Raw genomic sequence first — 245,240 nt, 5'->3', positions numbered from 1 at the left:
GGTATATATAAATAGGGAAATTAATTTATTTAAATTATATATTAAGGTAGGAGTAGGAAGATACAAATACTTATATAAGTTGATAGTCCATTTCGAACCACACTCCATACCAGTAGGTGGCGGTAATGCTGCTTAAAGTTTGTTGCCAACCGCCAATAAAATCAAGAAGAAGAAGACAGTATCAGATAATCAAAAACAGTAGCCTGTAGCGTTCTTTTTCTGCCTGGCTGCATGCCTTGTTTATGACCACAATCACATCTTCTGGATTTCCTTTGTCTTGCCTTGCCCTGTCAGACCCACACCTCGATTCTGCCCCTTGACCAAATCCCTTTGCCTTATCCTAAGGATTTGCCTGCCCTGCTAGGCCTTTATGTAACACAGCCCATGCCTGTCTTAGGATCACATTCAAGCCTCTAAGATTTCTGCCTGATGCTGTCAACAGAGCTAAAGCTAGCTACCTTCACTATCAGCAACAATCTGCTGTTGTTTTTTTCTCATCTTCCTCTCTGCAGCTCATTGCTGGGCTTCCCCAGAAAGAATGAATATCTTAATAGAATGCCATTCCCTGCTTCTATTTTTGAGTTTCCACATATTCCTCACAAGCCACTAACCTGTCTTCCCTCCCCGCAGTGGTTCCTGTTCCATGAATCCGGCAGATTCCAGTTTCAACACCTGCGTCTCCTTTAAAATAACCTTTAAAACCGATCTCTGTGTCTGGCCAAATGTCTGGGTCCTCCTGTTGTCTAGGTGTTACACATAATACAGTCCCTGTGTTAGGGTTCACTACGAAGTGTTTTGTGCATATCTTTGCAGCTGGTCTTGTTGCTATCTGTGTCTTTTTCTCATTGTGGCTGTTGTAAGAGGATTGTTTTGCAGCTGGTTGCTGGATTTTGTTGGTGCCTTGTGGTCTCTGTCCTTGGTATTCAATTTCCACTCTTCCTGCCATGTTTTCTCATCAGTTTGTACATAATACCTAACAGTAATAAATAAATCACCAAAGTCAGCATCAAGGGCTGATTTAAAGATGTAATGCCCCCTAGTTAAAGCAAATATGTTTGACATCACTATGGCAACAGAGAACCACCCTGCTTGCCATGAAACAGGACATGACAAAAGGGGGAAAAAAATAAGTATGCAGCCTGGTAGTCACAACTACTTAAGTGCTAGTCAAATGCAATGCATTGACCCAATAACATCACTAATCTCATGCTACTTTGTGCAGATGCTCCATCTGCACCAAATAACATTACTCACTTCTAGATGCTTTTTGCTTAAGGTGAGGTAGTCTGACATAGTTTCTGATTAACTCAGTTAATAATTATTTGATCATTGTTTGACCATTCAACCTTCAAGCCCTAATGGTAGGTTGATCCATAAATTTGGAAAATAAGTCAAAATAGATGATAATGCTAAGTAACTTATTGCATCCTGACCCAGACCAACATTGGGAATTCTAGATTATTCATTCCAACATATAGAGATTATGCCATATAGGTGGTTGTAGTGGTTTTTTTTTTTGTCAATGATGAGGATGACAAAATAATTTCAGACACCTTTTTTTGTAACAGTAATGAGACAATGATGAGATAAACATGGCTCAGTGATGACTAAGGTAAGAACTCGTGTGAATTTTTGATGAGACAAGAGAAGACAAAAATGTTAAAGGGTGATCTGTTAGACGTCCAAAGGCCATGGCCCACATGTAAACAGTTAGGAGCAGCAATGCAGCTCAAGTTTATCCAACCTACATGCTGAGTTAATTAATGTATAGATGAAAGGACATCTTGAAAGGATCCATGGAAATATTGCAGTTCCATCTAATTTTAAAACGAAATGTATTGTAAAGGATACGGTGGTGAATGTGGCCAGAAAACTAGATGAGAAACTAGCACAAATCTTAAGTAGTACCTGAAGTACTGTGTCTTTGGCTCCTCATAACCACTATTGAGCATTTTTCTAAACCTTACATACACAAGTGTATTCTCGCAAACATACGGGTGCTTGGATTCAGGTGCTTACTGATTCACTTCTATGCAGAAAACTCATATCATTAGGTTTAGCTGTCACTTTATTCATGTCATATTAAATAATACTGAGTATTTTTCAGTGATGTTATCAAGGCATTGGTTGTTTTTACCCATAGTACTTTATTGGTTGGTTTTGCTGTTCTTTTTAAATCCCTCTTTGCAGGTTTAGAAGTAGACTCGGAGGATATTATCTTGCTCTCTCGTTTTCCTCTACTTTTTCAACCTTTTCTCCCTTTTAGCTCATCTTTTTCTCTTCTTTTCTTTCTTCTACCTTTTGTTTTTGTGTCCATTGAACATGAATGTTCCCAGAATAAAGTCTAATGAATATTTTTGCATATATAAATCTAGTGGAGCACTACAGCGAAAAAAGTAATCCTCCACTCGTGAACGTAAAATCTGCTGGGCTCGCTTTAGCATTAAGACACCAATTCTTAATGCTACACTGTCTGACAGGACGCATGGAAAAAAACTTTCTTATCATTACATTAACTGCATGTTGAGTAAAGTTTTTTTTTTACTTTTCCAAATTATCAAACTCTTCAAATCCAGTCCTCATTGTCATTTAAGCAATAAACACAGTTACTAATAAACTCTTCTCTGGTCAAGTCTCTCCTTGACGCTGGACGGCCATGTCTTGGTAGTTCTGCTGGTGGTCCATCCTTTCTCCATGTTCAGGCAATGGATTGAACAGAGCTCTGGGAGATGTTCAAAGCTTGAGAGTTGTTGTAGAAACCTGACCCTGCTTTAAACTGAAACAAATTCTGTTCCCCTTACCTGTCTGCTATGTTCCTTGGTCTTCATGAAGCTCTTTTGTTCTTGATTTATTCTCTAACAAACATCATAAATCAATTAAATACCACACATGGACTCTTTGCCAATGGATTTATTTAAAGGTAAACTATTAAAGGGGGCCTGAATGAAAATTTCTAACCACACTTTTTAAGTTTTCATTTTCCTTCCAACTTTACAATTATGAACTATGTGATCCATTTCATAAAATGTCAACAAACTATCTCTAAGTTTGTTGCTGCCAAAATTTAAAGAACATTAAATTGGTATAAATACTTTTTGCAAAGGGACTGTAGGTAATTTAAAAAAAAACCAGCAGTGGTTCTGATTTCAAAAAGGGCCAATTATTCATCTCACAAAATATATCAATTAATTTTTCACGTCAATTAACTTTGTAGCATAAAAAAGAAGGAAGTGTTTGCTGTGTTGTGCAGTAAAAATGCAGTAAAAATGCAGGGAAACAGCGAAAAGCCGGGTTTACGGGGATAGTTCTATATTTTTCTTAGCTGGCTTGTCTCCTCGGGCCGGTGACGATGTGTTGGAGCACTGAATCTATGGTTGTTTTGAAACGCTTTTTCTCGCCATTTTTTCCCCAGTCCTGTTTTCTGCTACAAAGGCAGCGAGAGCAGCGGCGTTAGACCAGAGGACGAGGCTGGAGTCTTTAAATCCTGACACCTTCAAAGCACGGAGAGAGCAATTCATCTTCTTATCTGAGACTCAAAACGAGGCTTTCTGTGTGGAAGAGAGAGGGAGAGAGGGGCAGAGCGAAGATGGAAAGAAAAAAAATGCTTGTCGAGTAATTTTCCGTTTAAACGTTTCACTCCCACAACAATTTGCATAAGCCAGCCCTGCGTCTGTGATAATGAAGGATTGGTAATTTTCAAGGCTCTGTGGGGATTGAGAATTAAAAGCCTTTCTCCACTATCTCCCCTCATGCAGCTGGCCACCACAGATTCCCCTTCTTCTCTCACACATTTCCTCCTAAACTAGTCCTTAAAACTTTCTCTTCCTCTCTCCCTTTTTTCCTCTTCTCCTTTCTCTTTCCTCCCCACCCACTCCTCCCATACACTCTTCCCTCTCTTTTACATCCCAATGCTGCTGTTATTTGCGGAGTACACAAAAATAAATAAGGTAGATTTGAGGAACAAGAAAAGGCTTAACATAACAAGGAAGTTTTGCAGTATTTTGAAACCAGAATTTTACAGAGCGCTGTACAAGCTAAGAGGGAAGACAAGGCACGGAAGAGATGGGATGCTCTTATCACAAACAACTTAATCTTCCAGAGTATATTTCTTAGCACTGGCACTTCAGGGCATATGGGCGGCCACAAGGCATAAGAAATAAAATACTGTTTCACACCTTTTCAAAATCATAATTACAATCTAAAATACAGAGCAATAGGTGTGGCTAATATGTTTCAAGGGGAAAAATATATAATATTATATATATATATATATATATATATATATATATATATCTATAATAGATATAATATATATATAGATGCTATATATATATTATATTGTATATATCTAATATGTTTCACAGGGGAAAAAATTATACTGTATATATATGTATATATACTAGTATATATATATATATATATATACTGTCAGATTTGTCTCGGTGAACCCGAACACACACACACCAAGCTTGTTAAGAGGCAGTTTATTGAAAGGTTTGGATTGTGGATGGAGAGAACCAGACCGGAGGACGCTGGAGAGCTGCGGGTGTTTGTGCTGCAGAACAGGAAGCCCTTTAGGCTGCAGTAGAACCAGCAGCACAGCAGAGAGAGTTCTGGGGCGCTGGGGTAGCAGGAGAACCAGCAGCGAAGGCAAATAGATGACTTGGAGCGTGACGTGGGAAAATCTCTGACTGGCAGACGTCGGAAACCTCTGGCTGGTAGACGAGGTTTGGGGTAAATAGTCCAGACATCTGAGGAGGGATGAAAGACAGACTTGGCAGGGAACAGGAGAGCGAGGTGACCTATGTGCAATGCTACTCCAAAACTGGAAAAAATGTCTTCATAGGGAGATGGCATTAGCTTATTTCGTCCGGGAGGTGTAGTACTTCATTGTTGAAGATACAGGAGCTTTACTGACCCTCTTTTTGTAGTTGCTCTCCTTAGCATTAGCGCAGCGGGCATCTGACATCTGTCTGCATTTCAGTTTTTTTTGTGATTTTATCTCACAGATGGAATTAGGGATAAAAATTGTAAGGGTTTTAATTAAGTCCAGACCTCTACATGAAATGTTGTAATGGGACCTTGAGAGATTGGTAAATATTTTGCAACCCTGAACAAACTAAATAAATGGCAACATTTTAAAGGATGGTATAAAGTGATCTATCACTGAGGATTTAAGTTATAGCTGTCTCGTTTTGGTTTAGTCTTTGTGTGAAGATCGGTTTGTTTTAAGTAGCAATGCCTCTAAGGAAGGCATTGTCAGGATAACCAGAGCAACTGAATCAGCATTTTTTTCATTGGAAACCCCCAAACATTTGTATGGAGGTAATTTTTGTCATGGTTGAGTTTGGTTGGGCTTTGTTTTTCTGTTATTTTCATTTTTTTCATCTTTTTGAGTTAGGTTTAATTTTATTTGTTTTCAGTCATCAGTTATTTTCTGTCAATTTTTCACCTCACCTCCTCAGCAGTCAGTCACACCTGTTATCATTTGCTGGTTAATTAGTCAAACCCTGGTTTCACCTGTTAGTTCTCTATTTAAACCTCCCTCTGTCTTCAGTTCAGCACTGGGGCCGTCATCATTCCTCACCTATCCATGCCAGTCCCCGTTTTGCCTTGGAAGCTTTGTTTTGCTCCTGTTGTTAAGGGTTAGTCCTGCCAGTTACTCTAAAGACTGTTCGTTCACTGTTTGTTCCTGGAAAGGCTCTGCTCTGTGCCTTGGTGTCTCTCCAGTTCTGCTAACCTGACTAGCCGCCCTGGAGAAGCTCAGCTCTGGGCATCGGTTACTCTCTAGTTCTGCTAACCTGACTAGCCGCCCTGGAGAAGCTCAGCTCTGTGCCCTGGTGTCTCTCAAGTTCTGCTAACCTGACTAGCCGCCCTGGTGAAGCTCAGCTCTGTGCCCTGGTGTCTTCTATGAACTGCTAACCTGAGTGCTATGAGGCCTGCTAGCCGAGCAGCTCTTTAGCAAGTGTGGACTCTCTGTCTCCAGGCCGTCAGCTCCTGCCATCACCTTCACTCAGTTTCTGTGCAACCAGCTCCTCATCAGACCTCCACCCATCAACCTTGCAATAAAGACTCTCAAACTTTTAGTCCCGTGTGTGTGTCCTGAAGTTCATCGGTAACAAAATCTTGACAGTACGGCCCAGTCAAAAGGTGAACTCAGGCGCCATGCGGGGCTTATAACCTGCTGGAGTTGACGACCCGGAGATTCCTCGCATATTTGGAGATGTGCGAACGCCAGATGAGGGAGAGGTATGCCAAGATGGCTTCCGCCCGGGACCCTGCGCCACCCGCTTCCGGACTGACTCCCACTCCCCAGGTGGTTTACGTGGGCGTTTGTTTACGGCTACCCCGGAACCCGGGAAAGGAAGCCGCTCAGCCTCTCGTCGTCTCCGGTCATCATCTCCATGACTCACAGCTGGCCCCTCGAGTAAGGCACATCGTTTCCACCTAGCAGACCCCCACGCATCGAGGAGAGCCAGCTTGTGGGAGTTATCTACTACGGAGACCGAGACGACCTTCTGCCCTGTTGGCCAGCTGCCACCCTCGAGATTGCCTCAGATTCCTCATCTGTCCCCTCCCGGCGAAGACGGCGTAACCACCGGCGCAGAGGGTTCCGTCAAGGTTCAAGAGGAGGATCCGCCTCCAACCTCGGCGCTCTCTGAAGCCTGTAGCCCTGGCGCCGATCTCCGAAGCCTGTAGCCCGGCGCCGCTCTCCGAAGCCTGTAGCCCGGCGCCGCTCTCGAAGCTGTAGCCGGCGCCGCTCTCCGAAGCTGTAGCCCGGCGCCGCTCTCCGAAGCCTGTAGCCCGGCGCCGCTCTCCGAAGCCTGTTGCCGTCACAGCCCGAAGTAGCCGAAGAGAAGAGTTGGTTCAGTCTCCGCCCGAAAGCTTCGAGCTGCCTAAAACAGACCCGTCGGCCGAGAGGTAGTTGTTTTCGCCTCAAGCCGAGGCCGACGAGGGAGCTGTTCCGCCTCAAGCCGAGGCCTCGAGGGAGCTGTTCCGCCTCAAGCCGAGGCCTCCGAGGGAGCTTTCCGCCTCAAGCCGAGGCTCCGAGGGAGCTGCTTTGCCTCAAGCCGAGGCCTCCGAGGGAGCTGCTTTGCCTCAAGCCGAGGGCCTCCGAGGGAAACTGTTCCGCCTCAAGCCGAGGCCTCCGAGGGAACTGCTTTGCCTCAGCCCGAGGCCGAGGGAGCCGCTTTGCCTCAGCCCGAGGCCTCCGAGGGAGCCGCTTTGCCTCAGCCCGAGGCCTCCGAGGGAGCCGCTTTGCCTCCGCCCAAGTCCCGTGAGGAGGTCCAGGAGGACCTGCCTCCGCCCAAGTCCCGTGAGGAGGTCCAGGAGGACCTGCCTCCGCCCAAGTCCCGTGAGGAGATCCAGGAGGACCTGCCTCCGCCCAAGCCTCGTGAGGAGGTCCAGGAGGATCCGCCTCTGGCCTCGGTTTCCGCCGAGACCTGTAGCTTGGTGCCGCCTCCGATGATCTGTTTGGCCGGAGCCGCAGATTGCGGACTTCGAGCCGCTCGACTCTGCCTCGTCGGGGCCGTCCACCACGGCGCCTGCTCTGACTCCTCTGTTTGGCCGGAGCCGCAGACTGCGGACTTCGAGCCGCTCGACTCTGCCTCGTCGGGGCCGTCCACCACGGCGCCCGCCTCTGACTCCTCTGTTTGGCCGGAGCCGCAGACTGCGGACTTCGAGCCGCTCGACTCTTCCTCGTCGGGGGCCGTCCACCACGGCGCCCGTCTCTGACTTTCCTGTTCGGCGGAGCCGCCGACCGTGGTCTCCGGGCCGCTTGACTCTGCCTCGTCGGGGCCGCCCTCTCGAGGGTTTAATCGGGCGATGCTGCTCCGCCGCCTGCCTCGTCCAGGACGACCTCCACGAAGACTTTTTCTTTTTTTTTTGCTTAGCAGCCGTTTTTGCCTGAGCCCCTTAAGGCCAGTGCCTTGTTTGTTTTGGGCTCGATTTCAGTTTTTGATTTACTTAGGATTTTTTGGGGTTTTAGAGTTATTTAGGGGTTCTTGTTTTCTTAGAGTTCTTAGTCTCTGTTTGCTTTTGTTTTTCCTGCTCCGTTTTAGGATTCTAGAGTTCGCCTTAGTTTCCAGGCTTTTGCTTTATTTCCTCATTTATAGCCTTAGTTCTCTGGTTTTCTCGTTAGTTTACTTATTCATGTTCTAGTTTCTTGTTTTGCCTTAATTTCTAGTTTAGCTTTAGTCTCATAATTTTGCTTTATTGTTTTTTACCTTAGTTTTTCAGCTTCAGTTTTGTGTTACATTAGCTATCTAGTTTTCATTAGTTTACCAGTTCGGGTCCTAGTTTCTCTGTTTTGTTTTAATTTTCTGGTATCGTTTTAGTTTCTGCTTAGTGTTTTGTTTGATTTCAAGGGGTAGCTTTAGTTTTTTTCTTTTGTGGTGCTATCCCTGTTCTAGTCTTGCCTTTATTTTTCTATTCTTAGTTTAAATTCTTTATTTTGTCCTGCGCTCTCCCAGTGCTCTTAGTTCCTAGCGCTTGCTTAAGCTTCTGACCCCTGATATGAGCTGTTTCACGCTCCTTCGGTTTGGCTTAGTTAAGTTTTTGGCCTTCTTGTTCCTCGGCCTTCTCAAATTTTAGACCCCTTGGATCCTCGGCGTTGATTAGGACGCCCTTTGTTCTCGGTTCCCCCGGCGTGTTTGGACGCCCTTTGTTCTCGGTTCCCCGGCGTATTTGGACGCCCTCTGACTCTTGGTTCCCCGGCGTGTTAGGACGCCCTCTGACTCTTGGTTCCCCCGGCGTGTTAGGACGTCCTCTGACTCTTGGTTCCCCGGCGTGTTAGGACGTTCTCGATTCCCCGGCGTGTAAGTACGTCCTCCCGTTCTTGTTCCCTAGGCGTTTTAGATGTTCCTGCTTCCCTCACATTCCGACGTTCTCTTCCCCAAGCCCCGGCGTTTACCTCACGCCCGGCGGGTTTCTCTTTGGCGTTGTTGTGCGCCCGTTCCTTCCCTTTGGCGCTTGTGGCGCTCGTTCCTTCCCTTTGGCGTTAAGTACGCCCGTTCCTTCCCTTTGGCGTTAAGTACGCTCGTTCCTTCCCTTTGGCGTTAAGTGCGCCCGTTCCTTCCCTTTGGCGTTAAGTACGCTCGTTCCTTCCCTTTGGCGTTAAGTGCGCCCGTTCCTTCCTTTGGCGTTAAGTGCGCCCGTTCCTTCCCTTTGGCGTTAAGTGCGCCCGTTCCTTCCCTTTGGCGTTAAGTGCGCCCGTTCCTTCCCTTGGCGTTAAGTGCGCCCGTTCCTTCCCTTTGGCGTTAAGTGCGCCCGTTCCTTCCTTTGGCGTTAAGTGCGCCCGTTCCTTCCCTTTGGCGTTAAGTGCGCCCGTTCTTCCCTCTGGCGTTGTCGTACGCCTGTTCTTCCCTCTGGCGTTGTCGTACGCTGTTCTTCCTCTGGCGTTGTTGTCGTACGCTGTTCTTCCCTCTGGCGTTGTCGTACGCCTGTTCTTCCCTCTGGCGTTGTCGTACGCCTGTTCTTCCCTCTGGCGTTGTCGTACGCCTGTTCTTCCCTCTGGCGTTGTCGTACGCCTGTTATTCCCTCTGGCGTTGTCGTACGCCTGTTATTCCCTCTGGCGTTGTTCGCCTGTTCTGCCTTGTGGCGATGTTCGCCTGTTCTGCCCGTTTTTGCCTTGTGGCGATGTTCACCTGTCAGCGTCGGTTAGATGCCCTTTGTTGGCCTACCAGGGGCTGTTAGTAACCCCTTTAGTCCGCTTTTGTTTTTCCTTGTTTCAGATCGCCCTGAGTGGGTAGTTTTTTGTTTTGGCCCACCATCCGTACCACCCTCCACCCACCCTGCTTTGATCTGTTTGGTTTGACCCTAGCCCGCCATCCGTACCACCCTCCTCCCACCCTGTTTCGGTCACCTTGTAGTTTGTTTTGTTTTTTTGGTATGTTAGGCCGTCGGAGACCGGCCTTGAGGGGGGGGGGGGGGGTAGTGTCATGGTTGAGTTTTGGTTGGGCTTTGTTTTTCTGTTATTTTCATTTTTCATCTTTTTTGAGTTAGGTTTAATTTTATTTGTTTCAGTCATCAGTTATTTTCTGTCAATTTTTCACCTCACCTCCTCAGCAGTCAGTCACACCTGTTATCATTTGCTGGTTAATTAGTCAAACCCTGGTTTCACCTGTTAGTTCTCTATTTAAACCTCCCTCTGTCTTCAGTTCAGCACTGGGCCGTCATCATTCCTCACCTATCCATGCCAGTCCCCGTTTTGCCTTGGAAGCTTTGTTTTGCTCCTGTTGTTAAGGTTAGTCCTGCCAGTTACTCTAAAGACTGTTCGTTCACTGTTTGTTCCTGGAAAGGCTCTGCTCTGTGCCTTGGTGTCTCTCCAGTTCTGCTAACCTGACTAGCCGCCCTGGAGAAGCTCAGCTCTGGGCATCGGTTACTCTCTAGTTCTGCTAACCTGACTAGCCGCCCTGGAGAAGCTCAGCTCTGTGCCCTGGTGTCTCTCAAGTTCTGCTAACCTGACTAGCCGCCCTGGTGAAGCTCAGCTCTGTGCCCTGGTGTCTTCTATGAACTGCTAACCTGAGTGCTATGAGGCCTGCTACGAGCAGCTCTTAGCAAGTGTGGACTCTCTGTCTCCAGGCCGTCAGCTCCTGCCATCACCTTCACTCAGTTTCTGTGCAACCAGCTCCTCATCAGACCTCCACCCATCAACCTTGCAATAAAGACTCTCAAACTTTTAGTCCCGTGTGTGTGTCCTGAAGTTCATCGGTAAACAAAATCTTGACAATTTTATTATAACTTGGAGTTACTTGCTTTTAAATATAATTACATATTTTAAAACTCCCTTACTTACCAACTGAAGTTGGTAAGTAAGGGAAAGGAACTCATCTAACACATCAAAAGTGTTTTTGGACAGCCAACTGAAAATTTCCAGGAACTATGACAAACCTGATGCTGACATTCATAATTAAAGCATTGACATTTTTATTGTATGATGCATATAGAATGCAAGGGAATTTTCAGAACCCCCCCCCCAAAAAAAAAAAAAAAAAAACAAAAAAAAAAAACACTGACTTTTGTCATTAAGGTGATTGCCCTTTTCTTGACCTTTTTACACTTCGATGCAAATTAAAGTCCAAGGGAATTATAAGTCACACAGTGACAAAGTCAGAGCAGCTCCGTCATCTATAAAAAACATGCCTTTGGAAAACACTATTTTAGTGTTGTTACATTTGCCTTTTCAGGTCTCACATGTTTTCTTTATGAGATTTCACTACTTGTCATTTATACTTTATTCTATATTGTGCAATCACCATGGGGAATAAAATCAGACTAAGTTGGAGACAACATGAAACATGAGACTTTTACAGGCATCAGGGGACTGTTCTCTCAGCTGGAGGCCACTGTATAAACCCCATGGCCACAAACGCTCTCTTTCGCACGCTGTTCCTCAACAGCAGCATTGGAGGGACGCCCACACTGGAGAGACCTACAAACTTGCAGGGTACAAGCTGAGTACATCATAGCCCTGTTCCAACTTGAAAAGCCGACTGGCATGGAAACAGGCTGTTTATGATCTTTCTAGATTGCGCAGGAGAAAAGCTGACCCAGGAGCGAGCCACAACTGCTGCAGAGGCAGAGATCCACCTGCTGCAGAGGCAGAGCTTCCTACGGCCTGAGACCAGTATGAAGGAGTGGGAGCCACCTCCTCACAGCCCCGCTTCAAGCTAGCAGCATCCTCGCTGTGCTGAACGAAAAGCTTCACCCTGCTTCCAACTGGATGTAAAAAAAAAAGTGAACCAAATTGACACAGAGGAACAGACAGGTTTGGCATTGTTGGGCAGGTAAAGTCTAATTACTTATTTGTTATGAAAGTACATTGAAGTTTGCCTGAACATTTTCTTCCAATAGGAAATCTTTATTTCTAGACTATTTTTTTATTAAAATTATTTGATTGGGGCTTTGTTATTAAACAATTTTGAATTGAAGCGTAGAGCATGCAGCTGACCAGCTGATTTTGTTTGTTTATATTAAATCCAGCCACTGCTGTAGATGGATGGCAGACGCTGATGCACACTGATCAAGTTGATTATTGTCTTACATTTTAAGCGATTTAGTAGTAAAGGTTATTGTACAATGTGCACACATCAAAGTTGTAGTCATACATTTTTTAATTCATGTCACACAATATGTCATGGAGTGGTCTTATGCTATTGCTAAAATTGCAGTGTAAAAAGGGCATAAGACTAAGCGTATCTCCTAGTGAAAATATTTTAGGAAAAATCTGAATTTAATGAATTCTAATATTTTTTATTTCTATTTTCTTTTTGGACAAAAGTTATTCATAAATACCCAGGCATTAAGAGAGCTCCTAAAGAGAAAATATATTAGTAATGAGGAGGACTTTTAGTGAGCCTTAGAGTGTCATAAGCAGGGAACATGGCTGAAACAGAGGGAGCTGATTGGCTGATCCACCACCTAAACAGTGGAGTAAATGAGCACATAAAATTCTATAACAATCATACAATTATTGATATCTTAATAAGATAAACTTTATCATCCCCATGGGAGAATGTAATTAGTTTAAGATGGGTTAAAGGTACTAATTTTATTAAGGAAAAATATTGAAAAATAATTAATTAAAAAGTGAAAAAAATTACAAACAATATAGTACAAATTAATTTCAATATCATTTACAGACTGTAAAATAAATTTTGTTTAAAATAATTGGTAATAGTCACTGAAAAACATATACATAAACATACACTCTACATAGAGGGGAGATGAAAACGAGGTTTCTGTAAGGTACATGATGATGTCAGTAGCCTAAATGGTCATCTAAAATTTGCCTGTGTGATGCCATCTCTTCTTGATGGCTTTTGATTGCTGCATGTGGTGCTTCTCACTTTCCAGGTTGGTGCGTAAAAGCAGGGAGAAAATGCACCGTGATCCTGGGATCAATTTACCTTTCAACACTCCTCTTTTCTCTACCCAGAACTGTTCTGGCCCTGCTCCTCTGTCCAGTTTGGTTACCAACCATTTTCCTCCATTTTATGTAGGTTGTTTAGTCAAATCTAATTGCTTTCTACAAGCAGGCAATCCCTGTAAAATGCTGACAGATGCAAGCACATCACTACTAAATAGATGAAGTAGTAAAGTGAACAGTATGGAGAGTAAACATAAGCATATCAAAATAATGATGAAGATAAGGTTCATTCAAAAATGTTGATGCTGTGTGACAATTGTTTAATGTTTTCATCAACATGTCACATATTGCTTAATCCCGAATTGGTTAATTTCTCCCCATTGATTACAAGGTGCACAGTAGTGTTTTTCTTGTTTGTTTCTTGTATCAACCAATGCCAGCTCTAAGAAAACAGTGTCACACCTAGCAACGGGGTCATCCACACCTCCTTACTATCGTAGGAATTTCTGTCATTTTTTTCAGAGTTGCTCTCAGCAGCTGTCTCAATCACTCTTAAGATAAAACTCCATGGCAAGAATTTTTAGGCTGAGATTGGAGCTCTCTAAGAGGACTGAGAATCTTTGTGAATATTGACCCATGAGTCATTGGAGCAGTGCATATTTAAATAGCAAAGGGCTCCAACACATACAGAAAGCCTTTCTGACCTTTCCTAAATGTTTGCGAACACTTAACACCTAAACCCAAACATACTGTTAAACCACTGCTGGTAAATTTCAAGGCATATCAGCTATCTCAGTAATCTCTACATGTTGGAAATGCTTGCTCAATCTCCAGGAGAAAAAAAATCTTGTGTAACATGACAAATATCCTCATAATGCAGTAATGCACTGCAATGATAATGACCATAATATTCGTCTCTCTTTATCGCATCTGGTTGGGAAAATTGGAAGTCCATAAAATAAATAATATTTACGGCGCAACTGCCTCACTTGTAATCGGCTTATATGCAATTTACATAAACCTCAGAGTCCCTTGCAGCGACCCTGATTATGATATTTAAGAGGAGCAGCAAATAAACACAGACTTCATGGCCAATTTTGGCATCATGAGGGAACGACTTGCAATAATCATCATCAGCACTGCAGCAAAAACCCTAAACACCCTTAGCATATGCGATGTTTTGCAGATTGGCTTTGGTAAAAAAAAAAGTTAAACTTTTGCCAAGTTGCCACACAAGCCATGCCCTGTGGTGTTTTAAAGAAAAGTTTATAATTCTATAAGTTTAAGTTAAAGTTTATTATTTAATGATGTTTATTCCAGTTCTACTAAAGCAAACTGCTGTATTTACCTAATGAGTTAATGTGGCCAATGTGATTGTTTATCATTTCAGAGTATGCAATAAAAACTGTTATTGTATTTTAAAGTGGATTGGATATACAGTATATCTGTAATAGACACGGGGAGAATGTATTTCTCAAGTCTATGTGAATGTATGAAAAAAACAAGTTTAAAATACCAGTGGCGACTTTTGAATCGTTCTTACCAGTGAATAATTACTTTTGCATGTTGTCAAAAGCTGCAAATGCATCAGAATATATAAAAAGACTGCATTAGTATGGGAAGCGTCTGTACAAATAAGGAGTCTTGTTTATCCTGAAAACTCTTTACAGCTTTCTCAAAGCCCATGTTTTTATAAGCTTCCTACTTTGCATTTACTTATTTCCGACAACTCTTTCATAAAGTCTTGAACAGTGGAACTATGCAACGACTATAGTCCCTCTGTGAGGTGTTTTTGTCTTCTCAAAGAAACTCTTGATCTTAGTCATGGGTGCAGGACCTGTTTGGACATGGAGCTTTGTCTGTGGTTGCCATTTTGGCAAAACCATAGAAAGCTGGTACAGTTTGTGATTCATAACTTTTCAGAATAATGTATCTTAAATTAAATGCGCGGAAAGTCTTGCACTGTTTTTTACATTTCATGATGTGATTTTCAGATATACAGTGGCCATTAAAGGTGTAAAATTCCTTGTTAAAATGGCTCTATGACATGAAATACAAACTGTGATAAACCATTTCAATAAATAATTTCAAAACTATTTGACCTTTAATGTATTTCATTCAGTTTGAGTAAAATAAAAACCCTACTACATAAAAAAAATAGGAAAAAAATCTAAGAAAGAAAAAGCTGCATTAATCTGGTTATATGTCTTTAGTCTGCCTGAGTTATAGATCATCTTATGAACCTGCAGTGATATTATTTTAAAGCTTAATTTAGCTAAATCCAATGTTTGCAAAGAGGTTTCAAATGAACAAAATTATTTAATTGTAAAAACCCACTGCAATCAGCCTCATCTTGTGCACCTGTGAATCATCTTCCGTGGCAGTGTAATCAATTGTATTCCCGTCACCTGTTGATCTGCCTTTATATGCTGGCTCTCAGCAGACAGTATTTGCCAGATTGTTGAAAGTGGTATTTGCCTGCCTTTTTGCCTGATCTTGAACACGTTCTCATTTCCTGGATGTCCCTCCCTCACCTTGCCCTCGTTGGACACCTCACTGGCTTTCATATCTGGACCTTGACCAAGTTCACGCCCCATGACTTATGCCCCCTGCCTAACCAATGGATCTGTCTGACTGCATCTGCCTCCCTGTATGTAGCAGTAATGTAGTATACACTATATTGACAAAAGTATTTGCTTACCCATCCAAATTATTGGAATTAAGTGTTCCAATCACTTCCATGGCCTGAAGGTGTATGAACTCAAGCACCTAGGCATGCAGACTGTTTGGCAAACATTTGTGAAAGAATGGGTCGCTCTCAGGAGCTCAGTGAATTCCAGCGTGGAACTGTGATAGGATGCTACCTGTGCAGCAAATCCAGTCATGAAATTTCCTCATTCCTAAATATTCCACAGTCAACTGTCAGCTGTTTCATAGGAAAATGGGCATGTTTGGCAGCAACATCAACTCAGTCACGTAGTGGTAGACCACGCAAACTAACAGAGCGGGGTTAGCGGATGCTGAAGAGCATAGTGAGTAGAGTTCACCAACTTTCTGCAGAGTCAATCACTACACACCTCCAAACTTTATGTGACCTTCAGATTAGCTCAAGAACAGCGCAGATAGCGTCATGAAATGGGCTCTCGTGGCCGAGCAGCTGTATCCAAGCCATACATCACCAAACGCAATGCAAAGTGTCGGATGCAGTGGTGTAAAGCACGCCGCCACTGTGACGAATCATGCTTCTTTATCTGGAAATTTGATGGTCGAGTCAGGGTTTGGCAGCTGCCAGGGGAACGGTACACACTGCTTTGTGCCCCTTGTTATGTTTGGTGGAGGGAATTAAGGTGTGGGATTGTTTTTCAGGACCTAGGCTTGGCCTATTAGTTCCAGTGAAAGGAACTCTGAATGCTTCAGCAGACCAAGACATTTTGGACAATTCCATGCTCCCAACTTTGTGGGAACAGGTTGGAGCTGGCCCGTTCCTCCTCCTACATGACTGTGCACTAGAACACAAAGCACGGTCCATAAAGACATGGATGGCAGAGTCTGGTGTGGATGAACTTGTCCGGCCTGAACAGAGTACTGACCTCGACCCGATAGAACACCTTTGGGATGACCGATAGAACACCTTTGGGATGAATTAGAGCGGAGACTGAGAGCTAGGCCTTCTTGTCCAACATCAGTATGTGACCTCACAAATGCACATCTGGAAGAATGGTCCAATATTCCCATAAACTCACTCCTAAACCTTGTGGACAGCCTTCCCAGAAGAGATTAAGGTGTTCTAGCTGCAAATGGTTGACAGACGTCCTATTGAACTCCTATGGATTAGGAATGGGATGTCACTTAAACTGATATATGAGTCAAGGCAGGTGACCAAATACTTTTGACAATGAACTGTGACTCCATGTATCTTAACTAGGGAGTAACTAAGGAAAATGCTCAGCAGAAATTGTCTGTTTTATAGTCTATAGGTGAACAGTTGGTCAATAATTTGAAAAAGGGCATGGTGCAAAAACAACACAGCACATCATCGGAACAGCACAATGAAAGATGGTGGTGTCAGCATTATGTCTGGGTTAGGGTTGCACAAGGCAACCCTACCCTGCAAGGCAAAATAAACTAGCACACTGCTAACTTGTTTCACTACAGTGGTATGTCCGTAAACTAAAATAGTATGTTAGCACTACATCTAAATAACTTACACCTTTCGAAATGAAAAAATCTGGAAGTACAGTATATAAGTTCAAAGTCTGGGTTTGATTTGGTGACTCTGCAAATTTGCCTGGATACAACATTACCCTTCCACATGCCCTTAGCATACAGCTTGAAGTCATGGAAATAGGTCTCATTAATCAATGAATATAGTAACATAATTCTGTCATGTTTACATTTCCCAGAAGCAACAAAGCAGTCGGTAAAATATATTTTATTGTAAGAATTGATTTATGGGAGGTGGACCGGAACTGGTACCGGGTACTGGGAGGACTCAGGGCATCAACTGGAAAATAGAGAATGTCGAGTGAGCACTGACAACAAGTCAGGAGGTGATTAAGTGGAGCAGAGGCTGACATACGGATAGGGGGAAGACAGGACTCCAGAAGAGGGTAATGCTGGCAGCAGCAGTGTCTGACTGGGCATGTGCGGTAGCTGGCAGGTGTAATGAGCTCAGAATTGTGGACAGGTGAAGGCTCGACAGGAGGAGACACCCGCAGAACCCCAGGAAGGCATAGGTACTTGGAACAGGCGACGTTGGTGGAGCCACGGTGAAGCGGGAGACAAGGACACCTGTAGGCTGACTCCGAACAGGTCCTGGGAGCAAAGGGAAAAGGAGGGAGCAGACAGCTGATAGCAAGAAGAAAATCATGAGCACTGGTCGGCCAGGTACCGCTCAGGAGAGCTAATGCTCTGATGCTTTCCTTCTGGCTTCTGCCTCCTTAAAACGACGGGTTGTTGGATGACCTGCTCCAGGTCCCATGAGAGAGAACCAACATACAGGAGGAAAGGATCATGGTGGTCCGTTGCTGGTCCTCTTCTTCTGATGAAAATTGTCAGGACAAAGCATCCGGTTTTACTTTTTTGGGGCCGGATTGGTAGGTGATGGAGAAGTTGAAACAGGAGAAAAACAGTGACCAACGGATAGGTGGAAGACAGTACTCAAGAGGAGGGTTAATGGCGGCCGAGCATTAGCTCTCCCAAGCGCTGACACCTTCCTTCTGGCTACTGCCACCTTAAGTTTGCCACTTGATTGGAATAGATGGGAAGCACCTGTGCAACCGTCCACCTGTCCCACCCTGCTGGAGAAAGGTAAGGCTGCACCACAACACTCCCCAGCACAGAACAACAACCGCATACCTGACAATTTAATTCATCTGTAAGGTAACCATATTCTGCATTGATTCCAAGACTTTTGGAGACATTACCTGGAAGCTACTGGAGAAAAATCAAAGTCAAATGTTTTTATTTGTTTCCCTTGCAGCAAGTCCAGGTCATTGGGAGAAATTTGCTTTGGTGTTTTATTGCCCCAACACACAATGCACTCGTCTGTAATTTCACATAGATAGAAAAATAAAACCATTCCTTACAAAGTAGCTGCAATTATTTTTTTTAAAGGAAAAGAAACACTATTCAATAAAACGACCCTCTTTAGAAACTGTTGGTTAAAAACAGTATAAAAAAAGAGAACCACATTTTTATCCTCCAGGTTAAAAGAGAACTGAAACATCCAATAGTCCCCCCAAGCCCTTGCATTTATGATCACAGAACTAAACTAGATAATGAAGAATTAATTAATTTTCTTTGTGACTTTACAGGTTTCCTGGTTGTCTGTTTATCTTTTATTAAATGCTCCTTAATTAGCTAAACTGATGATGGGATGAAGAAATGTTTGTACTGGTTGTGCTTACAAAGGAAAACTGTGTCTTCTCTCTGAGTTTAGCAATGCATATTTAGAGTGCAGAAGTTGAGAAGTATCTGATGAAAATGCTCTCTCTGACTGTCTGGGGGGTCACCTGTTCAAAAAGTTCCTGGGAGTAAAAGGAGCTGTTATAGATATAATATTTTGTGCCGTCTTAATTGGTTATAAATCTGAGCCCTTATTTGACTGTTAAATTACCAAACCAACAAGTGATGGCATACATTAATACAGACTCAATGATTGATCTCTAAACTACATAATCTCTTTACAAACACCAAACACTCTCAGGCTGCAGAGAAAGGGAAAATGCAGGTGGATCAGAGCACAAACACTTTCCACTTGTGTTTGCCAGGTGAGGTTACCGTCAATATCTGAAGGAGTTCACTTGCTGGATGTTTTCCTATGTGAGGCCACCGGGAGATGATCCCCAACTGACCAAGGGTACACCAGCATCTAAAATGTCTTCTGTAATAATTTGGAGTTAGTGAGCATCACACCAATTAACACAACCTTTCACTGCCAACGTCTGCCTTCGTGAGTTGGAATCAGTGTTTAACAGACTGAGTTTGACAGTGTTATCAGATCATTTCACCACATGTTCATTTGGCTGAGAGCTGACAGAGGCATTGGTATAGAGAAATGATAGAAAAGTGAGTCACTATTTTTCTAAAAGAGCCACATTGGCAGAACAAAGTCATGAGGAGAACCACAATAAGCCAAGTCACTCAAACAAATAAACATGGAAACGAATAATTTGATAAAAAATTAACTCGAAGAATCATCACTGATGTCCTTATCCCATTTCCAACATATTCATGCTTATTTTTGTTTGTTACTTCTTCAGTCTCTTTATCCTCACTTTTTCTCAGGCCTGATTGCTTTCTACCTGTTTGATTATAAATTGTTCAATTTTGCACGCTGTATGTGTCACGCTAGCTAGTAAAATTACTGTTGGCTTTTCTATCACTTTACAATTGCCATGTTGCAGCGCATTATGAAAAGTGCCTCCATCGCCAGGTTTGACAGTATCCCCCTTGTCTTAACAATTATACCTAAGAAAAAAATAGAAACATAATGCAAATGTATGTGTTTGTAATATAGACTGCATTATATGTTTCTGTAGCATGTTTTAAAAAATGTTTTGGCTGTGCTGGCATATAATTGTAATCTACCACTCGAGCCAAAAAATAAGACATTGCGAGCTGCATGATGCTTGCAAGCTGCACAATCAGTATCCCCTTTGTAGAGTGTGAATAAAAAAGCTGAACTGACACAGCCCTGAGGAAGACCAGAACTGCTGGATTCAGTTAACTTTCACCCGCTGTGACCTGTTGGACAGAAAAGAATGATAGCTTTTATTTACAAATGGATTCACATTCAACTGAATACATTTTTCCAGAAGGCAATATGGCTGGATTGAATTAAAAGCAATGCTAAAACAAATAAGAAAAACAGTCTTGCATATTTGGAGGGATTTTTCAGGTGTCTTCAAACCTGATGCACAACAGTTAAAATGGAATCAGTGCATCCAGTGTTTCCTATTATATGCAAAATGACATTGATTTAGGTGTCACTCCACCTCCATACATAACTCATTGATCAGTAGTTTCCCAAGGATTTTCTCTGTTCCATTAAAAACATAATTAATATAAAATAGAAGATCAACGGTAATCTCATGATATCTGGTATGTCTCATTAGTCTGGTGCTGTAACACAATTCAACATTGATTCTCAGTGTTTGGGTCACCTAGAAGCTGTTAACCTTTGAAGGGCCTTTTTGTAAAGGTGTGTCATTATCTGGGATTTGTTGATAGTCCCTAACCATTCAGTAGTGAGTTCACAGAGTCTGTCCACTATCCCTGTAACACCACATGGTATAAAAGCCATCACTGCCTGTAGTGAAGCACAGAATGTCTGTCATTCTGCTGGTTCCACATTCCTGAAGTTTGACAAAATAATTCTAGCACAGAGGAAGTACATTTAAGTGTCTCAAAGACTATTCCTGGTTGCTTTAAACCCGATCATCTGTTTAGAAAGACTACTCCTCCAGCAATTTAAAACTGTTCTTCGTGCTCGCTATGACTAACATTGCGTACAGAACAAACAGGTCAACAGAGGAGGCAGTAATAACAGCTATTCACACAATCCTGAACTACCTGTACGATGACCCCAACGGCAGGATGCTGTTTGTGGATTTCAGTTCCCCGTTTAACACTGTTACTCCCAGAAATATTTTCCAAACGGAATAACCTGGGCCTGAGCACTTCAATGTGAGGTTGGATTCTGAATTTCCTCTGGAACACACTAGAGACTGTCTGGATGGTTAAACACACATCATCAACACTCATCCTGAAAACAGGGACAGGAGCGTGTCTTTAACCCCATTCTCAGTTCAATTTTCACACAGCCTACAGAGAAGTGGTTGATCAATTGACACTATGGTGTTAGAAAAATAACCTGGACCTCAACAACTCAAAGACAAAAGAAGCAATTATGGACTTCAAGAAAACCAACAGCACCACACACACTCCCCTCTTAATACACAACAAGAAGGTTAAAAGAGCTGATAATTCCAAGTTCCTTGGTGCCCACATCTCTGCTGAGATCACTTTGAACACACACACACACACACACACACACACACACACACACACACACACACACACACACACACACACACACCAGGTGGGGAAGCCCAGCAAAGACTTAATTTCCTCAAGAAGTTAAAGCACATTCTTCCTCACTAACTGCTCACGACCTTCAGTCGGTGGTAGAGAGTCTCCTAGTGTAGCGCTGCATTGTGTGGTTCTCCAGCTGCTCTTGGAAGAACAGGAAGAACCTGTAGTGGAACAAGTTATTGAATCACATCTTGCTCTCTCTAAGAGTCTGCAGACTGCAGCCTGCAGACTCCAAAAGAAAGCCAGTGTCATTGGAACAAAATCCACTCACTCTGGACACATTCGTTTTGCTCCACTCCCATCCAGCAAAAGGTTGAGGAATTTTAAACCAAATTCAATGGTCTTAAAAATTGTTTTTATCACAGAGAGGTCAAATCATTCACCCCTATTGCCTAGAGACACATGATGGATAGATGGAAGAAATGATGCTGATAATATATTTGTGTGTAAATATCCACATTACCAAAAGAGAGCTGCTAAACTCTCTTTTTAAATTGTGTGAAACAATGACAATTCCAACTTAAAACTAACTTCACTGCTGGAGTAAAAGAGGGCATTTGGAGGGAAGGAGAACGACTACCCAAGCAAAATAGTTTGAGGTTGGAGTCAAAGGACCATGCCCCTGACCCCTCCCCATTCCGCAATCCGCAGCCAGGGGTTATTGGTTCAGACTGAGAGATTTGCAGAGGTTTTGCAAAGCAAAGTGGTCAAATATTGCCAAGCCAAAAAGTGAGGTGCAGATAACGGAAGACTGAAGGCTGAAATTCAATCAAAAGCTGCTTCAACCAGAAAATTGCATCCTTTTTTCATTATTTTTCTTCTTACAGATTAGGACTAGATGTACGTATGTCAAAATATTTATAGAAAAAGTTTAGAGATAGTTTGTCAAGCTCTCATTTCTAGAAGGAGTGTGTATGCTTTTGGACTCCACTGTACACCATCAACAGACGCCAGTCAAAACTGGTGTTCATTTACTTAAGCCAATATATTCGATAAGGCATGGGTGGAATCAGTGAGACTCACATTCACAACTAACAGAAAAAGCAGGTCTTAGTATGCATAGAAATCAGACATTTCAGTCTGAAACATGACAAAGTGTGGAAAACATGAAAGACATGAGTGCACTGCATGGCATGATGCAGAACAGCTGTTTCTCCTCAGATGTGTCTGAGGAGAAAATGACATTTCTTAAATCCTAAAGTATGGCTAAAGTTGTTCCATTTGGCCTCTCTGACTTTGTGTGTCTGACTTAACCATTGTTGTTTTCCTTTCATTCAGCTGCACTGCCTCTGCAAAGACAGCGGATGTCTGGATTGGTGGAGAGCTAAATTGCTCGGTGTGAGCTCCGTCACGGCTCAGCTCTCCTTGAGATAATGAAATGACAATTAATGGGAAAGCTGTTGCCATTCGCTCATTTGTTAGCTTGGAAGTGGAGCAGCAGCGTCGGAGGAAAGACGGAGCGCTGCAGTCAAGACGGAAGCTGGAAAGAGCTCAATAGTTGGTTTAATAGCACACATAGTGGGCTATTGGATGTCAATAATTTATGTAAATTAGGAGCTGACTGAATAAACAGATCATTTAAAAGCATTTTGTGTAATGGTTCACAGCCAGTGTATGCGTCTTTAAGGCTGGCAAACAATGAATATCTGTAGATCCAAATCCAGCCCATCTGAGAGTCAGCAGATAAGACTCAGAGTGAACAAACACATGCACATAACGTTATCTAAAGAAAATAATTAACCTTTCCTCTATGTTTTAGGCTGTGGAAGGAGATGGGGTAACTGGGGGTTACCCAGGTAGCACAAGGAGACCATACCATATTTTAACCCACATACAGCAGTTAGGCCCCATTCACGATTTTAACCAACAACCTTCTAAATCTAATCCCTGCTGAATACCATATTTATGTGCCGTTCAACTTTGTGTTAATTCAGACCCGGCGGCATGGGTGGGCATTGGGAGGCCGTGCCCACCCGCTGAGCCAGCCGCGCCCGCCTTGGGCAACTTAAAAGAAAAAAACAAGACCAAATCTTAAACTCTCTAGTGTTAAAAGCATAGAACTGTTAAACATATAAGAACATGCTGTTAGCATTCAACTGCACTAAAGCAAAGAAAAGAAAAAAAAACTCTGCACAAAATGTACAATCAGGCAACCAAATAACACACAAGATCACTTTAACAATCATGATAAATCAACCGGGAAAAAAACTGCTATCAATAGCTTCCCAACATGAGTAATAAATCTACCTTAATATAAACTTAATTTCTCTTACAGAGTATAGCTCAATCAAACACAGCCATGAAGTATTTTTAAGTTGATCAGTAGAACTCAATCCCTCTAGGGCCGTTTACATTGACCAATACAATTTCACAGTGACACTTGATTAGCCATTCTTCTTCTCTTGTTTTACTATAACTAAATAATCAATATTATTTGTTATAGCTATTCATTGATGATGTCCAATTCAACTCATTTCAAATATAAATCGATCAGTAAAATGAGTTCAAGGAGATGGCATTTTATCAAAATGGTTTTAGTTTTCTTTCAGACATAAACAACTATTTTGATTTATTTTGTTGGTAAATCTTTCTAAAAGCCAAACAAATGTTGTGAAAAGCTTCCCAGATTGTTACAACCTGGCCATAAGCTATTTTTGTTCCAGCTCAATGTGTTCAAAAGAAGCCTGACTGGGATGAAACCTGCCTAATTTGGAAACATTGAATACACTATTGCTTTTTGTTTGTTCGTTTTTTTAGATTTTTAGATTGAGAATTTCTTTCTCAGCACTGTAGGAGTGCTCAGCACTGTAGGAGCCTGAAGAATATAAAATGTTTTTTGAAAAAGTGTGCCCCCCTTAAAAATGTGAATGCCCCCCTCCCCCTGTAATTTGTTTCTGCAGCCGGGTCTGTATTCACTTCTCTTTTAATCTTGTTGTCACCTTGCTTTCTCTTTGCATTTGGGTCCTCCACATTGTCAAGTTTATGGTAAGTAAATATTTAAATCCTAAAATATTCAGTCTGCTGTTTTCACAGACTGATTTTTATTTTACAGGGGTTCTGCTTGTGCAAATTTCCAGTTATCCGGGTCGCTGCAACAGCAAACGGGCTTAAATCGGAGGCAACTGGAGCGAACTGAGCAGAAGTCTGGTTGTCTCTGATTTAAGTCTGTTTGCTGTTACAGGGGTTCTGTTAAAACAGTTAGGAGCTCTCAATAGCTTACCTAAAGTAGGTAACTATTGGGCTTCTTTCCATATTCAAATTTGTTGTTTTCCTAAATTCAAATGTTTCCATTTTATTTTTTAATCTTTAAGTTTTACAGGTAAACATCTAAAAGTATCTCTTCAGTAGGCGCACAAGATTCCCACAGCTAAAACTGAAATAAAAAAAGAAATAAAAAGAAATTGTGTTTATGGTAGTCTTAAGTGAAATTTCGCCACCAGGTGGGCTGTTGAATACTCTCACTAGACCAAAACAAGATGTGTGATAAGCCACACCTCTCCCTACCTCCACTCCGACTGCAACGCTGCACCCATTTCTCTTACCCTTCTCAGCCGTCGCTTTGTATGCGCATATTTGCAAAGGAGAAATACACAGCCAAAAAGAATCACCTTTCAGAGGAACATGTCAAGTAAACAAGTAGGTAATTCATGACTTTATAATGCTGTTAGGAAGAGAACGTTTCCATCTGCTGGACATGCTCCCCGCCATTTTGCTCATACACTGCACTACTCTGATGGTGGCATTTTATAGGCAGGGAGGGGCTACGCCCTGAGTGGCAGCTGTTCTCATGGACGTGCATGCACGGCCGGCTTACCCAACTTTGTAAATAAGAGACTGGAGAACAACACAGAGATGTTATGCAATGTCATTCCATTTCAATCTGAAAAACTCACACGGAAAGAAGAGACAATTTTATTGATACAATATTTTAAGACTTTGGCGCTCAGAATTATACTTCAATATGCATAAGCAGGTGTATGAGAATAGGGATGTTTCCCCCCCAGGCCTGAAACTGGTGGTGGAGTGGAGATAGATGAAGTTGGTTTAGTCCATAGACGCTGGTTTGCGAGATGATCTACTTGAGCTGAATTGGTGGGATCCAGTAGACGGCGTAAACTGGTACCAGTACTTCACTCAGGGACCCGAAAGATAGATGTCCAACTTGGATAAACACATGTTTGCATGAACCTGTCCATGATGAGCAAGCATGAAGCGACTGTGGAGAGGAAAAACTCCCCTTGGGAAGAAACCTCTGGCAGAACCAGGCTCAGCATGGCGGTCTTCTGCCGGACCGTTTTAAGGAGTGACTGAGAAATCCGTAAGAGTCTAGGAGGAATTACACTCTGATAGGGACGAGGTTGAAGGAGGACCGTAGGAAAGACAGGCGGAGCTTGCTACGATGGTGGAGAAGGGGATGGAGGTAGGTTGAATCCAGTCATCAGAGTCCAAACCAGACACACACAGCCACCGCTTGCTCGCTGAGGAGAAGGCTGAGACGTGGATTTGAAGTTATTTTACAATGAACCCAGGATGCTGATTGGCTTCGTGGAGGAGCAGTTCAAAGCTGATTGGCTTGCGATGAAGGCGGATGAGTCTCTGATTGGATGAAGGTGGGCAATAGAGTTTCTTCAATTGAATTTCCGCTTAAGCTCCATAATACATCTAAAAGATACCTTTAGATCTTCACAAAGCTTTTTTAGTTCTTTCTATCTAAAATAATAAAATTTTGCTAATTGCTCCTTTAGGTGAATGGCATTTCTTTTTACAAATGTTTCTTTTAAAAAACACAGTTGTTTCAAATGACAATAAAGAAAAAGAGTTTTGAACTTGTTGCATCTCAGACTCTGTATAGCGTTTTGGACTGGCTGAATGTTGCATGCAGCTGGATTTGGACTTTTCTCCATTAACAGTCATGATCACATTTATTGTGATATTGTTTCAGGTGAGCCATTTAATCCAGTGTAGAGGGAGCTATATACCCTACTGCAGGTGCATATGCTGACATAAAGTGTGGTTTGATCTACTTGTCTTTCTCCACTCTTGCTGCATGATAAATCGTAATGTTCCCGAATCTCAGACTTTAGAGATGCTGGAAGTCCTCTGCTTTGTTTTGGTGTCACATTTTAAAGTTGCCCAATGGAATATAGCATTGCTGACTTAATTCTGCACATAAACATTCTGTATGGCTTCAGGTGTAAAACAACAGATATTTTTGCTACGTACACTTGTAGCGTTACTTCCATAGTAGTTTATCATAATAAGCTTTTGTCGGCATTGTTATATGATTAAACAATTTTTGTTTCTTCTGGCCCTTTCTCTGGTTGAAAAACAATGTCAAAATCAAAATTTACATCTCAAACATGGTGACTCTTATTTGAATTGTGGACTACTGATTTATCATCTATAAACAAATATTTACAGTGATTCCAAAAAAGATGCAGAAATATTTGTGTTTTCTATTGATGTCATTTTAGTTTCAAATGCAGAATTGCTTCTTATTTATGTGCAAACGGGAATGTTATTTTAAGCTGTTGGCTACTCAGAGAATATCTCAAGTTAAAAATGAATTCACTCATTTTGAAAATGCCACTGTGTAGTGCTACTGTTGTTAATTAGGTACTGTAAAAACACATTAGGAGTTAAAACTGTTAAAATAATAATGTGAAGTAAAAAAAATGCAATTGTAATGGTGTTTAATAATTTTATTCTTCCTTTTTATTCAGGAAAAAACACATTCTGGGCTTTATAAGTTCTGCTTGCCATAGGAAGGTCTTTGTTACATACCTCAGCCTCCCATTGTCTTCAGTAAATAACTGAAGAAGTCTATGTAAATAATATTCGAATGAAAATGTAATGATGGTTTAGTATGCAGGCTGTCCTCCATGTTTTATTGTTATAAATTGAAATAAGTGTTTATAATTTATTTAATTAATTATTTATATAATAATTTATACTTATATACTGTATTTGAATGTATCTTAGTCAAACATTGTTAAACTGTACCATTTTTACTGTATCTACGTTTTGTGTAGCTTCACTTGGCCAAAACCAGTTCCCCAAATGTAGCGTATTTTTTGGACAATAAGGCGTACCGTGAATTTACGTGTATAAGTGTGTCTTTGTCCACATATAAACCACACCGGATTATATGTTATATGGTAATTAAGGATGATCTGCCTCCCCTGGATGTCACAGCTAACAGAACAACAGACCAGGGGTACTTACTATGAAGAAAAAATGACAGAGAACAAAAAGTTAAAAGTTGAAATAACAACAAACAATGCAAATTGGAGAACAGTAGGAGAATTCAGCAGAGTGAGAAAAATAGATCTTGATATCCCCCAGCAGCCTAAGCCTATAGCAGCAAAACTACCGAGATAGCTCAGGGTAACCTAAACCATTCTTACTAAGCTTTGTCAAAAAGGAATGTTTTAAGCATAGTCTTAAAAGTAAACAGTGCCTGTCTCAAGGACCAAAACTGGGTTTTGATTCGTGAAAGACATTGTGTGAGCTGACCATCCAGTGTTCCTTGTCTGACTGCTTATCACCAACCTGTCTTGTTCCTGTTTTCTCCTGCCTGCCTTGCCCTTATCGGACTCTCCTGTTGGCTTTTGTATTCTGGACATCAACCTACTCCCTTGCCTCTTGACCTAAGCTGCCTGTGTCTGCCCCCGTCTGAATTCTCCTGCCAAGCCTGGACCTCTGACCTGTCTCCTATCCCTGCCCCGCTTGGAAACCTCTGCCTGGTGTGTGTGCCTCCTTTTACCGATTCTCCCACCTGGATCCTGGATGCCCCTCTTGCCTAGCCCTTCTGGAAACCTCTGCCCTGTGGACTGTCTCCCTGTGCATGACCCCTGAACTGACGACAACTTCTCCACCAGCCTTTGTCCAGTCTAGCCATGCTGTGATTGGGATCAGTCCCTTAATGAGAAAGAACATTAAATCAAATTGATATAAAGTTTTGGAAAACAAGGTTAAAAAACTGAAAAACCTGTATGAACGGAGATATTTTAATATGACAGATGTCTGTTTTTATCTTCACCCTGCACTGACCAGCTGTTAGCTATTATTATACTTGAGTCTATAATGTTTGTCTTTTGTCTTCTATTTTTACTTGGAGCCTTGCAGTAAAATGTTGCTCAAATGTACATTGCAAATGCACTTGAATGACAATAAAGTCTGTCTATTTCTATGGCCATGTTTCAATCAATGTTTTTAAAGCACATTTTGAAGTATTGCATTAGAAAAGCTTGATGGAAATGGCAAAAGTCAAAATAACAGTTTAGCAACAAAGTTTTTATGCTCCCTTGAGGTGGTTTTTGTTTTTTGTGAAAAAGAGTTAATGCGCAAAACAGGAGATGGAAACATTTGCCGAATAAGTTCTGACGTTGTGAACATTTACCTCACATGACTGATCAGCTGTTTCTGCTGTCAGCATCTTCCTGGATATTACCATAACACTCGTAGAATTGCATTTCTTTCTCTACATCTTCAGATTGCCAGTAACATGACTGATACTAGTTAACATGAAATGACAATTATAACTTGCCCGATAGCAACGCATTCCTAAAACCTTCTCTTCTTTTGTAGCTGTGTGACCCATACTCGTTTGCAGCCTCTACTTACTGTTTATCACAGCCATGTGTAACAAAAAATTCTGATGAAATAACACTTTGTGTAGCCTGGTTAATTTGCTTCAAACCAGTGGATGGAAACAAATTCACATTTTCTTTTTTAGATGGCTTATGTCTATGTCTAGCTGGAAAAATATTCTCTTCTCAGTGAAAAGGCCGAATTAAGAGTTTCTACTTTAACCTGAGTTGATGACAATTAAAACCCTGCCAAAAGAACCACATTTAAAAGAAGAAGAAAAAACAAACAAACGCAGAATGGTCCCTTTAGGGGATTTTTCTTGATGTTCCAATAATTTAACTGGTTTGAGAATTAAAAAAAGGTTTAGTGAGTTTTAAAGCCAAAGGAAGGTGCTTGTTCTTTGTTTTAACAGAGAGATGTTGGATGCTATATGATTACTTCAAATACTAAAAGCACATAAATACAATTTTGATGGTTATCTGAATAAATGGGTAGAGCTGATGTAGTTCTGTAGATCTGTGGACCTACTACATTTAAAGAGGCATATACTTTATTAACCCTTTGACATTTCAGTCAATACATTATTTACCATAGCTAGAGGCTTACATGGCATAGGCACATAGAGCTCAGGCCAACTGCAACAGTCCCTGAAAGAATGGCAGAATACACACATATTTCCTTGAACAGACAGAGCAGAAGCAGACCCTGGGGCATCTTTTAAATCGGCTCCCCAGAATGTGCTCTGAAGTGGAAATTTTAACCACCCCAAACCACAGAACAGAACAAAAAACATTCCTGTTTCATTTCTAACAGCAGTTGTCGCCTAATAACATATTTTACTCTAATTCAACGCACGTTTGGGCCAGCACTCCAAATGTATAATTACTATCTCAGTAAAAAACACTTGTGTAATACAAATTATATATGTTGCTGTGTTTTTTCTGTAAGACTCAAGGCGAGGAGTTTATGGTTTCCCTTTCTACATATAATTCATTGAACTGAATGCGGAAGCTAGTAAAACATGACAAGAAATTACATCATCTGTGCTGTTATGCTAGCGGGAGTTGTGATAAAGCTGTGTAATCAAGTGAGCTAAGTCGCTGTTTGCATGGCTGATCAGGCTAAGCTTTATGTGGGTGCATTACAATGCAAATGCACAGCAGCACACTACTATACAGTTAAAACAAAAAAAAAAAAATGCAAAATGAGGGACACGAGACCAGAGTACAGTGCAGTTCATTGGTTACCTGATACTGATTGGCCTTGGCAAGCTCCTGGTTGGCTGAGTCCACGTTAGATGATGTGGTCTGAATGTAATCCTCAATACTGTCTGAAAAGAAAAAGACAATTTCAGTCACTTTCTATACAGTACTCTACATCACTATTGGCAAGCAGTGAGAATGTCACAGTTTGATTTTATACCTCAACAAATTAGTGTATTAGTACCTCAATGGATTTAAACATTTTAAGCACAAAGATTCATTCTACTTTAATAGAATCAGGTTTTTGATGGCCAAAGCAGCCCAAGCTGAAACATCCTGATTTTTTATGTGTCCACCATCTTCATATCATAGGACAGGTACAATAAAATGTCAGTAAAGGCACAAAGATAAGTTAACATTGTATGTTTATTGTAACAATAACCAAACCTAAGATTTCTTACTCCATGTCTGAGTCAGAGGGTCTACATTCCACAGATTAGCATAATGAATATAAAATAAATCCCCTATGACATTTCCCGCAAACTAAGATGTTCTTCCATGATAAAGTCATCTCTCTTCCATCAGACTGATCCTTTACAGCCATCCTAAAAAGGTTCTGTGTCTCCACTTTGCAGTCCTGTCTGCTACAAAAGTCAATATTTTTTATTAAGTCAGTAAAAAAAATCACCTGAAGGTGGTGCAAACATAAACTACATAAACTAGAAATTAATACCTCACATTTGTAATAGTTTGAGTCTCTACCATTGTTTAGTTTTCTGTTTTGGGTTCTTTCCTGTTTGATTTCTCTTATTGTTTATGTTCTGTCTCTGGCTTGTTTTTGAGTTCTACTAGGATCTCGGCCCTGATGCCTGGTCTGATTACTCACTCTGCACACCTGCTCAGCTCTACCCCGCCTGCAATCATCTCTCACCGGTTTCACCTGTTTCCACCTCCATATAAACTGTTCAGACCAGTCATCAGTGCCAGATCATCTTTCCGTGCATTCGGGTGAGTCTTTGTCCAGCAGATTCCTGTTCCTGTTTGTCTGTAGGTTTTGACCCTGTTTGTCCCCAGAGATCTGAGCCTGCCTGACCTGTGTACAACCTTTTTTTTTGTTTCTGCCTTTTTTCGGACTGCCTGTTTGTTGCCTGACCTCATCTGCTTTTTGACTCTGAGTTTGCCTGACCCATCTAGTCTCTAGCTTGCCGTTCATCAGCCCTGGACAGTTTGTTTGTTGCCGCCCATTTTTGGTCCGGCAGTCCTTTTTTTTTTGTTTGTTCTTTTGTAAATAAATAGCCTTTTTCTGAAACCTCTGCTTGTCTGGCTGGATCGTGGGCCTCCTGTCTCAAACCATTACAACATTTCTAATGATAACAAGGAAAACACAGTTTCAGCCAATAACCAATCATGAGTATGAATGTAATTGCTTTTGGAAAATTAATGATATATTTGAGCTACTTCAAACAGGTTGGAATGATTATATAAAATAATTCTAATAATCTATTAAGACTAACTTGCCAAATTTTGAGTTTTAGAGGACCCGAACTGGGTTATAGTTGAGTGATAACAACAGCACTCTAAACAGTCCTTAACTACACAAAAAATGTAGGTCGGAATTTGCAAACTAGTAGTAGCGCATCCATCAGACTGTGTTGCCAGATCTGACAATTTCCAGTCCAAAACCAACATAAAACCCACCTAACTAAAAGAAAAAACAGCCCAAATCATAACCTCTCTTGAACTCATGTTAAAAGCATAGAATTATTATATTACACACATAACTATTACAATTACAGACACAAAAATGAAAGAACATTACAGAGAAAATCAGCATTATTGTTTGCTAATAGCCAACAATAAAACTAAAGCAAAGAATAAACTTTGCATGTATAGTATTTCCACAAAATACACAATCAGGCAACCAAACAACCTAAACAAAGATCACTTTCTCAATCATGTTGTCACTAGGGATGGGTACCTTTCACATTTGAACCAATATGGTACGGACACCCAGTAATTGGGAATACTTTTGTGTGTGTTTATGTATTAATACTTGTTAATTTATTAACGTCTCAATTTCCAATTTAACATATTTATTTCTCAATATATAAACTTGTTCTAGAAATACACCTTACTAAATATTAATACATTTTAATACATTGCCTGAAATGACAGCACATAAAACAGATTTTTACCAAAACAGTAATCAGAGGAGCACAGAGTGAATGAGATGAGTACGAAATTGAAGCTGTGTGTATGAATAAAATTCAGGGAATAGTTTTAATGCAAGTTTCTGAAAAGAAGAAAAAAAAACTATACTAAAAACGTATTTTATCCAGCTTTGTAATTTGGGGTGGGATACATTTGCCATGAGGGAACAGAAGCTTTCTTGTCTGCTCTCTTTGCTCTGACTGCAGGCGTGTTTCAGGACAAGGCAGCAGCAGCAAATGTATGTCTGTGAGACATTGCTTGGAGTGGTTGGGAAGGAGCTCACAGTGGCACAATAACTCCAGAACGATTGTTACCTTCATAGGAAGTCGCCAATAACAGAAGAAAGTTGCTTTTTTGAAAAAAGGTCACTAGACCTCCGCCTCTCTGCCTGCTCGGACGCTTTTTTCTCTGCTCCCTGCTTGCTTGCATTTTCCTGCGTTTTACTTTTTATCTCCTTTTTATCTCTTTGCCAAAACCACGGAAAGTTGGATTTAGTTATTTTTATTTATTTTCTTTTTATTTATTTTTGATTTTGATTTTGCAAAGATGCCTACCTTCACCACAGTGGACCTTGACACGCTTCTACAAAAGATCGCCGTTATAGAACAGAAGATATGCCGACTCGAACTGAATTATGATGTAAACGGCGCGTATGGAAATGAAACAACCCTGCCTGCGACTCCAAACGGGGACCACCAGCCCAGCAACTCTCTGAACAAACAGATCCCTGAGGAAAATGAGAATCCCTGGATCACTCAGGGTGCAAGACCAAAGAATCAACGAACCCCACGCCTAGACAAAGAAAACTGGCCCAGACTACAGAGAGATGTCCCAGGACAAGTGAAACAACAGCGGACTGTTCCCACAACAAATGATAGGAGTAAACCTGCTGGAAATGCTGGAATTCCTTTACGAAACAGATTCGCTCCGCTCCAAAATGTGACCCAGGAGAATCATGACAACACTCAGAGGTACGTCAACGACTTTCGCTCTAATACATCGGAGAAAAGACATGCCACGGGGCCAAGGACCCTGATTTTATGCAGTGGGTCTGTATGTGGGATTAAACATTTCTGTAACAAGAAAAACACAGAGGTCGACTCAAACTATGGCCTGGTGTCTGATTTATTAGACATCCTTCCAAGGATCTTGAAAGAGCGCCCGACCTTGGAAAAACTCATAATACAAGCTGAAGCCCTGGGCGACGTCACCCGGATAAGAAAATCAGAAGTATTGAAAGAGGATTACATTCGTCTGTTGAACTTAGTTCATGGCAAAAATGTCAAGGTGCTTCTGAGCGGCCCTTTCCCGCCCGTGGCTTGTGGAGACGAGATTTTTTCCCGAATTCTGATGCTAAACAAATGGCTGGAAAAAACATGCAAAGAAACAACTGTAACCTTCATAGACAACTTTAACATCTTCTGGGAAAGAAGACATCTGTTCAACAGAGATGGCTTCTCTCTAAATAGGTCAGGTGCAAAACGGCTGATTTCAAACATCTTCTATTCTGTGAACCATTTGTCATCAGCTTTGTCCCAAAACAAAGTACATCCAGTGTCTAAACAAAAGATAAGCCCAGTGCAGCCTGAACAAGCCAAGATAAACATGGCCAGAAAGATGACACAGAAAGAGGCTTTCTCAGAGCTACAGGAGGATTCATCCCAGATGTTAGCAGGACAAAGAGAGGACCAAGAATCGCCATCGTCACAAACACCGGTCCGGACTACACCCGCCTCGCCTTCCTCTCCACAAAGCCCAGAGGTTCCTTTTCTGGAATTTTCTCCCAACATGAACAAAGTATTTAAGATTGGCCTACAGATGACATCCTCTCCATATAGCCACAGCTCTGTGACTAAACCAGCATCTTCCAAAGGCCGCAGAGCCCCAGATCCTCCTCTACGTATCACGGAACATGCCTGTCCTCAAGACCTTCAGATTACTTCGCTGTGATACACAGCGGGCCCTCGCTGCACGTTTATCAGACAAGACAGCTTCAAGAATCAGCTTGGGTCTTTTCCCGGGAATTACGGAATATCTGTGATGATTCGTGGCAGAAAAAAGAAAAACAAAAGGATAAACAGGAACAAATACTTGAAAGTCATTAACTGTCAGATGCAACCTGCCACAGAGACATCATCAACCACCAAATCATATAAACTAGGTTTATTAAACATTAGATCTCTGTCAGGAAAATCCCTTTTAATTAATGACTTTATTATTGACAACAATCTTGATGTTATGTTTTTAACAGAAACATGGTTACATGAATCTAATGAAGAAGTAATACTGCTGGAGTCAACACCTCCAAACTACAATTTCCTTTGTGAGAGCAGACAGCAAAGGAAAGGTGGAGGAGTAGCAACATTGTTTAATGATTCACTAAAGTGTAAAAAGGTGTTTTTGGGAAAATTTGACTCTTTTGAACATTTGGCTCTCAAGGTAAAGAGCCCGGTACGAACTATGTTTCTGAATGTTTACAGGCCTCCTAAGTCCACATCAAACTTTTTTAATGATTTTAGTGACCTCTTGTCTGTGATTTGTGTTGATTATGACTGTTTAATTATTGTGGGAGACTTCAACTTTCACGTTGACAACCCTGAAGACAGAAGTGCAAAAGAACTGTGTGACACACTTAGAAACTTTGGTTTAACTCAGCATGTTAAACAGCCAACACACAAACAGGGGCATATTTTAGACTTAATCATCACTAAAGGTCTAAACATTTCACAGGTCAATGTAACTGATGTTGCCTTATCCGATCACTTCTCCGTTACCTTTGAATGTATCATTACCAGTGACTCATTTAGCCAAAGGGACATCGTAAGAAAACGCACCTTTAAGGACAATGCCACTGAAACTTTTATTCAAGCTTACTCTGCTACTTCAACCTTGGGCTGCAACTCAGTAGATGAGCTAGTAGATAACTTTCAGTCTAAAGTCTCAGACATCATTGACTGCATTGCTCCAGTTAAAGTGAAAGTTGTTTCCGGGAAGAAAAAATCTCCTTGGAGAAATGCTCCATCAGTTAGAAGTGAAAAGAGGGAATGTCGAAAAGCTGAACGCAGGTGGAGAAAGAATAGACTCCAGGTTCACTATGACATCTATAAAGAGAGACTTAACAGATATAACTTACAATTGAAAAATGCAAGAGAATCTTTCTTCTCTGAGATCATTAAGAAAAACATTAATAATGCTCGTGTCTTATTTTCCACAGTCGACAGGTTAACAAATCCTCCTGTGTCCGTGGCTTCAGAACTCCACTCCACCAGGGCCTGCAATGAATTTGCTAACTTCTTTACTGAGAAAATCCTAAAAATTAGAGGATCAGTTTGTACTTCCACACCAGCTCCAGAACCAAAGCCGTACTCAGCTGGAACTTATCCTGACAAAATGTCCCAATTCAGCCAAATAAACTACAAAAGCTTAGAGCAGATCATTCAGCAGCTAAGTTCCTCTTCATGCTGTCTTGATGTTCTACCCACAGCTTTCTTTAAAAAAGTTTTACCTGTCATAGCGTCTGATTTGACTCAGATAATAAACACGTCCCTCCTGTCAGGTGTTTTCCCCCAGTCCCTAAAAACAGCAATTATCAAACCACTGCTGAAAAAGAATAATTTAGACAAACTTCTACTCCAGAACTACAGGCCCATCTCAAACCTCCCCTTTATCAGTAAGATTATTGAAAAAGCTGTGTTTCAACAATTAAACACCTTCTTAACAACGACCAGCCGATTTGACGTTTTCCAGTCAGGTTTCCGTGCTCACCACAGTACAGAGACCGCCCTTATCAAGGTGTTTAATGACATCCATATAAATACAGACTGTGGAAGAACCACCGTGCTGGTACTATTGGACCTTAGTGCAGCATTTGATACTGTCGATCACTCCATTCTGTTAGAACGCCTGGAGAACTGGGTCGGCCTCTCTGGTACAGCACTCAACTGGTTTAAATCCTACTTAAAGGACAGGGAATTTTTTGTATCAGTAGGTAACTTTACATCAGAGATGACAAAAATCCCATTTGGGGTTCCCCAAGGGTCCATCCTAGGTCCCCTCCTTTTCAATATCTACATGCTCCCTCTAGCCCAGATAATAAAAAATAACAACATCAGCTACCATAACTATGCAGACGACACACAGCTCTACATCACCATGTCACCAGGTGACTATGAACCAATTCAGGCACTGAGTAAATGCCTAGAAGAAATCAAAACGTGGATGTGCCAAAATTTTCTCCAATTGAATAAAAACAAAACTGAAGTAATAATATTTGGACCAATAGAGGAAAGATCAAAAGTTAGCACACAGCTTCAGTCGCTTCAGCTAAAAACCACAAATCAGGCCCGAAACCTGGGTGTAGTGATGGACTCAGACCTGAACCTTCAAAAGCATCTAAAGACAGTTACAAGGTCGGCTTTCTATCACCTGAAGAACATTTCTAGGATTAAAGGACTGATGTCTCAGCAGGATCTAGAAAAACTAATCCATGCGTTTATTTTTAGTCGAATTGATTGCTGAAACGGTGTTTTCACAGGTCTGCCTAAAAAGTGGATCAGACAGCTGCAGCTGATCCAGAATGCTGCTGCCCGCGTCCTCACTAAGACTAAGAAAGTAGAGCACATCACCCCAGTTCTAAAGTCCTTACACTGGCTCCCTGTATCCCAGAGAATAGACTTTAAAATACTTCTGTTAGTCTATAAATCCTTAAATGGCTTAGCACCTAAATACATCACAGACTTGTTATCAGCGTATAAACCATCCAGACCACTCAGGTCTTCTGACTCCAGCCTGCTCTGCATACCTAGAACCAGAACCAAACATGGAGAAGCAGCTTTTAGTTCCTATGCTCCAATTATCTGGAACAAACTTCCAGAAAACTGTAAAAGTGCGGAAAGCCTGAGTTCTTTTAAATCAGGATTAAAAACACATTTGTTTAAAATTGCCTTCAACTGTCCTAGTTAACTGAATCACCACTTTTTTGTTCTATTTTCTATCTATATTTTATTCCTACTTGCTCTTATTCTGTTTTATTTTGCTATGTTTTAATCATGTAAAGCACTTTGCATTGTCTTTGTACTGAATTGTGCTATATAAATAAATTTGCCTTGCCTTGCCTTGCCTTGCCTTGCCTTGCCTAGATGGGTTTGAAAAGTCGCTAAGTATAGCAAGAAATTTGCCAAATTGGCAGCAGTGACCAGGTGCTTCCTCAGATTAGCAGTATTACTACCACTGCCCTTGTTCTTCACGTCACAAATATTGCAGCAAGTGTAATCTGCATCTGTTTTTCTCACTCTCAGCCACTACCGTGGAGCGTTGCTATCCTCAGCTGCTCTAAATGCACCGAGTGGGAAAAGTGGGGAGGAGGCGGGACAGTGTGAAGCTATCTCCCTGACTTTTAAAGAACTGGAAGAAACATCTGAAGCAGAATTCAAACTACAGCACAGGCAAGGTCCAAAAAGTATAGAAGCATGTGCATTAATTGTACGTAAAACATTTTTCACTGTTAAAAGGAAATTGCATTAATATGTATTTGTTCAAAGTTAGGTAATAAATTGCCTAACTTTGACAGCCCTATTTGCAAGTTTTTTTTTTTCCAATGTTCACATTACCAAGCTCATTTCCATTCATCAAATCCTGACTTTATTAAAGTATCACCTTTTTGCTCTAGTCAATTACATACTTAATTACCTAATTGTTTTGGTGCCTCCCCAGTGCTTGGTGCCCTATGCGTGGTGTGTGATGCATGTTGGCATGTATCACACACCGTGTGCTTGATAAGATATTGCTAATGTGGCATTTGTGGAGGCCAGGCATAATACTGAGAAAAACTATATATTTACTGAAGGAAACCATAGCAGCAATAAGCTTATTGAAATCGTAAGTCTGTTAGGTACATATCACTTCTTTGTGTTTTTAAAAATCTTTCATTTTGTAACTTTTTTTTTCATAATTATTTTTTATGTCCGCATTAACACCATGAGGCTAGAAGTTAATAAAAATTACACTTTAAATTTGACTCATATAGATTTGATTCAAAACTGGCTGTTATTTTGTTCTTTTGAATTTCTGTACAATAAAACAGTTTATTACCCGTGTTTCTGTCCCATATTTGTATGACATTAAGGGGGGCACCAGCACAATTTTTTTTCCACTTAAAGCACTGAATACAGGGTCACAACGCTACATGGTGTGTAAGTTGTAAGGGCAACACAAAGATCCCACTAAGGGACAGGAGGGAAGGTGGATAAAGATGGCTGAGGTTATCAAAAATGTGGGTCACTCTGATGCAGCACTGTGAACTAGAATCATTCCAGCTGATTCAGCAGTGACTGCCCAGACTGGAAAGACTGGAACAGTAAGAACAAAGTCAAACTTCAACTATTTAAAATATGAAAAAGAAAATGAGCTCGTTGACCTATTTGAAGGGGGTGGAGTGTTCTTGGGTCTGCGTTTGTGATTGGTTGTGAGAATGTAATGACTGTAATATTAACCTACATGTTAGGCTAGAATGCAAAAAGAAGGAAAAGTGTTCTATTGAACTGTTTATTAACCCTTTTTTTTCTATCATCAATATATGTCTATCAATTGATATATATTGCTATTGAATTATCATACAGCCCTGTGTATATATTTTTTTATATCAATGAAGTCCTTCTAATGACCACTAATACAAAACTTTTTTGGCAATCACAAATATAAACCCTGAGATTTTTTGTTTTTACTTCAGGGGAGCAATGTGCAAAGCAAGCTTCAAGGCACTTTGGACCTCACTTCTTTCACACATATGGAGCTGTAGGTCCTGCGCCGATCTCTGCTGGCAATTCCAACAACCAGCTGATAAGAAGGGTAAACCTTCCAGAGTAGAAGACAAATGCAGAAATCCAGAAACAACAGGATCATCTTCACCTCGTTCAAAAAGAGAGAGCCATCTACGAGATGACTGCTGCCTTCAAAAAGATCTGCAATGACCATCAATTCTTCATCAGTCCCTTCCCACCTTCAAGTAAAAAGTTTAGGATACACTAGTGGAGGTGCTGTTAAGCTCCTGAGATTGCGGTAAGCATATTGCCATTCCCTGTATTCTGTTGGTGCGGTGTGGATTGTGGTTTGGTGTTTCAGACTCTCTCAACTTTATCTTAAATCTCTTTGCTGTGACTTCTCTCTGTTTATAACACATAAGCACGTTAAAAAACAAATTCTCTGTTGCTGCACTTCACATTTGGGAACTCCTCGTGTTTCACACGGTTTACTTTTCTCAGCGTGGTAAAAGGTCGCTAGCCTAGCTTTAGCCTTACTATGGCTTCCTCACCTATCCTTCCATCAATTTCTCCATCTCTGTCTAAGTAAGTCTCCCCCTCTCTCCTGCTCTCTGTGTCTGATGTTTAGTTATTCCTCTGCATCCTTTAGTGATAATGGTATGTGTTGGGCTGGACGACATGGAAAAAAAGCATAACGATAAAATAGAAATCATATGGATCAATACCAATAATTATCAACAAATTTGAAACATAAATTTTAAGTGCAGCACTGGCCATTTTATGGTGTTGCTTAGTGACCTATTTTAGATACAGAACACACAAACACTTAATTCAAACTCAACCCTTTATTCAACCAACATTTTACCAAACCTGCAAGTCTTTAAAAAGGAACACATGCTCTCTAAACTCTTTGAAGGGGGTGGAGCTTGGTGACAGAGTGTTCTTGGGTCTGTGCTTGTGATTGGTTGGGAGGATGTAATGACTGTAATATTAACCTACATGGCTAGAATGCAAAAGGAAGGAAAACTATTATTCAATTGAACTTTTTATTATTTTCTGCGTATGGTCATTTTATGGGTGACCATACGCAGGATGCAAAGCTCTAGATTCCAGCCCCAAGCTCATCACCATCCTGTGTGCATTTGTAACAGATTCTCCCCACTCAGCGACACCCCCCCTAAGAAGCCGACTCTGGTAATTGGCAGGTCGATAGTCAAACATGGCATTATAGATATCAGGGACTATAGTCAAATGCCTGCCAGGGGCCAGAATGGGCGACAACAAATCCTACCTGAAACTATTAGCTAAGGATAAGCGTAAATACAGTAAGATTGTTATTCACGCTGTTGGTAATGACACCTGGTTATGCCAATCGGAGGTCACTAAAATTAGTGTTGCTTCGGTGTGTAATTTTGCTGAAACAATGTCAGACAAGGATCCTGCTACCGGTACGGATCAAGCACTAAACACCCGCCACTGTGAATGCGGAAACACCCACCTACCTAATTTTTCTGATTGGCTGAAGACGTAATCTTACTATACATCAGCCAATAATTGCTGAGAGGTTTTCTCATCCTCCCTTCTCTCATGACAACATGCGCACAAGTCCTATAATGAAGTGAAAAAAAAAACTTCACTATGCGACTTGAGTAACGTGCAGTAACGGGGTGTCGGCAATGATAACGGCGTTATAGTGACAGTCAAACTAATTAGTTAGTTTACTCGTTACTGAAAAATGTAACGGTGTATTAACACCATTTATTTCAACGCCGTTATTCCCATCACTGGTTATAATAGCATAATTAGGGTTCCACATAACAATAGTGCTATTCATTTGACAATTTCTACTTCTAGAATTAGCGTAAAAACAGAGGAACACTATTTACATTGGTTTTATTGTACATAGATTTTCACACTGTCCATTAATAAATTAGTCCAAAGCAAGGGCTTAGCCCACAAAAGGTATTTCATTGTAATGGATGGTGAGCTTTTTAAAATAAATTGCCTAAATAATGTATTTTTGTAGACTATTTAAAGTAAAATATTCAAAGTGAATTTTTCTAAATTAAAAATGTCACATATTGTTTCCTAGATGTTTGTCTGTTTTGATGTTTGTCACTTTGTAATGTTTTGAGTTTCTTATGTACCTCACGGGCTGCCATAGCTAATGAGGGCAGGCCTATAAAGGCTGGTAGAATCATTGTGCCAATGAATGACTTGAACTGTCAAGATGTGACCAAGAAATCAACACTTAGTGTTCCCCAGTAAAAGCAGCGAGTTCTCACTGTGACTGAGGTGACTGTGATGATGATGATGGATCTTCATCAAAGAAAATGAAAAGCGAAATTCACCCGTCGAGAGTAACTCTCAGCCCGCTGAGTAAGTGATGGTGAGCTGCTACGAGGGTAATTTGGTACACAAAAAAGTAAGAAATTATTTAATGTTTATGTGGTCGCAAAATTTATTTAATATAGGCCTTTACATATCTTAAAGTTTAATCTGCTGTTCTTTAATAGTCATACTAGTATATACCAATAGTATATTAATATGTTCTCATTTGAATGATGAAATGGACAACCACTTATGTTACAATTCAGTCTTGGTGTCACCCATACTACTCAATGTAAAAGTAGTGGGTCCTCCATGCTGCTTATGTATTAAGATTTACTACACATTTAAACATTATTGACAACTCAATATTGTTAGGGAAATGATTAGTTGTCTGAGAGGACAACCTGTTGTCTACAGTTCAAATGTATGATGTAAGAAATGTGTTTGCAATGTTAAGCTAAATTACATGAAATGGGCCATACAGAATAACTACAGCCCCGTAGTAGATTTGTTGAAATATTGAAGTTAATATTTTAAATGCTGTCAGTGTCAGTTACACTTCTAGTTCCAGTGCACATGTAAATACAATACATGTATTTGAATTATGTTGATCATTATGGTTATATGATTAAGAATGTAAACAGTCTGCTTCATACCCACACACCAAAACCTATGGTTTATGCAATATTTTGCTTTGATCTTTAAAATACTTGGTAATGGTAATTTTCATATTCAATGCGAGGTCTTCTAGCTTAGTTTGGCCGAGTGTGGGATTCCCTGCAGGTCTCATCAGTTTTTACAGTCTCTTAGACATGGATGCTGTTTTCTGGAAGTCAAAGGCCCAGCCTGCCCTGTAAATAAATACTAAGACTGTGGTCTTGAGTGATAAATGCTGAACTGTGAACTGTTCATGCTGATTATTGATATATGTTTTGACGCACTCTTGCATTCATACTTTGGACCTTGTGCTGACATATATCATTGATTGTGTATAATTAACAGTATTTCCTCACAACCCTGTCCTATCTGATAATTTATTCACATGAATATATCTCACAAATATATCACAGAAATGTCCAGCAGATGGCAGCGATGTTGTTTTTGGCCATTCACAAATTGAAGCTTTTGTTGATGAAGTCACTTCCTCGTTGCATTTTGGATTAGACAAAGTAGCCCCCTTGAAAAAAGGTGATTATTCATAGAAAGCTAATTTAATTTAGAGCTGCGTTATTTGAAGCAAAACATTAGGAAATTGAAGAGAAAATGGCTCTCTACACATCTAGAATACCTAATCAGTCAACTGTTGTATTAAAAGACCCTTTGCAGAGTTAGAGCGTCATATTTTTCATCATTAATAGAGGGGAATAAAAATAATCCCAGGTTTCTTGTTAGTGCAGTTGCCAAGCTTACACAAAGTCAGAGCTCTGTTGATCCATCCATTCCCTTAGCTCTCAGCAGTAATAACTTTGTAGGGTTCTTCATAAATAAAATTGATTCTATTAAAAATAAAACCATTGGCATCCTCCCAAACATGATTACCTCATCCTCAGTATGTGAGGCAGCAGTGGAGGAATCTTTAAAACCTGATTGGTGTGTGGACTGTTTAGACGCAGTAGAGCTTTCTGAGTTATCTAAACTTTTTAGCTTCATCTAAACCAGGGATTACCAAAGTGTGGTGCGCGCACCACTGGGGGTGCGCAAGCTGCCACTAAGGGATGCACAAGATGAAAAATGTAATGGCGGTTTGATAGTGTTTTTTTCTCCACACCATAAAGACATGTAAATAAACATTTCCTTTGTAAAAATCTAAGTAAAAAGCTGGAAATTGAATCAATAAATAAAGATGTATTGTAACAATCCGTATTAGACTTTATTGCTAAGTGCTGTTGCACACTTCATGTTCCTTTAAGTCAAGTTGTTTTGGGGTTATACAGGAAGAAATGTGTAGCTTCTGGGGGGAGGAGTGGTGGTTCAGGGGACTGGCGGGGTACTCTGTGAAAGCTGTCCCATTCTGTTTGTCCTAAAATAAAGCAAAACCTCAGTCTGGTGCTTGGGTGTCATAATGGAACGTTACAGTATTCACACGAAAATTTATTTACGCTTCTTCTTCTTCTACGCTTCATTTTAGGAGGAAATATACACATTGTGGCCTCTGGTTCAATCATTCTCGCAAATACAAGTCCCTTGGCCAATCCTGTTTACTATATGCTTCCAAATGGTAAAATTTGCTTGAGATTAATTGCCACGGTTATTGCTGAAGACAGCCATATTCATCCATAAATCCTGATGTATCCAATCAAATACTTCGACTACAGGTATGTCTTGATGACATCAAAACCCGGTGACTTTAAATTTCTGTTTTTTAAAATCTGACAAGTCAGAAGTTGTAATCTTTGGAGCAGAGTCCTCAAAAAATGTAATTCTTAATCACTTAATCTGGATTGCACTAAATTCGCCTCTGGTAATAAAGTAAAAAACCTTGACGTTATTTTTGACCAAGACATGTCATTTAAATCCAATATCTGACAGATTTACAGGGTTTCCTTTTTTTTTACCTCCGGAATATTGTCAAAATTAGAAATATTTTGTCCAGGGGTGATGATGAAAAACTAGTCTATGCATTTGTTACTTCAAGGATGGACTATTCTAATCATTTACTATCAGGAAGTCCACAAAATGCAGTTTGAAGCTTGAAGCTTTCAGCTGATGATATTTATCATATTTTAGCTTCCTGTTAAATCAACAATAGAAATTAATAATAATAATTTAACTTTGTTGATCTCACAATGGAGAAATTCACTTATACATCTTAACTCATTCTCTTGGGGAGAAGTGGGCTTCCGCTGTGCGGCGCCTGGGGAGCAATTGGGGGTTAAGGGTTTTGCTCAGGGACCCAGAGTGCAGGCTGTGAGGATGGAACTGGGTACTTGCAACCTTCTCAGAGCGCAAGCCCACTGCTCTAACCACTAGGCCACCACTCCCCCTTTAAGAGATCAGAGATCTGATGTCCCTAACAGAGCACTTTGCTCTCAAACTGTAGGTCTAATGGTGGGTCCTAGCATCTCTAAAAGTAGAATGGGAGGCAGATATTTTAGTTATCATGCTCCTCGCCTGTGGAACCCCCACTATAGTATGCAGGACCAGAGATAAACAGCGAGGCCCGGGAGCCAACTGCAAACCAACACCAACAAAACCCCACTCACCACCCGGACCATACCGACCCCCCAAACAAGGGGATGGTCATGGTGAAAGAAAGAGAGGGAAAATAACACTCTAGTAAGCCAGCCTGCCCAAACCATGATGTTGCACAGAGAGAACCAGCACTGAGAGCCGCCATGAACCAGGACTGAGACAAGGAGCTGGACACAAAAGCCCCATTTACACTACCCTTGTTAAACCGATCCGAGCCGAGACCAGTCCGAGCTTGGATCAGTTAACCAAGCCGAGTCTCGTTCTGACGACCGTTTACAGACCACGCTATCCCGGTTCCTTGGTTGCTCCTCGCCTCCTAGTGACGATCTGCAGTACTCCTAGTGACGATCTGCGGTATTCTGGGATTGAAGGCGGGACAAAGCAAATCCAAATGGCGGTGCCCGTAACATTCAGGATGTTATGGTTGGACAGAGTCGGCTTTTGGGGCGTGGATAAGACAAATGAACGTCTAAGAAGGATTTACAGATGCAGGAAACAACGACAGATGCTGAGCTTCATCACACTGCTAAGCAGAATCATCTCTGGAAATCGTGTGGCATGATAAGGAAGCTAGTATTATTATGAATGTCTGAAATTTGTCTGAATGGAGTGTGAATCGGGACGTGCAGCCAGACACGCCGGAAAAACCACGGACAGTCAGCTGACTGTAAGGGGATGACGCGGTCTGCTCATGCGCTCTTCGTTATTAGATAACTGGGACAGAAAAAAACAGGCCGAGCCCACACCAGGAACTCGTCTGCATTTAGCGCAGTCCGGTTATGTCTAGCTCGGTATAGACTCCAAAATACTCCAAATACAAACAAAAGGAACAAACTGGAGAAAACACACACACACCTTATGTTCAATGATTAAAACACCCTTTATTATATGTCAATTAAAAGTAACTGAACAATTCTAACTAAAAATATGTTCAATCTGTAATATTTCAAAATAAAACAAACATCCAACTTGTTCAGTTCAACACTGCTGACTGAAAACCAATGTAGTCTGTTTCAATATTCCACAAATGAACAGATTTTTAACATCTTTGTTTCCTGTGCAGTGTCTGTCTGCTAAAATAACCTTGTTGATTGTATATCTTCACTCACAGGCTTTAATATAGCATTCCCATATTCATGTGCCAGCGTGAATATGCCATAAAAGCGCTAATCCTTCTTTTACAGTCCATTCATTTCTTTGTATTACCTGCTGCTTTCACTACACACACCTCCACAGTACAACCACGTGTTATTCATATTTGCTACTACACCAACAAAAAAAAAGCCATGTTAACAAAGAGGCCAACGGCATTTTCAGTGCCTCCCTGTTTAATGGGAAAAGGTTCATTATTGCCTGACTCAGTAATGATCAGATTGGACCTCTGCTGTGAGATAATGAACTTTGTGTCCTGTTGTATCTGCTCACCCATTTGGATTGAGGCACAGCATTTTCCCTACCTTCCAAATCCATGTCAACACTCTTCTGCCATGCAAATATTTTGGGTGGAGTTTATGTAAGTGATTGTTATGGGACTGTAATTGGAGTGTGTGTGTGTGTGTGTGTGTCTGTTTTTGGGGGGGGGGGGGGGGGGGGGTTGGGTAGGGGTTGTATGACACATGATTGGTCAGATTAACAATGTTGGGAGCCAGTTTACAGTTGCTGTGCCAAACTAGATTTATTCTTGACATAAATTATGGCCCCTGGGTCGGAAACTGTATTTGGTAAGTGGAGTTGATCCAGTCGATTACGTCTCATTTCCAACATCTAGACCTGGAATTTTGTTAAAATGTGTAACGAGAGTTCCAGTTAATAGGTTAAAGTACACTTATTGTTCTTCCATAGTATGGCAGTTGGTTATTTCAACATACTGAGAAAATTTGTGTCATGATTTGCAGAGAAGGACCAAAGCGGCAACCAGATGACGGCAGGTGCATGTGGAAAATAATGATATTTAATGAAAGTAACTTTCTGAGTACACAAGGGAACCAAAACAGGGCATGAAAACAGGAGCACAGAAACAGGCATGAAAACAGGGCGAAAACAGGACGACGCAACAACGGATGAACAAAAATAAATAAAATGATCAATAAAAAAGAATGATCTCGGCACTGGTGCTGGTCTTATCCATAATTCAGCACAGCTACCCAACTCCTCCCTGCCTGCAATCATCCCTCACTGGCTCCACCTGTTCTCACCTGCATAAAACCTGCTACACGGTAAGAACTTTCCAGTGTTTCTGATTCTGCCTGCCTGTCTGTTACCCGACCTGTTCTGCCTTATCGTTACCGAGCCTGCCTGACCTTGTCTTGAGTCTCCCTGACCGCCTGGAAACCTGACCTGATCTGTCCTTGGACCTGCCTGCCTGCCCGACCTGTGCTGCCTGCCCATATACCCGACCCTGTCTGCCTGTGAGTACCGGAACCTGCCTAATCCTTTATGAAATATCTTCCCCCGCCAGTTATTGGACCTGGACCAGACCTGGACTTTCCTCTCCGATCTCCCTGTTTGTACCGCTGCTGGATCTCTGCCTTTCTGTTATTGAACCCAGACCCCTCTGGATTACGCCCCTGGAGAGCCCCGAACGGACTGTTTGCCTGCCTGTTAGCCGCTCAACCGCTTCAGCCCCAAAAGCCCAGTCCGAAGTCGGATCCTCGCCCCGGACCTGTTCATTTATGTGGGTAGATTCAGCTATACAGTCTAACCAACTAAGATGCAGAAGTTTGTCCCCTTAAGACCAGCCCCTCCTTGTTTGCATAATGAGGCAGAAATACATACTTAAATGTAATGCAGAAATAAATAGCGTTGAACGAATAAATAAGATAAAGAAAAATACAAACAATAAAACAGACAAGTATATTAAAACATACACAATACATGTAAAAAATAAGTAATTCATAAATTACGTTAAAAATTATAATGAATAATAAACAAATAAGGTAATTATTAGAAAGGTGAATAAAGAAGCTAATTAAAAGAGATATGCCACATATTTTAATTACTGCTTGCATTTATTTATTCTCAGTAATTGTGGAATATTTATTATGGTATTTTTACATGTATTTTTGGCATTTCTGATGGAGCTCATCCTTTTGCTTAATTACTATTAATTGTATGTAACTTTGTGCCTTTGCAATTGCCATGCCCGAACCTCCCCATTGTGGGACAATCAAAAACTGTCTTACCTTATCATATTTTCTGTATTTTTGTGCTTTTGATTATATACTTATTTATTGAGCATTTATTAAATTCTGTATTTATTTTTACATATGTCAGAGTTGGTCATTCTCCCTGCATTTGGCATTTGTGCAAAGGAAGAAAAGCCCAGTTACATGTTTCTGGTTATCAGTGCAAACCTTTAAGGTAATTCTGATTTCTGATTTTATTCTCTTATACTCTTTGATTCAGACCACACTAGGTAATGATAATTACTTTCACTAAATGTGGTTCCTAAATTAAACACTACATTAACATGTTTCTGTTGTTTATGGTAAAACATTAAGGCTAAAGCTAATGTACAGTAACATGTTTACACTATTTACTATAGACACCACACTTTCTGTTATATTTGCTGTTAAATTCCTATTACCACTAGATTTGTTATTAGTACCATTCATATAGTTCCCTAAAAAAATGCACAATAAATTATAAGTCTCCAATCATTTATTTTCATTAGGGCACCTATGTATATTTTGTTCTACTTATCATGAGTTTTATGATTGTTTCAAAAGTTGCATTGGTCGACGCGGAACAGGTGCCCAGTACACTGCATGGAGAGATTTAGCCTCAGCTGCATTCGAGTTTGGAGGTGCATATGGAAGACAATGTTTTTGACCAGTCTTTGGTAAAAAGGGAAGAAGCTGAGACAGCACACCAATCAAAACGGCCATCTATATAAGGCTGGATCATCACATCATCTTTTCAGAATTGCTCATCCATCTTCTTTCCCGACAGCTCTAACTTCAATATCCTGTTCTCCTCCAGCTGTTGGTTAATTTCAGAACATCTTTGGCCACAAAATCATTGTTCGAGCAGTGCTTCAGCCTTTTCATTTATTTGGACTTTCAGCCACCTCGATCTTGGTGTAGCTTCGTCCACACCAAATTTCATAGCCGTTACTCTTAAAGGTGCATTTTTATTTATACCCGCTATCTTACCAGTTGGATCGAGTTAGGCTGAAGGTGCAGAGCTGTCCACTCTGGGAGCTCTTTGTCTGTTTCTCTGGCAGCTAAATTGGTTGGGGGTTGCTGTTTTGATTTATATGTGCCCAAGATGTAAAGAAGGTACCCAGTCAGGATGGCGATCCAGAAACTCATAAACTGCACTGCAAAACGGGAACTAAAAGTAAGTAAAGTTTTCTTGAAATGAGTGTATCTGCCCTTGATTTGAGCAGGCAAATAAGATGATCTGCCATTGGAATAAGATTTCTGCACTTAAAATTGAAACAACTCATCTCCATAATCTGTTTATAAGTGCAGTATATCTAATTATCTTGATTTAGGGGTAAAAATACTCATTCCATAGTACTTTTCAGTATGATTAAAAGTGCAGTCCAACTTATCTCATATCTTGACCTCCTGCTACTATATTTTTGTAATGTTTTCTTTTCTTATGTTCCATTTACGCACAGCATTTAATATTGTTATTGAAATGTGCTATACAAATAAACTTGCCTTGCCTCAACTTGCCTGGGATATCAGGCCAAGACAATCCAACATGTGGGACATGCCTCGCAATAAAATAGCAGCTTGGCGTGATCGAAGACCAACGATCTACAACAACATTCATCATATCAGAATATTTACTCACGTCAATCAACTCTGTGGTCACACATCTGAGCAATCACAGTTTTAGCATCCGCTTCAGTGAACACCAATGCTCATACTGTATTCCAAGCAACATACCTGCCTTTTCTCTCTTGGAATTAGATATTTTTTTTGTCATTTTTTTCCCACTGATTTAGAGTCAAATATGTATTGTTTGAGAAAGCACAGAAATTGTTTTAACTGAAAATGTTTTATTGTATCTTATCTGTTATTTACACCACACACCAAGGTACAGCCTTTAGTAAATCTCCCAATAACCAGGTTGCATCTCATCTCATCTGTCCAGGAGCTCAATGATGCCTTGTTCAAGATTTGGGAGGAGATACTTCAGGACGCCATCCATCATCCTATATTGAGCATGCTTGTCAATGTTGAACATACACCTGGGACCCATAAAAAAATTGAGAAACATTTTAAGTAGTTGCAATTAGGGCTGGGTGATATAGAAAAACAGCATATTGATAACATAGAAATCATACTGATTGCTGTCAATAATTATCAAAAAAATCCATCCATCCATCCATCGTCTTCCGCTTATCCGGAGTCGGGTTGCGGGGGTAGCAGCTTCAGTAGGGAGGCCCAGACGTCCATCTCCCCAGCCACTTGGGCCAGCTCCTCTGGGGGAATCCCAAGGCGTTCCCAGGCCAGCCGAGAGACATAGTCCATCCAGCGTGTCCTGGGTCTTCCTCCTGTGCCTCCTCCCGGTGGGACATGCCCGGAACACCTCACCAAGGAGGCGTCTTGGAGGCATCCTAACCAGATGCCTGATCTACCTCAACTGGCTCCTCCCGATGTGGAGGAGCAGCGGCTCTACTCTGAGTCCTCCCCAGATGACTGAGCTCCTCACCCTATCTCTAAAAGAGAGCCCAGACACGCTATAGAGAAAACTTTTAATTTTTCAGCTACTTGTATCCGGGATCTCGTTCTTTCGGTCATGACCCAAAGCTAATGACCATAGATGAGGGTAGGAACATAGATCGACCGGGAAATCGAGAGCTTTGCCTTTTGGCTCAGCCCTCTCTTTACCACAATGGACCGGCACAGCGCCTGCTTCACAGCAGATGCCGCACCAATCCACCTGTCGAGCTCCCGCTCCATCTTCCCCTCATCCGTGAACAAGACCCCAAGATACTTAAACTCCTCCACTAGGGGTAACACATCCTCCCCAACCTGTAGAAGGCACTCTACCCTTTTTCCGGCTCAAGACAATGGTCTCAGATTTGGAGGCACTGATTCTCATCTTGGCCGCTTCACACTCAGCTGCGAACTGCTCCAGTGAGAGCTGTAGACCATGCCCTGATGAAGCCAATAGGACCACGTGATCCACAAATAGGAGAGACGCAATCCTAAGGCCACCAAAACGGATCCCCTCAACAACTTGGCTGCACCTATAAATTCTGTCCAGTAAAGTAATGAACAGAATCGGTCACAAAGGGCAACCTTGGCAGAGTCCAACTTTCACTGGAAATGAATCTGACTTACTGCCGGCAATACGGACAAGGCTCTGGCACCGGTCTTACAGAGACCTAACAGCCCATATTAAAGGGCCCGGTACTCCATTCTCCCGGAGTACCCCCCACAGGAGCCCCCGAGGGACACGGTCGAATGCCTTCTCCAGATCCACAAAACACATGTAGACTGGTTGGGCAAACTCCCATGCCCCCTCCAGGATCCTGCTGAGGGTGTAGAGCTGATCCAGTGTTCCATGGCCAGGACGAAAACCACACTGCCCTTCCTGAATCTGAGATTCGACTATCTGGCCGTCCCTCCTTTCCAGAACCCCAGAATAGACCTTACCATGGAGGCTTAAGAGTGTGATTCCTCTGTAGTTGGAACACACCCTCCGGTCCCCATTTTTAAATAGGGGGACCACCACCCCATTTTGCCAATCCAGGGGAACTGCCCCCGATGTCCACACAATGCTGCAGAGCCACGATAACCAACATAGCCCCACAACATCCAGAGCCTTAAGGTACTCTGGGAGAGTCTCATCCACCCCCAGAGCCCTGCCACCGAGGAGTTTATTAACAACCTCGGCGACCTCAGCACCAGAGATGGGAGAACCCGACCCAGAGTCCCCAGGCTCTGCTTCCACAATGAAAGACGTGTTGGTGGGATTAAGGAGGTCTTAGAAGTATTCCGCGCACCGACGCACGACGTCCCGAGTCGAGGTAAGCAACACACCACCCCCACTTTAAACTGTGTTGGTACTGCACTGCTTCCCCCTCCTGAGATGCCGGATAGTGGACCAGAATGTTTTCGAAGCTGTATGGGAAGTCTTTCTCCATGGCCTCTCAGAACTCTTCCCACGCCGAGTTTAGCTCAGGCTCCTTCCCCACCAGAGGTGAGATTCCACGTCCCAAGAGCCAGCTTCTGTAGCCGAGGATCCGAACGCCAAGGTCCCTGCTCTTGATTGCCACCCCCTCCCTGGGCTGCCACCTTACCGTGGTGGAGGGGTTTGAGTGTCCCAATGATCCTATGAGCTATGCTGTCAGGGATTTTATGCCCCTAGTAGGGTCACCCAAGGCAGACAGGTCCTAGGTAAGGAACCAAACAAAGAGCAGCCCAAAACCCCCTTATGATGAGTACGACTAATGGACGTTGTGTTCCCTCGCCCAGACGCAGGTCACCGGGGCCCCAATCTGGAGCCAAGCCTGGAGGTGGGGCACGTTGGCGAGCGCCTGGTGGCCGGGCTTTTGCCCATGGAGCCCGGTTGGGCTCAGACCGAAGAGGAAACATGGGTCCCCCTTCCAATGGGCTCACCGCCTGACGGAGGGGCCAAAGGGGTTGGGTGCATTGCACAATGGGTGGCAGTCGAGGGCAGTATATATATATATATATATATATATATATATATATATATATATATATACACACACACACAAGACCTTTGTCATTCTGTTGTAATGTCAAAATCGCCTGCTACCATTCCTTGCCTAAGGACTACAGCCGAGCCCACCCTATCAACACTCAACACATGGAGCTCCGCACACGACACAATTTGCCAAAAGACTTCAACTGAGAGAAAGTTATGTCCCTACTGTTCATTGCAAAGCTGCTGATGACGGAGATTTAAGTACTTAATGATGTCTCTTGTGTGGTTTTTTTTATTGCTGTTTGCTAAGAACATGATTTATCATCTAGCAAAGGCTAATGCTAACAATAGGCTACTGTCAACCCTGTATCAATTTAGAAAACCTACCACTCAGAAACCACTTGCTGTGTCCTTGTTGGTTGTACATGAGGCTTCACTTCTGCTTCTGGGTCTGACTCAGTCAATAATGTACTGTTGTACCATTTTGCATCTGTTTGCAGCCATTTTCACATAAGTAAATTGCAAGGGTAAACAGTGAGTTGGAGGGTTAGTTGGAGTCCTCATTTTGAAACAAGCTCAAAATAGGCTAAACCGAGGAGGTGAAATCTCATTATCTGAGAATGATCTTGTGCAAAAAATGTAAGGAACTTGTTTTGTATAGCCTATAGACCTTTTCTAACTTCTTTAAAACGTCTCCTTTAAGTACAATTTGTGCCAACTGGAGTAACTTCACTGAATGAAGAACAAGCATGTTTAACCAAAAATGTACCAGGCTAAAACAACACTTCTGTTTTGTAAACAAGCTTCATTGTTCAAATTATATTTTCTATCTACTGAGTATTTGGAGCCATTTGGAGCGCAAGTGCATTCAACATACTGTCAATGGAAATATTTTGCACTGTTCTAACATATTACCTACTGTAAGTATTGGTTTCAAAATCTGTATGTGTTAAAGAAATATACATTTGGAAGGGTACATTTCTTCTGCTTCAATGTTTTATTTAGTAATGATACTGCTTTGTTCTGTTTTTTTATTTTCCTGTTTAAAATACCAGAATTTTTACTCAACTTACATTTTGGTCTGTCTGATCAAATGTTTTTTCACTAATTAAGTTACATATTTTAATCAAAACAATAGTATTTGAGTAGTCTTTTCTCCAAATATGGTTTGTCTCTTGAATAAAAATACATTGAAGCAAAACTGCTCTTAAGTACACTTTTGGCTACTCTGCCTACATTTGTTCATTTATCTCTGTCAGGTTTATATCCAACAGTCTAAATAGTTTCCTAGCTAAGAACATAGCTGAAGACAGTAATCTCAGACCTTTCACCTTTAGGCAGAACTGATCTACCACCTGATCAGCACACTATTTTTTGGGTATGTCTCTTTAGCTTCAATGTTGTTTGATGTTTAGTAAAGACTAATTCTCTTTGAGTGATCCTGATTTAGCCAGAAGGAACAATCTCTGACCCGACAGCACAGCATGTGTATCTCCATGCTAAGCTTTACCCTTTTTGCCCAGACTACAACACATCCAGGGAATGGAGAGCATTTACAGAAATCAGTGCATCTAACGCGATTTTCTCTCACAGGCCAATGTCAGTGTAATCCTGACTACATTTTGCTTCACATAAGAGAAGCTTTTCTGGTGCTGAGGTTAAAATGTTTGTTTGACCAGAGGCTTTTTTGGTTTCATGTTATTAATGGAGTGTATGGTGGTAAAACAGCTTTTTAAAATATTATAATTTCTATGTTAGCCATGCAAGGCAAATGAAACAACCTTTAAACACACAATAAAAATGTGCCTTACCTATTGTGTCTCCTTGTTCATGGACCATACTGGCTAGATCCTTCATTATTTGACTGACATCCAGCATGTCTCTCTGCAGAAAAAAAGAGACCTGTTGGTTAATAATGCTGGTGGTTCAGCCAACACTTTGTTTAGCATTCACTTACTAAGGAATAAGGGGTGTTGAGGTGTGATTTGCTGCATATCTTGTACATTCATTGTTTTTATTTCCACAATCAAATCAACAACATATGTAAGGAACCTGCAGTGGTACAGTGGCACAGTTGTGATAATTCAAACATAGATAATTATGTGGAACGTTTTGTTCATTGCATTATCATTCAAGCTAAGTGTAGAATTTTTTTGCAGACTGTTTATCATAGAAATTCAATGGGTTTCGATGACTGTGTGATAACTTTCACAGCAAGATATTCATCCGCGATTTACGCCACTTCCAAGCTCTCAATACACTTCCACACAGACTTCTCTACATCGGTTAGAGTCATGGGTCCATGATGCGGTCAGCTCCCTTTGTCGGCTCCCGTTGCTCAAAAACAGAGACTTTGGTATCCAATTTTTTTTTCTGTAAACAGTAAGCCGCTGTGTGACTCTAACCCTTTAATTAGCATTGTAACTGAGGATTTCTGGGTTTGACACTGGCACCACATGAGGTGGAAGGAGACTGGTCTCGGAGCTGGGCTTCTGGGTACTGCATCGGCCAGTGGTACTGGCACTTCTGTACAAAACACTGGGCAGCTGAATGTCTTATGGCAATCCTTAAGGGACATTTAACCAGGATGTTTTAAACAGGAAAACATGTTTCATCTACGCAGCAATGATGAAGCTGATGGATGAGGGAAACTTGTTTGCGCGGCGGCGGTCCTTGCAGCTGTGTTCCCTCTACTACTGGACGTGCGGAAACCATTGCACCGCAAATTGGTTCCGCCATGACGCAAAGCGTCCGGACGCGTGCGTTTCAAGAGTGAGATTTTGATTGTATGATTGAGATTTTCAAAGTAATGCGTGTGAGCGTGTGCAATTGATGAAATGCGTGTGTCACACGGTCAATGCGTGCGAGTTGAGAGCTATGGTCAGGGTTCTGATCAAGCCCCTGCCAAAAAATCAGCCCCCAATAGGGTAGTTCACGCGTGATGTCAGCGCTACATCCGGGTCCCGCGGGTAGGCAAAAAACAGTACTGTTCTCGTCTACTACATGACAAAAAGGATGATTTAGAGCGTACTTTTAGTTAGTTTATTTTCGAAATGTAAGCAATGCCTACGAGTTGTTGTGCTCCCGGTTGCACAGAGGGGCATTCCAAATCGTTGGATGTACGTTTCTGTCGTTTACCGAAGGAGGAAGGACGAAGAAAGAAATGGATAATTTCAATGAAAAGAGCGCAGGCAGACACTCCCAATGGACTGGGGGAGCCATCATACTACGACAGAATTTGCAGTCTACACTTCATCTCCGGTAAATACAACTTAATTCTGCTCTAGTCATTGTTCTACTTCAATAGCGGTGGAGGGGAGGTGGCGATCGCTACACGGGCCGGAGAAGCGGCTGCAGCTCCAGACAGCTGCTCCATTACGCCCCCGTTCACGGGCGCTAGTACTTCTATTTTTACGCTGCAATGTCGCTGACACCCCCACCCATTTTAGCAAGACAAAAACACCAAAATAATCCGTAGTAAACAATGTTTTTTTTAACCTACTGAGACGCGGTCTGTGTCCGACTCCGCTTTCTGCTGTTATATCATTTCATGATCACAAACAACAAATAAAAAAACAAGAAAAACAGTGTATATACAAAATAAACATAACTATAGAGAATATACATTCCTCAATTATGTATACCCGCTCATCTGTGCTGGGTCATGGGGGTCTGGTGCATATCTGGTGCAGTCCTTGGGTGAGAGGCAGAGTTCACCCTGGACAGGACATCAGTTCATCACAGGGCAACACCGAGACACACAAACAACCATGCACACATACTTAGGGTGTTCACATTGAACACAAATGTGGCAGCTGACCGACAATGTACATCATATTCTTATGCACGGGTGCAACACAGGAGTGATGAGACAACGCGATGCTAAGCGACGCCACAGACACAGTTCTAGTGACGCAAAATGCACAATTTTGGCAAGTAAAGCGATGCCAGAGTGACACGACACCTGCAATGGATGTGAAGCAACAGTTGTTGAGGTTGAAAGTTTTTTAACTTTTGTTTCTTGTCACGTCGCAACAACCAATCAGGAATTTGATGTGACTGTGATGTGGGGTAAAGGACTGCAGCGGAGATGAAGCTGTTTTTATTCAACATGGAAGGGATGTTGATAATGTCAGTCTGTGGTTGCCCTGAGTTTTATGTATTGTGTATTGTATTTTTAATACCATACTGAGACAAGTCCAGAAAGAACCAAGCCTGGAAAAGAGTGAGTGAGGAGACTGGAGTGGGGGCTAAGGGAAAAGCGTACAAAACATATCCTTTTTTTGTACAGCTCTCAGCCAAGTGATTCAAGATTACATGGTTCCGCATGCAAAGTACTTGCACGCGCACCTTACCCCAGCAGCAGATGTACCGACGTAATGCAAAATCCCACGTTTTGTCCATCCGACAATTGTACGATTGTACTGACGTACTAAAAGTAAAGCGTTGATTATTTTTTCAGATTATTCTGAGACATTAGTCCCTTAATCCTGGAAATGTTCTTCATGTGATAGAAGGCCTACTTTGTAATTGTGTTTAGATGCTTTTGGAGGGTTAGCTCAGAGTCCATCACTACTCCCAGGTTTTGGGCCTGATCAGTGGTTTCTAGCCGAAGAAACTGAAGCTGTGTGCTACCTTTTGAATGCTCCTATTGGTCCAAAAATAATCAGTTAAATTTTTATTCAACTGTAAATAGCTTTGGCATATCCATGGGTTGATTTCTTCAAAGCATTTACTCAGCGCTTGAATGGGTTCATAGTCACCAGGAGACATGGTGACGTCGAGCTGTGAGTTGCCTGCATAGTTATCGTAACTGATGTTTTTTTTATGATCTGAGCTAAAGGGAGCATGTACATATTAAAAAGCAGGGGACCCAGGATGGACCCTTGGGGAAATCCACATTTGATGTTTGTCACCTCTGATGTAAATTTACCTAATTCCATTAAAAAGTCCCTGTCCTTCAAATAGGATTTAAACCAGTCGAGTGTCATGCCAGAAGGGCTGACCCAGTGTTCCAGGCTCCCTAACGGAATGGAGTGTTTGACATTATCAAACGCTGCACTGAGGTCCAGTAATACCAACACTGTGGGTCTTCCACAGTCAGTATTTATACGGATGCCAATAAACACTTTGACAGTTGAGCACGGAAACCTAACTGACAAACATTAAAGCGGCTGGTTGTTGGTAAGAAGGTATTTAATTGTTAAGACACAGCTTTTTCAATAATCTTACTGATAAAGGGGAGGCTTGAGATGGCCTTGTAGTTCTGCAGAGTAGTTTGTCCAAATTGTTCTTTTTCAACAGTGGTTTGATAATTGCTGTTTTTAGAGACTGTGGGAATGCACCTTACAGAAGGGATGTGTATTACATGAGTCAAATCAGATCATATGACTGGCAAAGCAGACTTATTTCATGTAAACAGAATTAGATTGCAGCTTTATAAGCGGAGGAGATAGGGAAGTGTGTCGTAGCCATGTTTTGTCCATTGTTACGACAGCAACCTGTTGCGGAAGGTGCAAGAATAATTTGCAGAGCTTTTCGAATTAATCGCATAATGCTCAATAGACAGGATAATTTAGCGCAGCGCGACAGTGTAATTGTAGAGAGATTTTTCTTGGCGGCTGTTATAAACAGACAAACATCATTTAACAGTGGCTTTTAAAAAGAGGAAAAAGTTGTGTTAGAGCCATAAATAGAAAATATTTAAGTTATTTGTATGATGGTTTTATTTTTATTTTTATCATATTCAGTAAGAAGATTTGTTCAGGCCATTTTATTGTGAAGTTTAGTTTTACTTTGAAAGGCTTGGTTCCTTGTCGAGCCGTATATTGTATTAGAAAAAACTATGGACAGATTATTTAGACATGGAGCAAAACAGTTTTTGATCGTGTAAACTGTGGATGATATGTAATTTATTCAGAGATAAAGAATTTTTAGTTAAAATTCCCGGTTAGCATCACTGATCTCTGGTTAGTTCGCGTCCTTTACTTCCAGTGTCTAAGGAATGACACTGATATTGGATCTCTTGCCATAACAAGTGACTTTTTAAAATAAAGTATAATAATTAAAGGCTACCATTTTGTAGAATATTCTTGTGTTACGGCTGTAAGTGTCTGCTCCCAGTGGTGCAGACTGGACTCACACTAATGCTAAACTGGCTGTGGCAGCTCGTGTCTGGGGTTGGCCAAATGGATGTTGGCCTCGCCTCCAGCATGCTGGACTCCTGATTGGAACAGCTCCTCAAGAAATGGACCAATCCAGACCTTCCACCACTTTTAAAAGACTCTCTCACAGACACATCCAAGGGGGAGCCGCATTAGGAACAGTTAACACTGTTTGCTCCTCCCGTGCAGCATGGAACTGCCTTGTGACTTTAGTGGTTGTTTACTATTTGAATATTGAATGTCTGTGAGTTTGCCTGCTGTTGATTTAGCTAAGTTTTGACTTAGATATTTTCTGTGTTGTAGGGTTTTTGCCTGAAGGAGTTGGGCTGAGTGCCACTGCCTGTTTGTGTTTTCCAATTGTTTGTTTTGTTTAGAAACTGTTTAATTTAAATCCTGTTTGTTTGTTTTCATTTTGGTAAGCAACATGTTGGATGTTGTCTCTTTTTGTTCAAAGAAACATTATAAATAAACCTTTAATTTAATTTCCATCTATAAGACTACTTTATTATGTTACCCCGTCTTCCTGCCTAAAGTGGTCGTAACATCTTGTATTTCACTTTTACTTGTCCCCATGTTCTAGTGGCTGCCGTGGAGGCTCTGATATAAAAAACAAAGTAAATATGAAATTATTAAAAAGCAAAAAAACATACTGTAGAAAGTGATAGAAACATCTAACATGGACAGCACTTATGCATTTAATTTGTCTGCTATTTTTTGCCAGCCCTCTCTCCTGGCTTTAGCAGACTTTGAGGTGTTCCCTGTCGTTTTAATTAATGACTCAAATTCGGCATAACCTTCCAGTCAAAGCTCTTGTTCTGCTTGTGAGAAAAACTGTGTGCGTTCTTTGGCTAGGCTGAACAGCCTATAGCAGCGTTGCTGATAATTTTTTTCATGGTTAGCCGGATGAAATCATCTTGGATGTCTCATTTGATCTCAGATGTTTTAAGCAATGTACGAAGAACGGGCCCCATCCCCAAGTGCCCCACTGTGACAAGCCTAAATGACTACCGACCTATAGCCTTCACCTCAGTTGTCAAAGTGCTTTGAGAGGCTGGTCATCACCCACATCAAGGACTCCATCAATGCCACTGTCACACAGAGAGACATGTCACTGGGTGGTGGTGGTATAAGTCTGATTCGTGGGGGGTCATAGAACTTATTGAGTGCATCTGACAATGAGGGGGTCCTTTGGGCATTGTGCATCCCTGATGTCGTAGTCCATGATGCACTTGATGCCCTTCCACATGCGCCAGGGGTTGTTGGTGATGAACTGACCCTTTATTTTCTGGGCATATGTGGCTTTGGCCCTCAAAATCTTGCAGTCAGTCCTTGCCTCGCTGAATGCTGATGCCTCGCCTGTCCTGAATTCAGCGTCCCTAGCTTTCAGTAGAGCTCTCACTTCAGCATACAGCAAGGGTTTCTAGTTTGGATTACAGGTTACTGTCCTGGTGGTGGTGAATTCATCAGCACACTTGAAGATGAGGCCAAGAACATAGGAGATGTATTCCTCAAAGTCCACCTCACCCTGATATGTAGCTGCCTCTCTGAAGATCTGCCAATCTGTGCATTGAAAAGAGTCCTGGAGTATAAAGGTTACATCCCTAAGCCACACAGTGACTGTCTTCATTGTTGGCCTAATCCGTCTCATCAGCAGATGGTATGCTGGTGCCAGCAGGATGGAGATGTGGTCAGAGAGGGGCAGGTCTCTGTACACACCATGAAGGTTAGTGTACACACAGTCCAGAGTGTTGTATCTCCGAATGGGAATGGTGACATGCTGGTAAAAACTTGGCAGAGAGTCCATCAGTTTCACGTGATTAAAGTCCCCAGCAACCAGATAAAACGCCACCGGGTGCTTTATCTGCAGTGAGTTAATGGTGTCATACAGCTTATTTGATGTGTCATTTTCATTAGCACCTGGCATGATGTAAACAATGGTGACAATCACCACAGTAAACTCCCATGGCAGATAGTACGGCTGACAATTCACAGTCATAAGGTATATTTCCTCAGAGCAGAAGGATTTTACCAGTCCAGAAGTTCATACACCAACCTTCAGTCATGTACACACAGAGTCCTCCTCCCCGTGTTTTTCTTGACCGTTGGTTGCATCCCCTAGGAAAAGCTGAAGGTCATTGATCTGGAAGGCTGAATCTGGCATGTTGTTGCTAAGCCAGGTTTCCGTTAGGCAAAGAGCAGCACAGTTCTTCATCTCTGTAGAAACACTGACATAACAAGTCCACTGTGTTATCCAGTGAGCAGACATCCAATTCCTTGCAAACAGGATGAGAGGAGCAATGGAACAGGTCATCAGACATGTCACCAGACCTATTGTGTCCTCAGCAGGTCCATGGTAGATAGCATCTACCTGATTCGGGATGTTTTGGAAGTCTCCAGTTAATTTGGTCCGAAAATAGCCTTGGTCTCACTTGACCAAGAAAAGGCCTTTGACCGTGTCAAACAGAGCTTCCTCTGGGAAACCATGGGGAGGTTTGGGTTCGGCGCTGGTTTTATAGCCTAGATGCAAGTGCTGTGCAATAATATTGAGAGTGTGCTAAAGATCAATGGTAACCGGTTTGCTCATGGTTTAACTTTACCTGGTTTTAGCATAAATATAGTTTTATCAGAGCCTGATGTTGTTGTTCTTATAAAAGCTCACCAAAATGTTGACATATTAAACAAGGACACCAATAATTTTTCCAACCTGTCTTCCTCGAGGATGAACTGGCGTAAGAGTAAAGCCTTCACCATGGGAGGGCTTCCGGTTCTCCCACAAAATCTTCATTGGAAGACAGATGGTTTAAAGTGCCTTGGGGTTTATCTGGGGGATAAAACCATTGTACAGAAAAATTGGGAAGACATGGAACAAAAACTTAAGAGTAAACTGGCAAAGTGGAAATGGCTCCACCCTTAGATATTCTTTAGAGGCAGGGCGTTGGTTTTAAATAATCTCATTACATCACAGCTGTGGCACACGGTTTCTGTTTTTGACCCACTGCTGTGCCTGCTAGTAAAGGTACAGTCTAAGATGATTTTTAATGATTTACCCTGGGTGCCACAGTCTGTCTTGATTTTAGGGGGTCCAGGGTCTTGTCCACTTGGCAAGCAAAACAGCTACTATCTGCATGCAGTTCCTCCAGAAGTACTTGGCAGGGCCTCCTGACACTGTGTGGAGAGACTTAGCCAGTTGTATTCTCAGACGTGTAGATAAATTAGGTTTGGATGCTGCTCTGCTTCTAATCAGTTTTAGCTTTTTAAAGTTAAAAGAGTTTTATCAGAGTGGTTTTAAATCAGTCTTGCTCTTTTTAAGTTAAAAACATTACAAATGTTCAACTCTCTGTGTTGGTTTTTAGAATAGCCTTTGGTTTATGGAGCAAGATTGGACGTCTGTGGAACAGTGACTATAAGGCAGCTGGTCGAGGTGGCCGGACCGGATTTTGACAACGTCCAAGACATAAGTTTGCTGCTTGGGATCAGGTTGGTGCGGTGATACTTGGAACTGGTGAAAGAGAGGATGACAGCTGGAGACATGCATCTCTTGCAGCTGTTTTTCACAGAAGAAACCCTGACCCTGCAGACCCATCCAGATGGACGTCCACCTGGATCCTGACTTTACAGAGGACAGTGGTCCTCTGCTACAAAATGTAAACTTAAGGATGGACTTGAGCAGCATGTGCTATATCAGACATTTGTTAAGATTTGCAACAAGAGATCTCTGCAAAGCAGAGCTGTAAGTGTGTGGGATAACAAGTTTGGAGGACAGAAACACCAGGGGAGGACTCTCTATAAGCCTCCAAAAAGAAAACGGACTGACGATCTTCAGTGGAGGATCCTTCGTGGCGCCATTGCAACAAACTTATTTTTGTCAGTCATTACATTACTTGCAGTTTGTCAGAGAAAGTCTGTCAGTTTTTATCGATTGTATATGGCTGACTACTTTTTTTTAACCTTTTGATAAGTGTTTTTAGCCTCTTTGGTGTAGTTTTTCCATTTCTGTTTTTATTAATTTTGTAGATTACTGTAAAACTACAAAGTTAAAATCTCAATTTTTTTTTTTTTTAATTCCAATGCAAAAATGGCTATTTATTTATCTAGAAGGGACAGGCTGCAGGCTGGACCTGAGCTTGATGTTGGAGCTCTGTGGAAGTGCAACATCGAGTCCAGGATTAGACTGGAGTTTCACTTCCACTTAAATGGAAGCTTAAATGCCTTTGTGCAACTTTGGGGTTTTAAGGGGGTTTTATGTACCATTTCTGATCAGAGTGAACTAAAATACAGCAAGCACGTTATGTAAATATCTATTTTTAAAGTTGTTCTGATCAGGTTTTTAACAGTGTTTTGTTAACTTATTCTATAAATTAATGTTTTGTTAAAAATCTAAAAAATCTTCTTATGTTTTAACGGCAGTTGGTAAAAAACTAGGAGCATTACCGCCTACTATTATACTATTGTTCAAGAGTGAAATCAGAGATCAACTATATTTTATTTATTAATCCTGTTTGCATGAGGTATATGATAAGTGCTCTCTGGCTATGGATGACATTATGAATAGTTGACTGATGATTTCCTTCTTTTCCTTCTTTTTCTTCCTCCACGTGTGACATTAAAATACACTTAATAAAAAGCAATAGCTTACACACGATTTCATCAAAGATGTCAGAACCTCAGAAAGTCTGAACATGTATATGTTTTATGTGGCTTTACACATAGGTCATAAAGATATTTTCAATGAAATTCTCCTTTGGTTCCTTATAATAACCGCATTATCTTCATTTATGTTCAATCCTAACTATACTCTGTGCTCTGCTTGGCTAGAAATAATATATAAAAAAAAAACTTCCCAGTTTTTGTTCAGTTATTCATCAGTCAGGGCACAGAGCAAACTGAAGCAGTTCTGGATGACCGCAACTAATTCTCTGTAGTCTCTGAGCTTTGATCCTGCTCTCAATATTTCTGCTCAAAGCAAATGAAAGCTTATAAAACCTCTGTCTATCTCCTACTCACAGGTTCCCCCTCCCACCTTATATTCCTCCATTATGGCGCTGTGCAATCACAGCTGCGTTTGTGTAGACTAACCCACTGGGCCATCCATCACAGGTGGCAGAGATTGCTGTGGAAACTGGCAGCCATCTTGTCACTTGGCAAAAAAGGCTTGAATGGAGCCAAAAAGGCCTCTGGCAAACCTTGCGCTGCTAAAGACTTTTTTTGAATTTACCTTTAGGCAGGCGGCAGGTCTATCAAGCTGTAATAGAATAACAAATTTATTTTACCTGGCAAAGCACTGGGCAATCAGGGCTCATTTCATCACAATGACAAAACAGTGTGTAGCCAATTTATTGTCAGTGGAGAGCTGTGTGTGGAAAAAAACACACACATACACAACTGAGGAAAATAGAAAAGATGTTATGGGTTAGGGCTTTTGCCCAAGAGCAGAGTGTGTGGCCAGGCCTTGAGCCAACAATGTGCCCTTTTCCATATTTCAGAGGCTTTAAATTCAGATAGTAGCAAGTCCAGCAGGCCCTGGTTACTGGCAATAGACTTAGAACCAGGCCTGAAGATTTTTTCATTATGTTTACAACAACAGGTTTATTACAGGAAGGCTTCTTATTACCCCGGGTAAAGTATATCAGCACTACTCAGAGTTGTTTATTTTTTTTATTTTTTTCATTCCTTCAGGGAAATTAAACCAAGCAAAGGGCTACTTTCACTATTTTGTTTGTCTGAAATTATGAAGTGAAATTTCCGAATGTGTTTATTCTTGAGCATATCTTTATTCAGCAATACTTCAGGACTTTGTCAAAGTGATACATAATACATAAAGAGTATAACTATTTATAAGTAGTTAACACTATTACTTCATAAAGGCCCTAGTTTGCTTGCTCTTCCCGTTTGGTAATTTTTCTGGACACATCCCACAGTCCAGAAATGTGGGTTAAATAGCAAAACTAGATTGCTGTGAGGTGAGTGTATAAACATTCCTGTCTGCCCTAAATGCCTCTGTAGCTACGTTTGCATTGACAAAAGTAACCGGAATAAACAGCCGATCGGAATACAAATGCATCATGTAAACAAGCCAATTGGAATATGATGATCGGATTAACCTCAATCGGAGTGAACCTGTATTCTGAATGAGTGTGGTAGTTTATGGCAATTGATAACCCGATTGTCATGCATATAAATGCTTGTCATACTCAAGTTATGCCGCATATCGCAAACTGACCCAAGTGCACATGTGTGGCCAATGTAAATGTGATGTATTTCTGCGTTGGGGAATGGCAAAAATGCTTGGGATCAGGTTGGTGCGGTGATACTTGGACCTGGTGAAAGAGAGGATGACTGCTGGAGACATGCATCTCTTGCAGCTGTTTTCACAGGAGAAACCCTGACCCTGCAGACCCATCCAGATGGATGTCCACCTGGATCCTGACTTTACAGAGGACAGTGGTGCTCTGCTACAAAATGTGAACTTAAGGATGAACTTTAGCAGCATATAAATGCTTGTCAGGCTCAAGTTATGCCAAATGTGGCAAACTGACCCAATTGCACATGTGCGGCCAATGTAAATGTGATCTATTTCTGCGTTGGCGAGTAGCGAAAATGCGTCGGGAAGCAAAACTGCTGGGGCTCCTGATAAAACCTTTCTGTTCTAAAAAATAAAAGAGCTCAAAATTGTTGCTAACTCAGTAACGTTTCAGTCATAATTATAACCTGGTGGAAGTCCTGCCTGGGTGCTCAGAAGATAAACAACTGATTAGGGAATTCCTGCCAGGGGAGATCATCAATAGAAAAAGAACACAACATAACATGTTAGAAAAATATAAATGTGATCATTTTATTTTCATTAAGTTACATCATTTAATACTGGTTTGTTTACTATTTTTGTGGTTTAGCAAAGATGGAGGTACTTGTTCTTCTGTGGTTTCTTTTTAGGGGAATTTGATGACGCACATCTGATAAGGATTCTATTCTGAATAAAGCCAGGTGCATACAAACAGACATGATTGGATTAATTGATTGTGTGCCCATATAAACAGAATTATTTAATCCGAATACATTTTAATCCGCTTGTGAAATTTTGTGCACGTAAACATAGCTTATGTTGGCCCAGTAAGGGGGCAGTGGTAGTTACCTGTCAAAGTAACAGGCGTCTGGCAAAAGCCAAAAACTTAAAGGTCTCAACAGGAGGGCTCATTGCAATGAGGTAAATGATTTACAATGATGATTTTTTTTCTTCAGTATCCTTTTATAGCTTTGTAATGCACACATTCCTCGTGATAAGCCTTCCAAAACATAAATACATTCAGTGTTGGAAATGATACAGTTTGGATTAGATACAGCCCCACTACTGACAATGTTTTCTGATCAGCCAGCCAAAGAAACCCATTTCCACTGAATGCATGAGAAGATTATGTTTTCTGTTCAAATGGTTTTGTCTTTCGATTTGCCTGGGAGTCTGAAATTTGTTTTTGTTTTTGTGTAGGACTCATGTTTTAAACTTCCACTTTTATAAACAGTTTCACTTAGTTTTAAGTTTTGATTTCCTTTTCTGTTTAGAATGGTTAGACCATCCTTTAGAACTATGCAGCACTTTCTTCCTGTTTAGGTTTAGGTATCCAGAATTCTTGCTGCATTTCCTTGTTTAAATCTTGATTGTGATCTGATTAGTTAAACTGGGGCAGATTGTATAACAAACCCAATCTCTGTCAGTTGCTTAAACATGACCACCTGGAAGTCCGACCAGACTGGAAAAATAGTTTGCTGTTTACTGCAAAGTAAAAAACGGCTCGCAACCCACTTTGCTGAAAGGATATGCTTTACAAAATATGATAATGCAGGCTTTATCTGTATTTTTCCACTATTAATTACCATTGGTATACCATGACCTGTCCACTGAGCCAACATTATTATGGGGGTCCATCCAGGGGCCAAACTACCACACAATGTATTTCCTGGAATCACAGACATATCCAAGCCATCCCTGATGTTAGGTTAGCAATTCTAAAGAGAGGCTTGTTTATTGAAGATGTAACATAGAGACAGGTTTTGTCTCCAATAATGCACTCTGGATTCACTCTGCCCTTCACCTATGGTAATTAGATAAGAATCACGATTGAAAGACAACAAATCTGGATACGTTTGACCAAAATTAGCTTCCTCTGTAGAACGGTTTGTAAGTAGCTCCGTTATCTAGGGGGAGCTCAAACTGGAGCTGCTACTCCTCTTTTTAAAAAAGGAGTCAGTTGAGCTATTATTTGACCAGGATGCTTTGGGGGCACTTCCTTTAAAGGTTTTCTGTGTAAGTCCCACTTGGAAGAGAACTCTCTGTTCACCCAGAACTCACGGAAGGAACTATATATTAATTCTGGATTTGGAGTAACTTGGAATTCCCCAGGACAAATTTATAAGTTTCACTGGATGTTTTCCCTTCACATTGTTACCCGTATGCTCTGCGGCCTCCCCTTTGGTTTAAATAATGAAATCTACCTACACTTTGGTAGATATAGCCACCTAACAGATAAATATATTTGACCCACCACAGCAGCAGATCATACAACACTTTCCCGTGCCTCAGTAAAGTCTGTTATTGTTTTAAGTGCATCATTACAGGTAGTTCAAACACATATTTCTAGCAGTGTAAGATATATTTTTTAGCTTTTTTTATTTGCAGAAACCTAAAGTAAAAAGCCAGCCCTTAATTTTTGGAAAGTGTAACCTAAATCTCTAGCAGCTCCAGGGGGAAGCACACTAATGCTTACCAGGGTCTCCTTCCACAAAGCCAAGACCTGCAAAATCTGAACTTGCTCACCAATAATCAATAAAGTGTCCTTGAGCTTTTGTTGGATGATCTGAAACATTGTAGAAGAAGAAATATTTATTGTCATTGCAATTGTACATTCCAATGAAATTAGTCTTTTGCATTTAACCCATCCCTTTGGGAGCAGTGGGCAGCTATCACAGCGCCTGGGGCTAAGGGTCTTGCTCAGGGACCCACAGTGGCAGTCTGCATGGATCAAACCAGGTACTTGCAACCTTCTCAGAGTGTAAGCATGCTGCTCTAACCACTAGGCCACCCCTGGTCTTAGTCTCAGACTTCCTTGGTTCCAAAACTCACCTGTGGTACTCTGGCACTTAATAAATAGTAATGTTTGCTGCTAAGAGTGACCACAGAGGAAAACATGCTTGAACAAATGAAGGACTTTGGGTGTCTTCATATTGTCAAGAAACATACATGCCAATCAGAAATTCAGACATCTTTGCAGTCTCTACCGAAGTCCTGGTGTCAGACAGAAAACAATTAAACTTGAGGCCAAGAGGGAAAAATATTCACAACAACAAACGTACTGGAGCATCTGATTGACACCTCAGTCAACATGCCTCATGTAGCGCTGGCTGAAAGGAATTTGTCTAATACTGGTTCAAATAAGCACTTGATGGAGAGCTGAAGCTCAGCCTAAAGCCTAAAGCAACCTGTGCAGAGTGAGTGAAATGCCATGTGAAATGAGAGACAAAGATAACCACCTTTTCAATGTTTCTGAGATAGTTCCAGCACAACTTGTCAGGATATTCATTTTTAAAAAACAGCAAGATTCTGTGACACAAAGATGTACAGTTTGATATGTTTATATTTTCTGAGGCATGATCACAATTCAGGGGTTATACTATTTATTATAGCAGGAAAAACAAGGATTCAAGAAAGTACATCTTTCTTTCTTTACAAAGATTGATGTGTATAGAGATTAACAGCATTGAAAATAAGGAACGACATCTTCCAACTCTGGGGAGTGATGGAAAAAAGCCAAAATAAAAATCAATCTGATGTGAAATTTTCCTATTGTGCCTGTAGAGGGAAGTGTGGCACAGCAGTCTACTCCTGTCAGCATCCTTTAAAGGGAACTAGCACCGCCAGGAGCCTGTTAAACACATGAGTCAGCTACCTGGAGGCAGATAACATACAGACTGCACAACCACTGAAGCAGGTCTAAAGAAATCTGGGGTGTTTTCACTTGTTGGTTGCTCTGAAGCAAAGACTGAAACCTGGTAGGGCCCAGACACCTGCCTGTTTTTTACCATCTTGTGTGTAGAAAAGAAAACTAGATGGAAGAACAAGCAACTAAAAATTAAAGCTAAGTGCAATTCTGTTATTGAATACATCACTGGATCGAAACAAAATTAACAAACCAGCTGTTTAGGAAATGCATTGGCTGGCAAAGTCATGTGACATGAATCATGGTTCACTGCAATCAATCTTCCTCAAATAGCAAAGCACTAGTTTACAACTTTGTTTGCCAATCAGCTTTTGCCTACATACTGTGCAGAATGAAATACAGATTATGTGATAACATTTCCAGCTTAAGGAGAGCACTCCAGACGCTCCAGCCAAAACTCAAATGTTTGAGGAATATTAAATAAAAAGCATCATATTGGAGCATCAGATTCCGTTAACAGGATAATCTCTAAAATTATTTAATTAAATTTTATTTATATAGCACCAGTTCACAATACATGTCATCTCAAGGCAGTTTAGAAAGTCAAATTCAATCTGTCATGGTTTTTATATGTTTTGCCCACATGCAGACGCAATACGGAAGACAGAGTGCAGTTTAAAGGTGTTTATTAAAGGTTCAGGTACAGGGATCGCACGGGTGTGGAGATCCGTCGAGGTCTGAACGACAACGCCGGAGGAACTGTGGGAAGAGGAGGAGAGTGTTTACAAAAGACTAAACCAGATAGAAAATCCCAGAAGCCGAGTCGCTTACCATTTAGTTGAGCGAACCTAACCGGGGAGAGGAAGGGGAGGGAAACTCTGAGGCCGAGTGCTCACGAGGATAGCCGGTGGTTAGGAGCTGGAGGGCGGACTGATGGCAAGGCGGCGAGGGATCCGGAGCGAGCCACGACAGACAGGGGAGACAGACGGTTTGACCAGAGGTCAGAGGGAACCAGCAGAATCCAGAGAAGGGAAACCTCGAGCCCAGCTGGGTAACATTCAGAGAGTACGAGAGGGAATGCCAGAGCAACATCTGAGCTTCGGGGATTCTTGGAAGCTGGTTCGTCGAGTGAGACGTCAAGGCGGGTGAGTAATCCAAACACAAAACACGACTGGGTAAGGCTCTGGCAACTTCCATCTGTCTGTGCCTTCCTTTAGACGCCAGTAAACAGCACTCCAAAACGAGCCGCAGGTGTGGGCCACGCCCCCCCAAACTAGAACCACCTGTGAAGCAGAGTTAGAGCACCGGCCAAACAGAGAACCCTGACACCATCAAATCAGAGATTGGTCAAAAAGTTTTCTATCTAAGGAAACCCAGCAGATTGCATCAAGTCTTGACAAGCAGCATTCACTCCTCATGGAAGAGCGTAGAGCCACAGTGGACAGGCGTCTGCATTGTTGATGGCTTTGCAGCAATCCCTCATACTTAAGCATGCATGAAGCGACAGTGGAGAGGAAAACTCCCCTTTAAAAGGAAGGAAAAACTTCCAGCAGAACCAGGCTTAGTGTGAACGTTCATCTGCCTTGACCAACTGTGGATTAGAGAAGACAAAGAAGAGACACAGAAGCACACATTGATCCAGGAATCCTTTCTGTGTAATATAAGTGCTGTGCTTGTTGTAACTGATCTTGTTTTGCTTTCACCTGACTCCGCCTATTCTGCTGTTTGTGGAAGTTTTGGAAACATTTTCCCTTTAAAATCACCACATTTGATTATTGGGACGGACACTGTCCAGTTCTATGTAATTCGAGTATTGCAGCTTCAGCAGTGAATACAAGACATTTAACTGTGACAATACTGGTGTGGGTGTGTATTTATGTTGGTGTCAAAAGCCCTTATGACACCAACAGACTCCAATTATTCTTTTTGCCAAAAGGGAAGCAGAGCCAACTGAAGTGAACTGAGCACTTGAAGGGTCTGAACTCAACTTTGCTGGGACATCTCTGTCTTCTGCTTTTTATTATCAGTCTTCAAAAAAGGGTAAGGAGTCCATACAAGGAGGGGTCAGGGATTTATAACATGTGGGTCTCACACAAAGAGGGGTACATAATTTATCACTGTGGTAAATCAACTGCAACCGCACAGCTGGAAAAGCCAGACCTCCCTTCTCTAGCAAAAGAGTTCACCGATCATTCTTCCTGTTTGAAGTGAAAAACAGCAGAACATTTCTGCAAGCCAACTCCGAACAGACCAATGCCTGTAACCTAATGAAAATAAAATGATATTAATAAATCATATTATTATTATGGGGTGACTTCTGGATAGAAACGGGATAGTTTGTTTTTGGAAAGATGGGCTTTATGTACTATTTTAAACTGGATGAGGCAATGGTGCGCACACATACCGTAGATGTTGTTTTCAACATAGAGTCCCATGTCTCAACCAGCATGATCATATTCAAGTCTTCTTCCCATGAAGCTTTAAGTTTAAGTGTGGAGGTCGTCTTTTATCCTGCCAGATGAAAGACGAAAAAGTTGAGTCTAGCTCATTAAAAAAAGTATTAGGAATAAAAAATAGGTAATGCCTGAAAAAGGTATAGAAATTTGGGTAGTATATTCATTTTAATTGAGTTGATACGTCCCACAAGGGACATGGAAAAGGGTGTCCACTTTGTGAGAGATCCCTTCACTTGGTTCAACAAGCTGAATCAAATTCTGATTGAACAGATTTTTATGTATTTTTGTCACTGTGATACCAAGGTATGTACATTTTCATCTTTCAATTCTGAACGGCAGATTAGCAAAATCTCACATGCTAGCTTCATTACCTATGGGGAAAAGCTCAGTTTTGGTAAGGTTCAACTTATACCTGGAAATCTGACCAAATTGGCTAAATATATTGAGAGCAAAAGGCAATGAGGTTGATGGTTTTGAAATAAAAAGTATAAGGTGATCTGCGTAAAGCGACACTTTATGTTCCATGTCGTTCCTCCAAACATATTTTAACAAGATAAACCATGTTGAGGAAAAAAAACTTTAAAGTAAGTTAAACAAATGAACATGTATGGTGACGTTAAGCCATAAGCCTATAATACAACTCTAAGACTTGACAAATAATATTGTTCTCTTCTACAACACCTTCAACTTTATGATGACGATGATAATTGGTTTACAAATGTCAACCTTCTGGGATGCTTCTGGGCAAATATGTCTATGATTTTGTTGATGTCTAAATGAATGTCCTTGTGGATATACATAAGTAGCAAAGCCACAAACCTTTCCTGTCCCAAGTTTTCACTGCTTTAAGGCCTGAGTTAGCACGTTCCACAGAAGCACTCGTCACAGGTATAACTGACAGAAGGTGAAGAATCATGGAAATGTTTGGGTAGCACTTCATATTTGTTATCCTTAGAATTTCAGGGAGAGAGCTGGGTTTTTCCACTGATGATGACCATTTTGTGTGCCACAACTTCACTTCCTGCCTGAATGTTGATCCTGATGGTAGATCATCTTCATATGATGTAAAGATCTCTTTCTCACTCTCATCGTTCATCATATGCAAGTTGCTTGGCAATAGTTTTAAGCCTAGTATGTTTTCATAAAGGAGACCATTCTTAGTTTTGACAATAAAACAACTTTACACAACTTGTGAGAACCCCATGTTTTCTTATCATCAAAATTTTTTAGCGATCATCATACCTTTTTTCTGTGGGGAGAATATAAGATTAAGGTTGATCCATACTCCAATCTGGAAGGTGGCTGTAATGCACTTAAAAGTTGTTTGCCAACCACTATTAAAAAAAGAGAAGAAGAAGTAGTAGTAGAAGAAGAACAGGCTCGTCACTGCGCGCTATTATCCAAGATGGCCACGACCGGTGCGGCAGAGAGCGATGGATTAATTAGCGATAGTAATGGGAGTTCCATGGATTTATCATCATCATCTGAGAGCGATTTGGAATATATGAAAGACTTTCTTGACAGTAACCTGATTTTTGACGAAATCCAGCCATACCAGTTTCAGGCAAGGAGACCAAAAAGGAACGATGTGAGTTGAATCTGTCTGCTGCAGCAGCGGTCTCCTTATTTTTGTGATGTTTTTCCACTTTTACCCGACGTATTGCAACATCAAACTGCCATGCACGTGGGCATTGTTGCTTCAACAATAGCTCTAGAAAATTTCAATGGAGAAGTCCTCTGGAAATCCAAAATAATTGTTGTTTATCGCAGCTGTATGAGTGCAATGCCTCTGCTAAGAAACAACACAGGATGTGATGTCAGGCCGTCATTACTGCCCATATTTGGGCACCCCAGTATCGGTGATTGCTATGCCGCGCCGGCGTCACAGTTCGTTCTAAATGACAGGTACTGGCTATTAATCATAATTCTATGAAGGATGTTTAAAATTTCGGGCTCTTAAAAAAATACTTTTGGTCTCCAAAAGGGGGTGTGCGCGCCCCCTGCGCCCCCACCTGCGCCCCCACCTGCGCCCCCACCTGCGCCTGAGTAGGTACACCTCCAATTAGTAACAGTAATTAATCTAATAGCACTATCTATTCCTGGGTCTCCTAGTGGGTAACTTCTTGAAAGCCAATGTGTGAGTAGACCATCCAGGATTCTGTGTACTGACCTCCTGATCTCGACCTGGCTCGTTTCTGTTTTATCCAGCCTGCCTTGCCTATGTCTTCTTTTCCTGTTGGCTTTCTGGACATCAACCTCCTGCCTTGCCTCTCGACCAAGTCTGCCTGTCACTGCCCCTGTCTGGATACTCCTGCCTTTTGTTACCAACCCAAGCCTAGACCTCGGACCTGTCTCCTGTATCTGCCCTGTTTGGAAACCTCTGCCCAGGATGTGTGACTCCTGTTACAGATTATCTCGCCTGGATCCCGGATTCACCTCATGCCTAGCCCTTCTGGAAACCACTGCTTTTAGGACTGTCTCCCTGTGCATGACAACTGAACTTATTACAATATACCTGCTAGCATGGGCCCTGTTTAGCCACTTTGTGATTCAGATCAGTCAGTCAGTGATCCGAATCATCCAGATAGAGCCACTGGGATCAAGCATCAGAGCCAGTGCAACCTCCTGAAATCTGAGGTTAGTGGTTTTTATTCAGTGCATTGTCACCATCACTGAATTGTTCTCATGCACTAACCCTGCTCTTCTTCCCACTGTGATTCCAGTTGGAGCTCCGGTCAGTTCTTGCTCCAGCAAAACCAGTTTATTACCAATAAACTCCTTTAAACATAAATTTCCAGTGTCGGCTGAATAATCTTGTCTGTTGAATAATCGCGTCTCGATTCTGTTCAGGCATTACATTCAGTTAATTATGTGTGAGCTGTAGTAACAATAGGATTATCTTAAGAAGAGTGTATAGAGAATGTAATGGAATGGGTTTATATGACCAAGCAGCTGCATCCAACCCACACATCACCAAGTGTAGTCTGGGTTTGGTGGTTGTCAATAGGATGATATTTGTTTGACTGTACTGTGCCAAATTTGGTGAAAAGGGGATTCTTGTGTGGGGTTGTTTTTGAGGAGCTTGGCTTCGCCTCTCAGTTCCAGTGAATGGAACTCTGAATACTTCAGCACACCAAGAGATTTTGGACAATTCCACACTTTCAACTTTGTGGGAACAGTGTGGGGATGGCCCCTGCCTCTTCCAACATGGCTGCACACCAGTGCACAAATCAACATCCATAAAGACTTGGTGTTGATTAATTTGCTGCATTGAAATGAGTCATCTTTACTGCAACCTGTTTTGTGTGTGTGCATGGTAAGAAATAAGCCAGTAGTTTGCCTGGTTGGTAAATTAGCATTTAAAAGGTTAGTTGGAAAGGATTCCTAAAACATAAGCTCTGCCCTGCGTGATTTGATGGGCTCTACTCCAATCTGCCCACTTGCAAGTATTTCAGAAAGAAGTCTTTTTTTCAGGACCAGCCTGGGTTTCTCCAGCCCTGTTCAGGAGCAGGATCAAACTGTGTGAACGTGAGTAGGGTTTTGACATGAACACACTGCTCTTCAGTGATTGGCCTAGGGCAAGGAGAAATTCAAAGTTTTTTTTTTTGAGGAAGTCCAGAAAAACTGAAGAGCGACAACATTAATATTTAGGACCACCATGGGGTTTGCCAAGTGTGTCGGTAAACAAGGGACTTAACTTCAGATTCTAATGCTCACACTGAAAACAGGCAGACAAGTAACAGCAAGCAGAGTGGTAATTACAATGTATATCAGAAAATACATTATTCAGGGAACAATGGTAAGAACAGGGGCAACATTACAGGCTTTTTTTGTTTACTGACAACTAAAGCAAAAAGCAAGCCCTTTATTTTTTTTTAAAGTTTAACCTAAAGCTCTAGCAGCTCCAGGTGACAGCACTCTAATGCTTACCAGGGTCTCACCTTCCACAAAGCCAAGACCTGAAAAACCTGAACATGCTCACCAAGAATCAATAAAGTGTCCCTGAGCTTTTGTTGGATGCTCTGAAACATTGTAGAAGAAAAGGCCGTATAGCAGAACCCTCACTGCAAAGTGTTCATCAGAGTCACCGCCTTGGGCTAGAAACTGGTTCTGCATCGGCTCAGTTTATGCAACAGCACAAACCTGAAGGTAAAAGTCTGATCAACCTGTGATCAGGATGAGTTGGGTCAAAAGCTGTTTTACCTGCCCTAGAGCTGTACAGGTCGGGAAATGGATGGAAGGTCAGTCCCCATGATCCTCTATGCAGTTCTAATTGCTCAGTGCAGTTTGGATCTGTTAAGTTTTGTGGATGAACAAAATCACACAGAGATTGATAAGCACAAGACAGACGCAATGATGATAGTGTAGAAAATTATCAGTAGCCCCTGAAGAAGGTTGTACTTCTTAAGTTGCCACAGGAAGTACAGTGTCTGCTGGGCCTTCTAACGAATAGTGTCAATGTGTCTTCGCCAGACAGATGGATGAAGTGGAGGAGAAGTTGCCACTGGCGGGGTTTGACTAGTTTCCATGCCTGCTTGCCTCACCTGCATCTTTTGTAGCTCGCACAGAGAGCTGTCACACTTCACACACCAAGATCTCAGATAAGCCCTCTGCTTCAATAAAAGGCAGAGAGAAAATGCCCAGACAACAGTCCCTGATGTTTAGGAGTTGCTCTCTGGTAAAAGTGGCTGCAGTGGGAAAGCAGGAAACAACAGAAAAATACACACAAAATGAGCAAGTGAAGTACCGAGGCAGCCATCCGCAGTGCCATAACAGAAAATATGGTGCCATGATGGAATAGATAGTGCCATGTCAGAAAAGAGGCATATCATATCCATTCTTTGAAAAAGGTTTCGTTCGGAAACAGCGAACAAAAGGTTGCTGCTGACATGGCCAGCGTTCAGTTACATTTGTTGCAAATGGGTAATGGTAAACAACAGCATATGCTGATGGACGTCAACCACAAATGGGAATTTTCGTCTATGTGGCAGAGTAATTTTCTTGTAACTGGAAAGTTCTCTGTTCAAATCCATCTTCTTTGCCTGTCACATATTGATACGTCTTGGGCAAGACATTTATTTACAACTTGCCTATACTGGATGTGTATGTGGCTAGGTGTTAAAGAGGATTTCATTAGTCAGTATTTGCTTTAGCCAGCTGTCTAGCAGGAGGACCTGGTAAATCACGCTTTTTTCCAAAAAAATTAGGTATGGCATATTAACTGGTGCCACAATTATTGGGTACTGGCAGAGTGGAAACCAAATAAAGTCCTTGTGCACACATGGGTCTGATTTTAAGAGGGAGCATTGCTGTACATGAGCTGTACTCTGGGTCAAGAAGCACATCAACAGATTATGTCAGGCATGTCATTTCAGGCATGTCTTTTCAAGTTTGTTCTGTTCTTGATGTATACTGCCAAATTAATAGCCTGCAAGTGGGAAAACTATTTATTTACAATCTGAAGAGTGGTGTGATTATTCTATGGTGTTTTTTCACCATAGAATACATTTCAAAATGTATCAGTCAGCAGGTTTAGATAAACTCAACCTTATAAAGACAACATGGTATTTAATGCCAAAATAAAGACTTAATGATAGCTCGTTGAGGCAGCTATGGATGGATGTACAAATATGTCCCTTCAATTGTTAGCAAAAACAAATTTCTTCATTGCAATGTGCTGTGCTTCTGCTAAACACATAAGATTCGGCATGTAACTGTCCAGGTGCTGCAGTCACATGGTTCCAAGTCCTGCCTTCTGCATTTCTCAAAATTGGGTCCTAAATGACCATCAAGTTTTGATGATTGTTAATCAAGTCAGAATTATCTATCTACACCTCAAAGCTTGAGGAAACAGATTTATGTCCTCCCACCCCTACAGGTGAATATCATTGCACATTACCATCTGATGAAAAAAAGAGGCAACATGCACATTTGCTATCTCCTTAACAACAGAATATAATTGGGCTGAGATGTGCTCCTCTGTCACCTCCACCCACAACACATATGGAACAGCCATGTGGGCTTTAGCAGTGCCCAGATTCCTAGATGTTTTGCTTTGTATCCATGCCATCTCCTATGTTATGTAAGCTGCACAGCATGTTACAACAGAGTACATTCATTATGAAACAAAGTAAACACTCTATCAGTTCCACAGTTCTAAGGTATAACTCATCTGGACCATTGAGTTTTGATATTCATATATAACCTCAAGTACAGTAAATGGCAGACCTCAAGGTTTTGTTTGATTAAAGTAAATATACTTTACTTATATCTTATATCTTTACTTATATTACTTAATTTTACTTATATTTTATACTGACTTTGATTAAAGTAAGTATAAAAATATGGAGTCAAAATGGAAAAGCATGTGAAAAATTAAGTTCACCCCCAAAACCCCTACATATGTACAAAGTATCAACAAATCCATAACATTTAAAGTGGGTAAACATTCTTTTTACAGTGCCAGTTTGTTCAAGGAATACATTGTTGTACTTCTAGATGTAAACCAGGTAATTTATATAAGGAGAAGTAGCCACTGGAATCTGTGATAACTGACATGTGTTGGTAGGTTTTGAAATGCAGAATTAGATCATTTAGAGCACGGTTCCCAAAGTAGATGTTTCTCTGATTTACCTCGCCTGCGTTTGTGGACTGGAGTTTGAGAACATGCGATACTTACCTGTATGTACATGTTGTAATCACTAGGTCAATGAACCTGATATTCAAACCAGACACGGAGTATGTTTTAAAAGTTTATTGAAAATGATGGAGTTAGTGACTGACAGAAGATGGTTGAACAGGTTGGTGAAGAAGATGGCAGGTTGGACGGATGAAGAAGACACTGGTTTTTACTTGAGAGGGCAGGTCACTTGCAGTAATCATGAGGTCTGGTAGGCTGAGCACACGAGAACTGGGAGTAACATACAGGCAGTGCAGACAAGACAAGATGAGACATTCTGACATGGATGGGTTGGCTAAGGCAGGTAGTGAGAGTGAAAGGTGATCAGAGTTTTAGAGGCAGCAGGTGGAGCTGGTCTAACTGATTAACTGGGGAAAAAAAGAAAAGAAAAAGGGAAGTAGATTTGCTCACACTTTTGGTACAGAGAAAAGTGAGGATGATGGGTAGGAAGGAAAAAAAATAAACGTGATGACATTTCTCCCTTACCGGCTGTATGACAAACATATTTTATGCCCACGGTGAAAAAATTGTTGAAAGTGTAAATCCATGTTTCATTCTATGGCAGATATCCAAGGTCTGAACATCCATGTATAAGGTGTTGCCAACAGCTGAGCCTGAAGGGCAGTGAATAGACAGAGGCACCAGTTAAATGAATGCTCTATTTGTTAACCTAACATTCATGTTTTTGGACTGTGGGAGGAAGCCAGAGAACCCACACATGCACTGGGAGAATATGCAAACTCCATGCAGAAAGTCCCACGGTGGACTCGCACACAGGACCTTTTTGCTGCAAGGCAGCAGTGCTACCCACTGCGACACTGTGCAGCCCACATTTTTACATTAAGTTATTAATAGTAGTTTGTCCTCATGTGTACCTGTAAGTCTTTAAAGGGTAACTCACCCCAATGGTAGATCTCTGCTCCAAAACAAAATTTGAAAATGCCACCAAAGTGGATGGTGCCAAGAGACGCAGGGCTAAGTGTGGGTAATCATGCTGTGGGGGCTCAGCTGTGGGTTGGGGGATATAGTCAGAATGAGGGAAAGTGAAATGTTGAAATATGGAGTGATAACGGAAGCAACTGGTGATTTGATCGGTCTTTTGAGGTTGAAAACTTCTCACCCTCTGTACACTGGAGGTTGAATGATGCTTTGTGGATGCTAGAAGGGCTGAGTGTTATCAATTAAAGCTGCTCCTTTAAGGCACTGACTCAGCGATAGCCGAAGTCTGTGCTGCAAAGGCAGTGGAGGACAAGAAGGGTCCCGCAAATCGTAAATAACGCAAAGCACACTATTCCAACTTCTACTTGCTAAGGAGGAATGTACGAGACGGAGTCGAAATTAATTGCAAGACATTCATTGAACCTTAGGAGTGCACAACACAGACAGTTTCAGATTGTTTTATAGAATTTTTTTTCTTGCTGCTTCTAGGTGAAGGCGGACACTTTTCTTTTCTCTCCTCTCCTTCCTCCCCCTTTTCCCCTGTCTGCTTCTATCGATCTTTTTGGAGCCTGTTTTTACATATCTTCCAAACTATAAATTATGGATCTGGTCAGCTGGACTCTCAATGCAATCGATCAAATTTTCTCAACAAGAACACTGGGTGAAGGAGATCTCCTGTGCCCCATGGGACATGTGCAGCTGGACACACGGTGGGAGAAGAATTGTGTGTCTGTCCATTTTGTCTGTTGGAATGTTGAAAATGTATGACATTTTGTCTGAGGATGTTGAAAATGTGTTCAAAATTGGATTTATAACATAATTTCTGCTTTTTGGAGCTGGCGATTACCTGGAGTATTGAAAAATTCTGAAAACGTCGGCAGCTATTTTGGCCCATGTCAAGGCTGCCTGAACTATGCGAGGGATATGGCCGCTATCAGCACTCAGACTGAAATGCTGTGTAAGCAGAACTACAGGCCAGTTGAGGTTTCTGAACTTGCTGGCAGGATGGAAACAATCTCAGAGAAAGCTTGAAGCTGGACTCTGGCAGAATGACCATAATGTTGTCTTTTTTTTTGCCATTGAGATGTACCAGAGAGACTTTAAGGCAGACAGATAAACAAGAGTCTGCCTGCCCAAAACAAATGCTGCTATCCAAACTGGCTCCCCTGCAATCTTAATTTATCCTGGATGTTATGTAAAACAAGACGCTCTGACATCTGTGACTGACCTTGAACAAAGGGCACCGAACTGCCTGATAATGTTCCATCACTATCAAAGACTAATGGCTGCAAGTGCCAGCAGCAGCTGAAACTCTCAAGGGATGGGCTAAAAAAAACCATCACCTTTCACCGCATTCATTATCTTGAATGTAATAAGCCCGATAAAACCCAGCCTTAGCCAATTGTAGCTAAATTTGAGCATTATAAGCAAAAAGGTCAGAAGTCGGGGCAGAGAGCTGCGAGGAGTTTCAGCATCAATTGCCAGTTTCAAAAAGAAATCTGTGATCGAATACAAGTATTATTCACAATCAGGAAGAAACACATGACAGAGGGCATCAGGGCTACAGTTGCTGTAGATAATCTTTATAATAATGGTCAGCTGTTCAGGGATCAGAAGGTCACTCCATATCTTTATTAGCAGCACAACAGGTGAATTTAAAACATGTGACACTGGTTAAAAGAGAATAGAACTGAACACAGTGATTGATTTAATGCATGCACAGCTCTGTACTCTGCATTGTTTGTGGGTTAAGTCTCTGCTGGGGTTCTGTTTTGTGGGTCGTAATCCTTTTCTTCAAGATTTCTGATTTGCCATGTATTAGCTCAAATATAAAAAGGCATGCATGTTTTAAAAGTATCAACATTAGCTCTTCTCTGACAGCATGGTGAGAGGTTATAAAATGACAGAGTCATCACTTATCCTGTGCAACCAAACACCCATCTGGAATAATCCTGACACCCTACGAAGAATAATATGACAAACTTTCCTTACTGGAAGAGTAAAGGTATTGAATACCTGAAACATATATTTGAAGGAACTGAGTTTATCACATTTCATAGATTAACTATACAATATGCTATTTAAAAAAATTAATTGTTAGAATATCAACAAATTAAATATATAATAAAAAATAAATTTAGGCTGATTAAAGATGGTTTACAAATTCCAATAATTGTATAAGATTTCCTTCATTTAACACCCCCCCCCCCCAAAAAAAAAAAAAAAAAAAAAAACTACAGTCAAAAATAATACAGGACACTGTCTAAACTAGATGATTCAATATATCTTCCTATTATGAAATGGGAAGTGTATTTCTTGAGCTTTGAACAAAACTCCTGGTTTCAGATATGTTTAAAAACTTTCAAAATAACTAAAAACACAAATTTACAACTAATACTATACAAAATTCTACATAGACTACACTATACATGTCAAAGATTAATCAGGATGGGCTTTGCACAATCTAATATCTGTTCACAGTAGATAAGTAATAATTCTGACAATTATGTTCATGAATTATTGTTATGTACAACTGTTCAGAGGTTCTGGGTCCAGATATGTAAGGACTTGTCAAAGTGCCTGACATGTAAAATTTCTCCTTCCCCCTCAGGTTTTTTTGCTGTGTAACTTTGGGGAAAAAATGTTTGCATGGCTTTCACTGCCTTATGCATTGCAAAAAAAAAAAAAAAAAAAAAAAAAAAAAAAACTATCCTCATGAATTGGAAGAGCAAAAAATTTCGCAGCATCAATCAGTATAGAAACAGATACATTCATGCTTAGCTCTGACCATTATGATAGCTGTGACTGATTTATTTCTTCCATGTTTTCATTTTATCCTAATAATTACGATGAGAATAGAAGAACAATCCCTGAATCAAGAGTGTCCCTTAATAGTGGGGTATGTAAAACATACATAAAAGTAGTGGACAAAAATGTTTGTATGGAATATTAGGCAAGGCAAGGCAAGGCAAATTTATTTATATAGCACAATTCAGTACAGAGACAATGTAAAGTGCTTTACATGATTAAAATATTGGAAAATAAAACAGAATAAAAGCAAGTAGGGATAGTGTAGAAACAAAAAAGAACATTTGAAAACAGTAAAACATTTTAACTTGAACATTCAAAGGCAATTCTAAACAAATGTGTTTTTAATCTCGATTTAAAGGAACTCAGGCTTTCTGCACTTTTACAGTTTTCTGGAAGTTTGTTCCAGATAAGTGGAGCATAGGAACTAAATGCTGCTTCTCCTTGTTTAGTTCTGGTTCTAGGTATGCAGAGTAGGCTGGAGCCAGAAGACCTGAGTGGTCTGGAGGGTTTATACGCTGATAACAAGTCTGTGATGTATTTAGGTGCTAAGCCATTTAGAGATTTATAGACTAACAGAAGTATTTTAAAGTCTATTCTCTGAGATACAGGGAGCCAGTGTAAGGACTTTAGAACTGGTGTTATGTGCTCTACTTTCTTAGTCTTAGTGAGGACGCGGGCAGCAGCGTTCTGGATCAGCTGCAGCTGTCTGATCCACTTTTTAGGCAGACCTGTAAAAACACCGTTGCAGTAATCAATTCTACTAAAAATAAACGCATGGATTAGTTTTTCCAGATCCTGCTGAGACATCAGTCCTTTAATCCTAGAAATGTTCTTCAGGTGGTAGAAAGCTGACCTTGTAATTGTCTTTAGATGCTTTTGGAGGTTCAGGTCTGAGTCCATCACTACTCCCAGATTTCGGGCCTGATCAGTGGTTTTTAGCTGAAGCGACTGAAGCTGTGACCTAACTTTTGATCTCTCCTCTATTGGTCCAAATATTATTACTTCTGTTTTGTTTTTGTTCAACTGAAGAAAATTTTGACACATCCATGCATTGATTTCTTCTAGGCATTTACTCAGTGCTTGAATTGGTTCATAGTCACCTGGTGACATGGTGATGTAGAGCTGTGTGTCGTCTGCATAGTTATGGTAGCTGATGTTGTTATTTTTTATTATCTGGGCTAGAGGGAGCATGTAGATATTGAAGAGGAGGGGACCCAGGATGGACCCTTGGGGAACCCCACATGTGATTTTTGTCATCTCTGATGTAAAGTTACCTACTGTTACAAAAAAGTCCCTGTCCTTTAAGTAGGATTTAAACCAGTGGAGAGCTGTAGCAGAGAGGCCGACCCAGTTCTCCAGGCGCTCTAACAGAATGGAGTGATCAACAGTATCAAATGCTGCACTAAGGTCCAATAGTACCAGCACGGTGGTTCTTCCACAGTCTGTATTTATATGGATGTCATTAAAAACCTTGATAAGGGCGGTCTCTGTACTGTGGTGAGCACGGAAACCTGACTGGAATACGTCAAAGCGGCTGGTCGTTGTTAAGAAGGTGTTTAATTGTTGAAATACAGCTTTTTCAATAATTTTACTGATAAAGGGGAGGTTTGAGATGGGCCTGTAGTTCTGGAGTAGAAGTTTGTCTAAATTGTTCTTTTTCAGCAGTGGTTTGATAATTGCTGTTTTTAGGGACTGGGGGAAAACACCTGACAGAAGGGACGCGTTTATTATCTGAGTCAAATCAGACGCTATGCCAGGAAAAACTTTTTTAAAGAAAGCTGTGGGTAGAACATCAAGGCAGCTGGAGGAGGAACTTAGCTGCTGAATGATCTGCTCTAAGCTTTTGTGGTTTATTTCGCTGAAATGGGACATTTTGTCAGAAATAGTTCCAGCTGAATAAAGCATTGGTTCTGGTGTTGATATGGTAGTACAAAGTGATCCTCTAATTTTTAGGATTTTTTCAGTAAAGAAGTTAGCAAATTCGTTGCAGGCCCTGGTGGAGTGGAGTTCGGAAGTCACGGACACAGGAGGATTTGTTAGCCTGTCAACTGTGGAAAATAAGACACGAGCATTATTAATGTTTTTCTTGATGATCTCAGAGAAGAAAGATTCTCTTGCATTTTTCAGTTGTAAGTTATATCTGTAAAGTCTCTCTTTATAGATGTCGTAGTGAACTATGAGTCTATTCTTTCTCCACCTGCGTTCAGCTTTTCGACATTCCCTTTTTTCACTTCTAACTGATGGAGCATTTCTCCAAGGAGATTTTTTCTTCCCGGAAAAAAACTTCACTTTGACTGGAGCAATGCAGTTAATGATGTCTGAGACTTTAGACTGAAAGTTATCTACTAGCTCATCAGCTGAGTTGCAGCCCAAGGTTGAGGTAGCAGAGTAAGCTTGAATAAAAGTTTCCGCGGCATTGTCCTTAAAGGTGCGTTTTCTTACGATGTCCCTTTGGCTAAATGAGTCGCTGGTAATTATGCTTTCAAAGGTAACAGAAAAGTGATCGGATAAGGCAACATCAGTTACATTGACCTGTGAAATCTTTAGACCTTTAGTGATGATCAAGTCTAAAATATGTCCCTGTTTGTGTGTTGGCTGTTTAACGTGTTGACTTAAACCAAAGTTTCTAAGTGTGTCACACAGTTCTTTTGCACTTCTGTCTTCAGGGTTGTCAACGTGAAAGTTGAAGTCTCCAACAATAATTAAACAGTCATAATCAACACATATCACAGACAGCAGGTCACTAAAATCATTAAAAAAGTTTGATGTGGACTTAGGAGGCCTGTACACATTCAGAAACATAGTTCGTACCGGGCCCTTTACCTGGAGAGCCAAATGTTCAAAAGAGTCAAATTTTCCTAAAAACACCTTTTTACACTTTAGTGAATCATTAAACAATGTTGCTACTCCTCCACCTTTCCTTTGCTGTCTGCTTTCACAAAGAAAATTGTAGTTTGGAGGAGTCGACTCCATCAGTATAGCTGCTTCACTAAATTCATGCAGCCATGTTTCTGTTAAAAACATTACATCAAGATCATTGTCAATAATGAAGTCATTAATTAAAAGGGATTTTCCTGACAGAGATCTAATATTTAATAAACCCAGTTTATATGACTTAGTGGTTGATGATGTCTCTGTGACAGGTTGCATCTGACAGTTTATGATTTTTAAGTATTTGTTCCTGTTTATCCTTTTGTTTTTCTTATTTCTGCCACGTATTATCACAGATATTCCATAATCTCCGGCGAAAGGCCCCGGCTGATGCTGGGAACTCTCATGTCTGATAAACGTGTGGCCAGGGCCCAATCTGTATCACAGCGAAGTAATTTGGAGTTCCTCAGTACCAGAGTGTTCTGTGATACGTGGAGGAGAAGGATCTGAGGCTCTGAGGCCTTTGGAGAATCCTGGTTTATTCACAGCAGAATGGCTATGTGGAGAGGATGTCATCTGTAGGCCAATCTTAAATACTTTGTTCATGTTATGAGAAAATTCCAGAAAAGGAACTTCTGGGCTTTGTGGAGAAGAAGGGGAGGCGGGTCCAGTCTGGACCGGTGTTTGTGAAGATGGAGGTTCTTGGTCCTTTCGTTGTCCTGCTGAGATCTGGGATGAATCGTCCTGTAGCTCTGACAACGCCTCATTCTGTGTCATCTTTCTGGCTGTCTTTATCTTGGCTTGTTCGGGCTGCACTGGGCTTATCTTTTGTTTTGGCACTGGATGTTCCTTGTTTTGGGACAAAGCTGATGACGCATGGTTCACAGAATAGAAGATGTTTGAAATCAGTCGTTTTGCACCTGACCTATTTAGAGAGAAACGATCTCTGTTGAACAGATGTCTTCTTTCCCAAAATATGTTAAAGTTGTCTATGAAGGTTACAGTTGTTTCTTTGCATGTTTTTTCCAGCCATTTGTTTAGCATCAGAATTCTGGAAAAAATCTCGTCTCCGCAGTTAGCGGGTGGGTGAGGCCCGCTAAGAAGAACCTTGACATTCAGGCCATCAACAAGTTTCAACAAACGAATGTAATCCTCTTTTAATACTTCTGATTTTCTTATCCGGTTGACGTCCTTCAGGGCTTCAGCTTGTATTATGAGGTTTTCCAAGGTCGGACGTTTTCTCAAGATCCTTGGAAGGTCTGTCTGAAGGATGTCTGTTAAATCAGACACCAGGCCACAGTTCCCATCGTTATAAATCAACACCTCTGTATTTTTCTTGTTACAGAAATGTTTAATCCCCCTTACAGAACCATTGCATAATATCAGGGTCCTTGGCCCTGTGGCATGTCTTTTCTCTGATGTCTTAGAACGAAAATCGTTGACATACCTCTGGTTTTTGTCCTCCTGGGTCACATTTTGGAGCGGAGCGAATCTGTTTCGTAAAGGAATTCCAGCATTTCCAGCAGGTTTACTCCTATCATTTGTTGTGGGAACAGCCCGCTGTTGTTTTACTTGTCCTGGGACATCTCTCTGTAGTCTCGGCCAGTTTTCTTTGTCTAGGCGTGGGGTTCGTTGGTCCTTTGGTCTTGCACCCAGAGTGGTCCAGGGATTCTCATTTTCCTCAGGGAACTGTTTGTTCGCTGAGTCGCTGGGCTGGTGGTCACCGCTCGGAATCACGGGCAGGGTCGTATCATTTCCATTCGCGGCGTTTACATCATAATTCACTTCAAGTCGACAGATTTTCAGTTCCATAACAGCTATCTTCTGTAAAAGCTTGTCAAAGTCCATTGTGTTGAAGGAAGGCATCTTTTCAAAATCCAAATCAAAAAATAAGTAAAAGAAAATAAAAAGAAAATAAATAAATAAAAACTAAATCCAACTTTCTGTGGTTTAGGTTAGGAGATAAAAAGGAGATAAAAAGTAAAAGGCAGGAAAATGCAAGCAAGCAGAGAGCAGAGAATTTTGATTTCACACAAGACTGATATTCTGATTAATTATGATAGGGAATCCCCTAGTATGCAGTTTGCCATCATGAAATTAGCTGGTCAAATAGTCTTGGACCAATCTCTGGATGGATGGGTTCGAGGGTCGTCCGGGCTGGAATCAGGGCAGTAGTTGCAGTATAGACTGGGTTTGCCCTGTTGGGTTAGTGCTTGGCCTTGGTCTCAGTTTGTGGATCGGGTGGTCTGCTCTCCTCTCTCCTGGTAATGGGGATCACCTCCAGGACCTTGGGAGTCATGGTTGGTCCCTCTATCTGCTGGTGTGTTAGTGGTTCTCAGTGTCCGGGGCTGTGTGATCAGGTGTGTGCGGGTTCACTCCTGGCATGAGCTCCCTGGCTCTGTCAGGGCCCTGCTAAGGGGTGGTGTGCCTCTGGGCCTTGGGTCTCCAGGCCCATGGGTAGATGTGCTCTGGCGTAGCTGGCTGCTGGTGAAGCCCACAGGCTCGTTGCTGCTGGGTTTCCCTGGCAGCTGGGTTTCCTGGGGCTCTCCTCTGTGATGGGGGATGGCGTTATCCCAGTGTTGGTTAATCCGGTTGCCCATTTGGACGTCTGGGGCTCTGGTCTCCCCGGTGTCTGTCTTGGCGCCCTGTGGCGCATGTCTTTGGCTCCTCACATCTACTATTGAGCATTTTTCTTATGGACAAACCTTCCATATAAAACACACTCTCACAAACAACCACACATGCTTGGATCCAGGTGCTTACAGATACATTTCCATACATTGAAATGCCTGAGCTACATAGATGCATTTCTTCTTTGGCTGTCACTACATACATCTTGCATGAAATAAAACTGCTACGTGAAGTTATCATAGGCATGTTTGAAACCTATCATACTTTTTCTGTTTGTTTTGTTATTTTTATTTCCCTTTCTGCAGGTGTAGAAGCAGACTCAGCGGATCTTATCTTGCTCTCTTTTTTTCTCTACTCTATTTTTGTCACCTTTTTGTCCCTGAAAGGTGAGGCAAAACGTTTAACGTTTTGCCTCACCTTTCTCACTTCCGTTCTTTCTCTTTTATCTTTCTGCATCCGTGTCCACTGAATTTAAAATAATCCCAAAATAATATGCAATAAAGTTAGCAAAAGCAGTAACCCCAGGGTTCCATTGAATGCCAGCAAATGTAGTCTTTTACTTGTAAACTCGACCTTATCCTCTTTGCTTTTCATCAACTGACTTTATGCCTGAATGATCCACTCTGTTCCAGATTGACGAGCAGTCGACGTGGCAAGTGGCAAAAATAGAAGAGCTGTGTATTTTAGAGAAGCAGCCAGCGCCAGCGCATCTGTGACACTTCTGAAATGTGCTGCGGTGCACCGGGTGGAACCACTCTGTCTGACTGAAGTTGCAGCAATCAGCCCCGCAGTGCTTCCGAGTTCAAAGGAACCCCGGGGTAATGCTCCACTTGTGAAAGTAAATCTTGTGGGCTCTCTTTCAGAATCAGATATACTTTAATTATCCCAGAAGGAAATTTCTGTTTCAGTACCATCACCATAACATTAACATCAAAAACATCTCGGTGGGGAGACGGTTCACTGAGGCCATGCTGCCAAGGACACTACTGTGTCCACAAGGCGCTTGGATCTGTTGAAGGAAGATTACAACAACATGGGGGAAGTGGAGGGAGGAAAAAAAGACAATGTTTGACAATTTATGCTCTCACGAATAAAGAGTGAAGCATCTGACAAAAAACCTCATTGCACGAGAAGCCCAAATAACACGAGACACATACACTCACCGGCCACTTTATTAGGTACACCTGTCCAACTGCTCGTTAACACTTAATTTCTAAGCAGCCAATCACATGGCGGCAACTCAGTGCATTTAGGCATGTAGACATGGTCAAGAGAATCTCCTGCAGTTCAAACCGAGCATCAGTATGGGAAAGAAAGGTGATTTGAGTGACTTTGAACGTGGCATGATTGTTGGTGCCAGAAGGGCTGGTCTGAGTATTTCAAGAGATAGTACAACCATCTCTAGGGTTTACAGAGAATGGTCCGAAAAAGAAAAAACATCCAGTGAGCGGCAGTTCTGTGGGCGGAAATGCCTTGTTGATGCCAGAGGTCAGAGGGGAATGGCCAGACTGGTTCGAGCTGATAGAAGGGCAACAGTGACTCAAATAACCACCCGTTACAACCAAGGTGGGCAGAAGAGCATCTCTGAACGCACAGTACGTCGAACTTTGCGGCAGATGGGCTACAGCAGCAGAAGACCACATCGGGTGCCACTCCTTTCAGCTAAGAACAGGAAACTGAGGCTACAATTTGCACAAGCTCATCGAAATTGGACAATAGAAGATTGGAAAAATGTTGCCTGGTCTGATGAGTCTCGATTTCTGCTGCGACAGTCGGATGGTAGGGTCAGAATTTGGCGTCTACAACATGAAAGCATGGATCCATCCTGCCTTGTATCAACGGTTCAGGCTGCTGGTGGTGGTGTCATGGTGTGGGGAATATTTTCTTGGCACTCTTTGGGCCCCTTGGTACCAATTGAGCATCGTTGCAACGCCACAGCCTACCTGAGTATTGTTGCTGACCATGTCCATCCCTTTATGACCACAATGTACCCAACCCATGATGGCTACTTTCAGCAGGATAATGCGCCATGTCATAAAGCTGGAATCATCTCAGACTGGTTTCTTGAACATGACAATGAGTTCGCTGTACTCAAATGGCCTCCACAGTCACCAGATCTCAATCCAATAGAGCATCTTTGGGATGTGGTGGAACGGGAGATTCGCATCATGGATGTGCAGCCGGCAAATCTGCGGCAACTGTGTGATGCCATCATGTCAATATGGACCAAACTCCCTGAGGAATGCTTCCAGCACCTTGTTGAATCTATGCCACGAAGAATTGAGGCAGTTCTGAAGGCAAAAGGGGGTCCAACCCGTTACTAGCATGGGGTACCTAATAAAGTGGCCGGTGAGTGTATATGCAGAAGGTCAACATCTGAGACTGGTCGGGTGAAGTTCATCTGTATTTGTGAGCATCAGTTATGTGTGTCTGTATGGGTGAAAACGTTTATATTTCCGTGGAGCTCTCCAGAGGCCATTTGTCATTGGTCTTATCTGGCAGGCAACAGTTCAGAAAAACATCCACAGATGTCAGCAGGGAAGGTGTGTGTGTGTGTGTGTGTGCGTGTGTGTGTGTGTGCGTGTGTGTGTGTGTGTGTGTGTGTGTGTGTGTGTGTGTGTGTGTGTGTGTGTGTGTGTCGGGGGTGGGCAGGGGATTTGTGCGATGTCGCCATTACAACTCAGGGGAGAATTTGATAGTGGGAAGTGTGATTTGAAAAAAAAAAACAGGATATGTTATGAGAAACAAGCTGAACCAACTTTCCTTTAGCTTTAAAGTCTTTTTGTCGCTGTCTCCTAGATCCAGTTTCAATATTCCAATCGATGGGCTAGTTAACGTTCACACTTGCAGGTTTTATCCCATCTCACCTCTGTGTACCACCACCACAGTCAGCTTATCAAGCTTACAGTTCTGTTCATTCATTGCCTTAGTGATCACCTCGCCTGCTGCCGGCAGTCTCATCAAGGCCATGTTGACCGCCAGCAGCTTCTGAAGGTGCTGATACATTAGATATCCTCCGAGACCAAAAAGAAGGAATCCAAGTATCATAAATCCGAATAAGTTGACATCTTCGACGGCCTCAACAGAAAGAATTGAGAGGCACACCATGGACCATTTCTCCCACGGGTCTAAGATGTATCCCGCAAAAAAAGTTCCGCCGGGACAGGCACGCTCCCCGGTCCTTTGCTTTCGAGTTGAAAAAATTTGATCAATAGCGTTGAGAGACCAGCTGATGAGCTTCATAATTTCCTTAGAGCTTTCGGTTGCAATAAAGAAATGGCACAAAAGACACAAAACGAAGCAAATAGCAGGAGAGAGGGGGGCAAGGTAATAGCAAATAAGGAGGTCTGGAGAGCTGAAGAAAAACCGACCAACCTCGAAGAGAGACAGAGAAAGCACTAAGAAAGCAATTCTTCGTGCTACACTGCCAGACAGGACAAGTTAAAATAAAACATAAAAATGAAATTAACTGATCAGAGTGTGATGATAGGTAAAATAAAACAATCTGATAATAAACATTAGAACTGAAGGGTAATCCCTGAGGACTCATAGTCCTAGAGGTGCAATGGTAAGACAGGCATTATCTTCAGTGGGATACCTTTTTTTTTTTTTTTTTTTTTTTTAAAAAGAGCCATGTGAGGTGTTTTGATTCCCCTTGAACACTGCCCTGCCTTACTCCTTTTTTCAAAATTTATTTTTAATTAAGTGGTATTCTGTGCCAAAGCACATAATTTGCAGATGGAAGGTGACAGTAAAAAAAGGGACCTTAAGTGCTGCACAGGGTGGAAAATTATATATTAGCCTGTCTTTCAGAACATGTGGAAAAATATGATGACAAACAAGGACAAATGAGTCAACCTTAATAGCTGAACAGAGATCTACAATAACCAAGAAGAGTTGAGAGTAAAAAGGTTTCATAAACTTTGCAAATGTTACATATGTTCTTGCATCCAGTTAATGTCACTTGACTTCCAGTCATAACTGCAGCTTATAAGTCTCCACAGAGCTCCGGTCTCTAAGGGTGGGAACATTAACCTCAGATCCAAACCTTTCACTAGAGTGGGAGAGACACTGATAATGATGACAGATACTAGGTTCTCCTCGTCCTTTGGGAGGACAGATTGAAAAAAAACTTGTGGTGTGTTGGGACTGACTACTGATTTAGTGGTTAGAAGTGATGTGAGTGATAGGGAGTTTGGATGTAAAGAAAGAGGTGGGGATGATTGTGTGGAGATGAAAAAGAGCATTGTCAGATTGCATCACTCCCCAAAGGAGTAACGTCAAGGCCCTTAGCGCCTGCTAGAGCACTGCTGGTGACATTTGTCCATACAGCTATGACTAAAGAGCAAGCCAGACGACCCTGTCTGAACACCAATCATCTGCCTGGCCCATCTCTGCCAGGGAGCTAAAACGAGACTGTCATTTTGTACCACATCTCTGTCACTACATGTTACTCCATGGAAAAAGATTGATGTTCCTCCTTTTTTTGTTCTTTTTCATAAACTGACTCCTTGCGATAGGATTAGCTGATTTGGAATGCTGATGAAATTCAGACAGCTCAACTCAACGCAAAGATTTATCTTCATTATGTTTCTAAAGTGGTCCTAAAACATTATCATTAGTCTAGAGAGAGCTAGATGGCAAGCTGTGGTCCAGAATGAGGCTGCCATGTGAAAGCTTGTCATTTTAAAAGCAGAATGTAGTGGCCTGACAGGTTTCTAACTGAATTCATTTGACCAGATGTCATTGAGGATAACACATGGAGTTATATACATTTTATGCCATGACAACTTTACATTTTTATGACACTTTTAATTTGTTGCTCTGTTCATTGAGTGTTATCTAAGGGCCCTTTTACACTAGGTTAAGACCGTACTAAAGTGTCCAAGACCTTGACATTACCTTGACCTTAAAAAAAACCTCTTCCTCCATAACGCAAGTCATGACTTTCTGTACTCTCATGCTGCATTCACATCAAACGTGATTTCAGCATCAGGGGGTTATGTTTTACATGCAAAGTCTATGGTGGACACGCATCTAGGAGCATCAAGAGCTCCCGCAGCACGTGTCACACATCGGGTGAGGTGCGATTGAGATTTCCAGCATCTAAGCTTCCGAAGCAGCAGACACTAGACTTGGAAAATCTCAAATTTTGTAGCTGGACGTGGAGATTAAACCAATCAGAAAGACCCTGCTGTGTGACGTAGTGGCAGATTTTCCGATAGAACAGAAGGACCATGAAAAGCCAGGAGGTCAACAATGGAGGACAAACATATAAACGCTATTTGTGCGCCTCCTATTATCTATGATCAGTCGAGCTATCACTACAGATACAGTAAAGGACCTTGCCTGGAGGACAATTAGCAAGTAAGTTGGTTAAGTTATCAAAACTTTTACCACAGTAAATATTTCCTCGTATTTGAGGAAAATAACAAGGTAGTTCCTCCCAATGCCTGTCAGACTAGTTTGCCACACTTTGCTCAAAGCATCAAAAGGCCCTGTAAAAACGCCCAAGTTGGGGAGTTGGACGCCTTTTTGATGTTCAAATCATGTTCAGTCTGAACGCAGCATTAGTCCTCAACAAATGTTTTTATGTACTCCTTTCCCAAACATTTTACCTCAATGTTACTGCCAGAAGTATCACATCTGCACTGTAAGCTTTTATTGCCCTTACAATGAATAGGACTCTCTGTCATTTTCACTGATCATTGTCAACATTCTGACAGGTATTTTTAAAATTCAAACTTCAGCCTGAAAACACCCCAGTTTTCTCCAGCAACCACTGCAAGCATGTCCAGGTACAATTTGGACCTGGTAGCCCTACACAACCGCTAAGTGCGTAGTAATTTCAGTGTTAATGGGTCTTGCATATGATGCAGTTTTCATGGTCTCGAGAATGTGGCATGTTTCTTGCATGGTGAGCATGGTGAGCACCCTTTTGGCTGCTGTCAAAGCAGTAGTGCAGCATGATGCACATGTCAACATTAGCTGCTGTATGTTTACATGCACAAAATCTCACGATCAGATTAAATGTATTTGGATTAAATAATCGGATTGTACTGTTTATATGGGCATACAATCATTTAAACTGATCATAATGTGTATATATACGCACCTAGCTTTATTCAAAATATCTGCGCACTTGGGTCAGTTTGCCACATTCAGAATAACTTGAGCCTGACAAAAGTTTATATACACGTTGATCAGATTATTAATTGGCATAAACCACTCCTCTCATTTAGAATACAATTTAATTCTGAGCTTAATCCGATCATCATATTCCCAATGGCTTGTTTACATGACTGTTTTACTCTGATCGGGCATTTATTCCGATTACTTTTGTCCATGTAAAGATAGCTAATGTTACCAAAAGCATTGCAACAGTGCGTTTGAAGTGCTGCAAGCCCAGTGTTTGTATGACAAGCCCTTGTTGTAGCTCTGCCAATAAACTAGCAATTCTGTTCATCTCTGATAACCAAGCCACGCAGGCAGCCCAACAGGATGGATTAACTGGTGTTACTACTCCAGCAAATTTCCTGCCCTGGACCATCATATCCTTACATCAAAACAATAAACTTGAACAACTTTGGAGAAGAGTATTCATGCATCCCAAAATCAGTTGAGGAGCTCCCTGTCACATGAAATCAGAAGCATAATGTGTTGCAGAAGATTCTAACTAATTTTCCAGGGTCAGGACTTTCCATTTCTTAGTTCTCATTCCTTGGTGGATTTCCTGGACTGTTTTGGATGATTGCCACATTACATGGTCCAGTTCTCCTGCAGCTTTAACTTTTTTACAGACGGTCTCACATTTTCCTCAAGCAACCTATGTTAGACAATAGAATTTATGGTGGATTCTGAGATATGAGCTGGCCAGGCCTTGCTGCAGCAAAGGATGCCTGAATCCAGAAATTTCCACCTCAGTGCATTCGTCAGCATGAGTTCCTTTTCCTGGAATGCTGTGTTTTAATGATGCCAAACACATCATCTGTTCTGGAGTTCAAATAATATGTCAGGTGATGTTTTAGTAGGCAGTCCAAGCAAGTATTTTTCTTCTGCTCTTCTACTAGGACTTCTGAAATAACATTATTTCAACTGAGTCTGTTTCTCAAAAACACTGTGTATGAATTTAAAATTCCAAATCACTGTGTGTACACGTGAATCAATGACTATTCCCTTTCTACATCCCAATTCATGTGGAATTGAGTGCAGATGTGGTATTACTGTACGCACCTCTCTCTTTACATAAGCAATTTGGTGTAAATAAGCCCTTCATGGTTAAAACCCAAGTCTTCACATGGGATCAAAAATTTACAAATAGGGGACGCTTCTAAATGAGGAATGTAAAACCGCAAACTCAGCACATTCTTGCATGCCAAATTAAACCTCCCTTATTAAATTAAAGCAGAAGTGCTTACATTTTTTTACGTATGGAAAGGGTGAGGAATTTTACATAACTACTGTATAAACAGAGGCCTGCAGGGGTCTGAGACAATGCTCTGAAACTATTTTTAACCAATAGAAAGAGGTAGCCAGTCTGCTTTACTATTTACAAGAAATCTAAATGCCTTAACCCTGTATTGCCGTTTGTATCATATTTGCAACATACGTTTCTGTGACTTCTCTTTTTTTGAGTTACGGTATGAATTACTTAGACATTGTTATTATTTTTTTTAATATTTTTTAATGTTTTGAGACCTAAAAATTATTCTTTACATTACAGTTAAATAGTGCTAAAATGTGCGTATCATATTTGGTATTGCAGGTATATGTGGTGCTTTATAACTGAACAGTAATTTATGTCATGCTTGCCACAATTAAGCCACATAGTATTTTGTTTAATCAATAAGTATCATGAACTGCCAAATTGAAAATACATTTTGGGTTATTTTACAATAACAATGATTCTAAAACTATAATCGGTATGGTGTATTGACCAGTCATGTGTATTTTTATATGTCAAAATATTAGAGGAAGAATAGAGAAAAAGAAAGTATTTTGAAAATATTATCAACATGACAATGGATGGCAATTCAAGTGACATAGAGCAGTTAGGAGAAGATGATGAGGATGAGGATGAGGATTGGACTTCTCAGGCCATGCATGATGAAGGAAAATCAGAAAGCATTGGTGAGGAAGACTCACAGGATCAAAGTGTAGCCCAGACAAGAATGGAAGTTGAGGTCCCACCAACAACTCTGAGCACAGTCACTCAGAAATGAATCAATGACGGCCAATAAGAAAAGGAAAGTATGCGAATGGAGAAAAATACAATAAGAAGCTCCATCTGTCGATTTTTTTTCCAGTGTTGAGGAAGGCACAGTGACCATGTGTGACATGACAGCATACATGTATTTTATGCAGTTTGTCAAAGATGACATACTCCAGGGGATTGCAGAACAAACAAACATGTATAGTGTTCAAAAGGAGGACAAGTCCATAAACACAACTGCAAAGGAGATAGAGCAGGTTCTAGGCATGTACATGCATATGGGCCTCATGCTGATGCCCTGTGTCAGAGCTTATTGGGAGATGTACACAAAGCTTCCTGCAGTTTGTGATGGTATGTCTAGAGATCGGTTTCTGATATTGCTGACACTAATTCAGTGTTGCCAGTCTTGCAGTATAAATTAACAAACACAAAGTTGCTTAAAATTTGTGGACGTAGGAACATCGCTGGAAGCCTTACTTATTGCTCTAACATCAATTATATCAAATTTGGTAGATTTAATGTGAGCTATTTTTCAATTGAAAAGCATAAATAAAACTTAGTTTCATCATTGCTGTGTAGAAGCATGTTTTCTCATTCTTTACGTGCTGGTTAAATGTGGATTGCCATAGCTTAGGCAGTAAGCAGGCTGGTGTTTTGTATGGAAGTGTTGGAAACATAAGAGTTCAGCTGAGCCACGCTTCGACCAAAAAGCCCAGCTCCAAATCAAGTCTCATTCCACCTCATGCAGTGCTGGTAACAAACCCAGAAAACTTGGTTGCACTACTGTAGCTAAAAGGTTAGGGTCACACAGCAGTGCACTGTTTATGACAGACAGACAAACAGAACATGGGGATACTGGCTTCTCTGTTTTCCAGCAATGGGAGACGACATTATTAGGACCACATCATAACAAGAAAAAGAAAGGTAATAAGAAAACAGCACAGCTATTAACAATGTTGATTTTGTGGAGCCATGACAGCTAATGTTGTGTGGAGACATTTGTGTGGATGTGTATTGTGTAGTGAGAGCCAGGACAGTGACGTAAACAGCAGATTCATTTCTTGAATGTTGTTATCTTACTTACAGGTATCACAACCCAATAAAGTGGAAACTAACTGGTCAACAAACAGTTTCTAAATATATTGTGAACAATAATGGGATGAACAAAAAGTTAGCCCTGCAATTATCTGTTTGCCCAAAACTGGAGTTAAAAGCACTCCCCAAGATGATAAAGAAGGTTGGTTCTGTTCTGGGGACCCATCTAGAACCTCTGGAGATGATTCTTCATAAAATGAAGAACATGCAGAGAACCTTGAGCATCCTCTTCATTAGACTATCATACAATCACAGTGTGTTAAGTTACAGGCTTCTTCTGGACCACTGTAATCCTGCCTACAGCCATCAGCATGTACAATTATTTGAAGAAAATTGGATAGTATGAGTTACAAAAACATTTTATTTCCCTTAATGTCCCTTTGGGATTGAGTATTTTGAAATTAATTAAACTGATCACATTGACAGAGCTAAGTATTAATCCATAAAAACTGGATTTCTCCACTGAACTGATCTGCCTGTCAAAATTAAAATCAGTGTCCATTTTTACTCCAAGATTGGTGATAATTAGTTTTATATACTGATCCAGAGGGCCAAGATTTATAGTTGACAACCAAGTGGAGACCCTGGGACAAAAATCAAAGCCTCTGTATTTTTTACATTAAAATTAAGGAAGTTAACAGCTATCCAGGCTCTCATTTCCTCAAGGCACTCAAACAGTGATTGTGCAGATTGGGTTCCCTCATGTTTCAAAGGGAACATAAGCATGGCAGTCATCAGCATAAAAATGGAAGGCACAACCGTGCTTCCTGAAAATTGAGCCTAGGGGAAGCAGGTATAATGAAAAAAGCAGTGGCCCTCAAAGATCTGAAATCTCCTGAGCTGACACAGAAAGTCCCTTCAGGCATGTAGGACCTGATCAGTTACAGGTTACTTCTGAACCACTGTAATCCTGCCTACAGCCATCAGCATGTACAATTCTTTGAAAAAACTTGGATAGTATGAGTTATGAAAACATTTAATTTCCCTTTGGGATTAATTGATTATTTTGACATTATTTAAACTGAGCATATCGACAGAGCAAAGTATTAATCCATTTATTTTTTAGGTTGCATTTGGCTTCTTGTAGCACAAGCTTGGGCTTGTATTATACATTCTCAACAAAACAACAGATTTTTGCTACTACCACGTTTGAGTCAGGACCCATTGTCACTCATCCAGCAATTCAAATTGGGTTGGTAGCTCACTAACTACACTTAATTTCAAATCATCATATATGTTGTGATACTCTCCTACTTCAATCTGAAGCAGAGCCTCCTCTCTTTGGCGAAGCACCTCCACATCCTCTTCACTGATCTCAGACAGGAAAGCTTGAGCTGCTTTCTCAGTACATGCTGCTTCTCCAAACAGTGGGTCCTCAATTTTGTGGTCACAGGGTGGAGTCTGAGGACTCTAAGGAAACACACATAAGTACACAAAGGTTAGTGCCATCTATAAAGTTGTCATATAAAGTTGAGCTAATGAACTATGAGCTAATGCCTAAGCCAAGCCAACTTTATTCATAACCACTTTAAAAACAGCAAAGCTGACCAAAGTGCTGAACATAAATGTACAACAAACATGATAAACACATTTACAAATACAAATACATATACAATATAAAACACATAAAAATATTATCAGCAACTTGGGTAAAACGTAATTTAAACAAAGATGTAAAAAAACGTCCAATAAAATCAAAAAGGTAAGCTCTGTCACGCTACGTCAAAAGCTAATGAGAAGCGGTGGGTTTTCAGAGCAGCTTTAAATATGGACAGTGAAGAGGCCTATCTGATGTGTAATGGCTGCAAGTTCCAAAGCCTTGGAGCTGCCACAGAAAAAAAATTCTGTCCCCTCTGAGCTTCTGCCGGGTTCTCGGCAAATCCAGGAGAAGCTGGTCTGCTGACCTGAACCAGTCAAGGGCGTTCCTTGAATGCCTATGAAGTGCTCTAGGTGAGTAATTAAAATGCTATGATACACAGTGCCAAATGCTGTTGTTAAATCCATTAAAACCAGAAGTATGCGATTTCCGGAGTCAGTAGCTAAAAGAATGTCATTAAAAATCCTGAGCAGTGCAGATTCTTTGCTGTGATGCGACTTAAAACCAGACTGAAAAACATCAGGGATGTTATGTGTTGTTAAAAAAAAGAATCCGTCAACTTTATATAGACTGTTTTCTCTAACATTTTTTAGAGAATTTTGATTAATGCAAAGGGATGATGTGATGGGGTACTCAAGAAGGCAATCATTTCAAGCACATTTGTATTACATATAGACCTCTACTGTGCTTCCATATCAGCATCTCTCAATGTCTGCCATAAATTCATTAGAAACCTTTTCATTTGAATTTCAAAAAACTGGCAAAAATTGACAAAGAAAGCCAGAAACACAGGTATGAACCAGGTCATAAAAAATGTGAATATGAGTTAAACTTTTTAAAGAGACATATCATGCAAAGCCAACTTTTTGAGCCATTAAATACATTTTGTTGTGTACTTGGAGTGTCTAGGAGCGCAAAAATTTTTAAGGGACAGTCTGTAACTAATTTGGCTTTTAATCAGCAAAAATCAAGCATTCTTTACATAAATACATATTGTTCTGTGTGAAGTGCTTCATTTGGATAAAAGAGACCGCACCAAAACAAGTTGCTCTCAGATGCAACTCAAAACAGGGGTAAAAGAGGGGCTGTGGGCAACAGCAACGAGGAATTCAGACCAAAGCATTGCTGTTCCATGTTATATAAACCACAACTGATTTAAAAGGAAGGCATTACAAAGCATGATATGTCCCCTTTAAGGAAAAAAGTTTTATCTAATTAAATAATCTGCAGCTGATCACACTATACTTTGATCTTCAAACAATGTGATCTATCATTACAAACGCTGACTTTGCTGAGCACTTCTGCCAGATTATCAGCAGTGATCATAGCTGCAACGTGCTTGCTAAAATGGTTGCTGAGCAGTCAAAAATAAATTAAATTTAAACTAAAAAAGCAGCTGTAATGTCATGATCATTGTGAGCTGTGCATATTTTTAAACAATTTGAGAAAATTATCAGGGATTTATGACATTCACAAAAATCCTCTTTGTTTAGTGCAGCAGGCTGTGAAGAGCAACAGAAAATAGGGCTATTCAGTACACATGCTCACTTTGAAACATGTGCAAATAGAAAAAAACAAAACAGAAGAGGAACCACAGTTCAAAAAAGTCTGCTTGACTTTTTTGCATTGCTAATGTGTTACACTTTTGTGAGGTTGATTGCACAGCTACTTCTTGGTTGAGGGGCCAGTATGTGTCAGAGCGTAGGGACAAACCTGGGCTGACTCACAGCGCTGTGTCTATTGGCCAGTGTGACTCACCACTCAGCTAATTCTGCAACTGTGTGCTCACTCCTCCACAAAAATGCATACCACTGTGGTATTTATTAGTTTAGCAAATGGATGTGTGTGTGTGTGTGTGGGGGGGGGGGGGGGGGGGGGGGGGGGGGGGACTGTCAAGACAATCAAGCTGACGCCTTATTCCAAAAGTTCACAAGCTGCTCACAAGTTCAAACACATTCAAGTTCCCTTTTATTGATTTATGGCCCATTGTGATGGTTATGTTAAAGAAGTGTGTGGGAAACAGTCGATACCTTTGGTTGAGAAAACACTTCCAAATGCATATGTATGAGATTCAAAATGTCACCTTTCATTATTTGATACTCTCCCACTGAAAATCCTTTTACTTGATCCACAGTGGGAAAAAGACTCCATTCTATTTTTGCATAAAATGTTGTTTGACCAACTAGTTCTCCCACAGTTACTCCCACTGATTAGTAAACTCACTGGGAAGCAGTGAAAGTGGCTCAAAGAAATATTATTCACTATTCAGCTTTCCACCCCTGAAGGTCTCTTTTTCTGATTCTTCCAGACCTTGATTATGTGCCTTCAGAGGGGAATAAAATCATAATTTATGTGACTTTCCTCTCTATAAAAAAGATGGATTTTTAGGGGCTCTTTGTGGAAACAAATGTTCCTCATTAAAGTGTTTCTGCAAGTTCAAGCTGCAGTTGATTCTCCCTTCAGTTGAGAGTGTAAGAATTGTTCAAGTACATGTCCTTGAGTAACTCTACTGAACTATATTTAGTACACGGAAGTGCTGACAAAACAAAACACTTCCTCCTTATGCCCCCTTCGCACTAGATTATTGTTTCACCAAGACACCAAATTGGCCAGAATGTGAATAGACTTTGCAGGATCTGGGGAAGGTCTTCTGGAGCACAACACAGTAGGCTCTCACATACATGGAAAACAGTGAGAAAGTTCTTAGATTGTTAAAGAATGCAAAAAAACTCAACATGGAGATGGTATGGGCTAATTATGATAGTAGCAGTATTTAAGGTGTAGGAATATAGGGGGCATATTGACAGCATATCCATTGCGTGGGAAATTCGAAACTGGATTGGCACTGCTGACCATCTCATCACGCCCACATTGGGCTTGCAGTACTCCAAATAAGTTCTTGGAATGCTTCTGGCACAGTATCTGCTACAGTACGCTCTTTGCATCACATTCAACCATAGTAACAGTTTCAACCACATCTTAAATTTAAGTTGAAACAAGTAGCTGTTGCTCTTCATGACAAAAGAATACAGTGCCATGCCCACTGACCTAAAAAGTGAAACAATAGCATATACGCAGGCCTTTAGAAAAGGCTTTTGGCTGGATTGTTTCATCAAAATCACAAGCAACTATATTCACAAAGTTTATGGGTACAAACAATACATTTAACTTCAGATTCCAATGCTTGCATTGTGGAATAAACTGGCAGACAAACAGGAAGCAGAATTATGTGTTTTCAAAAACAGAAAAGACATTAGTCTGATCAGCCTGTGACCAGGATGAGTTGGGTAAACAGCTATTTTAACTTCTCCTGAAGTCCACTGTTGTCTCCCTCGCCAAGTGGTTCTGGATGCACTACTGGACCTGCCAATTCACCTCTTGTCTGTATGAGACTCATCATCATCCTGGACCATGCTGCTTTTAAGCATATATGGTTATCCTCCTCAAGTCTGAAACTGGTGAGGTACAATAAAAAAAAAAACTCTCTTTGTCCCACACACACACATCATTGTTCAGTGTATATAGTGTGGACTGTGCCTTGACTTCCATAGACTTCCATTCATCGTCCAGCCTTTCTATGGCCTAACCCTGACCCTAGCCCTAATGCCTAACCTTTACCGGTTATTAGCTTGCTCAGCTTCGAGTACAAGAACACACACACAACATGAACATGAATATATATATATATATATATATATATATATATGGGGCAGTTGCACTGATTGAATTATCAGCTATTGGATCGACCAGTCCCAGAAGAAGCTTCCCTATTTAAATGCTGACTTCATCACAGAAGTGTGTGGTTGTGTCTTTTCCAATTTTAGACAGTGTATGTTAAAGGTTAGTATCAGTTTCAAAACTTTTTACCCCGGTGGGTTTATGTCCTGTTTTAAAGACGGCGTTGGATGAAAGCCGACTTGTCCTATTCATTGGAAGCAAGTATGTGAAGCCCATTATGGATGCAGAGAATGGTCATCTTCTTGGAGTAATGCAGATTCTGCAGCACTTTTGGTGTGATGAGGAAGTACTGATAAGTCTCTATGCAGGTGGTGCGGGCTACGATCTGAAACACCTCTCATTTACAGGATCCATTCCCTGATTGATCTCATCCACCACTCTGAAGGGGCAGAGGTTAAGCTCCTGCAAGTCGAAGGTTAAGCATTGTAGAGACACTGTGCTTCTGCTCTGATGGTGTACAGTGAGCTAATGGAGCTTTGTGCTGCTGTGGATCTGCACACAAATGCAAATCCCATACATGTCAAATTCTCATTGAATTCCATTCTCTAAATGGAATTCAACCTGCCCTGCCTAGATAAATGCCAGTCGCTTCTCCAAAGTCGAACATGGCCATATTTAGAGTAAAAAACACATCTGCAAGTTCTGTAAAACCTTGTTTTAAGACTATCATAAGTTCTTCCAAGATATAAGTATATGCTATAAGATCGTCAAGTAATGCATTGCAACCTGGTATCCCAGATATATACCTAATTTGTGGATAATGGTTCTCACTGTGGTTCGCTGAAGTCCCGAAGCTTAAGAAATGGCTTTATAACCCTTACCAGACTCATAGAGCTCCACTACTTCCTTTTTCATTTGTTTCTTAAATAATTTCTTTGGATCTCAGCATGATGTCAGGCTTTTGAGGACCTTTTGGTGTACTTCACTTTTTTAGGTAGGTTCTATTTCAATTATTTCTTGATTAAGAACAGGTGTAGCAGTAATCAGGCTTGTGCCTAGAAAAGGTGAACTCAGGTGTGATAAGCCACAGTTATGTCAACACAGGGGGACAATCACTTTGTCAAATATGTTCATGTAGGTTTGGATTTTCTTTCCTCTAAATAGTATAAAGCTTTATTTAAAAATTTAATTTTGTATTTACTTCTGCTGACTGTGACTAATATTAAAATAAATTTGATGTTCTGAAACACTTAAAAGGGCATAGTCACGTATTATGACTTTACAAATTTCTATGCTGGTAGTTATCTATTATTATATTTTATTTCTGTTTAGAACTTTGTTTACTCTGTTAATAAACAAAGCCATTTTGTGTATATTTACAATAACAAGACCAAATGAACGGAGGTACGATATCGCACATGCGCGCAATGACTAAACCAGGAGAAGCATTGGAGCCGAGTGAGTCAGCAACATCTAGGAGAGGTGCGAAAAGAAAGAGTAAGTAACCCTGACCTTGTAGATCGGGTTGCTCTTCAACCACACCAAGCTTTAACTTTACTGCGAGGCACTGAAGGATTATTTACTGGCTCTTACAGTAGCTGTGTAAGTTGTCCCCATCTTGCCAGCAGTACTATAGTTCTGTGGTACGGCTGGCAGGTGGCACAACAATGTATATGTCTTCTGATTGTGCCTTGTGCAAAGTTCTTTTCAGGCTCAACAAAGACTAAGTAAACACTATCAGAATGAACTCTTGGAATATAGTTTTATTTTATTTTTTTTTACAGTCAAAATGTGTGACTAGGCCCCTTTAATACCCCGTTTACACTACCCCTTTCTAACCATGCCGAGACCAGTCTGAGCTTGGTAACTGAGATAACTATCGAGTGTAAATGGAACGCAAACTGAACTGAACCGAGCCAGACACAACCGGACCGAGCTAAATGCAGACCAGTTCCATGTGTGTGTTCGGCTTGTTTTTTTTTCTGGCCCGGTTTTCTGATAAAAAAGAGCGCATGAGCAGACCGCGTCATCTCCTTACAGCCAGCTGACATTTCATCCATCCATAAAAATACTAGCTTCTCTACCGTGACACACGATTTCCAGTGATGATTCTGCTTAGCAGTGTGATGAACCTCAGCGTCTGTCGTTGTTTCCTGCGTCTGTAAATCCTGATTAGACTATCGTTTATCCACTTCCCAAAAGACAACTGTGTCAAGTAAATCCACCAAAAGTTGCCGTCTTTGCCTAACTCGCCGCAAACAACGATGTATCACAATTATAACCAAGCTTAACTTCCTGAATGTTACGTGCACCGCCATTTTGATTTGCCTGGTCCCTCCTTCAATCCCAGAGAGCAGTAGTACCGCAGATCGTCACTAGGAGGTGAGATAGCCTGATGTGTAAACGGTCGTCAGAACCAAGCTCGGCTTGGTTAACTAATCCAAGCTCGGAGCGAGCTCGGCATGGATCGGTTTAATAAAGATAGTGTAAATGGGGCTTTAGTGTGACAAGCATGCAGAAACATGAAAATATCAGGAAGGGGGCAAACACATTTCCACACCACTTTATATGCATGCCTGACAACACTAGGGCACACTCCTTATGAGATGATGATTGGTGTCCGGGGGTATCTCCCTTCAGATCCCCACCAGTGACCCAGTCAGCCAGATTGATAATGTGTAGCACTCTATTTCTGCACATTCTCAATCTGGGGCTGCTCCATTTGAATCTGCTTGGTGAAGGAGGGAATTTCATCAGAATTATCTGAGCTGATTGGGTGAAGCGACAACTAGTGCCTGTCCTCCAAAGGTTGTTTTCAACAAATTAAGGTATAAAATTAAAACGTAAGCAGCAGGTATTATAAGAAACCACAAGAAGGTAAGCTAGTCAAGGCACTGCTTACTCTACTATCAAAGGAGAAATCATAGATTCTTACTAAACAGATGTGATGGCAACAACTATGCTTGCATCCTCCTGAGCTGCCATGTATGAGTTGGTTTGGCTGTGGGCTCATCTGCTTTTGCTTTTGTCACACCAGTATGTCCCGCCTTAATCCTTGATACTCCAACGTGATTGGCCCAAACCGCTTTTGATTAGGACTCAAATGGTTAAAGCCGGGTCAGTACAAGATGGATTCTCATGTGTTTGTGAACGCACAAATACCACAAGAATTCATCTTGCAGTCACGGTTTCCCCACCAGGGCATCACTGAGCTTCGGGACAGTCTGAGGTGCAAGCTGGTGGAGGCAGATGGATCAAAAAATGTGATGTACCAACAATGTTCTACTGGATTTAGGTAAGGGGAACAGAGAGGCCAGGCCATAGTTTAAATTCCTTCATCTTCCAGTAACTGCCTGCATACTCTTGCCACATGAGGCTAGGCATTATCCTATCCAACGAGGACTGAGGACCCACTGCACTTGCAAAATATCTAACAATGGATCTAGGGATTTCATCTCAATACCTACTAGTAGTCAGGCTGCCATTGTTTATCCTGCGTGCCACTCCATGGATATGACCCTCTAGAGACCAACACTGATCCACCACAAAACAGATCAAGCTGAACAGTGTTGCAGGTGGCATAGCTTCTCAAGACCCTTTCACATCTATCCCTTGAGCTCATAGTGAACCTGCTCCCACATGTGAAAAGAACAGGGAACCATTGCCAAACCTGCATTTCATTTCAACACCAAATCAGCTCATTTATCCTGATGTGAAGTTATCCTTATAGACCCATGTAAGTTTTCTAAGTCCCATAAAGTTCCTCAGGCCTTAACATGGACACAAGCATGCTCAGACAAACAGATGGATAATGACTGGTTTAGTCATTGCGCGCATGCGCAATATCCGACCTCCGGTCATGTGGTCTTGTTATTGTAAATATACACAAAATGGCTTTGTTTATTAACAGAGTAAACAAAGTTTAAAACAGAAATAAAATCTAATAATAATAGATAACTACCAGCATAGAAATTTGTAAAGTCATAGTACGTGACTATGCCCTTTTAAGTGTTTCAGAACATCACATTTATTTAAATATTAGTCACAGTCAGCAGATGTAAATACAAAATTATATTTTTAAATAAAGCTTTATACTATTAAGAGGAAAATAAATCCATAAAAAGGATGGTGGCATGATTGGAGCAGAAAACAACAAAGCCTACAAAAACTACAGCAGCTCACAAAACCATTTTACAACTGTGCTCAATCAATGAGGGGATTTTTTTTTTGTATTCCAGACTTTAACTCTCAGCTCTGGCCTGTCCACAGAATGAAAATAAACACATTTCTTGCAACCACAAAATGGTTTAAGTTACACCAAATTAGGTGACACTAGTATATCAGTGTGGGATACACTAGACAGGGCTTCAAAGAACCTCTTGTGTGGATACAAAGGGCATCTCATCTCATCTCATCATGCTGCTCTCACATGAATGATGGCGAAACAAAGGCAGGATTTTCACCCACTGCATCAGCTCACCTTCTTCTTGTCTTTCTGTGCTGGAGGGAGTAAGGCCCTTGAGCGCTCTGCAATTTTCTGTGACAGAAGCAAATGAACAGACAGGGTCAAGAGGACTCTTTTATCCACAATATATATTTTTTTCTTTTTTGCCTCCATGTGCAGAAATCAGTATGACAAATGCTGTATGTATGTTTTTTTTTTTATCAGATAAGTCTGTAAATACCTTCTGAAGATCCCCATAGCGCTGCACAGAATCTGAGAGTTCAGTCTTCAGTCTGGTCAGACGAAGACGATCTTGCTATGCAACAAAACAGGAATAGCTTTAATTATCACAAATGTTGTGTAATCTCCTGTTTATTCTTGAAAATGACAGCCCATGAGGGAGGAATGGCACTAAGAAATACCCGTGAAGAACCGCTGATTATTTCAGAGAGCTGTTTGATGAGATGACTTGTGCTAGTGATGACTTTGTTGGTCTGCTGCTGAGTGGAGTGTCTGGAGTAGAGATAAAGAGACAGAAAGTACAGGAACATAGAAAAACATTAAATCAAATAAAACAGATCTCCAGCATATACAGATATACATCCACTGGCACTTTATTGACAATTTCAGTCTAAGCTGAAGCTGACGCTGAGGTCCAGTCCAAGCTGATGACACGATTAGGTCCTACTGGACTGGAACCTACAGAGTTAACACAGGAAGGTTAACATTTACCAAGTTGTTTTTTTATCATATTATGTTTGACTGGTGTAAATGTAGACAATGCCCACTGTGTCGCTGATAGCTGTAATTTCTAAACAAAAAAAAAAAGCAGAAAAAGTTAGGTGAGTCTGTGTTGCTTCCAACATTAAAAAAAGTAGAGCGCCAGTGGAAGAACACAACTTCAGAAGGACCTACATTTATGCTCTCAACACTTCTCTCTTGAAGACTTTGAGTCATTTATACCAACAAATAGATGCCAACAGGTGGCTGTTACCCTCAGAAGCTAACGTACTGAATGTGAAATCATGGATCCAACGCTGAACCAAAGGCCAGACCCTAAACTGGTGTTAATGGACCGAAGACCGTACCGATCAGATCATACGTGTTATTGGACCTGACACCAGACACAGAGCACCACTTGCTGGATCACATAGTCCTACAAGCGGTATGTGTCATTCATCACTTTTAATTCTTCTTCTTCTTCTTCTTCTTCTTCTGTGTGGGAGGAGTGTGAGTGAAGTAGAAGGTAGAGAGCGTGAGTTATCTGTTTGAGTGTTTTTTTCCTACTTTTTTTCTGTCTTTCACAGGGTGTATGTAACTATTGGGTATAAAGGTGTTGTTTGTTTGTGCTTTAGGTTTTTTGGTGGGTTTTGTGGGGTTTGGTGGCCGTTGGGTTTTGCCCGGCGGCAGGTTGGCGTCTTGAACACCATGGTGGTGGGTGGTGGCTCTGGTGTCTTCTCCACGCTGACACAGAAGAACGGCATTAAGGTGGATGCTGGTTCTCCATGCAGCGTGGAAGATGTTTGTTTGGCTGTGGGTGAAGTTATTGGGCACAGATTTATTAAGTCAGCAGCATGAATGAGTGGAGCTGTAGTTTTGTTCTTTGAAAAAGTGGAGCAGGCTCAACAGTTAGTGGAAGCGGGTGTTTCTGTGGATGGTTTGTTTTTACAAGTCTCGCCGCTTACATTACCTGCAACTAAGGTAACATTGTCAAACGTCCCTCTGTTTATTAGTGATGAGTTTTTGATTAAAGACTTGTCTCGACGTGGTAAAGTGGTGTCACCAATTAAAAAAGTGCTGTTCGTGTGTAAATCACGGCTATTAAAACACGTTGTCTCTCACAGGAGACAACTGTTCGTCATATTAAATCGTCGAGATGAGGAGCTTAACTTGCGTTTTCATAGATAGATATAGGTCATCAGAATAGATGACCTATATCTTGTTTGCCACGTCTTCTAACATGAAGTGCTTTGGTTGTGGTCAGGAGGGCCACATTATAAAAATGTGTCCCGACAGGGCCAGGCCGGCCCCGCCGGGTTTGGCGAAGCAGCAGCCCGCTGCTGCTGAACAGGTAGGGGACCCACCTGGCGAGGCGGTCGCTGCGGGGGCGCCCGCGGGGGGACCCTCGGCTGCTGCGAGGGGGCCCATAGCTGCTGCGGGAGAGCCTGCGGGGAGACCCGCAGCTGCAGCAGGGGAGCCCGCGGAAGAGCCAGCAGACGGTATTGTTGAGGTGCCAGTGGTGGACAGTGGAATGAGTGTGTGTGTGGGAAAAGATGGATGCACGGTGGTGTGTGGTGATGGGGTGAATGGTGGTGAGGGTGGAAGTGTAAAGGGGGAGAGAGAGACGGTGTACAGGGAGAGCAGGAGGGGGTGAAGAGCAGTGAGGAGCATTTAGTGTGTGGAAATCAGGGAGGGAAAGTAGAGGTGGAGGTAGGTGGACGGAATGAAAGGAGGAACAGTGTAGAGTCGGTTTTGGGAACTGGATTGGAGGGAGAGACAGGTGAGACAGAGGAGGTGATGGAAGTGGAAGCTTCAGCCCCTACAAAGAGGCGAAGCAAAAGGAGGAATGTGGTGGTTGCTGTGCAGGCCAGCAAGCAGGCTGCAGAGAGAATTATTATTATTGTTTTAAACACCATTTTAATGTGTTTAAAACCTGCCAGATTTTACCGGTGGCTTTTACAGATCACTCGTTGCTTTTAGATAGTGTTTTTATTAGAAACATTTTACCTAGAAGTGCTTATTGACATTTTAACTCAGCTTTAACTTATGATCAGGGTTTTAGAGAGATTTTAGGTTAATTTTGTACTGGTTTTAGACAAATAAAGTCTGATTTTACCTGTCTCAGACAGTGGTGGGACCATGGAAAAGTTCAAATAAAACTGCTGAGCCCGCAGCACACTCTCAATGTTACTCGCAACATTACCGGATCTATCAGTGATCTTGAGATGAATATCGTGGAATTAGAACAAGTTAATGAATCCACAGGAAATCGAGAGCACATTGAAGCTCTCAAATCTAAAGGGCTAGTTTTAGCAAACCTGTTGGAAAATAGAGTCCAAGGCACATTGGTCAGGTCCCGGATCCAGAACATCACGGAGATGGATGCTGCCTCTAGCTTCTTCTTGGGCTTGGAGAGGAAGCACAGGCAGAGGAAGCAGATCCACTCTTTGCTGTCGGACACAGAGCAGCAATTGAGTGAACCAGGGCAGATCAGGAGGAGGGCTGTGGAGTTTTACCGTTCTCTGTTCCGCAGTGAATACAAAGTGAACGAGGAACTGTTTAGGAAGTTCTGCAAAGAACTACACCAGGTCTCTGAGGAGACAAATACTGAGCTGGAGCGCCCGCTGGGGCTTCAGGAGCTCCACACAGCCCTCCTCAGCATGCAGGGCCAGAGGTCCCCGGGCATTGACCGGCTCACGGTCGAATTCTACAAGGCCTACTGGGATCTCCTAGCCCAAGACCTGCTAGACGTCTATAATGAAAGTCTGCTCACTGGTTCACTCCCTTTGTCCTGCCGCAGGGCGGTCATCACCCTGCTGCCAGACAAGGGGAACCTGCAGGATATTAAGAACTGGCGCCCTGTGTCCCTCCTCTGCACCGACTATAAGATCTTCTCCAAGGTCCTGGCCACTCGGCTGAGAAGGGCTATGGAGCAGGTCATCCACCGGGACCAGACCTATTGCGTCCCCAGCAGGTCCATGGTAGATAACATCTACCTAATTCAGGATGTTTTGGAGATCTTCAGTTCATTGGGTTTACAAACTGGCGTGATTTCACTAGATCAAGAAAAGGCATTTGACCGCGTTAAACACGGCTTCCTCTGGAAAACCATGAGGGGGTTTGGGTTCAACGAGGGTCTCATTGCCAAGATCTAGGTGCTGTACAGTGACATTGAGGCGTGCTGAAGATCAACGGGAGCCTGTGTGCTCCTTTTAGGGTGTGTAGAGGCATTCAACAGGGCTGCGCGCTCTCTGGGATGCTCTACGCACTCTCCCTGGAACCCCTCCTTCAGAAAATACGCTCATGTGTTTATGGTCTGGTTTTACCTGGTTTTAGGAACAATATTGTTTTATCTGCCTACGCTGATGATGTTGTTAAATGTTTAAAAAAAGATCAGCAAGATGTCACTGTTTTAACCAAGATCACAGAAAAGTTTTCTGCGTTGTCTGCTACGAGGGTAAACTGGGGAAAGAGCGAAGCCTTGGGTCTCGGCGAGTGGTCTGCTGGGCTCCCAGTTCTCCCTCAAGGTCTTTTATGGAAGAAAGATGTTTTTTTAATATCTTGGTGTGTTTTTAGGCAGTAAAGATATTGAAAGCAAATACTGGGAGAACGTTGAGGAAAAAATTAAAAACAAGTTGGCCAAATAGAAGTGGTTGCACTCCCAAATGTCCTATAGGGGCAGGGTGCTGGTTTTAAATAATCATTGCATCACAGCTGTGGCACAAGTTGTCCCTTTTAGACCCACCATCTGGCTTACTTGTGAGAATACAGGCAGAGATGGTAAACTTTTTCTGGAACGGTCGACATTGGGTGCCACAGTCTGTCTTGTTTTTACCAAGAGAGGAGGGGGGCCAGTTACCTGACTCCGCCAGATAGATTTGCTCCGCATATCCATCTGGAAACCTTCCGTTGAAGTAATTTTGGGAAGGGGCGAAAATACTGGTTAGCTGATTGGCCTATGTTGGTGATAGACGGGCCAAATGAACCAATCAGATTCTCTCTGTTACGAGCGACGACGAAAACACAACCACAAGCCAAGCTACTCTTGCTGCTGCAGGTAAAGGCTCGTTAGCTCAGCAAAGAAATATTCTGTAATTCCGATAAAACTTGCTCGATAGCCACGCTAACGCTAGTTTCATCGGCTGAAGCCGCCATGTTCTTTAGACTGAACTGTCGCGCTTCCCGTTGCGTCACACCTCAACCCGCCTCAAAGCCAACGCTGATTGGACGTTCGTTTGGTGAACGGCTCCAAATTTTCTTCAACGGAGGGTAGCCAGACTGATCTGCGAGTGAAACCTTGAAAGCTCGCGAGATCAGGATGGTCTCACGAGGCTAGGGGGCCAGGGCCTTTTCCACCTGGCCAGTAGAACAGCTACATTTCGTTTACAGTTCCTTCAGACGTTCCTAACAGGATCACCTGTGTGGAGGGATGTGGCCAGCTGCATTCTCAGACGTGTAAATTGTCTGGGGCTGGATGATGCACTGTTTTTAACTGATTTTAGTTGTTTAAATGTAAAAGGGTTGCCTCAGTTTTCTCAAAGTTTTTTTAAATGTTGTGCTTTTTTTAAACTGCACAGATCAAAAACACATAATTCTCTGCATTGGCTTTTAGAAGAACCACTAGTGTGTGGAGCAAGACTGGACGTCCGCGACAGCACAGTACCGGGCTTTTCTGAGGCGATGTCCAGGTCTGGGAAGGTTACCCTGCGGTGGCTGGTGCAGGTGGCTGGACCAGATTTTTCACCATTTTTTTTCAGCAGACTGGCAGAGCGCTTTCTGGAGCGGATGAAGGAGCAAATGACAGCTGGAGAGAGGTGGCTCCTGCGGCTACACATCATAAAAAAGTGCCTGGCAGACCCGACTGACCCGTTCCTGGATCCGGGTTTTGAGGAGGACAGTGGCCCCCTGCTGCAAAGCGTGGTCCCAGGGATGGACTTATGTAAAACGGACCCAAAAGCACTGTACAAATGTAGTACAAAAATCCTGAACAAGAGAACTCTCCACAGCAGAGCAATCCATGTGTGGAGTGACAAACTTGGAGGATAAAAGCCTCAGTGGAGGACTCTATACAAGCCTCCGATAAAAAAACAGACTGGTGACCTTCAGCGGAGGATACTCTATGGGGCTATTATCAATATAATGAGTGTCCTTTTTGCAAATTGTCGTGTACGCGCATAAAAATAATCACTACGCTTACAGCGTCTAACTTTGCCAAAAATAATGTTTAGCGATGGTCGGTCTTTCTTCCCCTCCTCCTCCACACAACAAGGAGCTCTTTTCTCACTGTGACATGTTCATCAAGCTTTGTTTAAGAGTTGCAATACTATTTGAAGCAAGACGGTGTCAAGAAAGATGTGACAGAGTGGTGTAGATTGGCTATGAGCGCTCTTTGTGTGTGTGCGTGTGTTGCATGATACTCTCACTCCTTACTTGTACTTCTATGGAGTGATTTTTTTTACAATATTGTTGCAAGCAAAGAACACATTTTGTAAATGGAAATTGGCCCAAGACCATGTTCTTGAATCGGAAAAGGGTAGAGTGCCTTCTCCGGGTTGGGGAGGATGTACTGCCCCTGGTGGAGGGGTTCAAGTATCTTGGGGTCTTGTTCACGAATGAGGGGAAGATGGAGCAGGAGATCAACTGACGGATTGGTGCGGCGTCTGTTGTGAAGCGGGCGCTGTACCGATCCATTGTGGTGAAGAGAGAGCTGAGCCAAAAGGCAAAGCTGTCGTCCTACCTTCATCTATGGTCATGAGCTTTGGGTCATGACCGAAAGAACGAGATCCAGGATACAAGCGGCTGAAAAAGTTTTCTCCTTCGGGAGGGAAAAGATTGTAATGTCGCTGGGAATACAGTATGAACGTTAGTGTTCACCAGACCTGCCTAGGCTCAGATGTCACTGCAGAATTGTTTGACGGGTAGTAAATGTTCTGATTTGAGGCTGTTAAAAGTTTTTTTAGATTAGTGTATTTAATTAATAACGTTTGGTTTTCAATCATGCTGAGCTGCCGCTTTACTGCAAGGGATTGCTGAGGGCCAGGCTTGGTCCAGCATATTTTACAATTGATTTATAAATTAGCAAACTGGCATTTTGATAGTCCTGCATTACTGTCGCTAGATGCCGCCATGTCTGTTTGTCTGTTGTTCAACCAATTATCTTTTGGCTCAAAAAGGACTATCAACACACTATCAAAGGTGTTGGTGTATAATCTTATTTTTTCATGATCAAACAGTTTTTGGTCTTTTTTATAAGCATATTACGTGGCTTTATACCTTTAAAGCATATTCTGATGTGCCTTTTTTTCCAAATTGGCCTGGCAATCAGATTGCAGAGCTTTTGATAGTGTTACGGCCATTTATCTTTGTTCTCGATGTATATTATAAAACAAGGTGGGATATTCACTGAATGGTTGGCTTTGTTGTACTTTGTGCATGCAAACATCACAACATGTGTCAATGATGGTGACTGGTTGGCACTGTGTAGGAGTGATTCATGGAAACAGACTGATGACTCTTCTCTCTTTGAGCATGTTTCATGATATAGTTGCTATTTATTAAATATGTTCTGTTGTCAATGGCAAGAGGCAAACAGACTCCATTAAAAATGAACCATTTTTAATGGTTCATTGACTTAATTTAATTATTTTATTGTCCCTTTAAGTCAGTCTTCTTAAAGGTTACTTGAGTTTAGATACAATTTGACCAGCATGCTAATGATTAACTTAACTGAGATATGAACATTGTAACAGCCATATTCTTCCTTTTTCTTTGTGTGCTTTTGTTGTGACAAGCCTCACTGAGGGATATGGTAGGAACTACAACCGTTTTCATAACGCCGCAGAATATCCACTAGAAAGCCAGGTTAAGACTGTTATTAAATATCCATGCTGTCAGGTCATCCAGGGGTTACAATACACACATCACTCTTCACTGCAATTTTCCTGACTTGACACTATATTGCTCAGGTCTGCAGAGATGGGCTGCTACACAAAAGCGTCCCAGTTGTGGTTGTTCAAATATTGATCTCCATGAAACTGATGGCAGGGGATGGGGAGGCAAACTGCAGTGTATTGGGGCGAAAAGAAGCTTGTCAACATAACTTTGTGTCTGTTAGCTAAAAATCTGAGGAAAAAAATACAGTCATGAATCACATTTAATCAATTAGAATATGTGTTCCAATGAGGCTCATTTGTCAGATTAAAAGTTCCTTTTGAAAATAACTTTAATCTTGTATGTTTCATTAAACCAAAATTTCTGAATTAAAATGTTTTTATTGGACCTAAATGTCATGTTTTCATTACCTGTAAGCAGAAATTCATCCTAATTAACAGGAATTAAATCTTGAATGCATCAGATCTGTCTGTATTATTTAGTTGAATGAACTGCATTATTTCAGTTAGTGAATATAGTTACTAAAATAAATTAACTTTTCAATAATATATTAATTAATTGAATTGTTCTGTATGTTATTTATACAAACACACAGCCTCAATTTCCAGTTTAACTCGCTTTTCATTCATATGCATATTTCAATTGGTTTATGATCTATGCATCTTTTCAACAAGTTTTTGAGGTTTCAGTAATTAGATATACTGTATGCAGAACAGGGTAAGTAGAGAACTAATAAGTCAAGGAATATTGAAGAATATAAGTTAAGGGTACATGAAAAAACTAAACAGTAAAGCAGTTCAGTGTTGATCTCTGAATGTCAAAACAGTTTAATTTTAGATTTATGACATAATATTGATTTTATATCTAGAACACAATTATTGATATTACATTAAGGTTTAAAAGTTAACAAACACTTTTGATTCAACATTTTTATGTATGAAGACATCATACAATTATCTGGGGTCTCATTAATAAAGGTTGTGTATGCACGAAACAGGGCCTGAAACGAACGTACGTTACTTCCCATGCACAAGTTGGGATCTATATATATAAAAAAAAACCTTGACTGGAAAATGTGTGGACCTCACCGCAACTCTGACCCATGTTTATGCTCCTTTTGGAGACTGTGCAACTTGGCGACAGAGACGGTAAAGTGGTGAATTGCAGCCAAACTGCACTCCAGATCAGACTTTAATCATAGATCAATTTTAACAGAAGCATTCAGAACAGCAGTGTTATTCATGCTTGTGGTCATGACACATGACTATACATAAGAACTTTTTAATGAAATAAAAAAATCCCATAAGCCACCTTAAATCTTAAATCAAAGTCCGCAAATTTTACTGGGGTTTTCTACGATCACATTCCTTTCCCCAATGATCCCCAGGGTGAGAATGTGAAGAGGTGTGAGGCATTTACTTTAATTACTGTAAACATAAATACACTAAAGCGTAAATCTGTGCGGTATGCTGCATTGATACTGGGGGAGGCCCTTGCAAATGGGAGAAAACATGGTTTCAGAGATCAAAGATTTCCAGGGCAAGGATGATGACTGGCTAATATGCTGCTTTAGACTACAGTTACACAACCGCCTCACCCCAGTAGTTGGGTCCTAATCCGCCCACCAAACCCCAGAGTAAAGAGAAGATGCACCTTAACACCACTCAGACCCATGCAGAGCAGATGCTCTTTCCGATCAACTTCCTATGTTTCTTTATTATGGGGGGATGGATACTCTCATTCCTCCTGGTTTCCATCCATCCATAGAATGTTGATCTGAACACACACAGCCTAAGAGGAATTTCAACACGGAGTCCCCGTGAGGCTATCATCCTACGTTTGAAATAGCAATCAAGTTTACTTCCTAACATGTTATTTTAATGTGGACAACATATGTGCTATTATCTCTGATTTACACCTTTGAGCCATGTTAGGGGAACGCCAGACACAGTACATTGGCAGTAACATCTCATAGCAACTGTCGAAAATGGTTGTGAAAGGGAATACTTGGGGCTTGTTTTAAAGCCACAGGAATCAGCCAAGATCATCTGTTGACTCTGCGTCATGTAACAAGACAATGATCCTAAATACTACAACTGTACTGTTAAAAAAGGTAACTATCAAACCATTTAAGTTAAATATAGAGAAACAAATGTCTACAAATTAAATAAAAAGACTGGACTACTTTGTGTGTTTCAATGAAATATAATAGTTCAATAATGTTCTAGGATCGTCTTCCTATGTCACTTGATTACTTGACTTTCAAGTGTATTTTTTAACATACTGAATATTCCTGTGGCTATGGAATCATAACATATGTTATATCATCATATGTTACTTTCTGCAGATTCTCTGTTTGCGTTGATGAAGATACAACAAATCAATATGCTAAATGCTTGGTTAACAACACGTTTCTGATTAATTCAGAAAATAATCAGTTGACCACTTGGAGGCTCTCAAAGACCGTGGATGTAGTGTCAAACTTTGAGCCTGAGAAGGTCAGGTGGTCAATAATGACAGAAAAATGAAGAAAATAAGACGGAGACACCACGGCAAAAGTAACTTGTTCTCATGCAATAGCTTTCATCTCAACATGCATGTCATGTATGTAACGGGTGCATCAGTAACTCTATCCTTATCTCATATATGTGACAGGACTTTTTAAATATAGATATACCAACACATGTCACAACACAAGTGTGATAGAAGCTCAAGTCAGCAAACTTAGAAAATGATCAGGAGAAAAACTGCTTATTTGTCCTTCATACATATTTATCTCTACTATATTCCCATGGTGCATTTTACTCATAAGGTACTTTTCTGCCATATAATAAAATAATAATGTATAAACACACACAAATGTACAACATAAAGATTTACATGTTCTATAGGAGGATATGGATGCGTCACTACTTAACAGCAAAGCTGCCACAGATGTGACAGGTTATTTAAAAAAAAACATCCTGCTAATGTGGTGACGTTCTTACCCGCTATAGTAACCCAGCAGAGGACAGACTAGGTGGCTGTTGCTTTACATTAAGGAGTGAGAATTGAAGATGCCCATCATTTATGCAGCAACCAGAAACTATTGAAATGCTGCCTGTGCATCAGGAATTAGTGTGGTGGGATACAGAGGGAGATGAGTCCTAATGCATTAATGTAGGTGTAGCTAAAGACTGTTTAAGAAGTGAAGAAGCTAGCTGTCTGTTTATGTTCCAACTATTACCTGTGGTCATTAGATATACTTCATACAGATCTGTGGATTGGACCCGTTGAGCCTGACTTAGAGATACAGGTACATCACAAAAAATATATATCTATAAAAAAAATCAATAATTGTTATCACTTATTTCAGAACTTTAACCTCCTATATAATTTAGATTAATTGTACTGTCTCTTCTAATTTTCAAGAGTCTTACAGATAATGGAAACCCAAAATTTAGTAAGTTTAAAATGTGTATATGATCAAGAAAAGGGACAATTCAAACAGAAATGTCAGGTTCCTAAAGCTAAATTAAATTAAATGCAGTTGATACTTGGATTGGCCTCCTTTTTGCATTACTTACTGATCAATGCAACCTGCCATGGAGACAATCAGCCTCTGGTTCTGCTAAGGTATTATGGAACCCCAGCTTATAATACATTTTATCTGAAAGCGCCTTTCAGTGCACCCAAGGACATTGTACAGATTCAACAATAAATCATGATAAAAATAAACCGGCAATTACAGTTACAGTATTCTTGAACAAATGTGTTTTGAGTTTAGACTTTAAGTTAGCAAAAGTGTATTGTGGCTGCTCAGAGGGAGAGAGTTCCATACTTTGGGAGTAGAGCATAACAGTTTTGAGTTCTATTCTGAATCTAACCAGGAGCCAAAGGAGCTGCTATAGAATGGGTGATGGGGTGAAATGAGGGGGTTTTGAAAATAATGTGTGCAGCTAAACCACTTAAAGTCTAACTCTTGGAATGAATGTATTTTAACGCAGATGCATTCAAATAGTCACCAGAGTAAAGAAATGTATATTATATGTGAATTATGTGCGCCGTTTGGAAGTAATTTCGAGAAAACTTGCTGTATAAGCAAAAGAGACCGAACATTCCTCAATCGGGCTGCTCCAGAATGTGACGTCACAAACAGAATTAGTACCGTGCATCCGGCTGCTAACACTACGACTTTCGCTACCGATTTATTAAATTCAATTATTAACTCTTACTCTATGTACAAAAAATTTATAAAAAAAATGTCTGATACATCTACAAACTCCACCTCAAGCATCGGCGACTCCGATACCGAATATATATACGAAGAAACGGAGTTTGAACAAGGTGAACATGAGGAGACTATATCTAACGCTGCCCAAGACATAGAGCCCATGCTCCATTGTAAGTACCCCTCAAAATCATCGCTTGTGAAGTGTGAATTGCATAAAACACTTTTGTCACTGCCGGCAATCCAGTCCTTTCGCGTTTCTTTTACGAATTTATCCCATTTCTTTCGGACCTTTTGATCCTTCGGCCAAGTATGTAGCGCTACTTTCTGGCCTGCACTAGACCGCGGTAAAATTGGCTTGACATTGGACATTCAAGCTCCGCGGAGTCAGCGGAGCACTCTTGGCAAACAAAAATCAAATCAGATTTGTCCCATACGCAGTCCCATCGCGTATGGGAGAAGGGAGCAGCTGAGAGACGCGGGCCGAAATCGGAGTCCTTCAACCAGATCAACCGTGAGCTAGATCCCGCTGACTCCACGGAGCTTGAATGTCCAATATCAAACCAACTTCACCGCGGTCTGCACTACGCCTATGAGCGACACTACAGCCACCAACTACGCACCTAGAAGTCATTTTATTGTGGACTTAGTTTGGCGATTTTTTTTTAAAAGTGCTTGCTCAAAGTAGACGTGGATCAGCAGATTTGGTGTGTGAAAGAAGATACTGGAAAACATCCATATATCCTTGTTCGCCGTACCGGTTGTACAATGTAAACAATGTGTGTTTCTATGCAAGTTCGCTTTGCGCATTCTCGGTGTTCTTGAACTGACGTCACACGTCAGAAATGGCCGATCGTAAACGGAGGCAGCACTCAAACGCGGAATACCATAATTGGTGTAAAAAATGCGCAATATTTCATATTTAAACTTAATTTGAACACTTTTGATACATGAATATTCAAAGTTTACCTTGTTCTGGAAGTTATTCAACGGTTTTTGGGATTTTCTTTCAGTCCAAGAGTTAGACTTTAAAGCTTATGGAATGATTTCTAAGGGAGACCAAAAAAAAGAGAGTTACAGTCGTTCATGAAGGAGGTGATAAGGCTAGGCCTGTCACAATAACATATTTGGCTGGGCATAATTTTTTTCTAAATCTTATTGCGCTAAATTATATCATTGTCATTTGGAGAGACCTTTTTCTACTAATATGATTCAATTCAATTCAATTCAATTTTCCTCCTCTCCTGTGGAACCAACTCCCAGTTTTGGTCCATGAGGCAGACACCTATGACTAGGCTTAAAAATTTACTTCTTGACAAAGTTAGAGTGGCTTAGGTTACCCTGAGCTATCTCTGTAGTTAGCTGCTATGGGCTTAGGCTGCTGGAGGACATCAGGGTCTATTTTTCTCACTTTGCTGATTTATCCTACTGTTCTCCAACTTGTATTGTTTGTTGTTATTTCAACTTTTAACTTTTTGTTCTCTATTATATTATTCTTCATACACCTCATCTGGCGTTCTGTTAGTTGTCACATCATCCAGGGGAGACAGATCATCCACTATTACCATATAACATAGAAAGGATTCCTGGATCTTCTTTAACCCCCAGTCGGTTGAGGCAGATGACTGTTTATACCGAGTCTGGTTCTGCTGGAGGTTTTCCTCCCTGTTAATGGGGAGTTTTCCTCTCCATTGTCACTTCATGCATGCTCAGAATGAGGGATTTCTGCAAAGCCATGGACAATGCAAATGACTGTCCCTGTGGCTCTACATTCTTTCATGAGGAGTGAATGCTACTTGCCAAGACTTGATGCAATCTACTGGATTTCCTTAGATAGGAAACTGTTTTCCATTTTGTACTTTCAAGTAAAGTCTATGGTTGAAACAGGAGAAATATTTACTTCTTATGTTTTGTGTTAGATTAAAAAACACATTGCAAAATAATCTATCATATCATATTTTTATAGACTGATACACGGCTTTAATTCAGGGGTTAAAGCAAAATAATCAATTTGACTGACCAATTTGACCATAATTTCCCGGGGCCGTGGACGTCATACCACATTAGGTACCACACTTCAACCAACTTTAACCAAATCTGGCAGTTTACAATATGCATTGACAATTCCTGTGGCTCTCCCGCCTTTAAGCTTAAGAGCCTTGCCGTCATCCTGGGCGGCCCTCACCATCACTTTCCACTTCCATGACATCACTTGGTTAACTTACTTTCATCTTTGCACCATCGAGCAAGTTCTTCCTTCACACCTTTGCCAAACTGGTTCACAGTCCACTCACATCTTGACTTTACACTTTCAACGCCCTTCCCTTCCTGTCCCCCAGAAAACCCTCCATCAACTGCAGCTAGTACAAAAGACAGCAGTATGCATCATATATGTACAAACAGAGGCGGTATAAAAATTACCTGTCGTTTTCCCCTCCCCAACATGCAGATATTGATAGGCTGAGATTTAAGCTGAAAACAGGCCGAGTTTACACACAAAGTTTATAGTTTTAAAACCTCCAAAACTGCATTTAGTGGTTTCTTTATAATTTCAACTTGTACATTTTGCAATAACACAAAAATGACAATTTTCCCAGAATTTGAATGTTTTTCTCTGTTATCTCCATTTGCGCTCTGCCAACTTGTTCCTGGTTTTCCTGTGTTGCGTCACATATGTTTCAAATATCTAACTTTTCATAATATTACATTTTTTTACCTTAATGTGGTGGAGGGTTTGTGTACCCATAAGATCCTCAGGTCTATGTTGTCTGGAGCTTTAGCTCCTAATAGGGTTTCTGTTGCCAAATTGGCCTCAAGGGAAGAGTCACACTAAGAGCGATTCAAGAATTCCAATGATATGACTAGTCACAAAAAGAAGTAAACCTTGCCTGAAATAGAACCAGACCTATGTTACTGTGAATGCCTGGTTTGTTTAACTGAATAAAAACTAAACTGAAGTAATAATTGGACCAGTAAGGGAGCAAAAAAAAGGTAGAAAAAAGGTTTTGCATTTTTCTAAATCTTTTGCTAAAAATAAAAAGGTAATTACTGGTAACAAGTCTAAAAAAGATGTTTTTTAGAAAAGCTGTTCTTTATTTGGATATTAGCTTTGGGTCATTGTTGGGTTGCTTTGTAGAAGAACACTGACTGGTTTTTGAAACTGTTCACAGTATTCTCCACCTTGATCAGGGGCCCAGTTCCAGCTCAAGAAAAATGTGTTTCAATAATAATGTGTCCTTCAAAGAGAGACTTTTAACAGATTTATTAGAGTAACAGGTGTAGCCGACGTGGGAGAATTCTGGAACTGGCTGAGGAACCTCTGCAAGGAAGGGAGACAGGTTAGTGGCTGTGAGTCTAACAGTGAGGATTGTTGAGCACTGTTTTAAAGCAACTAACCTCTCTTGAATCCGGAGTGAAGCACTGAATCCAAGAAGTGCTTCCAGGAGAATCTTGGCTTGTCCTTTACTTGAAGAAGCTGGGTCCAAAACTCAACTAGCTACAGTAGAGAAGCTCCGCGGACAGTCCAGGGTCATTAACGAGGATTTTGAAGCAGAGTCAGAGTATCAGAGTACAGAGTCTGGTCAAGGGTCTTGATCCTCATGGCTAACTGATTGGCAGAAGTACAGGAGGGCTTTGCAGAGATGTAATGTCAGGCAATAGGCAAAGGTCGATGTCCAGAAACTGACCAACAGGAGAGTCTGACAAGGGCAGAGGTTATTGGGACATGGTCCACCAGTGCCATTCTCAGCTCCCCTTACTCTCTTCTGAAGGTTCCTCCTGTCTCAGATATTGTAACAGGAATACAATGCTACGGCATAATCACAATAAACTGATTTGGAAATGTCTGTTTTTAATGTCTTTTCATGTTATGATTTAGGTTTTTGTTTGTTTGTTTTGGACTTTTCCTAGTTCCAACCTGTCACCTCTCAGCCACCAGCCACCACCCACTCAGCTCTGTCCACTCCTCAGTCACCAGTCAATTAGTCCAGACCAGCTCCACCTGCTGCCTGTAATTACTGCCAACTCTGCTCACCTGTACCCCTGTCTATATATACCTGCCTCAGCCAACTCATCCCTGCCAGAACATCTCGTCTTTTCTCGCCTCGTGCAGTACCGCCTTGACTATACCAGTTCCTGTGTCCTCAGCCAGCTGGCCTCTTCTGCTTCCCCCGTCTCTGATGAAAGCTGCCTGTGTATGCGTGCTGCACAACTCTGCCTGTTTCCTCTTGCATTCCAGCCGCTCGCTCTGCCCGTTCTGGTGGTTCCTTGCTCCACATTGGCCTACACCTGATCAGCTCCTGCCTTTTTCACTCAGACTGTCTGTCACTACCTGCATCTTCTGATCCGCTGCTCATCCCTGCCTGCCTGCACCATCAGCCATTACTCATCTGTCAAGTCTGGTTCTGCTTGCCTGTCTCAGCTGCCACACCTCATCCTCACAATAAACCTTTTAAAATGTAACTCTGTGTTTGGCTGAATATCGGGTTCACCAGTATTAATCATTACATTTTCATATTTTTTTCATATACTGTTTTTCAACCATGTTTCTGTCGTTGTTCTCAAAAATTGTTTTTCCTTTAATAAAGGTTTTATAGTTATTAACCCTTTCATCCATCCATGCATGCATTTTCTTATACGCTTATCCCTCATGGGGTCATGAGGGGTGCTGGTGCCTATCTCCAGCTACCCTTTCATCCATCCATTGTCTATACCCACTGATGTGCAATGAAGCCATGAGGAAAAATCAGACAAAATAAATAAATAAATAAATCTCAAACAGTAGTTTGAGACTTTTACACACCCCACCCCTCAGCAGTGCCATTGCTATGAAGCCAAGCTACCCCAGACTTATCTTGCTCTTTTGCCTGTGGACCCTCGTGGAGAGAGGAGTTCATACTGGGGAGACCAGCCACCGATGCGGGCCGTATGGGGCTCAGAGACTCACAAGCATCTGCAGGGTCGACCAAGCTGAGAAAAGTCTGCTTTCTGTGAAACTAACATCATAATCAAAATCAGTGGTGGTCTAAGCTGTGCAGAAGAACGCTGACCTGGGAGCGGAGCCACTATTCTGCATTGTGTTATGTTGTTGAGCTGTTTTTGAAGAACTTCAGTTAGCAAAACAACCATATTTCCCCCTTTTTAAAAACTGATAATATTCTCAACTCTGCATTGTTTATACAATCTTAAAATAAGTAATTCAAAACTGAATAAAAATTAAAGCCAGTAAAATGTAAAATAAAATGCAGATCCACAAAAACAAACAATAAAAACTTCAAAAGCTAACATCTCAAACTCGGGGAAAAAAAGATTTGTTTTAATCACAGAGTGAAATGGCCTGCCTGATATGTAAAGCTACTTGAATCCAGAGTTTTGTGCAATGACAGAGAAAGTGCAGTTACCTCTTTGCGCTCTTTGTTTTTCAGATAACTAATAAAAACGAATCTGTCAACCTGTGCAAACGACAGGGACCGTGCTTATGAAGCAGTCCTGACAGATCCTGGAAACAAGGTCATGATACTTAAAAGCAAATAAAATAGTTTTTAAATCAATCCGGATGTGAACCAGTAACCATTGAATTGCTGCTAAAACTGGAGAAATGTGATCTCATTTTTGTACCAGTTAAAAAAAGAGCAGCAGCATTTTGGACCAGCTGCAGCCAAGCCACTAGAGTTTTATTAAGCCCAGAGTAAAGTGCAGTGCAGTAATCTAAGCAAGTTGTAATTCAATCTTTAGTCAGCTGTCTCAGTTTGAAAAAAGCTGGACTGAACCACATATTTTAACTGTGTATCAAAGTTAAGATTACCGTATTCTCAAGTCTTACAGAGGTATGTTGCTCTCAGTGTCAGATGCTGACTTTAAGGTCTCAGGTCAACACTGATGTTAAAGACATCAATGGGCCCAAACAAACTTTTGAGAAGTTTATTTTTAGAGCCACTATTTTCATTTTTAGTGTCATAAAAATATAACTGTCTTTACCTAAAAAAAGAAGGTTAAACACTGGTTTCTTATAACTGACTCCCAAGAGACGGGGTAAAGAGAGAAGAGGAAGAGGCCAAGCATGGAGCCTTAAGGCACTCTGCATTAGTGCCTTAAAATAAAATAAAAAAGCCATTTTCTCCATTCTTAGAAAAAGGAGTGTAATAATACCGGCAAAACCTTAAAACCACTTTATTACTTTATTGAGTGATTATTTGTATATTCGGGGTCTGCTTCATTCCATCCATTCATGCGGGTCTATCTAGAAACAATACATATTTTACAAGAATAAAGCAGATAGCTGAAATGGACTCAGGAAGGTGGAGTTTGGTTGCAGCAAATAAAATTTCTGGAGATGAGTGACAATCAGAACAAATTGTATCTTCGTCAGAAATCTGGAATTGACCACAGGACTGTTTACTTGTTGAGAGGGTGCAATATTGAGCATTAATATTGTGAATAGAGTTTAAACAGACGTGATTCTTCTCATATTAGGCAATCTTGGTATGATGAAAGTAACAATCACAAGAGAATAGTTGTGTGTTTTTCTGTTTTAAGCCACTAACTGAACAATAACGTGTTAACACTTCTCTATTACTTTTTAGCAAAAGTAAAACATGTCTATATCCATAGTTGGTTAAAATTTAGATGGATTTGACTGGACCTGCTCTTCCGGCATCCAGTTGCCATGGCAGTGAACCTGAGCAAACCCCTGTCACCTCAACCAGATGCAACGGGAGAGGTTTGGCAGAGAAGTAAGCAGGGAAAGTTTAGAACGGTTAACTAATGTGTTTTCACTGTGTTTTTAAAACACATGGAGCTAACAGGCATTTTGAAACCAAGCGTTGCTGATGTAGTATGAGTGTGTTTTTGCGATTATAACAAACTTTATTTCCATAAGAGTTTTATCCACCAATGGAATATTATTGTTTGTGTTGTCCCCCCCGCTCACTATGACCAAATAGATCTGAAAAATATTTTAAAATTAGCACAGAATGTCCGCTAGCATAATGCTACTAGCTTCCTGAGTAACATTTGTGCTACCATCTACCAAACGTAACTATAATTAGTTTTAAACATAATGCTTGTTTTCGTTTAGCTCCGCCATCGTTCACTTGTGCTGTGCGCATTAGTATATCATTAATAGGGAAGATTAATGTCAATTTAATGGTGTTTGTGTATAACTTTAGGATTAAGCCATCAAGTGAACGATCGCTACAGCGCCCCTAGCTAACGGGAGGAATAATTGCATTAATAAAATCAAGTGTCCTAAAGATATTGATTTATACAGAGTAAATTATTTGTTAAATGCTATTTTATAAAATAATGTTTTGTTTTACTCAGGATTTGCATTGTGAATGGGTTGAAACACATACCAAATGTTCTAAGTTAGTGAAGCTAATTTAATCTCATTCCAGAGTCTTTAAGATGAACTTTGGTTCTTTAACTTAGATTTCCAGTGACCCAGGATTCACTGAATCATTCTGATGATGGTTTTCAACCATTTTATTTGTCTTTTTGTTTTCATATTTTCTCAGCTTCTAAGTTTCTTCTAAGGTTCACCTGCCTAGTAGAGAGGATTTGTTGATTGAAACATATGGTTAATTCAGACAAATAGCATTCTATGGTGGTTGTCACTCCTTTATTCTATATGTGTGCAGAGTTTGCTGTTAAAAGAATGCCAGTGCTTGAATCATTCCTTTCAACTATTGTCCTGATATGAGCTGTTTGGGCTGATATTCATTGGAAAATACGTAACAGACCAAGAGTTATTTATTATAACTTAAAACAGGGTGTAATAATAGCTCAACACCTCTTATTTTTGGGTTGCGGGAAGGTTGGTGCTTTTCTTCAGTGTCAATTGGGCAAGATTAACCCTTTGTTTTCAATCAACAATAATGTTTTTGGTAAAAACATCTCTATTTTAATAAAATCAGCTATGAGCTTCCTCATAATGAACAACCAACCATTTCATGGTGTCACTGGGATAAACTGATCTGTTTAAAAATTTCAGTCATTATCTAAATACAGTCTGACCTGTGCATTGGTGCTGATGATTCATCCATAAGTCAGTGGGATTCCCACCCACCACACACAATCAGATCTCGCCCACTTCTGAGGACCCCAGGAAGACCTGTGCAGTATCACTGCACAGCGGTAAATCTGCTGGTCAGAGTCCTTCCTCTGAGCATGCTTCCAGTTAGAAATAGTATGATTAAAGAGGAACTGCTCATACTGAACATTCCAATCAGCTTCTTTAGTCATACGTGTCTCTTGCCTGCGTCCTATTTGCTTTTCCTTTGGGATTGGGCTGGTTCTGGTGAGGGCAACTGGGAGCAGCTTGCAGCAGGGGGAGGTGTGAGGCATGGCAAGAGCTTTGAGTGGGATCAACATTCTGGAGAGCGTGGTGATGGGGTGTTGTTTATAGACTGCAATCATGATTTCAGGATTCTAACTGACAGTGTTGTAACCACTGAGCCTTGACAGTCTTTATACCGCCATGCTGGAGTTAGTCCATACAGCCTGCTGACCTCTCGATCGATTCACCTGACAAATCAGAACATTTGTGAAAGCAAGCAGTGACTAAAGTCACAAAAAGCAAGAGCGGTATGATGACACCTTGCCAACATAAGAGTCAATTCATCACAGAAGCCAAATCTACATTTTAGCTGAAAACATAATCAATAGCAGCTGTCAAAAATATTATGCTCTCGCTTTATCTGATGGCAGTTGCACTATCCGAACAAGAACAGTGTGATCAGGTCAAAGTTAGTAGCAAACAGCTGATTATATTGCAGATTGATTTCCATTGTATACTGAATAAGAATCAGGGGTACAAACCTTTGATCAGACTTCAAATTCACAGCACATTTTCATAGCAAATGCTATAATCTTTGTTCTGTGCATGTACAACAACTCAAAATTGTCCTACTGTTATTTATTTAAAAAATATTCTGTTGTTCAATAAAATGTATTCATATTCTTTAAATATTTACCTTACTGTTAACTTTTAAATGAGTGCATCAGTAATGTACATATCTGATACAGTTTCATTAATGTTAAGATGAAAAACCCCACTTTAATGCCATCACGCTCGGAGCTGCCGTTATGGAGACCATGCGTCATGTAAAAGTGCATCTCGGATGGAATATACACCTACAGCTGCTCATACATGGCCGACAAGCAAGAGGACCCCACACTAATGTGGGTTTGAGAGGCGAAGTGATGCTGGCTTGTTGTATAAGAGTGGAGGAGGATAAGGTGGAGACTTACATCAACACAGAATCAGTGTGATAAAATATCTGTGGCTCCTTTCCTGCAAATGCAGTGTAATAAATGTTAATATCATAGTGTCTATACATACTTGAGGTGATATTTGTTGCATATTAATTGTCAACTCATAATAGAGGATGTCTATAATAATATGTGCTGTGGCAAAACTCAACATACTGTCTCATACTTTACAGGTCATAAAGGCCAGACACTTTGGTTTTAATTTTATCAGACCACAGAACATGTTTTTGGAGTAATCACTTGTTCCTCTCTGAGTGGCCTTTCACCACATGTTGGTACATAGCTTGTCTCACAGTGGATAATCGCTCACTTACAAGCTTCAGTCTGCATCTTCACAAGGTCTGTTTCCTCTTTTCACAGATTTAGCTCCAAAACCTATTGATCTCCGGGACACAGAACCCATCACCTTTTGGAAAGATACAACGATTATACTTGGATTTAATTGTCTGATGAGGTGAAAGTGACACCTTCAGGTATGAATAAATATTGATCCGTGTAGGCCAGTGATACAGTCCATATTTCAGTTCTTTTCCTCTTCTGTCACTGAAATTGACACAGTCTTCCAGCTATCAGAAAAACAGAACCTCATTGGTGGTTTCACTTTACTGCTGTTTCATACTTTTGGATATGAAATTACAGTAAATAACTTGCCACTTGCTATTGGCAATTCATACAGTTGGATCTAACATGCAAATTTCTGTGATTCAAGTTTGTTTCAATGAAATATGACTTTAATTTGAATTCATTACAATTTTGTTACCACAAAACTCTGCTCAACTTCTAGAAAACTCTTATTCCACACAAGAACATTACTAATGAAACACATTGCTTGTCTCTTAAGAGCTCTGACATTCATCTCATGCAGTCAGTCTTGGATGGACAGAAGAGACAGAAGACGATGGCATAATGTCCTAGATAATGAAAAACACTAAGCTTTACACTGCCTGTGGACAGTTCTGGTTCCTGATGTTCCATGCCCTGCCAGTGAGATGTTTCCCTTCCTAAACATGCCTGACTTTAATGAGGCTTTAAACAGAGAACTGTCATCAAAACTTGATGCTGCTCTGATAAAACTTTCCAGACCAAACTCGGATGAAGCAAAACTATTGAGCTTTTGTCGTCACAACAGTGAATGGTATTTATAGGTAACGCATGTAAGCAACTAGTATTTATTGGTAAATTGTGTAACACAACCAATTATTGCAAACTGTTATGAACTGAATTAAGCTGAGTCAAATTAAAAGATGAAAGGTGTAAGCACTGGAAAATAGACCTGTTGTATTTCCAAAACTACGATAAATATTTTACGCTGTCAAATGGTTGCATTAAGCAGACCTTAGAAAGCTTGGCCACGGCTGAAGAGTTTAGAAGGTCAACCTTCTCATTCTGAAAAATATAATCAATTGACTGTAAATTTACATAGAAAGATAACCATTGGCAACTAAATTTACAGTTAAACCCAAATGCATTCAGATGCCTTGGGGAGTTTAAAGTAATCTTTTCATTTTATTAATATGTAACATGTCTAGTAACATATCTTCTGTTTGGAATTAGCCTCCACATTTTGAATTCGCCAAACCAGAGTATAATAGATCATTATCAAATTTGAATCCAACAGAAAATCTGTGGACGGAGATAAAGATTATGGTGATGGAAGTGAGACTTTCCAACCTTAGACGTAGAGCTCCTCACCCATGATAAATTTTCAAAATAACAGAAAACATGCAAAAAGCTAATCAGCAGTTACAAGGTTTTAATTGCTGTAATACCAAAAAAGATGTTTCCACTGATTATTCAGAAAGTTAATAATAATAATAATAATAATAATAATAATAATAATAATAATAATAATAATAATATGACTTCAGGATAAACCTATTGGTTGTTTGAAAAAAATAATTCTAGCGGTATAGATAATCTTAGTCTTAACTGTATCACTAGATCTGTAAGGGGCAAATCTGGAAGTTACTATAACCAGTCCAGTGAGTCACTTCGAAGGTAAACAGGGATTTTAGAAAATGCACTAAAGAGATAGCTACAACTGAGCTGACAAGATTCTCACTGGATCACTCCATGAAACATGCTTCTCCTGTGCTCTCTTAGGTTCTACAGGAACTTGATTCCATTTGTCCATTGGTTTCCTGCTTTCTGTTGCTCATATATGTTTTCCTTTGCATTCTTTCTCCAGCATAGAGCATATCCTGAGGGATATGCCACTGAGGGATATGCCACTTCCATGCTCTGCACTTAGGTCATCCTTAAACCCCATCTTGACAAAAGCAAGTTTCGATCCAGGACTGTCCTGGATTTCCATCTACCCATAACTTCTGAGCAGTTTCTGAGGAAGAAAAGTATCCCCACAGGACCATGCTGCTACCACCATGTTTAAAATAGAGTGAGATGTGATGTTATTTTGTGCCACACATTTATCACTTTGCAATTGGCCAGAATGTTCAATTTTGATTTTATATGAGCGGACCACCTTCTTTCACACATTTATTGTGTCCCCCACACTTTTGGTAAACTGCAAACAGGACTTCTTCTGACTTTATTTTAGAATTAAGTTTTTTGTTTTTTTGCCATTCTTTCACGGAGACCAGATTCATTCAGTGCAGAGAAAATATTTGTCCTGTCAACATCTGTCCTATCTCCCACCTGTGCTGTAGATCTCCGCAGCTCTTCCAGAGTTTACGTGGGACTCTTGACTGTTACCTCTTGATTCTTCTTGAGGAATGCTTTTCTTGACAAGCCATTCATTTGAATCGGGTATATTGGATAGCTGCTTTTGAGAACTGGACTAGAGTATTTGCTACATGTATCATGACTGTCCTTTTCACAGCTGAGGACTAATAGCCTTGATACATAGGGTATGGTTAGTGGCCTGGCCACTCACTGCGTGTCTTCCCCTTTCCATTCTGTCCTACTAACTGTTGCATGAAGGCCATTCATGCTGAGAAATGAGAAAAATACCCCACAATTATGTTGGTCCTGCACATGAAATTCCAATGAAACCAAATGTCATCAAATGTAGAAATGTTAAAATGGTATGAATATATTTGCAAGGTACCATAAATAGTTATTAGGAGGTGTTACTGACTGTGGATTAGCAAAAGCTTTGAATAAATGGTATCTTTACTCATTTACTTTTAGAAGAACCTGATTTGTTGTTTCTACCTTTTTTATGGCTAGACAGCATCAATGCAGTAGAAAACATATAGGCTGGTATAAGTAAAAGCAGCCAAGCACTGAAAGCTTCCAAGGCCGTCATAAAATTGTTCGATGGAATTGATGACACGCCAGCTAAAACAGCGGGATGTGATGCATTTTAAACGGGTGCAATCATCTTAGATTGGACACTTTGTCAACAATGTTGAAACTGAACATTTGTAGGAGCTTGGCTGAAAATAACAATCAATATGGAAGAGGATGTAAAAACAAAGAGAAAATAAGCATGGTTAGCTGCAACACCAAGTGTGTCTGAGTGTTACTCACAGGTTCTGTCGCAGCTCTGCTGTGTCTCTAGATGTGCCCAGTGACTGAAGATTTTTCTCCAAGGTGACAACTGAAGAAACAAATAGATGAAAAAAATAAGAAAATAATGGACTTACACACACTTCCAGACACTTTGAGATCCAGCAAATGTAACGTACGGTTTGGATAATCCAAATCAGCTTTTGTCTGTTAATGTATAAAACTGTTCAGTATTTGGACTCAAATGCACTTTGTAATGCTACCCAAGCTGTGATGAAGATAACCCTCTACAAAACAGGGTTTGCATTTGAGTAACAGGTGTGTCACTGAGCGTTGTTGATTGTTTCCACTTTTTCAAGGATATATACAGTGTGCCCTTAAAAAAGTAATTCCCTCCTACAGATTTATTCTGGTTACATATTAATGTTTCAAATCAATAAAAATAACATCAGAGAAAGATAACCTGAATGAATACAAGGAGCAATTTTTAAATGTCGATGATTTGATTGAATTTGACTTTGTAAAGTGCCTTGACGTGACTTGTTGTGAATTGGTGCTATATAAATATTATTGTATTTAATTGATATTTCTATTCATTTGATATGAAACGTTTGTCTGAAAATAAAATCAAGCAAATACAATCAATATATATTTTTTAGAGAGAATAAGTTAATACCATGACATCATGGCAACACCTCGAAATGCATCAAAAATAAACATTGATTTAGGGATAACTGACCATGTGTTATTTTTTATCTTGAATGGTGAAAATATGCTGTATTCACAATAATATAACAATTTCCTTGATTACAATGGTACTAAAATGGAAATGAAATAGATTTTATGTTGATACTATTGTTTATTATAAAATAAGTATACTGAAGGAAATATTTACATTGTGATCACAGCTCTTACACTTCAGTGATTAACTGTGCCGTTAATAGACCTAAGTGCTAGAAAGAGAATATTCTGGGGTGGATGTTCACAACATAAGCAGAGGGCTATAAATAAGAGAGAAAGGAATGAGTGATTCATCCTTAGCTTAACCTCAGTGGGCAAAGATGATTAACTTAGGGACAAGTTCTTTTAGAATTAATGTCAAGTGTAAAGTAAACTTTAACCAATAACTTCATATGAGGTTTTTTTTAAGACAAATGAAGATAATAAAATACCGCACTAGATGAGTTCCTTGTCACAGATGGGAACAAGTCAAGGTTTGGAGCTTTATTTTTTTGTTTCAACTTAAACAGAATATTGAGTAGATATCTCTTTGAAAACTAAGTACACCCACAGAGGAAATATATACAAAGTACATAGAATCCTAGAATTTAAAGAGGGGTTTGTCTTTATTTTAACCACACACACATGCTGAAATTAAGTGATGAGTCGTGACTTTACCGTTGGCGTTGATCTGGAAGATGTTGGAGGAGGCTTCTTGAAACACATCTTGTAGGTCTGAAGGGCTGACCTGGGTGGCTTTGAAGAAAATACACATGATGAAAGTGTATAGAGTGAAAAAATGTACAGCACTCCAACCAGTCACAGCACATTAACAAGGTTTAGAGCTATTTGGTTGTTTGTTCAATTTGACCACACTTCATACAACCAGCGGGTGATATGACAATTTTATTCAAAAGGATTAAATAAGACTAGGAAGGTGTCATGAACTGTTCCGTTGAACCCAAATTCAGTCATACACAAAGTTTCGTCTTCAGCGGTTTATTGAAAAGTGATGATAGGTGGATGAGAAGAACCAGAGAGCTGAACTGGTCTGGAGCAGGTGGATGATAGCTGAAGCGGTAGGAGCTGGTGGACGGGAGGAGCTGGACGGGAGGAGCTGGACAGCAGAGCCAGACGAGCGCAGGTAGCCAGGTAGCCTTCTGGACTGAAGGGAGAGTGCAGAAGTTTCCAGCAAGGCCAGCAGCACAGTGAAAGTCCTTGGTGCTGGAGGACAGCAGGCAGGCACAAGGAAGGTGAGCGAGGGGCTGGCGTGAAGAAAGTTGAGAGACGTTCCAGCAATGAAGGGCTGGCAGAGGAGTCCTTAAGTAGGCAGAGAGGCAGGTGGAACCCTGATTAGTGACGGCAGGTGCAGTGATCAGCAGTGAGTGGAGATGAGGCTGTATGGGGGAGATGGAAAGCGCTGGAACTGTCCAAGGTGAGACAGGTAAAAACTGAACCCTGACAGAAGGTATAATGTTTTTTTGGGTTTTTTTTCTGGCAGCACTGTACACCATCTAATATTCACACTTTATTTTCTGCAGAAAATCCTTACATTAATTATCTGTTCAGGCCAGGTATTTTTTAAATTAGTTTATAATTGTCATAAAGAACAAACTGTAATTTTAACCTGTTCAAAGGTTTTATAAATATCAGAACATTGATGTGAAAAACTAAAGTGCTGAACTTTAAATGTGCTACATAACATTTAAGAGGTGTCACAGTAAAGTATGCCAACATTTTAGAGCATGGAGCACAGATAAACCTTATGGTTTCTCACTCAACTGTATTAAGTGAGGAAAAAAGGTGGATTAAAGGAACATGTTTCTGCATTGTGTAACAACAATAAGATATATTGCTAGCTCAGTTTGGAACATTTAACTCAAAACAGTTTCACCAGAATGTGAACATAGCTGATACAAATTGAAGCTGAGCCAAACCAGAATAAGCTTCAGACTGCATTTTTTGAAAAGCACTGCTTTTATATAAGATAAATTATTTTCTAATTTAGGATTATTTCTGTTGACATGTAATTCAATTGGTTCTCTTTGCCTGTTAACAATATATTCAAAATATATTGAAACATTAAACACATGTAAAATGACTTAAGAGAGGCATCAAAATTTAATTACTGTATTCAAGTTTTGTAAAAGACTTTATTGTTTTTATTCTAAAAGTTAATAAAAACATGTGTGCAACTATATATAATAAGATAAACATATCTGAAAACATTCACTTACAAATATTTTATTTTTCTAATTATATATAGTTGTAAAAATAGCTTAAATTCAACATGTTTGTAAACTGAAAAAGTCAATAGATAGATAGATAGATAGATAGATAGATAGATAGATAGATAGATAGATAGATAGATAGATAGATAGATAGATAGATAGATAGATAGATAGATAGATCCCTCTGGGATTATTAAAGTATTTCTGATTCTGATTCTGATAGCTCAGCGGGACCCTTATTTTTTTCCAACACTTCCGTACAGAACACTGGGTGGCTTATTGCCTTGCTGGCCTTTGGCTATCCTCAAGGGACATTTAACTAGCATGTACAAAACAGGAAAAACCTATTTCTACACAGCAATTATGAAACAGATCTTTATTTATGCTTTTCAATAAAAAAATTGTGCACATTAAATATATGATATATTTGATGTTACAACAATAAGTAACCCAAACAGTTATGATTTATTGCAAGTTGACTAAAAAGTGATGACAGAGGGGAAAAGGTACCTCCAGAAATACTGGAGGTACCTTTTCTCCCGCAAAAAGTAACGCAAGAACTGGCAACATTGGCTTACAACCTACACACTCACACCACGGCTGCATAGAGAGAGGGATAGAATAATCTTTGGGCACAAAGGGATGGAATATTGGGCACAGATGGATAGATTATTTTTTTAAATATCTCCACAGTCCTGTAAAAATTCAAGTATAAAAGTCATTTATCCTAATTTAAAACAGGTAACCACTCAAACATGCAGCGCTGTCCATGTTTGTTATGTGCCCTGTGTGTGCAGAATCCTTTGTCCTAAGACATTTTGACACAGATTGAGTTACAGTGGGTGGTTAACTGTTAGCAGCTTATGTTAGCTCCAGTGAATTTCCTTTTTCATCATCGATTTAACGTTAGTGAAGCTGATATTTTGTTTGTGGAATGTGCATTTGCGAAGCTAACTTTTTGGTTAGTTGTGCCCACCACTGCCTGTGAATATCAGCCCAATTTGGCTTTGATATTAGGACAATAGGTGAAAGAGGGATTTGAGCTCTAGCGTTCCGTAACAGCATACTCTGCACACGTGAAATAAAAGAGCAACAACTTCTCTTCAAATATAAGAATTTATTAACATAAAATGATTTCTCAAGGAGTTCTAGGAGGACCAGTACAACAGGTTTTTGAAGCTCAGATAAAGTGACAATGTCATAGAGCACTATGGCTTTCAAATAATCTGGCATCGGCTGTCAGAGGAGCCTCAGGTTTAAAGGCAGAGAAAAAGCTGCTGGAGGTTGACTGGGTTGTACTGCAGTGGCAGAACTCACAGGTGCATGACATGATCTTGCTATGCAGTTGGAGAGTGACAAAGCAGAAAGACAGCCTAGCCAGAATCATAACATCAATTATTATACTGATGGAGCATTGGTCATGATATCACAAGGTATGTGAAGTGACCAAGTGGCGTCTTGAAATTGTTTTTTTATTTGTTTCCTTTCTGGATTTTGATAAGATGGGGACAATGTATTCACAAGTTTTGTGAAAATTATCGACTGATGATCTCCCTGCATAGCCAGGGAGATTAGGTGTTCAACAGACTGGAGCTCAGCACAACATTCATCTTCTGGCAATTAATTGAACTGAATTTATTTATTTATCCCCCATGGGGGAAGTTTTGTTTCAGTACAGCCCATAAAGAGAAAGATACATGGGTAGCAGACCAATGCAGCCATAGCCATGCCAGGCGCCACCTTCTTGTAGAGCAGAGAAAGGAATACATTAGGATGGGTGAGGGAAAGAGGAGTGCATTACTCTCACTGTCTCTCTAACAATTCGAGCATTCCAAAAAAAATAAAAAAAACCTCAGCATAAAAAAGCAAAAATAAAGATAACATCATAAGCAGACATATTGGGAGAGTCCAACCTAGGTTCCTGTACCAGGGGGAAAAACAATCCCACAGTGAATACGGTGAGTCACTGGTTGGCTAAAGGACTCTTTAGCCAAAGCGGAAGTGTGTCGGTAAAGAACGAGGTAGGAAAGTTAGCCTAAATGCTCCGTCCCACAGCTACTTTTGCCTAGAGACTTTGAAATGTCCCTAACCAAAAGGGACGTCAGAGTTAAAAGCTGAAGGTGAAAGTTCAAGGAGCAGGAGGTAGGAGCAGGAACTAGAAGCTGTTATTAAGCGTATTCAGATTGAGCTAAAGTAAACCGTATCAGGATGAATGCTTGAGATATATTGTTTGTTTTGGCAATAAATTGATATTAATAATAATATATATTTTTTATCTTGCCACAGTAGGTGACTAAGTTTCTTTAAGGATCTCACACCATTCTTATTTTTAGACCAGGAAGTTTTGGTTGGTCGGATCACAAATTAAATGTATACATCTAAATCAGGTTCTAATACAATTACCAAGACCTCGGTCCTATTTCAGGAATCTGGGTTTGTCTGGGTTAACAGGCTTTTTGAGCCTGAAAAAAATTGAACTTGCATGCAATCATCAAACGCAAACAATGTTGTGGCATCAGCCAGCAGGTTTGCAGAACTATCAGAAAGAAAGATGGTGACAATTGACACTGCTACTGTAAGAGCCAGTAGCAGTGCCAATTGTCACTGCTACATAGCAATAAAGCTAAAGCTTGGTGTGGACGAAGACCAACCTGATCTACAGCGTTACGGTTATTACCTTTCTTTTCACACAGGGTTAGGGTTATTTAGATCTACAAAAACATATACATTTTTGGTAAATATGAAGGCAATTTCACATTTTTTTGCTGTTCTAAAAGATGAAAACAACACATATTTTAATCTGTTATGTTGTTAAACATTGTAGCTTTACAGGTTGTGCTCTGACAGCAATATGCTTCCTGGTTATCACCTAATAGGATGTTTGGTTTGTTTTTATGAAAGAAAATGTCAGTAGGTCAGATGGAATCATAATTTCCAAACACACTGTCATACAGCAGCAACACGTATGACCAAGTTGCTCTAACAGATGAAAAACCCAGGCAAAATATCTCCAAGGCAGATGATGTCACATCCTTGGGGTTGTGTCCAGGATTTGGTGTGTGTGTGTGTTTGTGTGTTCTTGTACTTGCAGCTGAGTGAGTTTTTTTTAGGTAATTTTAATTGTAAAGTGAGGACTTTGATGTAGAGTGAGCACCTTTTTTTTGGTTCTCTGTTTTTTTCTGGGCTTAGGGTTATATTTAGGTATTTGGGGGTGAAGGGTAAAGGTTAGGGCTAGGGTCATACTTAGGCCATAGGAATGCTTGAAAATGAATGGAAGTCTATGGAAGTCAAGGCACAGTCCTCACTTTGAATTTTAAACAAGGACATGTGTGTGGTTTATTGTTCTTGCAGCTGAGTGAGAAAATTTTTTGCTCATTTTATTAGTAAATGAGGACATTGAAGTAAAGTGAGCACATTTTGTCGGTCCTCACTTTTATTCTAGGCAAGGTGTTAGGTTTAGCACTATGGTGTCAGTTAGCTTTAGGTTAGTTTTAGGCATAAACCCCTAAAGGTTAGGTCTAGGGTCAGAGTTAGGCCATAGAAAGGCTTAAAGATGAATGGAAGTCTATGGAAGACAAGGCAGGGTCCTCACTATGTACATCAAATGAGGATATGTGTGTGTGTGTGTGTGTGTGTGTGTGTGTGTGTGTGTGTGTGTGTGTGTGTGTGTGTGTGTGTGTGTGTGTGTGTGTGTGTGTGTGTGTGTGTATTATCGCCTATGACTGCATGGTATGACTGGCAGGTCCTGTGCAGCTGGAGCTGATTCAGGCCACTTGGAAGGGGCATAAAAAGGAAGTGCTTAAGGCAGATGCCTTAGTTCTCACTCCCAGAGTGGTAATCAGGCCACAATATTATTTTTTATGTTATTTGGGCTCATGTTCCTTCACTTACCTCCTTCCAGGAAAAAGCTATGGCTCTGCTGTTCCTAACTCTATCTGGGGAGGAAAAGAGTTTCAGACTGCTGTATCAAATTTGTACAGCCTTTAACTCTGACATGATTACGTGAAGCAAACGTACATGGATGACGCAAATCAAATCCGGGCCTACCGCCTTCTGAAAATGAACTACAAAGTGCATGCTATCTATCTTTGGACATTTTTGTTGATTTCTATGAGCGGGTTGTATTTACACATCACGTCACGCAACGGATTGAGGAATACCTTAAGGGTTCTTAGCGCCGGTAAGGGACCTTGCAGGGTTCCAAGTCTAAAAAAGCCACAGGAGGGAGCAGACAGGCTAATTTTCCTACCTCCTTCCTTACTGACTGCACTATTCAGACAGCACTTATCATGGTGACCGCTAATGCACTACCGCCTTGGCTAAAGAGTCCTACTCCATTAGGGTATTCGGATGGAGCCATAGGCTTACGGAGTGAATACCCTTAATAGCTTCTAGCTCCTGCTCTTGTTCATTGACCTTTCATGAGGTCAACAGTGAGGAGACTATTGTGGGGGGGGGGGAGCTTCAGACTCCTATGCCAATTTCAGACAGCCTTTAACTCCGATATCATTACATTGTTGTGCAATTATACACTATTTAAAGTTATTTAATGTTTCATAAATAACTCCCTGTCTGTTAGGTATTGTCTGGTGATCATGCCCGCTGACAAGGGGGGACAAACGGGTCTATTGTCCTAGGACGGAAGGGGGGCCCAAAACTCTGACACTCTGACCATTAAAATACAGGTAGAAGTAGTGATGGGTTGATGAGGAGTCATGAAGCGTTTTCAACACGTTGCCGAACTGTATCGATACTGTGTCACTGAATACTGACACCTGCTGGACCTTAAAAATCACTACAGGCAACCTAGTTGACAGCGTTAACTGACACTGATTTGATAGCCAAGTATATACAATAATACAGTTTAAGTAATTGTATGTTGCATTGTATTATTTTATATTTTCATCTGAATTTAAAATATTTGATTTTTTTTAGATACAGTCAATAAATAATGTGAACCTGGATCATAACGTAATAACCTTTAAGTTAACATGTTGTAAATGAGGATGCTTGTGGACTTTTTTTGTTTTTTTACAAATTTTTTGTGCCATGTCCTTTCAATGCACCCCCGCACCCCCACCACCATACACACACACACACACACACACACACACACACACACTCCCCCTTTTGTGTTGAACAGTGCAGTGTGAGAAAACAGCTTTAATTCTCCATCACATAACTGTCATATCGCGCATGCATTGAATTTTAAGCAGCAACGGCATTGTTTCTTATGGTTTAATATTGTCCATATGCCTTCTTTAAGGCAATATTGTCGTTGCCATGGTGAATCACCAGTGGAGGCTGGCCCATAGGGTGCGCTCGGGCGCTGCCCTCCCTAGATGTGGAGGGGAAAAGTCAAAATATATATAGATTTTAAAAGTATTACTAATGTCAGTTTTTACTTAATAGTACGTGGCTACATGTAATAAGAATTATTAAAACACTTCTACTAATTGACTCTATCAATTGACTCTCATTTAACAGTGCATTACCACCAACAGAACGTATCATTTCTCTTCTTCTACCCTTGTGGGGCTGTGACTCAAGGAGCCCTACAAGTGTAGCGAAAGAACCAATTGTATACTGTCGCTAGGGAAGATTTATAAATATTTGGCCAATCAGCATCGCCAAAATTAATGGGTTTGGGGCTCCTGGAGTCATAGCCCTAGCTGCACAGTGATAGGTGCACTTCACGCGTGACGTCACGAGCTACATCCGCGCTACATCTGGGTCACGGTGGTCAGCAAAAACAGTACTGTTTTCGCTTACCGGCGTGACAACACGGGTGAATTAGAGCGTACTTTTAGTTTATTTTTGGAATCTAAACAATGCCTACGACTTGTTGTGCTCCCGGTTGCACACAGAGGCATTCCATTGTTGGATGTACGTTTCTTTCGTTTACCGAAGAAAGAAGAAAGAAATGGATAATTTCAATGAAAAGGATCCAGGCAGACAATCCCAATCGACTGTTGGAGCCATCATACCATGACAAAATTTGCAGTCTACACTTCATCTCCGGTAAATACAACTTAATTTTGCACTAGTCATTATTCTACTTAAATCATTATATAAATAAAAAAATATAATTATATTTAAGTCAAGACGTAAATGTTCGTTTCGTAATAATATAAGTACATGTACAATGTATGCAAACCCTCTAGCATGAGTTGGTGAAATGGATTAATAGGACAAAAACACCAAAATAATCCTTTGTGAACAATGTTTTTTTATTAATTAAATGCTAATTGTGGAATCGTAGTAATTTTCCGACTTTTAATTTAAATGTGTGTGCTGGGTTAGGCAGGGAAATCTATTGGCCAGCCCCACCAAGATTTTTTTTCACCAGCTGCCACTGTGAATCACGTTATTTGCGTTCCATTGATCGGGCTTTTTTTCATCCTCGTGCTCACGTTCAATGGTTGATCGGGTGCTGTGTTTAGTTACCTGACTGATATCATCTGTTCTGAAATCGGAAATGCTGAGTATGACAGAGGGAAGAAGAACTACTCAGAGTAGCAGCTTTCTACTCAGTGTAGATCAGCCGTTTTTTCTGAAACGACGCTCAGAACAAAGACGCACAGCGCAATCTGCCCAACCATAAAGGCGATTGCCCAACCCATCAATCAGTGGTGCGCTCCGATGAGCACCTGGCGCTCACAGAGCGGGGCCGTGGTACACCATCACACCAGAGTTGCAAAATGGTTAAAAAAAACTTGGTTTATTATTATTTTGTTTACAGTTTAGCTTGGATTTTATTTACTGCGCAGCATAGCTTTCCTGTGTGCTCTGAATCCAGATGCTGTGCATGAATGCACACATGCGCAGCTTAGAGGGAACAAAAACAGTTTGGCGAGTCAGTCAGTTCGAAACAGTTCCTGTATCGGTCGCGTGACTTTCCCATAGGGATAGGCGCATCAACACCACTGAGCTATATTATACACTGGAGTGCTTATAGCCCGCTGTTAGAATGTGTGCTACAGCATCGAAGAACAAGGATTTTCTCATGTTAAGGGGGGGCTTAAAACTTTTAAAATGTCAAATGCCATATACTTTTATGTTATGTTCTAAAACTATCAAGTACTGAGAAAGTCATGTGCTGAAATATTTTGCATTTTATTTTTTTATTTATATATATGTATATATATATATGTATATATATATATATATATCTATATATATATATATATATATATATATATATATATATATTATATATATCTATATATATACACATACTCTGTGTGTGTATATATATATATATATATATATATATAGATATATATATATATATATATATATATATATTAGGGCTGGGCAACGATTAACATTTTTAATCGCGATTAATCGCATAATTTGCCCGATTAATCATGATTAATCGCATTGTATGCGCAAACTCCAAGAATGAATTCAAAAGAAGTGTAAAGACCACTTTTATTTTAATATTCTGCTGCCATATGAACAAAAGTGTTGTAATATTTGTAGCACTTATTTTATACTGGATATTTTCAACCCATCTATTGAATTTAGTGCACTAGTTGATCTTTTCTTCATAAGAGAACAGCAAGCACTGCAGCCAAAATATGGCCTTTTTTGACCTGCTGTATATTAGCCAGTCCCTAAGCTTGATGTATCATGAAACTGTTGACCTTTTGGGTTTTGTGGTTTTTATTTTATTATTACAATTAAATAATAATAATAATAATAACAATAATGTTATGTTCAGTTGTTTTTTCCCGCTAATCCACCTCTTATATATTTCAATCCTTATGTTATTTTGTCTGTGTTGTGTGCACCTGCCTGTTGCTTTAATCCTATAAATTTCCCCGTCGTGGGATAAAAAAAGGATTAGCTAATGTTATCTTATCTTAAATGACACTTTTTAATATATGTATTGTGTTTTTCAAGGTCTTAATTACATTACATTTGGGCTCCAGTAACATATGATAGATAATATCTACTTTGAAAGTTAACATGAACTGCTGCTGAAGATGAACACTGATCTACCTGGATGTTCCATGGAGGACTGAAACGTCTCAGTCAGAGACGTCTGTGGGTCTGTCGGGGCAATGACAGAAGTTTCGTCTCCTCTCTCTGTTTCTGTGGCTTGACGTTTTCATGTTTTTTCACGTGCTTAGATAAATTTGTTGTGTTTCCACTGAAATGAACCGGCTTTTTACAAAACATACAGCTTGATTTCATTTACGGAATTAAAATAAAGCCAAACGTGCTACTTCCCCTGTTCATGTTTTTCCGCTGCTGCGGTCTCTCTCAGCTGTTTGTGTGTTAAGTTTGTGTGAGAACTGAGTGGGCGGGCCAGGCTGAGCCTGCGTGCTGATTGGCTGGCGCCGCTGAGCCATGTACGAGAGGGGAGGGGGAGCGGGAGAGTGCTGCCGTGACACAGCGCGCTGCAGTCAGCGCGCGTGCTGACTGACACTGCCTGAAAGCATGTGAGCAACATGCGTTAATGCGCGATAAAATAAATATCGCCGTTAATAGTCTAATGAATTAACGCGAAATTAACGCGTTAACTTGCCCTGCCCTAATATATATATATATATATATATATATATATATATATATATATATATATATATATATATATATATATGTGTGTGTAACAATATACAAAAACATATATTTATATATTTACATATATGTATACATATACATATACACATACTTGTATGTATATATATATACATATACACATATGAGGAGAGAAAAAGAGAAGATGACACTAAAGACTTGAGGGATTTTATGAGGAGGAGTCAGGAACAGGTCCAGGAACGGAAATGCAGAGGAACGATGCCCATCCACAGCCAGGTAAGAAGCAATGCGTTGATCAATGTGATATATTTTTGGTGTGAATCCCATTCACTGCAGATCTAATCCAAAGAGCATGGAAGGGAGTTAAATTATCTTAACTACTTTAAAACAACATTTGGCATGTTTTCAATCCATTCACAATGCCAATCCTGAGTAAACAAAACAGTATTTGATGAAATAACATTTTGTTTGAGTTAAAGAACCAAAGTTCATCTTAAAGAATGTGAATTGAGGTTAAATTAGCTTCACTAATTCAGAACAACATTTGGTATATGTTTCAACCCATTCACAATGCAAATCCTGAATTAGACAAAATATTACTAAAATAACATTTTAGAGAATGGTTTACTCAACAAAACCATTTAAACTCTATGAATGGCTGATCTTATTAATGCGATTCTACCTCCAGGCACTAGGTTTCATTTTAGTCATAATGATTGGGCCGGATAACGTAAACATTAATATCACATCAATGTATGAAACCCCTGTGGAGATAACGTTTATTATAACCATAAAACACATTTGAACCATATCGGCACTGCCATGGAACAGGATGCTAGCATGGGCTAATTCCAATAGCCCCTTTGTTTAAAACACCACCTGGACACATCACAAACCCATCCATCCATCCATCCATCGTCTTACGCTTATCCGGGGTCGGTTCACGGGGGTAGCAGCTTCAGTAGGGAGGCCCAGACGTCCCTCTCCCCAGCCACTCGGCTGGCCAAGGCGTTCCCAGGCCAGCCGAGAAATATAGTCCCTCCTGTGTCATCACATCACAAACATTTTCCAATATATAACCTTTCCCTTTGGGTCTCTCTGTCCAACCTGTCAGTGCCTCATGTGAATTCGGTCCACTTTGGCCATCCAAGGAAGGAGCACTGAGAAGCAGGGAAAATCGTTGGTCTGTTCAGCAGACCAAGCGGGCTAGCGTGCAGCGGGCTAGCATGCAGCTCTGCAGCTATGAGCTAACCGACAGCGTGGTCAGGCAGCTTGGAGGCATGTAGCCATGAGCTTGCTGAAGCATGGAGCATCAGTTGAGGCCTGGATGTCCTGCAGCGTCTCTGACATGGTTGCAGTCTCGGTTTCAGCAGGTTTTCCTCAGCTTGCAAAAGTGGGTCCCTCTGCCGGCTTTTCAGCTCCGTCTGGAGTCCGCTTTCCTTTAAAGGCTGAGGAGAAATAAACAAAGCTATTTCTGCATGGAAGGATTCTTCCCTCCTGCTCCTGATGCTGGGGTTAAGACTCAGACTTATTTCTGACTTGCCCGGTCATGTCCCCCGGGCGAAGAGAGATTTCTTCCAGCTGCAGGCTTGTGCGTCTTTCAGGCCCTGGGAGGGCCCATCGTGGTTCAGGCCTGTATTCCTCTCCTCCTTTTGTCTCAGGGAGGAAAGAAGGTGAAGAATGGGTGGCAGCCCTGGAGTGCTCCAGGAGAAAAGTGGTCTGAAAGAAGTGAGTCTGGTCAGAAGTGAAGGCTGGAAGCCTGTGGTGGCTTGCAGAGGTGGCTAGTTAGCCACCTGGCAACCACAGGGAGGCAGAGCAGACTCTCCTGTTCCATATAGCTTGCAGGAATAGACTTGGTCTCTGTTAGGAGTGCTCTGACCTTTGTATGTGTGTGTGGGGGGTGCTTTACTGTAGGCACCCTGCTGAGAGACTGTCTTTGCAGCAGAGAGGCCCCTCCTCCATGGTACATGGTCAGAATTCAATCTGACATCAATTATTTGATCATGGCTTTAATATGGCATAACAACATGATGGAAACGCACATGGATGATGCGAGTCAAATCACCATAAAGGGAGCATTGCCAAAGTTGGGAATTTAATTTTTTCTGGAATTAAGGGGGAGAGTCCAACTACCGACTTGCGATTCACCATGGCAACAGCCGGAAATAAGAAGCCTTAAAGTGCACATTTCCCTCAAGTGGAATTAAAAATCTTTAATGAAGGCATATGGAGAATATGAAACCATAACTAATAAAAACCAGCAATACTGTTGTTGCTGAAAAAGCGAGTTAGCCGCAGAGAATTGCTGAAAATGTCAATGTATGAGGATATCATTAATGTGCAATTAATGATGGGATGGTGTGAGTTATTGAAATAAATGATATGTTCATCCATCTGTTTGCCAGAATTTAGCTTCACCTATCCTTCTAAAAATGAGTTGAAGTTGATTTTCTTGTAGGTGTATAATTTGTGCCAACCTCACTTTAAATTAATGAGATTTTTTAAGTAAAAGGGATATTTAAGTGAGGATATGTGCCGTAGTCCTAAAGGTGTTGGGAGGAGAGTATATGAATGTAAACTATAATATATGAATGGAAAATTAGAATGGGTAGTCTCAAAATTTTATACAAAATTGTTATAATCCTTAGGTGTTTCTTTTTATTAGTGTTTAAATTCCTTAGATTGTGCATGTTTCAGTTAGTGTGTGGTTTGTGTGTTTCACCTTCGTGCTAGTTTATCTTCCTAGTTGCCTTCCAGCTGCTTGTATTTCTGTTGATTATCTCACGCCTGTTTCTTGTCCAGTTTGATTATTGCCCAGCATATTTAAGTCCCTGGTTTCTGTTCAGTCTTCGTTGGATTCTTAGTTAATAGTCACCCTTAGTTGTCCCAAGTCAACCTGTTGTAACCTTACCTGAAGTTCCGTCATTAAAATAACCTATCTTTTGATGGCTCTGTGTCACCTTCGCTGCACCGTTGGTCCTCAACACACATGCCAGCTCCTCGCAGCCTCAAAGCACTTCCTACAATGCCAGCTCCTCGCAGCCTCAAAGCACTTCCTACAATGCCAGCTCCTCGCAGCCTCAAAGCACTTCCTCCGGTGCCAGCCCCTCGCAGCATAAAAGCATCAACCCCGGTGGGAGCTCCTCGCAGCCTAAGATCACCACCCCCGGTGCAAGCTTCTCACAGCCTAAGAGCACCACCTCCTGTGCCACCTCCTCGCAGCAAGGCTGCACCCACGTCAGCCCCAGTTCTCCTTGGATAGGGGTGTCCAGGGTCACACGCCTCATCATCCCGAGTTCATTCTGGGCTTCCGGGCTGGGCATCTGTTGGAGCTCCTCAATGGTCTCCAGTCGTTGCCTGGGCCGCTTCCTGGTCCCCAGTCGTCCCCTGGGCCGCTTTCTGATCTTAAGCCATCGCCTGAGCCGCTTCCTATTCTTCAGCTGTCTCCTGAGCCTCTTCGTGGTCTACAGTCATCTCTTGAGATTCCTCGTGGTCTGCAGTCATCTCCTGCGCTTCTTCGTTGCTTCCAGTCACCCCCTGGGCTTCCTTGTGATCCTCAGTGGTTTCCAGAGCGTCTTCATGGCCATCAACCTCCTGGTCACCCACCAGAACTGTTATTTTTGTTTGGATATATTTAAAATATATTAATCCAGAAATTATAAGACATTTAATCTTCTCTTACTGCCAGTGGGTCGAGGCTCACACTGAGCCAGGTTCTGCTAGAGGTTTTACCTTCCTTTTAAAGGGGAGTTTTCCTCTGCACTCTGGATTATTTTATGCTCAGTATGAGGGATTGCTGCAAAGCCATAGACAATGCAGACGACTGTCCACTGTGGTTCTATGCTCTTTCAGGAGGAGTGAATGCTGCTTGTCAAGACTTCATGCAATCTACTGGGTTTCCTTAGATAGCAAACTATTTGAACAATCTGTATGATTTGATTGAATTTGACTTTCTAAAGTGCCTTGAGATGACGTGTTGTGAATTGGAACTATACAAATAAAATTTTCTGAATTAATTATGGTCTGATCAGCCTCTTTTGACAGAGATTTCTGTGGAGTATTTGCATTCAAGAATGCAGGCTCCTCTAGAAAAGGACACACCTTTTCCAACACTTCCTTGTGCAGATCTTATCTTAGAAGCAGGAATAATAAGAGTTAGCCCAAACAACTCTGCACGGTAGCAGAGTTGTTTCACGGATTAATTTGTTGTCATATTTTGACTCAGGTTATTGTCAGGATGCAGCTTGTAGGCTGCATGCTGAGCCTCTCTCCCTCTCTCTCTTTCCTGCGCAGCCTGATTGGTTTCACCTGACAGGCTGCAATTAACCTCCAACTGCTTCCACCTGGTTCCACCCTTATTTAAACTCACCTCTTTCTGCTCTCGTCGCCGGTCCGTAGTGTTCACTCCTGCTCAGTCTCAGCCAGTATTCGGTCTCAGCTCAGTTTTTGTTGCAGTCAGCCTGAGGAACGTTGCTTCTACTTGGTTTCTGTTCAAGTCACTTCTCTCCGACTCTGCTCAGCTCTGCTCCATCGGAAGTTCTGCAACTCAGTTCCACGCTCTCAAGTTCTGCAACTCAGTTCCACGCTCTCAAGTTCTGCAACTTAGTTCCACGCTCTCAAGTTCTGCAACTCAGTTCCACGCTCTCAAGTTCTGCAACTCAGTTCCACGCTCTCAAGTTCTGCAACAGTTCCACGCTCTCCGGTTCCGCAGCTGTTCCACGGTATCAAGTCCTCCACTCCAGAGTTTCCTCCCGGTCAGTCTCCCCGCGCTTCTCCTGTCAGCCAGCTTCTGCACCCTTCATCTCCGTCCATAAAGACTCTGGTTCCTCTCGTCATTAAACCTCCATTCTGTACAATAAAACTCACTTCAAGAACTAGCTCTGTGTGTGCGTGCTGTGTCCGGGTTCATCCAAAGACAAATCATGACAGTTAAAGGCTTCAATCAATCAATCAATCAATCAATCAATTAATCAATCAATTTTATTGTCAACTACGATTTCCATTGCAGTCACATACACTTAACAAACATTTTTGGGGAACGATTGACTGAGGCCTTTCGTTGCCAAGGAATGCAGCCAGTCGGGCGCTGCTACATCAGCGCAGCCGTTAGGCGCATTCCTCCAAACTGCCCCGGACCCCACCTTTCACAGTGCCCACAGGGCGCTGCCCTTGAAATCTGTTGAAGGAAGATTAAAGATACTTTAAACTTTAGGCTTCTGAGCTTTCTGAAACAGAAAAGCCAGAGTATGGAGGAATTTACCCCAGAAATTACTCTGCCCCAGGAACCCCTGAGAACCCAAGCCCACCCCACACCCACCCAGGAACAGCAACCCTGTAAAGAATTTGCAGCTTGCCATTGCACCAGGATAGGGAAAGTTATGTCCGTTTTCCGCAAGCAGCAACTCAGAGTGGTTCGCAATAGCCCCAGTTTGGCTGTGCGCTGTTCGGCTTCACCTGCTTGTGAGTGTTTCAGGAGAAGAACACGCTGCCTTTTAGCGATTGGCTGAGGGCCAAGGAGAAATTAGAAGGTTTTCTGCGAGGAAGTCCAGAACAACTAAAGAGCGAAATTTAATTTTACTATGAACAAACCATAAACCATGCCTAAAGGAAATAAAAGAAAAGAAAAAGAACACTTCAGCTTTCTTTATGAAGACATGCTGTATCAGGTCTGTAGATTTACTGAATCTTTCTCTCATTTTACACACACTGGAATGAGACTTCTGTCTCTGAGGTGTCCATCCATCCACCTCATGCGGTAAAGTGCAGTGGCTGTCTGCTGACACAGTTGTTCGCAGTCGGGGGGCTCAGCGCGAAATCAAACCTATAAAAATGATTTCCCTGAGGTAAAAAAATCTTTTAAGCTATTCCATGTGAACAAAGCCCGGACAGCAGCACACAGCAACAGGTTTCTGACATTACAGATATTGGACAATCAAAGCTGATGAACTCAAGACAGCTATAGATTCAGTTAAACTTAATGCCTTGCAAACCCAATTCATTCACCCCACAAACTGGGTAGCGCCTTCACAAATTATATTTGGGAAACAAAGAAAAGTCTCAGATGAGTTTTTCAATGAGAGTTTATATCCTACACTGAGGTACAGAATGTGATGGTTTGTTTTGTGTCTCCTGTATGCTTTTTTCATCCGGTGAAATTATTCTCAGAACAAAGCCCTTGAGTGACTGGAGTAATGCTAAGAAAATTGTCTCTTACCACCTGAACACAGAAGCCCACTGATTTTGTCTGCTTAGGGGAGAGCCAATTTATTTGTCGAGCATTAGATTGCACCTATCAAGAGATGTTGGAACTGAAGACATATGGCCTCAAAGCAAATGTTGATCTTATTTCCATTTTTGGAAAACAAAATTTATCTGATGCACAAAGCAATTTCAATGCATTTCTAAAATATTGAGCAGATGGTGATGCAAACCTAAAACAGTATCTACGGCTTGCACCTTCCACTTACTCTGGACATCAGGTACAAAACGAAACAGATTCAGAACACTATTCTTGAAAAATCCAATAGAGCCAAATGGTTTTCTTTCCTGTTGAATAAAACACTACTGTACAGTGTGGATTGTGACTCTGATTCGGGACACTTCACCCTTCGTGAGGACCTTTTGTGCTTAATTTCTACAGCTGATACCACTGGTTAGACCTTAACAAAGACTATGTTAAACATACCAAATTACTTTAACCTACAGCCAGACAATATTGTTGGACAAGGATATGATGGAGCACGGAATGTGAGGGGCAAGGTGTGAGGCATTCAAGGATGCATTAAACAGTTGTATCCACCTGCCACCAATGTGCACTGCAGAAACCACACACTAAACTTGGCAATTGTGCATTCAACATGCATTCCATTGGTTTGAAATGCACTCAGAACTATCCAAGATATTGTTTCTTTCATCAAAGTATCACCAAACAAATGCAGCTGTTTTTGGATCAATGCAGCACAAATCAGCATTTGAAACACTTTTCAGACACACACTGGTCTTAGAACGATACAAGCATTTCCACAGTCATTTAAAATATATGAGTACAGGATGTTGCTTTCAGTTGGGATCACTATGAGTAAATCTTCACCATTGCTGATAGAGTGTCTGCATGGCGTAACTTGATTTAAGTAGCTAATGTTATCAGTGAGTCATTGGATGCCCAGGCCATGGAATATTTCATCCATCATAATCAGTGGCAACCTGCTATTGCTGTTGATCAAATGCTACTGTATCGGATGCAATGAAGGTGGATTTTTGAGTGGTCTTTACCTTAGGCAGCATAGTTTTCTAAAACCTGAACCAAAAGGCTGATAAACAAAACTGTGCTAAATAAGACTAAAATTGTTTGGTTTACTTCAATTAGTTGACTGCTTTGTGATTAGCTGCCACCCTATCCAGTGTGTACCTCACCTCTCGCCCAATGACTGTTGGACATAGGCACCAGCACCCCTGCAACCTGGTACGAATCAGTGAGTACAGATAATGGTTGGAAGACTGTGTGGTTGTTACATGCAGCAGTGCCTGCATGTGAGTGGGTGGCTCCTTGCTGCCCCTGAGTTCTGTGCTCTTGGCTACATGGAGGGTGCAGCTGATTGCAGTTTGCCTCAACAAGTACAGCATAAAGCTGGGAAAGGAGCTCATTGCGAGTTAGCCATTTTGGCACCGCATGTGTGCTGTCTGAGGCTTGTAAAGGCCTAGTGAAGACGTGGTTGGCATGGTGGTGCTTAAGGTTGCTTTCCTGAAAGTGTTTTGTTTCCATTGTTGGAAGATTAATCTTAGTTTGTGTTGTGGCTGAGCATACAGCTCATGTTGAGGAGGAAGTTTAAGGTTTTGGCCCTGGTAAATCCTTTAACCTGTGGCTTGTTTTTTTTTGTGTGTTTTTGTTTTTTTTGGTTGTCTTTACTAGAGTGCAGTTACTAGCTTAAACATGGTTCTTTAATTTGCAGTTAACATCCTTTCTTCCTTCCAGTTTCTCCTTATGTTTTTGAAGTTACTTTTTCTTTGTAAAAAGAAGTTATCCGCTTGCCTGCCGATTCTTCTTTCCCTGGTTTATTATTGTTAACCCCCACCACCACCACCACCACCATCACCACCCCCCATATACCTCTAAACTGCCTTTTGGGGAATTAAATCGACCAGATTCTTTTTGGAGAGCTGTTTTCTGTATCACATCTTGGTACGCTTGCTAACCATGTGACCTTTCTAGTGAGGAAAATATCACATAGCCCAAGACCTTAAATCCCTCTGAAAATGGCATCAACTACATATAGTATTGTTGCAGAGTATTATTGTGCCTTTATAATAATGTTTACAATCTTTAAAGACAAATGAAGAATACAAAAATGGAGATTTTTTTTAAATGTGTCCAATAAATGAAGCACGTTCAGTCCTGGATTTATTGTCCATCAATCGGGTCGGGTCGCAGAGGTAGCAGCTTCAGTAAGGAGGCCCAGACTTTCCTTTCCCCAGCCAGTTGGCCCAGCTCCTCCGGGGGAATCCCAAGGCGTTCCCAGGTCAGCCGAGAAACATAGTCCCTCCAGCGTGTCCTGGGTCTTCCCCAGGGTCTCCTCCCGTTGGGATGTGCCCGGAACACCAGGGAGGCGTCCAGGAGGCATCCTAACCAGATGCCCAAGCTACCTCAACTGACTCTAAGGGAGAGCCCAGACACACTACGGAGAAAACTCATTTTGGCCGCTTGTATCTGGGATTTCTTTCTTTCGGTCATGACTCAAAGTTCATGACCATAGATGAGGGTAGGAACGTAGATCGACCGGTAAATCGAGAGCTTTGCCTTTTGGTTCAGCCCTCTCTTCAACACAACGGACCAGTACAGCGCCCGCTTCACAGCAGACACAGCACCAAGCCGCCTGCCAATCTCCCGTTCCAGCTTCTCCTTAATCGTGAACAAAACCCCAAGATACTTAAACTCCTCCACTAGGGGCAGTACATCGTCCCCAACCCAGAGAAGGCACTCTACCCTTTTCCGGTTCAAGACCATGGTCTCGGATTTGGAGGCACTGATTCTCATCTGGATTAATTATTCATGAACAGAATTTCATAAATAATGCTAAATGAATTACAAACGGCCTTGCCGTTAAGCATGTAATACCTATTACTGAAGCCACAGAGTATTATAAATGTGGCAATGTAAACATTTCCTCCATGTATTAGCTACTGCTAATAGCTCAGAGACTTTGCCAGAATATGTATTCATAAAAGCAATAATTGATTTGAGCTAATTAAAAGTAAAATTATTCACACACTGTCCCTTTAAGGCAAAAAAATTCAACTAAAACATGCAGGGACATAAGACAGAATAACAACTACACCAAAATGACTGAATTTATGTTTCAGAGTAATTATTAGTCATTAATGTAACAATGGTTTGGTGCAGTAGTTTTATCACTGAGTTGTTCTCACCTTTTCCTCTGCACATGCAATTGTGGAGATGTGCTGGAGATGGGGAGAGGTTCTGGCTTCATTGAGTAGAAAAGCCCCTATGTTATAGACATGTTTTGCTGCTCATGATAGCATATTATTCTACCATATATTGAACCGTTGACTTATCTTTTATTATTTGGTTATTTTGTTATTATATTAAAAAAATACAAATAGTTCAAAAGCAATCACCTGACTGTATTCATGGTGCAAGATAAAGCATGGAATGTTATTTATGTTTTAGTAAATAAATCAAAATTAAAGAAAATTTAGTATTCACGGAGAAATTAATCAGAGCAGCTGTCTGTAAAGGAAAGGGGAATAAATAAGAGAAAGCTGTGAAGTATATTCTTACTTAGCATAAATCCAATTGCTAATGAGAAACTGCAGTGAACTGATTATAGATGTGATCATTGGTAAAGTTATCTTCTCTCTCTCTCTCTCTCTCTCTCTCTCTCTCTCTCTCTCTCTCTCTCTCTCTCTCTCTCTCTCTCTCAAAAGGAACAATATAATCAAAACAAAGTGCTTTGATGTCTTATTCTGAACTGGGCGACAGTCCCAACATGCTGGGGATAAATTATCATCAAGGCTGTGTTTCAGACAACCAGCAACCTGTACAATTATACTCTCAAATCAAAGAGGAGCTTAATCAGGAGCTCCCATCTCATTACACTCGAGGTCACTGCTTGTCTCCTCACTGATAAGACTTTTGTATTGTCCTCAAAAGTGCAATCAAGTTCCAGAGCAGCTGAAAAAAGAGGACCTAGTCAGGCCCTAACTGCAAACACTGTAGGTGGAGCTAACTGACAAATCTACTTTGATTGACCATAAGTCCTCCTGACTGCTAAAGAGCGTACTAAGGCTTATTCTGTAATGTGAATGGTCAAATCTGTACTGTAGGATTTTCATGGGTGCCACTTGCATGTATGGTACCCACCTAAACAGTAGTAGATGGAATTTCCCCGGAAAAGGAGGTGTGGACAAATATAACTGAAGGTGAATTTCCACTGCAGGAACCACGGACTAATTAGACAGGTGCAGTTAGAAATCTAACTCCCTGACAGAGAGGTAGGACTTTTTGGATGGACCTTAGACTAAGTTTACCTTTGTAGAGGAAAGATGCTAGATATTTCTCACTAGTTCAATATACCCAGTATTTTGTTTCAGCGACCTCCCAGATTATATGGCTCTATACCTTATATTTTATTTAAATTTCAAAACCGGATTTCAGGATTTGAGTATTGTTTTTGCAAACATTACATTTAAACACAGCCATCCATGCATGATATCAAAGTTATTTACATAGTTTACATTCAATGAGACTGATAAAATTCAACAATCTCAGTGGAAATATTTAATTAAAGCAGGCCAAGAGATATCTTCACAGATATGGAGACAGTAAAACTCCTTCTGAAACGTTTTGAAATAGATTTTAACATTTTTTTAAAATCAGTATTTGTAATCTGGGACACAAAATAAAGCCAGCAAATAAAGCCATCAAAACTACCCAGTACGCTTCCATGGAACAGACACATGAACACAGCTGCAGCATGTGGGTCTAGTTAGAGTTCCCGTGTCATACATTTCACAGGCTTTAATTATCATAATCATTATCATATCATTAGTATTATAAGATCTCTGAATCATTAAAAAAAAACGGAATTAAAATGTGTTTCAGAGCTTAAACTCGATACAATTCTGAATTATAGGATCATCGCAGTTCATTAAAAAATGGTTAATATACTTGTGTAGAAGTATCAACTCAAGATTTTTACTCAAATAAAAGTATAAAGTACCGTCTCAAAACTACTTAAAATATAAAAGTAATAAAAAAATACTTATTTAAGAAAAAAAATGCCATTAAACTCAGATCGCCTGCACCACAGGAACCTACAGTACACTCTCCCACAAAATACAATTTTAAAGGCCATTATGATATATGTTTACATGTAAGTGTTGAAAATTTTTCAAATAGACAACCTGTTTTACTCACACTGAAAATTTGCCACTTTAGTACATTACAAATGTATTAAAGAACCATATATGTGTACAACTGTGCCTTAACATTTGTTTCATGGCGCAGAATATCAGATGACTGGCTGTGTATTGTAATGCTGCAAAAAGTCAAACTTCAGAGACATTATCAATAGCCTGTTATTTGTTATTAATGCAATATAAATGTATATCCAAGCTTTGCTGCAGAAATCTATTAAGGCAACGAATGCAAGATAACAGAACTAAATCGATGCAACCCGGGCAGGCGTAGTGATAATTACCTTCATATGGTTGTCTATATACAGTAGAAAGAAGTGTCAAAATGAACGATTAATCCAAGTGATTAATCAAAAAATAATGTATAATACTGATTGATACTTTCCTGATCTGTACTTTGTTCAATTCTATGACTAATAGTAACAATGTTTTTTCTTCTTTTTGTACATAAGTTGTTTTGAGATGGTTGTTAAACAACTTGTTGCAGTACCGCCTTCAGCCACAATCAAATTCACTCTGTCTGGGTGGCCCTAATTAGCCTGGCTAATAGACTGAAATAACACGGGGTGTAAAGGCTGGCTCACAGGATTTTAAAATAGCTGTCCAATTTTCAAAGCCTGAAAGAAAAATCGTAGATAAAACCAGTTGAGATTTTTTGCATGGGTGAACGGGCTAGCCGCCCGAGGCGGCACTTTTTTTAATGACACATAGGGGGCATCACGGGCAGTAAGAAAAAAAAAGGAAAAAAGAAATAAAAAAATACTCTGCGCCTCAAAAGCGGTTTCCCAATATTCATCATATAACTGTGTGAGGAACCGGCACCCCTTCCAGCTGCAGGCACCCTGCTTGCTGTGAGAAGATACTGCTGCCCTGCACACTGCACAGAGGCTGACAGGCTGGAGGAGGAGTAGTTTACTTCTGGGTGTCTCAAATGGACCGCCAGCGCAATTGTCTAACGGAATAAATGCTGCTTTTCCAGTAGCACCAGCTTTGAACGGTAGCTAAAGTAAGTCACACAAAGGCGGGGGGTGGCCAGGGAGGTTTGGGAGGATTCCCAACCGGCCGGTTTGTTTCAGGCCGAATCGGTCAATGGTCAAACTGTTTTTCTTTCTTCTTCCATTTCTTTCTACCAAATAATAAAATGCAGCCATTGTGATGTGCGGGTGCAAAGCCACCCTTGCGGCCACAGGTGGTTGAGTAGGCTACATCAGACTGAGTCATTGTGATATTGTGCGAGATACAACTGGCCCCTTGTTATTAAAAAAGCAAGAAAGAAACCGGAGCGGCTTAAAGTAGTAAAGATGCTGGAAAGAAAGGAGTAGAATGGAGAAAACATCTGCAGGAAGCAGCCTGTGCGCAAAATTAACATGTTATGTTTTTACCGCTGTTTTTGTGTGTGATTCCAGTCAACCAGGCCAGTAATGGACCTAGCAGCATGACTACAGGTGAGCAAACACTCCCTACATGGTATCATCACAGACTTTGCAGATATTATGTTTGTGTTTTGGATGTGTTCAGGGGACATAGAACATTAAATATATACATGTGTATGAATAATTTATCTGCTTAATCAATTAAAATTAGTCTGTGTTCAAAGGATAATATTGTAATAACTATAGGATACATCCTGTTTTCCTGTTGTGTTTCTACATTAACAATTGTTTACAAGCCCAAGAAAAATAGAAATGAGTAATTCCCTTACTGTGTTTGTGTGTTTAGCACTTTCCTTATTTAGTTTTTAGTTTTTTTTTATTGTATTTGTGTTATAACACTGTACATTCTATAATGTTTATTATTAGAAAGAAAAAAAATCATTATTTGTCATTGCAATTGTACATTCCAATGAAATTTCTCTTCTGCATTTAACCCATCCCTTAGTGAGCAGTGGCCAGGGTGCAACCTGAGGCTAGGGGTCTTGCTCAGGGACCCACAGTGGCAGTCTGCGGGGATCAAGCCGCATACCTGCAACCTTCTCAGAGTGCAAGTGCATTGCTCTAACCACTAGGCCACCACTCTCCTAATTATTGTTGCAGTTATTATTTGTTGTTGCTGAGGAGGCCAGTTTCAGTCATGGAATTGGTGCAGAGGGACATAATATTGCCAGTCATAGGAGGAGGAGGAGACAGATGAGGAAGGACATGAGAAAGTTTGTGAGATCTCATCCAGTAATAATACTGGGTGAGATCTCCCTGTATGGTAATACGATGTAAAACCATACAGGGATTAAATCGTTCTTGCTTGTACAGTGTGTGGTATCCGGTCAGACGGCAAGCACAGCACACCACACACAAACATATTTGGACCATTCAGATGTCAAACGGGAAATCATGAGAATCCTCTTAAGATCAAACATGAGTTCAGGGTAAATAAACATGGACGACGACGAAGAACAATGGCAAAACTATGTGGACTGATTTTAACGGAGAAAAAACATAACAAAAAGAAAAGGCGCTGTTAAAGAGTAATTCAGCCCCAAGTCAACTTTTTGGTGTTTACATGGTTGAGTTATAGTACTGTCTATATATCCTAGTCATTATTTTTGAAGAATTTGTGCATATAAATCCTGCTTTTGCGTCTAAAATTGTCAGCGTGGAGCTCTCCTGGGGTTAAATGGTGGTCTTGCATAGAATTTTGAATTAACGTTGCTTTCAGTTGATATGACATAATTCTCATATAGTGACATCACGTCGGTAGTTCTGCCACTGAGGGTTATAAAAGCAACTCTGTCTTAAAAAAAACACAGCTCCATCTTGTGCCTCCATAACAAGCACTGTTGCACTTTCCTTAACCCCACTATTAACTTTTTTTTTCAAAAAGTTTCAAAGACTAAACGATTCTTTATTGTCACCGCATGTTACCGTGGGGAAATTTCTTTTTGGCCACTCCGGCTAAGACTACACATAATAAAGACACGCAATTAAAAAGCAAACAGGCAATGAAAAAGCAACTAGAAACAAATCTACCAACTTTTTATGTTATTGGCGCATTAAAGTGAAAGCCACCAGTTATTCTGCCGTTAGTGTCTTGAGGCAGCTGGGAAGGGACTGGTCTGAGACCGCGGTGAAGTTGGTGTTGGGTTGGATATTGTATATTTGTGCTCTGCGGCTTCAGCAGCCAGCCAGCATACAGAGAGCCGGAGCCCCAGATCAGCCTCCCTGTATCAGGGGCAGACACCTCCTGTCCACTGTCCAACCTAGAACTAACTTCATCACGGTTGCTGTGAACTTCCCTCTCTGCCTTCCCTCATATTGAAACCTGCCTGCTGCAGTCAGAGCAAAGAGAAGATTAACCATGCTTCATGTCCACATTACAAATACATCATGATGTGCAAAGCTGCCGGTGATCCCTCCTGGATTACAAAGCAGAAAATATATACTAATATATGGCTGGACTGATCCTGTCCTCCGCTGCCCAGGCAACACCGGTTTCGGGCTTCACTGAGTCAGCACCTTCAGCCAGCAGCTCAAACTGAAAAGGGAAAGCCATCCTCCACCTCAAAAGACCAAACAGTGGTGTAACTACCAGCACAGCTCTGCTCACTCTCCATGATTCAATATGGCAAATCAAGCTAACAGCTGCTTTCTCTCCATCCTGAACACAGAAATATGCTTTTACATGGGGGCATTTTTCTGGGTTTCCCTCAGCGCACTTTCTGATTGGCTTATGTCACATTCACCAGGCTTCCTGCTCCTTTGTCCTCGGCGGACACCACACATGCTGGGCTACTGGGCATAGACAATCCAACATGTTGAATATCCCGATTTGAGGTTGGAGCACAGCACGTGAGTGGCGGGACTTTACAGTGGGTCACTGTTAGTGATAGAATGACCCATAATGCAGCAGCGTTTTTTCTGTGACCATAACAGATAGATACGGAGATTTTTGTACATGTGAGTACACTATGTATTCTCAGATATTTTAGACAAAAGCGGCAAAAATCATTCACTGGAGCATTTGTTCAATGGCATGACATGCTTCGCGTACTATATATTACGAAAACAGAAAGCGTTTTTGCGTAACATTCTTAATTATCTGATTAGTTCTAACTTGCTGATGCTGACCCTGTAAGTTCCACCTTTGAAATCAGGCTCTACCAGCATCTTTCCAGACTAATACGCCATGTATACAGAGTAAGTCAGTCTGGCTGGCCAAGTTAGGCCCTAATTATCTGGATTATTTGTTTTTATTGTTTTCTCTTTTCAACAATGATAAGCCGGGAAAAAAATAGCTGAAATAAAATACAAGTTCAAGGCTATTTTTAAAATGTAAGGAGTACAGATAATCAGAATCAGAATATTTTATTTGTCACCGCATTGTTACTGCGGGGAAATTTCTCTTTGGCTACTCCGGTTCACATTACACATAAAGAAGGCAAAAAAACTGACAAACTAACATGCAATTAACAGGGGTTATATATTTTTTTCTTTAGCATTTAGTAAAGTCACAGATAAGGATAATGAGGTAGTACGGTGATTATTCAACAATGATGATTGAGGCTTCGTTTACAGAAATCCCATCTCCTTGAACTCATTTTACCCATCAATTAATTTTTTAAATGAGTCGAATCTGTCGAATCTAATATCATCAATGAATACTAGTTTTTAATGAATAATATTGATTAATAGTTATAATAAAACAAGAAAAGAATAACGGTTAATCAAGTGTCACTATGAAATTGTATTGGTCAATGTAAACGGCCCAAGAGGGGTTGAGTTCTACTGATCAACCTAAAAATATTTCATGAAAAAGAAATGTTTGATTGAGCTATACTCTGTAAGAGAAATTAAGTTTATATTAAGGTAGATTTACAACTCATGCTGGGAAGCTATTGATAAAAGTTTTTTTTTTCCAGTTGATATATCAATATATGTGTGTTATTTAATTGTCTGATTGTATATATTGTGCGGAGCCCATTTTTTTTTTCTTTGCTTCAGTTACCATTAGCATGCAGTTGTGTGCTAATGGCATGTTCTGATGTGTTTAATAGTTCTTATGTGTTTAATAGTTCTGTGATTTTACCATGAGAGAGTTTGAGATTTGGGCTTGTTTTTTTTTCTTTTAAATTGGGCAGGTTTTATGCTGGGTTTAGGCTGGAAACTAACAGTGAGATACGGCAACGTGTTGAGCTGTGTCTTGACTCAAAAGTCCAGCATAAGCTACACACTGATAAGCATGAGCGCTGGTGTCAGGCTAAACACTGACTGAAGTAAAAATTCATTCTAGAAGAGGTTCTATAATTACAGCAGATAGGGAGCACAAGGATCAGAACAAAGCAGAGTTCCCTTTTGCCTAAAAGTAACCCAAGTTTCTTTATTTTGGAAGTTTTACTTCTTGGTTCTGCTCCTTGTGCTTCTAGCCGTCTAGCTAACCCTCCTAGCATGCATGTTTACTCTGGTGTTGACTTCAATGCTGATGTTTCAAACAGAAATTAATGCCACTGCCTCCAGCTCACTCTCGTTTGCTTCATTGTCACTTCTTGGAATCGTTTGGTAATCAGACCGAATATCCATCCTGCACTACCAACACGGATGGTGACCACAGCCGAGCCGTGGCATCTCTGAAGGCTATGAACATCTGACCCAGCGACCCGCCCCGCTCCAGCTGTAATTGGCTAGCATGTTGCCTTCAGTCGTTGATTTGATTGGTTGTATTGTATGATTGACAAATCAAAGATAGTACTAATAAACGTTGGGCACTCTGAGGTAAAAAAAACCTGTTTCCAGTCCAGGGCAGGCACGGCTGGCTATGCAGAAGGCTCTGTAGAAGTTCTTTAGCAGTTTAGTGTGAAGTCCAGACCTTTTCGGTTTACTGTGGAAGAAGAGCCATTGTTGGGCCTTCTTCACCAGGTGGGAGGAGTTTGCAGTCCAAGAGAGGTCAGAGGAGATGTGAATGCCCAGGAACTTAATGCTGTCCACATGCTCCACCATCTCCCCCTGTATGTAGAGAGGAGTGTGTTCAGTCCTCCTGGACCTCCTGTAGTCTATTATTACCTCCTTGATCGTACTGGTGTTCAGGATAAAGTTGTTCCTGGAGCACCACTGTGTGAGATTGCTGACCTCATCCCTGTAGTGGGACTCATCATTGTTGGAGATGAGACTCACTACAGTGGTGTTATCCACAAACTTCACCACTGTGTTTATGGGGTGGACAGCAGAACAGTCCTGGGTGAAAAGGGTGAAGAGAGCAGGGCTGAGGACACAACCCTGCGGCGTTCCTGTGTTGAGGATCAGTGGAGCAGATGTTCGCTTCCCTATCCTCACCACCTGGGGTCTGTCGGTGAGGAAGTCACTGATCCAGGAGCAGAGAGGGGTGGGTAGTCCCATGTTGTGGAGCTTCAGAGCCAGCATGTCTGGTAGCATGGTGTTAAATGCTGAGCTGAAGTCTACAAATAGAATCCTGACATAGGTGTTAGGATGCTGGAGATGAGTCAGAGCAGTGTGAAGTTCTAACAAGGCAGCATCATTTGTAGAGTGATTCTCCCTGTAGGCAAACTGCAGGCTGTCCAGGCCAGCAGGGATGGCGTCCTTGATGTATTTTAGGAGGATCCTCTCAAAGGACTTTATGATGACGGGGGTCAGACCGATAGGATGATAATCATTGAGGCAGGTGATGATTGGTTTCTTGGGGACAGCCACGATAACGGAGGATTTCAGTTAGCAGGAACCGTGGAGAGCTGCAGGGAAAGGTTGAAGATGTCCAGAAAGACCCCTGCTAGCTGGTCCGCACACGGTTTAAGTGTCCGGGCTGACACCATGTCTGGACCTACAGCCTTGTTGGTGTTTTTTCAGGGAAGTGGTCACTTGGTGGATCTGCAGGACGATAGGCTGATGGTGCCCCTCTGGTTGGGGAAGATGTTCACTGCTGGTTGGAAAGTCATAGCGTGTGAAGAAGCTGTTCAAGGTGTCAGGGAGTCATTGAGGGTCATTAAATAGCTGCTGGTCGCTGCGCTTTTGGTCTGTGATGTTTCTGACACCTCTCCACATGTCGCTTGGATGGTTGCTGCTGAAGTGATCTGCATGAGCTGCTTGTACATTTGCTTGGCCTTCTGGATGCCTTTTTTTTAAGTTTGCTTCTAGGCCTGCTGTAGGCCAGTCAGTCTCCAGATCTGAATGCTGCATTATGGGCCTTAAGCAGGGACCGCACCGAACTGTCCACCCATGGTTTCTGGTTAGGAAGCCTTTGATTGTCTGTGTAGCATCTGCAGCATTAGTGCAGAAGTGGATACAGGAAAGCACAGATGATATGTAGCTTTCTAAGTCACCGTCCTCTTTAGATACATCCCAGTCAGAGATTTCAAAACAGTCCTGTAGAAATGAGCAGGCCTCTTCTGTCCAAACCTGAATGGATTTTTATCACCGGTCTGGTTTTGTAAGTAGTATAAGTAAAAAGTAGCCCAAAGGAACAAAGTATTTGTACTTTGTTACTTGACACTTCTGTTACCTACACATTATAACACAGATTGAAGTGGCAGTCTATGGCTTTTATACTGTACTCGCTATGAAAGAGTCTGAGATTAAAGTTGTTTGGGTTTGATTTTCAAATGAACCTATTTCCTTGACATTCTTAAAAAATATGCAAAGCTGTTCTTTCAGGTAAGGTATTGCAAAGCAGCAGTTTCCTTACATCTGGAGACATTGTAATGCAAATTGGAGCTTGCTGCATGCTTTTCTTTGGAGGTAACCATTGCAGGAAGACATATGCCTTCCACACAGCTGCCTCCTTTTTAAAACAATAAGTCTTCTTTTATCCACACTTTCACGTGTGCTGATAAGACTGTACTTAAATAAAGTAATTCTGTGCCACAGCAAACATGCTGCAAAAATGACAATTTATTAGAAAGTAAACTTTGCCATGAATTAACTTTCTTCTGATCACAATAAACAAACAACATTGTCTAGAAAACCTGAAGCCTCAAAGTTGAGTTTATAGAACAGCATCAACATATTAAGCAGCAACTGTTTTTGAATAGTTTGAGTAATTAAGTGGTCACAAAGGTAAGATTATTCCACCCAGGTTGTAATGTTGTGATCTTCAAGGCAAACTAAAGCTGGGGTAAACTCAAATGTGTATTACGATGCAGGGCCGCAGAAGCTGGGATCAATGGTTTCTCAGTTGGTCCATTAATCTACACGTGGCTGTCTGACACGTGGCTCACTTTGGCCACTTACTGCCCATCAGCAGTGCATGGAGCTGAAGGAGCAGGCGTTCATCATAGCTTTGTCACATGCAGTCCAGCCTTGTCCTTCATTTGCGCTTAATAAAGCAAGCCTACATTTCCTGGGTGCTCATCAAAGTCTGCTAACCATGTGGACACATTGATGGGTCAGGTCCTACAGTGAAGGCTGTTTCTACTGCTGGAGAAAGTCAGGTGAGATTCCTTTTAACTGAAAGGATGTGAGAAGGTTGGAATTTTGCAGTCATTAGATTTCATCACTCTTCCCACTGACGTAAACCTATTTTCTGTTGTTGAACTATTTGAACTATTTTGAAGTCAAAAGGTAGAATAATTATATCCTATTATCTGGGTGATTCTGACTTTTAGTCATACATTGAAACGCAGGATACTTCTTACCAAAGAACCAAATTATTTTGTCATGTGTATATTTCATTATATTGATGACTGTGATGAAATGTTGACTGAGATTAGAAATAGGCACATTGCCTGATTCAAGCGAGAGCGAGTTGTTGGACATGGAGCTATGCAGACTATAATTTCATCGGCCATATGTCTCATCAATCTCTCTCTCTCTGATTTTTTGTAGGACACTATTCTGTGACGCAACGGTGGTGGTTAAGTGGAATTGAGGAACACATTTATTTCGATAATATTTGATTATTGAATTTACTCCATGCAACAACATTTTATTTGTGTCACATAGCTGAAATGAATGTATGTGTACTTATTTGCAGTGTGCCCCATATGCACTGAAGTCCATATAAATCATCAGCGATACAACTGTGTCTGCCATTGGCTACCTCACCCCAGATCTCATCGCGTGCCACTGGTTACACATCATTGTTGATTTAAAAACAAATGATGACAGCATGTACTACAGCATAAAAGGTATTTGAGGCTGTTCGGCAACTGATTACAAATCCTGTAGCGTATCTTCTCTACTTTTATCTTCTATATAATATTAATTAGATCGACACATGGCTAGTCAATATGTGTTGACACTGAAAACTGTTTTGTCATGCCATCATGAATAAGACACTGAGCTGTGTCTGCGCTGACACATTGCCTCTCAGAGAGAGAGAGTGTGTGGAGGGCTGGGAGCTTTCACCAGGAGAGGATGGAGAGATTAGCCTAATCGACAGCTCTATTAGAGACTTAACCTGTGCTTTGATCATTTCCTGAGCTCCCCCTCAGATCAGCCTGAGCAACAGCCGGCAAATCTGACAGGCTCCCGTTCTACCCCCCATCACGCCTACATTCTCTTCACATCACCACGACAACCACCACTGATATCCCTCATAATGTACCCAGACTCCGCTATGATGAAAGAAAGCCTTTCTGGAGACTTATGCCTCCATCTGCCTGGCTACAACAGGAAGGATTTGGAGAGGGAAGCTGACTGTCATACAAAATCAAAGGCAGATGTACTGTATGCTTACAGTCTCTGGAGTCTACAGACAAAAGGCCACTGCAAGGTTCTTTTCATACTTACCTGTGACAAAACCTCCCCTTCTTCTTTAATGAGCTGCTAAAATAGACCATAATAACTTAGTGAGGTAGTTTCAGAATAAAGAGTAGGATTGGATAAGGCGTGCATGTGGAGAATGTGGCAGTCAGAACCAGATATTTACATATGCAGCAAGAAAAGACTTTTCCTGTTTTAGGTCAGATTACCAAAAACGTTTTTGCGAAATGCCAGAATGATCTGCAAAAGATTTTCTTTAAAGCTTCATCAGATTCTGGAATGTACACACATTTCAATAAAACTGTGATAGACTTGCAACCTGTAAGGTGTACCCTGCCTCTCACTAAATACCTGATGGAGGTAAGTAGTAGCAGATCTGTGTGGCTAACAAGGTATAGAAGATGGAAAGACGAATAGAGGGATTTCCGTGCTATTTTGGAAGATTTGCCTTTTAAGGAGTGTGATTTGTGGCAAACATTTTGGGCATTCTTCCACAAGCTTATGAGCAAAGGAATTAAATGGAATTTTTGTATCTGTAGTCCAATGACAATATAGTTTTCTGTCAGAGAATAACATAAAGATCATTATTATGAACAGGACAGGGGCAGATCCAGGATTTTTCAAAGGGGGGTGCGCACCCTAGGGTAATGTCAAGACAACGTGAGGGTAAATGACCAAAGAATGCCATCCTTACTCTTTCACACTACCCTTATTATTCATCTAAGGGCTTTTGAATTAATAATCATTTTAATGGATGAACATAAGTGGAATTAGCATGATTACATTATTGTAATTGAAAAATGATTTTTAAGCCAAAATCTCTCGGTTTTTAAAGCATGCACAAGGTTAAAAAGTAGTTTGTAGAAAAAATTATCCTTATCAACAATTAATCAAACAACGATTTTCTTAATTTCCAAAAAAATATATTTATTTAGTAAAATAAAATAAAAAAGACCCAAGGACTTAAGAACAGTTTGGTATGGTTCCAAGTGATAAAGGATTTTTGAATATATTTTAAAGAGATAAACTATGTTGAGAAAAAAAACTTTAAAGTAAGTTAAACCAATGAACATGTATGGTGAAGTTAAGCCTTAAGCCTATAATAGAACAGTAAGACTTGACAAAGAATATTGTTCTCTTCTACAACACCTTCAACTTAATGATGACGATGATAATGGGTTTACAAATGTCAACCTTCTGGGATGCTTCTGGCAAATAATATTATGCATGCGATATAGGCAAATCTATATGATTTAAAATCACATAAATTTGCCTTTATTTAAACTATAAAGTGATCGAGTTTGTTTCTATTAACCCTTCCGTTTGATTGGACCAGAATTTCAAGAGACATTGTTGTTGTTTTTTTTTTTTGTTTGGCCTTAAAGGAAAAGTCCGGTCAAAATCAGAATTCAAACTGCTGAAAGTACTTTAAATATAAAATTATTACATACTGTTTAATAAATGATAGGTTTTTTTTTTTTAATTAAGAGTAATATCGTGTTGGTGGCAGTACTGCACCTAAAAGTTGTTTGCCAACCGCCATAAAAAAGAGAAGAAGAGGAAGAAGAAGAAGAAGAAAAAGAGGCTCTATTTGTTGTGTGTCACTGCCACTGAGCTATATGATACACTGGAGTGCTGATTTTGCCGAAAAACTGAAGTCACTGGCCGCCATCTTACTACTTCCTACTCTCACAGAATCCCATAGGATTTGATTGCAACAACAAGCAGTTTTATGGCTGTGTAAAAACGTTTCATAGTTAATTCTACAGTCAGTGGATGTACTAACACTATCAACTACTAGGAAATCAGGTGCTGAAATATTTTATACGTTATTCATATTAAATATATATATATATATGTTAGGGCTGGGCAAGTTAACGCGTTAAGTTCGCGTTAATTCGTTAGACTATTAACGGCGATATTTATTTTATCGAGCATTAACGCATGTTGCTCACATGCTTTCAGTCAGTGTCAGTCAGCAGGCGCGCTTACTGCAGCGCGCTGTTACTGCAGCACTCTCCCGCTCCCCCTCCCCTCTCATACATGGCTCAGCGGCGTCAGCCAATCAGCACGCAGGCTCAGCCTGGCCCGCCCACTCAGCTCTCACACAAACTTTATCCACAAACAGCTGAGAGAGACCGCAGCAGCGAAAAAACATGAAATGGGGAAGTAGCTCCGTTTGGCTTTATTTTAATACCGTAAATGAAATCAAGCTGTATGTTTTGTAAAAAGCCAGGGCATTTCAGTGGAAACACAACAAATTTATCTAAGCACGTGAAAAAACATGAAAACGTCGAGCCCCAGAAACGGAGAGAGGAGACGAAACTTCTCTCATTGCCCCGACAGACCCACAGACTGACGTCTCTGACTGAGGCGTTTCAGTCCTCCAGGGAACATCCAGGTAGATCAGTGGATGGATGGATGGATGGATGGATGGATGGATGGATGGATGGATGGATGGATGGATGGATGGATGGATGGATGGATGGATGGATGGATGTTACTGGAGCCCACACATAACATGTAATTAAGACCTTGAAAGAACCCAGTACATATATTAAAAAGTGTTATTTAAGATAAGATAACATTAGCTAATCCTTTTTTTATCCCACGACGGGGAAATTTATAGGATTAAAGCAACAGGCAGGTGCACACAACACAGACAAAATTACATAAGGATTGAAATATATAAGAGGTGGATTAGCGAAAAAACACTGAACATAACATTATTATTATTATTATTATTATTATTTAATTGTAATAATAAAATAAAAAACACAAAACCCAAATGGTCAACAGTTTCATGATACATCAAGCTTAGGGACTGGCTAATATACAGCAGGTCAAAAAAGGCCATATTTTGGCTGCAGTGCTTGCTGTTCTCTTATGAAGAAAAGATCAACTAGTGCACTAAATTCAATAGATGGGTTGAAAATATCCAGTATAAAATAAGTGCTACAAATGTTACAACACTTTTGTTCATATGGCAGCAGAACATTAAAATAAAAGTGCTCTTTACACTACTTTTGAATTCATTCTTGGAGTTTGTAAATACAATGCGATTAATCGCGATTAATCGCGATTAATCAGGGCGATTAATCGCGATTAAATATTTTAATCGTTGCCCAGCCCTAATATATGTATATATAAGTATGTATATATATGTATATATAAGTATGTGCATATGTATATGTATATATATATATATATATATATATATATATATATATATATATATATATATATATATATATATATATATGTATATACATATATATATGTATATATATACATATATATATGTATATACTAGGGAATATGTGCTGTAGCGCACATATTCCCTAGTTACTGGAGGAAAATAGGGAGTACCAATATGGTGGCTGGTGGCTTCAAAGCGACTCGTTTTAACAGCGGGCGATTAGCACTCCAGTGTATTATATAGCTCAGTGGTCACTGCGCGCTATTATCCAAGATGGCGACGACCGGTGCGGATGGATTAATTAGCGACAGCGATGGGAGTTCCATGGATTTATCATCATCATCTGATGGTGATTTGGAATATATAGAACACTTTCTTGATAGCTACCTGACTTTTGACAAAAACCAGCCATACCAGTTAGAGGGAGGGAGACCAAAAAGGAATGATGTGAGTTAAATCTGTCTGCTGTGACAGCCGTCTCCTTATTTTTGTGTTATTCTTCTCAGTTTGTTCTTCTTGCCGATGAAATATCTCGGTGTCCGTTTCTAAAGTCGCTTGTAAATTTCATGAGTTGCGGGTTGCAGTTTTTTGGGCTTGTTTCTGAAAGTGAAGTCGCTTGTTTGGGCTCTAAACTAAGTGACACTGCCGCACTACAGACACCAGCTGAAATATCCCTCCGCCTCAAGGTGAAAGGTGAAAAAACTAATGTTTTTTCCACTTTTACCCGATGTATTGCAACATACAACTGCCATGCACATGGGCATTGTTGCTTTAACAATAGCTCCCATGAATTTCAATGTTGCTACAACACATTAGGCCCATGCCTAATGTGTTGTAGCAGCCCAACAGAGAATGGCAGCTAGAGCAAATACTCATGGGGTGGTTTTATAAGGTTTGTCGTATTCATCTGCAGAGTTTTACACTTAATGCAGTTATTGGTACTTGTTATGTGAACACAGTGTTTTATGGCTTCTGCCTGAGGGTAATGATGGCTGTGGCTTTTGCTGTGTCACTTTGGCTGTGATTGCTGTGTTCAATGGTAAAAATTGGAAAATTATTTAAATTTTAATAAAATTACAATGAGGTGTTAGAACAATCCCATACGGAAAAAAACTGGAAAAAACATATATGAATTTACCACTACCTCAGTAGTAAATATTTATATAAGGATAATATGTGCAATATATGGTTTACTCCTGAAAGTGGCCCCTTTTGCATTTTTCTCATACAACTATATTATGAGAAACAAGTATCCATAAAGTGAACATTGTGTATGACATTTATAGGTAATGTGCATGATAAACTGTATTTTCTTTAAATGTTACATGTAATGTTCGTAGTTTTTAATTATATGTTCCATTTTAAAATGTGTATGCTTTTTATATGTAAATCAACCCAATAATATATTTTTTTTGTTTGAAATGTGGATTCAATGTAAAAGTAATCTATGATGTTTTTCTATGAATCTTATATGTTCCATGTAATGTTTGTAGTTTTTAATCATATGTTGCAGTTTAAAAAGTGTATAACTTTCATATGTAAATCAACACAATTATATATGTTTTTTGTTTGTAGTGTGTATTTAATGTAAAAGGAATCTATGATATCTTTCTATGTTTCTTAGATGTTCTATGTAATGTTTGTCATTTTTAATTATATGTTACAGTTCAAAATGTATATGCATTTTATATGTAAATCAAAACAATTTATATGTTTTTTGTTTGAAGTGTGTAATTACTGTAAAAGAAATGTATGATGTCTTTCTATGTTTTTTACATGTCAACCAATTTACAATTACTGTCACTATAAAAAAAACATAGTTTTTCTTTTTGACTTCTGTACACAATTCTGTAAACTTTTAAACTGCTAGAGCAGACATGGTTAACATGCAATTATTAATTCCTGCCATGTAGTGGTATATGTCAATATAGATCTGTAACATGGAAAAAATAGGCCTAGACGTTTCACAGATGTAAACATTCAGCTTTTTTATTAAGTGAAAAACAAACAGGTATACAAACTACAGTAGCTGTATTACTTTAGATTACAATAAACATGCCAATCTCACTAACATGCCCTCAACACTAATTAATTTGGCTCCAAAGGCAGACGTTTAACTGTGAGGTGTGGAGGTTTTACTTTTAGACCTGAGCTCGGTAATCTTGGCATTGATCGTGGTTCCAATGATGGACAGTGGAGACCCTGGAAACCTCTCAAGAGTTGCACCTACACATGAAACAAACACAGAAAAATGCAAACATGTACTATAGTAGGCTTTTGTCAGGAAATACAGAATAGTGCACTGAATTGTGAATATGAACATAAAAGCTTTCATAAAGCTGAAAACCTACTGTAAATGGCATCCAATTTATTTTTGTCCAGTGGTAGACGAGTATCTCCTCCACTTCTTTTGGTCCCACGAAGATTGCTCACCAGTAATATTTCCAATGGGAAGACGGCAGTGAGGAGATGCCTCACAAACACAGTGGCTGAATTTGAATTGAGGGCATAGGCCCATGCTAGTTTGTCAATCATGACTCCAGTCCCAGGATGAATCTCCACCTGTTTAGATAAGGACACAAGGAGAGCATTAAAACTGGAATATGTTTTGTCATCTCAGCATATGTGAAGCAATATTCCAGATTAAAAGCATTCTAGGGTCTATTTGAACATGGGAACGAGTAAAAGGATGGAAGCATTCACAGCACTTTAGCTTGCAATTAACACTCTATGGACAGATCGTAGGATGCATTCAGTCACAATTTAACCAAGGCTCAATATAGAATGATACTTCATCAGTTTTATCAAGAGGATCCCTACACAAAATATGAGCGTCAAAAACATTGTAAGTGTACACAAAGTCAATTTAAAAAGAATGTTTATGAAGACTATGTTCAAATGGACCCTAGAATGATTCTTTCCCAGAATATTGCTTTAAGAGACAGTATAAAGGGTTAGACATACTCATTGCAAGGATGTCTCACATACAGTACACCTATTTTCTATCTTAAGTATTTATGTATTCTTTGAAAATAGATTACCTTAGATGGCTGGGAGACAGTTGGTGATGGAATGGGGGGAGATGCAGATGTGGCTGTAGAGAGACTAGAACTTGGGGACTTATCAGGGGTGGGTCCTGAACTGGATGTTGACCGAGGACAACCTTGCAAGGTCAGCCTTGGTGTGGTAGTCTTAGTAGGTGTAATAGAATCCATTATTTTTTTCATGCCATATAGGAGTCCTGGCACATCTAGTTGCAGAACAAGACAGGAACAGAACAGAAACAGTTGTTATCACTCCACAAGCTAGCCTACAGTATAGTCACAATACTTCCTACAGTTATTTAGACAAAATCTGTATCTGTGTAGTTGTTAGGGCTGGGCGATATGGACCAAAAGTCATATCCCGATATATTTAGGTTGAATATCGATATACGATATATATCCCGATATTTTTTTCCGCAAAGTTAGAGCTGTAAAATGAAATGTTCAGTCAAATATGTTATTGAAAACTCACTACTCAAATATCAATAAAATGTAAACATAAAACTGGAGCGCCTTTTTGGAAACAAAGCTCCATAAGGTGCACATTTAAATAAAAAAATATCTTAAATAAAAATAGCCTATAAAATAAAATAGGTCAATCTTTTTCTGAAATAAATATATTTCTATGAGAAAAGTAGTGTGCAGTTCCACAGCAGTGCAGAGAGGGGAGCAGTGCAAAGAGCTCCGGTCAGCGGCTTGCGTGGAGAGAGGATCACGGCGCTAATTTGAACTATATCGATATATGTGATATGGTCTAATCCCTTATCGCATTTTAAAATATCTAGATATATCATTTATATCGATATATCGCCCAGCCCTAGTAGTTGTCTAATGGCTCAATATGAATATGACTCAACTACAGTTTATAAGAAGCAGTGATACCTTGAAGAACCATTTCCTTCCATTTGGCGTTCTCTTCTTTAAGGTCCTTTACCTCCTGCTTTAACTCCACCAGTGTCTTTCTCAGGTCATGATTGTCAACTGAATGAGGCTGGCCAGGTACATATGTCTTAAGGAACTCTTCTGCAGGGTCCGCCCTCACCTTTGACTTCTGGTTGGGAATTGATAGCAATACTTGGTTACCCATAATGTACTGTAGAACTAAATCAGCAGTGTTCAATTTACATATTACCACTGGAAAATATGATAATTACATATACTACTGTAAGATAAAAGTAAATGAATGTCACCTTAAGTTTCTTTGGCTCAGTCTCAATATCAGTGGAATCATCTGAATCGCCCCTATATTTTGAGGGGGCCACCGACACCCTTTTGGTCAGCTGTGGTCTTTCCACCTCTTGCAGCAGAGAGTTTAATTTACAGGTGTTTTCAAAGCGGGTACCTAGAGAATAGAGTTTGTCAAACACCATAGTTCTTTTCAAACAACTAAGTACTTTAGTCTATGGCAATTATAGTTCATACAGATAAAAAATATTGTTTATGATTGGATGCTAACCAATGCCTTTGAAGTGAGTGTTAATAGTGAGTTAAATAGGACAATTAAGGTCATAACCTACCACTAACAAAAAGCACATCTCCTTTATAGTGAGGCCACCCTCCCTTTGGCTTCTTTCCGTGGCGCCACTCAATAAAGGCTGAGTAGGGGGAAATTGGATTTCCATCTTGGTCCATTTTGGAATCATCATAACTCCTTATAGCATCAGTTTTCACATCACTGAACTTCCCTGAATCTTCCCCTTCAATCCACTGTACCACAGCAAACTTTCTCTCCATATTCTTAAAAGATTCAAAGTAAATATATGCATTGTTAGCAATCAGCATAACACCAGGTATTGGCCTAAATGTGAGGAAGTCAAACACCATTCTTCTGCCACAGGACACTTTAGATACTAATTTTAAGATACATCTCGACAGTGTAGCCTACCGGTGTTATGCCGAAAAGTGCCTGCCGAGATATGCATCCCCTGTCGCGGGAGCGCGCCTCAATCTGTACAACTGAATATCGACGATTAAAACGGACCAACGCAGTTACTTGCTCTTAAGTTAATGATATCAAAACGTTTCAATATACATCTTGTGAGAAAAAAATGTTATTTGGACGATTCATTTAAAAAATTACGTGTTTTATGAACAACATTAAATCCAAAGTTTTTATCCGAAGTACGACTGATTTATTTGTTGTGCATCTACAGAGCACAGCGTTCATAGAGCAAAAGCTATGGTGCATTCAGGAGCATGGGACATTTCAAACTTACAAGCAAAGAGGCATAAAACGCAATAGAACTTAACTCATACAATAATGTATTTATCCAGAAACAGTGTGGGCTTTCATACAATACTGAATTCTCTATAATTGTATTCCTAATATTTTTTGATTATGCACATCTGCTAGCTTTTTATTCTGAAAAATCTGTAAAATCACAGCAGCAAATTATCAAAGTTTTACAAAAGCCTGTTTATAAGCTCCAAATGAGGCTTTAGACCATACAGCGACAATTGCGCAGTCATTGTTTTATAAGGCAGAATTTACATTTGCTGACCCTTGTTCTTTAACTACAGATGGATAAACAGGAATACAGTCATACAAGTGTCAACTCCTCTGAGACAGCAGGGGATGCGTTTTTAGGCAAGGGGCTGCCGAAAACCGCATCCCCCTACGTTTTTAATCTAAAAATTGTTCCAAACACATGAAATTCACACTGGTAGCTCAGAGCACATGGCTAAACACGTAGAAAATGTTAAATCAGCTACAAGTGTATATTTCTATGAAAAAGAAGGGGATGCATTTTTCTGCAAAGGCTGCCGAAAAATGCATCCCCCTATGTTTTTAACCTAAAAATTGTCACACACACATGAAATTCATACTGGCAGCTCAGAACAGATGTGTAAACATGTGGAAAATGTTAAATCAACTACAAGTGTATATTAAAGTAAAGCAGCAGGGGATGGATTTTTCGCCAACGAGCTGCCTTGCTGCAGATCCATCATATAGTAATTAGTCAAGGCCAATAACTGTAAGCAAAACCATATCTAGCTATCCAACCGACCTACCAATTTAGCCACACCTACACTGTAGTTATTTTATTTAAAGCCAAATAAAGTTACGTAAATGAAAAAAGGAGCAAATAAATTCTACATAAATAAACAAATCAATAAATGTCTACCCCTTTTTATATTGACAAGTTTTAGGCACATTTTAAACTAGATATCCAAGTACAAAATTAGAATTATGTAAAACTGTGTAATGGAGCTCACACAATCGGAATCAGTGCTGTTTAATACATTGTAATTAAGTAACGGCATTTTTGTTCTCCTTTCTGTCATTGTTAAGATACATGTTTAGCCATGTGTTCTGAGCTACCAGTGTGAATTTCATGTGTTTGGAACAATTTTTAGATTAAAAACGTAGGGGGGTGCGTAATTCTGTAAAGGAATCGTCCAAATAACATTTTTTTCCCCACAAGAGGTATATTGAAACGTTTTGAGATCATTAACTTAAGAGCAAGTAACTGCGTTGGTCCGTTTTCCTCGTCGATATTCAGTGGTACAGATTGAGGCGCGCTCCCGCGACAGGGGATGGCATGCACTTTTCGGCATAACACCGTCTTCTGTAAACGAGGGAATAAAAATAGCTACACGAATGCACAACTATTTGAAGCCAAAACACTCAAATACTGGGTAATTCACTTACTTCTGGTCGATGCAATCCTTGAATTCTGTGGCTGACGTGACGACAACGGCTGGTATCAGTCCTCAATTCAAAAGTTTAGCCAGATCTCGTAAAATTTTGCGAGATCTGGAGTCGCGCCTTTTTCTTTGCATCCCGCAGTTTCATTCTTTTCTTACCCGCTGTCGTTGTTCTTGACCTACCGGGTTTGAATGATAAGACTAGGGCAGTATACAGTAATTGGAAAAGATAAATGATGAAAAGAAAACGCACTTCTCAGGAGAAAGAAAACGAGTGGCTGAGGAAGAATGTTCCTAAACGTACTCTGAGCAGATGGAAAAGAAGGTTTGTGGCCTACAACCATTTTCTGATGCAGTTTTCTTTCGGCAGCATCTTAATTAATTAACTAGTCCGTACCTGTTTATTTCTTAATTCGAAATAAATTAATTGATTAGTTGTTTAATTTTTAAGTAATTTTAGTAATCAGGGGTGGTTTTTTGGCGGACTTCCTGTTTGCGGTAAGGCGAATTGTGTAACTTCCTGTTGTCGCTGTGAGAACTGCAGTGTGTTGCTCCAGGCTCTCTCGCTTCTATCTTTAAACCTCTTTGCTGTAACATCTGTTTCCAAAACATAAGCACTTTTAAAACATTTTCTCTGACTGCACATCACGTTTGAGAACTCCCTGTGTTTCACACGGTTTACTTTTTGGCGTGGTAAGAGGGCGCTAGCTTAGCGTTAGCCTAGCTTTAGCCAAGCCTCAACCTCATAATGGCTTCTCCGTCTTTGACTAAAGGCCCATTCATACCTCACGTAAAAGACGGATACGGATACGTGTGGAGTGTTTCATACGTTCTAACCGTCGATTTCGTCCGTACTTTGACACGAAAATTGGGAGCTTACGCTTACGGACTCTACGGAGCAATACTACCGGAAACGGTGGGGGCGCTATTGAGTTTGTAGTACAAAATGTCAACAAAACCACGAAGAAGGTTGTAATTCTGGGCTTTAAACAATGGCGGGATTCGAGGAACAACTTGCGGAGCTTGTCCGCAACTACCCACACATATGATGTGTCGTGTCCGGGGCACAGGGACAAACAAAAAGTTTACTTAAGGAGCAAATACAACAAAATCACGTCTTGGACCGTCGCCATGTTTGATCAGTGACGAATCATTGGCGCCCAGCACTGCCACCTAGAGGAAATATTGGTTATTGCGCACCTCAACGGATGGAGGTATGAAGGAGTCAACGGATAGAACGTACGGACAGAAATACGGACGTGTAGGCCAAACGTAGGGTATAAATGGGCCTTAAGTCTCCTATATGGTGCTCTGTGTCAGATGTCTCGCAGAGGAGCCGACCTTAATTATTGGCAGCTCCTTACTAAGAAGTAAAGACACCAAGGACCATAATTAAATGCCTGCCAGGGGCCAGAACGGGCGACATAGAATCCTACCTAAAACTATTGGCTAAGGATAAGCGTAAATAAAATACAGTAAGATTGTTATTCACGCCGGCGGTAATGACACTCTAAAAGGAACAAACCATAAAAATCTATACAGCTCACTTTGAACCAAAAAAATAAAACAATAAAATGTGTTAATTAAAATTTAATTAAAATCTCCCTCCAAAGACTTTGTTAGTTAATGAATTGATTTCTGATAATCAGATTGATTTATTTGGTCTCACAGAAACCTGGCTACAAGAGGACTACGTTAGTATAAATGAGTCAACTCCCTCCAGTTATTTAAATTTCCACATTCCCAGATCTGTGGGAAGAGGCTGAGGAGTGGCAACCATCTTTCAGTCTGATTTATTAATTAGTCCCAGGCCAATTGATAACTACAGTTCTTTTGAACATTTAACCCTCAGTTTCCCTCATCCAAACTGCAAAGCAATAAAACCTCTTCTGTTTGTTGTTTTGCATCGTCCACCAGGCCCTTACACTCAGTTTTTGGATCAGCTGTCAGAGTTCTTATCTGATTTGGTGTTAAACACTGACAAGGTTATTTTATTGGGTGATTTTAACATCCATGTTGACACTGAATGTGATAACCTTAGTGTAGCCTTTAAAACTATCCTAGATTCAATTGGTTTTGTTCAAAATGTGCATAAACCGACGCACACCTGGTTACATACTTTAGACCTTGTGCTGACATATGGCATTGATTGTGAAGAATTAACAATATTTCCTCAAAACCCTGTCCTATCTGACCATTTTTTAATAACCTTTGACTTTAATCAAATCTTGTTGTTATTTTTTGACCAAGACATGTCATTAAAATCCCATATTAAACAGGTTTCCAGAGTTTCCTTTTTTCACCTCAGGAATATTGCCAAAATTACAAACATTCTGTCCAGAAGCGACGCTGAAAAACTGGTCCATGCATTTGTTACTTCAAGGCTGGACTATTGTAATTCTTTGCTATCAGGAAATCCACAAATTGCAGTTCAAAGTCTTCAGCTGATCCAAAATGCTGCAGCAAGAGTTCTGAAAATCAACAGAGGGATTATATTTCTCCAATTTTTGCTTCCCTTCACTGGCTTCCTGTTAAATCAAGCATAGAATTTAAAGTTATTCTTTTAACATATAAAGTTCTGATTACCCCGTATGTTCCTATTCCTACTTTTAAGACTAATCTTAAAAACTTTCCTTTTTGACAAAGCTTATAGTTAGAGTGGTTTAATGTTACCCTGAGCTACCTCTATAGTTATGCTGCTATAGGCTTAGGCTACTGGAGGACATCAGGGCCTATTTTTCTCACTCTACTGAGTTCTACTGTTCTCCAGTCTACTAATCTCCAGTGTTGCATGACTGTTGTCATTTCAACTTTTAACTTTTGTTCTTTCTTTTTTTTCTTAATAGAAGGTACACCTGGTCTGGCGTTCTGTTAGCCTATATATCATCCAGGGAAGACAGATCACCCGCTACTACCATTTAACGTAGAACAGATTACTGGATCAATGTGTGCTTCTGTGCTTTTTGTCTCTCTTGTTGTGTCTCTGCTCTGTCTTCTGTAACTCCCAGTCGGTCGAGGCAGATGACCGTTCATACTGAGCCCGGTTCTGCTGGAGGTTTTTCCTTCCCGCTAACGGGTGGTTTTTCTTTCCACTGTCGCTTCATGCTTGCTCAGTATGAGGGACTGCTGCAAAGCCATGTACAATGCAGACGACTCTCCCTGTAGCTCTACGCTTCTCCAGGAGTGAATGCTGCTTGTTGGGACTTTGAAGTAATCAACTGGTTCCCTTTATATAGGACATTTTTCACCAATCTGTATAATATGATTGATTTTGACTTTGTAAAGTGCCTTGAGATGACATGTGTCATGAATTGGCGCTATATAAATTAAATGGAATTGAATTAATTTTGTCACCTGTTTATTTCCTAAGGAAAATCACCAGAACATGCACAGACATTGAGCAACATAGGCCTACTATACAATATGTAAGTGTAAGCTACCACATTTTTTGTCCTAAATGTTGTGGCCTGTGAAAAAATGGATGGATGATGTTATGACTCTTAATCTAACTTTGTGGAAATAGGCTACTTGTATTGTTTCAATGTTGTTTTTGAATAGTTATGCATAGCTTCATATCTGCACTAGCCTACCACACTGGATTATGAAAATTTATTGAAATGATGGACATAACATTTGGGAAAAAGAGCTTTTCTGCAATGTCCGAGAGGCAGGCACAAGTGAGACAAAACTAGACCTGTAGCCTGATGTCATTGTAATTGCCCCTATGCCTTTTCTGACCCCCCCACCCCCCACACACACAGGAAAATGATGAAGATTGTAGTCAAAGAGAAGAAAACACAAGTGCACCTTTCACATTGGCACAGGTAAGCTGACAGTTAAGCATTGTTACACTTTCTTTTGCTATCCATCTGATTGTTGTGTCTGATTTGGATTATTTTGTATGATTTGTGTAATTAAGGAAACCAAAGAAGATACCAGCCAAGGACAAGAGCCGACAGGAGAACATTTCACATTGGCACAGGTAAGCCACCCCCCCCCCCCAACTCTCTCTCTCTCTTTCTCTCTCTCTCTCTCTCTCTCTCTCTCTCTCTCTCTCTCTCTCTCTCTCTCTCTCTCTCTCTCATAAATTGTGATTTGTGTCCTTAGGAAAACAGTGAAGTTATCAGTGAAAGAGAAGAACAGACAGAATGTTTCACATCAATGCAGGTAAGCAGCATGTAATCTCTCTCTCTCTCTCTGTTTTTCTCACTGTATTACTTTTTTTCTTTTAAAGGTTTTGTATTTGTATTCCTCTCAGGAAAACAACGAAGATAGCAGCCAAAGAGAAGAGCAAGCAGAAGAACCCTACACATTGGCAGAGGTAAAACAATAGTTGGCCTACATTCAGTGAAAACATTTGATTTGACATAGTCTTACAAGACAAGCAATGGCTGGAATAAACTCATGTTCATTATGCAATCCATGGAAGTGTATTGACACACTTATGTTCTATCATTTTATATATCCTATATATATGTATGCTGTATTTTTTTCTCTCTCAAATATTATGAACCTGCATAACCCAGTATAATGTAAAATTGAAAGCAAATATTAAGATGACATCTAATGCTTTGTTTATTTTTCTACAATTTCAGGACAGAAATATCCATTCCCATGGATTAACCGAAGAGCAAAGCTGCATCTCAATACTATCCTTAGCACTGAAACACAACACTACAGGTGTATTGATGGAAGATCTACTGAAACTTCTAAGATTACATTCTGCTGGGACAAGTGCAGTTCCTGCAAGCAAGTATTTCTTGGAGAAACCATTAGCTAGTCTTGTAGATGTGTTTGAATACCATCATTATTGCAGACTATGCTCTAAATACCTTGGTATATCACAATCAAAAGAATGCACACAAGAAACACTTTCATGTGTGTCATGTTCCTCATCCATAACAGTAAGGGACAGCTTACAACAAGGTCATTACTTTATTACTGTACCATTAAAGGAGCAACTGAAAGACATTCTTGAGAATCAAGGTATGCATGATCTTTGTTTTCAAGCAAATAGCGGCAATAGGCATGTGATAAATGATATATGTGATGGTGCCTTATATCAGACCTTGAAATCAAGCAGTGAGGAGGCTTTTCTGTCTCTTACATTTAATTGTGATGGTGTACCAGTCTTTAAGTCTTCAAAATTCAGTATTTGGCCAATATTATGTTGTGTTAATGAGATACCCCCTGAGACCAGAAATAAGCATGTACTTCTCTGTGCATTGTGGTTTGGATCAAGCAAGCCAGACATGAGCTGTTACTTCAAACCATTTGTGAAGGAATGTACCAATCTTTCACAAGTTGGTTTTGAGTGGCAGCATCCTACTGATAAGTCATGGAGACATGTGAAAGTTCACCCATTGTGTTGTCTGTGATGCAGTGGCAAGGCCATTAGTACAGAATTTCAAGCAATTTAATGGTGAATATGGCTGTGGTGTCTGTCTTCAACCTGGTGTACAAAAAAAGAAAGGACAAGGAACTGCAAGGATGTACACATGTTTGGATGACAAACCAAGTGACAGAAATCATAAAAGCACAGTAGAAATAGGAAAAATAGCTGAAAGAGAAGGGAAAGCTATATTTGGCATAAAGGGGCCATCTGCTGTTGTAGATTTGCCAAAATTTGATCTAATCAATGGGATGGTCCCTGACTATATGCACTGTGTGTTGCTAGGTGTATGTAGACAAATGGCAACAGTATGGATGGAATCTAGGAACTACTCTGAGCCATGGTATATTGGCACACAAATACCACTCATTGACAGACACCTTTTAACCATAAAACCTCCAAGTGTTGTCGCTCGAGTTCCAAGATCTCTTACTGAACGCAAGTTCTGGAAAGCCCATGAGTGGCAACACTGGCTTTTGTACTATAGCCTGCCAGTTCTGAAAGGTATACTTCCAGAGAAGTACCTCTCTCATTGGGCATTATTGATAGAGGGCATAAGCATTCTATTGGGCTCTGAATTAACTACAGAGCAGTTAGATCATGCTCATGGGGCATTAGTGTACTTTGTTGGTTGTGTCCAGTCACTGTATGGGGAGGAACACATGACATTCAATGTTCATTCACTTCTGCATTTAACCAGAAGTGTTGTGCATTGGGGTCCTTTGTGGGCCCACTCGGCCTTTATGTTTGAAGATTTTAATGGATACCTACTGAAACAAGTCAAAAGCAGTCAAGCTGTTCCACAGCAAATCTGCAATCGAATAGTACTGTCCCGTGCTTTCCCCCGTTTAGCAAAGCAATTCCTAGCAAGTGCACCTGCAGAAGTTAAAGAGTTCTGTAATGAAATGAGAACTGGAAAGCCACATGTCAAGAGATTCACTGAGATGAAAGGCCTTGGTTCACCAGAAGTAAGAGAAATCTCTGTTTGTGACCAGGCTGCCCTCCACACAGTAAAAGATATTCCAACAAATTCTCCTGTTAAGTACTACAAGAGAATGGCTGTAAATGGAGAAATTGTTCATGGTCACACTTACAGCAAAACAAAGCAAAGAAACAACTGTGTTGTGCTTTTGAAAGATGGGAGTATCTTTAAAGTTTCACATTTCCTTGACACTGGTGATGAGTGTTTATATGCCATTGGAAACTATGGCAATTGCACAGTGCAAAAGTTAGCCAAAGGATCTCTTATCAAAACTTCTCTGAAGTACATGTCAACTATCCACTTTCCCACAGGCTTTCACAAAGCCATCAACACTGCTCAGATAGTTAGGCCATGTTTGTATATTCAATGTACTCATTCCAGCTCGATTGTTTGTCGCTTACTGAAAACATACTACTGCAAATGATGGAATGAATTAAATAATTGTCAACATGGTCAATTAATCTGTTGCTATTGCTGATATTTAATTATATTCTAATATAAGATGCTACACATGTCTCTGATGTATAGCCAACACTACTGAAATTAAATGCAACATGTAGTAATGAAAAATGTGCATGTAATTTTGTATTTCTTTAATAAAGTGACATGACCTCTTGTCAGTTGAGGCTTGTGAAAAAAGAGACAAGTGTATAGCTGTTTTTTTGAGTATCACAAGTCAATAAGACCTGTATAATAATTGGGATTTTGTAAAGTAAAAAGTATTTTTTACAGCATGTTAGATGTTTACAGTGCTATGTCAGTGGAATGTTGACAGTGTCAACATGTCTTATGGTTGTTGCAATACAATATTTGCATTATTGTGTTTTGACCATGGTTGACCAACACTCTTCACACACTCTCAATTAGACACACACACACGCACACACACACACACACCATCATACTTTTCTCTCTAACTCTCATACACAAACAACACAGCAATCAAGTTTATGCAAACAATCATTTCCCTTGTTTTCTTCTATAATTATGTGTTACAAATGAACTTTCTCCCACACTTATAAGGATATTGTATGTGGAATTAGTGTCATATATAGCCCTTGCAGGTTACGCAGTTTTATATGTTTCATGCTACACATATTTAACAAGGATCTTGTAGCTGGTTTCACTGTCATATAAAAATCTTTCAGGATTCAGATAAAACATGTGAAAATTGTGTATGATTTGTCTATACCTTTTCCATATGGGATACCTGCAGTGTAACATGTATCCTGGCATTTTGTACTTGCTGCTGCAGTAAATATCCATCATCAAGCCACTGTGATCCAAATCATGGAGCTTTCAAGGCAACAGCGGCTCAAAGTAAGGAGTTTGTCCTGTAACTGGCGGGTTGCTGGTTTGATCCGTGTTGTGTCCTTGGGCAAGTCACTTCACCCTCTTTGTCCTCTTGCTGGTGGTGGTGGTCAGTTGGTCCAGTGGCCCAGATGTATGCATAACTTCAGGCAGCCTGCCCTAGGGCAGCTATGGATACCCTGTTGCAAATCTGAAGCAGCTTTGTATGTTAAGTAGATTATAAATCAAGAGGTTGTGAAACAACCAAAACTAATGTTATGTTTTATTGTTCCTGATATAGAAGAATAACTTTTTTTTATTGTTGAGTTACTGAATGCATGGCAATCACATCTACATCCTGAAAAAATTTAAGACATGCCTCAATGTTTTCTTTCAATCTACATCACCTTTTATGAAAATGCACAAAAATTGGTAGAATAGACCTGTTTGTAAAAGGTTTTTGTTTTATTAGGTCAATTAATTAGGCATATTCACCTGATTAGTATAATTTCTTAGCTTTTTTTCTCACATTGAATCAAACCAAATTGCAGTGAATCACACTCTGTTTACCCTACAATTAGAGAATCTAATGCCATCCTGATGGACACAAAAATATTTTACCAGACCACATCTCCCCCAGTGCTTTAGTGTTTTGTCATAGACTAAAACGATGCCAAAAATTATTTCTCTATGGTATTTCTTTAGTAGATGACAACAAAACTAAAATTAACAAACATATTCATATGTTAGAATGGCCCAGTCAAAGTCCAGACCTAAACTCGCTCGAGAATCTGTGTCATGATCTGAAAACTGCTGTTCACAAACGCTCTCCATCTAATCTAACTGAGCTTTAGCTGTCTAGCAAAGAAGAATGGGCAAAAATTTGAGTCACTAGATGTGCAAAGTTGGTAGAGACATACCTTAAAAGACTTGCAGCCGGAATTGCAGGAAAAGGTGGTTCCACAAAGTATTGACTCAGGGGGGCTGAATACTTTTGCACAATGCCCTTTTTAATTTTTTATTTGTAAAGAAAAAAGAAATCATGTATAATTTTATTTCTACTTAAAAATTGTATACCACTTTGTGTTGGTTTTTCACATAAGATTAAAAAAATATATTGATTTACGTTCACATTATGAAGTAGGAAGTGAAATAGGCCCATTGTACCAATTTCATCCCTCAGATTAGTGTCCAGCCTGAGGTGGGGGTCCTGTGTCTCAAGTCATGATTCTCTTTACAACCTGCAGAGATGCTCTCAGGCCAAACAGGAAAAAAAAATCAAGACAGAGAGGAAAAGAGTGGAGAATTCAGAATGTTTTACACTAAGTGTGGGGCAAAAGTAAGTGAAAAAAACATAAACTTGGAGAGACACTAAAAAGCACATAGTCCTCAGATCAGTGCAGAGCTACAAAGGTAGGCATACTTCAGCTTAGAAGGCTATGAACTGCGAAAACTGATTTGCTGTTGTGTTATTCTTAGAGTTAGTGAAGTAGCTACAACTCAACAGTCTGATCTTTCCTGGATAACAGGCTCTGGAGTTTGCTGACTCGTTTTAGGTAAATGCTACTAAAGCCACTCAGAATATAGAGAAACTGTTGTCATCTCACACTCTTTCCACTGCTTTTCTAAATGATACAACGGGATTCTAGAAAGCAACAAACTGGAGACTACTAAGCTCTTTTTGATACTTTATAGTGGTTTTTGTCTTGATCTGTGAACCTTTGTGTTTTAGGTTTGTCTGTTGTTTTATATTTGCATTATTTGTAGTTGTTGTTTGTCATAATTTATGGTAGTTCATTGAGTTCATTTCCTTTTAGGGAGATTTTAGTTTTCTGTGTGTTTTGCTCCTTCTGTATTTGGATATATTCCTTTCTAGCATTAGTATGTGCTTGTTTCTGCATTTTTTAGTCCCCTTCCATCAGTTTCCTGCTCAGGTCTTGCCAGTTGTACTATCTAAGAGCAATTCATTACATTTCGTCTTGCCTACCACATCCACAATTGAAACAAGGGCGTTTGAAATCGCTTTTTTTTTTTTTTGTTTTGCCATTTTTTTCTGGTGAAGCAGTGAGCAGGTATCGTCCTATTGTTTACACCATGGATCAGCGGCATGCTATTCCTAGCGTATCTGTAATGCCTCCCCATGAGCAGGAGGCATCATATTTGTGTTGTTGTATTTTTCTTGTTTGTAGTAGTTTATTTAATGTTGTGTGTATCTATATTTTTTTATCCCTCCATGCTGTACCATGGGAGTCTCCCCACTCAGGGACCATTAAAGGCCTATTTAAAATGACAATTCTTGTTTTCTAGTTTCTCTTGAGCGTACTGTCTTTATAAATACAAACATATTTGGTAGTTCCTCAACAACTTTCAAAACAATACTTGAAAAGGCTCACACACAGGTGTCCACACTGCTGTCTGTCTATAGTGACAACGGAAAATTAAGAGGTTTGTTTTAGTTTGTGAATTCTTCATCAGAATTTTTTTTAGTATAAATTCCCAAAGGTTAGCACCATGTCTCTAAACCTCCAGATAATAAAGCAACTAAATATTAGGCTGTGTAGCCAGTAAGAACCCAATATCATAGTCTTTCCTTCCACTTCCCACAGCTGTGACAGTTTGGTTTCCAGTCCTGCATGTGCTGAGTTTCTCAGTTTGTCAGTGAAAATCTGTTTTACACACATACACCCCTAGCTTGGCTGAACATGGTTTGCCTCGGGGCTTCTGTCTCACTCCTACCCCCATTACAAGGCTAATGAAAGCACCAAGAGGATCAAATCCAATGAAGCTGCTTTTCACACCGCTTAACCCTTTAGAAAACCTGTGACCTCTGCATGAGAGCATGGGCATCAGCACACACACACAAGCACACACGTCCATGCTTCAAATATGAATGTTATTGTTGAACTGATGAAATGCTCTCAGTCATTTAGCATCTAATTGAACCTCAAAGCTGAATGTCTGACAGTGGGAAAGATGAACATTTCCTTTTCCAGTGGATTCTATGCAGAAAAAGAAATCTGGAAATATGATCCAGTCAAATACAAATCATAATTCATCCTGACTCATCTCTTTAGTATATCATATTGTATGTTTAGCATAACAAATATAGCACAACCCTAGATGGTCTTGTCTCCAGATTAGATAGCTTTCACTTAGGGCTGGATGATAATTCAATAACAATATATATATATCGATAGAAAAAAAAGGGTCAATAAAAAGTTTAATAGAACAACAGTTTTCCTTCCTTTTGCATTCCATCCTATCATGTAGGTTAATATTACAGTCATTACATCCTCCCTACTAATCACAGACACAGAGCGAAGAACACTCCGCCCCCAAGCTCCACCTCCTTGAAAGAGTTCAGAGTGCCTGCGTTCTTTTTCATTTTTTTAATACAGTTTTGGTAAAAAGTTGGTTAAATAAAGGGTTGAGTTTGAATTCATTGTTTGTGTGTTCTGTATGCAAAAATAGATTGCTAAGCAACAGCACAAAGGCCAGGGCTGCACTTAAAATATGTTATGAATTTGTTGATAATTATCTATATCAATCAATATGATTTCTATTATATAGATATGCATTTATTTCTATATCGTCCAGCCCTACTTTCACTTGAAACAAAATTAAATGCTAGAGCTCTGTTATGACAGTGGCCCTCAAACCAGTTCACGCAGGATTCAAGTGCCTCGTGACGCACACTAGGCAAAAGTCCTGGTATGCTGAGGAATAAAATAGTACTGCATACCGCTCCGTACTGGCCCACCTAAAGCACAGACTGCGTCTGAGTCAATTTAGCTTCTTTATTGTTTTCGGTCTCAGCTCTTTTTTTGTGGATTTGCTGCTGTGTTCGGGATCTTTGTCCTTTCACATGGTCAAATACTAGCCAAGCATCAGATCACACACTTGGCTCCATATTACTCTGATATGCAGAGGAGTTAAATGCAGGCCCAGTGCCACATGATTTTTACTGGGGCACCACCCCCTCAAATGATATGCTGCCTCCCTTTAAAAAAAAAAAATGCAAAAAGTAGATTTTAGCATGGGCGAACCGACCGGGGTGGCACTTTTTACAATGACACATAGGGGGTACGAGCAATTAATAAAAGAAAAGAAATTAAAAATAATCTGTGCCCCAAAAGCGGTTTCCCATTATTTAAGCCATATGAGTGAGGAATTGGTGCGCCTTGCAGCTGCAGGTGCCCTGCTTGATGTGAGAAAATGCTGCGGCCATGCAGACTGCACAGAGACTGACAGGCTGGAGGTTAATGAGACGAGGCAAGGCCATGGGGAGAAGCAGTTCACCTCTGTGTCCCTCAAATGGACCAGGCAAGCGGGCTGCGGTGGATACATTCTACAGTGCAATCGCCTAACGGAATTAGCGGGCATAGTTACTCGCGTAACCAGGGAGCTTTGGAAGGATTTCCGATAGGCTGGTCAAACTGTTTTTTTTCTTCCCCTTCTACCCAATAATAAAAAGCAGCCACGGTGATGCGCAGGCGCAAAGGCGCCCTACCGAAGTTAAAAGTCTGAACTGAAGTCATTATTTTACTCGTAGGTTGTTGGAAACATGGATTTAATGTTTTACCATTGTACATCATGTAAACGCAAGCTCAGAATATGCCTGCAATAGTGTGTAATGATATGTATATGACATTCAGTATTGTTTCTGGAAAATAAATTCTAGTCAACGTGGGACATAGTTTTTTCTTTGCTTTTACTCTCTGTTGCTGCTTTCTATGTTTAGGAACAGGCTAGTCGGTGACAGCGCTAACCTTAGCCGGATCCATAGCAATGTGGTCAGGGGATACCACAAACTCCAGGAAGGACATGGTGGACACCTGAAACTCACACATCTCGGCTTTCACAAATAACTGATTCTGGAGTAAAGCAGAGTAACACTGACCTGACGTGTCTCCTGTGAAATTCCAGGTCTAGGGAGTAAATAATAATATCATCAAGATAAACAAACACAAACTGACCCACCATGTCTCTAAACAGTCCGGTTGTTAGTGAGTCCAAAAGGCATTGCCAAATACTTGTAGTGACCTGTAGGGGTATTGAAGGCTGTCTTCCATCCATCCCCCTCTCGAATCAGTACCAAATGGTACGCGTTTTGTAGGTTTAATTTGTTAAGATCTTAGCTCCCTGAATCTGGTCAAAAGCCGAGTTGATGAGGCGAATCGGATAACGATTCTTAACTGTTATCTCATTCAGTCCCCGGTAACCATTGCATGGCCTGAGGGAGTCTTCCTTCTTCCCCACAAAAAAACCCTGCCCCTGCTGGGGACGAAGAAGGATGAATAATCCCTCCCTTTAAGGAGTCAGAAATATATTTTTGCATGGACTTAGATTCTGCGAGTATAACCTGTCCTTAGAGTGTGTTGTCCCGGGCAACAAGTCAATGCCACAATCATAAGGGCGATGGGGAGGTAACACCCTGGCCTTGCACTTGTTAAACACTTCCTTCAGATCATGATACTGAGCCGGAACCTTGGAAAGGTCCGGGTAAACCTCCTCCACTTTATTCTCAGACGCCTGCGTAGTTCTGTGCAGAAAGAGGAAGCCACAGCTGGTGCTGGAAAGACAGGTTGAGGAAGTGCTTACATCATTGCCTTACGCTTTCTGCGTAAGCCGTAACGCGTTCCGTTAGACGCAGATCAATACGAGTAGCAAGGTCCTCCAGTTATTTCATTGTCTGTGGGTAATCCCGGGTTGATAGCTCATCCTTAATCTTCTGATTCAGTCCCGTAATAAAAACGTCCATGAGTGCGTCTTCATTCCAGCGACTATCAGAAGATAGCAGGTGCAAATAAATAATTTAATCGGCCACAGATCTCTTGCCCTGATTTAGCACCAGCAGTCCCCTAGTAGCCTTTTGACAGAAAAGAACTGGACTAAACACACATGCCAGTTCTCAAGAAAAAGCCCAGTATGAATGACAAATGCTGGTATTATTCTGCCATTCGGACATTCCCCAGAGCTTAGCCAACAGGGAGATGATGTAAGCAATCTTCGCATTCAGTCAGGTAAGCTGAGGGTTGTAATTCAAAATGAATCTCCCCCAGCCTCTAAATTAATCTGACGGCGATAGATGCGGCTCCTGACTAGCTGGTCTGCCAGCCGGTGACGTAGTGATGGTAGCTGACATAGGCGGAAGTGTCGGAACGGGAGCTGCCTGACTGCGTAGGTGGGACAGAATCTCCTGTACAACTGTCTCAAGTAGAGAGATGGAATTTTCTACGCCAGCACGCCACTGTTTGTCTGATGATGGGACCATGTTTGAGGCCAGATTATTCTGTTACAATCAGAATAGAAGGACACAGTGTTCAAATCAGACAAACAGTTATAATTACGAAACAGTTTATTTAAAACTGAAGCGGAGCAAGCGGCGTCGGCGTCTACGGCAGGTACCTCTGGGGAGACAACAGGTTAGTGACCACACTTATCTGGGACAAACGTAATGGTCACTAACCTCTTCTCATTGTTCAGTCCGGGTCCGGTGATAGGTGTCAGTTCCAGCCGGCTGGCTGCCATTGCGGCGCAGCAGTCGCGCTCAGAGAGTCCCAAGGCAGACCTCCTCTGGAGGTTCGGTGGTCAGACGATAGGCGAATGGTCAGAGCCGAGAGGACGAACGAAGGCAGGATGATCAGGAGGGCGAACCAGAAGCCGGTGTCGGGGGTCGAGGTCCGAGGTCAGAGCCAGGTGGTCAGATGTCCGAAGAAGCGCCAGGGGATGATCCAGGACTAGGTCGGGTCACAGTTTCAGGTCCGGTACACGATTAGGCTAACAGGCTGGACGAGGTCAGGCAGGGTCGGAGATCAGGTAGCAGGTCCGGTCAGTATACAAGCAGGCAGGGATAAGGCAGGCGGTCAAGTCAGGCAGAAGTCAGAAAGACGGGTCAGGCAATCAGGTCAGGCGGGGTCAGGCAGGTTCAGAGGTCGAGACGCAGAACAGGTCAGGATCAGGTAACAACGAAGAACGCTGGAATAGGTCTCACCGGATGGCTCAAAATAATCTGCGACTGATGACTGGTCTGAAGGCAGGTGGAATACTAACAGATGCAGGTGGATCGGGTGAGTGGTAATGAGGAACTGGACGCAGCTAAGCAGGTGTGAAATGGTGTGAAATGAGTGATCAGACCAGCATCAGTGCCGAGATCATGACAGTTCCTTAGCTTCTTTTCATCTTAATTTTGTTTGGTAGTTTAGTTATGTTTCACTAGCCGTGTAGAGAGGATTTGTTGATTGAAATATAGAATTAATTCAGATAAACAGCACTCTGTAATTGTGTTCTACGGATGTTCATTTATTTCTGTTAATAACTTCTTGAAGTTGAAGAGAAGTTGTCAATCATTTATTCAATTTGTGTGCAGAGTTTTCTGTTAAAAGAATGGCAGTGTTCGGATGCCCCTTTCAATTATTGTCCTAACATCAGCTGTTTGGGCTGATATTGGCATGATAATACCTAATAGACCGAGATTTATTTATTAAACATTAAATAACTAAAAACTGTGCATAATGGCACAACATTGTTCAATCGGACTTGTCATGAACATGCAAAAGCTGCATGGTCTGAGTTTTAGCTTTTAAGTTTTTGACAGTTCCTCTGAACATTTCACCATCTGATCTTAAAATGAATTTGCAGGGACTTTCAGTTCTTGTGGGACTTAATGATCTCTGAGGTTTTATACTTTCTTATAAATAATATTCAAATGATTAGATCATTTTGGGCTTTCCCAGATTGAGGAGCATCTCTATGGCCAATGCTGGTGTCCTTTCTCCTTGGTAGAATTTTTTTACACATATCCAAAATGTGTACAAAAAAAAACAGACCAGCAAACAGCTAAGCAACTGCTTTTATCAAGGTTGTAACATTTAATCATTTAATCAACACATTTGACTAGCGTTTGAAAGCATAAAGTCTAACTTGGTTACCATTTATTTCCACTGCCGCTTTATGCGATAATGTATTTGTTTGTATTTCACCATCATAAGCATGTGGTACAGATTGTTTGAATTATTCATTTTTTCATGAATGACAAATGAATTGAGTAATAATCCCTGAGTGGGATTGTTTGCTTCTGATGGTTGAAAAGGCAGTGACTTCAGGTGGACTCTGATGAAATCACAGCGTTAACAGAACAATGAGATGAAAAAAACAAAGTTTAGAGTGTATTCTGCCATTTTACAAGCTTAGGAAAAGTTTATGATTTTTGAAAGTGAAATAAAAAGTTAATTTTAAAATAATTTTATTGTGTCCAGAATTTTCCCATTGTGGGATAGAAAAATTAATTACTTGTATTAATAACTCTCATACCTCCTTACTGACTAATATAATGATAAGATGATCCATAAATTAATACAGTTTTTTTACACAATTTACTTAACCAATTATGTTCAACAACGTTCAGAAGGGAAGAAGACTTTCAGATAAGAGGTGAAATGTCTTTCAGAACCATTCCAGTTGTGTTCTACTAAACACTTAATCCATTCTTTAAAGTGCAGGTTTGCCTAGGAACTAATAGTTGTCCTGTCAACACATTCCTCCACTTGAGCCATGGATCTTTGCAGCTCTTCATTGGCCTCTTGGCTGCTTCTCTGGTGAATTCTAGTTGGATGTCCATGTCTTGGTAGGTCTGCAGGTGGTCCATCCTCTCCGTGTTCAGATGATGGGTTGAAAAGAGCTCTGGGAGATGTTCAATGCTTGAAAGATTGTTTTAGAGCCCAGCCATGCTTAAAACTGAACCAGAACCTTCTGACTGACCTGTCTGCCGGGCTCCTTGGTCTTCATGATGCTGGTTGTTCTGTAATTTTCTCTAACAAAGCTCCGATGTCAGAAATAGAACTGCAGTTAGACTGTGAAGGAATTACTTGTAGCTAATTAGATGACTACTGAAAGCATTTGTTTGTTTTGGGTTTTATTTAGATGAGTCACAATAAAGAGGCAATATATAAATGCACGCAACAGCTTTTGCATTAATGTGTGTCAAATGTTTTGAAAATAATACATCTTTTTTATTCACGTCACAGTTTCTGCTCTACTTTGTATTGGTTAATGACATCACCTTAATGTTTTCCTCTAGAAAACATTAAGGTTTGTTGTTGAAACCTGAAATAAGTGGACATTTCAAAGGGTGTATATTTTTGCATTATACTACACTCAATATTTTTCTCAACATATTTTCCTGTTTGATTAAAAAGGTTTTATTCTGCTCTTGTATATAACCACCTTCCTGTTTATGTTGTAACAGGTCACCACTAGCCACGTGAATCACCAGTTAAACTAATTATAATGTTGACCTGATCTAAATTGTTTTATAGAAATTAATCCTCAATCCTAAAGCTGTAAAATTCTGACTGAAGGAGCTATTAGTGTGCAGCACAAAGAGGCACATTCATCATAGGAATCATAATGTGTCCTTACCTACTGGCTGATAGCCCTGCCTTGTGGGGCCCCCAAATGGGTTACGACTGCCAAAGGAGCCTCCATCTATGGACCCGTAAGACATGTTGTTGTCTGATGGTGTGTCAGCTGCAGGCGACTGGTAAGGAAAACACAATTGACAAGAATAAAACACGAGAAAACAATTTAATTCGACTCTCAGTCTGCCAGCCTTGAAAAGAATGCACTCACAACACTGACAGTAAATGAACAAAGTAAACATGGTTTGTATTATGTCTTAAGGTTTAAACCCTTAACAGATGGAACTGCTGAAGAAGGCTGGTGATGGCAGTTTAAAAAGGGTCCCTCTCTTATTGCTGCCAATTTCTAAAGCTATCTATATTATTCTGCAAATACTGTTTGTGAGCTACTTGTTTATCAGTGGTCTATAACATACACAATAATGCATTTGAAATTAGTGACTGTTATGCCAGAGACATCAGAGAACCCGATATCCAGCCGGGCACAGAGTTTGCATTTGGAAGGTTTATTAATATAAGGAATAAAGCCCTGGTGCAGGCCAACACAGATGGCTTTGGGCAGGTGTCCTGTGTCAGATCTGTACAGGGTCTGTGGCCTGATTGCTGACAGAATCCAAGGGCTTGACAGACTATGTGGCCGTGAGAACAGTCCAGATAGTGTCCAGAAAGCTTGAAGAGAATAGAAGTGTCTGACAAGGGCAAGGAGAGAACAGGGAAATCCAAGAAGACAAGAACTAGGTCAGAAACTTCGCAGGCAAAAAGAGATGAAAGCTGGACATTTACTCACTGATAGGTTTTCAGTACTGTGGCGTAAGGTGACTATGGAAGCCCAGTATATAAAGGCAGATTACCAGATGAACTGAATAAGGCTGATTAGGCCATAGCAGATAGGAGCAAGTTGCTCCCATCTGTATCTGTGCAGAGGTAGATACAACAGAAAGCCTGGTCACAATAGTAACAATGGCATCATCCATTCATTAGACACGCATGTTTGATGTTACATTGATAACCAATATGTATATGAGAGAAAGCAATCTATTTGAAAAAACATATATTAGGTGTGCTTTGGTGGCGCAGTGGTTAATCTGTACAACCCATGTATGGAGGCCTTAGTCCTTGACACTGCCGACCCAGGTTTGACTCGGACCTGTGGTCCTTTGCCGCATGTCTCACCCCCTCTCTCGTACCCTCTTTCCTGTCAGCCCACTATACGAAAAACGAGCCACTAGTGCCGTAAAAACTTTAAAAGAAATCCAAAAAAACGTATATCGATATCATAGTGAATACCCAAAAATGGCCCAAAACTGATGAGCAAATAACCTATGTTTAAATGTGGACTTGGAAATCAATATACTGCTTTCGTACATTTTCCTTTAAAACAATCCAAAGCATTAGCTATGTTTAGTATATATATATATATATATATATATATATATATATATATATATATATATATATATATATATATATATATATATATATATCCTGTTTAACTGGTATAACTTAGCAGAATCAGTATTTGTATGTTTCCATTAGATGGAAAATTAAAAAAAAAAAAATCATAGATTCCCAGTATTGACCACATCAGATAGACCCACTTTGTGCTAAGATGCCACTGAGACAGTTTTACATAATAAATGTGTGCAAGATGCTGGAAGACAAAGCATACCCAGAATCCTATAACCAAGTGGCCTGGAGTTTAGCCACAGCATGATGCCCTTATATTCTGGTCGACTTACAGACCGGAGATTGCAGCGGCTCAAAGTGTAAATATATAAGTTGTGGAGAGCATGACCTTGGTGGTACTGTTGGTCATAGGAGCACTTTAGGTTTTGACCCTCAAATTGGAAAATCTCTATCCTGAAGTAAAGAGTTGGAAAAAGTAAGATAATGCTTAGGACCCTAGAACTCCCAGACCTGTAGTACAGCACCCATGCTTGAAGTAGAACCCCCTGAGTGAGGTAAGAAATCTTGCCAAGTGCTGTGCATGCAACACCGGTTTTGTGCAGCCCTCGTAAAGCAGTGGTTTCATTATAATATAATTATTTAATGCATAAATCATAATTTCAAGGATTTGGTTCAGCAACAACATTGGTGTTAGAAACCTGTACGTTTGTGAATATTTAATGTCTTTAAAGGGGGAACTCTTCAGATATACTAATCTATCTCTTTATAGGTATATAGCCACGTTATATGCTTATAAAAAAGACCAAAAACCGTTTGATAATGATGAAATAAAGTTATATACACCAAGCCTCCATCCTGATAATGTTTTGATGGTCCTTTTTGTGGAAAAAAAATAGCCCCACCACTGGCCACATATAAACGGATGTGGCGCCATCTACTGGCAGTATCACAGAACTTTCATAATGCCTGATTGCTTAATTAATAAAACAGAATAAAATAATGCTGGACCAAACCTAACCTTCTGCAATGCCTTGCAGTAAAGCAGCAGCCCAGCGTGATCGAAGACCAACCACTATTAATTAAATAAACCGATTTACAGCACCTTCAAGAGCCTCATATCAGAACATTTACTCACATCAATCAACTCTGCGGTCACATCTGAGCAATCGGCAAGTTTAGCATCTACTTCAGTGAACACCAATGTTCATACTGTATTCCCAGCGACATTCCAGTCTTTTCCCTCTTGGAATCATAATTTTTTATGTTTTTTTTTCACTGGTTCTTGGACCATTCTGCATTGTTTCGTTGGGAGATGCAAATAGCTATCAGCCACTTCCTTGTTTTATGCCCTGCTGCGCATGTGCAGTGTTGTACTTCCTCTGTTATTAAAAATAAGCACAAAAGGCTTAATTTACTAACAAACTGAGCAAAAACAAAGCATGAAACACCAAAATAACTACCAATACACCAGAAGGACGTAATCTTATAAAAAATAAATAAATAAAAAAAAGTAAAACAACCTGGCTATGCATCACAGGTTTTACATTTTTCATAAACCTATGCAACAGTCAACAGCCAGACAGTCACCTGCTCTGTAAGTGCCTAATAGGGTTAATCCCTAGTTTTCACTTGTGTTCTTTGTGTATGGTAGCTGTGTTGTAAATGCGTTTAGGTACTGAAAGCAAGCAGAATCCTCAGTGTGGTCAAGCATGTTTCATTGTAAACCTTTATAGTTCTGAAATAACTCAGAGTAAGCCAGGTTTGCATTTCCTTTCAAACCGGCCTTCATTCATGTTCATTCAGCCATGAACAAAATGTGGCCAAACGTTCAGCGGTATGGAGGTCTCAGTTTGGGGATTTCCGTGGTTATCACAGCTAATGAAAGCAGTTATCAGCCTGGAAATGCCTTAATCAGTTTCACAGATTCAACACTCTCCATTTGTCAGCTTAGCACTGATTCACCTATTATTAAAAAATCTGTAAGGTTTGTTTTTCTGATTACAGACGTGGATTTGTGCTCAAAAACAAGAACGAACAGCTACACATCTTAGTTGTCTAATTACCACAATCTTTTAAACACAACACAGTTTGGAAAAAAACTATACTGTGGTGATTCTGTATCAGAGCTGATGTGGAAAAAAGAATGTCAGTTGAGTTTGATTGATTGGTTTTAGTTACTGCACAGGAAGGTGTCGAAGTTTGAAAAGGATCATCTAAATCAGTGGACTTTTCCTGCATGCTTGAACTCAGGATATTAAAAGGACTCTGTTCCCGGTATTTCCGTAATTTGCTTTTTTTGTAAAAAAAAAATAAAATAAAAAAAAAGGTATGTCAGCTCCAGTGCTTTCTGATTTCTTTCTCTTTCCTGCTGTTTTGATCTACTGAATCCCTCCATGTTATGTCTTAACTGGACTCTGTTGACCTTATATGAAGAAAATGAACCTGTCAGTACCAGACTCATAATTATATGGTACAAATGAAAGAGTTTGATTAAAGAAACAGTTTGCAACTTTTTTATGGCACCTGTTGTCCACCAGGGATTAAACCAAATCAGTTCAAATCTGTGGATTCAATATACATCTATTGTGAAAAAGAATAAAGTAATGATGACACTTTCAAACTATAGCATACCATAATTGTTTTGTGCAATGTTTATTCTAATAATGGTAAATTTCACCAAACCCCTTCATGAATAATATTTATCATGTACTGGCATTACAGAACTAGCAGATTGGAAGGATTTCTGCACAGTTATGCAGCCGCCCCATTTCAATGTGTGTGTGAGCCAAAACTGTCCACCCAGAAAGGCATGAGTACATTTTCTATGTTCTTGGCTTAACTTGATAAAAGAGTTGTGAGAAACATAATGTGCTTTAGTGTGATGAAAATTAAAGACTGCAGGATATGTAAAAATATTGGAAGTAGGTCAGAACATGCCTGAATGAACACATTAGTCAGAGACAACTTTCCGACATATTTGCATTCCTGCAAGGTCACAAGTGAACATGGACGTGGATCAGTTGAGGACAGCAACTGGAACATTTGGAGCCTTCAAACATCCAGGGGCTTAAGAAACAAGTGAACATTTCACATTCAGCCTCGTCAGGATGTTAACCATAACCCACTTAGATGAATAGTGGTGCACAGGGCACAGAATGCTAATCTGAACGCGGCAGAAAAGGTCAGAACATCATGAGAACATGTGTTTGACCTGCGGCCACAGACACACAGATGAAACTCTAATCAACAAATCTCTCTCGGCCCTCCTCTCCAGGCTCTTCAGCATGCCTAGCAAAGGTCGGAGTACAACATTGGTCAAGTGGCCAAAACTCTTTCCCCAACCGTGAAAGACAAGCATTCAGACAAGCAGGAGAATGTGATTACACTCTGGAGTCCCTGTGCTGCCCATTGTTGCAGAGAAGCCAGTGAATCCAGCTTATAACACAGGCACTTTGGGAGCAGAGGCGGGACGGAGGAGCAGCAAGAGATTCAGAGTTCGCACATTACACAGAGACAAATTCAGTGGGCCAGGAGAAGGTTTAATCCGATTAATTTTCATTGAGAAAAGAGATTAATTACTTTTGGCAGTTCACAAACAAGCTCCACTCGGCTTGTTTTCAAGTCCAGTGACTGTGTCTTGTGTCCCTCTGAAGTAGGGGCACATCATCTGCATCTGGGGGCACGAGGAACACTCTGTTCACATTTAGACATACAGGAAAAAAGGTTCAAACTCCACATGTTTCATGAAGATTTTTGACCAAGTGGACATTGCAGCTTTGAGAACACAGAAATTACAAGGTCCTTTGCAGCAACTGAGGCCATCAGCCCTATGTTTCTTACTGAGATCAAAAAATCCTTACACTTCCAGCACACATTTAACCAAAAAATTAACTTTGCAAGAGTTAAAGAAAAAAGAGTTTTAAGGACATTTTAGCTGTCTTTGATGTACTGCTGTGGACATCCTGTTATAGATGCAACCGTGTGATGGGGTTGAATATTGAATAAATACACATGTGGTGTGTATACATGACATGACTAGTTGCTTTCAATATTTAACTGATAACAGAGGGCCACATTCACAAAAACAGTGCAGATTCAGGCACTGAACTTTTTAATTTTAATTTTAAATTGGCCAATCCAAACACAAACAATTTGGGGATGATATAGTGCAAAATGATATACCCTGTAAATTTCATGTTGCTATTTCTTTGCATTACCACCACAAACTTGGATGCATTTTATTTTGTTTATTTTATGTGATAGATCAACAAACAGTAGAGCATACAGTAACTATAACAACTATAATTATAATTGTTGACACTTTTGTAACAAGCCCAGATTGTTCGAGTGCACAACTAGTAGTTGTCGTGTGGACCGATTATTCCACCTGAGCTGTGGATCTCGGCAGCTCCCCCAGAGTCACCATGACCCTCTTGCCAAATAAACCTCTCCTTGCTCAGGTAACAAAATCATATGGAATACCTAAACGGTTTTCCATCTGTTTTTCTATTTGACCCAGAGGCTTAGCGTTCCCTCAAGCCAGAAACAGCGTGCATAATGGAATAGGACATGATTCCTCTCCCTGTGGCTCCAACCCCTAATAAAATAAGTTGGTGCTTTTAACACACTGAGCTTGCTACTAACTACCTAGAACTCTTTGCATATAATGCTAATCAGTTCATGATATCTCTCAGGTTCTTTGGTGGGGTGGGGGACATTTTCTTGTCTTGAGGCTTCTTTCTATGAACACCAACGAGGTAAAGGTCACACTGCCATAGGAACAGCCCACTAAAGTTCACACTTCTTCAGAGGTCTGATAAAAGCCCACATGCCTTAACAGCTGTTCTGTACAGTCTCCCTATAGGGTCTGTTACATCCTGGTATGACAGATGTACAGGACATGACATGAAAGCATTACAGAGAGTAATTAATATGGTTGAAAAGACCATCAGCAATATTGCTTTATGCTTTCTAGGACATGCCACTTGCTGCCTCAGCGAGACAAAATGCACCATGTATAGCTCTGTCCCGATACCTTTCTGCCTCTGCCACCTGGAAAGCAGCTCCATATTCCCTATTTACACATGAGGCACATCAGTCATGCCAGGTACCATATATAAATGATTGTCATATCAGTTTGATCTTTTTGACACATGCAGAATAATTTGGTTGGTTTCTCTAATACACAGCAGGTCAAAATTAAACATGCATACTCAAGTTATTACATACACTTTGCGGAATATGTTAGATACATGTTTCTGTTCAAGATACACCTTATTTGTGAAGTTTCTGTAGCTCCTGGAGTAATTCAGAATGGACAAGTATGGAATGCAAGATTAATAAGGTGCCTTTATTTTTCCTGGTACAGACTAAGTCTGACTCAAATTTTGAGGTGAAATGACATAATTTAAAAAATACACTTTATCTCCTATAACTAAGTGTCTGATATACTGCTATACTAGTGCTGCATATTGACATTTTTCTGAATACTCCATTTTTATTGTCTTTTCAAAGAATACCTTCTCGAAGAGCAAATGTGTGGCATGTCAGGTAATTTTACAACTCACAAAAAGCCAGGTGGTGAAAGCTTACTCCAGCGCACCAAATGCCACTTTTGTTAGGGAAAACCTTGAATTGTGGAGAAAAATAAGCCCTAACACTTGTAAACAGAGCAAAAGTGAGGCAGAGCAGCATGCCCCCTCGTGTGACTCTGCAGGATGCAGAAGGATGGTAAATACAGGCATGGCAGGACAGAGTGACTAGATCCGTACCTTCTCACCACCCCCACTGCTTTTCATTCAGTCCTCCACTCCTTTCCCAGCTGTCATTATCAGCACCACAAGGCTTAGCCTGTGCAGGCAACTGAGCAGAAATGTCTGTTTTTTTTTCTTTTTCTTTTTTTGTCAAGCAAATAATTTACTTTCATTCAGGGAAAAACTGAAACACAACTTAACACCAGGAAGTGGGCAACATTACCACAAATTTATCAATTACTCTAAAACCTTTTAAATGGCTAAAATGAAGGCTCTAATGTTGGGCCTAAAAAGGAAATAGCCATGTAAAGTTTTATATCATTAGGAAATTGGTAGTTCAATTGTAAAATATGAAAAAACGAAAACCTGATTTAAAACGCTACATTGCTGCAGGGCTATTCTATTTTTTTTCCCAGCATGGGATCTTTTATTTCGTATTCATCTCTCTACTATAGTTACATGCCTTTGTATATAATAAACTGTTATCTGCAGTCTTGGTAACAAGGAAAGCCCACCCTCAGTTCTATGGATTTAGCATACAAAGGATCTTGCCTCGAGCGTGTTCTAAAACTTCAATCTAACTACAGTTGTACAAAACTACAGTTCCACCTTCTTTTAGAATAGAAATGGTTTAATGATTTTAAATCTGTGTTCTTTTTGTGTGTATGCTCTCCCTTTTCTTTATCCTCCAGTGGGCTGTGGCAGGTGGCTGTTCACACTGAGCCTGGTTCTGGTTGTGCTGGAGGGTTCTTCCTGTTAAAGGGGAGTTTTCCTCTCCACTGTCGCTACATGCATGCTCGGTATGGGGGGTTGCTGCAAAGTCAACAACAATGGATGTAACTTTCATTGTGGCTACATGCTCATCCAGGAGGAGTGAATGCTGCAAGTCAATAACTGGATGCAATCTGCAGTGTTTCCTTAGATAGAAACCCTTTTGACCAATCTGCTTGTATGATACTGACTTTGTAATGTGCCTTGAGGTGACATGTGTAGTGAATTGGTGCTATATACATTAAAATATTTAAGTTGCATTTACATTGTGTAAATCATTTTTTGTATTTTTTTTCTGTTTGTATTATAAATTTTGGGTTTCAATAACAATTTTGTTTTACCGGCCTTGTAAAAGCCAACAGTATTTAGTTATATTTAGCTGCAGGCAACTAATCACTATCAGGGTGATTTTTAATTCATTTTGATTTTTGTTTTCTCATTTTGATTTCAGGGTGTGAATGGGTGAATGACTGAACTGTAGTGTGAAGCGCTTTGGAGGTCGTCAAGACTAGTTAAAGCGCTATACAAGTACAAGCCATTTACCATTTTGGTAAATGTGTAATAAGATAATGTTGGAGTGGTATTTTCCTGTGGCATCAAATTTCCTACATGCCTAAAAAAAGCCAGATACAGATGGTGTTGCAAAAAGTAGAGGCCATGTATTTTGTCTTTTTTGGGTTGCATATAAAGTGAGTAAATAATGTCACTATTATCTTACAAATCACATATGTGAAAGTTGAGGATTGCAGGCCACATGTAACCTATGTAGAATTTTGTGTGGCCCACAAGATAAAATTTACATTTGAAGACATATACCAGAATGGACTGGACCAGGTAGCCTGATGTGAGCTCTAACTCAGTTCCATTCTTCCCTCTTCATTCAGTAACAGGACCGTTTGCAACGGAAACGGTTGTTTTGTGCAATTAAATGCCAATAAAGTCATTTAATATTTAACCAAATAACCTCAGTCTGTCAGCTAGTGTTTCCGATCAATATCAGCCCAGTTTGGCTTCGAGATTAGGACAATAGGTGAAAGACTCAGTCAAGCTCTAGCATTCTCTGATCAGCAAACTCTGCACACATATGGAATAAGTAAGTGATTTATCTTCAAGTATAAGAATTTGTTATCAGAAATAATTCTACTTCTAGTTATATTTCGATCAACTCTTCTTTCCAAGGCTAGTGAGACTTAAACTAAAACTACTAAGCAAAATTAAGATCAAAGAATCTAATGAACTATGTACCCACAAAAGAACAAATAGAGATGGTTGAAAGCCATCCTCATAACATGATCAATGATTTTTAACTTCAGTGGGGAGGTTTAGAGAACTAAAGTTCCTCTTAAAGAATTTGGAATGAGGTCAAATTACCTTAACTAATTTAGAGCAACAATTGACATGCAGTCAACCCATTCACAATGCGACTCAAATACATAAACCCATGATTTGGGTTTTTGTTTGGATTCGTTTTGGGACTGCACTCAGCTCAGTCATCTCTCAGCCACCACTCAGCACCATAATCAGCAGGTAGATGCTGCCACTGATTACCTTCAAGTCATTCCACCTGTTGCTCTGCCTACTTATACCTAGCCTCGTGAGACCATCCTGATCTCGCGAGCTTTCAAGGTTTCACTCACAGTTCAGTCTGGCTACTTTCCGTTAAAGAAAATTTGGAGCAGTTCACCAAACGAACGTCCAATCAGCGTTGGCTTTGAGGCGGGTTGAGGTGTGACGCAACGAGAAGCACGACAGTTCAGTCTAAAGAACATGGCGGCTTCAGCCGATGAAACTAGCGTTAGCGTGGCTATCAAGCAAGTTTTATCGGAATTAGAATATTTCTTCACTGAAAGAAGAGCAAAACACTGCTCTGGAGGCTTTTCTCAGAGGAAAAGATGTTTTGCTCTTCTCCCGACTGGTTTCGGCAAGAGCTTGTGGTTGTGTTTCCGTCGCCGCTGTTAGTACGCCATATGCTTTGTTGATCTGATTGGTTTATTTGGCCCGTCTATCACCAACATAGGCCAATCAGCTAACCAGTATTTTCGGCCCTTCCCAAAATTACTTCAACGGAAGGTTTCCAGATGGATATGTGGAGCAAATCCATGTGGCGGAGTCAGGTTAACTTATACCAGCCTCTCTCATCAACTTGCAGAATGTCTCATCTTACCTCACCGCCTGCATGTTTTTTTCCCCAGTCTTCTCGCGTCACGCTGCCTGTTTGATCCCTTGGACCTGTTCTTGCCCTGCCCTTGCTAGTTTGTTGATTAGTGCTTATGTAGGCTGCCTGGTTAAGGTTCCTCCTGGGAATTCTGTGTCTTGCTTTGCTCACGCTTGAAACACTTTGGCGGCTTCTAGTCAAGCCTGTTTCTACCTGCAACATCTGGTATTGTTAGATACTTCAGGTGAAGTCTGGTCCCATCAGCTACTTCTGGTCCTGTCAGCTACACCTGATAAATTCTGGCTCTGTCTTCACACCTCACCTTCATCGTATGGTCAAGTCACTGTTTGCTTGAATCATCTGGTCAGTTCTGCATCTGCCTGCATCGCCTGATCATCTGCACAGCTCTGCCACTTTCTCCTGGTCAAACCTGACTCTTTTAAGACTCCAGTCACTCCGACCTGCCTGTCTCACATGTCACCATTAGTTGTTTTAAATAAACTTCTTAAATGCCACCTTGTACAGGTTCCCCTTTTACCTGCATTACAAAAACAGCATTTCAGAAATAATATTGTAAAGAATAATTTGCCAAATTAAAAAATCAATAACCTTTGGGACACCTCATTTTTATTTCTCATTGCTGTCAGTCTAATGTAAAGGAAAAAAAAAATGTCCAAGTAAATTTAAAGCAGTGGTATCTGTTCAGGTTCTTTGGGGATGGTGTCATGCATGTCTTGCCAGTGCAAATGTACACAAACATTTTAGGATGTTAGGGTTAGAGTGTTCAACCCTTCAAAGTCCTTCCAATGAGAGGCCAGAGAAATAAATCAGAAGCCTGACAGTTTGTTCTGAATATCCAGTGTTTCTTCCAATTTGTTGTTAATTACTGCTGGTCAGCTGACTGAAAGAAAGCTGTTAATCTCTTGGTTACAAAAAAGAAATTCAACTGTTTGGGTCTATTAATACATGGAGAGTCATGGTGTGAACTTAATAGAAAATAATACATTTCTTATTTCACTGCGCATGTGCAACAAAATTTGTTAAAGAGGGACTGGAATTTAACAATTTAAAAAATAAGGAGAGAAGGATCATTTAGTGCAAATTTGGCAACGATAATATGTTTATCAGCAATAACATCTTGCATAACAGCTTTTTGTGGATAAATGAAATAAACTAAAGTGAACTTATTTGCAATGTAGATGTCATCATGTGCAAGCAGTTAATTGTGTATTGAGCAGTGTTTGTTCAGAACAACCAAGGCTCTGGGGGAAAAAACCTACTTTGTGTGTGTGTGTGTGTGTGTGTGTGTGTGTGTGTGTGTGTGTGTGTGTGTGTGTGTGTGTGTGTGTGTGTGTGTGTGTGTGTGTGTGTGTGTGTGTGCAGGGCTTTGTACCTCCTCCCTGTCCTTGCAGTTGCTGTTAGCTTTCCTAAGGCATTGTTATAGATATCCTTCAGCTTTGGGACTTGAGTTCCTACAGCTACCTGTGTGAAGAGCCTTTCTGTCAGCTACAGAAACCATGTGGAGAAGCAGTATGTTAAATTGCCCTCAGAAGAGCAGCGGTAGAAAGCTGTCAGCATCTTATTTGGCAGTCCAGACTTTTTCAGCGTCCTCAAGAACAGTTGTGGCTGTGCCTTTTTCACCCGAGTAGTAGTCTTGATGGTCCATTCTCTGAGATGTAAACTACCAGGAATCTGATGTTAGACACCTAAAGTTGATACCCATCTCCTTTGTCTTCCCTGTGTTGAGAGATCGATTGTTCTCATAGCACCAGCTGACCAGGTTTTGTATCTCTGCTCTGCACACTGATATGTTGCTTGGTGAGCTAGATGTGAGATGTAACAGTGAATTTCTAGAATTGTGCTGCTTAAAATGTTAGAGTTGCTCTGTTGTTTTCATTCTGATATATTCTTTTTAGATAACTAAATTTACTCATTTTGAGAATCAAAATAGTTTTCTGGACGCTTTTCACCTCTGGTGTTGGATGCTGTGCAGGTGGAAGTGTTCTTAAAATATTTTTTTATTTTGTGGACACTTGTTATGAGTAACCATGTCAACAATTATTTTTTGTTTGTTTTTTCCAACTGGACGCAGCTGATTAACATTTCAAAAGCTGAAATAATACTTCAACAACATAGTCAAATCACAGATGAGTTGAAAATGAGGCACTGTGGATGCAGAATAGGAGCAAGGAGAAGAGTGAGAAGCATGAAATTTAAGCCATCTCTTCCATTGATTATTATGTGTAATGTGAGGTCTTTGGGATACAAGTTAAATGAACTCCAAGTCTCAATTCAATTGAAAAATACTTTATTAATCCCAGAGAGAAATTAAATGCTGGTGTAACTAATGGTATGGGTTTTTTAACGAGTTGTTGTAGATGGTGATGGCAGCGGGCAGGAAGGATCCCCTGTAGCGGTCTGTCTTACAGCAAATCTGGAGAAGCCTCTGACTGAGGACATTCTGTTGTTGTACGACAGTCTGATGAAGAGGATACTCAGGGTTGTCCATAATGGTATTCATTTTATGAAGCGTCCTTCTTTGCAAATCTTCACAGGTTCTAGAAAGGTTCTAGAAGGGATCTCTGAACAGAGCTGGCCACCTTTATCAGCTTGTTGAGCTTATTTAGGTCAATTGCTCTGATGTTGCTACCCCTACATATCATGGCAGAGGAGATTACACTTCACAGCAGACTTATAGAAGTTATGCAGTATCTTGCTGCAAACCCTGAAGGACCTAACCTCTACTTCTTCTCTCAGGATGGTAATAGTTTTGGACTTATTCCTGTTTCTCCTGAAATCTACAATAATCACACTTGTTTTATTCAAGATGAGATTGTTTCCACTGGAGAACCATTGGAGATGATTTCACAAAAATGGTCTCTTCATTAAACGAAGAACATTATGGATAACCCTGTGCATCCTCTTCATCAAACTGTCCCACAGCAGCAGAGTGTCTTCAGTCAGAGGCTTATCCAGACCCGCTGTAAGACAAACCGCTACAGGGGATCCTTCCTGCCTGAAGCCATCTACAACAACTCATTGAAGAAACCCTTATAACATGAGTTATGACATCATTTAATTTTGCTGTTGGAGTTTCTCGAAGTGTTTCAAATATTTTTGGTGTGAGCACCACGTGTTGGATTTCAAGATAGCTATGTTGCTTTTCATTGGTACTGGTGCAATGATTGCGGATTTTAAACACTTTGGGACAGAGATAGGCTGAAAATCTCAGTGAAAATTTCTACAAATTGTTCAGGATAGTCCCTCAGAAGCCACCTGGAGCAACATTCGGACCAGTCGCTTCTTCTCGGGTTGACTTTCTGCAACACGTGTTGAACTTAGGTTATATTCAGTGTCAAACACATCTCCTCTCCTGCAGCTGGCATTGTGAGAGGTGTCACATTTCTTCTTTTCCCAAACCTGGCGAAGTTGTTGAGCTCATTGGGTACTGATGCCTCAGAATGGGTGGTGGAGGGGGAGCATTTGTAGTGTGTGAGAGCTTTGATACCTTCCCACATGGCCCTGGTGTCAATGCTATTGAAGTTGTCTTCAGTATGTTGTCTATAATACTTCAGCCTTTTAATACCTTTTCTGGGATTTTGTTTGTCAATACTGTACGCTCTCATATGTCCCGATTTATAATATTTCTTGCATGTTTTGAGCAATTCCTTCCTTTTGTTTATACAATGTTTCTTCTCTGTCACATTTTTCATGCTATTGTTGTGGAGAAAAGTATAATGATTGGATACTGCTCTATGTCCAGCTCTGTTTCATAATAAGCTACTTCTACAAACAGTCCCCCAAATGTTGATTCAAAACAGTACTGCAATTGTTCTATGGCTTCCTCTGGCCATATTTGAACTCTCGGTACGATGGGCTTTGATGTAAACTGGGAAGGTTTGTTTGCTGGTGTCAGAAGCATAGAGACATGGTCTGACTATCCAAGAGAGGGGTTGATGGGGTAAGGCTATGTATGAGTCTTTAAAATCCCATCTACAGTTGGACAACGTACATATTGATAAAATGTACGTAGTACTGTTTCAATTTGTTTGGTTCAGAGTTGCAGCCTCTACAGGTAACATTAATTGTAGATGCACTCTTACAACTGTGAAATAAACATGTTTCATCACAAATTACTGTTGGTGATGCAAGGACCTGCCAAATTGAATAAAAAAATTAGCCCTTAAAAAATTGTCGGACTTTCTGAGTCAGAAGTCAGAAACTTTGGGGGCCATTCCAATAGATTTTTCCAACTCGGAAGTCAGAATGTCTAAGTTTTGTCTGGAACTGGAATGCAGCAGTACTTAGGCTATGTTCACACTGCAGGCCTTGATGCTCAATTCCGATTTTTTTGTGAAATCAGATTTTGTTGCGTGTCCGTTCACATTTCCAAATATATGCGACTTGTATGTGATCTCCTTTGTAAACTGAATTCATACACCTAAGTGTCCCGCATGCGCAGTAGAGGACGCGATGACGTCATACGTAGCAAGCATGCTCAGTGTTTGCGGAAGTAAACATGGATCGTAATGCTGCAGCGTATCTTGCTTTCTTTACGTTATTCTCCAACTGGAGCCAGCACATTACCAACGCAATCTTTTTAAGAAGATTGAAAAGGAAAATAGCCAAATTTCAGCGACGTGAGCGGCTTTACTGATACGGACTTCATTCATAATTTTCGAATGACAAAGAAAACCTTTATGTGTGTCTGAACGGATCTCTTTAGTGCTCTCACGTAAAAACACACATCTTCGGCGGCCAGAGCAGTGAGTAAACTCGTTGCTGTGGGGCTGTATTGACTTGCAACAGGTGTTTGTTACCACACAATAGTCAACCTCTTTGGCATAACCAGGTCCACCGTTAGTGACATTTGTCAAGTATCAATGACGTGTAGGTCTGATGAATACGGCCTGGCCGTACAGACACAGGTCACATTTGAAAAGATCAGATACGCATCGGATTCAGGGCCACATATCCAAGCGACCTGGGTCGAATTTGAAAAAATCCTATTGTGTCGTTCAGACTGTCATGAAAAGATCAGATCCAGGTTGCATATGGGCAAAAGAAATCGGATTTGGGTCACTTCAGGCTGCAGTGTAAACGTAGCCTAAGTGAATCACTTACTGGTCCAATCTGGCCCCTCTAAATGTGAGCCTGTACAGGGTCGTCACCTTTTTTAGTAAATAAATGGGTAGATGATTTTTTTTTTTGTAAATTAGCCTCTGCAGGACTTGATGACATGCTGAAAAGGTAATTACATATTATAATTTTGATATGGTGTGCTCAAATCTAAAACATGCAGGACACCAGCCCCAAGGTACAAGAAATAGAAACGGCTCAGTTAGTGTTAATCAAATGTTTAAAGTTGTTTGAGAAAACAATAGTTTCATGGAGTGGTATTAGTACTTTTGTGTTGGTTGTGGATTTGAAAATTTTGGTGAGCTGGACCTAATTGCTGCAACGGCACTGGTGATTGTTTCAGGATTCCTGTGCTTGGCACTTTTATTTGGTCAGAAATATTTTCCCCTGGTTTAGGCCATGTTCTTTTTTGTAAGTAAGCGCCACATTTTTTATCCTTGCTAGTAATGATGCTTGTAGTAATGTTGGCTAATGTTAGCTGAACTATATCACGGACATCACATTACGTGACAAATTTTTTTGTTAAACTTGGTAATTGCTTTGTTATAGTTGGGAAGATACTGTAGTGTAATGGTTGTGGGGGTGCTCATCAAGTACACATGTACACCAGCTGTTAAAAGGCACCTACAAGGCAGAGCATCAGAAAAATTCTGGTTGTATAATTTTATCTTAAGCTAGGCTGTTGAGATAGCACTATGATAACCTAGTTAACTGTAGCTACTAACATAAAAGTCTGTGCTTGTCACCCAATGGAGTTACACCCAATGGAAGATTTTCTCTTCAAATGGAGGATCATACATGCTCTTTGTCCAGTGAGAGGGGACAGAAAGTAACCAAGAAAAGAAAAAGAGAAAACGAGAGTCTATATCGGCATAGCTATTACCAGGTGGAGACAAGTTGTGATAGAGTGGGGATTCAAAATGGATGCAGAGGTTGCAGGCTTTCTTAAATCAATTCAATATAACAGTGAAGTTTAATTTGCCGTTATGTAAGAAACAGGGAAGTGTAGTCCAGCAATTACTCTGTCCTCCCTGCCGAGACAGATAGTTTATTCACCTTCTTACTCTATATCACTTCCTCATATGATCTCTGAGTCCACAGGTCACCAAAAACTAGTACTGGCAGATACTGCGAGTGTATGTGTGTATGCGGAGGGGCAGATTGATATTTCAACCGGCTTCTGTTATCTGTAATGCAGAAGCGAGAGTGGGTCTCTTTATAACATGCTTTTAGTCTCCTAAGAGCCCATGTAAGCGACTTCACATTCAGAAACCTGCCCAAAATAACAGCAACCCACGACTCACGGAATTTACAATCGAATCAAGCGACTTTAAAAAAAAAAAAAAAACACTCCAAAGCGGGCTATATTAAGCAGACTTGACAACAGTGCAAAAAAACATTTCACACGGTGACCGTAACTGTTAGCTGTTAGCAGTAGTTTGGTACCAAGTGCATGGAGGGCATATTTGTTGACACTGTCACATTGGACACTTCATGGCTTCTGTAGCAGTTGTTACGCGCTTGTTGTTTGTAATTCATTTAAAGCACCACTAGGTGGGCGATAATCTTACACACTAGGGCAGGGGTCCGGAACGTATGGCTCGCGAGCCAGTTGTGGCTTTTTTGATGATTTCATCTGGCTCGCAGATAAAACAAAATATCACTGCTATTGTTTTCATCCGGGTTTTTCGCGCATGCGCGCTGGACTGGAAGGCAGTAGGCGGGCACAAACACATAGCGGGCGCAAACAAAGGAAACTGACCAGTTCTCGACGTATTTTTCGTCTTTAGATAACGTATCACAAGATCGTTTTAAGAGTAAGTTGATGGTTGATATCGGGACATAGGCACCAGCAACTCCAGCGACCCCATGAGGGATTAAGCGGGTCAGAAAATGGATGGATAGATGTTCAGACATGGTTGTATAACAGCAGCGATCGCCACCTCCCCTCTGCCGCTATTTCAGTAGAACAATGACTAATGCAGAATTAAGTTGTATTTACCAGAGACGCGAGAACAGTCCTGTCTTTGCCTACAAGCGGGACCCGGAAGTAGCGCAGACGTCACACGTGAACTACCCTATTGGCTCTCACTGAAATAAATTTCCAGATATTTTGCTTTCATGGCTCTCTGAGTCAAAAAGGTTCCCGACCCCTGCACTGGGGCTTTAATGTTTTTTACTTAACCCTCCTTACTTAACATTAATATATATTTGGAGCTGTGCCATTTCCATGGTTACCACTTGTAGCATGCCTACTGTTCGCAGTGCTTGTCTGATCACAGAATGAGCGCAGTGAGAGTATAATCTCCATTACAGTATTTTTCATGGGGTCCCCACTCAAATTTCACTGCTACCTTGCCTTCAGAGCCCCCTATGAATGCCTTTGCGCATTTAAATCTTTTAATGCATTCAGAGTCAACTTATCAATATGGCACACTCAAAATAACCTAGGAAACATGGGTAAAACGGCAAAGTTTTACCCATGGCTAGTAAAAGGCACAGTGCCATATGTTTTACAAACAGAGCGGTTCATTTCACCATTACTGTGTTCCAGCCATGGATATATTTTGAGTCAATGTGGATTGATGTTTAAAATCATGTTTAAATCAGCGGTTCATGTTTGGTTTACCTTACGGTTAATAGCGTTGAATCCTTGTAGGTTGGCTAGCAAAAGAGATAATTCGACAGCAGATAGCACGCTCATATCGCCAGAGAGAGAAGTAGAGCATGCACAAAGTGCGAGAGGGGAACTGCTCTTCTTTGCTTTATTTCGTTTATGAGTTTGATCCAAATGGTGACGTTATGTACCTCTTGTATTACATGTGGGTATGTCCCACATTATATGAACTAGATTAGAAGGAATCGGTTATAAAATGTGCAATACCCACAATAACACTGAATTTCAGGCCCCGATGCACATAATATACACAAAATTAGGGTTAAATATTAGGTGGAGGTTCCACCTAATATTTGACCCAAGGATTGGGCCCCAGATTGTTTTAGGTCACTGAGCTCAATAAAGATATGGATGACTTGGAGAGTCAGTTGGAACAAATGTCATCAATTCTTAACATCTCTGAAAACGCCCTGTAAGAAGTAATAGAGCAGATTGACCAACTGTATGTGCTTTCACAGCCATTGTTACATACCTCGGTTTGAAAACTACAAAATCAACATTGTGGAAATGTTGAAGTCTTTTTAGTGAGTGACATAACTAAAGTGGGAAATTTTTGAGAAAAAAATCTCTTTATAGTCCCACAGAGGAAAACTAACATCCCTTAGGGAGGGTTCACATTCTGTGGTCAAGGGTCTTGCTCAGGTACGCAGAGTGAGAGACTGAGTTACAAACCCCTGACCTTCAGGGCCTCTCTAAGACAAAATTATATGGCTCTCTGTGGTAACACCTGTTGAGTTTGTCTAAGAAAATTTCAAGCAGACAATTAAATTTTATTTATATTGTGCAAATTCATAACAAGTCATCTCAAGGCTCTTTACAAAGTCTAATTCAATCAAATCATACAGATTTGATTGACAAGAGTCTTGACAAGCAGCATGCACTCCGCATGAAAGAGCGTAGAGCCACAGTGGACAGTCATCTGTACTGTAAATGGCTTTGCAGCAATCACTCATACTGAGCATGCATAAAGCGACAGTGGAGAGAAAAACTCCCCTTTAACAGGGAGGAAATCCTCCAGCAGAACCGGGCTTAGCGTGAACGGTCATTGACCAACTTGGGGTTAGAGAAAAGCACAGACATAAAAAGCACACATTATTCCAGGAATCATTTCTGTTATATAGCCTAAGCCCACTACAGATATGGCTCAGGGTAACCTAAGACACTCTAATTATAAGCTTTGTCAAAAAGGAAAGTTTTAAGTCTAGTCTTAAAAGTAGACAGGGTGTGTCTGCCTCACGGACAAAAACTGGGAGTTGGTTCCACAGGAGAGGAGCCTGATAGCTAAAGGATCTGCCTCCCATTCTACTTTTAGAGACTCTAGGAACCACCAGCAGACCTGCAGTCTGAGAGCGAAGTGCTCTGTTAGGAACATACGGGGTAATCAGAGCTCTGATGTATGATGGAGCTTGATTATTAAGAACCTTATATTGAGAAGGAGAATTTTAAATTATATTCTTGATTTAACAGGAAGCCAATGAAGGGAAGCTAAAATAAGAGAAATATGATCCCTCTTGTTTATTTTCTTCAGAACTCTTGCTGCAGACAGTGGTGTATATACCCATTCTAAAAATTCTGCAGACTATTACTAAACAATGGAGAAAGTTTAGATAAGGTCATGTCACCTAATAAAAATTAGGTACAGTGATACAAATCTTACAGGCAGGGTTGCCAGTTAAAAGACAATTGTCTCTGACAGAATAACAAAATAGGATTGCTGTTTGATTGTACGTTGATGATTTTGAGGTGGCTAACCTCAAGAGAACCTCCAGAAAGAAATACAAGCTATGTGCCTGAGTACTTGGACCTACCAATATTAGTTTGGGGGTGAAATATTAAGTTATATTTTTCATTGTGTTTTACTGTGTTTTCAAGATAAAACCTGAAGTCAAGCAACTGCTAGAGCACTTTTGAGTCTAATATATTTTTGGGCTGTGTTTTAAGGTTATGACAAACCTGAATTCCATGAAAGTTTTAAACCCTGAATGGACAATTTACCCTTGTGTTTTTTTCTGGTAAACTCCTTAAACTAAAATATAACTAAAAAGTAAATTCAAACAACCTCCCTGGTGTATGTTACCCACTAATGCTAACAGCTTGCTACAAGTAAAGTTGGACATAGTTGCAGTTTTATTTGAAAATAATGTATTTTTGTTCACTACACATATTGCCATGAGCATTTGTGTAATATTAACAAGGAACATTATTGTTGATTACTGGTATGTTGTGGAACTTAAGAGAAAGCTATCAAGCTAATTGCCTCATTGTTAAGCTTATATACATGACTTATATAAACATATGCTATGACCATACCTTCGGTCGTCTGGCCCATTTAAAGCTTCCCTCCACTATCTTAAGTTGCTAATTCAAGTCTATTTTTCTTCAGAGAAATAAGTACATTAATTAAAAATCAAGTGTCCAAGAGGTTATTGGTTTTTTTTAATTTTTTTATTCAGCACATCATTCTTTACAACATGATTTTCTCAAATGTTTAATCTAACTCAGTTATATAGTTAATGTTATGATATATTTTTCTGGGATGAACCCGGACACAGCACGCACACACAGAGTCAGTTCTTATGAGTGAGTTTTATTGAATGGTGTTGAAGATGGATGATGAGACCAGAGTCTTTCAACGGACGGAGGTGAAGGGTGTAGAAGCTGGCCGGCAGGAGGAGTGTGGAGAGACTGACCGGGAGGAACTCTGGAGCCGTGGACTTGAGAGCAGAAACTCTGAGCCGGACACTGGAGAGCAGAGCATCCGAGCCGAGCACGGGATAGCTGAACCTCAGAGCCGTGCAGTGGAGAGCAGAACGTCTGAACCGTGCAGTGGAAAGCACAAACTGACGGAAAGTCTATGGGCTGACTGTAACAAAACCAGGTAGAACGGAGTCTTCAGGCTGACGGTAACAAAACGGAGCTGACAAGAATACTGGCAGGGACTGAGCGGGAGTGAACGCTATGGACCGGCGACGGGAACAGAAAGAGGTGAGTCTGATAAAGCGGTGGGAACAGGTGGAAGCAGTTGTGGGTTAATTGCAGCCTGCCAGGTGAAACCGATCAGGCTGCGCAGGAACAAGAGAGAGGGAGAGAGGCTCAGCATGCAGCCTATAAGCTGCATCCTGACAGTTAATGAGTTGAACACATGCCAATTGTTTATTTTATTATTATTACTAGTTGAGCTAATTGGACCTCATTCCAAATTCCTTAAGATTATCTTTGGTTCTCTAAATTAAAGATCCTCCCTGAATTTTAAAATCATGTACTCATATTTACGGTGATGGTTTTCAACCATTTTTATTTCTCATTTTTCATTAGTAAATTTTACTAGCTTAGTAAAAAAAAGATTTGTTCATTCAAACATGTTAGACTTGAAGTTGAATTATTACAGTTAATAAATTATTATATTTGAAGTGAAGTTGACCCTTATTTATTCCATATGAGTGCGGAGTTTGTTGTTAGAGAATGCTAGCGCTTGAATCCCTCTTTCACTTACTGTTAAAAAATAAAGCCAAATTGGGCTGGTATTCACAGGAGAACATCTGACAGACCGAGGGTTGTTTGACTAAATATGAAATAATTTAAAAGCATTAATTGCACAACACATTGTTTTTTTTAGTTTTTTTTTTAATATAATATTTTGAGTACTATTTAAATTGATTAAAGTGTAACTGTAACCAGTTACATTAACACTGTTTTTATAATTTGGAACCTGTTGAGAAGATGCATGTTGGAATTGGTTAGTTTTCCTTTTTTAACCCCTATCTGCAATTTATAGTTTAGGTGGGCACTCTCCTCTTCTCCCTCAGAAAATGTCCTTTGATGCACAGACAGCTTGAACTGGAGCTGGCAGAGCCATTTTAGAAGAAAGCAGTGCGGCATTTTAACAGCTGATTTGATTTGGCAGGCAATTGTCTATGCTTTCTACAGTGTAGGATTTGCTTCAAGTACGAATGTGTCTTTCACAGCCGTGAGATATGCATTTGAAATTAACTGATCCTCTATCATTTTTATCTTACATCTGTCCAAATCCACGTAGTGTAGCTGGAGTTCGAAAAGCAGTAACATACTGGAATACTTTTTTATCAGCTTGTTGAGCATGCAGGTGTATCTGCAGGCTACAATATTAACTTTCAGGACAAAATGTTTCACGAGTGCTGCCATAGGCTCACCGTACGCTGTACCTTGGAAAAGGTTGAAAAGACATTGTGCCTCAGGACTCAGAAAGGTAAACAACACAGTTTAGATGGCTCACTCACCTAAACAAGGAAGAGCAGTGGACACAGCGCCGAAGGGCTCATCCCCATCAGAAAGTTTGTTGTGATGGAGAGTCAAGGAGGACAGGGGTATTAACAGTCGAACAAACTTTAATCAGTAAAAGAAGCTTACAGTGCTTCTGCTTACAATATATTCTCACCCCCTCTAGTGAAGGGGTATAACATCTCAGCATTCTTAACTGCTTCATGACTCAGTAAATAAAACAAACTGGAGCAGTGTCAAACTTTCCAAAGAATTGGCATAGTAGCAAAATTACTCAATATACATCAGAGACTCATTCTGGAAGCGACAAAATAACCCTTTACAAAATCTACAGCACTGCAGGCTTAACTTACATCTGTTAAAGTCAGATTTCAGGATTTAACAATGAGAAGAGCCTGAGCAATAATGGCCTCCATAAGAATGCCAACATAAAAAAAGAACATGAAAGGCCTTTTTCACATTTTCCTAAAAACATTTTGATGATGCCCAAGACTTTTGGGACAATATTCTGTGGACTAATGAAAAAAGTAAATTTCTGAAGGTGTGTTTTCTGCTACATCTAGTGTAAAACTAACAAAGTATTTAAAAACCAAAACCAAAAAGGTCATACCAATTGTGAAAATAGGTTCTAGTATGGTGATAGTCTGAGTCTGCTCTGTTGCTTCAGGACATGGATAACATGCTCTATGGAACCATGAATATGCTCTCTTGCAGAAAATTCTGAAGGTGCATAACTGTCTATCAGTTGGACCTTAATGTAGCAGCATATGGATCTGAAGCACATCAAAATGATCACCTCTGAATGACAAAAACAAATATAACAATTTTAACAAAAGAAATAAACTAATTCATGAACAACAACCCTCCAATATGGCTAAAGGTAAATATATTATCCAAAGAAGAGTCAGCCAAAGTTCCACCACAGTGATATAAAAGAACCATTGCCTATTATCAAAAAAGTTTGACATGCCAGTTGTAGCTGTCAACACTATAAGATTTCCACTGTAATTACATATCTATTAAAGGTTTAAAACATCCTCCCACTTAAATATGTGCATTGTTCTGTGTTGGTGTAAGTTGTGGTCACAAAAAAAGCAGATTAAAAAGGTCAAAGTTCTTTTCCTAACATTTTCATTTTGCCCAGTTTGCTTCTTGTCACCAAAGTCCAGTATGAACAATAAGAAAATGCTATCAAATCCAGAGGTCACTACTGTAGTTCTAACCCTGCCTGCAAGATAAATTCTCATTTATATCTATCTATCTATCTATCTATCTATCTATCTATCTATCTATCTATCTATCTATCTATCTATCTATCTATCTATCTATCTATCTATCTATCTATCTATCTAATCGATTGATGTGTGGTTCAATAGAAAAAAGGGTCAATAAAAAAGTTCAGTAGAAGAACATGTGGGTTAATACTACAGTCTTTACATCCTCCCAAACAATTACAAACATAGAAGCAGGAAAGCTCCTTCACCACGTTTCAAAAAGTTCAGAAAGCATGTGTTCTTTCTTTCTCTTTTTAAGACTTACAGCTGATGTTTGACAAAAAAAGAGTGGAAAAATCTAAACTTCATCCAAAAGGGAGGAAAACCCAAGAAATAGATGCTTTCTTTCATTAAATTTAGTTTAATTTGTTGTCTGACAGTGATATTTATTAGTTTTTGGTGATGGTGATAATGCTTGTTGGTGCTACAAAGCTCTGATGCACACCTTACAGCCAAGGTAGCCAGCTATTATGCTGAGGGGTGATGAAATCCCCTGTTCATCCTGCTGCTGTTATTACCTTTTTCCCCTGAATATTATCTTTTCTATTATAGATTATAGTTTCTGTCTTTTTACTGTTGCTTGTTTGTCTGTTTCACACTGTTTCACTCAAAATAAGGTTGATTCTTATTTCAGGAGAAACAGGAATAGGTCCAACACTTCTACCCTCATGGGAAAAGACATGAAGGTGGTGGAGAAGTATAAATATTTTTAGTCTTCACCTGGAAACCAGACTGGAATGGGGGTGCAGGTAATCCTAGCCCTGTGGAGACAAAGGAGCAGAGCAGACTGTCCTCTTTAATGAAGATTACGTCCTTCTGTTTTTGCAGCACTATTCTGAGGATCTTATTTAAATCTGTTGACGAGAGTGATCTCTTTTGCCATCATTTGTAGGTGTAGCAGCATCAGAGCAATTCACTTAAAGGAGGTCAACAAGCTAATAAAGAAGGCCAACTTTATACTGGGGACCTCTGGAGATAATTTTACAAAGAATTCTTCATAAAGTGAAGAATTTTACAGACAACCCTAAGGATCCTTTTCTTCAGACTGTCGCACAACAACAGAGTGTCTTTAATCAGGGGCTTCTCTGAAGTCGTTGTAAGACAGTCTGCTACAGGAGATCCTGCCTGCCTGCAGCCATCAGCATCTATAACAACTCATTGATAAAAAAAAAAACCAATAATTTGAGTCACATCTAATTTCTTGAGATGTAATGTTAAAAAACAACCTGATTCTTTTGAACAGTTCTTTAACGTGAACAGTAGGATTAAAGTCTCAGTTAGTAAAAGCCATTCTTTTTTTTTTTTTCTTTCCCCAGCTTGCTTATAATGCTTAATATGCGCTGCACTCACAGCTTTTTACAGGTGATTAAATGCAGAAAAGGAAATGGGTTGGGGTATGAATTGCACACAGAACCCATGTTCATTTCGTCACGTTTCATGGTGGAAGAGAAGCGCGGGGCACTTAGTGTGACCTTATGACAGAGTCAGACACCGGCCTAATGCTGCGACAGAGGAGGAGTACTGTCCCAATGTGCTTTCATGACATAATGAGTGGTGCAACAAAAAGGAGAAGCAGCGTTAAGATGGATTTTTTGCTTGATACAAGCAGAATAGCAAAGTGCAAAACATGAAAAGATTAATTTTGTTAAAGTCCAAGTAAACAATTAATGTGCATTTAGAGATACAGAAGCCCACATTCATAGGATCAACAACAGTGAGACAGGAACCAAAATCAGATATACAAAATGACAGCGAAACTGACAAAACCAAAGGGCTGGACAATATAGGAAATAAAGCATATTGATTAAATAGAAACCATATTGATTGATATTGATGACTATCACAAAATTCAAAACATTTATTTTAAGTGCAGCTCTGGCCATTTTATGCTGTTGCTTAGTGACCTATTTTTAGATACAAAACACACAAACACTGAATTCAAACTTACCCATTTATTCAACCAAATTTTTACCAAAACAACAAGTTTTTAAAAAAGAAAGAAGACAGTTTGTTCTCTGAACTCTTTCAAGGGAGCAGGGCTTGGGGATGGAGCATTCCTGGGTCTGCTTTTGTGATTGGTTGGGAAGATGTAACGACTGTCATATTAACCTACATGGCTAGAATGCAGAAGGAAGGAAAACTTTTATTCTATTGAACTTTTTATTGACCCTTTTTTTTCTGTCATCAATATACATCTATTGATCGCTATATATTGTTATTGAATTATCGTCCAGCGCTACAAAATCGCATCACCATTTTCAACAAATAAGTAAAAAAGTTAAGATGAAAACCTGCTTCATATGCTTTAATTTTTATGCTTAAACCTTTCTGTACAGATGCCGTATTCAGCTCTGTTTGGCTGTAGCCACAGTCTCTTCAGCGTGTCCTGAGTTGCCTCCTAGGCCTCCTTCTTGCAGAACATGCCTGGACCACCTCCCGAGGGACTTATCTGGGAGGCATTCGGAACCAATTCCCAAGGCATCTCAGCTGATGCGGAGCACCACTTCCTCTAGATGGGGAGGAGCAGCAGCTCTACTCCGAGTCTCTCTCAGCTGGTCAAGCTCTTCAACATATCTCTAAGAGAATGCCCGACCAACCTGTGGAAGAAGCTAATTTCAGCCGCTTGTATCTAGGATCTCTGTGTTTCAGTCATGACCATATGTAAGGGTAGGAACTTAGACCGAGCTGTGATTTTCACGAGTGAGGAGAGTATGAAGTGGGAGGCTGACAGATGGATCAGAGTAAAATGTCCATCCATCCATCCATCCATCCATCCATCCATCCATCCATTGTCTTCCGCTTATCCGGGGTTGGGTCGCGGGGGTAGCAGCTTCAGTAGGGAGGCCCAGACGTCCCTCTCCCCAGCCACTTGGGCCAGCTCCTCTGGGGGAATCCTAAGGCGTTCCCAGGCCAGCCGGGAGACATAGTCCCTCCAGCGTGTCCTGGGTCTTCCTCTGGGTCTCCTCCCGGTGGGACGTGCCTGGAACACCTCATCAGGGAGGCGTCCAGGAGGCATCCTAACCAGATGCCTGAGCCACCTCAACTGGCTCCTCTCGACGTGGAGGAGCAGCGGCTCTACTCTGAGTCCTCCCCGGATGACTGAGCTCCTCACCCTATCTCTAAGGGAGAGCCCAGACACACTACGGAGAAAACTCATTTCAGCCGCTTGTATCCGAGATCTCGTTCTTTCGGTCAGGACTCAAAGCTCGTGACCATAGATGAGGGTAGGAACGTAGATCAACCGGTAAATCGAGAGCTTCGCCTGAGTAACATGTGTTAGTGTAAAATTCCCAAACAATTAAATACTGTCTGAAACACAACTGCAACTTGAAAGTCCGCCATTGTCGTTCGCACATGCATGTTAAGGCAAAGGTGAAATCTACGTTAGATTGCATGCACAAACATACCAGAGTGTAGCCGGTTATGTGGATAGGGGTATCAAGACGAGACCACCGCGGGGGGAAGCTTCAGACTCTTGGAGCAAGATTCAAATGTAGTTGATTTTACGGCCACTTCATCTGGATGGGTCCCCCTATCCAACCAAGAAGTTTGTTGGATAAAGCCAAACCTGGCTTTAAGTGGACGGGGGCTATGTCTCTTGGCTGGCCTGGGAACATCTTGGGATGGAGGAGATGTCTGGGGAGAAGGAAGTCTGGGGGGTCTCTGCTGAGTCTGTTAGATGTAAACTATTACCAGCTGCAGACTTGTGTTGCTGACAGCCAATGAAACAGAGAGGCTGGGACACAACATGAGCTCAGAGCCATTGCTTTATATTTTTCATTAAAACTGCAACTTTATCTATCCAACATTATAAACACAATACAAAACATCTATGGGCATACAACTAAATATGAACTAGCAAATTACAACCACACAATGATACAAAAACAAAAATGATTAAACAGATTTGGATATTTAAGGTGTAAACACATTAAAAGGCCTTATTAAAATAAACCAAACCATTTGGATGTTGAAAATAAAGCTAGTTGGACTTAGTTTTTTTAAAAAGCTGACATTTTGTGACTAAAATATTTTCCAATTTGAATAAATTCATCATGAATTCTCACAAAAATATAATTATCTTAACACATAATGATGATAAAGAGTCTTGATTAAATTGTGTTTTCTTTTTTTTATTTTGCATGACTTAACCCCAGGATTACATCAATAGCCATTCAGCCGTTCAGACTGGGACTTTGTGATCAAGCATGTTGATAAGTTTTCATGTACTTTGAGCCAAAGTCCTAGACAGGTGGAGAGTACCAAATAGCATGTGGATAGTCATCAGGTAAATTGACCATGCAGTTTGGACATTTATGATTGTCCTGTTCTTAACTGAGTATTTAATACCGTAAAAGTTGAAGATTGGTAATTTAGTATTTCAGTCTAAAAGTGTTTGTAAAAATATTACTCCAGTAGCTAAAATATGTCCTGATATATTTTGCAACATCCAGTTTACCGATAGGAAGTGAGATTGTCAAATTTGTGAAATTTTTAATACATTTTTGAGAGTACCTTTGAGAGCTGAAGTTTCAGGAAGCTGGTTGTTACTTCACTCTCAGACTGCAGGTTTACTGGTGGTTCCTGAGATTCTGAAAGTAGATGGGAGGCAGATATTTTAGTTATTAGGCACCTCACCTGTGGAGCCAACTCCCATCTATAGTCTGTGAGGTGGACATCCTGTCTACTTTCAAGACTAGGCTTAAAACTTTGCATAAATCTGATCACTAACTTAAAAGAACTTCAAACTCTACTCAAAAAGCAGTGACACATAAGAAGGACTCAAGGCCTTTTTTTCATTGTAAGCACATTAATATCACTGATCTGGAAATCAAGCCAAAGGGACATGATGGCCATTAAAAGAACAGTGCTGTCTCTATAAGAAAAGACTGACTCTAATGAGGCAGGCACATTTTAGCGAATCTGCCCATTTTGTCATCTGGAATATCTTGATTTCCATCTCAGATTAATGCTCCCCCCCTAATTAACTCTCTTACGATGTACAACTAAGTGACTCAGGTCAATGGATACATAAATGTGTTAGATATGATTAGTTTACCAACCCAGAAATGTCTGGTGGAATTACTCCACACTGTGCAGCATACCACAATGGTTCCCTTTTGACCCTGCTGTTTATATGTGGCCTCAGGCTAGTTCAAGAACTCTGTGAGAGGGATGTGGAGATAGATTTCTTCATCTACTTATCTAACATTAACACAAAAGAAACCAGTAAACAGAGGACAAGCCTATGATCTTTAGTTAAAGTTAAACAATATTCTGATGTATGGAAAATTATCAGTAACTGTTGTTGTTAAGCCCTTACAGGTTTGCTAGAGAACAAACAGCAGTGGTGGCTGGTGAAAAAAAATCTTGGTGGGGCTGGCCAATAGATTTCCCTGCCTAACCCAGTACATGCATTTAAATTAAAAGTGGGAAAATTACTACGATTCCACAATGAGAATTTAATTAATAAAAAAAAACATTGTTCACAAAGGATTATTTTGGTGTTTTTGGCGTATTAATCCTTTTCACAGACTCATGCCAGAGGGTTTCATACATTGTACATGTACTTATATTATTACAAAACAAACGTTTACGTCTTGACTTAAATATATATACTATTTTTTAAATTTATATAATGATTTAAGTAGAACAATGACCAGTGCAAAATTAAGTTGTATTTACTGGAGATGAAGTGTAAACTGCAAATTCTGTCGTGGTATGATGGCTCCCACAGTCGATTGGGATTGTCTGCCTGTCATTGAACCTATCCATTTCTTTCTTCTTTCTTTGTCCTTCGGTAAACGAAAGAAACGTACATCCAACGATTTGGAATGCCTCTGTGTGCAACTGGGAGCACAACAAGTCGTAGGCATTGTTTAGATTCCAAAAATAAACTAAAAGTACGCTCTAATTCACCCGTTTTGTCACGGTGGTAAACGAAAACAGTACTGTTTTTGCCTACCAGCGGGACCCGGATGTAGCGCGGATGTAGCTCGTGACGTCACGCGTGAACTGGTCTATACACCTATCACTGTGTAGCAGGGGCAAAGACTCCAGGACCCCCAAAGCCATTCATTTTGGCGATGCTGATTGGCCAAATATTTATAAATTTTCCCTAGCAACAGTATACGATTGGTTATTTCGCTACACTTGTGGGGCTCCTTCAGTGACAGCCCCACTTAAGAAGAGAAATTATACGTTCTGTTGGTGGAAATGCACTGTTAAATGAGAGTCTATTGGTAGAGTCACTTCGTAGAAGTGTTTTAATAATTCTTATTACATGTAGCCCGTACTATTAGGTAAAAACTGACATTAATAATACTTTTAAAATCTCTATATATTTTGACTTTTCCCCTCCACATCTAGGGAGGGCAGCGCCCGAGCGCCCCCTATGAGCCAGCCGCCACTGACAAAGAGATCCAAAGCTCAGATGGAAGAATCTGTCCCCAGGACAACTACTGGTAATGTACTTTCCAAATCTGACCATTATGGAAGAGTGATAAGAACAAAGGCTTTGTTCAAAGAAAGTAAGAGAAGTATTTAATGCAGTTTGTAACACGTCATTTATGGGACCGAGCAAATCTGCGGAGGACGGTGTTGTTGCTTTGTTAGAATGGCCCAGTCAAAGTCCATTTCAAAATCCAATTGAGAAAACAGATGGTTCAGAAAAGTTTTGACTTGAGGAGGATGGAATACAAAAGCAGTTTAAGCTTCTCAGATTTTAATTAGGAAAAAACTAAAACAAATTGAATGTCACATATCCTCTTTCTCCTACTTCAGAGTTACATGTTCTCTCGTGTGGCTTCATATGAAATTACTTAAATTCCAATGAAGTAAACATATGTTTAAGATGCATGAATAGTCTGCAAAGCAATGGGACATGTTATTGTCTTAACACAAAAGCTAAATGTAGAGGCATAAACAATACATCCCCAAGGATGTGCGACTTTGACTGTAGGGTTAAGTAGACACTTTATTGCTGAGGCCTACAAATTCAAAACAATTCAAACTGTTTATATGGGCTCTACAAGCTCTCTGATCATCTGACAAGGAAGCATAAATCAAGCCATGCATACATTTTTCAGTACCACAGTATTAATGCAAAATTATTCCAGTAAGGCTAGATTAACATAATCTCACTTTAAAAAATGATTGCAATTAAAACAGGGAATCCTAGATAAATGTTTTATGTTATATTCTATTTCACTCCAGTTCCAGCTTATGGTGGTAATGTACTACAATATTCCATGCCAACTGGCATACAAATCAAGAAGAGGAATAGTTATTTATTATTTTTGGGTTAAACTAAAGAATATTATGAGATGTTGTGGCTCAGTGAAACAGTTTTTAAGGTTTTTGCAAGTATGCTATGAAAATTCTAAGAAATAGTACATGTGTATGAAAGAGGGACCCAAATGGAAAAAAGTAAACTGAGCTTCTCTTTGTCGTTATGCTTATCTCTTTAATCTCCATCTTTCTCTCTCTTGTTTACACACAAGCAAGTCCACACACACACTGCATTATGAATTGCACAATTCATAATGTCCTACACATAACTTTTCTGTACATATAAAATTTCTTTTTGGTTTGCTTCTGCATTCCTGAAAAATTACATTGCTTATATTTACGTTTCTATTGTGTCTTAGGTTTTCACTCGATGTCTTGGAACATAATTTCAATCAAATGTGCGTTGTGAATGTGCAATTGAATGACAATAAGGTCTAAGTCTAAGGCTAATATTCATATGGAAAATTATGCCTTGTAGATATCAGAGGAGAATGGGAAGACTGGTATGAGATGGCAGAAAGGCATGAGCTGCTGAAATGACCACTTGTTAAAACCAACGTTTGCAGAATGCCATTTTTGAACACAGCACACCAAACCTTGAAGCAGATGGGCAACCAGAGCAGAAGACCACACTGTGATCATTGAATGTAATGTGCTTTGTCCACTGGGCGGCAATCATAGGTCTGTGTGAGTGTTTAAAGGTGGTGAATAGAAAAAACAGAGCTTTTTGTGCATACATGTGAGCAGACCTTTAATAAAAGTGACTGAGCAAAAGAAGAAAACGTGTTCTTACAAGCACAAACATAAGGGGTGCCGGCAGGGCTTATGGGCCCCATGAAGAGAAATCTCAACGGGCCCCCCCATAGCTGGCCATAAGGCCAGCAGAAAACTTTGATACTGTTTTACATAATACTATGCATTTTAATATTTTTGGTTATCATTCCCATATTTGTGAAACAAAAAAAAAAAACAAAAACAAAAAAAAAACCCTGATAGTTACATGGTAGGGGAAGCACTGTAAACACAATGAAATTAATTTGGATTAAAATCTTTTCTGCAAGACTATATTCCAAAAATCATTTATTTCTTAAACTAAGGTAGGCTCATATGTAAACAAAAAATTGAAGAACTTCCTCTTGCAACCCTATTTACATTCACTGGTCCATGCTCAGCCTTTCCCAATGTCGAGCCTTCTCACTAGCAAATTCACTGATGAAGTCATTGAAATCCAGCTTTCTGGCCAACTGACTCTCAATGGACAGCATGGCAAGACTGCAAAACCTTGCATGAGCCTTAGAGGACCTTGAGTATTTTTTTTTAATCAGTTTGAGCCTACTGAAATCCCTCTCACCACCAGCAACAGTAGCTGGCAGTGTGCAAAATATTTGCAAAACAAGCTTATAAATTGTATTCAGGAATTCCAGAGGAGATGGAGGGCATGGAAGCATATACACTGTTTAAGTGTCTTTCTTCATTTTTACAATGAGGAGTAGGATCACTAGAATACTTTTTTTATTTACTAGTTTTTTTAATTTCCGAAGGATTTTTTATTCTTTCAAAGTTTTTCTTCTCCATCATGGTGGACTTGACGTGTCTGGAACGTTAACATTTTTGTGAGCAGAGCAGCTTGTTAAACATTTGACTCTGTTTATTACTGTAGTTTATTTTCTTTGATGTAGTTTCCTTAATAATCTGTATGCATCAAAATCCTTGTCATTTTATTTTATGAGCATCCTGGTGCTCAGCTGCTCATGAGGTGGACATCCCTGCAAACATACGGAGAAAACGGAGAGGCTGCATGGGGTGGCATGACGAAGCGGAGGAAAAGTTATTTACCATCGGTTGTCATGGGAAACGTAAGATCTCCCCACAACAAGACTGAGGAGCTTGCAGCACTAACCCATTTCCAGAGAAAGTAGAGGGACGTTAGTATCACAGGGTGCTTGCGCAGGTCTTGAAAGTCTTAATAAGTATGGAATTTTGAAACACTGTTTTCCAGACCTTGAAAAGTCTTAAATTTTGTGTGAAAGTCTTAGTAAATTATGGGAAAAAAATTTATGGTAGAATTTTACAGTATGCTCAAAGGCATTGTGAAATGAGAAATAGGAAGGTAGGCTATAAAACTATATTTTTTACTAACTGGTCACGTACTGTATTAGCCTAATAGAATGATATCCAATCAATGCTTGCTTAGCCTAGTGTGGCACATTTTCGTGATTTGTCACTGCTGAGGTCTATTGACACATAGCTAGCCTAGTGGTCAACAGAAATGGGTCGTTGCGTGTTTTCGAATTTATGGCTACAACACTCGAAATTTAAAGACTGAAATGCATCGGACCCTAAATCAAACACAAAAGCATTCTATTTTTACAAATAGAACGATCTTGTTCAGTGAAATAAGCTTATCTTTTTGCCACCCAGTTTCAAATGGTGAGGACTGAATTCACCAGGGTTTAATCAGAAATGGAGGATCTAGTGTTAGCAAAGGAGACTAGCTACCATACTGTTCTAGATTGTTACTATCAGTGAAATCGTTTCAAATATGATGGGCCTTTTTAGCACTATGATTTTGTAGATTTCATTTGTTTTGGTGGGTGTAGTTTCAGTGATTCTGAAAAGTCAAGTCTAATTTCGCAGAATAATCAAGTTGTGGTCTCTGGTGCCATCTTGTGGATTAGTAGGGATGCGTCATTCAAGTAATTTTCACAACAGTAATGTTAATTTCTGTAGACACAGAAATTCATCTTATATGAGAATAATATTGATGTAATAAAATATTAGCAAAATTAATTAATACCAAACGTAATATTAACTTACATGTTATGATTATTATTATGAATACCAATCTTTTTTTATTTGGATTTATTGGATTTGTTTGCAGACCAAGCAGGAACAGGAACCAGTGATCATTTTTGTTGTTATGTTGACTGATGCAACTTTAGTTTCATTCGGTTTCCATTTTGTTGGCTGGCAAGTGTTGTATTTGCGGAATAAAGTAACTACAAAGCTGTATAATTAACATTAAAAATGTTGCCTGCTTTGTCTCCAATACAGTTCATTAATTTGGTATAGTTTAGATTGCTTTAATTTATATTAGAATTGTTTTATTTTTGTAAACATCATAGTGTAATTTTTAAAATAAATATTTATTTGTTTCAGCACGTCAGCTAGTACTCCTGCCCCTGCTTCAAGTGTGACTGCATCAACTGGAACTCCAGCATCTCCTGCAACCTTATCAATAGCAAGTTTTTGCAAGGCACTGAAGTTCTTACTGCTGAGATTTACTGGGTACTGGAGCTGGTAACCACACACAACTCATTCAAGAGCTGCAATGGAGTCAGCGATATCTTTCAGTTGATGCTTCCAGACAGTGGTATTGCAAAAAAATTCACATATGCTGAATCAAAGGCAGCATATCTATCCTCTTTTGGAATTGCCCCATACTTCAGGTTGATTTTAAAAGAAAAGATTAGAGCTTCAGATAAATATGTTCTCTTATTTGATGAAAGTTTAAATGGCAATCTTCAGAAAAAGCAGGTGGATATCCACATTCGCTTTTGGGATGGTGATGAAGTTAGGTCAAGATACTTTGACTCACAGTTTATAGGACATGTCACTGCAACAGAGTTGCACACGTGCCTTTAAAAGTCCTGGAGGCAGTTGGAACACATGGAATCCTTCAGCTATCAATGAACAGTCCAGCTGTCAATTGGAAGGTGTATGATATGTTAACGGAAAACATTGAGCAGGAAACAGGCAGCAAATTGGTGAATATTGGTAGCTGTGGCCTCCATGTTATGCATAATGCGTTTAAGGCTGGAAGTGCAAAAACCAAATGGGGGGTCGAGCAGACACTCAGTTCTCTTTTTTGGCTCTTCAAGGATTCACCAGCGAGGCGTAAAGACTACTCAAAAGTCACTGACAGCGATGTCTTCCCAAAGCAGTAATGCTAACATCGCTGGCTTGAGAATTTGCCTGTAACAGAAAGGGCAATAGAGATTTGGCCACACGTTCAGAAGTGTGTGGCTAGTGTTAGGGCTAAACAACTCCCAGAGCCTAAAACTAAATCTTTCTCTGTCATTGCAGAAAGCTGTGATGATCCATTGTTTGTCACCAAGGCCAACATATTCCTCTCAATTGCTAAAGAGTTCCAACCCCTTTAGGAGAAATACCAGACTGACAGGCCAGTATTGCCCTTTTTTGGAAAGGACCTTTTCAAACTCATTACAGATCTTATGGACAGATTTATCAAAGAGGATGTGATGGAGCAGGTAACCTCTGCTGATAATCTCTTCAGTGTTGATGTGACTGACTGTGGAGACCACAAAGAAGCAGCAAAAGTGAACTTGGGATTTGTGGCTGATCGCATACTCAAGGACTTAAGAACCAAGAAAAAGGTGTCAGAGAAGCAGGTATTCACCCTTCGCTCTAACACAAAGACATTCGTTCAGGCTGCAGTTGCAAAATTACTTGAGAAATGCCCACTCAGATATTCTCTTGTTCGAAATCTGGGGTGGATGGACCCTACACAAATTGTTCAGAATCCGGACAAGTGCAGAAGAAAATTAAAGGTCTGTCTAGAGCACCTTGTGAGTGCCGAACAAATGAAAGAGGGAAACTGTGATGACATCCTTAAACAGTTCAGTGACTTCCCTACATACTGTAGAGCTGATGAGGAGTTTGTGACTTATGATCCTCTGTCCTGACTGGATTGCCTGATGTACAAACATATGGAAAATAAACCTGAGTGGAAAAACTTGTGGGATTTGGTGAGAAAGGTCCTCTTGCTGTCTCATGGACAAGCATCAGTTGAGCGTGGCTTCTCTGTGAACAGAGAAATAGAGGTAGAAAATATGAAGGCGACAACACTTGTCACACAGAGGATCATCAGTGATCACGTCTCTTATGTTTGGAGGTTTGACAAATGTCTCCATTACAAAAGAACTTCTCCTCTCAGCATCATCTGCTAGAGAGAAGTACTGGTCTTTCTTAGAAGATGAAAAAAGCAAAGAGAAGACGTGCAGCGTGGAGAAAAGAGAAAGGCCCTCTTAGAAGAGGTTGATGAACTAAAGAAAACAAAAAAAACGAATTGAGTTGAACATCAGTGGCCTCTTGTCCTCCGCTGATGATTTGGCTGCCAAAGCGGAGCAGCTTGGTCAAGTACCATTGATAGCCCATCCAAATGCTATGAGGAAGGCTGCCAAAGAAAAGGAAGGGAAGCTGAATGATATCCAGAAGAAACTGGATTTGAAGTTAAATGAAATAAAAAATTAGAGTCTTTGCCATACTGTGCAGTTTATTTTTTGTTCTAACCAAGTGCGCTAGGTCAAATGTATGCACTTTTGTGAGTGTTGTGATACAGCTTGTTCAGAAGTTAAAATGAGATAACATAAAGATAAGTTCAGTCATGTCAAGGACAGAAAAAATGAGATGTGAGTGAGACTGAATTCTACATACATTCATCCATCCATTCAGGTCTTTTTATAGATAGTTTTTGTGACACTTGTTTGATGTGAAATTGATGTACTTGTGATTTTCATGTTTTGAAACGTTTTCATCAGTAAAAGCATAATTTACTGTGAATAATGCATTTGTTCATTGAAAACTAGCCTATAAAAATTAACATTTCTAATAAACACAGTTGGTACAATCTCAACCAATGAAGTAGGCAGTAGGCACACAAGTATACAAGTACATAAAGTTAAGGTCTTGGGAAAAAAAATATCAGTTTTAAAAAAGTCTGGAAAAATTCTGGAATTTTAATTTGGAAAAAGAGCATGTGGTTCAAGGAGACGTGGTTAGATGGATTTGTCCCAGACTCAGTGGTTTCCCTGGACGGGCTTTAAACTCATCCGCACGGACAGAACTTTGGCGGAGAGTGAGAAAGAAGAGAGGAGGGGGGCTGGCGATGTTTGTGAGTGACAGATGGTGTAACACGGCTCATGTTCTCGTGAAGGAACAGATATGCTTGTCGGATGTGGAGCTACTGGTGATGGGCATGAGGCCGTACTATCTCCCACGAGAGTTTGGACACGTGATCGTGCTCTGTGTTTACATCCCTTCCTCCGCAGATGCTACCACTGCGTAGTGACCAGGCTGCAGTGTACAACAAGGGATAATAAAACTCTGGACCTTTTCCACAGACTGGAGGATGTTCCAATGCTCTCATGGTGATGACATCAACGGCCTGACTGAATGTATCACTGACTACATGTCCTTCTGTGTGCAGAGCATTGAGCCTACACGACGGCTATGGTGCTTTTCAAACACCCCCCCCAGGTGACCCTTAAGCTAAAAGTCCTCCTGAACCAGAAGAAGAGGGCTTTCTACTCAGGGGACAGAGAGGAGCAGCCTAGAGTTCAGTGGGAGCTCCAATGGAGGATCAGGGCAGCAAAGAAGGACTGTGGGAAGAAGATGGAGGAGCAGCAGGCACAAAACAACTTGGGGGGAATGCATCCCCCCCAAGGCTGCTGAGGACCTATGCAGACAATCTCTGTGAGATCCTCAGCTACATCTACAACCTGAGCCTCAGCCTGGGGGTGGTCCCCACCCTGTGGAAGACCTCCTGTGTGGTACCGGTTTCCAACACGGAACCGGCCCACTTTAGACCAGTCCCCTTGACCTCCCACCTGACGAAGACCATGGAGCGCCTCATCCTAGCACACCTACGCACCGTGTTGAGCCCTACCCTGGACCCGCTGTAGTTTGCCTACCGGCCCAACATCGGAGTAGAGGACGCCATCATCTACCTGTTGCAGCAGGCGCTCACCCACCTAGAGACTACCGGAGCACTGTGAGAGTCATGTTCTTTGACTTCTCCAGTGCTTTCAACACCATCAGACCAGCGCTGCTGAGGGGGAAGCTGCAGGACGCTGCGGTGGACAAACATCTTGCTGCCTGGACCATCAACTACCTCACTGACCGTGCTCAGTACGTGCGGCTGCACGGCTGTCAGTCAGAGGTGGCAGTCTGCACTACCGGGGGCCCCCCCAGGGCACCTTTCTGTCTCCATTTCTTTTCACCCTCTACACCTTGGACATCACCTACAACACGGACAGCTGCCACCTCCAGAAATTATCAGATGACTCAGCCATTGTGGGCTGTGTCTGAGGGGAACGAGCTGGAGTACCGGTCGGTCATCATGGACTTTGTGGACTGGTGTGAGAAGAACCATCTGTGTTTAAACACCAGTAAGACCAAGGAGATGGTGATCGACTTCAGGAGAAGACCCCCACCTCACTCTCCCGAGAACATCCAGGGGCAGGACATAGAAACTGTGGAGAGTTTCATATACCTGGGTGTTCAGATCAATAATAAACTGGACTGGACTCATAACACCAACGCCCTATACAAAAAGCACCAGAGCCGCCTCCACGTCCTGAGGAGGCTGAGGTCCTTTGGAGTGAGCGGGCCCCTGCTTAAAATTTTTTATGACTCTGTAGTGGCCTCAGCGCTCCTCTACGGTGTTGTCTGCTGGGCCCCAGGCAGCACAGAGTGGGACAGAAAGAGCCTGAACAAGCTGGTGAGGAAGGCCACTTCTGTCCTGGGCTGCACTCTGGACTTGGTGGAGGAAGTGGCCGAGAGGTGGTTGTTGTCCAAGCTCACATCCATCATGGATAACACCTTTCACCCCCTGCACCAGACTGTAGAGTAGCTGAGCAGCTCCTGTAGTGACAGACTTATACATCATGTTTGTAAAAAGAAGCTCTACCACAGGTCATTTATCCCTGCTGCCATCAGACTTTACAATGCCACTGCCCTATAATCTGGTGTAATACACTGTAATAACTGTGCAACAACTATTTGATACCCTGTGCAATAACCTCTGTGATAACCTGTGCAATCATCCTGTACACTGCAATAACTGTGTAATAACTATTTTATATTTTGATATTATTATTGATTTTTCCTATCCACTGTATATATCTGGATGTACTGTATATACCTCATGCACCTTTTCCTCCTTTGTGCACCTTCTGCTGCTTATAAAAGCTGATTTCACAAGTAAATCTCTCCATTGTGAGATCAATAAAGTTCTATCTTATCTTATCTTATCTCATCTCTCAGGAAAGAGTGATGTTAAGGAGGAAACACACCGCACACCTTGCTAAGTGCAGCAAAGCAGCATACGTACATCCTACGCTTTAAGCTAAAACTTCTTGGCAGATGTTTAAGGCTAAGCTAGGAGCTCTTTGAGATCACTCTGAGGATCTTTGTGTCATAGTTGTGAGTTTATGTCTTAGTTTAGGTTCTGTTTTGGTTTGGGTTCTATCTTAGTTTTAGTTCGGTTAGTTCTGTCTCAGGTTGGGTTTTATGTTAATTCTGTTTTGCACTTTACTTCTCAGTTACCAACTCAGTTCACCTGCCAGCAATATGCCAGCTCACTTCACCTCCCAATCTGTTTTTTTTTTGTTTCTTTGTAACCTTTTTGATTTTATTGTTTTCTATCTTCTCTCTCTCTATTGTATGTTGTAATTTTACTCATTTTGTTAAGCACTTTGGACACCTGACGGTTGTTGTAAAGTGCTATATAAATACATTTTGATTGATTGATTGTTTGCCTGCCACTCCCCTGTCATCAGTCACTAACCAATCAATCAGTTCGGTTAATTTCAGTCACCATCTTCCATTTTACTATTTCCACCTGTCACTGGTAATTAACACTGCTCTGTTCCCCGGTTCACCTCCTTACTTAAACCTGTTTCAGTTCACTCCACTTGGCCAGATCATTCCGAGCCTATTGGTGAGGCTAGTCCAGCATTCCCTGTTCTCTGTTCGTTTGCATGTTGACCTGATCTGATTACCCTCCAGATTTCTGAGCCAGGTTGACCCCTGATTTACCTGTTTGTTCTCACTGCCTGCCTGTTGTCTGACTGGATCTGATTTTCATGTGTTAGAGCTTGCCTGTCCCTTGTTCTTTATTATTTAGTGTTACCATTTATCAGCTTTGGACTATTTTGTTTTTTTGGACTCTGTTGTTCCATTTTTGGCTAGATGTCCATTTAATTAGATGTCTGACTGTTCGTTATTTGATTTAATACATTTTCCTTTTACTTTACCTCTGCTTGTCTGGCTGAATACTGGGTCCTGCAAGTCCCGTTCATTACACTTTGTGAAAATGTGCACTGATTTCTTCTCAAGAATGAAAGTACAGAATTAACTAAGAACAGCTTTCTCATAACAGATTACTGGATCAATGTGTGCTTTTGTGCTTTTTTGTCTGTCTTGTTGTGTCTCTGCTCTGTCTTCAGTAACCCCCAGTCGGTCGAGGCAGATGACCGTTCATACTGAGCCTGGTTCTGCTGGAGGTTTTCCTTCCCGCTAATGGGTGGTTTTTATTTCCACTGTGGCTTCATGCTTGCTCAGTATGAGGGATTTCTGCAAAGCCATGGACAATGCAGACAACTCTCCCTGTAGCTCTACGCTTCTCCAGGAGTGAATGCTGCTTGTCGGACTTTGAAGCTATCAACTGGTTCCCTTTATATAGGAAATTTTTGACCAATCTGTATAATATGATTGAGTTTGACTTTGTAAAGTGCCTTGAGATGACATGTTTTATGAATTGGTGCTATATAAATAAAATTTTATTGAATTGAATAACATTGTGTTGGCTCATTTTGTATGTGTTACCCTGAAACCAAAACTTACAACAAGTTTATAAAATTCTTCATCACCTCATGAGGTTGAGACACTAAATAAAAAACATTGCATTTTCTGCAAGTCAGTTTACCATCTTTCATTGCATCAAAAAATATGTATAAAGGGGAAAATATATCACAAAAGAGGACTCTACAAATGAATCACCTCAATATTCCATCTCCCCACAAATGCAGATTAGGTTGTCTGAGAGCTGTAATGCTGGTCTGCATACAACTAATACATGTCCAAACAACTAAGCATGAAATTTAAGCTAGTTTATAATTGTTGATTTAAGCAAGGAAGGTTTTGCTAAAACGATAAAGTCCACCAAGTTATTTCAAGTCTGATTTCAAGCTCTTTGATCTGCATATTTGGTGACATAGACAGGCATCTACATGGCAGATTTGTATCAAGGATCAAAGAATGGAAAGAAAATTAAAAGGCAGTGTGTTTTTATGCTCAACCCTCAAAATAAATCTCCTCAGAGAAAAAAAGAATGATAAATGCCAAAATCAGAGTCTGTATAGTGCAGAATTTGACTCTGCTTCATCTCTTCTGTTTACCGTCACCTCCACCAGACACTGCCTGACTAAAGTGGGTCTCTTTTGGGATTAATAAAGCTTCCTCATATATTCCCGGTCTGATCTCAGGCCATTCTGTTTGCATTGCCTTCCTTTGAAAATAACTCTTAGTCTTAAAAGGAATGAAGAAAAACAAAAACACGTTGATATTAAAATTGCCATGTCGCTCTAAAAGAAGGCCTTATTGAGATCAATAACGCCATTGTATTATATACAACTAATCTTTCCCTTAGTTTACCTTTCTTTGGCATCTGTCATCCTGAGCCCTCGCATGTAGGGACTTTACAGAATAAACTCTAATAACACTTATTGGACCAGTTCTCTTAGACAAAATTATCAGACAGCATGGGATACATTTTGATTGTGATGCAAATGATACTCAGCTATGTTTATTCATAAATTCTGATGAATCCAATCATTTAGGTAGACTACAGGAATGTTTTGAGATCCCTTCGCTCTAAGGCCTTGTACACATGTAGCCAGGTCTTTATAAAAACAAATAAAACAAACAAGCAAAAAAGCATCTGATCCAACTATAATGTCTATGTTGTTCCATGTAATTTTTAGTTTGAAGTCTTGATACCGGCGTGAAGACAGGAAATGCTGTTCGTTTTTCCTACACTTCATGGCCAAGTAAATAATGATCATGTGACGTCAGCTTTGCATGATTCGTCACAGACTGTGATAGCCTCGTGAGACCATCCTGATCTCGCGAGCTTTCAAGGTTTCACTCGCAGATCAGTCTGGCTACTTTACGTTAAAGAAAATTTGGAGCAGTTCACCAAACGAACCTCCAATCAGTGTTGGCTTTGAGGCAGGTTGAGGTGTGATGCAGTTCAGTCTAAAGAACATGGCGGCTTCAGCCGATAAACTAGCGTTAGCGTGGCTATCAAGCAAGTTTTATCGGAATTACAGAGTATTTCTTCACTGAAAGAAGAGCAAAACACTGCTCTGGAGGCTTTTCTCAAAGGAAAATATGTTTTTGCTCTTCTCCCGACTGGTTTTGGCAAGAGCTTGTGATTGTGTTTTCGTCTTCGCTGTTAGTACGTCATATGCTTCGTTGATCTGAGTGGTTTATTTGGCCCGTCTATCACCAACATAGGCCAATCAGCTAACCAGTATTTTCGCCCCTTCCCAAAATTACTTCAACGGAAGGTTTCCAGATGGATATGCGGAGCAAATCCATCTGGCGGAGTCAGATTAAGACTGTGATGCATGAAACCTTAATACCTTATAACCTAATATGGGCCATGTACACATGCAAACACAAAAAACAAAGCTTTTAAAAAACATCCCTTTTGATCGAAGTTTTCAAAAATAATCATATTTACTTATATAAAACAAAGTTTTAATATGGATGAATGGCCAAAATGCATACATTTTTTTTTTTCCCACACACTAAGTGTGGACAAGGCTTTAGACAACAGGTTTACTGATGTTTCCTAGAGGTTATAAAAGTAGACAGGCATGTCTATTCATTTTCAAGTTCCTCTCCTGTGGAACATTCTCACTGTTTTAGTCCTTTTTGCAGACACCCAGTCTCATTCTCCTTTTACTTCCCAATTTTGCATTGTTTCTTGTTTAACTTTTAACTTTATGTTTTTTCTCTGCATAGTAGTTTGCACGTTCTCCCTGTGCATCTGTGGATACTCTCTGGGTACTCAGGCACACAGTCCAAAAACTTGACTGTTAGGTTAATTGGTCCCTCTAAATTGTCCTTTGTGTGTGTGTGTGTGTGTGTGTGTGTGTGTGTGTGTGTGTCTGCATGGTTGTATATCTCTGTGTTAACCCTCTAGCCCTAGCTCCTGAATCCAATCAATTACTTCGACTGCAGTCTTGTCTTGATGACATCAAAAGCTGGATGTCTTTAAATTTCCTGCATCTAAATTCTGACAAGACCGAAGTTTTAATCTTTGGGCCAGAGTCCTCAAAAAATAAACTTCTTAACCAATCACTTAATCTGGGTGGCATTAACCTGGCCTCTGGTAATAAAGTAAAAAATCTTGGTGTTATTTTTGACCAAGACATGTCATTTAAATCCCATATTAAACAGGTTTCCAGAGTTTCCTTTTTTCACCTCCGGAATATCGCCAGAATTAGAAACATTCTGTCCAGGAGTGATGCTGAAAAACTGGTCCATGCATTTGTTACTTCAAGGCTGGACTATTGTAATTCTTTACTATCAGGAATTCCACAAAATGCAGTTCAAAGCCTTCAGCTGATCCAAAATGCTGCAGCAAGAGTTCTGATGAAAATCAACAAGAGGGATCATATTTCTCCTATTTTAGCTTCCCTTCATTGGCTTCCTGTTAAATCAAGAATAGAATTTAAAATTCTTCTTCTAACGTATAAAGCCCTTAATAATCAAGCTCCATCATATATCAGAGCTCTGATTACCCCGTATGTTCCTAACAGAGCACTTCGCTCTCAGACTGCAGGTCTGCTGGTGGTTCCTAGAGTCTCTAAAAGTAGAATGGGAGGCAGATCCTTTAGCTATCAGGCTCCTCTCCTGTGGAACCAACTCCCAGTTTTGGTCCGTGAGGCAGACACCCTGTCTACTTTTAAGACTAGGCTTAAAACTTTTCTTTTTGACAAAAATTATAACTAGTGACTCATGTTACTCTCAGCTACCATTATAGTTTTACTGCTATAGGCTTAGGTTACTGGAGTATATCAGGATCTAATTTTCTCACTACATTGAGTTCTACTGTTCTTCAATTATGCATTATGTGTTGTCATTTCTGCTTTAACTTTCTGTTCTCTCTCTTTTCTCTTCATAGTAGGTACACCTGGTCTGGCGTTCTGTTAACTGTGACATCATCCAGAGAAGACGGCTCACCCGCTACTACCATCTAATGTAGAACAGATTACTAGATCAATGTGTGCTTCTGTGCTTTTTTGTTTCTCTTGTTGTGTCTCTGTTCTGTCTTCTGTAACCCCAGTCGGTCGAGGCAGATGACCGTTCATACTGAGCCCGGTTCTGCCGGAGGTTTTTTTTCCCGTTAATGGGTGGTTTTTCTTCCCACTGTCGCTTCATGCTTGCTCAGTATGAGGGATTGCAGCAAAGCCATGTACAATGCAGATGACTCTTCCTGTGGCTCTACGGTTCCCCAGGAGTGAATGCTGCTTGTCGGGACTTTGATGCAATCAACTGGTTTCCTTATATAGGACATTTTTGACCAATCTGTATAATCTGACCCAATCTGTATAATATGATTGAACTTGACTTTGTAAAGTGCCTTGAGATGACATGTTTCATGATTTGGCGCTATATAAATAAAATTGAATTGAATTGAATTGATGGACTGGCCACCTGTCCTCAATGTACCCCGCCTCTCACCCAATGACTGCTGAAGATAGGCACCAGTCACTCCTTCCTCCAAAACAAATAAGGGGGTATAGATGATGGATGGATTGATCTATGTGCTGTCCTTCATCCTCTAGACTTGAAAACTGACTTATAGCTGATGCACTTTGCTCTGTTTCTCTTCTAGATGAAGTCACTAAGTGAGCTAGTACTTCCATTAACTACATTTTCTTACACATTCTGCTGTCCCTACATTCATGGTCAGTATAAGGGGTTGCTACAGGTCAGTGACTTGATGCAGTCAAGTTTTTACCCATTTTGAATAATAAATTGTATTGTTTGATAACTAGGTTCAAATTGGAATGGATGTAATTGACTTTGAATCTGTTTGAAGATTAGATTGAATTGACTTTTATTTAGCGAAGGGCCTTAAGACAACACTTGTTAACTGCTGTAACATAAACTGAAACTATTATCAGAAGAACGCAAATACAGGGTAGTGTGTGAGTAAATTAGCCTTTCAATACATCACATCCACATTATCAAGAAGAGTGGGGTGGACACAAACATTCTTTATTACAATTAATTTACCATGTTGCAGCTGTTGACTGCACATATGACAGGAAGTTTCAAACCTGAAGATTATGTTTTAATCCTACAATTGGGATCGCACAATAAGATGAAAAGAATAGATAATACATGATAATGGAGAGTGTAGGAATTAGACAGAATTTATAGCCACACTTTTAAGAAACTAAGAATGTTTTGACAGATTGTTAGCTGTTTAATAAGCATCTGTATTCATTTTGAAATAATTCAGCATGGTTTTCACCTGTCTCAAAACTTGCTAATTTCAATGTAAAATGGATCTGACGCCACAAGAACAATCTGGAGTAAATAATTGATAGATTGTAAAAATGTATCTTTATAGATCTATGTGCAGTGTTGAACAATTCAGTTGACATTTAACACACCAAAAGCTTTTGATTTTTCATGAGGAGATCTAACATGTTCCAAATTTGTGAAATAGTGGCTAAAAAACAATTTTGGCATTTTTATCCAGTTGGGGCTTATTAAATGCTAATTTAACCAGGTGTTCTTAGAAAGCCTGACATAAAGCCTTTAATCAATTACATTACTAAAATAGTGCAACTCAAAAACCAGTTATTTTTTTACTTAGTAAGTAAAGTAAGAGTCTCAAACATGGATGCAGAGCAAGATGCCAAAAGATCTTTTCCAACCATTTCCATGGGTTAACCCTGACCCTAAACACAACATTTACCAATACATACGTAACCCTAACCTAAACCTAATTTACACCTTAGCTCTAAACCTAACCCCTAGCCCAGAAAAAAAAGTGAGGACCAAAAAGAGGTCCTCTCTTTAAATCAAAGTCCTCACTTTACTAGTAAAATGAGCAAAAAGAAATTCTAACTCACATGTAAGTACAATTACACATGCACATACACACAGACTTAAAAGTTACAACTCAAAACAGAACCTTACTAAATTAGACAGATATAGATGTAGCTCAATGCTACATTAGTTTGTACTCACACAAAATGCTCTCTTTGACCACCAATTAAATTAGATTTAAAAGCCATTTGAAAGTAATTTAAAAGCACTTTGTTAAACAAGTTCACCTTCTTTGGGTCTGAAGGTCCTGCACACAGGCATGTTCCTTGATACGTAGAGGAGAATCTGGGGCTCTGCGGCATTTGGAAAATTTTGCTTTAGTCCCAGAGCTAGGGTTGTCAGAATGACTATGTGGATATGATGTCAACTGTAGACCAATCTTGAAAACTTTGTTCATGTTATGAGAACCTTTCAGAAAAGGACAATCTGGACTTTCTGGAGAAGAAGGGGAGGTGGGTGCATGCTGTACCGGTGTCTGTGGGGATGGAGGTATTGGGTTCTCTTTGGAAGATAAAGGGGAGTCCTTTTTTATTCTGTTGATGATCTGGGATGTAATTCTGATGTAGCCTCTTTATGTGTCATTTTTCTGGCTATCTTTATCTTGGCTTGTTTGGGCTGTACTGGGTTTATCATTTGTTTTGCCACAGGTTAAGCATTGTTTTGGGACAAAGATGATGGGTTCGCAAAATAGAAGATGTTTGAAATCAGGCATTTTGCACCTGACCTATTTAGAGAGAAACCATCTCTGTTGAATAGATATTGCCTCTCCTAAAAGATGTTAAAGTTGTCTATGAAGGTTACAGTTGTTTGTTTGCATGTTTTTTTTTTTTCAGCCATTTGTTTAGCATCAGAACTCAAAATCAAAATCTCATCTCCACAATTAATGGGCACATGAGGGCCACTGAGAAACACCTTGACATTAAGGCCATCAACTTAATTCAGCAGATGAATGTAATCCTCTTTCAATACTTCAGATTTTCTTATCAGGCAGCATCGCTCAAGGCTTCAGCTTGTACTATGAGTTTTTCCAGGGTCAGACGTTCTTTCATGATCCTTGGAAGGATGTCTGACACATGAGAGACCAAGCCACAGTTCAAAGGGTTATAAACCAACACCTCTGTGCTTTTCTTGTTACAGAAGTGTTTTATCCCCATTACAGATCCATTGCATAATAATAGGGTCCTTGGCCCTGTGGCTTGTTTTTTCTCTGGTAAGCTTAGAGCAAAGATTGTTGACATACCCTTGATTGTTGTCGTGATCCTCCTGGGTCTCATGTTGGAATGAAGCAAATCTGTTTAGTAATGGAATTCCAACATTTCCAGGAGGTTTACTCCTATCATTTGTTGTGAGAGCAGCCCATTGTTGTTTCACTTTTCTTGGGACACTTCTCTGTAGTATCAGCCAGTTTTCTTTGTCTAGGTGTGGGGTTTCTTGATCTTTTGGTCTTGCACCCATAGTGGTCCATGGATTATCATTGTCCTCAGGGAACTGTTTGTTCACTGAGTTGCTGGGCTGGTGGTTACCGTTCGGAAACACATGCAGGGTTGTTTAATTTCCATACGCGGCATTTACATCATAATTAATTTCGAGTCCGCATATTTTCAGCACCATAACAGCTATTTTCTGTAGAAGCGTGTCAAAGAAGGCAGGCAACTTTTGAATCCGGTGGTTCTTCTCCATATCCACTTCATGTTGAATTCTTTCTATAACAGCGTTGTTCCTGGGAACTGACTCATCTGGGGTGTAAAGAGGCAGCTTGTGTGGATTAGCTCAAAACTAAAATAGTCCACACGGGGGGAAAATAAAAATAAAAAAGAAATAAAAGAAAATAAATAACAAAATAACTAAATCCAACTTTCTGCAGTTTTGGCTAAGAGATAAAAAGGAGATAAAAGTGAAAGGCACGAAAATGCAAGCAAGCAGGGAGCAAAGAAAAAAAGTGTCTGATCAGGCAGAGAGGCGGAGGCAAGGGTCTTGCTTAGGGACCCAGAGTGGCAGTCTGTGGGAGATGAGCTCATAACCTCTGGGACACAAGCACAATGCTCAAACCACTAGGCCACCACTCCCTATGGCAATAATATACTTGCACTCATCAGCTCAGAGTCTAAAAGCTCTCGATACTGTCTATCATGGAGCTGAGGTTCATCACTGGCCTCAAAAGCTCTTACACATCACTGTGTACTTTATGTTCATGTTCGCTGGCCCTCCTTGGCATCCTGCAGGGTTTGGCATCTGTATTTACTCATTTTTAATTGAATTGGGAAAGTAGGGTTTTCAATTTGCTGCTCCTTCTGCATAGAACCTTCTACAAAATGACTTAAAACTGAGGAAGCTAGTCTTCTTAGAATATTTTAAAATACTTTTAAATGACAGAGATGCTGTCACATCAACATATAGTTGTTTTAGCTGATTATTTTTAATTATATTGTAAGTTCTGTTACTTCTGACATTTGATATTTTCACTGGTTTGTAATTGTTTATTTTGCATGTGTGGATGAATGTTGTAACTGACATGTAACCCTGCTGCCTTTCCTGGCCAGGACACTCTTGTACGAGATTATTTAATCACAATGAGACTTTTTTTCTGGTTAAATAAAGGTTGAATAAAAATAGAAAATAAAGAAACCCTCGTCAGCACGCAGCTCCTGCAATAGGGGGTGAAACATACCAAACTAACAACACCTCTCAATTATATATGTGAATTCAGACAAGGTGCAGATTATATTATATTGTTCAGTAAATAAAGCCAAGCCACTCTCTTGAGTTCATCCGCAATTTTACAAAGAGTCCGGAAGAGGAAAAGAACAGGGTAACTCCTCCCAATGGCAGCCACTTTGCCTGATGCACCATAAGAGTGTGGGGGCTCTAGACAGCGTGTCAGACTTTTATGTGCACAAGCATCCAACTTGAGGTATTGGACGCCTTTTTGACGCTCAAAAAGGCATTTGGTCTGAATGCAGCATAAGAGTCCTGCAGAGTTTTGGACCAACTGAATAAAATCCAGAGCTGTTTTATTGATACATGGGAAAATGTGCTACAATACACTGGATTGGAAGACATAAAAGTATGATAAATGTTCTCAAGTTCCTGCATTGGAACCAACGTTCTTAGTTTGAAAACATGTCAATTGTAAATACATTAATATATAACTATCTTGCAAACTCAATGACTTAAAGCAGTGGGACCTAGAACCAGTTTATGTTTAAAAGAACAACTTTTATTTATTTTTTTCCCTGATTATTAAGCAAAAGTTAATGCAACAGAAATCATGCTCTTTAAAAGAAAAAGAAGAAAGTAAATTACACAGACACCATACTTCAGTGTCTGGTAATTTTCACTATTGTCTACCAGCAAACTGCTCACCATGTCTCTTTGTGTTTCATGATCAATTTGAACAATTTGATAGAGAAAATAGTATTCAGAGGGAACAAATAACACAGATTTTTTTTCAAGGACTGTGAAACGCTGAACCTTTCAAAGCAAAATCAAATAAAAACATGTTTTTGCACATCTTTGCTAAAGCAAGAGTTTGTGTGCTCACCCTTTTGTCAGTTGGGAAGCACAGTGTTTATAGATTTGTAAATGGCTTTTGCCTATAATAAAGCAAGAAGGGTAACTTCAACCCTCTAACAAAACAAAGACAGCAACAACACACACACAAAATTGACTGGGTTTGTTTGGGTTGTCCACTTTTTTACTACATGTTTCTTTATTTGGCAGGAGCAGTTGTAAAGAGCTACAAATGCATTTTGAACAAAACTTGATTGCAGCTGGGCTGTATAATCATGTAGTAATTAGCAAAGTTACATGTAGCATGGACAAAAGTTGGTAGGATACAAACTCTACATCCACATATTTACAGAATCATGTTTTTGTTTATTTGTTTTACTTGTGTTTATCTCCTAACCAACCCTAAACCTAAACACTTTTGCGTTGGTATCTGCCAGGGTCACTCAGGATATGATAATCGTGACCATATGAAGGGAGTTCTTTTCATAAATTTTCCAAAACCCCCAAAAAATGCAGAGAAATATCAGTGTTGGATACAAGCTTGTAAGCAAGAGGACTTTACTGTGAAATCTGACCAAAGACACCGATAGGCTCTCAATATTTTGTTGGCGGTAAGGAGCAAACACTTGGATGTCCAAACCTAATACCAGTGACAGCAATGTCTGTGCAGGTAGGCTACGTTTATTTGACTTTTGCTCAGGGCAGCACGTAACAACAGCTATTAGCTGAGCTAATATCATCCCCTTGGTCCTCCCTGACAACCATTTTACGAGCGGTAAAATCACAATGTGTAGAAATACCATGGTAAATGCAAAATCTCATTGACTTATGCTAATAGTGTTAGCGTATGATTTGTGAGAAAAATACCATGAATGTATTTGTGATTATTTTTTATAAATATTATACTGCTTTGTTGGTTATTTGTTAGAACGTGTCTTTACCCGTCCCCGTCGCGTGGGCGGTGCGCCCCTGGGGCCTCTGGCCCTCAGGGCCCATGGCCGGGACCACTTCAGCGGGGCTAGCTGCCGGCGGAGCCCACGGGCTCGTCTCCGCGGCTCTTGAGGGCGTCGGCATTGCGGTGGCTGGGGGATTTCCCCGGGGTCGTCTCTGCTCCTTCCTTGGGGGGGGGGGGGGGGGGGGGGGGGGGTTGCAGATATCCTGTGTCGGCCCCTCCTGGGCGACCTGCTTTAGGGACCCCTTTGGGAGTCCGGGGTTACGGGTCCCCTGACGCCTGCCTCTGTGCTCGGGGAAGGTGGGTCTTCGGTTCTCCACAATCACTATCAAGCTATTTCTGGATAATTTTCACCTAAACTAGTGCACTTTCACATCTCCCACTGGTGCTGGGTCCCAGGTATTAAGTGTTCACTTATATACAGTAATCTTATAATTTATTTATTTATTTATTTATGTTCTTTCACTTTCTTTTTTCAAATATCACATTACACATGTCAGCTTACATAATAATATATATGATTTAGCAATGGCATCTAGGTGTTATTCGATTGTATCTGTTGCTTTATGTCTGTTGGTTGTGCTGTTCTTTTTGTGTCTCTTTCCAGGTGATGGAGCAGACAAAGAAGGTTTTATCATTCTCTCCCTTTTATCTCCTCTTTCTTTCACCTCTACTCTTTTTTTCCTTTTCTTTCCCTTTTTGTTCTTCCTTTACTCTCCCATTGTCATGTCCATATAATTTGAAATTCTCCTTGCAGGAATCATAATAAAGCTATTTACAAGCATAAATCAAGTGGAGCACTATGGCGAAAGCTGTACGCTCCACTTGTAAAAGCAAAATCTGTCGAGCTCTATCTGGCATTGAGACATCAATTCCTATTGCCATATTGCTAGACAGGACACTGGGAAAAAAAGAAAAAAAAAAAAAGAACGTGTCTTTACTTTGGAACAATGTGTTCTTGTGCTTTGTTGTGCTGTTTAAAACTTAATTCAAGGTATTTAGTTCTAATTGCATACAAGGATAAGAATTCTATGCATTTTGGTAAAGTAAAAAAGAGGATGACAATTTAAAATGTGAATATCTTCTGTTACTGCCTTGTATTCATTTAAATCATCTGCTGGGCTCAACTTACTGTCAACTTACTGTCACTTAATACAGTGGTCCCCAATCCTGGTCCTCGAGGGCCGGTGTCTCTGCAGGTTTTACATGTGTCCCTGATCCAACACACCTGACTTACTTCCCCAGTGTGCTGTCAAGTTTTCCAGAGTCCTCCTAATGACCTCATTATTTAACTCAGGTTTGTTGAAGCAAAGTAACAAATAAAAGTTGCAGGACACCGGCCCTCGAGGACCAGGATTGGGGACCACTGCTTTAATATATAAGACATTTTTATGTCAGGTTTAATCTTTTGGGTGCAGAAGACATCTTCCCAAATGAGCTCTTTGGAGAAGACTGTCCATTGGATGAAGGAAATCCTAGTTAGCTGAGTGGCAAACCTAGAATCAACAACTCTATGTGCAGGAGTGTAAACTGTATGCAGAGGGTGCCTGTCTACTTGCCTGCCTTCCTTGCCTGACAGTTTAGGTCAGTAGTTATCAAATAGTGGGGTAGGCCCCCTGGGGGGGCAAGCATAGCTTTTTTAATTTTTTTTTTCAGACTGTTTGGTCTGAACCAGCAGTCAGTAGTATGAATAGCAAGGGGTTCTCAGTAATACTCAGAGCAACATGCAGGAGGCTCTCCTTTCACACCACTATGGGGCTTTATGATTGGTTAGATTACATTTATTTGGACAGATTGACGGACACCAAAAGTGGTTTGGCCAACACCGGAAGTGACCTTTCTGCCAATAAAAGCCACTACCAATCTAAGTCAAATTACTTCTCACTTACACTTCGATATATTGCCCAGCATGGTGAGTTGATTTTGAACATTGTAAACACCTTGGAAACATGTTGCTTTTGTAAAACATTCTGTGGTTTCATGGTTATTCTGTACATTATTAATGAAATAAAAAGATCTAACAGCACAGGATTCTCACCACCAGCACATTTCGGCGTAATGGACGTTACACCTAAAGTTGTAAAAGTTACACTAGACCTGGTCTCTCTATGGCCAGGTCCACCGTCTCCTGGAGGGATTTAGAATGAGCCAGGAGAGTCTGTATGTGAAGGTCATCAGGTAACACGGCCTGCATAAAGTCATCATAGATGGGATAAAGATCTTGGGCAAGCTCCAATTGTATGGCATGTGCCATGTGGACATAGGTGTGGTGGACCAATCCTTCAATGTCATTTGTGAGTGCTCTAAGGTGCTTTCCAGGGTGACAGCAGCGGCTGTACAGTTCAGAGTGGAGCACATTTGTTGTAGAGCAGAGTCCGAATCTCCTGTCTAGAGCAGCAAAGAATGTCTCGTATTTGATGCTCTAACTGGCCACTCGGGGTCCCTGAGCAAGACCCTTAACCTCAGACTGCTCCCCGGGCACCGTCCACTGCTCCCCAAGAGGATGGGTTAAATGCAGAGAAAAAATGTTATTGGAATGTATGTTGCAATGACATTAAATATTATCATTACTAAATGTTTGTGCAAGCATGTATGAGAAAAAAAACCTTAAAACTTGCACAATGCTCCTTTTAAAAAATACATAATATTTAAACATTGCTAAATATTTAACAATAAAAAAACTAAACAGATACTTTAATGTTTGTGCACTTCATGTAGCAGCACAAGCCCTTTCTTGTGCACATTTACATCCTGAGAACATTTGCAAACAGCAACTTAACCAAAATAATTTCAAATATGTACAATGTGAATCTTGGTGTTTTTTACACCCAGTCATCAGTGCAAATGACCTTCCTGAGAACATCTTCTGTTTGACTTGTATATTAAAATGAAGCTTAAGCGGACGTTCAATTGAAGAAACTCTATTGCCTACCTCCACCCAATCAGAGGCTAATCCGCCTCCGATGCAAGCCAATCAGTTTTGAACTGCTCCTCCACAAAGCCAATCAGCGTCCTGGGTTCATCTTAAAAGAACTTCAAATCTACATCTCAGCCTTCTGTCCGGCAAAGCTCAAGCAGTGGTTATGCAATGTCTGATTTGGAGTCAGATGACCCTGATTCAACCCACCTCCAACCCCTTCTCCACCATTGTAGCAAACTCCATCTGGCTTTTCCATGGTGCTCCTAAAACCTCGTCCCCATCAGAGTGTAATTCCTCCCGGACTCATACGGAATTACCTGTCACATCTCAATCGGTCCGGCAGAAGACCGCCATGTTGAGCCTGGTTCTGCTAGAGGTTTCTTCCCAAAGGGGAGTTTTTCCTCTCCACTGTCGCTTCATGCTTGCTCATCATGGACAGGTTCATGCAAACCTGTGTTTATCCAAGTTGGACATCTATCTTTCTGGGTCCCTGAGTGAAGCACTGGTACCAGCTCTCGCAGTCTACTGGACCTCACCATTACAGCTCAAGCAGATCATCTCGCAACCAGCGTCTATGAACTGAACCAACTTTGTTTATCTCCACTTCCCCACCAGTTTCAGGCCTGGGGGGGGGGGGGACGACATCCCTATTCTCAAACTCCTGTTTATGCATATTAAAGTATAATTCAGCGTTAATGTTTCCTGCCGAGGTCTGAGCGGCAAAGTCTTAAAAATATTGTATGAATAAAATTCTTCTAATTGTCTTTTCTTTCCGTGTGAGTTTTTCAGACTTAAATGTTATTTGTTTCTACTTAAAAACGTGACCATGTTTTACTAACCCACCTATGATGCTCTAACTGGTCTGAAGGAGAGGAAGACATGAGCATGCACACACACACACACACACACACACACACACACACACACACACACACACACACACACACACACACACACACACACACACACACAGAGCGCTCACAGCTGCTATGGCTACACCACTGTGTCACAACAGCAAACAGGCTTAAATCGGAGGCAACCAGACTTTTACTCAGTTTTTTGCTCAGCACAGCTGCAGCTAATGACCAGCACACAGAACAGGTGATGTTAACAATGAGCTTCAATTACAAAAGTTGCGCTGAAAAAAGCTGTGTTGCAACTCTTAAATGAAACGACAGAAAAGAAAAAAACGACAGACAACCGCTTCATACGGACATTATCTTCTGTAAAGTTCTGTAAAGTACATGTAGTGATTGGTCATTTTTTTTTCATGTGCATGTATTATTCTCCATAGCAACGCACACTCACGCAGCGGTGGCAGGTGGCCAGCTGAAGATCAGACATTGGTTTTTAGACAGTGGGAAAGGAGTTATACCAACTTTAAGCGGCTCGACCACCATTTAAAAAAAAACAATTGCACGCAAGTTTAAGTGGCAAAGTGAAAGAGAAAGGGGGAAAAAAACCACACTGCTCAATAACTTGATCTTTCGAGTGAAACACAAGCTGTGTCAGTCCACTCACATACACAGAGACAGACATTCAAAAGGCAAACACATCTAAATTAGACAGTTGAAAATGCAATAAAAATTGAAAACTTACTGGCTTACAACCAATCTTGCATTACCAGCCGTTCTTGCCAGGGAGGCAGGCAGTGGCAATGTTTGCCCTTCACATGACGTCACGGCATGGCGGCTGAATGCACTAATGGATCGGCCAATGTATGCACACATCGGCTGATAGCGATACAAGAAAAAAACTCAAATATCGGTTAAAAATAAAATTTCCAAATATTAAGACTGAGAAACAGCTTCTGTCCTGAAGAAATGTAGAGGATTAACTTCTTTGAACATCCTGGATATTTGGATATCTGAGGATATTTTTCCTTTGTTTTGTACAATTTTATCACTAAAATACTTAAGTTTACAATTTTGTTGCTTTAGTGTAATGTAAGGCTTGACCCACTAGCTCCATTACTACTTGATACATCAGTTTTTCTTGTTATTTTCTTCATTGTCTTATGACAGTGACACTGCCACGCCACATCGGCAATGTGTTTTCTCGCAATCTGCATATTTTTCATAAATACAAAAATGTTATACTATTCATCCTTTGGAAAAGGAAACACCGTCAGTAATTTCATTAGCTAAGGAGAGGCAGGGGAAGTGATTTTTCTGGACAGCTAACTGT

At 40.5% G+C, this 245,240-nt stretch overlaps 2 protein-coding genes and 1 long non-coding RNA gene across 4 annotated transcripts; 1 reads left to right on the top strand and 2 right to left on the bottom strand.

Annotated features, from left to right (window-relative positions):
* Window positions 1-18,113: 18,113 nt before the first annotated feature.
* LOC118557725 lies at window positions 18,114-23,592 on the top strand. Its single transcript, XR_004927962.1, has 2 exons — window positions 18,114-18,178; window positions 22,745-23,592. It is a non-coding gene; the product is annotated as an uncharacterized LOC118557725 (long non-coding RNA).
* Window positions 23,593-29,685: 6,093 nt separating this feature from the next.
* Window positions 29,686-217,974, bottom strand: tsnare1 (T-SNARE Domain Containing 1). The gene is made up of 11 exons (XM_036127446.1): window positions 217,954-217,974; window positions 190,007-190,124; window positions 131,855-131,932; window positions 130,478-130,547; window positions 106,317-106,407; window positions 106,136-106,210; window positions 105,931-105,987; window positions 97,430-97,585; window positions 54,203-54,275; window positions 30,280-30,389; window positions 29,686-29,706 (listed from the first exon to the last, which is right to left on the bottom strand). Exons 2-11 carry the CDS (start codon window positions 190,089-190,091, stop codon window positions 29,686-29,688), a joined length of 816 nt encoding a protein of 271 aa, XP_035983339.1. The 5' UTR covers window positions 190,092-190,124; window positions 217,954-217,974.
* LOC118558298 lies at window positions 168,280-173,061 on the bottom strand. Of its 2 annotated transcripts, XM_036128817.1 has the most exons (7): window positions 172,927-173,061; window positions 170,792-171,011; window positions 170,465-170,616; window positions 170,157-170,325; window positions 169,272-169,480; window positions 168,582-168,792; window positions 168,280-168,456 (listed from the first exon to the last, which is right to left on the bottom strand). In XM_036128817.1, the coding sequence occupies exons 2-7, from the start codon at window positions 171,006-171,008 to the stop codon at window positions 168,344-168,346; spliced, it is 1,071 nt and encodes a 356-aa protein (XP_035984710.1). In that variant the 5' UTR covers window positions 171,009-171,011; window positions 172,927-173,061; the 3' UTR covers window positions 168,280-168,343. The 2 variants fall into 2 exon arrangements, 1 of the variants encoding a protein (XP_035984710.1); XR_004928288.1 differs by lacking the exon at window positions 170,792-171,011 and having other exon boundaries at window positions 168,283-168,456; window positions 172,927-172,941.
* Window positions 217,975-245,240: the final 27,266 nt, after the last annotated feature.

Source organism: Fundulus heteroclitus, chromosome 3 (genome assembly GCF_011125445.2).
Source record: "Fundulus heteroclitus isolate FHET01 chromosome 3, MU-UCD_Fhet_4.1, whole genome shotgun sequence".
In the NCBI taxonomy this organism is placed as follows: domain Eukaryota; kingdom Metazoa; phylum Chordata; class Actinopteri; order Cyprinodontiformes; family Fundulidae; genus Fundulus; species Fundulus heteroclitus.
This window is presented reverse-complemented; position numbering and strand designations above follow the sequence as displayed.

Bases quoted from the DNA above. Each gene is read 5' to 3' on its own strand.
- tsnare1 (XM_036127446.1), bottom strand. From the start codon at position 190,091: ATGTCTTACGGGTCCATAGATGGAGGCTCCTTTGGCAGTCGTAACCCA. The intron at 97,586-105,930 runs GTGAGCTGATGC...GTGTTTCCTTAG, and splicing joins CACAGAAAGACAAGAAGAAG to AGTCCTCAGACTCCACCCTG. The intron at 29,707-30,279 runs GTCTCGTGTCCC...CCATTCTTTCAG, and splicing joins ATGAACTGCACTGTACTCTG to GGACTGTTGCAGTTGGCCTG.
- LOC118558298 (XM_036128817.1), bottom strand. From the start codon at position 171,008: ATGGAGAGAAAGTTTGCTGTGGTACAGTGGATTGAAGGGGAAGATTCA. The intron at 170,326-170,464 runs GTGACATTCATT...ATTCCCAACCAG, and splicing joins CTGAGCCAAAGAAACTTAAG to AAGTCAAAGGTGAGGGCGGA. The intron at 169,481-170,156 runs GTATCACTGCTT...TTCTGCAACTAG, and splicing joins GAAGGAAATGGTTCTTCAAG to ATGTGCCAGGACTCCTATAT.